Here is a 288358-nt window from a genome sequence, read left to right as displayed (position 1 = left end):
GTAGCGGGTAAATATTATGTTTAAAATATGCCGCTTTTGTTGTGATATAGTATATTTTTTGGGCATTCCAAAAACACGCACAACTGAATATTGACGATTTTTTTATTTATGACGTTGTTGAAAGGAGTGAGCGATATATCAGGCAGCTGGTTAGTATAGTAACAAAACTTCCACATTCTTCTCCATATATGTTGAAATGTCACAAAAGATAAATAAATACTTTTTGAAAGGAAGAAGTTATCGGTTATTTTACACGTATGATTGTGAGTACTTTTCTACTAAGTGGGCTTGTTGCTCATGACGCATGTATCGTATAACGCCCAAGAGAAAAATACTCCACCATACATAATGAATGTGACCGCATTGCGACTTCGAGCCTGGGGCCTATTCCAGTGTACGAATTCCTTCAAATTACTGTTTGGTCCTTCCTTTGCAGTTTGCTCGTTATATATTTACGTATGCTTCTGCTATTGCCACATATCGACAGATGTATATATAAGAGAAAATTTAGGGATAAAATCAGTCTTCTTCTTCTTCAAACCCTTATCAGCACCTCGATGGTGCATAGGGCAGTGCATAATATAAATGCAGTGTTATCTTGATCGTTAACACATGAAGGAAAGGTATTATTTATTGATTCGGCATTAACTTTGTGGAATGACATGATTATTTTATTAAAATTAAACACTTGAATAATCTACTTTATCGAGTTTTATTTTTATTTACGACTTGTTTCGAAAACGACAGTTGTTTTCATCTTCTGGTACAAATTAAAAACTGTTTTTTATTTGTAACAGAAGATGAAAACAATTGTCGTTTTCGAAACTAGTCGTAAATAAAAATAAAATTCGATAAAGTGGATCATTCGAGTGTTTAATTTTAATAAAATGAAGGAGAGGCGATCAGCCCTCCGCTTCAGGTACCAGTCCAGGGTAATATTGAAAAATACTCAGTAAAATAATCTATATATTATATAAATAATAAATAAACAAAAATTTGTGTCTTTTTGTATTTATTTATTTATTTGTTTTGAGATAGAATCAGAAATGCCAGGATAAGGGAAACATGCGAGATCGAAGATGTCGTTAGGTGGGGAAGACAACGAAGGAGGAGAATCTAGATAGAGAGTCTAGATAGGGGCGAGTCTTATATGTTTTTTTTTTTTTTTATTTTAGTTTTAAAGATTTGATAATTTTCAATAGATTTTAAGTTTATTTAAAAAAATTACCTACGTACGTATAATGGTTCAACGCTGCTCGGCTGTCCAAACTCAAAACACAGTAATGGACATTTTTTTGTAGTACGTTTTATTTTTGCATTTTTGGACTAAGTAGATTCTACTTAGTCCAAAAATACAAAAAAAACGTACTCCAAAAAAATGTCACTTACTGTGTTTTAAGTTTGGACAGCCGTGCTGTATTATTTATTTATTTATTCATTGGAAAGCAAAGAGAATATGTACAAAATGTAACCCAATTTAAAAATCAGAAAACCAGTTTGTATTTGCGGAAAAAAAGTACACAAGATGCAATGGATCTTTGTCAGACGGGAGGAATATCTAATTTAACATACTCAACCTATGAAGGAGTGTATTAGACTCGTTTCGTTTTTATATTAGCCGATATAATTAATATTTTTAGTCATAATTTTCTTTTGGAATATTCGCCTTCGAAAAAACGTTATTTTCGTAAGTTGGCAATGAAAGACGTCACAGAAGCAATGGAGTTATTTTAATGTTGGTGTCATTGCTAAATTATTGGCGGTTCTATTTGTTAATATATATGCAAGTTTAAGGAAAAAAATTAGAAAATATAACTAATCACTTACACAAATATCTTTCCATGAAGTATTTTTTCAGTTCATTCGTTCTGGATCCCTGACTGGGTTCTATTTTAAATATGTCAGGCAGCTTTTTAATTTGGGTAAAGGCAATATATAACAAGGATTTTACTCCAATTAAAGTTGTGTTCATCGGCTCCACATGTATTTTATAATGTCCTCGTGTATTAAAATGATTAATTGCTCTGTTAAAAATCGGTTTGGTGTTGCTGTGAGTCATTTTGAACATTGTTTGAAGTATTGTATTTGTAATCACATATCGCTCACTCCTTTGAACGTCATAAATAAAAAAACTTGATTTTTCAGGAGAACGTTTTTAAAGTTTAAAAATATAAAACAATGTATTAAAAATAAATATCAAGCCACTTATTGAACTTTACTGTGCAACAGATCTTTTTAGGTAAAACCTGAAGATTTTTTCTCCATTTGAAAAATATTTAGTTCATGTAAAAAAATAATTAAACAACACATTTTCTTCAAAATGCAAAAACAACACTTTCTGCCCTGTAGCGGGTAAATATTAAGTTAAAAATATGCCGCTTTTGCTGGAATATAGTACATTTTCTGGGCATTCCGAAAACATGCACAACTGAAAATTGACGATTTTTGATTTATGACGTTCTTGAAAAGAGTGAGCGATATGTTTGGGAACATGTCAAAATGTTAGTGCTTAAATTTATTATTATAATTTTTTTTTTTAAATCTTTTTTTTTACAAAATACATATTTAAATAATACAAAATAGTTGGTAAATAATACAATACATTTCAAATATAACGTTTCTACCTCTCTAATAAAGTAGGTATATGTGTTTAGAGAGGGGGTTTGTTTTACATTTTTTTTAAACAAAGTAAACTAAAATAAATGTCTTTTACGTTAAATAATATCAATCCCGATCTAAAATTGTATTCGCAAAGCAGTAAAATTTTGTGCGTTGAAACTTTTGATTATATTCCTTTTCCTCTTATTTCATTATTTACACACATTCATTTTTGCCTCAGTGCGGCCTCCCTGGAGGTCTAGAATAGCAAAATACGGCAGTTCGATAAATAAAAAATACAATATGGAACCACTTGGCCCCGAAACAGCTAGAGCTTAGGAAAAATTTAAACCAAATGATGTAATCTCAAATTTTGAAATATCTACCATACAAACATTATCCCTCCTGTTCTCAATACTGATTGAATTAAAACATATTTTTTGTAATTAAAATGTAACCTATATGAAATCATTAAATCTCACCAAAACGTGGCAATTTTACTAACTCGAATTCCTGATTACTTAAAATCATTTATAATGGAAATGTAACGTTTTGGCGAGGACTTCCACATATCCATCTATACGCATACGATGTACGATGCATTTGTCGTCACGATATAACTTTATATTTTTTCACATGCGTCATAAAGTAGATCGTTACATATTTATTATTATTGCGCCAATCCTGGCTGATCCGACGCCAGTACAAATTTGAATCTACGTCTAAATCTCGCAAACGGAATAAAGTGCACGTTTTTCCGGACGGCAAAGGCGGAAAACGTAATACGGAATAATCCGAATGGATTGGCAGGGCGTGCGAACAACTTTTACATATTTTTGCGTTTTTATTGCATTGGTTGTTTTATATAATAAAATAAAATATATCGTAGTCATACTGGAGAAAGTGACCAAGTGCATTTTTTATAAAAACTTGTTTATTGACTATTTGATATCTTACTAGTCTTATATTGCCCTGAAAAAATCCCAAACCGATCTTTAACTTGGAAGTATAATATATTGACTTGTTTAAAAATGACTAACTGCATTGATGTTTATTTTCTTGCCAAGCAAAAGTGACTTAAATGGCCCTCCTAAACATTTTACGTTTTGTTAGTTGGTCACTTTCTTCTTTACGACTACGATATGTTGATTTTTCGCAATTATTTTATTTCACTAGTGACCGAGTTTCGTTGCTACCGACATCATCAGACCAGTCTGATGATTACTGATGAAAAAAAAAAAAAAAAAAAAAAATATATATATTTATATATATATATATATATATATATATATATATATATATATATATATATATATATATATTTATTTATATATATATATATATATATATATATATATATGTATATATATATATATATATATATATATATATATATATATATATATATATATATATATATATATATATATATATATATATATATATATATATTTATATATATATATATATATATATATATATATATATATATATGTATATATATATATATATATATTTATATATATATATATATATATATATATATATATATATATATATATATATATATATATATATATATATATATATATATATATATATATATATATATATATATATATATATATATATATATATATATATATATATATATATATATATATATATATATATATATATATATATATATATATATATATATATATATATATATATATATTATATATATATATATATATATATATATATATATATATATATATATATATATATATATATATATATATATTTATATATATATATATATATATATATATATATATATATATATATATTATATATATATATATATATATATATACATATATATATTTATATACATATATATATATATATATATATATATATTTATATATATATATATATATATATACATATATATATATATATATATATATATATATATATATATATATATATATATATATATATATATATATATATATATATACATATATATATATATATATATATATATATATATATATATATATATATATATATATATACATAAATATATATATATATATATATATATATATATATATATATATATATATATATATATACATAAATATATATATATATATATATATATATATATATATATATATATATATATATATATATATATATATATATATATATATATATATATATAAACAAGAAAATACCTTTTTTTAATGAAACTAAAATTTTGATACAAAATACAGCCTCTAATAAAGAAGATACTTCTGTTTAGAGAGGAAGTTTGTTTTACAATTATTGTTATTTTTATTTTTTAAATGAGTAAGTTTCTCAAAGTTTCATCATCAAGTTTTAAAACAATGTAAATTAAATGAATAAAAAAAATATTCCACGTTTTGAAGTAGGTTAATGTTTATTTATATACATATTTTTCTGGTAAATATTACTCGAAACACACCTTCCACAGTTACCCAGTTTTCTGTGCCCGTTCGCGATATTTCATTTTTGCGTTTTGATGTTTTTCAAGTAACTCGGTGAATGCAACTTCAGCGCAACAGCGTTGAATGCCAGGACGTGTGAAGAGTGCCTCACCTACGCCGTGTGGGTTGTACGTTATAAAAATGAGTATGTAGCGAGTATATCGCTCACTCCTTTCAACAACGTCATAAATCAAAAATCGTAAATTTTCAGTTGTGCATGTTTTCGGAATGCCCAGAAAATGTACTATATCCCAGCAAAAGAGGCATATTTTAAACTTAATATTTACCCGCTACAGGGCAGAAAGAATTGTTTTTGCATTTTGAAGAATTGGTATTATCTAATTATTTTTTTAAATAAACTACATATTTTTCAAATGAAGAAAAAAAACCTTCAGGTTTTACCTAAAAAGATCTGTTGCATAATAAAAAGTTCAGTAAGTGGCTTGATATTTATTTTTAATACATTGTATTCTATTTTCAAACTTTAAAAACGTTCTCCTGAAAAATCAAGTTTTTATTTTATTTATGACGTTCTTGAAAGGAGTGAGCGATATGTGCAATATTATTTCGCTTGGTGGAGCGAAAATGCAATAGCGAGCTCTGTGATGCGCGCTAATTCCGGACGAAGCTTGCATACGGATCGGCGATGGGTACCTTCCTGGTTTTGAGTTATGTTATTGTGATATTTTCACTGACGAGATAATATTGAAAAAAAATATCATTTTATAAAGTCGTTACCTTTAAATAACTCCTTTCTTTTCTAAATCATATATTTACTTCAAAGGAAAAAAATTAAATGCCTTTTAAATATGTTAATCGAAAAAGACACACAAAATAAATATTACAAAGGAAAAAAAAACTATTATATCAATCATAAGTGTAAACAATAAACATTGAGTGCAAGTTCCTCTCGGTTTGTGGTCCCGTGGTTAGTGTCGTGGACTGTTGCGTCAGAGTTTCTAGGTTCGAACCCACTCTTCCACAATTTGATACCTATTTTTAATAATGAGCCGCTTATGCATAGTGTGAAATTGAAGTTTTTTTGTGAACAATAAAAAAAACAAACAAATCTCTAAGATTTTTTAAAATTAAATTAAACCTTTGTTTATGTTAGTACTTAACTCACCCTCCGTTCTACTTATTTAGATCCGTGCCATTTGAGCTGCCGATATTATTGTCGATAATATTGCCGACGGCATTATTAATCCCACATCCGGCCCGCCGGGGCGGTCCAGGGGCGGACGGCGGGCGGCAGTATTTAACACCTCGCTTTACGACCGCTTCCGGGTGAGCTTTTATGCTCGCATAATAAATTGAAGATGTGACTGAAAAGTTATTTCATTTTTCCGATCGCCGTAACTCGAGCGCACTTATTCGGAACGTTGTCATTAAAATATCCCCCTTAATCTAAGTTATGGCGTAGGCATTTTATAAACTTGTATATTTTTTATTTTATATATTCAGAACGATATCATTAAAATATCCCTTTTAATCTAAATTATCCTCGGTGAAGACCAAATGCCACCTATACAAAGTCTGCGTTGCTCCTTGTTTTGTTTTATGGTACTGGAACACTGATGATTAGGAAGACGGAAACGCACAAATGGAAACAATCGTTTATTTTCTGGAAATTACAAAATTATAAGGGTGAGAAGAAAAAAACCGACACAAATATATCGAAAATTATAAAACACTTATAAGGGCGAGAAGAACAAAGCAACGCCAATAGAAAAAGAGCGAGCGCGACGTATACACGTTTGAATTTTATTTTTATCTGAGCCCACAAATATTGGTCCTCCACCCCTTATATACGATTTTAAAGGAGTTGCATGTGGTGGGGACAGTATTGTAAACGTTAAAAACTTAATGAACTGCGTCTCATTGTTCTTCTCGAATACATTTATGCCTTGTATAATCTTCATTTCAATACATTAATATTATATTATCAAAATATATCATCAAAAATACACATTTTTTTATGGCACATGCAAAATTACATAATGTTTTGAATATTTTTAAAGATAAGCCAGTGTCTATTCGTTGCCTAAACCAAGTTGTGCTATAATTATATTTAAATTGAGTGGGATATAAAATAAACCGTTGAATAAACCCACTTGGAAGAAACACTCCTGTTCTCTTATACGGCTGTGAAACTGGCACCTCACAAGGGCCCAGAGCAGCCACGTACTGAGCTTTGAGAATAGATGTCTGCGAAGAATTTTAAACGTACGGTGGTTTGACTTTGTGAGGAATGAAGAGATAAGACGTAGGACGCAATAAATCTTGGTCACAACTGTCGTCAAGAAAACGCGATTCAGTTGTCTTGGCCATGTACTCCGCATGCCTCCCGAGAGCCTCAATCAAGCTTGCCACTTTTACAGGGCATCAATCAGGTTTACGCCGCCCAGGACGACCACTGCTGACAATTCGTCGGCAGTTCTAGTCAGAACTTCGGGACGTGGTCTGACTTGGGAGGATGCGAAGGAGCTGGCAACGGACAAAAAAGCCTGGAGACAGTTTGTGGACTCCATATGCTCCACTTAGGGAGCGGATATGGTTTAATATAAAAAAAACATATTATCTATATTAGGGCAAATTGAAAGTCTTGTTTTTATAATTAAACGATTTTATTTTTTCTGAATATATGTTTGAAAGAGATCGTCAAGTTTGTCCCACGTAAATTACAATACAGTCGTTGCATTATAGTCTGTTGATTCCATTATTTTTCTTGAAATCACGCCACTTCCCCGCAGGGGTAGGGAGAGAGAACAAAACCCCATACCACAAAGTCTTTGCAAAAACCTCGCCTCTTCCGCGTTCATGCATCTCCTTTAACATACCCGCCGGTCATTTCGTCTCCTAACTCAGCCTCTTACAAGTGTTTTACTCGTGAAACTCATAAAAACCCATCAAAATATTAGTCTATTTTTATTCTACCCCTTTTTGAAGCTTTAAATATTTTTTCATAAAAATATCAGGGCTTCTAATATTTCAGCCGGAACGGTCTAATTTCAGTATATTTTTATTCTACTTTTTTTAAGTTTAATTTTTTCCATTTAAATATCAAGGGGTCTAATATTTCAGCCGGAACGGTATTTTTAACCCTAATTTTTTTTTCGATATTGCTCATAACTCTTTAAAACCAATCAAAATTCAGTCTATTTTTATCCTACTTCTTTTTTTTGAAGTTTGATTTTTTTCCATTTCAATATCAAGGGTTCTAATATTTCAGCCGGAACGGTATTTTTAACCCTAAATTTCTTGTTCGATATTACTCATAACTCTTTAAAACCAATCAAAATTCAGTCTTTTTTGTTCCTACTTCTTTTTTTTGAATTTTTTTTTCCGTTTAAATATCAAGGGTTCTAATATTTCAGCCGGAACAGTATTTTTAACCCTAAATTTTTTGTTCGATATTACTCATAACTCTTTAAAACCAATCAAAATTCAGTCTATTTTTATCCTACTTCTTTTTTTGAAGTTTGATTTTTTTCCATTTAAATATCAAGGGTTCTAATATTTTACCCGGAACGGTATTTTAAGCCCTAAATTTGTTTTTCGATATTACTTATCCAATCAAATTACAGTCTTTTTATATCCTATACCTTTTTTTGAAGTTTTAAATATTTTTTTCATGTAGACGTCCACCGGAGGTCGTTATATTTCAGCCGGAACGGTATTTTTAACCCGAAATTTCTTGTTCGATATTACTTAAATCATAACTCTTTAAAACCAATCTAATTACGGTCTATTTTTATCCTACTTTTTTTTTAAGTTTTAAATATTTTTTTCATATAGGCGTCCACCGGAGGTCGTTATATTTCAGCCGGTACGGTATTTTTAACCCCAAATTTCTCGCTCGATATAATTCATTAACAGAGATCGCCCGATGATGCGAAATTAACTTTGCCCGGTCGAAGCGAGCTCTCGGGAGTTCAGGATTTAGCGTGGGCCATTCCGTATTTAAATTTGTCTCACCTGTCATTAGCAGTGACCGTTTCGTTTTTACTAGGGGTGGACAGAGGGTTGACTCTCGAAATCGAGCAGTTTTAATATCGTTTTTTTTACAAAATCAAAGCAATAATTATATGTAGTAATTATTTTTCAGAGTTCGCGAATCACATAATGGAAACTAACCTCAAGTACACTCAAATCGTTACACTCAGTCACATACAAAGGGCAAGTCGTGAACAATCAGACAATTTAGATATACAAGCAGTTAAAATTCTTATTAAACTTTAATTAATAATACGCTTTTCTAAAATTAATCACCATTATTATTTATATTTCCATTAAACATAGTCCCACCCCTTAACCCCCCTTAATATATCGTAGTCATACAAGAAAAAATGACCTAGTGCATTTTTTACAAAAAACATGATCATTGACTATTTGATTTCTTACTAGCTTAATATTGCCCTGAAAAAATCCCAAAGGATTTTAAACTTGGAAGTATAATATATTGACGTGTTAAAAATGACTAACTGCATTCATGTTTATTTTCTTGCCAAGCAAAAGTGACTTAAATGGCCCTCCTGAACATTTTAAGTTTTGGTAGTTGGTCGCTTTCTCCTGTACGACTACGATATATTTATACATAAATATATAAGTTTCAAGAATTAATGCAATATGGATGTTCAATAAGGGGTGGAATGGTGAACGTTATACAAGTGTATAAAGTGATCGCTTGAGCCAGGCAAATGCCAGGTCGTCTTGGGAAGTTTAGACTTCCATCTTCTTACATAAAAAAGGGAAGAATGAAACATGTTTCATATCAAGTTGAGACACCCTTAGAAAAAAATACTCATTACTTTACTCAGTAATTGCAGTTGATAATTCGTTTTGAATTATAAAACTTCATTTGGTATTTAAGCCAATATTTATAATGCAAAAATTTGTTTTAGTGGTGAAATTCGCCGCCAAATTCAATAAACCTTTTGTCAGAAATAAATTGCGCCTTCGCCCACAATATTGTTTGGCCATGGACAATTTTGCATAAATTATCAACTGACCATAGACAAAATACATTATTGTTTTCGGCTATTTAGTATTTATTGTACCGTCAATTAATAACCAGTACCATAAAAGTGATTTAACCCTGCGTTGCAGGATTTTCAGTAAAATGCACGCCGAAAAGGCGTGTACTGTCAGTACTTTATTTCAGATGACTCACCTATCTAGTTAGTAATAACACACAATTGTTAATATATTGTATATATTTATATATATATATATATATATATATATATATATATATATATATATATATATATATATATATATATATATATATACATATATATATATATATATATATATATATATATATATATATATATATATATATATATATATATATATATATATATATATATATATATTTAAATATATATATATATATATATATATATATATATATATATATATATATATATATATATATATATATATATATATATATATATATTATCGGCATTCCGAAAACATGTACAACTGAAAATTGACGATTTTTGATTTATGACGTTTTTGAATGGAGTGAGCGATATGGGATACAGACCAGAGCAAACACAGCGAGAACCGAATCTCTTTTAATACCTTTAAAAATGAGGACACTGAGGAATATGAAACATGGTAATTCGGAAAATGTGTAGTACGTAGAATACTGTCAGATGAGAAGACAGCGAAGACGATTCTGGAATACCCATGTTAATAGAATGCAAGAAAATGGCCCAAATCCCTCTTCAAAAGAACCCAGATGGAAGAAGACCACCTCAAAGACTTCCAAAGCGATGGCGCGACAGCTGGCAGTCCACGTCACAAGAGACGGATGTACAGATCCAAAGAAGGAAGAAGAAGAAAGAAGAAAAGATAGTATTTTAGAATTAATCAATCTCGAAAAAAAGCGCTCAGCTTCGAAACCGGTAGACATTATAATTATAATTTTTATTTGAAGCACTAACTTTGTGATTTTCCATTTTATAATTAAAATGTAACATTGTTTCAAAATCACTTTAAATATTTTATTATAACTTAATTAAAACGTCTACCGGTTTCGAAGTATTAATCAGTCTTGATAAAGAAGCTGTTAGCTTCGAAACCGGTAGACATTATAATTAAGTGATAATAAAATATTTATAGTGATTTTAAAACAAAGTTACATTTTGATTACATTATAATAAAATATTTTTAGTGATTTTAAATTAAAGTTATATTTTAATTACTGATTTTTTTTTTTTAAATTTTCTCTAAAATTTCAAATTAATTTCCGCTATTCATCGTGAAATGTAACAACTATACAAGTGGATTTAATGGAAGTGGGTGGTGCACAGCGAAGGGTGTTAACACAATTTTTCATTATCAGAATTCTATTGCAGTGGCGCTTGCTTTGTGGAACTCCACAGTACACAATGAAAAGCGGAAATTAACAAACGGATTAATATTCTGAACAAATGTACGGCCGTCCGAATAAAATGACGTCCGAGGAGTCCAGCATTCAGAATTATGCAATCTAAATTCATTTATTAGTTTATAAAATTAAACAAGCTTGTTTTAACCACTTTTTTATTATTAGTACACTTTAACCAACCGGTTTCGACAAGAACCTTGTCATCATCAGGGTTTATTAAATTCTAAAGCATGATTATAATATTATAGAATATATATTATATTCTCATGAATTATGATATAATCTACAACATTTGGAGTGTGCCCAAATACTTGTTTACAAAATCTGGACTATAATCCAGATTTTGTGAACAAGTATTTGGACATACTCTAAATGTTGTAAATAAATTTTCTGGTCAAATTATAGTATTTTTTTTTGGTGTTTTTCATGTGTGTGATTGTAATCCAGGATTTGGACCTCACATACTAATATAAGAGTTTCTGCTTAGTAAAAAAGCTTATTTACATCTCACCAATAGATGTCTATTGAAGTTCTAGTGATTCAGGAATAATGTTTCAAAAATTGGTTTAAATACATATATATATATATATATATATATATATATATATATATATATATATATATATATATATATATATATATATATATATATATATATATATATATATAATTATATATTAATATATTTGTATATATATATATATATATATATATATATATATATATATATATATATATATATATATATATATATATATATATATATGTATGTATATATATATATATATATATATATATATATATATATATATATGTATATATATATATATGTATATATATATATATATATATATATATATATATATATATATATATATATATATATATATATATATATATATATATATATATATATATATATATATATATATATATATATATATATATATATATATATATATATATATATATATATATATATATATATATATATATATATATATATATATATATATATATATATATATATATTGAACTTTATATACATATATATAGAATATTGTTCGCAAATCTGGATTATCTTCAATTACCCATAACTCCTAAGTTATTTTTCTCATTATTTTTTGACATCTCATCAAAGATGAAGAAGAATTCGGTCAAATTATAAGCTAACAAGATAAAAATGATAATAATATTTCTGGCGTTTCTCATGTATGTGATTTTAATCCAGAATTCGGACCTCACATAACTTATATGAGAGTTTCTGCTTAGTAAAAAAGCTTCTTTCATCTCACCAATAGATGTCTCAAGTGAAGTTCTAGAGACATCTATTAGTGTTTCTAAACTGGTTCATATAAATAGAACTTCCAAGAATTTGAGTAGTGTGGTTATCAATAATGGGTAGAATTGGTGAATGTTAAACATGCGTAAAGTGATCACTTAAACCAGCCTATGACGGTCGTCAGCCCCGTAAATGTCCAGAATTCCATATACTTCCTCATCTTTGATGAGATGTCAAAAAATAATATGATGTAATCTACCCAGATCACCTACATTCTTACGTAATATGATATCTACCCAGATTACCTACATTCTTACGTAATATGATATCTACCCAGATCACCTACATTCTTACGTAATATGATATCTACCCAGATTACCTACATTCTTACGTAATATGATATCTACCCAGATCACCTATATTCTTACGTAAAATGATATCATCTACCCAGATCACCTACATTCTTACGTAATATGATATAATCTACCCAGATCACCTACATTCTTATGTTTTATTATATAATCTACCCAGATCACCTACATTCTTATGTTTTATTATATAATCTACCCAGATCACCTACATTCTTATGTTTTATGATATAATCTACCCAGATCACCTACATTCTTATGTTTTATGATATAATCTACCCAGATCACCTACATTCTTATGTTTTATTATATAATCTACCCAGATCACCTACATTCTTATGTTTTATTATATAATCTACCCAGATCACCTACATTCTTATGTTTTATTATATAATCTACCCAGATCACCTACATTCTTATGTTTTATGATATAATCTACCCAGATCACCTACATTCTTATGTTTTATGATATAATCTACCCAGATCACCTACATTCTTATGTTTTATTATATAATCTACCCAGATCACCTACATTCTTATGTTTTATTATATAATCTACCCAGATCACCTACATTCTTATGTTTTATTATATAATCTACCCAGATCACCTACATTCTTATGTTTTATGATATAATCTACCCAAATCACCTACGTTCTTATGCTTTATAATATAATCTACCCAGATCACCTTCATTCTTACGTAATATTATATAATCTACTTAGATCACCTACATTCTTATGTTTTATGATATAATCTACCCAGATTATCCGTATTTTTACCGTTTTTTCTGCCTTTTACAGCCAAGCTGGACGGTGTGAAGACGTACATGCGCATGAGGCGGGTCCCCTCGCATCTGCAGGTGAAGGTCATCAAATGGTTCGACTACCTGTGGCTGACGCAGAAGTGCTCCGACGAGGAGAGGGCCGTCAGCTGTTTGCCGGACAAGCTCAAGGCGGAGATCGCCATCAATGTGCATTTGGACACGCTCAAAAGGTAATTCGTTCGTTAAACTTAATATGTGTAGAATAAAACAACAACTAAGTATATAGTTTTTCCACATAAATTTTATTTGATCAGTGACTGGGTTTCGTCGTAACCGTCATCATCATTTAGTCAGTCTGATGATGTCAATTATGACGAAACCCAGTCGCTGGTAAAATAAAATTTATGTGGAATAACTGAATACCTGTTTTTTTATGTTCCACTACGAAATGTCAGTACAAAACATAAATTTTTATACGTGTATATGTGTATATATATATATATATATATATATATATATATTTATTTTTTATTTTTTAGAACTTCCAAGAATTTGAGTAGTGTGGTTGTCAATAATGGGTAGAATTGGTGAATGTTACACGTGTGTAAAGTGATCACTTAAACCAGCCTATGACAATATATATATATATATATATATGTATATATATATATATATATATATATATATATTTTATTTTTTATTTTTTAGAACTTCCAAGAATTTGAGTAGTGTGGTTGTCAATAATGGGTAGAATTGGTGAATGTTACACGTGTGTAAAGTGATCACTTAAACCAGCCTATGACGGTCGTAAGCCCCGTAAATGCCCAGACTTCCATATTCTTCTTCATCTTTGATGAGATGTTAAAAAATAATATGAAGGTAACTCCTGTAATCGGAGATAATACAGATTTTGTGAACAAGTATTTGGACACACTCAAAGTGTTGTATATATATATATATATAAATATATATAATTTAATACTTAATCTACTTACATCCTTCCAATCAATCTTCCAAAGCATTTAATAAGTGTCACACTCTACACACATTATTGAAAATGCTTATCTCAGCCTTGCATTTCCTTTTCCTTTCCATCACTTTTCGAACATCTTTTTGCCAAATATTTATCTAAATATTAATCTACTTTCATTCTTTTTTTGCCCCATATATATGTGTACACAAAAATATAAAATAAAAACACAATTTCTTCTGTTATATGATTTTTTTATATAATATCTTAGTAAATCTTTCAGCAGTTTCACAGTCGAGAATATTTCTCCACCTTTCGTTTCAATCTCTTTCAGAATTGAATTCATAAAGATTTGTTTACGTTCGGTCTCTCTGTTACTTTGTGCAGCTTCGTACTTCGAGAGCATTCCCACCCTCGAACCCTGGAAATGCCACCCTGAAATGGCGCACTTTGCACGATTCCCTGCACAAATCGACCAGAGCGATATCTCATCTATGATTTAAATAGTTGCTGCTTTTACCCACCCCAATTTACGATTTGCCACAGACGATTTGAGAAAACGTTAGCGCCAAAGGTGGCTGAGAACCTTGTGCTGATAAGACTCTCGATCAAGTCGGTATAAGTATGAGTTTACAATTCTTCGTTTGTAATGTAGTGAGTCTAAAGATCTTATGATTTTAAAATGATGAAAAATGTAACCTAATCTTACTAACATTTATGTTAATTAATATATCGTAGTCGTACAGGAGAAAGTGACCAACTAACAAAACGTAAATGTTCACTTTTGCTTGTAATAAAATACACATCAATGCAGTTAATCATTTTTGACAAGTCAATATATTATATTTCCAAGTTTAACATTCTTTGGGAATTTTTTCAGAACAATATTAAGCTAGTAAGATTTAAAATAGTCAATGATCACATTTTTGTAAAAAATGTACTTGGTCACTTTCTCCTGTATGACTACGATATATTAATTAATACGAATTATTATATTTATATATATATATATATATATATTTATATATGTATATATATATATTTATATTTATTTATATATATATATATATATATAAATATATATATATATATATATATATATATATATATATATATATATATATATATATATATATATATATATATATATATTTATATATATATATATATATATATATATATATATATATATATATATATATATATATATATATATATATATATATATATATATATATATATATATATATATATATATATATATATATATATATATATATATATATATATATATATATATATATATATATATATATATATATATATATATATATATATATATCAAAATCAAAATCAAACCCTTACCCGCACCCCAATGGTGCATAGAGCACTGCATCATATAAACGCAGTGTTATCTAGATCGTTAACACATAAAGGAAAGGTAATCAGCCCTCCACTTCACGTACCAGTCCAGGGTAATATTGAATAAATATTTGAGTGAAAATATCACCCACATTTATTTGATCCCCCCCTGGGAATCGAACCCGAGACCTCCAGAACAAAATATACACTTATAAAAATCTATATATATATTTTTTTATACATACATGAAAATCTTTTTTAACCGTTTTTTTTTTTGTTTCAGGGTGGAAATTTTCCAGAATACCGAAGCGGGCTTCCTCTGTGAACTGGTTCTCAAACTGCGTCCCGTATTATTTTCACCGGGAGATTATATTTGTAGAAAAGGTTGGGAAATACTTTTTATTATATTTACACATCCATTCATTACATTTTAATGACACTCATTTTTAAAGAAACAAGAACACATACGTAGAAAGACATGTCGATAGAATAGCAATCATGTATCTTAAATGTTTTTTATTATGAGTTTTTTTATTTGAAATCTAAATTTCACTTGTTAAATACTACTTTTTATTAAAAAATATATTGCCACACTTGTTTCAATGCATTAAAATCATTTTCCAACACCGTATATTCGATGTGGAATGTGTCGTAACTCGTGTCGCAATACATTTTAAGTAATAGTGTTATTTACCAAGTGATATTTTAATTGTATATAGACTGCATTATTAATATTATCAATATTCAATGCGTTTACTTTGTGGTTAGTCAATTTTACTTTTTTAACAATTCTTTTTTTAAAAAAAACTTGTTAATGTTAGTATATCGCTCACTCCTTTCAAGAACGTCATAAATCAAAAAAGTTGATTTTTCAGGAGAATGTTTTTAAAGTTTAAAAATATAATACAATATATTAAAAATAAATACCACTAGCCACTTACTGAACTTTTTACTGTGCAACAGATCTTTCAAGGTAAACCCTGAAGGTTTTTTCTCCATTTGAAAAATATTTAGTATATTTAAAAAAATAATTAAACAATACCTTTTCTTCAAAATGCAAAAACAACACTTTCTGCCCTGTAGCGGGTATATATTAAGTTTAAAATATGCCTCTTTTGCTGGGATATAGTACATTTTCTGGGCATTCCGAAAACACGGATGACTGAAAATTGACGATTTTTTATTTATGACGTTCTTGAAAGGAGTGAGCGATATGACCGCTCACCGAGATTATTGTATACCGGTTTCGAGACATAGGGCGTTTGTCCATTACACGGAATTACACGGAATTTTACAGTCTGGCACGTCAGTCAGCGTTTTAAAACGATGATTGGCTTGTATTGGCTTGTGCTTTTGTCCACCTTTCTTCGGATCGGTGCTCTTGATAAACGCTCAACTGTCGTAGTCGCTTTCATGTTTAAAGTTACTATAATTTCATGTAATTAATGAGTGAAAATTCTAGGCAAAAACAGTCGCTAAAAATATATTCAAAGTAGTAGTACTCACGATTCAAAGAAGTATTAAAAAACCTTGTCTGATCTTGTCTGAAAAAAAGTATACCTTAAAAATGCATAATATAAATATTTGAAAACATGTTTTTAAATGTTGCGTTCAATTACTTTTTTTATTTCATACAAATCTTTGTAAAATTTATCTTCTTGATATCGGAATCCCAAAAAATCGACAATATTATTTGCTTAATTATTGATTTGGCGTTTAATTTGTAGAACTCCATTTTAATTTATGTATGAATTTTAAATCAAACACAGATATTTTGAGTCTATTAAGTTGCAACTTAGTAGACTCAAAAAACAGTACTAAGTTACAATTTAGTAGACTCAAAAAATCTGTGTTTGATTTAAAATTAAAACATAAATATTATTTGCAGTCTTCAAAAATTAATATATCCATGTCTATTACGTTTTCTCGTATCCAAGTAATATCCTAAGGGCGTTTGTGCACTACACGGAATTACTCGGAATTTTACCATCCGGCACGTCAGTTAGCGTTTTAAAAAGACGATTTTCCTGGATTAGCTTATGCTTTTGTCCATATTTCTTCGGATCAGCGCTCTTGATCGGTGCGTGAACACGTTGCGCGTAAATTCGATCACGCTAATCTGTCGTAGTCGCTTTTATTTTTCAAAAACGGACTGCCGGACGGTGAAATCCCGTGTAGTGGACAAACGCCCATACCCGTCTCTTTCTTAGGATAATCACTGCACCGGCATGCAATCAATACTACACGTCACTACCAATTTTATGAAATAGTGATATTTTCCGAGTGAAACATAAATTTCAAATGGCAAGACATTTCGTCTTGCACTTTTTGAGGGCTCACTCATTTATCTGGAGTGTCCTTCCAACACACCTATGTCTTGCTCATTTTCTCTCAGCTACCTACACCTTCTAGAGACATTCATTACTCTTGGTGACATCGCGTCCAAAGGACACTCCGATCCATTTTGTCGAACTCCACCAAGTCTTGTATAAAGACGTTTGTACCGGTAATATAGCTGCCCGAAGTAACGGCTTCATTCCACTCGATTTTCATTATTATTAATAAACACATCATTTATCATTATGATCGCTTCAGACGGGAGAGAGATTGTTGAAAGTTATTATAATTTTCACGCAAATTTCGGCCGAACGGAATCACCGAAAACATGTCTGTTTATTTATGTATTACGGAGTTAAATTTAACATAATGGTGACCGTATTCACAATTTCATTTGAAATTTGACATTGTTAACAAAAGTTCATTTATATACTCGTATATAAAACCAAAATTTATGTACCGCCTGCGTAGTGTAATGGTCAGCACGCTCGGCTACCATTCTGGAGGTCTCGGGTTCGATTCCCGGGGGGGGGGGGTCAAATAAATATAAGAGATTTTTTTACTTTAATATTTATTCATTATTTACCCTGGACTGGTACCTGAAGCGGAGGGCTGATCACCTTTCCTTCGTGTGTTAACGATCAAGATAACACTGTGTGTATATGATGCAGCGCCCTATGCACCATCGGGTGCGGATGAGGGTTTGAATATAAAACCAATGACTTTGTTTTAAATTATGGTTGGGGTGCCTTATGCACCATTTGTGGGCGGATAGGGTTCAAAGAAGAATAAGAAATCAGATTTTCCGGTACTTGACAATCTTCCAAAGCATTTGATGACTTAAAAGCTGTTGTTTTTTGGAAACATGGACTTAAACTAATTTATGTTTATGCTTATTCATTAAATCTGGATTATCTCCAATTAATAATAAAACATAATAACCATATCCGCTCCCTAGGTGGAGCATATGGAGTCCACAAACTGTCTCCAGGCATTTCTGTCGGCTGCCAGCTCTCTTGCATCCTCCCAAGTCAGATCCGCGTTCCGAAGTTCTGACGAGAACTGCCGACGAATTGTCAGCAGTGGTCGTCCTGGGCGGCGCGAACCTGATGCCTTGTAAAAGAGGCAAGCTTGATTAAGGCTCTCAGGAGGCATGCGGAGTACATGGCCAAACCAACTGAATTCATTGTTCAACTGTTTATTCATATTATTTTTCACATCTCATCAAGTATGAAGAAGAATATGGAAGTCTGGGCATTTACGGGGCTGAGGACCGTCAAAGGCTGGTTTAAGTGATCACTTTACACACGTGTGACATTCACCAATTCTACCCATTATTGACAACCACACTACTCAAATTCTTGGAAGTTCTATATGTATATATGAACCAATTTTGAAACATTGTTCTTGAATCACTAGAACTTCACTAAAGACATCTATTGGTGAGATGAAAAGAAGCTTTTTATTGAGCAGAAACTCTTTTATTAGTATGTGAGGTCCGAATCCTGGATTATAATTACATACATGAGAAACGCCAGATTTTATCATTTTCATGTTTTATGTTAGCTTATAATTTGACCAGTTAATATATTTACAACATTTTGAGTGTGTCTAAATCTGGAGTATCTCCAATTATAGGAGTTATTTTTCATATTATTTTTTGACATCTCATCATTAGTATGTGAGGTCTGAATCCTGGATAATAATCCATGAAGACATGCAAGAGGAGATGCACGAACGTGGAGGAGGTGAACAATGTTTGCAAATACAGAGTGGTGTGGCGTTCTATTCTCTCTGCCTCCCCCTGCGGGGAAGCGGCGTGACGGTTAGTTTGTTAGTTAGTTAAACGTTATTAGAAACCTTCGTGACACGTATGACGTAGACGCATCTAAAGATCTAATTTCCCCCATTACCAAAAACCACCTCTCAAGAGCAATGCCTGAAAACATTTTAATAAATTTCGGTGGCAAAGTTCACGACCGTGTAAAATTAATTAAAACGTGTTACATTTACTTTTAATGTAGCCCTAATGCAGGAACACAGTGTGGCGCAAAAATAATCACCCTATCGGAAGATGTTATAATTTTTTAAAATGGCGTCTATGACGGTCTAATGTCTAATGGGTAGAATAGGTGAATGTTACACGCGTGTAAAGTAATCATTTAAACCAGATTATGACGGTCGTCAGCCCCGTATATGCCCAGACTTCCATATTCTTCTTCATCTTTGATGAGATGTCAATAAATAATATGAAAAACTCCTGTAATTGGAGATAATCCAGATTTGTGAACAAGTATTTGTGCACACTCAAAATGTTGTAAATTCCTGCCTTATTGTGTATATAACATAGAATTTTGTCTAGCCCCACACCAGTCTGATGATGTCGGTAATGGCGACCCGGTTGCTGGTCAAATAAAATTTATGTGAAAAAAATTACAAAATTGTTATTTTATTCTATAAAATGCAGTTCCACCAAGAAATGTCAGTACAAAACATGAATGTTTCCAAGTACTGTCCGTTCATATTTATTTTACCTCTGATTTATTTATATTCATATTTATTTTATTTACGTTTATATTTATTTTAATTTATACATTTTTATACAATACATATTTATTTTATTTATGTACATATTTATTTTACCTCTGATTTATATTTATAAATAAAAAAACAACAACTAGAGGTAAAATAACCGTAGATTCGTTGTACTTTTACACAAATCTAGGTTTCCTCCATTTAGGAGTTATTGACTTTTTTATGACATGAGTAATATGAAAGTCTGACAATTTACAGATTTTACGACCGGTCACAGGTGGTTTAAGTGATCACTTTACACATGCGTATCATTCACCATTCCACCCATGATTGACAAAAAAAATTGCAACTAGATAAAAATAACTCAAATTTAGTAGCATAAAAATTGAAAATTATGTTTTCAGACGTTTTTTAGCAGATAAAAATAATCCGTAGCTTATTTGTTAGTGTGTTATTTTATTCTATCTTCCAATAGGGTGATTAATTTTGCGCCACCCTGTATATTACGAACGGAACGAGCTCGTGTCTCAGTGTTTTCTTTAAACTAAGCAATTAAGGGTCTGCAAAAATCTTTAATTTCTCCCATTCATTCTTTCTGCTAGAAGTTGTGCGAAATTATTCCTTAGCACAGACCGAAGAACGTGACAAAGGAGAGATGCGGAAATGAAAAGTTTTTAAATTGTATTATTAAAGCTTTAGTTATCGTCCAATTGTGTTTTTTTTTCATCTGTGCTTTTTAAAAAAAGAGATTTATTCTTCGAGAACTTTATTTTTAACTCTCTTTCTCTTTCTTATAAGTAATGAAGCTATGCACCCCGTTTATAAAACAAAAAATGTCCAGTATTAGAAACCAGATTATCTGAGCGAACTCGAATGTGAATTTCTCGTAAAACCATTGCTTTTATTACATTTTTTACATTATTGTATACTTATTGTATACTTATATTTCTCCGCCTCCGTAGTGTAATGGTCAGCATGCTCGCCTACCGTTCTGGAGGTCCCGGGTTCGATTCCTAGGGGGGTTTAATAAATATAAGTGATTTTTTCACTCTAATATTTATTCAATATCACCCTGGACTGGTACCTGAAGCGGAGGGCTGATCACCTTTCCTTCATGTGTAAACGATCAAGATAACACTGCGTTTATATAACGCAGTGCCCTATGCACCATTGGGGTGTGGATAAGTGTTTTATTATTATTATTAATTTTGTATAGTCGGTAAGAAATTATTTGTAATTTTTCCTTGTTCTGCTTCTAAATACGACTGTTATAGGTTTATATAAGTTGAAAGGAATGGGTGGGGTCTTAAGTGAGTTGTGACAAATCTCGTTTAATCTTTGAGAAATATATTTCCAACAGTGTCCAATGTCAATAAAAAATATTAAAAATATTAATAAATCCAGCCAAAGAATGAATAATTTACTAGAAATCCCTTTTTGCAAATCCAGACTCGCGCAAAGACACTCATTTTTCATGGCTCCAAAATTGTTTAATTCATTCCACAAAGACTATCTATTAGACATGAATTACCTAAGTTTGTTTCGATTTAAAATTATGCTTAAATTATTTATTAAAAAAAAACAGATCTAAGTTCCTGCTTCTTTAAAACGTATAACTCACAAAGACTATCTATTAGACATGAATTACCTAAGTTTGTTTCGATTTAAAATTATGCTTAAATTATTTATTTAAAAAAAAAAACAGATCTAAGTACCTGCTTCTTTAAAACGTATAACTCACAAAGACTATCTATTAGACATGAATTACCTGAGTTTGTTTCGATTTAAAATTATGCTTAAATTATTTATTAAAAAAAACAGATCTAATTACCTTCTTCTTTAAAACGTATAACTCATATAGTACATACTCGTATTTGCTAACTTTTTTTTCATTTTCATCTTTTTGTTTTTTTGTTTTCTGTTAAAATCAAATATTTGTAGTTTATACTGGCACTTTAAATCTATTTTTATTTCTGATAATATCTATTGTATTCTTTAAAATGTAATGTATACCCGCACACAGGCCATGCCTTTTGGGATCTTTTTGTGTATAAATATGTTTTTTTGTACTTGTAATTGTAATAAGAATTTAAATTAAAGTAAAGAAAAAAATGTTGTCGAATCAAATAGCTATTTTTTCACTCTAATATTTATTCAATATCACCCTGGACTGGTACCTGAAGGATCAAGATAACACTGCGTTATATGACGCAGTGCCCTATGCACCATTGGGGTGTGGATAAGGGTTTTATTATTATTATTAATTTTGTATAGTCGGTAACAAATTGTTTGTAATTTTTCCTTGTTCTGCTTCTAAATATCGACTGTTATAGGTTTATATATTTGATTCGACAACATTTTTTTTTCTTTTTTATGAGGAAAATTATAAAATATAAATAATTATTTGTTATGTTTTAGGCGAAGTCGGCAAGGAGATGTACATAGTGAACAGAGGTCGTCTTCAAGTGGTGGCAGACAACGGAAAAACGGTACTAGCTACCCTTAAGGCCGGTTCATATTTCGGAGAGATTTCAATATTAAACATGGGCACAGCAGGTAAACAGCTTGGTAAATATCGGCCACAAGACGCCACGCCAATACTATGAGTAAAGATAACATCAATTAACTTTTTCGATTTCTTTTTTAATTTATTCTCCTCTATCTCTCTTTGAACTTAATGCTAGACTCCCCCCTTGGAAGTTACATTCGATATATTTTATTTCACCTCTTTTTTTAAGGGAATGCCACCGATTTTGTAAATGATACTCGAGTCGAAAATGTCTGCAGGTTTATCGGGAAAAAATCAACTGAATAATTTGTATATTGCGTATACTGCATAGCTGTCATAAAACACCTTCAGTTTTTCAGAGAGTGTCAGAATGTTAGTTTTTTGTTGTTGTTATTAATACAAATATTTATATATATATTATAAAACCCTTATCCGCACCCCAATGGTGCATAGGGCACTGTGTCATATAAACGCAGTGTTATCTTGATCGTTTACACATGAAGGAAAGGTGATCAGCCCTCCGCTTCAGGTACCAGTCCAGGGTAATATTGAATAAATATTACAGTGAAAAAATCACTTATATTTATTTTACCCCCCTTGGGAATTGAACCCGGGACCTCCAGAACGGTAGCCGAACGTGCTGACCATTACACTACGGAGGCGGACACAAATATTACTAAAAATCTCACAAATATTTAGCTAAACAATTTTTATTAATAATATATATTTGAAGCACTAACTTTGTGATTTTATAATTAGAATTGACTTCGTTTTAAAATCCTCCGTAGTGTAATGGTCAGCACGGTCGGCTACCATTCTGGAGGTCCCGGGTTCGATTCCCAGGGGGGGTCAAATAAATAAAAGTGATTTTTTCACGCTAATATTTATTCAATATTACCCTGGACTGGTACCTGAAGCGGAGGGCTGATCACCTTTCCTTCGTGTGTTAACGATCAAGATAAAACTGTGTTTATATAATGCAGTGCCCTATGCACCATTGGGGTGCGGATAAGGGTTTAAATAAAAATTGTTTTAAAATCACTTTAAATATTTTATTTATAACTTAATTATAATGTCTACTAGTTTCGAAGCTAACCGGTTGATATTAAAATTATGTTTTAATAAAATATTTGTAGTGAGTTAAAAACAAAGTTTCATTTTAAATTTAAAAATAATATACTAGTGATTCTATGATACAAAGAATCCTGTAGAGATTATACAAACGATATTTTTTCTCGAACATTTTTGAGGTTGATTTGAAAGATATTCAAGAAATAATGTTTTTTTGTAAAAATTCTTTAAAAATAACGCAAAAAATCTATTGGCTATAGTATGTTTGTAAATATATGTGCGTGTGTGTTTCATGACATAAAAATCTTATTTGATAAACTTTAAAAAACTATGGGATCTTATATTTATTTCAAATTAATCATAGCAGGCTTTTAATGCAAATGTATGTATTAAAAGAACTATGTTTATTACTTTTCTGTCGCACATATCCTATGGCAGATAAAGACCATATACTAAACGTAAGGGAGAAGAACATATCGACGTGCTCTACGGAAAGTGCTCTAACTGCATTTTTGTCAATTTTGAGACATTTGGTGTGTGTTATGACCGTCATCTACAAATATAAACAAACGAAAAAATATATAAAATAAATTACGCCTAGTTTTCAGGCGTATAAGGCGCTATCTGCATCGAATTATCGAAATTAACTGAACTCCTAAAATGCTAACTACTTCATTTTGACAAATCATAAAGTTTTAAAACGATTTAATACATTATTTTATTGTGCTTTTGAATGTTTAATACAAGTTTAGAATTTCAGATAAAACCGTTAATTAATAATAAAAAAAATACGTTGAAAAAAATCTTCTAAACTCTCTCCTGTAAAGTAACAAATTTGCAGATATAGTACTTTACGTAGTGGCCGTCGATATAGGGCTCTAGAAGCAAGTGTGTAGAGATGATATTTACATTAACGTTGGATTATTACATTTTACCATTATGTTAATAATGGAAAAACCTAAAATTCATGTTTATGTTATCGCTACATACTTGTAACTAGAGCCGTATGCGTTTCTCCCCTAAATACCTAGTATTATACAGTATATTATATGATAATAGGATCAATATGTAGAGGGAAGTCTTCTACCCTCGAACAGCTCTCAGCACCGGACATTACAAATGTCTTAAAAATCTATACTTTTTTAATTGAACAATAATTAACAATGTTAGTCAATATCCTAATATATTTTTTTCATAATGAAAAATAAAATGCAGATATTTTCGACGAAAGTCAATTTGATCCCTTCACTCGTATATTTTGCTTCACAATTCTCCTTTTCTTCGAACCAATATTTAGAAAATTATTATCGATTGTCTCATTTTTCCTACGATATTCTTTTATTTTATTAAAGTAATATACACGGCTCTTTTTCAGTTTTTAATTAATGCGTATTTCGATGAAAGTTTTTAAATTCAACAACAACAATAACAAAAAGGGTTTCAACAATTTTACTTAAATCTTTACTTTAAAAATTTCACTCAATTTGGCAATTGTTTGTGAGCAATTTGTGTAAAATCGATTTCGAAAATAATTTAGTCGTTATTTTAAAGATTGGAAAAAATATTGGAATAAATACCACCTCAGGTTTAAATCCTCCCATTATCTAGAACTCATTCCCAACATTCAGTACCGTAGAACGGGGCTACTTGAACTTTGATGTGTTACTTGAGCCCAGTACAAAAAAAAATAAATCTGTATTTGGTCTACAATAATGAACGTATCGTGACAATAAGTGTCACCTGTCAGGGAAACAATGAATCATGTCGTTACGTTTATTATTGTAGACCAAATACAGATCTAAATCTTTTTTGTACTGGGCTCAAGTAACACATCAACGTTCAAGTAGCCCCGTTCTACGGTATATTGATAGTACAGTAGAACTTCTGTATCCGTCAAATATCTCCTTCGAATTCATTCATTCATTTATGACACTACGTGTTAACAGTGTAGTCAGTTCTCGGCGCTAGTACTGGCGTCAGTAACTAACTCTGTAAATCTGCCTTAGTAGTTTTATTACTCAAATTCAGACCATCCCTTAAATCTTGAAGCTCAGACCAGAATTCAGACCATCCTTTACAGGTAAAACCTCAGACCAGAATTCAGACCATACCTTACATGTAAAACCTCAGACCAGAATTCAGACCATCCTTTACATGTAAAACCTCAGACCAGAATTTAGACCATCCTTTCCATGTAAAACCTCAGACCAGAATTTAGACCATCCTTTACATGTAAAACTTCAGACAAGAATTCAGACCAACCCTGAATATAAAAACTTACCGACCCTTACATATAAAAACTACTTTTTTATTAGTTTAATTGGCAGTCACCCAGTGAAAAGATGTTTCTTCCACTGTCACTGATAACAAATTAAAAATCAGACAAAAAACATTCATCGAAATATAAATACAATGAAAACTGTAAAAAATATCTTCGCTTAAAAAAACAGAATCCCTTTTGCCCGATGTAGATATTTTGAAATAGACTCAGCTTCAAGATCTCCCTATTGTAATTTCGAAACCGCAATTCTCACTGGCATATCCTGAAACTGTCTTGAAGTAGGCCTTAAAATACGCGCAAGTGCGTTATTCGTTCATTTTATTTATTATTATCAAACTTTATTTTAAATTCTTTAGCTTTTTCCCCTTCCATCGAAGTGATATGAAAAGCTTTTGCATCAAACCTTGGCGTGTCATCTCTGTGCATGATATTTTACTTAAATTATTATATTTATTAGATTTAAGTTTTGTACTGACATTTTTTGGTGGACCTGCATTTTTTTATAATAAAATAACAACTTTTATGTATGGTTTTTTCCACGTATATTTTATTTCAACAGTGAGTGGGTTTTATTGTTACCGTCATTATCAGACTGGTGGCTAGATAAATTTATTTGTTATATACACAACAAGGCAGGGGTTGAAAACCATTTCTTCTTCTTCTTTTTCTAGATCGTAAGGATCTGTTTGTGCCTCCGCTTGTAGCTCTTGGGATGTTGACTCCCAGCAGTCTTTCCACCTTTTTGGAGGTCTGCCTGGGGGTCTGCGTCCTTCAGGGATTCCTTGAAGGGCGATACGTGGAAGTCTGTCATCTGACATTCTGTTTACATGATCATTCCGGTATCGCCTTCGTTTTCGTCCCCACCTCACGATATCCTCCGTCTTACACATGCTTCGGATGTCGGTATTTCTTACCCGGTCTCGCAATGTGTTTTCGGTTATGGATCGGAGAGTCTTCATCTCGGGTTGAAAACCATGATTTTATGATGAGAAATATATTTAAATTTAAAATTTTAGTAGTGTAAACACTACCTTAATTCACTCAATTCAAATTCATTTTGTATTTTTTTTTAAATATAAAATCATGGATTTCAATCCTTGGCTTGTTGTTTATATAACATAGAATTTTTTCTAGCCTCCAACCAGTCTGATAACATTGAATTCCGGTCACTGTTCAAGTGAAATAAAAATGTAAAAAGTATGGTTGTTATTTTATTATACTTTATTTATTATCTGCTATTTTAAGATTGATCCTAAAACACCTTTAATTGTGTTATTCTTAAAACATATTTGATAATAATTCTGAATGAAAGCATTATTTTAGTGTTACTTTCTTTAAAAAAAAAACAATTAATCCATTATAAATTATCAATATTCTGAATACGTTCATATCTTTGTTGACAAATACTGGGTTGAACCCTACTTGAACTATTTTTAATTGAGATTTTATTGATATCGCAACGTAGGTGAAGACGTCTAATAAGATGAAAATAAGGAAAACACACTCACATACATCAATGAAGGTTTTTTGAAAACACATTAATTTTTTACCCAAGATATTTTGCCTTTGATTTTTGAGCTTTCAACACACGCGTATATACAGCTTTTAAAATTTCGAATTATGTATATGGTTGCCAGTCAAGGCGAAATGGAAATGTCACAGGATGTATAAAGTGAAATACCCAGACACCCATATTCTCATCTCAATCTTCTTCACCTACGAGTATGTGGAAATATCAATAAAATCTTCATGGAGTGATGTTTTTCTGAACCGATTTTTTTAAAGCTAAATGCAAAAAAAATGCATTCAAAATACATATGTTCTTTTCCAAAAAAAAACATACATCATGTAGCTACAAATTTTAATTATTATTCGTAAACACTTTTTCAGCAATCCTATCTGAATGGGTTAACGAAAAATTTATTTTCATTAATTGATTCGGCAGTCATTTTGTGACAATATCTATCCATCTTCAATTAAAGTTTTACTTGGTAAATGTACTATTTCTGAAATAGAAATAGTGGCAATTACATATTAAAACTTTGTATCACAAAACTATTACAATTAAAAGCATTGATCTATCATTACAGACAGAAAAATATGGTTGAAATATAAAAATCAAATAATCGTATAATATCTTTCTCGAGTTTATTGATGTATTGTATATACGACTAGTTTCGAGAACTACGAATGTTTTCATCAACATGTGAAAACACGATCTAATTTTTCAAATAAATATACGAGTTTATGAATGTAAACATGTCTAATTTCGAGAACTACACATCGCTCACTCCTTTCAAGAACGTCATAAATTAAAAAACTTGATTTTTCAGGAGAACGTTTTTAAAGTTTAAAAATATAATACAATGTATTAAAAATAAATATCAAGCCACTTATTGAACTTTTTAACGCGCAACAGATGCTTTTAGGTAAAACTTGAAGGTTTTTTCTCCATTTGAAAAATATTTAGTAAATTTAAAAAAATAATTAAACAAAAACTTTTCTTCAAAATGCAAAAACAATACTTTCTGGCCAGTAGCGGGTAAATATTATGTTAAAAATATGCCGCTTTTGCTGGGATATAGTACATTTATAGGGCATTCCGAAAACAAGCACAACTGAAAATTGACGATTTTTGATTTATGACGTTCTTGAAAGGAGTGAGCGACATGTTCTCATCGACAGGTAAAAATACGAACTCAGCTTGTATTTTTACAAGTCGATGAAAATATTCGTAGTTCTCGACACTAGTCTTGTATACATTAAAAAAAAAAACAAAACTTAAATGTTACAAATATTATATTTTTCTATTAAAATCATCATGATATTCCACAAAGTTAATGGCAAATCAATTAATAAACAAAATATATAAGGTTATTTTCTAAGTAATTTAATTTTTAAGTTTACAAGTATGTAAGTTAATTATAAGCATATTTTTATCGTAATTTTAGTACTTTCCTGCACATGTATTTCGAATTTTTTATTATGTATTTGAGGTATACAGAATCAATTTGATAAAAACCCAATCGATTATTAAAAATACTTTGAGGACAAAAAAAATATGGCTGCCAAGATTCCAGCGGAATTCTGAAAACATGGTTACCCTTACTTTAAATTGGGTACATTATAACGATTTAATTCAATTACTTACTCCTTTTTCCCACCTTTTTAAATAGCTATGAATATTTCATTGTTTTAAGTTTGGCACATATCCATACCTGAAGATGACAAAGTGCTTGTTAAAATCGATTGGAAAAATCATTAAAATAAGTTGTTAAAATCGAAGCTTGAGTTTAATTTTTATAAAGTTAGTAAATATATTTATAATAAATAATTACTTGAAAAAATTTACATAACAATAATTCACAATCAAATAAATAAGGCAATGATTTTCATTGGAACAAAAAATATAAATATAACAAAAAAATAAGGTTTTAGTACAGGTAACAGTACATTTTTTAATTGTTCTTTTTTTATAATTCAATATTTTCTCATTTCAGTCATAAATAAATTAATGAAAATTATGTCAGTCCGTCATTAATAAATAAACTCATGTCAGTCATTAGTCTCATTTCAGTCATAAATAAATTAATAAATATGATGTCAGTCAGTCATAAATAAATAAACTCATGTCAGTCATAAGTCGCATTTCAGTCATAAATAAATATGTCAAATATGTGTAAATATTTTAAGGAGGCTAATTCGATATAAAGCACTCAATTTGACACTTCTACAAAATCAATTCTGTTCTGAAAAAAAATGGTTTAAAAAATTCACATTACCTGAAACGTACCACTAGGATATCGATCGTTTTTCACTCGCACCACATCTAACAAACAGTAGTTTGAAATTTGGATTTACTATCTTGAATTAGTAAAAAGTAGCAAGGTCAATACAGAGAGCATGATAACAGTCAAACCTCATGGATATATTTCTGAAGTATTTCTTTAATATGGTTTTATTATCTCTATGATTCTTTATGCCTCAAAATTTATTGTGAGAATGAGACACTTTTCACAAAACAAATGAAAATGTAATTAAGCATTTTGAGTGTGTCCAAATACTTGTTCACAAATCTGTATCATCCCCAGTTATTTTTCATATTATTTTTTGACATCTCAACATAGAACTTCCAGGAATTGATCAGAGTAGAACTTCCAAGAATTTAAGTAATGTGGCTGTCAATCATGGGTAGAATTGGTGAATGTTACACGTGTGTAAAGTGCTCACTTAGACCAGCCTATGACGGTCGTAAGCCCCGTAAATGCCCAGGCTTTCATATTCTTATTCATCTATGTTGAGATGCCAAAAAATAAAATGAAAACGTAATCGTATTTGATTTTGTATTCGGTTGGCTACATTGAGGTACAGTATCGAACAGATTAAATGAAACAATATTTTTTTTTTCGTAAAAAGTTTTTTAAAATCTTTTGTTTGTTAGTTATATCACAAATTAATATTTAATATGATCTCATTTGGGCATAATCAATGATTTTACTCTTCTTGACATAGATTCTATAAGTTTTTGGCACGTGGATGCCATTTTTTCGTCTCGAAACCATACCTGAATTATGGACAAAATGAGTTTTTCCACCGTAGTGCAATTAATTTTGGAGAGCCGATTCTTACAGATTACCGATAGATTTTCAATTAGGTAAAATTCTTGACCAGTCCAACACAGTTCATTGTTTTTGTGTGAAAAATTTCATCATTTTTTTGGATTTGTGGCAGGGGGTCCTGCTGAAATATTTCATTATCATTTGACCTTCGGTTTTGTATCTCTTGTAGTATCTTTTCCAGTAGAATTGGGTGATACTTCTCGCTATTCATCATCTCAGTCACTGAAAGAAGCAGCCCTGGTCCATAATACGAGGAACACCCCCAAAACATTTTTTTTAGAAGATTTTGAAAATACGAAAAAAAGTTTTGTTTCAATTAATCTGTTCGATACTGTAAACCTCAATATAGCATCATTGTTATACTATTTTTTCAGATTTTTTTTTCAAAATTCAAACCCTTATCCGCACCCTATGGTGCATAGGGCACTGCATCATATAAACGCAGTGTTATCTTGATCATTAACACATGAAGCAAAGGTGATCAGCCCTCCGCTTCAGGTACCAGTCCAGGGTTATATTGAATAAATATTGCAGTGAAAAAATCACTAATATTTATTCGACCCCCCCTGGGAATCGAACCCGGAACCTCCAGTATGGTAGTCGAGCGTGCTGACCATTACACTACGGAGGCGGACAATTTTCAGATTTACTGTCAATTATCATTCTTCTACAGCCCAAAACATTGCTATTGTTGTTGAAAGTGTCTCCTTGTTGCAACAAGACGAAAAATTATGCCCCATCCATTTTGAAGATTGATAAAATTTATTTGTAGTTAGCCAACCAATAATTTTCGTAAGGATTGAATTAAACACGTAGGATTGCTTCAATTCTATATAATACGGGGTGGCGCAAAATCAATCACCCTATCGGAAGATGTCATAATTTTTGCAAATGGCTTTGCAAGTCGATCATAATTGAAATTTGTGAACTAGACAGCTGCAGTATACAAACAAGTTGATAAAACGTGCACAAATGTGTATCAACACTGGCGGCAGCCACTTTACTTTTATCACCTTTTTCACTTAACAGAAAAAATTGTAAAGGTCAATATGAAGACTTTCGTTGCTCAAAACCTTTTTTTCTATTTAGTAAATATAAACCACCCTGAATTTGTTTGTATACTGTAAGTGAAAAAGATGATATCCGTCAAGTGGCTGCCGCCAGTGTTGATACACATTTGTGCCGGTTTTATCGATTTGTTTGTATACTGCAGCTGTATAGTCCACAAAGGTTAAATATGATTGACGTACGACGCTATCTGCAAAAATTATAACATATTCCGATAAGGTGACAAATTTTGCGCCACCCTGTACATACAACAAAACCAGGATAACAGTTTTGAATATGAAGAACATAAGTTAGGATCTTGCATACATGTAAATAAAAGGGTCTATGCTTAATAAAAGCTTTTTTAAACCAACTATAGATGGCAGCGAGTGTATTTGCCTAGAATTTTCACTCATGAATTACATGAAATTATAGTAACTTTAAACATAAAGAGTAAATCCACTCACGAGTAGGCATAGGCTATGAAACTTGTAAAGTTGAAGCCTGAGTAGGGTAATTAAAAGCGGTGTTGCATAAGCCGTAGCTAGATTTCAGAGTCACTTGGACGTTAGGTAATTTTAAAAAAATCTATAGATGACTCGTATTAAAAATAAGTAAATATTATAATAATAATTACATATTAACATAGGTTATGGTAAGGGTTTTTAAGTATGATTTTATATCATTTTATTAGAGAAATGGATGTGGAATATGTGATATATGGGTGAGTCTGGAAGAGCTGGTTGACAACTTCTACTGCACATTAGTATGGGGAAGTCCTGTAATATATTTAAATTTTTCCGTGGCTCATTTTATCATTCATATCAATATGAAATATGACATTTAGTACTTTTTGTCTGTGGACTAATGGGTATAGTAAAGGCGAATGGATGTGTGTGACTTGGTCATTTAATATTCCTATATTAGGGCAATTTTTAATATATTTATTTCGAGGATTTCAAATCTATCTAATTTACTAGATGGGTGTAAGAATTTAACGTTAGTATCTTTGTCAAAATCATGGTTTGTGTCATTTGAGCGGTTGGCAGAAGGCAAAGTCAAGGCAAGTCCTGTATTAATTGGTTTGTCTCATCGCATGATTCAGGTAATCGAAGAACGGCTTCGGTGAGGTCTGTCGGCTATTCAGATCTCTTCGTGCTTAGTAAAAAGGACATGTGGGACGTCCTGAAGGAGTATCCAGCCGCCAGGGTACGGCTGGAGGCCATCGCTGTCAAGAGACTTGAGAAATACAAAAAGGCACCGCTGGAGAAAGGTAAGCAGTGACTAAATTACTCTTTTATTTCTTCTTTAAAAGCAGCAGAAGTGAGAAAAATTTACGCTTTCGAAATGTGGTGTTGGGGGTGCTTGCATAAACTGACCATTTATTTTTGTACTCAAAATGGGACATCTACCAATTTTTACGAAATAGTATGTATATTCAAGAAAACACGTATTTTTTCATAGTTTTTATGTATAAATAAAAAGAAAAGGAATGTTGATAAAGAAAATAAGAGGAATAAGTAATATAAATGAAAATATTATGTTCAGGCTATCTAAAAATTGTCACATTATGAATGCACCGAATTCCATGGACAGCTAGACTAACCAACGAGTCCATTCGCCAGGAACTACGCTTGAATGTCTTGACTATTGTCAATGTTTGTACCCAATGGATTCTCCAGTTCTTTGGACACATTATGCATGGCAACGAGGATGGCCTGGAATGACTGGTTGTGATCGGTAGCCTGGAGGAGAGGAAAGGGAGAGGAAGATCTCCACACGATGGATCCATCAAGTTAAGGCAGCAGCAGACACCTCGGTGGTTGGAGCGCTATGTGCAGTGCAGTCAAGGGATAACTGGAGAAGAGTCATTACTTCCACAAGAGTCACAACCCTCAGTAATGAGAACTAAGACGGTGAAAAAGAAGTAGATAACAGGATCTGATACGGAAGCTCTAGGCTTCCTGACAGAACACTCTTGCAAAGCAATTTTTTATGAACTAAGTAGAGAAAATTATAAGAAAATGTGGAACAAATTTGTATTTATTTATAGATTTGGCATTTAGTTTATTGAACTCCATTTTAATTTAAATATATAAAATGTTAAAATCAAACACTGATTTTTAGAGTCTAGTATATTTAATCAAGGAGGACCACTACTGGACTCAGAGATGGTGAAGCTCCTACTACCAAGACAGGTTGTGAGCTACATGACTCATGTGTAGGTCTTGAGAGTAAGCTATGACACAGAGGGAGCTCAAAATAGACCTAGTATGGTCGCAGTCACATAAAGGATGCAAAATCCCTTGACCTTATAAAAAAAATTAAAAAATCTTTTCTTTTCATTTTCATTCCATTTAATCTTCACATTAGTTTGAAAATGCCATAACAAATCGCATCAAACGTCACATAAAAAACAATTAACAATAAAATACAATTCAGTATAGTCTAAATATTAGTGTTTGATTTTAACATTTAATATATAAATTAGAACAAAATTGTATTCTGATTTTACCGTAAATTTACGATTAATATATATATATATATTTATTCATTTAATATATTTACATTTTTATTTATAACATAATAACATTTGAATCATTTATACATATGGAGAACTTTTATATTTTGATTTGCTGTGCCTCTCCATAAAAGAGTCTGTGCTCTTGTGCTTGGAAAGGGACTTACACTCGTGGTTTAATGTTATATAGTAAAAGATATAATAGATTTTTTTATATATTTTTTTTAAGATTTAAATGTATAGAGCTTTAATTTTTTTCTTAAGGATTTTTATATCATCTATTTTTTTTATTTCTTTAGGGAGTTTATTGAAATGTTTGTATCTTTTAATGTCACTGAATTATTTCTGTAGGAAGCGAACACGGAGTCATTTCTGTAATACTTCATCCCTCTTATCTGAATCTGCAGTGTTGAAATGATATTATTTTTATTATTAGTTATACTATGAGCGATATAGAATATATCTAAACTGCCCATTTATTTTTGTCCTCAAAACGTGACATCTACCAATTTTTACGTAATAGTATGTTTATTCAAGAAAACACATATTTTTCATAGTTTTTATGTTTGTATTAATAAAAAGAAAAGGAATGTTGATAAAGAAAATAAGAGGAATAAATTATATAAATATAAAAAAAATTATGTTGTTTCATATTTTCCTGAATTATATTATATTTTCCTATTTAAGTATAAGTGGGTTTGCTTTTAAATAATAATGGAATTCTTGGCAGGATTTTTTTAAATTTATCTCAACTAACAACATCGCTTTAAGTACTCTGATTTATAATTGTGTTTTTTCTGTCGTCCACAACTTATTCATCTGTGAAAAAGCTCTTTCTACGGGTGTATTTGTTGGGCGTACTACAAACTAACATTTGTTAACGTTTTTTTTAAAATTGTTACCGTGTGTTGCTCTATTTTTGAAAACGGGACATTTCGACGTCCCAAACTTTACTTGGGGACAACGGGACAGGCTAAAAACGGGAAGGTTCCGTTCTAAACGGGATGTATGGACACTTTAAATATACCAACCCCTTTCTGGCAAATATTCATTGACGTGGGTCTTCATATCTACTGAAGATGAATCTCCTTTCTCCAACTGAAGAGGTCTCAGTACCGTTTTTAGGCTTATAAGATGATTTTCCGATTAAATTTTAGTTGCAATGGGTCGGTGCCAATCAACCCCCGGGCTTGTCGAGTCTCTTGGTAGAGTTCCTTTAGAAGAAATGCTCGTGGCTCCTGGACCTCCTTACCGGGAGCGTTCCCTCTTCAGGTAACTATTCCCACTTTTACATTGCTGTAGATGTATTGGCTGGAAGCAATATTGCAGATTTTGTAACATTTTGATATGGAGCAATATAAAAAACACCTAAGTGGACCCAAATTTGTGAAGTATTTTTAATTATTTTATCACCCTCAGACACTGGGATTATCTCGATAAAATCTTCATCTCTGTTGAAATATTGATAGTAAATCTGGGAAAATTTGTGTAGTAAAAGGATACAATCTAATTCATCGATATCTGGTTGAAGCAGCGATGGCAGTTCCATTGGTGAAGCGAGTATCATAGTTGTGTACTAGAGGATTTTAATACTTTATTATACTCAAATATGATATCCATCTCTCAATGACGATTTTAATACTTTATTATACTCAACTTTTTATCCATCTCTCGATGCTCACATATGATTGACAGACGCTGTGGCGTAGTCGGGTGGACGCTCGACTGCGAAACTAGCGTTCTGGGTTCGATTCCCATCATTTGCAAAATGAATTCAAGAAATATTCATTTTCAATTGCTCTGGGTGTTTGTAATGTATTTTTCACATATACCTTCCCTTTCCTAACTATCCTACCTGCAGACAAGCTTCTAAAATAGAGGCTTTGTGGGTTATTCCCTTTAAAAAAAATATTGAAAAACATCTTCAATATTCCACGTAGTGCAAGTGACTTGATGTGGTTATATACTAATTTTAAGTATACTACTATGTCAATATAAATAATCCTAAGTAGGGAAACCCAGATTTGTGAACATGCGTTCGGACCGACCAAAATGTGGATTTTCAAATCTGTATCACATGCATCGTTGGTGTGTCTCAGCGACGTGGGCAGCCCCGCCTGCAGACCCGTCCTGCCGTCGCTGATGTGCCCGCCGGCGCCCGCGGCTCCGGCCGGCGGCGGCGCGCGCTCGCCGGGCTCGCCGCTGTCGGCCGCCTCCAGCGCGCGCTCTTCGGGCGGCCGCTCACGCGCGCCCTCGCACCACAGCGCGGGCCACCCGCCCAGACCTGGTGAGGGCATGTACAAGAAATGTAGGTCGCCATCTTGATTACTCGTTTCGATGTTGTGAAGGCAAACCCTAGGTAGCCTGCTCGATGTGAAGGTACCTTTCGTTATTTATACCCTTCCTCATTCATCGCCCCCTTGACTCTCCATTTATCGATGCTTTGATCAATATATTTTGCCATGATATATTCCCACTTGTCATACTTTTTCATCTTGGTCTTTTCCCATATCCAAACTTTATTTTTTCGGTCCCTTAGGGATATTTTTAGCATCCTTCTTTCCATTTCTCCTTTTATTACCCGGAACAGAGACTTCTTCTTCATCTTCTTGCTCAATGCTGAGCGTCGTGGTCTTCTGGAATGTCAGGCACTTGGTGCACAAGTCCTCTCCATTCTTCCCGGTCCTGGGCCAACTTGATGGCAGCGTTTAGCGAGGATCCGGTTAATTCCTTTAACTGAGACAGAAGATGGAAATCTGAGCAGTCCACGGCTTCTTCTTTCTTTATCTTCTTTAGCCTTCTGTTCTCTTCTGCTAGACTTTAGGACTCTTTAGTATCCTTCTGATCTGAACTGATCCAATTCTGATCATCTCAGCCTTTCATTCTTTCCTTATTTTACTATTCGAACATCTTATATTTATATTTTAATTATATTTAGTCTACTTTCATCCTTCTTTTGCCAACTCCATGCTTCACTTTCATACATTGGGGTTGGTACCAGAACTCCGTTGTGTAGTACCATTTAAGCTTTGGCTGTTAGGCTTAATATTTTTATATAATGCTGTATGACTGCACCACTAGACTATTTTCCACCTTCTCTGCTAAAATAGATGCACTAATTTTTTCTTCTTTTCTCTTTTTGTCCTCATCAAACTAAATTTTACACACACTTTTCCCCGAAAACGAATACTGTATAAGTACCTACATTCCCCATTACCTATTGAACACTTAACCTTAGAGCGGTTGTGCACTACACGGAATTTTATCGTCCGGCACTTAGCGTGATAAAACGGTGATTGGCTTGGATTGGCTTTTGTCCATCTTTCTTCGGATCGGTGCTCTTGATCATTCCGCATAAATTCGATCATGCTAAACTGTCATAGTCGCTTTTATTTTTCAAAACCGGACTGCCGGACGTTAAAATTCCGTGTGGTGCACGAGCGGCTTTACTCTCAAATATTATTTTTTCTCATAATTATTACTAAGATAATAAGAATTGTATAGCTTCATACCCTCAGTCCATTTAAACCTCATCAGTAGTTTGAAAATGCAACAAGGCGACACAATTATCACAAATTTTATTTTTATGTATTTTAATAATAAAACACAATTTAGTAGACTCTAAAAAATCAGTGTTTGATTATAATATTTAATATATAAATTAAAATGGAGTTCTAAAAATTAAACGCCAAATCTTTAAATAATATTTTAATTACTTTTATCTTTAAATAATATTGTCTTTTATTATTATTTTTTGTTGTTTTTATTTTTTTCATACATTTACATTTTTTAATACAATTTGATACAATTTCTTTACATTTATACACATCGCTCACTCCTTTCAACAACGTCAAATATCAAAAAACTTGATTTTACAGGAGATCGTTTTTAAAGTTTAAGAATATAATTAAATGTATTAAAAATAAATACCAAGCCACTTATTGAACTTTTTACTGTGCAACAGATCTTTTTAGGTGAAACCTGAATGTTTTTTCTCCATTTGAAAAATATTTAGTATATTTAAAAAAATAATTAAATAATACCTTTTCTTTAAAATGCAAAAGCAATACTTTCTGCCCTGTAGCGGGTAAATATTAAGTTAAAAATATGCTGCTTTTGCTGGGATATAGTACATTTTCTGGACATTCCGACGAAAATTGACAATTTTTGAGATATGACATTGTTGAAAGGATTGAGCAATATGGCAAACTTATTATTTAAATTTCGCTGTGCCTCTCCAAAAGAGACTGAGCTCTTGTGCTTGGAGAGGGATTTACACTCAAGGTTTATTGTTTTATTTGATTAATGTTATAATAGTCTTTTTCTTTTCTTTTATATATATTTTTAAGATTCAATATGTTATGAGGATTAATTTTTTTCTCAAGAATTTTGATGTGTCTTATTTTTTATTACAACTTTTATTATATAACTTTATAATTTTTATTATTTAACTCACTGATAGTGTGTGAAAGAGACGTGTATTTACTATTTGTATTTTTTTTTTGACATCTAATCAAAGATGAAGAAGAATATGGAAGTCTGGGCATTTACGGGGCTGACGACCGTCATAGGCTGGTTTAAGTGATCACTTTACACACGTATAACATTCACCAATTCTACCCATTAACGGTAACAACACCACTCAAATTCTTGGAAGTTCTATATCGAGCAATCACTAGAACTTCACTAGAGACATCTATTGGTGAGATGTAAAGAAGCTTTTTATCAAGCAGAAACTCTTATATTAGTATGTGAGGTCCGAATCCTGGATTATAATCACACACATGAGAAACGTCAGAAAATACCATTTTCATATTTATTATTTAAGCTTATAATTTGACCAGATAATTTATTTACAACATTTTGAGTGTGTCTAAATACTTGTTCACAAAATGATTATCTCCAATTACAGGAGTTATTTTCACATCATTATTTATTTTTTGACATCTCATCAAACTTAAACTAGCCTATGATGGTCGTCAGCCCCGTAAATGCCCAGACTTTCATATTCTTCTTCATCTTTGATGAGATGTCAAAAAATAATATAAAAATAACTCCTGTAATTGGAGATAATCCAGATTTTGTGAACAAGTATTTGGACAAACTCAAAATGTTGTCTTACTATTTGTTATTATATTATTATTTTATGTTATAAGACTTTTTGTTTCTCTATTAGTGTATTTTTATATTAGATACTGTATTTATGTATTATGTTAAAGGCTTTAGCCGTTCAATAAATAAATAAATATATAATCCATCCATGATTGTATTATCAATACTTTTTATTACAAAGCTACATAATTTGTTGCGAATGATTCCAGGGAACTTCTCGGTTCAAGGAGATTCTCTCTACCACCTTGCGGGATCAGGAGAGACTCCTCTTCTTGGTTCCCACGAGGCTTTGGAGTCTGAAATCAAACGTCTGAGAGAAAGACTTCGAACGGTGGAGACTGAAAACACTGCCATGTCTGTTAAACTCAATCAACAACAGTGGGAGGTTGAACACAGGTAAGTTTTTTTTTTCACTGTAATATTTATTCAATATTACTCTGGTCTGGTACCTGAGGCGGAGGGCTGATCACCTTTCCTTCATGTGTAAACGTTCAAGATAACACTGCGTTTTTGTATTAATATTTTCATTTAAATATAAACATTTTTCATTATAAGTGATAAATGCGATATAAGTAACTGTATTAAAAACACCTAATTTTAAGCATGTTCGCCTCCGTAGTGTAATGGTCAGCACACTCAGTTACCATTCTGGAAGTCCCGGGTTCGATTCCCAGGGGGGGTCAAATAAATAAGTTATTTTTTCACTATAATATTTATTCAATATTACCCTGGTCTGGTACCTGAGGCGGAGGGCTGATCACCTTTCCTTCGTGTGTTAACAATCAAGATAACACTGCGTTTATATGACGCAGTGTCCTATGCACCATTGGGGTGCGGATAAGGGTTTTATCTTTATTATAAGTTTTTTTTTAAATATGTGACGTCTTTACTTTACGCTAATGTTGTACTCTCGAATATTCTCGAATTGCTCGAGAAGCCACACGTGTTGTCCATATATTTTTTTAAAGAATGTATAGGAATTTAAAAAATTAATATTTTAATAATTCCTTACTTTTCAACAGCACTTTTTTTTCAAAATCATACATTTCTTTCAAAGAAAAACTTATTTTTTCAATACGAAAACGATGTTTCAGTAAAAAAAATGCAATCGCGTTAAAAATTACCCCGATATTAAGAAAATCATGTTTGGCTATGGATTATCCAGCCTTAAATATATCAATAATTTATACCAGGGGTGGGGAGCATTTTAATTTTAAAGGCCACATTCATTTACCGTATTTTACGGACTTAAAGAATGTAAATAAATATATGTATATTACATATTACCATTTTTATTTTTACAAAGTTATACTAAAAAATGTCTTAGTTAAAAAAACAGAACTGACTTTTAACATGACTGGACTATCATAAAATGTACGACGATAAGAAAAACTTATATTTTATCCAGGGTAGGCACTGCTTATATAGAATACACGCCTCTGTGTATATCGCTCACTCCTTTCAACAACGTCATATATCAAAAATCGTCAATTTTCAGTTGTGCATGTTTTCGAAATGCCCAGAAAATGTACTCAGCAAAAGTGGCATATTTTGAACTTAATACATATTTACCCGCTACAGGGCAGAAAGTGTTGTTTTTGCATTTTGAAGAAAAGGTATTGTTTTAATTTTTTTAATATACTACATATTTTTTAAATGGAGAAAAAACCTTCAGGTTTTACCTAAAAAGATCTGTTGCACGGTAAAAAGTTCAATAAGTGGCTTGTATTTATTTTTGATACATTGTATTATATTTTTAAACTGTAAAAACGATCTCCTGAAAAATCAAGTTTTTTGATATTTGACGTTCTTGAAAGGAGTGAGCGATATATGATATTCCCGATGAGTAATTTCCATTTCTCATTTTGGGACATGGGATTAAGGTTAATAAGATTGAAACACAAATAGAAAAGTTAATTTTTTAAATATAAGTTTTTTGTTATTTGACGTTGTTGAAAGGAGTGAGCGATATATGATATTCTCGATGAGTAATTTCCATTTCTCATTTTGGGACATGGGATTAAGGTTAACCTTTTAAACGCGTTAACTTTGTTCCTAAGAGACGCTCGTGCGCGGCTGTATTTCGCCGTTTTTTAAATTATTACTTTTATCATGTATTTAGTTATGAAACTATTTATTTTCCTAAACAAAAACGTTCAATGGGATTCATTGTGCCTTTTTGGTACTCTATAATACACGTGTGTCACATTATTCTTGAAATATATCGTAATATAAACAAATTAGATCGTAACATAAATAAATCAAAGCACGCATCGTGTGTCACTCTTACCCACTGGCGATGCGTAGCGTCGAGAGTGAGACAGATATAGGGCATGATTATGGCGCGGACTAATTACCGACCGCAAGAAAAATCAGGGATCTGTTGTTTTATTTATCCTTGTGATATTATAAATTATTAGTCAGATATTTCAACAGATGTCATAAGGCCGAGGATTGACGTATTATTTTATCCAAAGTTCCACACCATGAAAAAATCCCTCCAAGTTGAACTGAGGTTCGAAACTTGGAGCAAAGTGAAAACACAAACGCTTATGTCAGCCGCGTATGGGGCATGTCTTGTAAAAACACAAACGGTTATGCGAGCCGCGTGGATCCGGTTAATAAGATTGAAACATGTAGAAAAGTTTTTTTTTAAATATAAGTTTTTTGTTATTTGACGTTGTTGAAAGGATTGAGCGAAATGTAAGTTAATAAGGTGCCCCATACGTTGATATTGTAGATCGTTATCTACTCTCCATTTTACAGAGCACCAATGAGTCCATTTATTTAAAAATTTGTCCAAACTTTTTTTTGTATGAAAAATAATGTTTAATGCGTTTCAAAACCCTTCCAGATTGGCCGAGATTGAGATGCAGATCTGCGGGGCCAGCTCGACGAGCTCCCTGGAGGAGAACGAACGCAATCGGGAGAGCATCATTTAACAGCGGAGTTCCTTGCCCCAGGCCCCAGTGTACCTCCCCTACTGTGTTGTGTAGGGAGGGAAGCCTCGGGCGCTCGGCCCCTGCTAGCCAATGGACTACAAGAACACTAACCTAACCTAACTATGATATAAACTAACCTAACATAACCTAACACCACCGTTATTCATTATCTTAACATTGTTTTAATTCGTGGATCCTGTGAAGACTACAAAAATACCTAGTTAACCAAACCTAACATATTTTAAATAGTTCGGGTTAAAATAACCTTGCTTTATTCATTGTGTGAATTTGGAGATTGTGTATGGTGACTGAAGACATTCGGCTCCTGCTAGCCAAAGGACTACAAGAACACTAACCCAACCTAAGCATGATATAAACTAACCTAACACTACAGTTATTCGTTATTTTAACATTATTTGAATTCGTGAATCTTTTGGGGACTAGATAGCCTAGCCTAACCTATCTTAGATAGTTCGGGTTAAGCCTAGCTTAATTCATTATGTGAATTTGGGCATTTTGTGTGGTGACTATATATAAATGTTTTATAACCCTGCAAAAAAGCCTACCCAACCTAACCTATCCTCTCCTGGATAAGGTAAAGTTAGGTTATCATAAGTATGCTTTAATCCAATTTAATATAACTTTACATCAGCATTATTATTTATTTTATTTTAGTTTTTATTGAAGCATTTGGAAAAATGTAATGGAAAATAATTGTATATATGTTTCTAACCTAACCTTACCTTACCTAATCTAATCTAACCATATATTTCTCCATTTCTCATTTCTTTATTAATGTGTTATGTATACTGACTTAAGAAAACATTTTTTTCCCCGAATAGTTCGGACAACGCCATACTTTTTTATTAAAGCATTTCATCCATCAAAAGGCAATTTTGTAGTTGCAATAGTCTAAAACTGGATGACTTGATGATATCCAGATGAAATCGTTTCAGTTTTAACATTTTTTTTTTTAATAGTTATATATTTTTCATTGTAAATTAATAATGTAAGCAATCAAAATTAATATACAATTCGAAAACGGGTCAAAATTAATTACTATTTCCAATGTAAAATATAAATATATATATATCTGTAGATTAAAGTATAAATGTATAGGGTAAAATCAGTAAAAATTACTACTTTAAACCGTATTTAAAATAATAATATTCACAATACATATGCAATGCGATGTGTATACTTGTTACACATAGGTGGAAATGTATTTTTATACAACGTATTACAAGAAACGTGTCGGTAATTATTGAAATAAACTTGATTGATGACAGTTTAGTTGTTGCCTCAGAAATAAATCTTTTTTTGAATAATAACATTTTGTATCGAAACTATTATCGATTTTCAAGAATTAAAAAAGATTTATTTAATTTTTAATTCTTGAACGAAGAAGAACGTTTATTTATTGAAGAACGTTTATTCAATTTCTGTTCCAAAATACATAAAATAAATTAAATTAAATTCGAACATCACTTTGGGCGGAACAATCAAACAGGGCTACCAATTATATAAATTTAAACGCGGCGTAATTTCGATCAAAACTTCAAAATCGATCAATGCCTTTAACCCTAGATAACTAAACTATATTTGTATAGAAGTAAGTGCACTTGACTTTTTCGGAGAAGAGTGTCGTCGCGTGGATGAATGTTTAGTTATCAAGGGTTAAACAAGGAACCGTCACTTTTTTATGTATTTAAATAAAGTGTCTAATAGTCTGAACATATCCTTTTGAAAAAAGAATTTAACTGTGCCAAGAATTTTTTTATTTTTTTTTTAACAATAGTGAAAAAGTTAAAAAAGAAACATTGATTTTTAGTCTCCTTCATCAATATATCCTTTATTTAAATATGTATTCAGGTACATATATATAACGTTTTTACATAAAGAATATGTGGGTACCGCAAAATATTGAATCGCGAGATAATTTAGCTAATATTTATACTCTAAAAATACGATTTTTATTATGATTTATCCACAATTTTCAACATAAAAATAAATTATTTGATTACTGATAATTAACATCACTAAAATGTTTTTCTAGTCACTCTAAGTGTTAAAATTTAACATTTTTAGTTACTCTCACTCTGGTCTCAATCCTGCGGATTGGTCTGCAGCAACAGATAACATCTCCTTCGCCATTCTAGTCTATTTTCCGAAACCCTCTTCAGCTCTTCATACGTCGAGCGGCCCATGTCCTCGTATAAGTCGCTTAGATATCGCGGCGTGGACGTCCCCTGGCGTTTATTCCCTCTATTATTATGTGGAGGAAAGCCTCTTGTCTTAAAACATGACCGATCCATTCGGCGCGTCTCTTGGAGTTAGTCGCGAGTAGTTATAGTTACTATAAAAACTAATCTAAACTGCATGCAGATACATATTTGAAAGAAAATTAGTTTTATATGCCAAGTACCAAAATTGTGATTGACTTATTTATTTTAATTTTAAATCATTATTAATAATTGACTTATTATATAATTGTTGTCAAAAGATAATTCCTTTGTGTGTAGTACAGAATTTTGTGAAGGTTTTTCCCAAACGCCAATGCAATGTTTTCTTTGACTCTGGTATTGTGTCTACGTCCGTGTTGATTTTATTATAATCATTTAAAAACTAAACATTTTGTATACCAAAGAATATTTGGTTCTTAGAATAACCAAACCAAACTACTTATATGTACTTATTGGTAAGGAATAGTGTTGTGCGAGGTGCTATTTCCAAAATGGGCGGGTTATAAATATAAATGTACGACAATACAATGACAGATCGAGACATAATACTGAGTTTATAAAAATAAAATGTCTACGCTAACAAAGTGACATTTCAATAAATAAAATAATAATAATCACTGTCATTTTCATACAATTTGGCCGTAGATGATAAGGATGTCAATACGGCAAATGCGAAAAGTGTTCATTTAAAAATAAGTGAAAAAAACTCGCTATAATTACTAGATTTACTAAACGAGCGATAGAATAAAAAGGTACCTACTTTTTGTTTCATAATGACATTACCATAGATTTTTTCTGCGCCTAGAAATTTCACATTATTGAAAATATCTCTGGTCGGGCAAACGGCTAAGCTTATGTGCCAAAAAGTTTACAGGAATCACACAAATATTCCACTATACATCACATTACTCACTCATGATAAAAGAATCATAAATAATATTATAAACATATCAAATGGTCTAATCATTCCTTTTTGTTGTTAATATTGTTGTTAAGAGTAAATAGGCAATCCTAGATCCTTTTTTTGTTAACATATGATATACAAAATGTTTATATACATGCAACATAATATTATATCGATATTAGATACAAGTTTACATGGTACATGTAACTTCACATGATGTTTAATATGTATAAATTTAATGTTTTATTGTAACAACATGTGATGTGACATGATTATAATAGCATTATCACAATTATGATATCGCTCACTCCTTTCAAGAACGTCATAAATCAAAAAACTTGATTTTTCAGTAGAACGTTTTTAAAGTTTAACAATATAATACAATGTATTAAAAATAAATATCAAGCCACTTATTGAACTTTTTACTGTGCAACAGATCTTTTTAGGTAAAACTTGAATGTTTTTTCTCCATTTGAAAAATATTTAGTATATTTTAAAAAATACTTAAACAATACCTATTCTTCAAAATGCAAAAACAGCACTTTCTGCCCTGTAGCGGGTAAATATTAAGTTAAAAATATGCCGCTTTTGCTGGGATATAGTACATTTTCTGGGCATTCTGAAAACATGCACAACTGAGAATTGTCGATTTTTGATTTATGACGTTCTTGAAAGGAGTGCGCGATATATAACCACTGTATGAATAATAAAACAAGAATGTTTGGTTGGATTCCTAAGATCAAAAGGGACATAAATTACTTAAATTTTCTCATCACTTTGTTTGAAGATTGTAAAATGTTGATGTAACAAAAATGTATTGAATAATTGTGTTTTATTTTATTCAGTTTTTATATAATAATGCTATAATAATAATATAATGCTATAAACAGCATCATTTGGTAACACTTTATTTCTACTTATTACCCATCTAGCTCGAAGGACCAAATGCTTGTTTAAAGAAAATCAGTGTGACAAGCATTACATATTTTACTGGAAACTAAGTCCATAATGGAGTTGGATGTTGGACTGTCGAATACATTGCAAATATATCTAGGTTTGATGCAAATTTAGAAATTGTCTCTTACGGAGGCGTTGTGATGCCAACAATTCTGATAACATGCGCTTCTAAATAAAGTTCACAACAGCAGATCGAAACTGATCACTGCCAGACCATTGCACACTTACCGTATGAACTATCCAAATGTGCAATTGTTTGACATATCGCGCACTCCTTTGAAGAACGTCATAAATCAAAAATCGTCAATTTTTAGTTGTATATGTTTTCGGAATGCTTAGAAAATGTACTATATCCCAGCAAAAGAGGCATATTTTTAACTTAATATTTACCTACTACAGGGCAGAAAGGGTTGTTTTTCATTTTGAAGAAAATGTACTGTTTAATTATTTTTTTAAACATACTAAATATTTTTCAAAAGGAGAAAAAACCTTCAGGTTTTACCTAAACAGATCTGTTGCACAGTAAAAAGTTCAATAAGTGGGTTGATATTTATTTTTAATACATCGTGTTATATTTTTAAACTTTAAAAACGTTCTCCTGAAAAATCAAGTTTTTTGATTTATGACGTTCTTGAAAGGAGTGAGCGATATTATGTATACATTGGGTATATGCTCGACGGTAACACTGTCTTCATGGGTTAGATTCCCGTCAATTGTGAAATGAATTCAAGAAATATTTATTTTCAATTGGTCTCGGTATTTATGAAATATTTTTCATATCTACTTTTATTTTTCTGTTTTTCCCATCTGTGCAGACAATCCCTCAAAATAGACACAGTGTGGGTGATACCTTTTTTTCAATGCGGAACTCTACCTGTTTGTGAATGTTGCAGCTTTGTATTTTGGTTCTGACAGAGATTGAGTTAGATAAATAAAATAATAAGTAATGCTTGTCATAAGGTTTTCAAAGTTTAGCTAGTGATTATAAGAAAGAAAAAAAACTAGCACTATATAGTGAAATGTACCGATTTATTTTACAATGTTAGTACTATATAACATTTGGCTAGAGACCATCCACAGGTAATAAGGTAGCGATAAGTACCAAATTATACCAAAGGTTGCTGTTTTGTATCGAAGACAGTCAAATGTAGAAATTTCCAAGATTTTGTAAAATAGATGTTTATAATACTATCGTCTTACATTAATTAATATTAAAAATGGAACACTAACTAGTAATAAATATAAATATAAAAAGACCATCAGAATTTCATGTAAAACATAATTTTTGTACATACTTACTAGTTAAGGAATCAAGATCTCTTTTTTATTTTCAATAATATTCTAAAATTACATTTAAAACGACTAGTGATGAATATAAATCGAATTGTAAATAGGACAATTAAGTAATTTTCATATACATTAATAGGATTTATTGTACTTAAGATATTGTGCCATTTTTTTATTATATACGAATGAAGGACATTCCATGATACTTAGTTTAAAGTTTGTACTGCGATTAAATCCACCTTTGCCTCGGTATTGCCGTTTCACTAACTTTTGCCATAAAGAATAAGTTCTTAATTACAATTTCATTCATAAATTAGAGACATCTATTGGTCAATGCCAGGAGTTGGCAGAGCATGATTCTTTTCACAGGTTGTATTACTTTAATGTTTGTACTGCAATTTTAATTCCGCCTTTGCCCTGGTATTGCCATTTCTCTAACTTATGCCATAAGGTCTTTAATTACGAAATCAATACTTAATTGATTGCGTTTATTGGTTTGACCAGGAGTCAGCAGATCACAGCTCTTTTCACGGGCATTTGAATCAATTATAATCTTTTAGTTATATTTTTTTGTAAGTCAGAAAAAATGTTTTCCATAGATGTCTTCTATGTTTGCATTTTGCATATTTAAGTATTTGGGATCATGGCATTGATTGAATTTAACTGCCCTCATACTGTTTATCTGCAAAGGTAAGCAGAGAGGATGGAATGCCCCACGCATCTAGCTGTCCTGATGTACTCAGGAGAGTATGTTAGGACAGCTAGTTCTAGCTAACTCTAGGAAGAGTCCTCGACCTCCTTGAATCTACCCTAGGGTTGCCTGATGCATTGAAACATGACAACATTACTGACAATGGGTATATGAACCCATTATTCCTCGAAGTTTTCCTGATCAGTCAATGAATGGCAAAAGTTAGTGAGGTCACGTACCAGACACAACATAACCTAAAAAATGGTTATCAAGCTGAAAATTCTTGTCAATAGGTCAAAAGAGGTGGCATTTCAGTATGGCAACAATTTTAATCAAATAAATACAGCAAAACTAGTCTCAAAATGACGGTAGTCAGAAAAAAATACTAATAAAATTTTGTACTCAAATTTATTATTTAACTAACATAGTGCTTAGGTAATAATACAAAACGCCAAAATATAACTTTATTCTTCCGGTAGCATGCCAAATACACAGAGAAATCTCAGATCATATTAATATTATTATTAGGATTATTATTTCAAGCATTCAGAATTTTATGTGTCAAAATAAAATAAGCATTCAGTATCCACAAAGAAAATTAAGAAAACTTATAAATGATGGGCAAATCAAATACCTCATATTCTTCTTCGTTCAATCGTAAGGTCATTGGGTTGTTAAAACGTTGGGTGATCAGTATGGAATTGTAAAAACAGATTTCCATTTTTTCTAGACTAAAAATCTATGTAAAAAACGTTTTTTGATAGATTAAACACATGTATTTGTCCGCCTCCATAGTGTAGTGGTTACATATTTGGCTACCATGCTGGAGGTCCCGGGTTCGATTCCCAGGGAGGTAATATTAAATATATGTGTTTTTGTCACTGTAATGTTTATTTAATATAACCATGAACTGCTATCTGAAGCGCAGAACTGACCACCCTGATACAATAAACAATCAACTCAATACATTCTCATTCTATCACAGACTGGTTTAAGTGATCACTTCACCATTCTACCCATGATTGACAACCACACTTCTCAAGTTTTTAGATCCAATCATACATGGCTGTTGTGAACTCAATCACGGAATGTCATGAGATGGATCATATATGTTTGGCTTCCAAAATTCGAGTAGTGTGGTTGTCATCTAGGATAGAATGGTGAATGTTACACGTGTGTAAAATGATCACTTAATCAGATGAAAGGTAAGTAAGTCCAGTAAATGCCCAGACTTTCATATTCTTCTTTATCTATTTTGAGATGTAAAAAATGTTAAAGGATTGCATTTATCCAAAATTTACAGAAACATTTATTACCAAAAAGCTTGCTTATGCGGGACAATGTCCGCCAAGTCAGCTATTAAAGTATACTTTTTTCTTTGTGGAAACGGAATTAATTGCATTTTTGATATTTCAGTAGTATTCCTGGATGCCCCTACGTAATAGTGGCGTTATTCCAAAAATACTAAACAATACTTACTTTAGCCTTCTTCTTGTGTCCAGTATTAAACAAAGGCCTCCCTCTTGGACTTCACCAGTTCTCTGTTGAATGCGACTCTCTTCCAGTGCAGGCCCGCCACTTTCTTAATGTCATCGGACCATCTGGGGCCTACCCACGCTTCTACGTGCTGTTCTAGGCCTCCAGTCAAGCACCTTTGTCATCCGTCTGTCCTCAGGCATATGTGCCGCATGACCTGCCCAGTTCCACTTTAGTTCCGCGATTCTTTGAGCCACATCTGTTACCTTGGTCTTTTCCCGTATCCAAACATTCGTTTACGTAAATGTTACAATGTTAATATGTAAATATGTTCAATTATCGGCCTCGCCGTGACCACGTAATATAATATTTCACTATGTGATTGTATTTTAAATTTGTACAAAGTAATTACGAAAAAAAAGTGTGGTGAATGGAAGTGCAGTAAGGGACCAAAATAAAATCTTCAAGCAAAACAACTATCTGACGCAGAGCGAGTGAAGTTTTGAACAATGCCTATCAATTGTATTTGTCTCTTAACCTTTAAATAACCCCCTTCAGCCATAATGTCCTTTTTCTTGAACTGCTTTTACAATTGTTAGCTGTGTAATATATTCCGCTCCAGAATCAAACAATCTGGAAAGTAAGTTCAAATCCAGGCCCCATTCCATGGTTATATTTAAATAAATATCAGGGTGAAAAGTTACTACCTAGGAATAAAACCCTGGTCCTCCAGAGCACAGTAACTAAACATGATAACCATTAGACTACGGAAGCGGTTATATATTACACTTAAATAAGAAACTACTTTTGTATATTCTCAGGTTTATGATCTCTAAAATGGTGCAGTTTAAAAGTATTAAAATCTTAAATGATGGCATTTTAAAACTTGAATATAAAAATAAAAACTTGTGTAAGATCACTTTTTTTAGTTTAGCAATGTAAACACTACTAGTTCTGAGAACTACGGATGTTTTCATCCTGCATGATAATTTAAATATTAAAATAAAACACTCGTATAAGGCAAAGGTGAAAATATATATGCAGTTTGTATCTTCACCACCTGATGAGAACATTTTTAGTTCTCAAAACTAGCCGTGTTTACATAAATAAACTCGAAGAGTGGTATTTTGAAAGTGTTTTATTTTTACATTTAATTGTCATATTATTCCGCAAACTTGATTCAAAATCAATGACTATTATTTTAAAACTTCACTCCTCCTGTAGAATTTCATTCGGCGTTTCACAAAACCATTCCCAATCATCTTCCAGTGTCGGATAAAATAAATGTGTAAATTTTTCAATTGAAAATGTAGTCAATCGATAGCAAAATTATATCCTAAGTGTCATCTCTTAGATAGGTTCCGTAAAATATAAGATAAACCAGACCATTACTGCCAAATCCTCTTCGTTCGGAGATTTCATCAACTTATATTGTGCTACTTTTGTTTTTACAGATCAGATTCAGAACATAGATAATGATAGTGGTTCTGCATGTTGACATTTCGATCTGATACAGTGAAACCTCGATATAATGAATCTCAAGGGATTTTGAAAACATTTGCTATGTCAAGTATCATATTGAGGTTTGAATGGCTAAAACCTGTTGTATTAGGGTGGTGACTGACCGGAGCCATTTCGTCGTAACCTAAAACGTTACGATGCGAGCATTCAGGCAGTCAGTACACCAGCTGAGCGCTCCATCCATAGTTTTGGATGCTCGCCGCGAGCGATGTTACCACGTTATGAAATGCTCCGGTCAGTCACCACCCCTAAGTCCCCAGTCACCCTTTTATTTGTTGAAATCTATTTAATTCTCATTCTACTTCTAACCCTTATCTGCACCCAATGGTGCATCAAAACGATGCTTTGTTATCTTAATTTTTACTTACATGAAGGCAGGTGATCACTCCTGCGCTTCAGGGTAATATAAAATAAATATTGGAGTGTAAAATGACTAATATTTATTTTCACCCCCCTCCCCTGGGAATCGATCCCGGGACCTCCAGCACAGTAGCTAAACAGGCTTACCATCACACCACGGAGGCGGACTAGTTTTTTAAAAAATATGAGTATTCCAATATTTATCAAATTTAATACCTTCGTGCCAAAATAAAACAAAAGATATTTAAAATTATATTGATTACCGTTAATCAAATTTCACTAACATACTACAATTAAGAAGTTTTATCAACAACTTTAAAAAGTGATAAAAGGTTTTTTAAAAACATTAAATTATGTATTTTTTTAGTTTATATTTTTAGTTTTTTTTTTTAAATAAATATGTAACAAACAGCGTTATAACTTAAAATTTAAGGTTAAAGAAATTTGTATCAAAATAGTACATCGCAATTCCTTTTAATAATAACTTTGTAAAGCTTTATCAAAAAACTTGTATCAAAATTAGCAATATCTTAATGAATTTCACAGATCAATACATTGGTGAAGTTTTAATGTGATGTTATTTGAATCTACACTTTACATTAAACCTGACACTATATTATGAATGACTGGTCGTCTAAGTGCATTATTGTGTACTGGACTATAAAAAAATTTAGGACTCAAATCAAGGACTCGAGCATATGAAATTTGTTATTGATAATCAATTTCCCCTGAAGAATTGATACACTGACACTTCATCTCCTTATGTTCTGAATATGATCTTATCTAAAGGTGGGGACTGACCGGAGCATTTTGTCATAACGTAACGTCACTCGCTCGCGGCGAACGCTCCGACTATGGATGGAGCGCTCAGCTCGCTGTACTGACTATACGAATGCTCGCATTGTAACGTGTTTTGTTACGACAAAATGGCTCCGGTCAGTCCCCACTATAATATTTTATCCTTAAAGGATTTATAGAACGTGTTATAATTTATTTGATTCTGTGTAAATGTTTATGTAAGTTTCGAAGATTATAAACATTAATGGACATTCATTGTTTGATGGTAATTTGTATTCAAATAATATACATTTATTATATATATATAATGTTACATATTTCTTCGTCAAAATTGAAAGAGTAACTATGTAGATAGCAAAAAGTATATGAAAATTAATCGTAATGTTTTGCAATTTTGTTTTTATAATACTCCAATACTTGTACTGTATCTTTTTATGTTACTAAACGATTATTCAGATTTTTATTGATATATCAGAGACAAAGAGTTTTTTTATGTTTGTGAAAATTAGTAATATTTTGGGTGGTGTAAATTTTCACTGCCTTCTTTTTTTTTACCAGTTTTAAAATATTGAGAAAAATAACAAATGGTCATTCAAATTGTAGGTGAATGTTACAGTTTGTAAAGTAACCATTTAACCCTAGAGAACGGGACTTGTTTCAATGTACCTTAATACGAGAATATTGTAAAATGTACGACGATAAGAAAACTCACATTTTACCAAAAATGTTTACTAAAAACACTAAAAATAAGCACAGCATGTTTTTTGAGAACTGTATAAAAATTACAAACAAAAAATATTGGTAAAAGCTAATATGTACACATGCTACACTACATTCTTTACACATGTTGCCTCAGTGCTGCCCACAGATTGGATATCCATCATAAATTTTAGATATGTCCTGTAATCAAGGGTTAAATAACAATCACCTATTCTGGCTAGGATTCCCTAGTAGGGTTACTAACTTCTCACTATTTTTATCCTGGTGGTGGATTTTATACTCTATTTTATTAATTTAATTTCTACCTTACATGGCCTGCTGATATTGATAGCTACATTGAAAGCTTTAGCAATAATTTTCATCTTTGCTTGTGAAATACTTTGAATACCGATATTCGATTTGAACTCCTTAAAAAACAGATATTCCATGTGAAGATCCGAAAGGAAACCAAGAGTTTTCTATAGAAAATTCTTTATAAGGAACCCGGGAATGTGGCCGGAACTTTCAGAGACAATGCTAGAAATGTCCAGACATTCATAAAAACTGCTCGGTCTCTTTATAGATATCAATAAAAATCTTGATAACAATCCCCTTTGGCGTTAAATATAGTATTTTTATGTTAAACACTCAAAATGTTGAGTAAACCTGAATGATAATTACCCAAAATGTTGCCAAAACAACTTTAGATTTCTAAAAATGAACTCGACATAATTCAATGTTATAAAGTGTCATTGCATTGCCAAATACTTTTTACAGAGGTAAGTTCACAATAGAAAATGATACATGATTTTAATTATCCACCTGTTTCGTGCCAAAACCCAAAAATAATATTTTCCGACAGCTTTCAGTAGTTATTTTAATCATAATCTCAACATTCGATATTTTTAATATATTTATCCGCTTTGTTAATAAAGGCTGGCTATCGAAATAAAATATTGTATGTAATGTTTCAATGATTTCAGAAATATTGGTTACCGTTCCAACAGTTGTGCTTTTCGATATTTTATCAAAAATAAAATATTTGGTTAAGTTTAAAACAAAATAAACACGGTAATTGATGTTACGATTGCGTGAGAACAAATTGTTTCAATAAAGCTTGACTTCAAGATGTATCAAAAGATTACTTTTCTACAATCGTTTGGATGTACTCGTATTGTGTAATCATGTTTTTAATATAGTTTATGGAAATATTTGAACATACACATAGTTTTTAATACTTTTTCATGGCCTCCGGGAGGGGTTACGTATTGTAATATTCATTTTTATGAAATTAATAGGTAGAAAATATTTTGTTAAGTTCCTCAGGATACAGATCACTAACGAGTGGTTTGGAGGGAGTTGCGAACTCACGAGTCGGTGTTCGATGTCTATTAAGAATCAACACAGTTTGTAAATATTAAAATGAAATTAAATGATCGCTAAATATCAACTATGTCTTTTACTAACTGCTATTAATCAAATTTATTTATTTATATTATAGATGTCTTAACTTGGATTTTTTGGTTGGAACGTGTAGTGAACAAAGAGGTATGTATTAACACATTCTTTTTCTTCTTCTTCATCTTGTTGTGGGCCTTGTGGCCTACTTTCAAGAGGGATTAGCCTCCTGCGATGTCGATTCCCAGCTATCGACCCATCTCTTTGGTGGTCTGCCCGGGAGTCACCTACCACGGGGCCGGCCGTACAGTGCGATGTGGGGGAGTCTGGATGGTTCCATTCTCCTCACATGCGCATACCATTGTCTCCTATGTTGCCTTCCCCGCCTAACGACATCTTCGATCTCGCATATTTCCCTGATCCTGGCGTTTCTTATTCTATCTCGAAGAACTTTCTTATTCTATCTCTGTCTAACACATTGTTTGCGGGAAACGCTTAAAAGTGTCTTTTATATACTGTTGGTAGAGAGCGGGAGACGCTTATAGGCGGCTTATATGCTTACTTTTGGTAGAGCGCAAAGGACGCCAAAAAAAATTGTACAGATGGGAATTGGGTTTGTGGTTACTTGTGATTAGTATACTGAGGGTCGGGTGGCAGACTATCCGAGTATAATTAGGGTCAGGGTCGATGAAAAAAACTGCCCGACAACAGTGTGTTAGTGTTTATGTTATAACTAACTAATCACGCTGCTTCCAGCAGACGTAAGTAAAGATAAAAGAACCCCACACCAATCTGTCTTAGCAATGCCTTTTCCACATTCATACATATCTGCTGATTGACGCCCAAGTATTTGAAATACCTGATTATGACAAGTTTTCCTCGGTCTTCCTCTGCTTCTATTTCCAACAACATGCGCCTCGAAAAAAATTACTACTTCACGAATTTCTCAACTGATGGCGCCATACATAGTCAGCCATACTTCCAATCTGTTTTCTTTCTTCACCCTTTTATGTAACGAAATGTGCCTAATGAACGTCGTACGTCCTTGAAATATCATCCTTCATTCTCGTCCAATTATCGAATCACAATCTAAGAAGTTTCACTTTGAAAAAGACAAAACATTCGGATTCACACTTACAAAACATTGTTTTTTTTATAACTATTCTCTCATCATTCTTTTTTTTTAAATATGGAATGGCCTTGCACATGTAATACAATGCATTTGCCAATGTCAAGTTAATTGAATTCTTAATTATAAAGTATGATAGACTATAAATTTTAAAGATAAACTATAAATTTATTGCATTTAATTTCAGAAAAACAACTAACAGTCTGTACAAAATTGGGTTCCTGCTCACCAGGATGAGATGGATATCTGTAGGGAGGGGAATAAGCGGGGCCAGAGTTTTAAAAAAATTTGGCATTTGGTCATTTATTGGGCAAGCAAAGAATATGTGGTTAAGGTCTTCCTCCTCGAAACGACACTCGCAAATGGGGGAGTCAAAGACACCAATCCTCGCAAGGTGCTCTCTCGTACAGCAATGACCCATCCTCATTCGACAAATGGTGGATGTATCTTTCTTGTTCATTGAAATTTTCCTAAACCAAAGACAGGACGGGACAGTAGGCTGAATGAGAGAATAATGTTTTTCCTTTGAATCTCATCATTCTTAGGTTAGAAAAGAAATCATCGCAGCTACTTTTTTATCTCAACTTTCTTATTTCTACAAAATTAAACAAATGAGCATTTCATTTCGATTTATTTAATAGAAACAGTAACACAAACAAATGGTACCACATACATTTGAGGTAGGAAAGGTATAAAGTTAGAAGGTGTCACATATAGCTTTAAAAAAATAGTCAGAAATAAATATACTTTTAAAAATAAAACTACTTTACTTTTAAACACTTTTTATTGCTATATTTTTCTACAACCGGTTTCGACAAGAGCCTTGTTATCATTTTTATTTTTTTTTTAAGAGAAATATGTGTTTTTATTATTAACACAAATATTTCTATTCCATACTATCTCTGTGAGCCTAAGCGGCTCATTGTTAGAAATAGGTATCAAATTGTGGTAGAGTGGGTTCGAACCGAGAAACTCTGACTGAAGAGTCCGCGAAACTAACCACGGGACCACAACCCGACACATCATCAGTCATACGTGTACATGTTTAACCCTGATGACGACAAGGTTCTTGTCGTAACCGGTTGGAGAAAAGTACCAATAAAAAGTGGTCAAAAACAAAGTAGTTTTATTTTATAATGTTTATAAAATGTGCCACAAAGTATCTGTGAAAAACATTTAAGAAATGAAATAAATATTAAGGAAAAACATCTAGGAAACACTGACATATATTTTTTTACAATTTTCTATTCACAATTATTATCAACATTCATAATAAGGAAATTTTATTGAATCTTTTTATTGAACCAAATTTGAATTCACTAATTTGATTACGATGGACCATTAAGGCAAATTGTCATATTGTTTATATGAAGAAATTAGAAATGAGGACCAAATGTTTTAAGGTGATTAAGCTATATAAAAAAACAATCTCAATTTTTTGTTTTAAAATAACGATAAAATTTATATGAAATGCCATACAAACTAATTTTGCTCAGAAATAATTTAAGTAACAACTAGCCATACCTAGTCATGCGTGCTGTGATTCATTTTACCATATTATTTTATGAGCTCTTATTGTATGGACTGCAGTGGAATCGGTCACCCAATGTTGGTATTATTTCCTATGTTTTCCCTTGATTTAAACTCATCAGTCAAAAGGCATTTGTCCACTACACGGAATGTTACCGCCTGGCACGTCAGTTAGCGTTTTAAAACGACGATTGGCTTGGATTGGCATGTTCTTTTGTCCATATTTTTTTGGATCAGTGCTCTTGATCAATTCGGTAAATTCGATCACGCTAAACTGTCGTAGTTGCTTTCATTTTTCAAAACTGGACTGCCGGACGGTCAAATTCCGGGTAGTGGACCGTCGCCCAAAGGGTTAAACATGCCAAAAAGAAAAACCTAACTAAAGAAATAAACAACTATGACAATTCTCTAATCAAGGATCCAGAATGACAATAAATTCAAAGTTACATCAATGAATTTAAAACATCAATTCTCTAAAAAAAATTTAAATCATCAAAAATCACACCAATTATTAATTTCTAATCTTTTCTCATGACATATATTAAATTACGACTTTAGATTGAGAATTTGAGAATATTAGATTAAGCGAAAATTGTAAAACATTGACAAATTTTTGTTGTTCCACACTGATGATCAACTCATTTTTATTAAACTATGAAAAATTAATAACTCAGCATTCTAAGGATATGTAGATATACGGCTTGTTTATTTTGAAGGAGTTTTTGAAATGTGAGAGTCATAGGACAGGTAGTTTAAATTTGATTTACTTTCAATTTTGATTTTACTATTTCTTAAAATCTATTATGACAGTTGTTTGACATACGGTGTTAATGATGTGGAATGTAGCACGCCTTTTGTAAGTTTTCCTCGCCTTTTTTCTTTAATAGCTTCTTTTAATTGATCTAGTAAAGAAGCGTAGTATTCTCCCGTTATGGAAACACCACGTTCCTTATAATCAATCAAAAGGATACCTCCTGTATCCCAAAAGTTCGTCGCCATGATCTTTCCGACCTATTAAGACACCTTATACTTCTTAGGAAGGGGTGTGCCTTTTTTTTGCCACTGCATCGACTCTTGCTTTGACTCAGGTTCATAATGGTGAACCCAAGTTTCATCGCCAGTTACAATTTGGGCCATAACTTCCTCCCTTTGCTCTCCACAGCGGTCCAAAAACTCGCTACAACTTTCGACGCGCTCGCGTTTTTGATGGGCAGAAAGCATTCTCGGAACCCATCTTGCACAGACTTTAGTCATGCTAAGGTGTTGATGTAGGATGTTTAAAATGGTTATTTCTGATACTCCAACTAATGCTGCAAGCTGTTTTTTCTTTAGCCGGGCATCTTCCAATTATTTCTGGTGTGGTAGCCTCAATCGGCCGTCCAGGTCGGGGGTCGTCTTCAATGGAGTCCCTCCATTGTTTGAAAAGGGCGTGCCATTTATAAATCATGGTTTTCCCAGGAGCGGAGTCCCCATAAACAGCTAACATCTCTTGAAAAATGGTTTGAGGTGTCTATCCTTGTTTGGTGACAAACTTAATGACGGCGCGATATTAAATTTTCTCCATAGTGGCTAGTTTCTTCCCGATTGACTTGTTTACTCGTTGATAACTCAGAAGCTAATGACCCGATTAGGCTGAAACTTGGTATATATACTAACAATGAGTCACTCAATTAGCGCCTACCTGGATGAGTAAACTCACCCTCGCCAACCCCGCCATTCCGCGAACTTTTTGACCCCCCCTGGTATCACAATATATTTTAATACATTGGTTACGGTGAAGTTTGTTAAAGAAATGTAATGGCAGTGATAGATCACAGAGAAAGAATGATGACAGAAAATAATCAATAATATTTTTGTATTATAGTGACACCTATGACACAGCAAAGCAAGATAAGAAACTAGACGTTCAAGATGAGTTTTTTTGTATACGAAGTTGAAGGTAACTGATGATCCACAAAAATGTGTTTGATAATGTAAGCGGAACGCATCAGAACACATCACAATAGATTTTAAGATTTTTTTAAATGAAAAATGGATAGATATTATCTTAGTGTAATGGTCAGCATGCTCGGCTACCGTTCTGGAGGTCCCGGGTTCGATTCCCAGGGGGGTATAATAAATATAAGTGATTTTTTCACTCTAATATTTATTCAATATTACACTGGACTGGTACCTGAAGCGGAGGGCTGATCACCTTTCCTTCATGTGTAAACGATCGAGATAACACTGCGTTTATATGAAGCAGTGCCCTATGCACCATTGGGGTGCGGTAAGGGTTTTTTTTTTTTTTAACTGCGGAATCAATTGATACAACAATGTGTTAAGAAAAAATACTGCTTTAGCATTTCATATTCATATATACTAATTTTAAATTTTAGAAAAAAATCACAATTAATTATTAATTTTTCTGTATAAAAATAATTGCCTTGAAATAACGAGTTTTATATTCATCTTCCTAACTGTTAAAAAGAGGCTTGATTGTCCAATCAGCGAGTTTCCATAATAAGAATGATCCCAGAGCAGTGAGTTTTTTTTAAAAATAATTTACATCTTACTTTTTTGAATTACCAAAACTAATAAAAAAAGTCTATTTCCAATTAAGAGTGATAACGGTCTTTTCACACATCAGAGATAGATTATTGCTTTTTTAACTATGAGAAAACACCCTATCAACACACTAAGGACGCATAAGTTATTTCTACCCTTTGCTTAAGGACGGGAAGGGTATTTTTACCTCCTGCGTCGGCCTCATTTCAAAGTCAGAAAAGAAGGAATTAATGAATGTCTTTATGAGAATATTATGTACCAATCTCTTTGTTAAGTTCTTAACTATATGTACTATATGTATGTTTCGTCTGCCTCCGTAGTGTAATGGTCAGCACGCTCGGCTACCGTTCTGGAGGTCCCGGGTTCGATTCCCAAGGGGGGTAAAATAAATATAAGTGATTTTTTCACTGTAATATTTATTCAATATTACCATGGACTGGTTACCTGAAGCGGAGGGCTGATCACCTTTCCTTCATGTGTAAAAAACGATCAAGATAACACTGCGTTTATATGACACAGTGCCCTATGCACCATTCGGGTGCGGAAAAGGGTTTTATTATTATTTACACAGTTATCGAATCCCGCCGCCAGCGCTCCCCAGGCGTAAAAAACACCCATTCTTAGTGTATTAAGGAATAACCATTATCACTCACAGGTGTGCATATTATTATCAAATTCATAATTGTAACTATACAATTGGTACTTTTTTTATAAAAAATTAAAGATATCAATCACTGATAAATTAAATATATCATCAAAGATATCAAACAAGCGTTTATTATAAACAATGTAGCAGACACTGAGTCAAAGTTTCTAGATTTAACCCTCTATCTGTCACAACTTGATTTCTATTCATGAAGGTCAACCTGGAAATAGTACTGAATTTAAACATTTGTGTTTATCGTAAAAATGTAAATTTTTTTTTTCACTTCATTTATATTTTTTTTTAAATTTAGGTGTTTAAAATGATAAAACACGAAAACAACTATATTAAAAAAATCAATAGAAAATGAATGCAATATTTCCGCTAAGCACATGTGATAGGGTGACCTCTTTCTCAAGTAAAAACCTTCCTTGCACTGTGGTATATATATTGGTAAGATATTTAAAAAATGTTAATAGAAAAAAAAATCAAAAGAAAATTAATGCAATATTTCCGTTAAGCACATGTGATAGGGTGACCTCTTTCTCAAGTAAAAACCTTCCTTGCACTGTGGTATATATATTGGTAAGATATTTAAAAAATGTTAATAGAAAAAAAAATCAAAAGAAAATTAATGCAATATTTCCGCTAAGCACATTGTGATAGGGTGACCTCTTTCTCAAGTAAAAACTTTCCTTGCACTGTGGTATATATATTGGTAATATATTTTAAAAATGTTAATATATTTATAAATAATAATTTATTATTATATTTACACACTTCAAGGAAATTATCTATATGTTCGACTAGTCGAAAAATCATTTAAAAATTACATATCAAAATTATAATAAGTAGGTCTTTAGGTAGCAACCAATCAGCAAATTACATTAAATTAAATGTGTACATTACTTGCAATAATTGCTTTTAAATACAATTGTATAAAATGTTCCAGAATATACAAGATGGGTGGGTAGGACTACAGTAAACCCCCCCCCCATAACGTTGAGATAGATACCGCGTTATTAGTGGGAACATTGTAGGGAAGGTCATATTTTTAATTGTATTTTAATTTTAAATGACTCATTTCGCTCTTTTCCGCTGGTCAAAATGTAAAAATGCAATTTAAAAAATTAACCACTTAAAAAATTCCCTCTGATAATGCGGTACCTATCTCAACGTTAAAGGGGGTTTTACTATACTTATTAGTAAAACATAATTTCATAACGGCGATCAATCACCATTTATTACCAATATAGGCAAAACATCAAGTACAGTAAGTCCTCTACTTACACGATTTCGACTTACGTGAATTTGTACTTAAACAATTTTTTTAAATGATTTTCTTTCTCATGTTTTGTTTAGATAAACTTTTGTGTTGTTGGGATAGTGATAGAGAGAAAGAGAGAAACTGCATTGGCACCCCCCCCCCCCCTTCTCCGCCTTTACTGCTATTTTGCAATTGGCGGGAATCGAACCCGCGATGCCGGTTTCACAATTGATCGTCTACCCAAATATAACCGCTAAGATGTCAAACAAGAGTAAATTTGATTCTCAAATTGATAATCAAAGAAGACATGCCGTAACAATGGAGACCAAATTAAAAATTATAAAACAATATGAAAAAGGTGAAAAGATAGCTTACATCACATGCGCTCATAAAATGTCTGATTCTACGATTAGAACAATTATTAAATAATCTAATCGTAGAATCAGATATTTAGGATGTTCGAATTATGGATTATGTAAAAAAAATCAGTACCAATGCAATCTACGATAATGAACAAAAATAGAGGAATATAAATAATAAATTGATAATATAAGTAGTTTATACTTAAATGTAACTCTGTATTCACACATATGTATGTGTGAATACAGAGTTACGTTTAAGTATACTAATTACATAGGAAAACATATGTATGTATCTGAATAAATGATAACTTCTAAAATAATCATATTTTATTCAATATATGCATGTAGATCTATTCAGTTTTCACATATCGCTCACTCCTTTCAACAACGTCATCAAAAATTGTCAATTTTCAGTTGTGCGTGTTTTCGCAATGCCCAGAAAATGTACTATATCCCAGCAAAAGCGGCACATTTTTAACTTAATATTTACCCGCTACAGGGCAGAAAGTGTTGTTTTTGCATTTTAGAAAAGGTATTATTTAATAATTTTTTTAAATAAACTGAATATTTTTCAAATGGCGAAAAAACATTTAGGTTTTACCTAAAAAGATCTGTTGCACAGTAGAAAGTTCAATAAGTGGCTTGATATTTATTTTTGATACATTTCATAATATTCTTAAACTTTAAAAAAAATGATCTCCTGAAAAATCAAGTTTTTTTTATATATGACGTTGAAAGGAGTGAGCGATATGTATTATACTTATATCCTTTGAAACTAGCGCTTATTATTACATATTATATATCAAAACAATCACAAAAAAAAAATCACTTTCACAAAAACCTTTGGAGTGACTTAATCGCGTAAATAGAGGACTTACTGTACTTTTAAGATGAAAAAAATATTTCAGGTTATTATCTGCATTAAAAATTAACACGAAACATAAAGAGATTTAAGGAGGGAAAAGATAATGGATGTAAATTGATGAAAAAAGGAGCTGGTGCATTAGTGTCTAATTTTTTTAGTCAATACTGACGGTGGTCCAATATATTACTTCCTAATTACATAGGAAAACTTATGTTGAGTCGAACCTAGCAAGCGCAGAGCATCAAATTGTTTTTAGCGGAATCAGAATAACAAGAGTTTTTATGCATATACCTGATATCGCTCACTCCTTTCAAGAACGTCATAAATCAAAATTCGTCAATTTTCAGTTGTGCATGTTTTCGGAATGCCCAGAAAATGTACTATATCCCAGCAAAAGAGGCATATTTTTAACTTAATATTTACCCGCTACAGGGCAAAAATTTTGTTTTTGCATTTTTAAGAAAATGTATTGTTTAATTATTTTCTTAAATAAACTAAATATTTTTCAAATGGAGAAAAAACCTTCAGGTTTTACCTAAAAAATCTGTTGCGCAGTAAAACGTTCAATAAGTGGCTTAATATTTATTTTTAATACATTGTGTTATATTTTCATACTTTAAAAACGTTCTCCTGAAGAATCAAGTTTTTTGATTTATGACGTTCTTGAAAGGAGTGAGCGATATGGCAAAACCAATCATATCATGGGTATACTGGCAAAAAATGTGAACTCTAAAATCCCTGTTTGAATAATCCTTGTTATTTGAAGCATTTAGCCTGAATAAAATACCCACTTTGAAACTTAATGTCGAAATTGCATATTTTCGAGTTGACATTTTTTACCCACGATATTTTCATAAGATTCTCAAAAAAAAATTATACTAGAACCGAAGAAGTACAGGGCGGCACAAAATTAATGACCCTCTCGGAAAATGTGATAATTTTTGTTAATGGCATCATGTATACAGCAGTTCTTATAAAATTAGGTATAATTTAATTTATTATAAGGCATAGTTTTAATTTAATGTATTGTAAAAGTTGCAATAAATACTTTGTAGGAAACGAATATACAAATGAATCCTTAAAACTAATTAAAAATATACAAACTAAAGATGGATATTTCGGTGGACCAATCAAGGCATGTTAGATATCACTCTATGGACATAATTATAAAAAAAAATAATGTTTTAATTATAAATTTCATCAAACAAATGTACATAAAATCTTGCATAAAACAGTTATAAATTGGCTTTGAATAACTGCAGTAAAATAATTGTTTTTGTCAGATAAAATTGACATGTTTAAATGTGCAACAGAAAAATTATTAGCATAAACAAATGTGTAAATTTTGTGTACATAAAAATATATACATTTATGCAAAATAATTGCATAAAAGAGATATCCTTCATCTTTCCTATTGCGAGTGTTTTCCAAATGTGACATTTTCTAATATATTTGCTTGGAGTTTTAATGAGATTCCATAGAAGTTTCTATAAAATTAGTATTTTCACAAATTCTTTTCTACATTGCAACGATTTCTATGGATTTCACAACATACTCCTTGTCATTTGGTTTGATTAAACGAAATTTCAAAGTATACACCTCGAAAATGTTACAAGTTTCTTATAAATGTGTACTCTCAATTATAGAATTGACTAATAGCCTGATATATTATTTAAATATTTTATACTAAAAATAAATTAAAATCAATAAAGCATATAACTAACACTGTTCAACATGGAAACTTATACATAATACATATACAAAAAATATACACTACGGTGACATTAAATTTTAATAATAATCTTGATCAGCCGTGCTGTATTCAATAATTTTATTCAATAAATTACTTTTAAAAAACATATAACATCAATAACAATCAATATTACGGTATTTTTTCTTCTAACACATATATTCCGATGGTGAAAGGGCAATTTTTTATTATATTACAAGTCAAATTGTCAATAAATAACAATACCGCATTGTGTGGAGTTATGCAGTTCATTATCAACGATCAAGAGATCTGATAACAAAAACAAATTTATCAATTTATGCAGGATATGATAGCTCAATATTCAATTGTATTATTTAAATGACAGATTTTACAGAAGAATGGCTGGTATTGCAATAAAACCATGATTTAACATTGGTTTCTTGACTTTTTTACCCCTGCATATTTTTCTGTATTGACTCGTATTAAAATCACAAGATAAATCAATTGCAAAGTACTCTTTTCCTACACAAAATGGAGTATTGTTTTTAAGTATTTTTGACAATTCAATGTTACATCAATGCAGTATGTGAAGAGCTAAACAAACTAAAGCAAACTACAATTATACGTGTAGTTTTATCTTTTTAATGTCTATTTTTGCAAAGTAAAAAATACTTTCTGATTCCAATCAATGTGCAAAAACCAATCATTGCATCGTAAATAAATGGCGTTTGAAATAGTGTTTATTTAAAAAAATCTTCATCAAGGATTATAACTTCCAGATAAACAGAATGTAATATAGTAAATCCTGTCTTAATATAACATTTAAGTACATCATGAAAATCTCATATTATATGGTATAGAAATCACATATATGCTTACAATTATACAATTGGTTCATTTGCAAAAAAAGAATTGACGTTTGATTATGTCTCTAATAAATTTATGTCAAACAAAGCATGATTGAATGAGTATAAATATTTCATTTTCTAAAATGGACTCGTTTTTTTTTTTAAATTAAAACGTAGATTAGTTTTAAGAGTATAAAATAAACTCTGATACAAAATTGTAGTCCTAAATATGTAAATTTTAAAGCCTGGAGATCTCATAGTACCTTTAATAGTATGAAATGAAGACATTATTCTACGTACAACACACAGTGACTGGAATAAGAACTCCCGAGACCGAACAGCATCGGGAATTCAATGGAGACTGTTTCCGTCTCGGATAAAGGAGTCGGACGGTACGTCTTCTTCCTCGTGTGACGGTTTCTCGTCATCTCCCACCTCCATCTCTGCCTCTCCCCCATGTCGAACAGTGTTAGTATATCGAAGCGTCATAAGTCGGGAAATCTGAACGGGTCCTCCACATAGTCCGCCGGGATCTGGAACATGGTTTGAGGAATCCCCTCGCGGAACTCAAACTGTTGGAAGGTGATCTTCGCCGTCACCGTCGGCAGGATGGGGATGTCTATCTTGACGGGGAAACCGCTCGGCAGTTTTAGGGCGACAAACTCTCGTAGTTTGGAGAAGTGTTTGAACGGGGCTATGACTTCGAGGACGTTCAGTAGCATCTCGACGCTCAGAGGGAAGTCGTCACTCATCGCGACAGTAGCGCGGAAGTTTTTGGTTGTTTCTTTGTAGACTAGCTCACGACCTAAGCCTGTGTATCGGCCGGAAGGAGAGTTTATGTACTCCGTCCAAGTAGTCCCGCACTCTGGCGGAGGGTTGAGAGAGCTCCTTCTCACTGGTTCGCCGTTGGAATCTAGACCTTGCGCATTTCCTTTGGTAAAGCTCTCCATCAACGCTTTGTTCTTCTGCAGATCGTCTGTAGAGAGATGTTCGCGCCTCTTCCTCGACTCGAGAACTAACCCGTTGATGCAGTACAGATCGCTCTGGTATTGCCCGGCGACGGTTTCCCTTCGATCCTCTCTGAAGAACCATCCGGACTGGGCGCGGGAGAAAGATATGCTCTTAGTGGACATCTGGGCCGCCAGAATGTCGCTAGACATCAGAATATCCACTTCGTCTTCTATCTCAAGCTCTGTCTCTTCGTAGCGAACCCGCTGAAAGACTTGGAACTTGTTGTCCAAGACGGTCAGTGATTTGCTGGGGGTTTCGTCCCCCTTGAAGATGAAGCTGATGTCGCCTCTCTCCCACTTCATGTCCGAGAAGTCTACGAGGGTGGTGTCCAGGCGGATGCTGGACCCGGACTTGTAGATCTTGCAGATGTCCGAAGGGAGGATACGGGAGACCAGAGGAACCCAGGACTGGAAGTCCCACTTGAGTTCCATGTAGAAGTCTCTTATTTGTTGGAGGGCCTGTACGAGGTCGGGTCGCCTCTCCTCCATTTGCTCGCGGGCTTGTTGTTTTAGCTTGCGCACCAGAGAGGAGATGGTCTGGCGGTCGCCGTAGCTGATCGCTTCCGCCAGCGGAGACCAGCCGAGCAGGTTTTTCACTTTTACCGGAGCGCTGTGAGCGAGGAGTATCTGAACGCACTCCTTTCTGCCCAACATAACGGCGAGATGAAGAGCCGTGTTGCCGTGTTTGTCTTTTTTCCCGACATCATTTTTCCTTATCAGAGCAGATAGCTTTCTCAAGTCACCCTTGAATACGCATTCATGAAGAGGATAACTTTCAGCTTGCTCTCCATTGGCTAGTTCCATGACACCTGACATTTTTGTGGCTATGTACTCGACCATAATACAACTGATGACATATCACCAAGAAAACAAAATACTACTAGCATAGTAACGCAATATTTAAGTGTTCATTAGAACTCCGTACACATCCAGTGCGCAAAAACTTATTTCCATTTTCAGAACACCTGCAATGAAGTAAATAATTATCACTCATCCAAAAATAACATAAAATACCAATAATTACAATATATCGCTATTTTTCAACCAATTAAAGGGTATATAAATATTAATTTACGTGTGCTTATGACGTAAAACGTTCAACAAAAATATGCCAATTCGTGAATCCATTGTTAGTCATTCCGAATAGATTGTTTTAAAACCTCGTAAGCAACTACATACTAAACCAAAACAAAAAAACAAAGTATTTTGAAAAACAAATTAAACTTAGTAAAACGGTTATAAAATTATTAAGAAAACAGACAAGACTGGTTGTCATTCATGTTTAGGTTAGGTTTCTTAATATAGGTGACGTTTGCGCAAACACTTTTATTGAAAGAAATTAATGACAACTCACCCAAATTCATTATATAAAATTTAGTAAATACACTCAAAATGGATACACTGATTCCCACTTACTAAGTAAGCAACATATTTTTGTATACAAATAGGGAAAATAACAACCGCACGACAATACAACGCTTTTTTTCTTTAAATTTCTCATGCTGGTCACTCACGACGAGGAAAATAGTAGATTTTGTTACATTTTCTCTGGTTTTGTAACGTTCAAGTACGAATTTTGGAAAGACGAAAGATTTCACTGCCAACCTGGCGATGTGACGCGAAATCGAATACCTACAGCGCCATCATTAGTATATGATATTTGTATATAAGCTTCGTTCGAGTCTGGCCGGGCGACCGTCATGAATTCATTGCACAAACTAATTTATATAATTCATTGTAAACGATAAATGACACGCCGGGTGATCTCGTGTTGAAAATAACTATTATGTATTGGAAATGTGAGTACTTCATTATTGGTAAGGCGTTTCCTCTCATTCCGCCGTTTGCTAAACAGCTGTCAAACAAATTACGCAAGAAATTTGTCTCGACTGCTGCTCAAATAAGCGCTAATTAGAAGAAATATGTATTCTATAACCTCCCGAATGACCCCATCAACAGCATTGCAGGTAATCAACTGTTTTTGTTGTTGTTTTTCATGCCTGAAAAACTGTGCAATCTTCTTTGTGTGAAATGTCATTCTGACAGTCCGTTGACAGCGAGTCTGTTTTTATTATCGTTTTTATGTTATATTTTAGGTAAAGTACGGACAACCGACTCTGAGCTGTCGGCAGAGCCACCTGGGAAATTTCGGAACATTGTCGGGATGGCAGAAGCCGAGTTTAAATATCCTTTAAAGAAAATACCCTGCGTGTCCAGCGCTCAAGAGGTGAACGATTAAATGTTATTTGAAGCCCACCTTTCATAAAGAGTTACACTAATCGCGCCATATCATCCGAGCATGGACTCGTAAGAAAGAAGCCAAACATAATTACAAGTACATTTATTGTCATATAATGTTGTTTATTGCAATATATGCATATAAAATAAGATTCAACAAACACAAAAGATGTCATTCAAAAATAACTACAGCACGTGGCGTATAGATTTTGAAATGGTTTTCCAGTTTTACTTATACAGTTACAAATGTCAATTTACTAGTGGGTGCAATGCTTGGCCATGTTTTGTTCACAAAGAAATAGGTATGGATGATAATTAATAAATAATATTCGATATATGATGTAAGAAGACCAGCCCGCCGAAGCTTGCAATCGCAATACCGGACTGGACTCTTGATGCTGACAAATTTTCAGCCCCCATCTGTGCTCCACGAGCAGTTTTATGATGAGGTTGGAACTCTTCATATCAGCCCCTCCGGGAAGCCTGCCACTGTATACCTTATAAGACCATCTCAGTGTATACCGGTGTCTGATATCCTCATAATCGGAGATCGCTCAGTGGGTCGTAATGCTCGCAATTATTTTTCAAACATATAAACTAATTCTGTAACTTTGTTACCTTTTCAGACTCGTACAACTATTGGCAAATGACTTGTCGCGGCAGAAGGGTTCCATTTCCCCCATTGTGTTGGCGCTTTGGACAGTTTCATTTCCTAGCGCTGGATCAGAATATATAAACTACAGAGGACGATTCGGCATTGTTTTATTTGGATGTGTAGCCAGTAATTACTGTTTTAGTGTTTGCAGATATGTATAGGCAGATAGATGATATAACCATGAAACGTGTGTTATTGCACAATTTTCTTGGGAGTTATTCATCGTGACTAATATATGTATACTCTCCCCCCTGAAAATAAACATATTATGCTCTTAAATATGTTTTTATTTTGTTCATTAATGACCGAGATCCTTGAAAAGTATCATCCTATCCCGCTCTCTGTGATCTTACAACATTGACCTTAATTTTTTACAGAAATGCAATCTAAAGTAACTAACTGACCATCACGCCGCTTCCGCAGGGATAGGCAGAGAGAATAGAACACCACACCACGCTACTCTTGTCTTTGTACACATTCTTCTTTACGCATCCCCTCACACATCCTCCTCCCAACCCTTATCCGCACCCCAAAGGTGCATAGGGCACTGCATTATATAGAAGCAGTGTTATCTTGATCGTTAAATACACGAAGGAAAGGTGATCAGCCTTTCGCTTCAGGTACCAGTCCAGGGTCATATTAAATATATATTTGACTGAAAAATCAATAATATTTATTGCGACCCTCTTGGGAATCAAACCCGGGACCTCCAGCATGGTAGCCTAGAGCGCTAACCGCTACACTATGGAGGCGGACCTCATACATACCCGCCGATTATTCGGATTCCTGAATTGACCACTTTCAATTATTTTAAATACTTGATCATGCCAAGTTTTGCCCGGTCGTCCTCTGCTCATGTTCCCAACAAGATTCGCCTCATAAATTTCTTTTACAGTCCTTTCTTTTCACTCGTTCGTTTAGATCTTTTATAACTAACTAACTAACCATCACGCCGCTTCAGGCAGAGAGTATAGAACGCCACACCACTCTGTCTTTGCAAACATTCTTCGCCTCTTCCACGTTCATGCATCTCCTCATACATACCCGCCGATTACTACGACTCCCAACCTGACCACTTTCAACTATTTGGCATACCTGATCGTGCCATGTTTTTCTTGGTCTTTCTCGGCTCCTTTTCCCCATTACATTCGCCTCATAAATTTGTTTTACCGTTCTTTCCTCACTCATTCGTTCCACATGTCCAAACCATCTCAACGCACCTTTCTTAATTTTATTGATAATGGTTATCTCCGCTTTGCATTCCTTCCTTATTTCACTATTCGAACATCTATCATGCATCGTTTTGTCGCACATTCTTCTGAGAGATTGCATTTCGACTGCACTCAGTCTACTTTCATCCTTCTTTTGCCAACTCCATGTTTTACTTCCATACATTAGAGTTGGAACCAGGACTCCGTTGCGCACTGCCAGTTTAGCTTCCGCTGATAGGTTTTTATTTGCCATAACTGATATTATTAGAGGGTATTTCTTTTTCATCGACAATTTTAATGACTTCCTTTAATCTGACTCTATCGAATGCTTTAGTAAGACCTGCAAAGCAGAGGTAAGCTGTCTTATTGAACTCTCTTGCTTTTTTAACTATTTGTCTAACAACAAATATGTTGATATTATTTATGTCCGAGTTCACTCGGTTTCTCACCGTCACATATTTAGCATATTCTTCTGGTGACGGTGAGCTTCTGTATTTCAGATGGTTTTTCTTCGGCGAGTTCCTTGACTTCATCAGTACACCATTTTATCAATAATGATTATCTCAGCCCTGCATTCTTTCCTTCTTTCACCATTCGAACATCTATCATACATATTTTTGCCTCACATACAAATAATGTAAATAAAAATAAAAATAATAGCACAACCTGGCTGAACGGTGGAATACGCGTGAATAGCCAATAAATAAAAAAAAGACATTCAAAACAACAGCAATGGGGGCGCGAGATAGAGACAGGCATGAATTAGAAAGAGATAGAAAGGCATTCGCCGGAGCTAGCGATTGAGTTTGGCTTAGTCCCCAGAACCAAAGATCAAAGACGAATATCTATTTACTTATATTTCTTCTTTTTTTATGGCTGTTCACGCTTCTAGCCAATGCGAGTTATTTTTTATTTATATATTATTATTTTACACTTTTTACAATTTAAAAAAAGATAATCGTTTGAGTTTTTATTATTTACAAAAAAAAACTTCAATTTCATACTATTTCTGTGAGCCTAAGCGGCTCATTATTAGAAAGTGGTATCAAATTGTGGTAAAGTGGGTTCGAACCGAAAAACTTTGATTAAAAAATCCGAGACACTAACCACGGGACCACAACCCGATACGATTTGAATTGAAATCGTTTGTTTTCCTGTAATTGGGGTTAGTTTCATTATTAAGTTGGTTTGTTTAGTGAGTTATTTAATATATTTCATACACATTTACAAATGATTTTCAATTAATTTTGTTTGTTAGGGGAGGTCGATGAGATTGAGATGTTAGTAGAAAATGGAATTGGATTGAGAAGACAATACTTGACATATAAATTTATCTTAAAATTTTCGACTAAAAAATATAATATTCTGATTTAAAAAAAATGATAGTTAATAATTCCGAGGGGGCGTCAGAGGCCTGCACTTGCAGGGCATTAATTGGAGACCTAGATCTTATTTCATTGGGCACCCGTTTAACTCTTAAACGCTACCATGGGTACTGGAGTACCCCACAGGATTTTAAAAACCCAGTATTTAAAAAAATATCGTATCCACACTTGCGCCATTCAAGCTAATCTCTAATTATTAGTTACTGCGACGAACTGTCCATCGAAGTGTCGCGCAGGTACAGACGTGTGGGCGGGTGTTCCGGGGTACTCTAGAACCCCACGGTAGTAGTTGTCAAAGTTTTTTCAAATTCGAAGGCGGCTGAACTTTGTTATTTATTGGTAAGTTTTATTAAATATTATTCTTGAAATAAATATTTAACTCTTTTATTAGGTATATTATGTTTTTATTATCACTTAAAATCGTGTTTTTATTATTCTTTTTACATATGTTTATAAGTTTGTTATTTTCCATGACAAGTAATCTACGTTTTTGTTAGTCATTTGTCTCATAGATCAAATCGACGTCTTAGAACTGATGGTGAAAAAGCAGTGTTTTTAGAAGATTTGGATAATGAGGAGATGAATACTAGAGGTGCTTCAGATGATGAACTGGATGACCTCATTCAAGATTTTAGCTTTTAGAAGAGCCTGGTGTTAATTCTCAAAATCACTACTCCACTCTTGTTGCTTGCAAATACGCTGATAGTGGCGATGAAGATGACATTCGTGGTATCGTATCAATGAAGAAAATAAAGTACTACTGCCAGAAATTATAGCATTTTATAATAAAATAAAATGTGGGTAGATGTTTTTGACCAGATGAGTAAAAAGTATTCTACGTCTAGAAAAAACGAGAAGATAGCCTTTGTGTATTTTCTATACCCTCCTAAATACAGTAGGAGTAAACTCCTGGATTTTTTATACTATGTCAAGAAGTCCAGACAAGAAACTCATTCCGAAAAGACGTCTATTTTTTAAGGAAATGGCAAAATCTCTTATAACACCGTATATGCAAGAAAAATTACAATGGCCATGTTTGCCCCGGGATATAAGGAAATCTATACATGGTATTTTAAAAAATGAAATGGACATTGCTGAACCAGTCCCTCGAGATACCAAACCTGATCGCTGCTGCTTCTGTCCGCATATAAAAGATAGGAAATCGAGGACCGCGTGCTCCTCTTGTCGTCGTCATATTTGTGCACCCATCAAATAAAAATATGCAATCTTTGCAAACAAAAATTTTAAAAATTATTTCAATTTGTTTTATTTGTAGGCCTAAGTAATAGTACATTTGAGTAAATACAAGAAATTAATTGATAAATTTATAGTTTTATTTCTAACTCATAAATATCTACGGGGTACTCAGGTACCCCACGGTAGTATTCATGCCTATAAAGTTGAGGGTAGTGTTCTAGAGTTAATGACGGCTTCCTTTCAGACCTCTCCAGCATTAGCATTCCATTTTCCACTAACATCTCAACCTTATTAACCTCCCAAACTTGTTTGCAATAATTTTTATTTCTGCTAATAATTTGGATGCAACTGGCTATCCAGAAGCTTTCAGATTCATTGTCGTTGCATAACCTAGTTGTGAAAGTAGAGTGGAGTTCCCTAGATTTTCAATTCTGCGGCGATTGCATCGTTCAGAACTATCTTCAAAAGCTGTTCCGCACGACCGCGCTTTTGTTGTTTTCGAGTCATCTTGCCCCTATGTGCGGCGCGGCGAATTGCATTTGAATTCAAATCGTATCGGGTTGTGGTCCCGTGGTTAGTGTTTCGGATTTTTTAATCAAAGTTTTTCGGTTCGAACCCACTTTACCACAATTTGATACCACTTTCTAATAATGAGCCGCTTAGGCTCACAGAAATAGTATGAAATTGAAGTTTTTTTTTGTAAATAATAAAAACTCAAACGATTATCTTTTTTTAAATTGTAAAAAGTGTAAAATAATAATATATAAATAAAAAATAACTCGCATTGGCTAGAAGCGTGAACAGCCATAAAAAAAGAAGAAATATAAGTAAATAGATATTCGTCTTTGATCTTTGGTTCTGGGGACTAAGCCAAACTCAATCGCTAGCTCCGGCGAATGCCTTTCTATCTCTTTCTAATTCATGCCTGTCTCTATCTCGCGCCCCCATTGCTGTTGTTTTGAATGTCTTTTTTTTATTTATTGGCTATTCACGCGTATTCCACCGTTCAGCCAGGTTGTGCTATTATTTTTATTTTTATTTACATTATTTGTATGTGAGGCAAAAATATGTATGATAGATGTTCGAATGGTGAAAGAAGGAAAGAATGCAGGGCTGAGATAATCATTATTGATAAAATGGTGTACTGATGAAGTCAAGGAACTCGCCGAAGAAAAACCATCTGAAATACAGAAGCTCACCGTCACCAGAAGAATATGCTAAATATGTGACGGTGAGAAACCGAGTGAACTCGGACATAAATAATATCAACATATTTGTTGTTAGACAAATAGTTAAAAAAGCAAGAGAGTTCAATAAGACAGCTTACCTCTGCTTTGCAGGTCTTACTAAAGCATTCGATAGAGTCAGATTAAAGGAAGTCATTAAAATTGTCGATGAAAAAGAAATACCCTCTAATAATATCAGTTATGGCAAATAAAAACCTATCAGCGGAAGCTAAACTGGCAGTGCGCAACGGAGTCCTGGTTCCAACTCTAATGTATGGAAGTAAAACATGGAGTTGGCAAAAGAAGGATGAAAGTAGACTGAGTGCAGTCGAAATGCAATCTCTCAGAAGAATGTGCGACAAAACGATGCATGATAGATGTTCGAATAGTGAAATAAGGAAGGAATGCAAAGCGGAGATAACCATTATCAATAAAATTAAGAAAGGTGCGTTGAGATGGTTTGGACATGTGGAACGAATGAGTGAGGAAAGAACGGTAAAACAAATTTATGAGGCGAATGTAATGGGGAAAAGGAGCCGAGAAAGACCAAGAAAAACATGGCACGATCAGGTATGCCAAATAGTTGAAAGTGGTCAGGTTGGGAGTCGTAGTAATCGGCGGGTATGTATGAGGAGATGCATGAACGTGGAAGAGGCGAAGAATGTTTGCAAAGACAGAGTGGTGTGGCGTTCTATACTCTCTGCCTGAAGCGGCGTGATGGTTAGTTAGTTAGTTATAAAAGATCTAAACGAACGAGTGAAAAGAAAGGACTGTAAAAGAAATTTATGAGGCGAATCTTGTTGGGAACATGAGCAGAGGACGACCGGGCAAAACTTGGCATGATCAAGTATTTAAAATAATTGAAAGTGGTCAATTCAGGAATCCGAATAATCGGCGGGTATGTATGAGGTCCGCCTCCATAGTGTAGCGGTTAGCGCTCTAGGCTACCATGCTGGAGGTCCCGGGTTTGATTCCCAAGAGGGTCGCAATAAATATTATTGATTTTTCAGTCAAATATATATTTAATATGACCCTGGACTGGTACCTGAAGCGAAAGGCTGATCACCTTTCCTTCGTGTATTTAACGATCAAGATAACACTGCTTCTATATAATGCAGTGCCCTATGCACCTTTGGGGTGCGGATAAGGGTTGGGAGGAGGATGTGTGAGGGGATGCGTAAAGAAGAATGTGTACAAAGACAAGAGTAGCGTGGTGTGGTGTTCTATTCTCTCTGCCTATCCCTGCGGAAGCGGCGTGATGGTCAGTTAGTTACTTTAGATTGCATTTCTGTAAAAAATTAAGGTCAATGTTGTAAGATCACAGAGAGCGGGATAGGATGATACTTTTCAAGGATCTCGGTCATTAATGAACAAAATAAAAACATATTTAAGAGCATAATATGTTTATTTTCAGGGGGGAGAGTATACATATATTAGTCACGATGAATAACTCCCAAGAAAATTGTGCAATAACACACGTTTCATGGTTATATCATCTATCTGCCTATACATATCTGCAAACACTAAAACAGTAATTACTGGCTACACATCCAAATAAAACAATGCCGAATCGTCCTCTGTAGTTTATATATTCTGATCCAGCGCTAGGAAATGAAACTGTCCAAAGCGCCAACACAATGGGGGAAATGGAACCCTTCTGCCGCGACAAGTCATTTGCCAATAGTTGTACGAGTCTGAAAAGGTAACAAAGTTACAGAATTAGTTTATATGTTTGAAAAATAATTGCGAGCATTACGACCCACTGAGCGATCTCCGATTATGAGGATATCAGACACCGGTATACACTGAGATGGTCTTATAAGGTATACAGTGGCAGGCTTCCCGGAGGGGCTGATATGAAGAGTTCCAACCTCATCATAAAACTGCTCGTGGAGCACAGATGGGGGCTGAAAATTTGTCAGCATCAAGAGTCCAGTCCGGTATTGCGATTGCAAGCTTCGGCGGGCTGGTCTTCTTACATCATATATCGAATATTATTTATTAATTATCATCCATACCTATTTCTTTGTGAACAAAACATGGCCAAGCATTGCACCCACTAGTAAATTGACATTTGTAACTGTATAAGTAAAACTGGAAAACCATTTCAAAATCTATACGCCACGTGCTGTAGTTATTTTTGAATGACATCTTTTGTGTTTGTTGAATCTTATTTTATATGCATATATTGCAATAAACAACATTATATGACAATAAATGTACTTGTAATTATGTTTGGCTTCTTTCTTACGAGTCCATGCTCGGATGATATGGCGCGATTAGTGTAACTCTTTATGAAAGGTGGGCTTCAAATAACATTTAATCGTTCACCTCTTGAGCGCTGGACACGCAGGGTATTTTCTTTAAAGGATATTTAAACTCGGCTTCTGCCATCCCGACAATGTTCCGAAATTTCCCAGGTGGCTCTGCCGACAGCTCAGAGTCGGTTGTCCGTACTTTACCTAAAATATAACATAAAAACGATAATAAAAACAGACTCGCTGTCAACGGACTGTCAGAATGACATTTCACACAAAGAAGATTGCACAGTTTTTCAGGCATGAAAAACAACAACAAAAACAGTTGATTACCTGCAATGCTGTTGATGGGGTCATTCGGGAGGTTATAGAATACATATTTCTTCTAATTAGCGCTTATTTGAGCAGCAGTCGAGACAAATTTCTTGCGTAATTTGTTTGACAGCTGTTTAGCAAACGGCGGAATGAGAGGAAACGCCTTACCAATAATGAAGTACTCACATTTCCAATACATAATAGTTATTTTCAACACGAGATCACCCGGCGTGTCATTTATCGTTTACAATGAATTATATAAATTAGTTTGTGCAATGAATTCATGACGGTCGCCCGGCCAGACTCGAACGAAGCTTATATACAAATATCATATACTAATGATGGCGCTGTAGGTATTCGATTTCGCGTCACATCGCCAGGTTGGCAGTGAAATCTTTCGTCTTTCCAAAATTCGTACTTGAACGTTACAAAACCAGAGAAAATGTAACAAAATCTACTATTTTCCTCGTCGTGAGTGACCAGCATCAAGTTTTTTCACAGGCATTCAACATAAACGACGAAAAATGTCAATACAAAGATGTGAGTAAATAACTTCTTTTTGCAACCAAAATAATCTATAAAAAAAATATCCATACACACCGTCAAATAGGAGTAAATACTTTTTACTCTGATGGTAATTAAAACTTGTGAAGTAAATATGAAGATTTTTTATTCCAAGTTATTAAATAAATATTTTTATTGAATGATGCTAATTAAATAAAAAAAAGTTTAGATTTCAAAAACTGAAGATAAAACTTATAAAATGTAAGAAAATTCTGCTCTCTCAGCAAAATTATAAATTTATTATATTGTTAATAATTAGAGTATTTTTTCGATCAAAGAAATTTATTTACAAAAAAACATTTTTGTTTGATAATTTTCTTAAATACTTTTTTTTTTTAGTTTCAGACCATTTGATTTCGAGACAAAAAAAGAAAGTGAATGAAAACATCACCATGACGTTTGTAAAGACCCTTTTTTTAAATTTAAAATTAGATTTTAATTACAAATTTTAAAATTGATAATGAAAGGGCGAAGCAAATCACGTAAAAATATTTTCATTTTATATATTCGATTCCTAATGCTTGAGCACTGAAATTCGGATTTAAAAAATATTATTTTTTTCTATTCACTTTGAATTGACATTTGAGTAAAAAAATACAAAATAGGTTCGAATTTGTATCGATGACAATCATTGTACTTGTTATCGAAAAAAGTAGTAAATGATTTAAAAACATTTACGAAATTACCGTTTTATCATTTTCCCAATGGACGGTACCTACGTCCAATAAATTTAGGTGGGTACCTTTTATAAATTTTTGATTAGGTAACATTAATTTAAATTTTCACTACGGTTGATGTTTTCCAAATTTCCCGCCTTCCTCATCTGTCATTTTCACTCGTGTGCTGAGTTTTGTTTTCATTTTGAATTTTAAAAATTGTTTGGCCGACACGATGCAGTCCTATTTAAAAACTGGAAAATTAGGTCCATCGTTTGATAAACCAAGCGGGTCAGATTCAACTAAACCGGTGCGAAAAGGTCCACCGGCTCCATGGGTTGAGAAATAGTATGTGATACGTTTTTTCGCTGAGATATTTAGACAGGTCCCAAATATCCCGCGTTGAGCTGTACCGCTGCTAAGCGGAACGGAAGAGGAATTCTTTTTTAAATGTGTTTTTGCGAATTTGTAGGGATGCGGCGGTGTATTTGTAACATGACCTTTATGCTCCAGCCGGCCGCGCACGGTGGACGACGTGGTGGAGCAGACGGACGTGATCCAGGTCCTGCGCGAGTGCCTGGCGGGCGGCGACATCCCGCACCTGCTGTTCTACGGGCCGCCGGGCACGGGCAAGACCAGCTCGATCCTCGCGGCCGCGCGGCAGTTGTTCGGCGACATCACGCGCGAGCGCGTCCTTGAGCTGAACGCCTCGGATGAGCGCGGGATCCAGGTGGTCAGGGACAAAGTAAAAACTTTCTCGCAGCTGACCGCGTCCAACACGAGGCCAGAGTAAGTGTTTTTTTCTTTTTTTTTAGTGCAAATATAATACACACATTGCATAATTAACCTGTCCAGGAGTGAGTTTAAATTTTTTATTTTTTTTTTGTATAATTTATATAACTATATATATAGTAGAGAGCAAGAGACGTCAAAAATATTCTACAGATCAGAATTGGGTTTGCGGTTACATGTGATTAGTGTACTGAGGGTCTGTCTGTCCGAGTATGATTAAGGTTAGGGCGTTTGTGCACGACACGGAATTACACAGAATTTTACCGTCCAGCACGTCAGTTAGCGTTTTAAAACGATGATTGGCTTGTGCTTTTGTCCATCTTTCTTCGGATCGATGCTCTTGATTGGTTCGTGTAAATTTGACTACGCATAACTGTCGTAGTCGCTTTCATTTTTCAAAACCGGACTGCCTGACGGTAAAATTCCGTGTAGTGCACAAACGCCCTTACGGTAGATGAAAAAACAGATGAGGCAATAGGATATAAAGATTTAGTGGTCAGATTTAGTGGTGTCTTATTTAGAAATGATGACAAGACGACTAAGACAAATAAATGAACTATGATACACATCTTGATTGATACAACATATTGATTAATTTATTACAAACTATACACATTATTTTTAAGAAATATAAATCCTTGTAGGCAAGGAAAATTTTCTAAGGCAACAAATAAATATGAAAATAAAATAAAACATCTGTACAATGTTTTTTGGCATCTCTCGCGCTCTACCAAAAGTGAGCAAATAGAACGTTTATAAGCGTCTCCCGCTCTCTACCAACAGTACGGCTGTCCAAACTTAAAAAACAGTATGGGACATTTTTTTGTAGTAGGTTTTTTTTGAATTTTTGGACTAAGTAGAATCTACTTAGTCCAAAAATGCAAAAAAAAACGTACCGCAAAAAAAATGTACCTTACTGTGTTTTAAGTTTGGACAGCCGAGTATGTAAGAATCGCTTTTAAACGTTTCCCGCAAACAATGTGTGAAAATTGAATCTCATTTTTTCCGCTTATAAGCGTCTCCCGCTCTTTACCAACAGAACGGCTGTCCAAACTTAAAACACAGTACGGGACATTTTTTTGTAGTAGGTTTTTTTGAATTTTTGGACTAAGTAGAATCTACTTAGTCCAAAAATGCAAAAAAAACGTACCGCAAAAAAAATGTCCCTTACTGTGTTTTAAGTTTGGACAGGCGAGTATTTAAAGGTGGAGACTGACCTGAGCATTTTGTCGTAACATAGCTCGCGGCGAGCATCACCGAGCATCCGAAACTATGGATGAAGCGCTCGGCTCGGTGTACTGACTGCCTGAATGCTCGCATCGTAACGTGTTACGTTACGACGAAATGCTCCGGTCAGTCTCCACCATTAGAAGCGCTTATGAGCGTTTCCCGCAAAGAATGTGCCAAAAATGAATGTAATTTTTTCTTTAGTGGTCGGCCGTGCCCCCCGTTCAAGCTGGTGATCCTGGACGAGGCGGATTCGATGACCAAAGACGCGCAGGCCGCGCTCCGCCGCACCATGGAGAAGGAGACCCGCTCTACGCGCTTCTGTCTGGTGTGCAACTACGTGTCGCGCATCATCCCGCCCATCACCAGCCGCTGCTCCAAGTTCCGCTTCAAGCCGCTGGCCAGGGAGAAGGTATTGGCTTTCTTCTTCTTCTCTGTGCCACTTCTAACGAAGATCGGCGATCATCGTGGCTATCTTCAATTTTGATGCTGCAGCTCGGAACAGAGATTTGGTGCTTCTGCCGAACCATTGTCGTAGGTTTTTCAGCCATGATGTCCTTCGGTGTCCTTGAGTTCTTCGCCCCTCAATCTTTCCTTGTATGATTAGGTGGAGAAGACGATATTTTTCATTTCTCTTGGCTTTGTTAGATCACAACCCGTAAAGACGTGGCGTGATGTCATCAATTGCCTGACCTTTATTATTAATCCATTACGTGTGTTTTTAATATTACAGGTGATAGAGAGATTGAAGTTCATCTGCGACAAAGAGAATTTGGAATACGACGAAGAGTCCCTCATGGGTGTAGTGGACAGCAGCGGGGGCGATCTCCGGAGAGCCATAACTTGCCTCCAGAGCTGTGCCCGGTTAGGGGGAACAGTGAACAAGCATTCCATTATCGAGGTAATAATAATAATAATAATAAACCCTTATCCGCACCCCAATGGTGCATAGGGCACTGCGTCATATAAACGCAGTGTTATCTTGATTGTTCACACATGAAGGAAAGGTGATCAGCCCTCCGCTTCAGGTACCAGTCCAGGGTAATATTGAATAAATATTAGAGTGAAAAAAATCACTTATATTTATTTTACCCTTTATATTTATTTTTTTTATATTATCGAGGTAAATCTATTTAAAAAAAAAAAGGAATAACCTGCAAAGCCTCTATTAAAGGCTTGTCTGTAGGTAGGATAGTAAAGATACAGAAGGTAAATGTGAAAAATACATCACAAATACCCCAGACCAATTGAAAATAAATATTTCTTGAATTTATTTTGCACTTGTTGGGAATCGAATCCGCGACGCCAGTTTCGCAGTCGAGCGTCTACCCAACTACGCCACGGCGCCTGTCTGTTGTGTATTTTTTTATTGACCCTTATCCGCGTGGAACCCAATGGTGCATAGGGCACTGCATCAAATTGATGCAATGTTCACTTGAACGTTTTATTATTTGAAACTAAGGTGGTCAATCCTGCGCTTCAGGAACCAGTCCATGGTAATATTGAATAGATATTAGAGTGAAAAAACACTCATATTTATTTCCCCCCCCCCCCCTGGGAATCGAACCCGGAATCTCCGGCATATGGCGCACGACTTATCTACCGCAAATATGAAAATTTTCATTGTAGAAAATTTATTTTGTAGAGCTTTGCTCCGCAAAGTGTGTGCCACGGCACACTTCGCTCACTCCTTTCAAGAACGTCATAAATCAAAATACTTGATTTTTCAAGAGAACGTTTTAATAGTTAAAAAATCTAATACAATGTATTAAAAATAAATATCAAGCCACTTATTGAACTTTTTACTGTGAAACAGATCTTTTCAGTAAAACCTGAAGGTTTTTTCTCCATTTGAAAAATATTTAGTAGATTTAAAAAAATAATTAAACAATACCTTTTCTTCAAAATGCAAAAACAACACTTTCTGCCCTGTAGCGGGTAAATATTAAGTTAAAAATATGCCACTTTTGCTGGGATATAGCACATTTTATGGGCAATCCGAAAACATGCATAACTGAAAATTGACAATTTTTGATTTATGACGTTCTTGAAAGGAGTGAGCGACTTGTGTACCGTGGTGATTAGTTGGTGTGCCGCGGAAAAAAGTCTAGTTTTGTGAAAATAACAAAATTGCTCCAAATTTTTTTTGCCTGCGCTCAGTTAAGTAGCACTCACATTTCGCATTAAACATAATATGTTAAATGTGTTACCATAATATGGTAAATATGCACCTTTGAAATTTCTTAATTCGTTAGGTGTACCTTGAATAGAAAAAGTTTGCAAAACACTGTTGTAGAGCATTATTTTTATGGCATCCCAAATAAAGTAATGAAATATTTATTCATAGGACAACAAGTTTTCTTAATTATATTATAATAATGACATCCCTGATTTTTTTTTCTCTCGAAAGTATTTGTTTCCAATTTATGTACCGTAGAATGGGGCTACTTGAACTTTGATGTATTGCTTGAGCCCAGTACAAAAAAAAGTTTCAATTCTGTATTTGGTCTACAATAATGAACCTATTGACATGATTCATTGTTTCCCTGATAGGTGACACTAATTGTCACGATACTTCAATCGATACCACAATCTAAATATTTTTTTTGTACTGGACTCAAGTAACACATCAAAGTTCAAGTAGCCCTGTTCTACGGTAGTCATTTGGATCGGCCTGGGATCGTATATGTTTTAGACAGCCCTGATTTATATGAAAGGTAGCATAATATATATTTTTTTAATGAATAAATCAATAAAAAATAATAAAATTATGCTTTTAATTTTTACAGGTCACTGGATTAGTGCCTGATGAAATGATGAAGGAGTACATGAATGTTAGTGAATACACGGCCTTGGAAAAATTTATTGATAGGTAAAACAACTGAAATATTATAGTACATTTAAAACCTTGTTAATTTGTTAATATAATAAATAAAACCCTTATCCGCACCCCAATGGTGCATAGGGCACTGTGTCATAAACGCAGTGTTATCTTGATCGTTTACACATGAAGGAAAGGTGATCAGCCCTCCGCTTCAGGTACCAGCCCATGGTAATATTGAATAAATAAATACAGCGAAAAAATCACTTATATTTATTTTACCCCCCTTGGAAATCGAACCCGGGACCTCCAGAACGGTAGCCGAGCGTGCTGACCATTACACTACGGAGGCGGACAAAAATTTGTTAAAGGAATCAATTAATATATTTTGAAAATATAAAAAAAGTAAATAGGTAATAATATGGGAATAAAAAAGTAATAATAGACCCATTTGTTCAAATACCTAAAGACCGTTTATAAGATAAATATAAAAATAAGACTTGCATTGTGATTTGATAATAATGTACATGTAGTTAAGACTCTAACTATGTATTGACATTGGTATGTATTATAATATTCATATAAAAACATTGGATAATTCCTTCTTTTCTACCTTTGAAATGAGGCCAGCGCAGAAGGTAAAAATACCCTTTCTGTCCTTAAGCATCAATTGACCGAACTGGTAGAAATACTTTTCCTGTCCGAAGTGTATTCACAAGTTTTTACTGTGTCTATTTTTATTTCCAGGTTCATTCTTGAAGCGTACTCGGCCTCACAGCTGCTGGATCAGCTGAACGAGGCGGTGATCAACTGTCCGACCCTCAGCAACAAGCAGAAGTGCAGTATCTGCGAGAAGCTGGCCATCTGCGCCTACAGAATACTGGACGGGGGCTCGGACACCATGCAGCTCATGGACCTCGGATGCACCATCATACTGGCCAATAAGATCAGATCAATTTGACTTCGCACATGCCATTAATGTAACTTTCCCTTATCCGTAACTTTTGTAATATACAGTGAAACCTCTATCTATCGTTCCTCGATCGTTTTCCCGGGTGTCTCGTTTATATCTTGTACCCCGAATTCATTTCATATTAAAATAAATCGCATCAATCGTTTCTATCACCATTTTACCGCATTCATTGTTTGAATTATGCTGCATATTTGATATATTTTGTCTGTATATTTTTTTTACATTCTTCTAAATTTTTTTCAATTTTGGTACATTGAACGACAATATTCCAACATGTGGCATAGAAACTATCAAAAGCTTGTGTGACGCAAGGTTGGTGGATACAGCTGAAGAGGCCAATATTAATGAAGAGGAGATGCTGCCTGTATCTTCATTTTCAGAAGCATACACACTCTTTGAAAGGTAGAAAACTTTCTACTACGTATATTCAATAACTGATCCCGAAAAAAATGTTATTTGCAAAGCCAAAAATATACTGTTGACTTACGGAAATAAAAAAGTTAAAAATATTTTTTTGGTTCTGTTCAGCTCTGTATTTTTTTTTCAAATGAATACATTTATTTGCATCTTAACTTATATTCTTCTTAGAATTTTAACCTACCAATGGTTATGCAGATTAGCAGGACGGTATCTTTACTCGATCGTATCTACTTGTGTAATGAACTCTTAACCCCACATTCATAGTTGATTTCATTAGGTCCCTTTTAAAACGATAGATAGAAATTTCACTGTAATTTTAAATTTAATTTAAATTTACTTTAATGCAGTGGTTCGCAACAGATTGGGAACCACTGCTTTAATGGAGTATTCTTTCATGATTTTTCTCTGAAATTCATGATATTTTTTTGTTTGTTTTATTTTACTATTATTTTTGCAGCAGAGTTCTTTTATTGGCATAATATTTATTGTTTGCATTGTAAATATATCATTCATTTTTAAGAAAAAAGTCTGTGACTGTTTTTTTTATTTGTTTTATTTTGTGTATATCCATGGCTCCAAGACCTGGACCCTAAAGGTGAACACAATGAATCAGATTGAAGCGTTTGTAATTTGTGCTTCATCGCAGAATGTCTCGTGTTCCCTGGGTGGATAGGGTCACAAATGAAGAAGTTCTCAGAAGAGCTGGATCACACAGAAAACGCTTGTCCAATATCAAGATTCGAAAGATTTCATATCTGGGTTACGTATATCGTCCAGAGAAATACTACATTCTACAAATCATCATGATGGGAAAGATAGAAGGACTGTGAGGAGCTGGTCTTCTTGGAAGTCCTGAAGAGGAGAAGGTGGACATGGTTGGGATATGTCCTTAGAACGCCACCTGAGAGCATCAACCGCTTAGTCTCTTCTTCCAACCCCGAGGATTCCGGCGCCCCGGAAGGCCGCTGACGACCATTCACCGACTATACTCAGCGAAACTTCAAGACGCCGGACTGACCTGGGAAGAAGCCAAAGAGATGGCGCGTGACAGAGTGACTTAGAGACGTGTCATGTTGGCCATATGCTCCCCCTAGGGAGCGAACATGGAAAGAAGAAGGAGCTGGTAGAAGACAGACATCGTGGCTTTGCAACATTCGCGACTGGAGTGAGATGAGAGGAGTCAAGGAGTTGTTCTGGATGGCACAAGACCGCAAAGCCTTTGGCAATATAATTTATATTTGAAGCACTAACATTGTGATCTTCCATTTTATAATTAAAATGTAACTTTGTTTTAAAATCACTATAAATATTTAATTATAACTTAATTATAATGTCTACCGGTTTCGAAGCTAACCACTTCTTTATCACGACTGATTAATACTAAAACTCTATCTACTAAACAATATTAAAAATATTTTGACGGTTAGGGAAAGAAGCTTAGGTAGATCTCAAGTGGCTTTATTTTATTTTTTTTTTTTTTGTTGATTGACAGTCAGTCAAAAGGGATCAGGGATGATGAGTGATTGAAAACATATTTAATAACAGACTTTTAGCAAAATCATTTACTTGTGTATTTATTATTTGTAAATTATTATTAAACTGCCTTTTTAATTTCTAATATTTCTAAGTAATCTAATTTAATCTAATCTAAGTAATCTAATCGTCCGCCTCCGTAGTGTAAGGTCAGCACGCTCGGCTACCGTTCTGGAGGTCCCGTGTTCGATTCCCAAGGGGGGTAAAATAAATATAAGTGATTTTTTCACTGTAATATTTATTCAATATTACCATGGACTGGTACCTGAAGCGGAGGGCTGATCACCCATCCTTCATGTGTAAACGATCAAGATAACACTGCGTTTATATGACACAGTGCCCTATGCACCATTGGGGTGCGGATAAGGGTTTTATTATTATTATTAATCTAATTTAAGTCCTCTATAGCATATGTGTAATATATTTAGACCTTTATTTTTTATCAAATGAGTGATTATTTTCTATTAAGTGATTGGCAAATTCAGAAAAATTATTATTATTAAGGTATCGTGTATGTTTTTTACATCGGATGTTAAAATTCCTAGATGTTTTTCCTATATATAGGCTGGGACACGATGAGCACTGTAAGGAATAAATTCCTGATTTATTATATTTATATACCTTTGGGGGGACCTGACAAGGCACATAAAGAAGAAGAAATACAGCAGGACCTCTATAATCCGAATGCCGAAAATTTACCCACTGTTCGGACTAGTGGAGCGTTCGGATTACAGTACAGAGAATCTGTAGAGTATTTTTATCAAATAAAACAACGATGTATTGTGAAATTTTAAATGTACTTATTAATTATTTTTTTTAAATGAAATATTATGGGTGTACTAGCAAAAACGTTAACTGGAAAATGTGCAATTTTGACTTAACCTTTCCAGGAGTATGGTCGTATATATACGACCAATACAAAACATGATTTATGACGTGATTTATATCAAAACATGTTAAAAACATGATTTATGTCAAAATTGCCAATGTTGCGAAAATCATGTTTACAGGTGTAAATGTTTTTTTTTCTTTTTTCAAGAAAATATGTTGCTTATATGTAGCATTGACTGATATAAATTATAAAAAGTAAAAAAATATTTTTTTAAATAACTCCTTTCTGGACAGGTTAATGATGCAGTATTATAAAGTTTTCAACGTTCTTTAAACTGGCAAAATACACTAAGTAGTTTGAAATATCATATTTATGTGGTTTTAAAAGTAAATGCAACTCAAAGTTTAATAGCGGGTATTTTATTCAGGCTAAAAGCTTTAAATAACAGGGATTATTCAAACAGGGTTTTAGAGTTAATGTTTTTTGCCCGTATACCCACGATATTTTAGTTGGTCGCGATTTATTTAATGATATGTAAAAAATCTCGACTTGGAACCTCCGAGATGAAGACTCTCCGATCCATAACCGGAAACACATTGCGAGACCGAGTAAGAAATACCGACATCCGGAGCATGTGTAAGACGGAGGATATCGTGAGGTGGGGACGACAACGAAGGCGATACTGGAATGATAATGTAAACAGAATGTCAGATGACAGACTTCCGCGTATCGCACTTCAAGGAATCCCTGAAGGACGCAGACCCCCAGACAGACCTCCAAAAAGGTGGAAAGACAACTGGGAGTCAACATCCCAAGAGCTACAAGCGGAGGCACAAACAGATCCTTAGGATCTAGAAAAAGAACAAGAAGATATGTAAAAAGCTTAGTCTCTCAATTTATGGAAAAGCGCCTTTTCTGGCACAGGAATATACACCTGGTCAGCCCATTCTAGGGATATATTTAAGGGATGAGTGAGCATTCGGATTACAGAGGTGTTCGGATTAGCGGCGGTTCGGATTAAAGAGGTCCTGCTGTATATCCATCTTAATGTATCACATGTTAATTAATATCACATGTCGCTCACTCCTTTCAAGAACGTCATAAATCAAAAATTGTCAATTTTCAGTTGTGCATGTTTTCGGAATGCCCAGAAAATGTACTATATCCCAGCAAAAGAGGCATATTTTTAACTTAATATTTACCCGCTCCAGGGCAGAAAGTGTTGTTTTTGCATTTTGAAGAAAAGGTATTGTTTAATAATTTTTTTAAGTAAACTAAATATTTTTCAAATGGAGAAAAAACCATCAGGTTTTAAAAAGATCTGATGCACAGTAAAAAGTTCAGTAAGTGGCTTGATATTTATTTTTAACACATTGTATTATATTTTTAAACTTTAAAAACGTTCTCCTGAAAAATCAAGGTTTTTGATTTATGACATTCTTGAAAGGAGTGAGCGATGTGTGGAGCATTCAATATCTTACGTAGAGCCCAAAAAGGGCTTTATACGATCATTTTAATGCATTGTGACAATAATTTTTTTTAAAAATTTAAATCTGAAAGATAGAAAGACAGGAAGGATGCAATAATTTAAAAAAATAAACATATTTTTTATTTATTTATTTATTTAATCATTCACATAATGGAAGACAATTATTTTACAATAAATAATGAAGAAGTTTAAATCAGTTTAATTTAAAACAAATTACATAATTGCTTTTTTGCTTAGGTATGTGGTTTATTTCTGCTTATCTTCAGAAAACATCCGACATAGCAAAAAAGTTAACACACTCGTAGAGGCCCGTCCACTAAATATCGATATAAAGAGGTTTCGGAATTTGAAAAATGAGAACGTTCAGACATGGATGGAATAATGAATGTTACAATCAGCCAATACCAAAAAAAACATTCTCCACATTCCATTCCGTTTAAAACATCTTTGCTGTTATGTGTCAATAGTAAAAATTATCATGTCGAGATGATTTGACCATCACACGCTCAATGCGCTTGAATGTGCACAACAGTTACAATCTACTTGTTTGTAAGCTTAGTGGACACACACCTTATGACGCAAATATTCAAAATATATATATATAAATAAATTTAAAAATAATGGGAGTAAAATTTAAAATTTTCTTCTCATTCTCTTTCTGATATGTTTATGTTCTTGATTTTCATTAATCAAATTATCGTTAATAAGGAGTTAAAAAAATTAAAAAGTATATGAATGAATCCTTGACAGATACAAAATTAATGATAAATGTAAGAACACTTTTAAAAAGGTCTTTGTTTGTAATATATTTTTTTAAAGAATTAAATAGGTTTTTAATGTTTTCATACGTAAGGCACAATTTGTTTGATTTCAATGAATATTAAAACACTTACATAAATGTTATACATAGATATAAGTGTTTAAAGGCAGTTTTGATTAATTTAAAATTAAATACATATATCGCTCACTCCTTTCAAGAACGTCATAAATCAAAAATTGTTAATTTTCAGTTGTGCATGTTTTTGGAATGCCCAAAAAATGTACTATATCCCAGCAAAAGCGGTTTATTTTTAACGTAATATTTACCCGCTACAGGGCAGAAAGTGTTGTTTTGTATTTTGAAGAAAAGGTATTGTTTAATTATTTATATTAATGTACTAAATATTTTTCTAATGGAGAAAAAACCTTCAGGTTTTACCTAAAAAGATCTGTTGCACAGAAAAAAGTTCAATAAGTGGCTTGATATTTATTTTTAATACATTATGTTATATTTTTAAACATTAAAGACGTTCTCCTGAAAAATCAAGTTTTTTGATTTATGACGTTCTTGAAAGGAGTGAGCGATATATGTCAATATATATAAAAGGAAAAAAAGTTTTTTTTTTTTTGACTAGTAACTGTAGAAACTCGGTTAAATTAGGATATCTGTGAAAACAAATATTATCAATGTGTTTTACAAATGTAACAACATACCAAAATAAAATGTGTGCGATTTAAACCGATTATTTATCAAATATGTATTTTTTATCGTTAAACGAAAATTTTATCAAATTTAAAAGACACTGGTTTAAAAATTTTCTAGTATGGTTGAAAATTCGAACTACGATTTTATCATTTCATATAATAATTTCTAAACTAATAACAAAAAATACATTTTTTATTTACCTGTTATTGATTGATATAACTGTTTAAATAAATATCTTTTATTGATTTTAAGATAATAATTTAAATCGCTTAATATTTTCAATACATACTTTGTTGATAAGGTGAAAAACTTACCATACAAGTAAATTTGATGATAATCATGTTTAAATATAAATATATATTTATTTTTATATCGTATGAGAAATGAGGGGGCGTGAAAGAAGATTAGTATAAAAATACCTTTTAGTCAAAATAGGATTTTATATTTTGTGATATAAAAAAACTAATTATTTGCATAGAATCGACCTTAGTCCATACATACTAGTTTGTATAAAAAAGTTTACTTAGCCGTAGGATGAGCATCGGACGAATGCATTCGATAATGCCTATATTTTTACACAAACTATATTAAGCATTAAAACAATTGAATGACACTCGTCAATACTCTATGACTTGTATATGACACTCTTTAATTCCACATCAGACATTCGCTAGCGTACAAAAATACATTTATTTACTCGAAAAATACTGTATACAACTAACATAAATATGGATTTTATTATCTATGATTGTTCTTTAACTTGAAACACAGCCACAAAATAGTTTATACCTAGTTTGTTTACACCCCGGCATTTTAAGAATCCTTTGCCAACCTGAGCTTTCTTTCGGCCAGTGACGAAACGTCAAAGTGACCGCTGAAAGGGTTGAATTATTGTCTTGTAATACTTCAAAATGCCGGCGGAGTTGATGTTAGACACAATTTAGATATTCTTATTCACTGTATTTTGATGGTGTTTCTTCTCAGCACAACTTTGTTGAATTGACCACGGTGGTGATGGTTTTCTCCTACGTTATTGTCCTGTGCCCCGTCAACAGAATTGCAACGGCCGACAGAAGAACTGTCATGATGGAAGTCTCTCGGGATGGACTGGAGTTTCTTGGTGATTCGGAATTCCGTTCATCGGCACCCGCTATCGCATCAAAATAAAACAATTAACACATGAACAATCCCAACGACTCCGGTCTCATGCAAAGTGCAGTAATGCATTTTTGCTTGTGAATTAATTACTGTGCACTAAAGTGCTCAAATACAAACAGTGAATTCAAATTACACATTTCAAATTAACATAAATAATATGTATTTTACAACAGTGCCATTGTCATTATCACATGTAAAAAAAATATATATTTACAAATTTTGTTACACCAATGTAGCCCACACTGGCTTATATTGAACCTGGCACATGGGAGTGCATTTATTTTAATTACAGTGTGCGCTTTTTGTGAATGAGTGATGAAATATTATGGATGATATCGTAGTGCAAAAATGTAACATCATCATAGTCTAAAGCCATTTTATTTTACCATTATATTTGTGTAAAAACGTGCACAGACAAACGGGTAACATATATACACAAGACAAAGAAATTATTAACACAAATACTCAACATAAACCTATTGAATGTCCACAAACGTTGAAGCACAATATTCAGTTAAACTGGTACATATGTTTAATGTTAAATAGTACTGAGAGCATTATCTATTTGAAAATGTCAGTAAGTACTGAAAAAAACTTTAGGGAAAACTGTGCTTGTGAGTAGTAGTGATACAAACAAAAAATATTGAGAAAATGGGGATATTTTTATAAAAGTACCATAGAACGGGGCTACTTGAACTTTGATGTGTTACTTGAGCCCAGTACAAAAAAATATTTAAATCTGTATTTGGTCTACAATAATGAACGTATTGTGACAATAAGTGTCACTTGGAAACAATGAATCATGTCGATACGTTCATTATTGTAGACAAAATACAGATCTAAATATTTTTTTTGTACTGGGCTCAAGTAACACATCAAAGTTCAAGTAACCAGTTAAAACCGGACACTAATGCATTCAAATACCCTTCCACTATCCTTCATCTCATTTTGCTTGGAACACTACTACATTTGCAATGTTTTCTCTAAACTAATTGGACTGTACTTGTAAATATCTAATTACAAATATTTAAGAATGAACAATCCATTGCGATGATAATTGCGCTATCCCCCGTCAATATATCGTGTGATTCGCATCTTTTATCGAAAGACTACATCACAACGTCCATCATAACCCAACATCATCCCAAATGGTGGACGCTACAATGCAATCTGCAAAATGTGCAAAAGGCACATGGCAAAATTACCCAGGAAAATGCCCTCATTAGACTTGGAGTTTGATCATATGTATATATTTTTATAATCAATAATATTCAATAATATCATCACTGAAAATATGAACTAATGTAGTGGACAAAATTAAGAAATTGAGTTATATATATATGGAACTATGTAATATTAAATATTGTGTATTTAAAACTTTCATATCTTCAAAAATACACTCCTTATTTCAACCTAATTTAACCAGTTGCAAGGTACATCTGATAACTGAGTAATTTGTTACTAATCTAATCCCTGTTTAAAAATTTTCACTATACTCAATGATAATACTACAAACCATACCGTATAATATTACACATGATTTGAATTGAAATTTTCAAGAAAATAGTGATAATGAAAATAATGTAGAGGACCTATCTATATTAGCGTAAAGATTATCGTAATTCTGTTAAAGTTATACTGGAGAACTTCTAATTTTGTAAATCTTTGTTGATTAGAAGCGTGCGGTAGCTATTTTAAGAGATTCTACTAAAAAAAAAAAAAAAAAAAACATTTAGGCTACTTGAAAGCTATAAATGGCACAAAACAAAGTGCTATTTACTTATAAACCCAGCGACCATAAATAATATTTCAACTTCCATAGTCAATTAGCTATTTTGGACTTTACAAAAAGTGCAATTACAGTTATTTTTTGCACGGATCTTTCGACCTACAAGATATCACTATAACCCTCAAGCACACGCACAGGAAAGGTCGCTTTTGTATAAAATAAAACCTGGATTTGAGTCTAATGGCAGCGTCCACTTGAGTGGCATGATTAGCATGCTAAAGCTAAATCACTAAACAAACTATCAATACGTAGGTCGCATATATCAACGACTGGGCGGATAACGGAAATAGCCATACGTTTTGTGTGTTTTTGAGTAAAAATTTCAAACGAGACTGCACATTTACAACATGTATAGGTTGAACTGGCCTGCCGTACATATATTTCAATCAAATTTGTAATAAGAAAGATATAATGCTTTATCCTAAAAAATTACCTATTTAAAAGTGCCTTTTTGTCCCTTACATTATTAGTTTATATTAACGGTGAAGTAATATTGTTTGCATTCATATATTATATTCAGGCAACTCATCTTAATGTTCACTTTCAAAACAGCCGTCAAGTGTTGCAAAGTGGGCAGAATGGAGGAACCGGTCTTCGTTTGAGTATTTGTGTTAATTGAAATGAAAATATAGGTAAAGAAGGCAAACATACACATTGATTGGTTTTCATAAGGCCGGCCGTCACACACACTAGCAGTCGTATTCTGTTTAAGTGTGCTCAGTTGGAAATATTGCAAGTGAATAGAATTAAGAAATTGTGGTTGGCGACAGTCTGGGTGATGTTCCTATGGCTTAGTTTCCCTTGAGTAATCGTTGAACACTGCAAAACAGAGGTGCGATATGTACTAAACAAGACAGGAAGGGTGAAAGAGAGGGTAGAGAAGTGAAAAACATTGCAAAACTGCTACCTGCTAAAAACCTCAATTTAAACTTCATTCATTTATTCAACAGTCACTTTGTGGTAATGCCTGTCCATTTTAAATCTAACCCTTAGCACTGGAGTGCCGCCATTGAGGCGGTAATCATAGTTTCCTACTACTCTTGATGCTATAACGCCAAGAAAACAAAGTCTTAATACTCAATACTTTTAATATATTAATTGTTTACTTTTCAATATAATAATTAATCAGAATTATATTGAAGTATAAATAAATAATAATAAGTCTCGCAATTTAATTTTTAATTGAGTTATTGCAGTATGTACAAACCAAAAAACTTTCCAGGGCAAAGGGTTCAATTTCACTAAGTAAATACCACTGTTTATTAAAATCCATTGTGACATGTGTTTCGATGCATTCCGCATCATACTTTGTTTAAAAATGATGCGGAATGCATCGAAACTTGTGTCACAATAGATAGTGATATTTACCAAGTGAAATTTTAATTAAAAAAAGAAAAAAACTAAAAGTAAGGCTCAGTTTTTTTTATGAAAATAGAAACATAGCTAGTTTTTATCATAAACATTTGGAATCAAAGTGAAAACTGATACTTTTTTCAGCTATCATTAATTTTTCTTCATTCCAGCTTAAGTTTCTAATGTGAAATTCTCTAATATATGTATTGGGAGCTGAAAATATGCAATACGCAACCAAATTTGTGCTAATGCGCAATTAATTTTAAATTATCAAATCCAAAAACCAAATTCAGTAACGACTCGAATGTATGTTTCATATACGGTGTTTGATAATGATGTTGTATTGAATGCTAGATTTTTTTTAAAGATAGATGTTTGTTTTTACTATGTAAATGGTTGATAAAAACAAAAAAGAAATTTGATTCTGCAAGCTGGAAGGCGCCTCATTTTAAATTACATAAAATCAGCATTGTTCTTAGTTTCAAAATCATCTAAGAAAATTTTACCAAGAGAGAACTGATCATTTAAATAAAGGTTTGACAGACTGACAACTTTGCAATGTTTACGGATGATCACGATAGAGTTTTAGTCTAAAATAACTATTAAGATACAATTTTCATTTCTTGTTTTGACTGATGAAGTAATTTTGATAGATAGAATCCAATATATTAAAATGAGGATTTTATGTGTTATTGTTTAAAAAATACTGCTAATAATGAAAGTAAATTTGATAAATATATTACTTTGGTGAGATAAACATGACTTTATGTGTCGCCTTCTTTCAAAATCCGCCAGATCCAATTTTATAAGATTTTAAAATAAATACCCTAACGGAATGCCAATTGTGGGCTTTGTTGTTTAAAATATTTATATACTTGAAAACTCTGCTAAAAAATACTTAAAAACAGCGTTGTATTTCAAATTCCGCTTTATTCATGGAACTTGCTTTCTGACTCATCCTAATTCAACAATAAAGTTTATTCTTTTGGAAAATTAAAAAAAAAAAGTTTGTACATACTTACATATCACTCACTCCTTTCAAGAACGTCATAAATAAAAAATCATCAATTTTCAGTTGTGCATGTTTTCAGAATGCCCAGAAAATGCACTATATCCCAGCAAAGAGGCATATTTTTAACATAATATTTACCCGCTAAGGTGTTATTTTTGCATTTTGAAGAAAAGGTATTGTTCAATTATTTTTTGAAATGTACTAAATATATTTCAAATGGAGAAAAAACTTCCAGGTTTACCTAAAAAGATCTGTTGCACAGTTAAAAGTTCAATAAGTGGCTTGATAATTATTTTTAAATCATTTTAGTATATTCTTAAACTTTAAAAACGTTCTCCTGAGAAATCAAGTTTTTTGATTTATGACGTTCTTGAAAGGAGTGAACGATATGTTAATAAAAGTAGAATCCAATCCAATAACCGTGTTTAATTTTGGATGTATATATTACTTAACAATTCAATATGGAATTAAACCAACTGTCCGCACTCACAATAAATAAAATAAATAAATATTTATTTATAAATTCAGGAATTCTTAACTCTGATTGAATGACTTCATATTATAGAAGTTTGACTAGTTTGAAGTTTTTCTGATGGTGAACATATGTGACTCCATCGAAGAATTCTAGTTTTGTTTTTAATACCCTCATTTCCTTAAAAATTGTATCTAGAATAGTTATTTTTTTGTAGCAATGATTTTGTCTGGAGTTGAAAGGGGTTAGGATCAAACAATGACAACAATAGATCACAGGGAAGAAGAAGAGAAGAGTAAGTGGTCCATGCAGAATTGCATGTAATATAAACGGATAAACAAATCAACTAATTTAGACAAAAGCAACAGGTTAGGTTACACAAACACAATACTTTCAACCTACACAAATACATAAGTGTTAAAACAAAATAGCTTCAGTCATGTTATTTACTAAGCTTAAAATTACATCAAATTTAACAATACACTGTTAGGGACAACATTTTTAAACACAAAATAGTACAAATATGGCTCATACTTTACACAATCTTTTAGTTAACCCTTGCTGGTCCCCCAAAATTAAAAAAAAAAATCTAGGTAGACAGTTACATTCCAATCGGAAAAAAATCTTTTGTCCTCTGCTCCACATACTGTTGTAATAGATACGAGTGACAAAAATGTAAGCTTGGAATTTAAATAAATAATACTAATGATGAAAAAAATGTCGAATAACATCCGACATGGGACCTAAGAGCAAAAAATCGATGTCGAATGAGATTCGACATTGGACCAGTAAGGGTTAAGGAATACTGAAATTTTGTATGGTTTCTCAAATAAACTCAAGAAGTTTATTTTATTTTATTTATGTATTGAAACCCTTATTTACACTTCATGATGCATAGGGCACTGCATCGTATAAACACAGTGTTATCTTGATTGTTAACACATGAAGGAAAGGCGATCAGTCCTCAACTTCAAGTACCAGTCCAGGGTAATATTGAATAAATAACTCGCTAGTAAATGTGCATAAATATGCCTAAATAAATAATACCTAAATAGGTTCAAATAATTGAGTTTATTATTTTAGGTGACACCTGATAATATACCAGATAATACAGACTGCAATTTGATTTTTAAAAATACAACAACAAAAAAATTGCAAATAATTTAAATCGTTGATAAAATGATTAAGCAAACTTTCTTGAAGAATGCTTATTTCCATTTTAATAAAGTTTCCATTAATTTATTCACACCATATTATTAAATTCAATATTTCAGTCAAAATTTAACAACTTTTATTAAGTTTTCTTTGTTGATTCAACTAAAAAGATTATGCTTATGATGAATAAAAGAAATAAATTAAAACACACATCTAGCTATCTAGTACTACTTCAAAGTACATAGTAATTCAAATTTATTAGTTTTACAATTAGTTAACTCACTAAAAAACTACCAATAAATAAAACAGCTGCAAAAGCAACAAAAAAACACTGTTATAACTAAAACCTATCCAAAATATTTAGGCATTTTACTGTAATTCTAATTAATTGTTTTTTTTTTAATGATTTTATTGACGAATATATGATAATATAGTAAAAATTCATATAAAGCAAATAAAAGCTAACATATCGCTCACTCCTTTCAAGAACGTCATAAATCAAAAATAGTAAATTTTCAGTTGTGCATGTCTTCGAAATGCCCAGAAAATGTACTATATCCCAGCAAAAGAGGCATATTTTAAACTTAATATTTACCCGCTACAGGGCAGAAAATGTTGTTTTTGCATTTTGAAGAAAAGGTACTGTTTAAGTATTTTTTAAAAATTTATTAAATATTTTTCAAATGGAAAAAAACCTTCAGGTTTTACCTAAAAAGATCTGTTGTACAGTAAAAAGTTCAGTAAGTGACTTGATATTTATTTTTAATATAATGTATTATATTCTTAAACTTTAAAAACGTTCTCCTGAAAAATCAAGTTTTTTGATTTATGACGTTCTTGAAAGGAGTGAGCGATATGACATGGCTTGTTACTTGGGGGTCTAAAATAATATTATCTATGATAACATCCATAGAAATCGTCACAATTTAGAAGAGAATTGTGTAATTTTTGTAAAAAAATCTTCTACATTGTGATAATTTATATGTAGATTTATATATTTGAGGCATATAGACAACATATTATTTGAGGTTAAGTAGTTGAGCAAATAAAGTTGCTATAAAATATGACATCAATCGGCAATACATTGTTGGATTGCTATTCATTGGATTTTATAACGATATGGCAATATAAATACAAAGATTTAAAATAAAAACCCCATACCGTGATTATTATGACTAGGTTAGCATGCGACGTGCGAAGCTTCAAGCAACTAATATAAAATAAAATGAATGAAAAATAAAACACATCACATACAATGAGCAAATATAGTATCAGCATAGGTAGTTGCCTAAACCGCAAAGCTTTTCATCGTTTCGATGAAAACCAAAAGTTCGGAGCGGATTTGGCATCTAGAAAGAAACGATAAACCAATGTTATAACTTAAAATAAACGATCGTCGCTTTTCAATCATTGCGCTAATTTCCTATTTCACATCCTCAAGTGTTAAAATTATTTCAAACACACACGATGGTGCATAGGGCACTGCGTCATATAAACACAGTGTTATGTTGATCGTTAACATATGAAAGAAAAGTGATCAACCCTCCGCTTCAGGTACCAGTCCAGGGTAATATTGAATAAATATTAGAGTGAAAAAATCACTTATATTTATTTGAGCCTCCCCTGGGAATCGAACCCGGGGCCTCCGGTACGGTAGGCTGACCATTACGCTACGGAGGCGGGCAATGCTACTTCACAATAAATGTAGTGAATGAATTAAATTAAATTAAAGCAATGAAATATTCAAAGGATTAAATGAATGATTGTAAAAGATTTTGTTTGCAACAATTTTGAAAATAAAATGTATGTATTCAATTCAATGATCAACAAAAAGATGGCCATAAGAACAACCTCTCAGTCAATTACTGTTGTGAAATCGAACATTAGTTTATTTTAGAAATAGGAAATAGACTTTAAATTGAAAACAGAGTTGAAATATTATCTTTGTTTTACATTTCATGAATTACATACATTTTAATACTATGTATAATAAAGCGACAATAATTGGCTTTGTGTAAAAGCACATAAATCTAGAAAACAAAGTGATATAACTGAACAAATGTCTGTTATTTATTTTAAAAAATAACAGACTTTTGCTATTTAAAATTTGAATGTGTGTTATATTAACTACCTACCAAAGCTACGTTCTACTTGAACAATATCATAATTATGTTAAACCCATATGAATCAATTCAATGTTTTAATGACTGTTATACGAGGATTTTCATCTTTTCAGATTCAGGTGTGATTCTTATGCTCAAAGAGATGGATCGATAGCTGGGAATCGACATTGCAGGAGGCTTAAAAACAGACCACGAGGCCTACACCAAGAAGAAGAAGAAGATTCTTATGCATTCGATAATTGATATCTAATGCGATTATTTTTCAGATGTCATCCTCAAAATCGAATTTACCGAGACATTTCGTTGATACATATGGCTTTTTAAAAGGATTTTATGAGAATTTAAAAGATCACTTTGGGGTATATGTAGATGTGAATCTATAGATAAATATACCTATAAACTTCTGCTAGGTTCATCTTTTTTTTATGGCATTTTTTGTACTATTTTATATATGTACCTCAGGACTTTAAAAATAAAAAATTTCACTGTCTTCAGCTTCACGCTCCCAGCGCAAAATACTTAGAACAGGGACAAATTCCGCGGTAAGAGCAGTGATGGGATTCAGCCGATTTGCACCGGTTCGCTTGAACCGGTGCCTAAAATTTTTAGAGTTCGCCGAACCCTTTGGTGTCACACAATATTCCCATTGAGATCATGTATCGGAGCACGCTCAGTTTACTTGATAATGTTTGAACCGCACAAAGAGAAAATATTGGAAAAATTTGGTTAAGTTAAGCACTTAGTAAAAAGAATATTGTGAAAGATATACGCTTCAAAACATGTACAAGTAAACAATGTTTTCCTTTCTATAACTTGCCGGTCTCCCACAGGACCAGAAGGAGATAGAAACATTTGATACATAATTTCTTTATAGGGTAGAGGTAGAGGTAGTACCTAAAGGGCCAACCGGTTCTTGAAAATTTTGAATCCCATCACTGGGTAAGAGTTTATAAAAGTACATGAATCAAAGAACGCATGAGTCTTGCGGTTGACATCATGACTGTCCATTATATTGCCATTGTTTTCGTACAATTAAAATATACAATATATAGTTTTATCCTGCACATTTTCTTTCTTTCTTGTTACTTTTAAAATTTAATATGATGATTAAATACACATGATAATACCCCATTGTCGTGATCTTTCAAATTCTCATAATGACGAGATCAAATGAGGTTGTTAAAGATGCAAGGTTACAGCCGTCACGAATGTTTAATATCAGGACATTTGTTCCTGTAGTCTAGTGATTAGGACGTTAGGCTACCATAAAGAGATTCAAGGTTTGATCTTCATTAAGATATTTAAAGTAATAAAGTTGTATATATATTTTTTTACATCTCAACATAGATAAAGATTCTAGTGGAACGGAAGGTCTGCTGATGACAGTCAACAGTCCGCCTTCTCCTGAGGAGTTTTACGTGGTTTCCTCCCAGCAATGAGCAAATGCTGAGAAGTTCCTATTTGACCCATACAAGATCATCCCTCCTGTTCCCAAAACAGATTCAAATAAAAACATATTTAATTAGCTAGAAGAAACAAAAATCCACTAAATGATCTATAAACCTTGTACATAATAAGCAAGGTAAATAATAAATGCAATTCCCATCTAAAAAAAAAAACATAGATAACGAAGAATATGGGAGTCTGGGCATTTACGGGGCTTACGACCGTCATAGGCTGCTGGTTTAAGTGATCACTTTACACACGTGTAACATTCACCAATTTTACCCATGATTGACAGCCACACTACTCAAATTCTTGGAAGTTCTATATTCATATATTATTCAAATTCAAAACATAGTGCTTGAATCACTAGACACATCTATGGTGAGATGAAACAAGCTTTTTATTGAGCAGGAACTCTTTCATTTAGTTGTAAGGTCCGAATATTTTTATACTTCTTACATATTCTTCTTCATCTATGTTGAGATGTCAAAAAATAATAAAAAATATATCTCCTATAATTGGAGATAATCCAGATTTGTGAACAAGTATTTTGACGCACTTAAAATGTTGTCTGATTTCCTGTTGATCTTATTATATGGTAACCAAATGTGCTAAACACTCCAATACAGGGAAAAAGGAATTGAATTTTAGCTAATTATATTGATGGAGTATGAATCATGATGAGATTTATTGTAGCGTTGGAGTTCATACTTTTCAGTTTCACGGAGTTTCCGAGCCACCCGCCTTCCTATATTTTTTTATGCTGCTTTTAGTTAGAATCAGCACAAAAATCAAACCTTGGTTTAATCATAAGAATATAAAAGACCAAAAATATTCTGCCTTTTTAATGTACAGGGTGGCGCAAAATTAATCAGCCCATCGGAAGATGTTATAATTTTTGCAAATAGTGTCGGACGTCAAATCATATCTGACATTTGTGAACGAGACAGCTCCAGTATACAACAGATCGAGGGTGGCCCAAAATTAATCATCGCGTTTCGTTTTTGAATAAGTTTTTTACTAAATAAAAAAAAATAGATTTTGATTATTGGAAATCTTTATTTGGAACTTTTAATATTTTTTTCGGTTCAGTGGAAAATATGATATCCATTAAGTGGCTGCCGCCAGTTTATATAGACATTTGTGCCCGTTTTATCATTCTGTTTGTATACTGCAGCTGTTTAGCTCACACATCGCTCACTCCTTTCAAGAACGTCATAAATCAAAAATCGTCAATTTTCAGTTGAGCATGTTTTCGGAATGCCCAGAAAATGTACTATATCCCAGCAAAAGAGGCATATTTTTAACTTAATATTTACCCACTACAGGGCAGAAAGTGTTGTTTTTGCATTTTGAAGAAAAGGTATTGTTTAATTATTTTTTTAAATATACTTGATATTTTTCAAATGGAGAAAAAACTTTCAGGTTTTACTTAAAAATATGTGTTGCAAAGTAAAAAGTGCAAAAAGTGGCTTGATATTTATTTTTAATACATTGTATTAAATTCATAAACTTTAAAAACGTTCTACTGAAAAATCAAGTTTTTTGATTTATGACGTTCTTGAAAGGAGTGAGCGACATGTCAAATATGATTGACGTACAATGCCATTTGCAAAAACTATGACATATTCGGATAGGGTGAATAATTTTGTGCCACCCTGTAAAATGGTCAGTGTTATTTATGAAATCATGTTTTTTTTAGTATTCTGATGGCAATGATGTTATGTTGATCATTAGTTATCGTCAGTTTAAATAATTGATTTTTTGACATTTAATAAAGCATGTCATACAATCCCACGGACAATAAACAAAAAACAACAGAAAAAGACATTTTTACAATAATATTTTGTACAATTTTTAGTTATCCTTTCAAGCCAACCGATAAGCCAGTAAATAGCATAAGACGGTAAGACAAAACACAGTTACAAACAGACGATATACAAATCCCACTTGGACTTTATATTGTACAAGAGAACCCAAACAGAACAGTTTGAAATATATTATGTATTTTTAATACAATTTAAAATCAGTTACCGAAATAGACATACTATCAATATATTGTATTTAGTATCATTTGTAAAAAATAATTTTGTTGAATCTGTAACTTAGGTTAGGTTATCAAGAATCGATTTTATCACAAATTTATCCATATAAATTGATAAATAAATTGATTGTTATAAAGATGATTTGCTGTCCAAACTCAAAACACAGTAAGGGACATTTTTTGCAGTTCATTTTTGGACTAAGTAGATTCTACTTAGTCCAAAAATGCGACAAAAACGCACTACAAAGAAAATGTCCCTTACTGTGTTTTAAGTTTGAACAGCCGCGATAGGTTAGTGGTCAGTAAATATATGTAATGGGTTTAAATTTGGCACCATTGTACCAATTTTTTTAAAGGTTAATGTTGTTTAAAAGCTGTTATCCCTCTTGCATCTCAAACTACCTCACCTGCATCAAAGACAATATCTGTCATGTCTCCGTCGTCAGTGTTGCTCTCGTCCGTCAGCTGTTGGCGTGCCCTACCTCCGACAGTTCCACTCGGCGATGATTTGCAGCCGAACCACCAGTATCCCGTGGACCTCGGGAAAGCGGGGTCTGCTGCATCAACCTAAGGCATATTGACATGCAATGAATGGAGTAAATAAAGGCAGATTTACATTGAGTCAGTTACTGACGTTAGTACTGACACCTAGAACTGACTTAAACTGTTTACACATAGTCATCACTCGAGTTTTTGTGTTTTTATTATTTACACAAATATTTAAATTTCATATTATTTCTAGGAATATTGAAGTACTGACGTGAAATCAATTTATACGATAGCAGTACAGAGTCTGCACTGACTTGCCTTGTGCTTGAAGTCATGTAGGGGGCTTGCGCACTACCCGGAATTTCACTGTCCGGCAGTCGGTTTTGAAAAGTAAAAGTAACCACGACAGTTTAGCGTGATCGAATTTATGCGCAACGTGTTCACGCACCGATCTAAAGAAAGATGGACAAAAGCACAAGCCAATCATCGTTTAAAAACGCTAACTGAAGTACCGGACGGTAAAATTCCGCGTAGTGCACAAACGCTCTTACTGTCTGATGTAAATCTGGCCTAAGTGATAATATTTATACAGCTCAATGAAACCAAGATATGTTTCTTTGCAACTAAAATAGTAACAAAAACAAAATCCAAAAAACCTATGTCTGGTGATAGTTTATGATAAAAAATACTTTTATGTGACACAAATGGTATTGTTTTGTTGGTGAACATGGTCTCTAACTGTATTTAATTTATTTTATTTTGACTTAACTAAAAATTTGACTTTGGACAGTACTCTATGAAAGTTACTTCACCGGTAAGAGATCAATACCTCAGTGCTTAGGTTTACGACGAATGTCAGAGGTCAAGAAACAAAAACTTTAACTTTACCTATATTTACTATATTTTTTTTATTTTGGTAACATTAACTTTGTTAGAAATGAGAATTCAGAGTTATTGTTATATTTATCTACACTTTTATGTATAATCAACCTCCCAAGTAGTAAGATATTAATGAAATTTTATAACATCATTTGTTCAGTCATTAAAACGTGTAACAAGCTGATAAATGATTGAATTGTGTTGTTTTATTAATAGATGGTGTTGGTAGTCCAAATAATGTGGAAATATTCGAGAAATAATCACTTCGCCCCAAATATGGGGCCACACACTATGTGACTGAATATTTATGGCCACATGGTTAGGCAGTACACACGGAGAGATTAAATCGTTTCATTGTAATTGCAGTCTCAGTGATGTATTTTATGATAGGATGTTACAAAAGAAGGAATGTTTACTTACACTAAACGTTCTATCATTAAACCTCCAGTAAGCTCCGTCTTTGAAGAAGTACGTGTATCCGTTGGTGTACTGAAGTGCTCCATCAACGTTGTTAGGAATGCCCTCCCAGTTGGAGATTGGTTTAGGGTAGGTGTTCTTCACTGGGGGCCTCTGGGCGGGGTCGAACCTCCAGAACTTGGCCCCCTTGTAGAAGTAGATCTTCCCATTGCCCGACCAGACCAGAGCGGCGTCCAAGTTATCGGGGATTCCAGTGAAACCTTCAAATAGTACAACAATTATAATTTAATACCTTTCTCATATTAATCATATAAAAATTGCACGTGATCCGAAGCGGGGTACCAAAAGACCCCAGTACATATGTGTATGGAAGTCGTATTACGCAACTCGTAACTCACGAGTCACAGATTTCATATCCTTCATAGATAAGCAATAAATCGGCCGGGAATTGGATCAAATGAAAGCTGAGTAATCTAATCGTCTCACACTCTCCTTGTGGTAATACCACATTTGTTAGAGTGAAATAAGTAACATGTTGCTAGCAGACAAAAAATTTACATCCTGATATATAAGTGTGTAAAACTCATGGTACTGTTTGGTTGAGCTTTTTATCAAAAATAATATTTTAATTCATTTAACGATTTGAAATTACACAAATAAAAAAGAGAAAATTTTCATTAATATTATTTTTGAGATTCCAAAAATATGGAGTGCTAATGTGCAAAGGCAAATAGCCGCAAGTTAAAAACAGTAGTTTTGAGAAAAACAAGTTTAAAGTTAACTTAAAGTGATGCTTTTTGCCAACACATGTATCAAATTAATACAATTTTGCGACTATTTGGATAATGAATATCTCGGTAAAGTAAAGAGATAGAGCAAAATCTGTGATTGAGTATGATAGAGGATGGTTATAAGAATGCTTTGTGTTAAGCCAAACAGCCGCAATTTGAGTTACGGCTAGTTGCCTTTACACATTAGAGTAAGTAGCTCTTATAAAACTAAATCTATAACATTAAAATTCATGTATGGAGATTTCGATCCCCCTGTTTGAACCGGCTAGGTTAAAAAGTGATTTTTAGTAAGCAAGATACGCAAGATATTTGTGACTATATTGGTTGCCAGCGTGACTACATATATATATATATATTTGTTAACTTATTTACTAGAACACTGATCTGAAGTACGCTTGGATGGCTTGACTCTGGCCAATATCTGTACCCGACGGATTCTCCAGTTCTTTGGACACATTGCGCGTGGCAACGAGGATAGCCTGGAATGACTAGTTGTGATCGGTAGCCTGGAGGGAAAGAGAGGGAGAAGAAGATCCCTACACGATGGACCGATCAAATTAAGGCAGCAGCAGGCACCTCAGTGGTTAGAGCACTACGTGCAGCGCAGTCAAGGGATAACTGGAGTCATTGCTTCTGCAAGCGTCACAACCCTCAGCAATGAGGAATAAGACGGAGAAGAGAGATCTGAAGTGCAGGACTGAGCGCCTTGCTTTCATGTAACTAACAGTCAAAATAATACTGCTTCAATATGATGCAGTGCCCTCAACACCATTAGATGCACATAAGTTTTGGGAGAAGAAGCATGTTTTTATGCTTACCATCGCTGATGTCCTTGGGATAGTCACCATCCATCTTCTTTCCCTGAAACCTCCAATATTTCGATCCCTTGAAGAAGTAAGTTTTGCCGTTCTTGTACGTGAAGGCTGCGTCAATATTCCCGGGGAGTCCTGGCCATGACTTGGAGATTTGTCTCGGGTAGTTAGCAGCTATTCCATCTTCAGTTAACTTCCAGTAATAATCACCTAAAAAATTTAAATCAAATTAAAAACATTGACAAAGTGGTGTTACATTAGCTTCTTCATGATCAGATTTTTTTTCTTCATAAAAATAGAACTAAAAATGTCATTTTGACATCTTTACAAAGATGAATAAGAATATGGCAGAATGGGTTTGTGACCTATCATGGGCTAAGACAGGTCATAAACCCTGTAAATACCCAGACTTCCATAATCTATTTCACCTATGTAGAGATGTCAAAATGTAAAACTAACTCTCAAGTATTTAGACACGCTCAAAATGTTATAAAAATATCAGGTTATTATTATTTTTTTTTTAAAGAGTTTACTTAATTTAAAGTTGTCTAGTTCAAAAACACAAAACAGAAGCAATAAAAAAATGTAAAAAAACTTAACCCAATATGAAAAAAACAAGTCTAATTATAATAATAAAGAAAAACATCAAAAAAATTCAATTAAAATGATAAAATTTGGTAATTTATCAAAGAATTTCCAATAAATTCCAATGAAAAGCATCAAGTGGCAACTTGCGAGCTCAGTTGAGTTGTTTATCTTAAAGTGGAGACTGACCGGAGCGTTTTGTCGTAACGTAATACATTACGATGCGAGCATTCAGGCACTCACATTCAGTACACCGAACCGAGCACTCCATCCATAGTTTCGGATGCTCGCCGCCAGCGATGTTACGACGTTATGTTAGGACAAAAAGCTCCGGTCAGTCTCTACCTTTATGTAATGCAAACAAGTGGAAACATTTAAGCAGTTGGCGCGATATGACACATTAAGTGTTCACAAACACTGCTTGTTCAAAAGCATTAAGTGATCAATTATATGGTAAACAAAATAATCACATTTAGTTTACTGCAGTAAAACTTCTTCGAGTCTCTTAAAAAGATGTCACAAACCTTTGAAGGCATACGTGGCGCCCTCGGCGCTGTTGAACATTGTGTCAACCTTGGAATCCATACACAGTCTCTCATCGGCGCTTCCGGGAATCACAGGAGTAGATGGTATATATCCGGGATTGCCTGACGGTATGACATTCTGAGTCTTCCTTCCGTACAGGGCCTGGTGATGATATTCAAGATGTAAGAGATGTTTTATTTATTTATTTGGGAATTGTACAGCTTTACATAAAAAAAAATATATAATAAACAAAAGTTACATTAACAATAATAAACATTACATTAAATTAACAAAAAAGCCAATGAAACAATTCCACATTTATATTATAAAACCATTGAAAAACATTCAGAGATTTAAAAAAAGGGTATGGTATAAAATAATAGATTTAGCAGGAAGGAGGAGGAATTTTTATGTTAAACATAAAAATCAAGTATGAAATTGGATTTGGTCACTCAAATGTCTTATTTGTCTGTCTCTGTAGCGTAATGGTTGCCGCGTTTGGCTACCATGCTGGAAGTCATGGGTTCAATTCCCAAGGAGTTTCAAATAAATATCACTGATTTGTCACCCTAATATTGAATTAACCCACTTATTATGACCGAATGAGTATTTCTACCCGTTCGGTCGATTGATGCTTAAGGACGAGAATGGTATTTTTACCTTCCGTGCCAACCTCATTTAAAAGTTAGAAAAGATGGAATTATTTAATGTTTTTATATCAACAATTTGTTGTTCGCCTCCGTAGTGTAATGGTCAGCACGCTCGGCTACCGTTCTGGAGGTCCCGGGTTCGATTCCCAGGGGGGTCAAATAAATATAAGTGATTTTTTCCACTGTAATATTTATTCAATATTACCCTGGACTGGTCCTGAAGCGGGGGGCTGATCACCTTTCCTTCATGTGTAAACGATCAAGATAACACCAAGAGCCCCAATATGATTGAGTGATACATTCAGAAGGAACCCATTCAGTGACGGGCCATTTAACACAAGTACGCAACAGAAGGAACCACCTATTACATCAAGTATAAAGACCAGTTTTTAAAAAGAGTGGGATATATTAACTCATTTAATTTTAGTAAAGTTTCTATGTTTGTGGCTAGGTTATGTTGCGAATACAGCGATGATTCATTAACGTTATAACATTTAGTGGTTTGTAATAAAATACTATGATAACTAACCATATCCCACTATTCCTAAAGGTGTTTAGAAATAACGTTTGTATAACTGGGATAGTAGTGGCAGTAGTTGGGCATATATCGCTCACTCCTTTCAAGAACGTCATAAATCAAAATACTTGATTTTTCAGGAGAACGTTTTTAAAGTTTAAAAATATAATACAATGTATTAGAAAAAAATATCAAGCCACTTATTGAACTTTTTACTGCGCAACAGATCGGTTTTTTCTCCATTTGAAAAATATTTAGTATATTTAAAAAAATAATTAAACAATACCTTTTCTTCAAAATGCAAAAACAACACTTTCTGCCCTGTAGCGGGTAAATATTAAGTTAAAAATATGCCACTTTTGCTGGGATATAGTACATTTTTTGGGCATTCCGAAAACATGCACAACTGAAAATCGACGATTTTTGATTTATGACGTTCTTGAAAGGAGTGAGCGATATATGTTGTATACTTATTTTTTGGCAATGAATCTAATTTTATTTTAACTAATCGAACAATTTAATTATTTGTTTAGTTATTTAGATGTCTTGATTAGCTACAAATCATATGACAAATTTTATTACTAGACTCAGAACCTCAAAAGACGGACCCCAAGAATTATACGATGGAAGCCTTGGTACAACAAAAGAGCTTCATACTGTTTTTGGGTGATTCCATTAGTTGTTATTTAGGGTTGATATGCAATGAATAATAAAAATAACATTTAGGATTTTTACGGAGTGTGTGGAAGTTTTTGGTGAGAGTATTTTAATGTTTTTGAAATAAAATAAACCCTGATGATAACAAGGTTCTTGTCGAAACCGGTAGGTTAAATTGTATCAATAAAAAAGTGGCTAAAACAAAGTAAAAAAATATAATTTTATAAAGTTTATATTGTAGTCGTACAGGAGAAAGTGACCAACTAACAAAACGTAAAATGTTTAGGAGGGCCATTTAAGTCACTTTTGCTTGGCAACAAAATAAACATCAATGCAGTTGGTAATTTTTAACAAGTCATTGTATTCAAATGTTTAAAATCGCTTTGGGATTTTTTCAGGGCAATATTAAGCTAGTAAGATATCAAATAGTCAATGATCTTTGTAAAAAATGCACTTGGTCACTTTCTCCTGTATGACTACGATATGTAAGTGTTCATTGATTACAATTTATAATCTTACCTGGATTCCTACGATATCATCTCCGTCTAGCTGGAAGGTAGGGTCGTATCCCCTGTAGAAGGGAGCCATGAGCGCAGATTTGACATCGCTGTGACTGAGGCCGAGCGAGTGACCGAATTCATGGGCGGCTACTTGGAACAGGTTGGTGCCTCGGTAGGAATTGATACTCCACTGTTCGGCATTGTCGAAATGCGCATCACCTCCATAAACCTACCAAAAAAAATTACAAATCTATAAATTCACATAAAAAATACTGTCTTATTATTAAATTCTATGGTTCGCCTCTGTACTGTTATGGTCAGCACGCTCGGCTACCAACCCGACACACTCGAGCTTTTACTCAGGCTAAAACTTTTAAACAACAGGGATTATTCAAACAGGCTTTTAGAGTTAACGTTTTTTGCCAGTATACCCACGATATATGAATCAAAAATTTTTAAAGGCATTGTATTTGTCCGCCTCTGTGGTGTAATGGTCAGCGTGTTTAGCTACCGTGCTGGAGGTCCCGGGTTCGATTCCCAGGGGGGGTTAAAAAAATATAACTGATTTTTTCACTGTAATATTTATTCAATATCCTGGACTGGTACCTGAAGCGGAGGGCTGATCACCTTTTCGTAGTGTAATGGTCAGCATACTTGCCTACCGTACTGCAGGTCCCAGATTCGATTTCCCGGGGGGGTAAAAAAAATATAAGTGATTTTTTCACTGTAATATTTATTCAATACCCTGGACTGGTACCTGAAGCGGAGGGCTGATGACCTTTCCTTCATGTGTTAACGATCAAGATAACACTGCGTTTATATGACACAGTGCCCTATGCACCATGGGGTGCGGATAAGGGTTTTATTTTTTATTATATTATTAAATTCTAGTGCAGGGGTGGGGTAACCTACAGTCTTGACACCTACTATGCGTCAAACATGGCTTCCTTATCTAATAAATATAACACCCATGCGTTAAACACGGGAGTCGTGTTGAATAAAGATAAAGATTCGTAACCGGTTTTATGTGTTTTGAAAACACAAAGAATTAGACCTATTTATGATATTCAAATAATAAGGACAATTTGATTTTGGACAAAGTTATGGGATTTCAAAAATTTGAATTTAAGTTTATCTGTATGATATTATTTTATACGCAGTAAACGTGTTAACCCTTTGCCCGTACCAAATATAGGCAAAAAAAATAGGCCTTTGAGGATTTTCCAGTATCTGGTATCATATTATTTTACCATATTATTCTGAGTTAGATCATCTTCTCATAGGGTGGCTCTTTATCTATGGGCTGTACTGACCTGGCATTAGCTGACTTAAGTGATCACTTTTTACAGTATATAACAATCACTACTTTACCCATAGCTGAACCTTAGCTTTGGAAGTTGTATATATATATATATATATATATATATATATAATATATATATATATATATATATATATATATATATATATATATATATATATATATATATATATATATATATATATATATATATATATATATATATATATATATATATATATATATATATATATATATATATATATATATATATATATATATATATATATATATATATAAATAAAGCATCTTGAAATCACTTTCATATCTCGATTGGATCCACTATATTTAATTCTGTTTAAACCTGTTAAAACACTTGATTTATACATTTGTTTGTTCAACGTGTCTCCTAAAAGTATGGCAATGAAAAAAATGATGAAAAACAAGATTATGAAAAAGAATATGACATTGAACTGGTCACAAATAATTTTTAACTGAACACAATAATAAATGAATTAGTGAATAAATAACTTATAATTGTTTCCTGTTTTTTTTTCGAGTTGATGATTGACGTAGTAGAGATTCCATTTAAATTATTATACTATGATTATATTCGTATATTGGAGGGGTAAAGTCATGTCGCTCACTCCTTTCAAGAACGTCATAAATAAAAAATCGTCAATTTTCGGTTGTTCATGTTTTCGGAATGCCCAGAAAATGTACAATATCCCAGCAAAAGAGGCATATTTTTAACTTAATATTTACCCGCTACAGGGCAGAAAGTGTTGTTTTTGCATTTTGAAGAAAAGGTATTGTTTAATTATTTTTTTAAATATACTAAATATTTTTCAAATGGAAAAAAAACCTTCAGGTTTACCTAAAAAGATCTGTTGCACAGTATAAAGTTCAATAAGTGGCTTGATATTTATTTTTAATACATTGTATTGCATTTTTAAACTTTAAAAACGTTCTCCTGAGAAATCAAATTTTTTGATTTATGACGTTCTTGAAAGGAGTGAGCGATGTGTGACATTTTTTATTGACTTTTATCTCTAAAATTGATATTATTCACATTTTTAACATCTCAATAACGATGAAGAAATATATGGATGTCTGGTTATTTATAGGGCTTATTAAGACCTGCCTTCAGGCTTAGGGCTTTCTAAATCCAATCATAGATGGCTATTGTGAACTCAATCACGGAACATCATGAAATTAATCATTATATATAACTTCCATAATTTGAGAAGTGCGGTTGTTAATCATGGGTACAATGGTGAATGTAACATGTACGTATAGTGATCACTATCACAGGTCACAAACCCTGTTAATACCCCTACTTTCATATTCTTCTTCATCTATGTTGAGATGTCAAAAATGTAAAATGACTTCTAGGTGGAGAAACCCAGATTTGTGAACAAGTATTCCGACACGCTCAAACTGTTGTGAATGACATAAAATGGACTTAAACATATTTTCTTTATTATCTCAACATATGTTTACAAAGAATATGGATGACACACTCAAAATGTTGTGATATATAAAAATTGGTAATATTCATATTGATAATTAATATATCAGTTCTTTCAACAACATCATATATAAAAAATGGACAATTTTCAGTTGTGCATGTTTTCGGAATGCTCAGAAAATGTACAATATCCCAGCAAAAGCGGCATATTTTTAACTTAATATTTACCCGCTACAGGGCAGAAAGTGTTGTTTTTGCATTTTGAAGAAAATGTATTGTTTAATTATTTTTTTAAATATACTTAATATTTTTCAAATGGAGAAAAAACATTCAGGTTTTACCTAAAAAGATCTGTTGCACAGTAAAAAGTACAATAAGTGGCTTGATATTTATTTTTAATACATTTTATTATATTTTTAAACAAAAACGATCTACTGAAAAATCTTTTTTTTTTAAAATATGACGTTGTCGAAAGGAGTGAGTGATATGTACATTGATATTATTCATTTAGTTTGATTTTAAATTGATATTATTTGAAGAATCGTGAATCAAGAAAGATTTATTTTTAATTGTTCTGGGTGTCTGTGATATCACATTTACCTTCTCTATCCTTGCTATCCTACCTGCAGACAAGCCTCGAAAAGTAGAAGTATTAAGGGTTATTCCTTTAAAATAAGACAAATTAAAAAAATGGTACTTACGGGGAAATAAGCATGGGCTAGGGTGCCTCCTGGTCCATCGAAAGGATCTCCATCACCGTGCTCTCCCTTCTCGAACCTAGGAATTAAGCAATTACATTAATTTTACTTTGTTTAATTTTTCAGACAATCATTTAAAATTGTGTATTTGATTACGCATTTTTATCGATTGTTGCGCGGTATGATCGATAATCCTGAAATTATCCGAAGCATTGGTCTGTATGTTCCCGATAGTTACCTAAAACAGCGTCGGCATAGATTGTTTCACATTCCTATACACAGGACCAACCTGCCGATGGTTATGCCTGTAGGAAGAGCTACCGTTATGTTGAACAATATCTCATTGGATATTGATCTGTTCTATGTGTCTGAAGGAGTTTTCCAAAGCGGGATTCTTCTACACCTTTAGCAATAGTTCTTGCATATTTTCGATTTTAATGTATTTTAATGTATACGCTTTAAATGTTTTAGTTTGTAATGTATATGTTAATTGAAAATAAATAAATTGAAATTGAACACTTCAACAAGACATTTGTTTGAGCAAAAATCTCCTAACGGATTTCAATCGGATGATTTAAATTTATGTTTTCTCTCGGATATGGTATTTTTATGTACATATGAATTTGTAATATTTAATGTAAGCATTCAAATAAATAAATAATCTTATCTCAATATGTTTGCTATTGTTATAAAGTTGTTTTGTTGTAAGTTGAGCTTGTACACGAGTAAAAAACAGTTATTATAAAAAAATTCCATCATTAATATTTACAACATTTTGAGTGTGTCCAAATACTTGTTCACAAAATCTGGATTATCTCCAATTACAGGAATTATTTTCAAATTATTTTTTGACATCTCATCAAAGATGAAGAAGAATATGGAAGTCAGGGCATTTACGGGGCTGACGACCCCGTAAAATGTTGTAAATAAATTATCTGGTCAAATTATAAGCTTAATAATAAAAATGAAAATGGTATTTTCTGGCGTTTCTCATGTGTGTGATTATAATCCAGGATTCGGATCTCACATACTAATATAAGAGTTTCTGCTCAATAAAAAGCTTCTTTACATCTCACCAATAGATGTCTCTAGTGAAGTTCTAGTGATTCAAGAACAAGGTTTCTAAATTGGTTCATATATATAGAACTTCCAAGAATTTGAGTAGTGTGGTTGTCAATAATGGGTAGAATTGGTGAATGTTACACGTGTGTAAAGTGATCACTTAAACCAGCCTATGACGGTCGTCAGCCCCGTAAATGCCCAGACTTCCATGTTCTTCTTCATCTTGATGAGATGTCAAAAAAAAAAAAAAATATCATTAATATTATTTAGTGAAAATGAAAGCTCTCATTTTTTTTCACTCATATCGTATGGGGAGCAGAGGGCTTCTTACCACAGGAGCTTAATGAGAAAAACATTGACACTTGAAGTAAAAGATTAGGAATATTTCTTTGTTGTGTAGAGAAACTGTTTGTTGTTGTAAAAACTTTAGCATTTGTTACATAATAATATGTATGTCTTAATTTTTAACGTTTGGTGTTGTTTTTATAAAATATTTCAGTTGCAATCACACCCTTATATCGTAATATAAAATAAACATCAATATTATGTGATATGAAAACAACTGTTTTTTACTTATCCAAAAACTAACTTACCCATGTTAAGATTACTTATTTTACAAGGAATTAAAATTTAAGGAATCGGTGGGTATGTATGAGGAGATGCATGAACGTGGAAGCGGCGTGATGGTTAGTTAGTTAGTTTTTACAAGGAATAATATAATAAATAAATATAATAAATCTTTAAATTCGTTTTTAGTAACTAGCATAAAATTAAACGAATGTTCTTTTTATCTTTAAACAAATATATAAATTTTAAAACGATGAAGAAGCTATTTTCTTAAAATTACACCCTTCTCTGCAAAACTGGTTCAAAATAATTTTACTCTTTTTTTAAATATACACCAAATTCGTGCTAAAGCAAAAAATATGTAATATTTGCATTTTTTTTAAGGATCAGGAAGAGTTGAGCATTCATTTTATTATTATTCCACTATTAAGATGTGATTTAAGTATGACAAAACGCATGTCATGCTAAAATTTACAGATGGCATTTTGTTTTGTACTAACTTGACTTCAATGTGAACGGATCCGGTCCATTTCTGGGTGAACGTTAGGTCGGTGTATCCACTCCAGACTCCGAAGGCTTTGGCAACTTCAGCATCGACATCTTCCTTACGAAGGAGAGCCGCAGAAGGGTACTTCGATATCTTGTAAGTCAGGTCCTTGACACGCCACCTAGAGCCTGAAAATGTCAACAGTCACAAATTAATAACGTCATATATAAAAACACTTACTTACTTATAACCCTTATCCGCACCTGATGGTGCATAGGGCACTTCATCGAATCGACGCAGTGTTATATTGATCATTACTTACATGAAGACAAGGTTATCACTCTTGCGCTCCAGGAACCAGTCCAGGGTAATATTAAATAAATATTACCGTGTAAAATCACTAATATTTATTTTCACCTCCCCTGGGAATCGAACCCGGGACCTCCAGCACGGTAGCTGAACCGCTGACCATTACACCACGGAGGCGGACCAATACAATGCCTTTAAAACCTTTTGATTCACATATCGTGGGTATACTGGCAAAAAACGTTAACTCTAAAACCCTGTTTGAACAATCCCTGTTGTTTAAAGCTTTAAGCCTGAGTAAAAGCCCGAGTGTGTCGGGTTGTGGTCCCGTGGTTAGTGCCGCGGACTCTTGAGTCAGAGTTTCTCAGTTCGAATCCACTCCACCACAATTTGATACCTATTTGTAATAATGAGCCGCTTAGGCTCACAGAAATAGTATGAAATTGAAATATTTGTGTGAATAATAAAAACACAAATATTTCTCTTCTTTAAAAAAAAAAAACGCTTTTAAGCTTGAAGTTGGCATTACTTGTAAAACCACACAAGTATGACATTTCAAAATACTTAGTGTGTTTTTCCTGTTTATAGAACGTTGAAAATTTTATAATACTGCATCAAAAAGTCGAAATTGCATGTTTTGGAGTTAACGATTTTTGCCAGTACACCTACGATATAAAAAAATTTATTATGTGTCTACTTTTTGTCTGTCAATGTAGTGTGTAATGGTCAGCACGCTAGGCTACCATACTGGAGGTCCCGGGTTCAATTCCCAGGGGGTTAAATAAATTCAAGTATTTAATTCACTTATTATATATCATTAAATAAACATCTTTATCAAGTATTTAGAGATGACAGAATCTGTGTTCTGCAGTTTGCCTACAATTAGGCGCATTCATTGAAATTAATCTTACATACTATGTTTATTACATCGTGTAATAAATATTCAAATTCAATAAAAGCATTTAATAAAAAAGTACATTGGAAAAAATATTTTTATAAAAAAAAGACACTTAAAAGTACGGAGTTTTAAATGTTTTGAGAGTTTTAACTCTGAAGGTAGTTTTAATAGAATATGAAATATTAATATGTTAATATGTTAATATGTATTTTTTTTTAAATGTTCAAGTACTATCTTTCATCCGCCTCCGTAGTGTAATGGTCAGCATGCTCGGCTACCGTTCTGGAGGTCCCGGGTTCGATTCCCAGGGGGGTCAAATAAATACAAGTGATTTTTTCACTCTAATATTTATTCCATATTGTACCTGAAATGGAGGGCTGATCACCTTTCCTTCATGTGTTCACGATCAAGATAACACTGCGTTTGTATGATGCAGTGCCCTATGCACCATTGGGGTGCGGATAAGGGTTTGAATGAATGAACTATCTACCCTCTGATTGCAAACGGCTATATATGGTATCAAACGTTTTGATCAATATCACTAGTCTGTTTTTGGTTGGTTGGAAGATATTGCTTTTTAGCAATAAGCCCGCCATTGTACTTATTTATTTTCTGTACATGAAGTTTAAACAAATAAAATATAATATTTTAAGAGTGTAGCAATACTCTAGATTTAGATAAATTCACATGTTATTTTTTTTTTGAAAGGGAGACAAAAATAACATTTTAATTTTAGATACTTCTATTTTGGCCAGTTGATTATTGACATTAACAAACAAAAAAAAACATTAATTGATTCGGCAGTCATTTTGTGGTAGTATCAATCTATTTTTAATTCAAGTTTTACTTAATATATACCACTATTTCTGAAAAAAATATAAAAAAATAAAAATAAGAAATAGCTTCTACCCCCACTTTATCCGTCAACGTCCCAAGGCGACGATTCTGAAATATATTTTTTTTAACATCTCAACAAAGATGAAGAAGAATATATTAATAAAGATGAAGAAGAATATATGTCTGGACATTTAAAAACATAATATGAAAAATAACTCCTACAATTGGAGATAATCCAGATTTGTGAACAAGTACTTGGACACACTCAAAATGTTGTAACTCTTAAAAAGATTTTTTTATTGAAATGTTTTTTTTTTTCAAAATACATATTTAAATAATACAAAATATTTGGTAAATATACAAAACATTTCAAATATAACGTTTCCACCTATCTAATATAGTAGATACTTGTGTTTAGAGAGGGAGTTCGTTTTACAATTATTTTTATTTTTATAAACAAAGTCAATTAAAACAAAGTAAATTATATCTTAGAAAATAGACTAAGCTTCACATACGGTGTTTGAAAATGATGCGGAATGCATCGAAACACGTGTCACAATAGATTTTGAGAAAAAGTGGTATTTACCAAATAAAACTTAAATTAAAAATTCATATTTTTTTTTAAATTCAGATTTTATTTCAAGAATGATACTTACATAAGTATAAGTATAAATCCGTGACAAAAATGGTGTCTTTTTTTTAAAACCTTGTTTTAATCTAATGTATGTTTGATAAACTTATTAAGTTATATGTTTTTTTTCTTTATCAATATGTATTTGTTTAATAAATCCAATGTCACCGAAAAAGATGACTAAATTATGGTTATCGAGGAAACCACAAAGGTTAAAATAATATCAACTGCTAATGCGTAGAATAATAAAGGTGGCAAATACTGTAATATCGTATATGTGCAATTAGTTCTTTGTTGTAGAAGGCGTAAATTATCGATTAGATTAGATGCTCGTAATTCTTAGACAAATAAAGAAAATGAATGTCAGATTAAAAATAAAATACTATGTATATCGTCCGCCTCCGCAGTGTAATGGTCAGCACGCTCGTCTACCGTTCTGGAGGTCCCGGGTTCGATTCCCAGGGGGGGATCACATAAATATAAGTGATTTTTTCACTGTAATATTTATTCAATATTACCCTAGACTGGTACCTAAAACGGAGGGCTGATCACCTTTCCTTCGTGTGTAAACGATCGAGATAACACTGCGTTTATATGAAGCAGTACCCTATGCACCATTGGGGTGTGGATAAGGGTTTTATTATTATTATTTACTATGTATATCGTAGTTGTTTAGGAGAAAGTGACCAACTAACAAAATATAAAAAAAGTTCAGTAGGGTCATTTAAGTCACTTTTGTTTGACAAGAAAATAAACATCAATGCACTTTGTCATTTTTAACAAGTCAATATATTGTACTCTCAAGTTTAAAATCACTTTGGGATTTTTTTAGGGCAATATTAAGCTAGTAAGATATCAAATAGTCAACGATCACGTTTTTGTAAACAAATGCACTTGGTCACTTTCTCCTGTACGACTACGATATATTAATTACATTATGACTTTATTGATCTTTTCATATTACAGTGTTCTTTTGCGTCAATAAGAATTTCATTATCGCAACATAATTTTCTCTAAATCCAGGTAACACTTTACGTAATTAATTTTTTCTTCAAAGACCGTTTTTACATTGAAAAAATAAGTTTTATTGAAATAATTATACCATAATAATTGATATTTATATAACAAACAAAAACAGTTTAAATATGTAAGTGTGTAATTTCTTTATATTTTAGTATGCAGGGTATGAAAATGAGATGGACTGACAGCTGGGAATCGACATCGCAGGAGGCTAATGGCTAATTCTTCTCAAAAACAGGCCCGAAGGCCTACACCAAGAAGAAGAAGAAGAGGTAATAAAATACATACACCCTTCTTACAAAATTACCCATTCAAAATAGATGCATAACATCACAATTTAATATATGGAAGTTTGTTTTAAAAACGCGCGGAAATGAAGGTTTAATCTATATTTGTTTGGCGACAAAGGGACACTATTGACTGTTGATATGGAAATACGTAATAATAATTAATCATACCACTCACCAGGTACTTCCTTTAAAAATATACTTGATAATGAAACAACGATAAAAATATTTTTAAAAAAAACATGAGACCGCGTTTAAAAATCCAAATAAAAGAATAATAATTATCAACAATTATTAATTAATTATTCCATATTCTTCTTCATCTTTGATGAGATGTCACAAAATAATATGAAAATAACTCCTGTAATTGGAGATAATCCAGATTTTGTGAACAAGTATTTGGACACACTCAAAATGTTGTAAATAAATTATCTGGTCAAATTATAAGCTTAAAAAAAATAATAAAAATGAAAATGGTATTTTCTGGCGTTTCTCATGTGTGTGATTATAATCCAGGATTCGGACCTCACATACTAATATAAGAGTTTCTGCTTAGTAAAAAAGCTTCTTTACATCTCACCAATAGATGTCTCTAGTGAAGTTCTAGTGATTCAAGAACAAGGTTTCTAAATTGGTTCATATATATAGAACTTCCAAGAGTTTGAGTAGTGTGGTTGTCAATAATGGGTAGAATTGGTGAATGTTACACATGTGTAAAGTGGCCACTTAAACCAGCCGATGACGGTCGTCAGCCCCGTAAATGCCCAGACTTCCATATTCTTCTTCATCTTTGATGAGATGTCAAAAAATAATAATTATCAATATGAATCAAAATCTCTGCGAGGGAATTGTTAAATCCTGGAAAGCGCAACAGCTGCCATTTTTTATTTAAAATTGATGATAATAGATTTTGATATCAGGGAAACGTTGATACATTAAAAAAAATAAGTTAAAGAATAATTGGTATTCGTTTAATATCTAACACAATACGGGTATATCCATTTTAATTTATTTTATTTATTGTTTCGGCATTAACTTTGTGGTAAGACATGTTACGATGATCAAAGAAAACACTTGTTTTTTACCACTTGAGTTTTATTATAGACTACATGTTTCAGAAGTTAAACTTCCATCATTCAGGTCTGTATAATAACATAGTTACTATACAGACCTGAATCATGGAAGTTTAACTTCTGAAACATGTAGTCTATAATAAAACTCAAGTGGTAAAAAACAAGTGTTTTCTTTAATCATCATTTAAATTTAATTGAAATTCTATTACAATGATTCTATTACGATCGAGTAAAAATACCGTCCTCCCAATCTGCATAACCATTGGTAGGTTGAAATTTTAAGAATACAAGTTTTAGATGTTAATAAATGTATTTATTAAACAACAAAAATATACGAAGTTGAACAGAACCAAAGATCTTCAGACCTCTTCTGCTGTCTCCATCACACAAGCTTTCGATAGTCTGTATCCCACACATAGGAATATTGTCGTCGAATGTAACGAAATTGAGAAAATTTAAAAGAATGTAAAAAAAAACAGACAAATTATATCAAATTTGTAGCATAATTCAAACGATGAATGCGGTAAAATGGTGGATAGAAACGATCGATGCGATTTATTTTTGTATGAAATTCATTTGGGGTAGAAGAAATAAATGACACATCCGGGAAAACGATTATTCGAGGAACGATAGATAGAGGTTTCACTGTACCACTATTTTTTCATTTCAATCTATCATTTACATCCCTTTTGATACACTGTACATCATCATCATCAAACATTACAGCGTTTGATAATAATAAAGTAAACAATGAAATAATGAAAATATCGAAACTTGTAGCATACTAGATGTTAACGAATCAATGATAGTGGTAAATACCAAGCAAAAGTTTAATTATAAATTGGTTGGTATTACCAAAACGTGCCTACTAAATCAATGAAATATTCATGAAGCAATTATTACCTTGGAGTGCATATCGTTTGGATCTCGAGTTGGATCCGAAGCCAACCTTGTCCTTGACTCCGCATCTTGGCAAAGACATCAGATGTGTCGTTTCGGGATCAAGTTCCCCTGAAAAAAATCAAGTATAGTAAAAAAATTGTAAACATATCGCTTACTCCTTTCAAGAACGTCATAAATCAAAAATGGTCAATTTTCAGTTGTGCATGTTTACGGAATGCCCAGAAAATGTACTACATCCCAGCAAAAGAGGCATATTTTTAAATTAATATTTACCCACTACAGGGCAGAAAGTGTTGTTCTTGCATTTTTAAGAAAATGTATTGTTTTATTATTTTTTTAAATATACTAAATATTTTTCAAATGGAGAAAAAACATTCAGGTTTTACCTAAAAAGATCTGTTGCACAGTAAAAGGTTCAATAAGTGGCTTGATATTTAATTTTAATACATTGTTTTATATTTTAAAACTTTAAAAACGATCTCCTGAAAAATATATTTTTTTGATATATGACGTTGTTGAAAGGAGTGAGCGATATATTTTATAATAAAGCTTAGCGGATTTTTTTAATTACATAAATTGTGTACATTTATTTAAAGAACAATTATAAACTTATAGACCCATCAAGCCACCTTGTGTGTCTTGTCGGTGGAGTTCTTTTTACATACATTTTTAATGGTTTTTATCCATTTTAACCTAATATACACACAAAAAGAGAGAAAAAAATTAAAATATAATCTTTTTTACAATTTTCATAGAATTAACTCTTGAACATTTACCCATTCCTTTATTTTCCCTTTGTTCCATAAATTATTTTGACCTCTAACCTCCATCGGTAACAAATTAAAAATGTTCCGAACGATATATTGCAGTGTTCGACTCCCATATTTATTGTTAATTCTTGGGACTATCAAACCTTCGTTGTGGGTAAATCGTGTATCATGGTTGTGCACTAGTATTTTGCATATGTTTATCTTTTATACATTACAAAGGCAATATTTGAAAGGGTGTTTGTTTTATATTTCGTTTTATACTTTCATATCCTCAAGTAATGATATGCAAAGATGGATGCCTTCCAAAACGTGACCACTTACTATATTGTACACCTTTGAATTTTAAGACAAAAAGAAAATAAATGCTACGATCCAAACAAAGCGACCCAAATTCGAAGAATCCATTATTTTTTACATGTTACATATGGAAAAAAATAAAAGAAATATGATTCTAATAGCACAAGGAAAATATTGGTGTAAATAATAATCTTCGAACACAATTTTATCAAGTTCATTGTACCCAGAAAGCTTATTTGTTTAGTATTTATTTGGCAAAGACCAATCCAAAAAAACTTAATAAATTGTCGAACCCTTATCCGCAACCCAATGGTGCCTAGGGCACTGCATTATATAAACACAGTATTATCTTGATCGTTAAAACATGAAGGAAAGGTGATCAGCCCTCCACTTCAGGTACCAGTCCAGGGTAATTGAATAAATATTAGAGTGAAAAAAATTATAAATAAATTATCGGGCCACAGAAAAAAATTCTGTAACCTTTTAAAGGAAAAATAAAAAGACAAGGTTGTCATGGCTATCAAATAATAAGTATTAATAAAACAAAATATTTTTATGTAAAAAAAATTCAATTTAAAAAAAAACTTGACATTCACTTGAAAATGAATTCATTTTTTGCGAATTAGGCAAAATAATTGTCACAAAATTGATTGTTAACTGTTTTTTTTAAATATATACTACTTAGTACACTCAAAAAATGAGTGTTTGATTTAACATTTCATACATAAATTAAAATAGAGTTCTACAAATTAAACGCCAAATCTATAAAAAAAAACTCATTGTAAAAAGTTATATTTTGAAATACCTGTTGCGTTGAGTCCTGCAAAGCTTTGAAATTCATAAATGGCATTGGTCCACGTGGCTTCATCGATAATGGTTCCACTGGAAGGGTTTCGCACTGAAGGATTAAGGTAGCCGAACTGTGAGAGGTAAATCTGAAAAAAAATTAAAAAATACGTCAGAATTGTTATAACATCCGAATGTCCTAATCGAAAGCATGTAAAATTATTTGAATTTTCATTAAAAAACAAAATAAATTTTTACGGACTATGCAGCATCATTTTGAAAATACATCTACCATTTTAAAATAAGATATAACTCAATTTTAGAAAGTTATGAGACGTCATCACAAGACGTATTTAAATTATATTATTATTTTTTGACATCTCATCAAAGATGAAGAAGAATATGGAAGTCTGGGCATTTACGGGGCTTACGACCGTCATAGGCTGGTTTAAGTGATCACTTTACACACGTGTAACATTCACCAATTCTACCCATTATTGAATATATTATTATATATATAGAACTTCCAAGAATTTGAGTAGTGTGGTTGTCAATAATGGGTAGAATTGGTGAATGTTACACGTGTGTAAAGTGATCACTTAAACCAGCCTATGACGGTCGTAAGCCCCGTAAATGCCCAGACTTCCATATTCTTCTTCATCTTTGATGAGATGTCAAAAAATAATATGAAAATAACTAATGTAATTGGAGATAATCCAGATTTTATGAACAAGTATTTGGACACACTCAAAATGTTGTAAATTATATTACATTATTAAAAACACATAAGAGTAAAATTAGAGACAATTGTTTCGCCTTTGTGTTTTTAATAATAAAATACAATTAAGAAGACTGTAAAACTCAGTGTTTAAGTATTTTTTTTTAAATAAAAATATTGTGCATTTTGTTATTTACGAAAATACGTTAATTTCTTGATATTTCTGTGAACCTAAGCGGCTCATTGTTAGAAATAGAAACCGTAGAACGGGGGTAAAAAAAATAGACCTTTATTTGGTCTACAATAATCGACATGATTCATTGTTTCCCTGACAGGTGACACTTGTCACGATACGTTGATTATCGTAGACCAAATACAGATTTAAATCATTGTTTTGTACTGGGCTCAAGTAACACATCAAAGTTCAAGTAGCCCTGTTCTACGGTATCAAATTGTGGCAGAGTGGGTTCGAACCGAAAAACTCTGACTCGAGAGTCCGCGACACTAACCACGGGACCACAACCCGAGACTATTTATATTTACTATATTAATCAAATATGTGTTCCTATTACCAATGTCTTTATATTAATAATAAGCAGGTGTCAATGTAACATCACACATGTGAGTTATGTCACATTTCCAAGAAAATGTCAGCAAGTCAATGCACCAACAATTTTCATTAATATTTACAATTTCCGGTAGTTATAATGGATTGTAGAATTCCCACCTCACACCTATGTACACTCATTAATTAGTTCTATGAAACCTCTTATCATGCGTAAAAGTACATATTTACACATAAACAAAAGATAATTTAATAATCTCTTGTGTAATACAAAATAAAGTTAATGTAAATTTTGTGACTGTTTTTTTGCTGTCGGAAAACTAAAAATCAGTTACAAAATAGTAGGTTGATATAGGCGATCATTTAAGAACCTAAACGACTTCTTAGTTTTACTAAATTTAGATTTCTCAAAAATAATCTGTGCACAAATTTGATAGCGAATCGCTTATTTTTAGCATCTAATGTATTTCTTGAATGTTTTAGGCAGATACTTTGTGGCACATTTTATAAACTTTATAAAATTAAACAACTTTGTTTTAACCACTTTTTATTGGTACACTTTTTTCCCACCGGTTTCAACAAGAACCTTGTCATCGTCAGGGTTTATGTGCTAATTCTAAAACATTGAAATACTCATAGTTAGGTTATAGATAATTCTAGTGTATTAGATAATTTGATATTTAAAAAAATCGCTGTAAAGTAAAATAAATTGAGAAAAAGTAAAGAATCCTTTTTAGGTAACCGAAAAAGTAACAGTTCTACATTATATACGATTTATTATTTAAAGGGTATTTTTATAAAAGGAGAGATAAGGTCCCTAATAAATTCCTAATTAATTAATTATTCATTTCCAATTATGGGGGTTGCACCTTTATGACGTTCATTAATTATTTTTTGTTGATATTTATTTTAGTATTGGATATTAAGATAACTTGCGTTCTTAATTGCTCTTAATAAAATTGAAGGTATGAGAAAGAGATTATTTAAAATTCAATTAAATGTATGCTGCGTATACATTTTGCAAAAAAATGTATCGGCGATTCGATTATCGATAATTAGACGAGAATTGAGAGTAAAATTTGAAGAACGCGACACGTTTATTAGGCACATTTTGTTACATGAGAGAGAAGAAATTTAGGACGTAGAGAGAAGAAAGGGAAACATTCCGACGTCACAGGAGTGGACCAAAGGAGCGAGGTATATACATATAACAGTACAAAGTATAGAATAATACTTTTTTTTAGAATATAATCGTATATTGGAAAAATATTTTTTTAATTTTTTAAAGAATTTAGCTTTCAATAACTCTTTTCTTTTCAGAATAACATTTTTTTGGGAATTGCATTTATTATTTACCTTGCTTATTTTGTACAAGGTTTATAGATCATTTAGTGGATTTTTGTTTCTTTTAGCTATTTCAATATGTTTTTATTTGAATCTGTGTTGGCAACAGGAGGGATAATCTAGTGTGGGCCAATCAGGAACTTCTCAGTATTTGCTCATTGCTGTGAGGAAACCACGTTGCAGGAGAAGGTGGACTGTTGACTGTCATCAGCAGACCTTCCGTTCCCAGAATCACATATTTATTTCGAGGAAAAACTTATTATTATAAAACAAAAAATGGTGTTTTTCAAAAAATTCAATTACGTCAAATATTACCTGGGTCAAATGAAAATTACGATAAGTTGCGATTTACGTATATTGGGCCTTAAGGGCGTTAATGCCATAACTAGGCGAAACAATCGTCACATGTTTTTTTTTTTAAATAAAATACAAATTAGTGGACTCGATAAATCTGTGTTTGATTTAAAAATTAATACAAAAACTTGATCTTTATTTTTTAAGAAGTTTATTTTCTATCACTTAAACACGCCTTTTTTCATCTTTATTTGTGATGAATTCTGCATTATTGTGACATTCGCGAACTTGGTATTCAAATTGGCCTTTAAATTTACTTAGGTGGCGCTCTTGTCGGCTACAGTCATGATTCGTATAAAGTGACTCAGAACGGTCATTACGGAAATTCTTTAAACACATGCATCTCGCTTCCCTTCCCACTGTATCATTCATAATCACAATGAGTTAATTTTGACTCATTGCACAATATAAACCATCTGTTACTTACTTACAGTAAAACCTGGATATAACGAATCTCTATTTAACGGGATATAACGGACAAAAAATCCGGTAAAAAAACGTATTGTTATATTCATTAATTCATTTAAATCCCTATCCACACCCCAATGGCGCATAGGGCACTGCATCATATAAACGCTGTGTTATCTTGATCGTTAACACACGAAGGAAAGGTGTTCAGCCCTCCGCTTCAGGTCCAGTCCAGGGTAATATTGAATAAATATTAGAGTGAAAATATCACTTTAATTTATTTAACCCCCCCCTGGGAATCGAACCCGAAACCTCCAGAACGGTAGCCGAGCCTGCTGACCATAACACTACGGAGGCGGACAATATTAATTCCATACAACCCTGGACTGGTACCTGAAGCGGAGGGCTAATCACCTTTCCTCATGTGTTTATCATCAAGATAACACTGTGTTTATATGATGCAGTGCCCTATGCACCATTGGAGTGCGGATAAGGGTTTGAATGAATGTTAAAAGTAGAAATATCTAGCAAAAAATTTTATTTTATTTTTACTAACTATATTAAATAAATAAAAACCAATGACAAAAGCATTGTACTTAATTGTGATCGACGCAGCGTTTTGTCATATTATTATGTTTGACTAATCCGCAGGAATTTCGCCATATTGCGACCGCACAATAGTTTAGTTCATTACCATTATTTGTTCAATTTGCACAATGAGTAATTACAATTCATCTCACACATCCAATTCGCATGATTAAATGCACTGCCCAAGGTTCGATGCTCGGGAGACAACACTTGTATCACTATACACGTGTTTGTAAACACCCTGTATGTGTAAATATAACTAACTGACAATTGTAAATAATATAACTAACTAACCGTCCTTTGCTCATACTATCGAAAGACACTCCTTGTTCTTCCTGTCAACATATCCAAGGTATGAAATAATTATATTATTTCGAGAAATAAAAATACTTTGTGTTCTGATCCACTCACATTTTTATTAACCAACTAGTTTCGGCAACAACCTGTTGCCCTCTTCAGGGTTTCATTTATTACTATTTCAATATGATCACAAAGTTAATGCTTTCAATATTTAAAACATATGAAATAATTATTTTCTGCAAATTGTGCAAGTCTACTATATTTTTTTTAACCTAGCTTTTTTTAAACCTTTAAGTAAAACAAACTAAATAACTAGATAGTTAGAGAGAATAGAACGCCACACAATACGCCTTTGCAAACAATCTTCGCCTCTTTAATATTCATGCATCCCCGAGTACAGACCCGCCGATTATTCTTCTGACCTGACCACTTTCAAGTGTCTGAAATACTTGATCGTACCAAGTCTTCTTCAGCTTCTTTTTCGAACTACATTCGCCTCATAAATTTGTTTAACTGTTCTTTCTTTACTCATTCGATTCATGTGTCCAAACCAACCCCTTTCTTAATTTTATTGATAATGCATATCTCAGCCTTGCACCATTTCCTTATATCACTATTCGCACATCTATCATATCGCTCACTCCATTCAAGAACGTCATAAATCAAAAATCGTCAATTTCCAGTTGTGCGTGTTTTCTGAATGCCCAGAAAATGTACTATATCCTAGCAAAAGCGGCATATTTTCAACTTAATATTTACCCGCTACAGTGCAGAAAGTGTTGTTTTTGCATTTTGAAGAAAAGGTATTGTTTAAATATTTTTTGAAATATACTTAATATTTTTCAAATGGAGAAAAAACATTCAGGTTTTACCTAAAAAGATCTGTTGCACAGAAAAAAGTTCTATAAGTGGCTTGATATTCATTTTTAATACATTGTATTATATTGCTAAACTTTAAAAACGTTCTACTGAATAATCAAGTTTTTTGATTTATGACGTTTTTGAAAGGAGTGAGCGATATAATACATCATTTTTTGTACAAATTATTAGTAACTCATATAATTTTGGTTGGAGATATATTCAAAAGTATAAAAAATAAATATTCAAAACATTGAGGAATAATACTTTTCCTTGCCCCCACAGCGGCGGCACTCGAATAATACGGCAAACTACGCATGCCGCCTCTATGGCGGCACTCGAGAGCATAGATTTGAAATCTATGGTGACAAAACGATGCACAACGCATCGAACATTATAGATTTGAAGAAACACTAGTATTTACGAAGTAAAACTTGAATTAATTTATATTTTATCTAATACTATGAACTGTGAACTGCTTATCTTTTGTATGACAAATTCAAATAACAATTCGTTCGCATTTCTAGATAATCCTTTAGGAATTTGATGTAAACCTATTTTAAGTTTCTTGAGATCATGGGTGTGAGTCAGTGGTACGCGAAATTGTTTCTGCGAATCTCTTGACTGGGCCTTAACCGTTACTATCAGTGGAAGATTACTTAATTGAGACATAAAACGATTCTGACTCACAATGAAGTTATCCTGTTGACTACTGTTCTGGGTAGAGCATGGATTCATTTATAGATATAATCTAATCGCTCGTTCTCCAATTAATATATTAAAAAGATACTAGCATATATAATATAACAATAACTACATTTGTGGAGGTCACACCAAAAAAATCCAAAATTGTAAAAAAAATCATTAAAATGCAAATCTGTTCTGTTAACTGTATTCTATCGAAATCTTAATTAAAGTTGCGACAAAACGTGACCAATCCTGTTTTAAAGAAATATGAAATCATTAAATCGCACCATGTATGAGGAGATGCATGAACGTGGAAGAGGCGAATCTAAGCATTATCGATAAAATTAAGAAAGGTGTGTTGAGATGGTTTGGACATGTAGAACGAATGAGTGAGGAAAGAACGGTAAAACAAATTTATGAGGCGAATGTTAGCGGGAAAAGAAGCAGAGGAAGACCGAGAAAAACATGGCACGATCAGGTATGCCAAATACTTGAAAGTGGTCAGGTTAGGAGTCGTAACAATCGGCGGGTATGTATGAGGAGATGCATGAACGTGGAAGAGGCGAAGAATGTTTGCAAGGACAGAGTGGTGTGGCGCTCTATTCTCTCTGCCTACCGCTGTGGAATAGCGGCGTGATGGTTAGTTAGTTAGTTAGTTTTTAAATCGCACCAAAACGTAACAATTTTACAAGCTAGAATTCCTGATAACTTAAAATCATTTATAATGGAACGTTATGGTGAGGACCTCCGCATATACAACATACAGTTCACAACATTTTGAGAGTGTCCAAATAATTGTTCGCAAATCGCTCACTCCTTTCAAAAACGTCATACGAAAATTGTCAATATTCAGTTGAGCATGTTTTCGGAATGCCCAGAAAATGTACTTTATCCCAGCAAAAGCGGCATATTTTTAACTTAAAATTTACTCGCTACAGGGCATAAAGTGTTGTTTTTGCATTTTGAAGAAAAGGTATTGTTTCATTTTTTTTAAACTACACTAAATATTTTTCAAATGGTAAAAAACCTTCAGGTTTTACCTAAAAAGATCTGTTGCACATTAAAAAGTTCAATAAGTAGCTTGATATTTATTTTTAATACTTTTGATATATGACGTTGTTGAAAGGAGAGAGCGAAATCAGGGTTTCCTCTACGTAGAAGCTATTTAAAAAAAATCTTTGACATCACTTTCATAAAAGTGGCATTACACAAAGTAAACAATGGATGATAAGGAGAGCGTTTTATTACCATACCACAAAGTTATCAATGGCTTTAATATACAAAAAAATAATCTTTGTCCATTTTATTATATATTGATATGATGCATGAAACGCATTGTCTTTCAGCCAAGTGTCTCGTAGCTGAACATACTATATAAATTCGAAGGTTAATCGTGGAAGCCACGTTTTAATTGGCCGCTTCCGCGAGCGATTACCGCTTCGATTATCAATCTCCGAACGGTAACGGAAGCTTCCTGACGACCAGGAGGAACGTCACGGCGAGCGGAAGTGGTGGCGATGACAGCGAAAGCGTCGCGAGGCCAGGGGTGTCATTAGCGCGCGGTGACATTCAACGCGCGCTGCGGCCCATCAGCATGCGCGGTGCGTATACAAGTACCTACATACTAGCACCCCGCGCCGGACCTGCCTTGCATGGACATGGACGCTTGTCGTATGCGTGACGCGGGCCCGGATCAGGCATTGCGTTTACATTTTAATTTATTTTTAATTGTATTTAACTTTATTGGCTATGATATTTTGAAAATCGGAGAAAAGTGTATTTAGAATTTAATTGCTTTTAGTACATTTAAAGAACTATTTTGTGGTAAGTAATAATAAAAGAGTCTTAGAAAAAATCAAAGAAAACATCACAATAAAAATAGAAACGATCACAAATACAGTGCCCTATGCACCATTGGGTGTGGATAAGGGTTACAAGAAGGATATTTATATATATATATATATATATATATATATATATATATATATATATATATATATATATATATATATATATATATATATATATATATATATCGAAATGCCCAGAAAATGTACTATATCCCAGCAAATGAGGCATATTTTTGACTAAATATTTACCCGCTACAGGGCAGAAAGTATTGTTTTTGCATTTCGAAGAAAAGGTATAATATTTTTTTTTTAGGTTTTAGCTAAAAAGATCTGTTGCACAGTAAAAAGTTTAGAAAGTGGCTTGATATTTATTTTTAAAACATTGTTTAATATTTTTTAAACTTTAAAAATGTTCTTCTGAAAAATCAAGTTTTTTGATTTATGACGTTCTTGAAAGGAATGAGCGATATGGGTATTGTTATTAAAATTTAACACAAGGAATAATGGCTCACAAAATCGTATCGGCGTTGTGCGGCGAGGGTTCTTTTTTATTCCATTAGTCATATAAAAAAATATTTACTCAAAAGATTGAAGGAATAACTCACTTTAATGGGCGAGTACATTAAAAAGTTAACGATCTGAAAATCAAACATGGTCGAACTCAATGACCCGCACACATCAAATTAAAATGCACAAGAAACCTTTTAAGATGGCCGCTCTGTTTTATTTTTTAATCACTTAATATCTCGTAGTTCATTGATTAATTTTCGTTCTTGCGAATCGGAGACAAGGAACCATTCATAAATGAAAAGTGTTATTCATAAAGATCTTCTTATAAACATTTTGTATGCAATTAATGTAAAAATGCAACAATTAATCATTCGGCGTCAAAACTTACCATTTATTTAAAAAAAAAGTGAAACAGTGTTTTTTACAATTTTTAATTATTGGTTATATATTTAGTTATCTTGAATTAAAGACCATTACCCTGTTTCGCTATCCGCTAGTCTTAGGCTAATGGTAAAAATTTGTGCGAAATTAATGTATCTACCATTTTTGTCATCAATATACACACACACACGCATATATGTATATATATATATATATATATATATATATATATATATATATATATATATATATATATATATATATATATATATATATATAAATATTAAGTAGAGTTTCAATAAAGCCAGATACTCGTTCGGTTCTGGACTCCTAGTTAAAAAACGCATTTTAAATGATGCCGGAATATTCGGATCGATCAAGATTGCGGTTTTATTTCGAGGTTTGATTTTTCTACGAATAGTCTTATAAATGTGGGACGAAACAATCCATTGTCGTGACTGTAATGTGTAAATGAGGCATAGAATAACAAGGAAAACAATAAATATGTCAATTTAAACGTAAAAACCGATCGAACAGAATCAAACGGGAAATTAAATTCTGGAAATAAATTAAATTTGCAACTTTACACTGAAATCGGACAAAGCAATATATTTTTTTTTTAAAACTATCATAATATTTTACCGTTCTGGAGGTCCCGGGTGCGATTCCCAGGGGGGGTCAAATAAATGTGAGTGATTTTTTCACTCTAATATTTATTCAATACTACCCTGGACTGGTGCCTGAAGCGGAGTGCTGATCACCTTTGCTTTGCTTGTTAACGATCAAGATAACACTGCGTTAATTTAATGCAGTGTCCTATGTACCATAGGGGTGCGGATAAGGGTTTGAATGAATAATAAGATTTTAATAGGTTTGCATACTAACAAAGATGTACTATACATATTATCAAGCATAATAAAATTCTTTCATTAACTGATTCGTCAGTCACTTTGTGGTAAAATCAATCCATTTTCAATTATAGTTTTACTTGGTAAATACCAATATTTATTTAAATCTACTGCAACACGTGTTTCGATGCATACGGTGCTGGAAAATGATGCGGAATGCATCGAAACACGTGTCGCAGTAGATTTTAAGAAATAGTCATATTACATACTAAGTTAAACTTTAATTAAAAATAATAAAATTCATTCGTTTAAATTATACTGCTACAAATGCGCATCATACCACAAACACATATCGTTCAAGATTTAAAATTCATGAATTTAAAATTATCGTGATAATTACACATAGCGACTTATATGACTAGCTTTTAATTGACAATTATACATATATACAATATAAATATATATATATGTATATATATATATATATATATATATATATATATATATATATATATATATATATATATGTATATATATATATATATATATATATTATTTATATTACATTATAAATTATTAAAATAATATGCCAAAAAAATATCGTATTTGATATGATAATAATACCTTCATCCATCCGTTAACATTGAAAGAATGTAAACAAAGAAATGTCAATAACAAATATCTAAATTAAAACACATTAACAATGTTTTTTGTTCAATTGTACAATGAATTCGTTACATACAAAGAAAGACGAGCGCGATAAGACGATTATTGTTTTAATTTTAATGACATTTGCCTCACACATTTTATAGTGATCTGCGAAATGGAGATGCCTGTTTTCAAGAAGAAAAAAAAGACCGAGGAAAACTTGGCATGATCAGGTATGTCAAATGCTTAAAAGCGGTCAGGTCAGGAGTCGAAATAATCGGCGGGTATGTAAGAGATACACGAATGTAGACGACGCGAAGATTGTATGCAAAGACAGAGTGCCGTGGCGTTCTATTCTCTCTCCATATCCCTGTGGGGAAATGGCGTGACGGTTAGTTTACCTTATCATTAAATATCAAAAAATCGTACTAGCGTCGCTAGCCTCTCTCTTTTTATATTATTTTTGACATCTCATCAAAGATGAAGAAGAATATGGATGTCTGGGCATTTACGGGGCGACCGTCATAGGCTGGTTTAATTGATCACTTTACACACGTGTAATATTCACCAATTCTACCCATTATTGACAACCATACTGTTAAAATTGGAAGGTCTATATATATATATATATGAACCAATTTTGAAACATTGTTCTTGAATCACTAGAACTTCACTAAAGACATCTATAGGTGAGATGAAAAGAAGCTTTTTATTGAGCATGATCTGTCTTTTTAACTTAGCACAAATTAGCGTAGTCTGTATAATATGGTTTAAGGTTACGTTAGTAAAAAACTAACTAATTAACTAACCATCACGCCGCTTCCCCGCAGGGGTAGGCAGAGAGAATAGAGCGCCACACCACTCTGTCCCTGCAAACATTCTTCGCCTCTTCCACGTTCATGCATCTCCTCATACATACCTGCCGATTGTTACGTTAGTAAGTTAGATTTTAAATTTTAAACAAACAAAAAATAAATTTTTTATTCAAATGTAATCATCATTTTATCCTCTTTTTTAATCGCCACACTTATCAAATGACACATTTCCTATTGATGACAGGACAAACACATATCGCTCACTCCTTTCAAGAACGTCATAAATCAAAAAACTTGATTTTTCAGTAGAACGTTTTTTAAGTTTTGAAATATAATACGATGTAATAAAAATAAATATCAAGCCACTTACTGAACTTTTTACTGTGCAACAGTTTTTTTTAGGTAAAACCTGAAGTTTTTTTTCCATTTGAGAAATATTAAGTATATTTAAAAAAAAAATTAAAAAATACCTTTTCTTCAAAATGCAAAAACAACACTTTCTGCCCTGTAGCGGGTAAATATTATGTTAAAAATATGCCGCTTTTGCTGGGATATAGTACATTTTCTGGGCGTCCGAAAACATGCACTACTGAAAATTCACGATTTTTGATTTATGACCTTCTTGAAAGGAGTGAGCGATATGTTTAATACATCGGATCTTTATTCTATTATATTTATACAATATAGTAAATGCTCAATTGACAGGTTGTTATTTATCGTATCATTGTGTTTAATAATTATCGATCCTTATAAATAAATCACAGTGAAAAAAATGTACAATTGCGTGTATTAATATTCATTGGGCATTTTATTATTTATTACCTACGCATTTTATTTTTGTTATTTTCTATTTTTTATCCGCCTCCGTAGTGTAATGGTCAGCACGCTCGGCTACCGTTCTGGAGGTCCCGGGTTCGATTCCCGAGGGGGGTAAAATAAAATATAAGAGATTTTTTCACTGTAATATTTATTCAATATTACCATGGACTGGTACCTGAAGCGGAGGGCTGATCATCTTTCCTTCATGTGTAAACGATCAAGATAACACTGCGTTTATATGACACAGTGCCCTATGCACCATTGGGGTGCAGATAAGGGTTTTATTATTATTTATTATTATATTTTCTATTACTGAAGAAACCTAGCAACGGGTTTGAATTTTCTGAGAAAACAAACATAGCGGGCTCCATTTTCAGGGGGTTAAAATAATAAAAAAATTAAAAACACACTGTTACATTTAATTTATTGATTGATTTGGCAGTCACTGTGTGGTTATATCTATTCATTTTATTTTTTAAATTTTTAATTTAAGAAAAAGTGGTATTTTTTAAGTAAAATTTTAATTAATAACTGCTATTTATTGACAATTACCCTAGACTGGCACCTGAAGCGCATGGCTGGTCACCTTTTCCTAAGTGTATTTCACGATCAAGACAGCTAATATACGATGCAGTGTCCTATGCACCACTGGTATGGGTCGGGATAGGAAGGATAATGGTAATAAGATTATTTATTTGCATTAATTGATTCGGCAGTCAATTTGTGGTAAAATCTATACATTTTTAATTAATGTTTTACTTAATAAATAACGCTATTTCTTAAAATCTACTGTGACACGTCGGCTGTCCAAACTTAAAACACAGTAAGGGACATTTTTTTGTGGTAGTTTTTTTTGTTGCATTAATGGACTAAGTAGAATCTACTTAAAACGAACTATATATATATATATATATATATATATATATATATATATATATATATATATATATATATATATATATATATATATATATATATATATATATATATATATATATATATATATATATATATATATATATACTTATATATATATATATATTTATATATAAATATATAAACATATATATATATATATATATATATATATATATATATATATATATATATGTATGTATAAATCATAGTATATATATATATATATATGTATATATATATAAATATATATATATATATATATATATATATATATACTTATATATATATATATATTTATATATAAATATATAAACATATATATATATATATATATATATATATATATATATATATATATATATGTATGTATAAATCATAGTATATATTCCTTTTGGGACTCGCTTTGCAGTTCGAGTTCAAATGAAAGATTGATATAACATATATGTTACTATCTTACTATATATATATATATATACTTAAAAGACAGTAAGCGTCATTTTTTGTGGTATTTTTTTTTTTGCATTTATGGACTAAGTAGAATCTACTTAAAACGTAATACATATATATATGTATATATATATATATATATATATATATACATATATATATATATATATATATATATATATATATATATATATATATATATATATATATATATATATATATATATATATATATATATATATATATATATATATATATATATATATATATATATATATATATATATATATATATGTGTGTGTGTGTGTGTGTATAAATCCGAGTATATATTCCTTTTGGGACTCGCTTTGCAGATTAAATTATTATTACATGCAAAATAAATAAACAATTTTTTATTACAAATACTAATCCATAAAATTATCATCAGCTTACTTATTTACGATATTAATTAATGATGAATTGTAGTCGAATCACTTCCACGACACGCACGCATCGCCTAGAGCCGATCAGTAGTAGCCTAGTCAATAAATCGTCTAGGCCGGTAGTACTACTACTACGCAGTTGTAGTTGGTTGTAATTGCCACGTTTACAATTATGATAATAAGCTCCATTGTTGCAAGGAGACACCGACACGTGCTCTGCGCGATCGATTCTGCATTCTCGTTTTATAAATTATTCATGTTTTTTTTCCTCGTTGCGTGAAACACATTTAATTTGAATCATCGCTCATTTTCTAAAACATCGTAATGAGAGATGGCTATTTAATTTATATCGTGAATTTTTACGTGAAAATTTATCCTGACAATCCTATAAACTATTTATCGGCCTCTTGGACACGCGTCGTCGATCTTAAAAATTTATCACTTGAATATACCACTTTAGTGAGTTTTATTTATATATACGACTAGTTTCGAAAACTTACAAATGTTTTCATATTCTGGTAATAATAATAATGGTAGTTTTAATTTTTACCAGAAGAAGAAAACATCTGTAAGTTTTCGAAACTAGTCGTATAAATAAATAAAACTAGTGTTTAGTTTTAAAAAATAATCAACATTAAACAAGCCATTATAGTTAACTACAGAAACATAAAGATTAGTACAAAATATTTAGAGAGATCTAGCAAATAAACACGTATCAAATAAACATGTATGAGAGAAAATGTGCATGTGTGAAGTGTGTAAGAGGGTGTGTGTGTGTGTGTATGTCCGTGTGTGTATGTGATGTTGATTCTAGTAGGGACACACATACAATGCAGCGAAGGATAGTTTTTAAAGATCCTGAGATCCTGAAGGATCAAACAAACCTTTTAAACGAACCTTCCATAGGAAAGTTCGTTTAAAATATAAATGCAGAGTATTGATAATATCGCTCACTCCTTTCAAGAACGTCATAAATCAAGAAACTTGATTTTTAGGGGAACGTTTTTTAAGTTTAAGAATATAATACAATGTATTAAAAATAAATATCAAGCAACTTACTGAACTTTTTACTGTGCAACAGATCTTTTTAAATAAAACCTGAAAGTTTTTTCTCCATTTGAAAAATATTTAGTTTATTTAAAAAAAACAATTAAACAATACCTTTTCTTCAAAATGCAAAAACAACACTTTCTGCCCTGTAGCGGGTAGTAAATATTAAGTTACAATAATTAAAGAAAACACCTCGTTTTTTACCACTTGAGTACTTAGTTTTTTACTCAAGTGGTAAAAAACGAAGTGTTTTCTTTAATTATTGTAACATGTCTTACCACAAAGTTAATGCCGAAACAATAAATAAAATATTAAGTTAGAATTATGCCGCTTTTGCTGGGATATAGTACATTTTCTGGGCATTCCGAAAATATGCACAACTGAAAATTGTCGATTTTTGATTTATGACGTTCTTGAAAGGAGGGAGCGATATGTCATTGTCCTCCTGTAATGTTATGACTCGTTTAAGTCGAAAGTGTTTACCAAATTACGAATTCAGGTGCACATATTACATTGAAAAATGTCGTAATATCGTTCATTTTTATCTGCGCCCATTGTGTTGGCACTCCTTCGGTCCGTGACATGGGAAAGGATCATCTCTCAAAACATTCGTAGGCGGGTCGACGATTTGAGGATCAAAATTTCCTTTAAATATGCAAAGGGCCGTGCATTTTATGTAAATTTAGAAATGCGACGGACCTTTTGCGTTTCCCGATATCCAGCGGCGAGCCTTCCATTGTCACGCGTGGGCAAGTGCCCATTTAAATCTTTTTAACGTCTCGTTTTCATTATTCGAATGATGAATTGATCATTGTTAGAGGCCAGGCAAACCGAGAAATCATTTTTCTCAGGAATATTCGGGAACCCGACACCGCAAAGAGGAAAAAGCGATATTTTATTCAACGTCACAACATTATGGGAATTTGGTCTCGGAGCTTCAGCCAAAATGAGCTATGGTATTTTCTTTTGAATTTATACCCTTCTTAAATAATTTATTTCTCATGCAAAATGTCCCACACATTTAATACGTTATGATACATAAGATAATATAAGGTTTTCTTAAATAAACAACGCCCGGTTTTGTCCGCCTCCGTAGTGTAATGGTCAGCATGATCGCCTACCGTTCTTGACGTCCCGGATTCGATTCCCAGGGGGGTTTAATAAATATAAGTGATTTTTTCACTCTAATATTTATTCAATATTACACTGGACTGAAATATTCAATATTACCTGAAGTAGAGGGCTGATCACCTTTCCTTCATGTGTAATCGATCGAGATAACACTGCGTTTATATGAAGCAGTGCCCTATGCACCATTGGGGTGCGGTAAGGGATTATTATTATTAAATAAACAACGACCTTTGTGAACTGTGAAATATCTAATCAAATTATTTCACTTCTTAATGACTTTTTAGTAATAAATCACCGTTTATAAGTGAGATACTTGTAAATGCACGTAAATATTACCCAATTCAATTGAAACTGATTTTTATTAAATAGGGAAAGATGAGTTTTTTGTGAAATTTCGAAGAAAATTATTTGACTCCTTAACGACATTTTAGTAATGAATCTCCATTCCAAAGTGAGATATTTGCAAATACACGTAAAAAAAATACTCAACTAAATTAATATCGACAGTAAAATCGACTTACGACAAATTTGTTTGTATGATTAATAGGATTTTAATAAACTTTAATATGTGCAAGAGTACATAAACATTGCCCTTACAGTGCCCTATGCATCGTATATGGTAAGTGGTAGTTCTAATGGTGTTTATATTATATAAAATGCAAGTTGTAAAAATACTGAAAATTGTCAAAATTTACGCAGATTAATAGCAAAGTTTAAATAATATAATAACTAAAAAACTGAAAAAAACTTAAAAACCACTGAAATTCTCGAACTTCTAGATATATTGATCAAACTCAAAACATAGTGTGCGATAGTTCACTAGAGACATCTATGTTTGGATGAGGAAAGCTTTTATTAAGCATTTTTAGTATTTTGGCATACTCAAAATGTTGAAGTAAAGTTACAATTATCTGCACTATGACTTTCCTTTGGAATCGATGTCCTTATGTATAACATCGTCACATCGCCAAACTCCATAGGGAATCGGTACATCACGTATTGCAAGCCCACTCATCCTTTTGGCGCCGGTTTTTTTATTTATTTTGTTTGAATACCTCGCATTTTGCACCGTCTCGCTTTCATTGGTCATTGAACCGCGTGCATTTGTTTATTTTTATTTTTTTAATACGTTATTTTGATGTTTATCGTCCTTCACTTTTATTATTCCTGACACTTATCGACTACGTTGGCTATATTCAATGCACCACACGTGGAATAAAATGGCTTATGAATAAAATCGGGCTTTTTTATATTTTTATTTACATAATACCATCACGTAATCGTAAGCAACTTTTTGTTATTTGAATATAAAAATAAAATACTTGTATAAGACCATTTTCCGCCTCCGAAGTGTAATGGTCAGCACGCCCGGCTACCGTTCTGGAGGTCCTGGGTTCGATTCCCAGGGGGGTCAAATAAATATAAGTGATTTTTTCACTGTGATATTTATTCAATATTACCCTGGACTGGTACCTGAAGCGGAGGGCTGATCACCTTTCCTTCATGTGTAAACGATCAAGATAACACTGCGTTTATATAACGCAGTGCCCTATGCACCATTGGGGTGTGGATAAGGGTTTTATTATTATTATTATAAGACCATTTTTGAGTTTGTTCATGTAAATACGACTAGTTGCGAGATTAAACCACAGATGAAAATACATTTTTATTTTTACCTGTTATGAAGAACATCTGTAGTTCTATAAAATTACTCGTGTTAACATTAATAATCTCAAAATTGGTTTTATACAAGTGTTTAATTTTTCTATTTTAAACATTATGTTGTACCACAAAGTTAATACCGAATTAATGAATAATAAAACTTCCTATTACTCGGTCTCTCATTTTTGTCACCAATATCGTACCTATATTATTTATTCCTTAATTTCGATCAAGGTACAGATTTATTTTACATGCTTTTGACTGTCAATTTACAGGTTTGAATAAATAAATATAAATAATATTGAAAGCTGTCCCACCGCATGCCCAGATCTGATACAGAAGCATCTAGGCTTCCTGACAGATCTGCTCTTGCAAAGCAATTTTTTTAAATTAAGTTGCAAAATTTATTGGAAATGTAAAACAATATAAAATTTTATCCCGATTTTTCTGTAAATTTACATTTGAAAGCTTTTAATATACCTGTCACTGCCAATCTAAATAAATACAAGTATTTAAATACAATATAAACAAATATGTTTTTATTTCTAAAATACAACAATTTTAGAGTACCTAATTACTTGGGATTCGTGTTCTATGGAATTGAAATAAAATTCCCGCCAAATACATTGACAGGCATTCGAAAAGTGAAAACCACAGATAAAGCTGATTGGCGAGTAGCGCGGAAGTCGCCGCTACAATGGAACAGTGCTGCCAGCATTGGGAGACAAACGCCAGAAAGGCTGCGGTCAAGTGGAAGGTTCATTACTCAGTCACATTGCGTTGGCCCGACTCGCCTTGGATATTCTCGCGTTTGTATTGTGCAAATAATACATTGAACAAGTAAACACGTACTCAAAGGGTACCTACGTACTCGTTTAATATCTGCGCGACGCGATGCCAAACAAAAGAGCGGGAACATAACAAGAAGAGGAAATTCGACAAAAGAAAATTGTTTGTTCATCATTGTCCTTCCATATAAAGCACATCTATAAAAGTACATCTATATAAGTATGTAAATAAAAATATAATTATAAGATGCATTCGCGGTAACTCAGTGGAAAGATATCAAGTGATAATTTCAAACATCAAAATAAATTATTTATTCCAAGCAAAATTCTTCTTCTTCAAACCCTTATCCGCACCCGATGGTGCATAGGGCACTGCATCATAAACACAATGTTATCTTGATTATTAATACACGAAGGAAAGGTGATCAGCCCTCCGCTTCGGGTGACCGGTCCAGGGTAGCATTGCATAAATATTAGAGTGAAAAATCACTTATATTTATTTGACAACGCCTGGGAATCGAACCCGAATAGTAGGGAACGGTAGCCGAATGTGCTGACAATGGAGGCGGACTAAGCAAAATTTGTATCATATAATATAATATCATTAAACTAACTAACCACCAAGCCGCTCCCCGCAAGGGTGGGCAGATATAATAGAACGCCACACCAATCTGTCTTTGCAAACAATCTTCGCCTCTTCTCCGTTCATGCATCTCATACATACCCGCCGATTATTTTAACTCCTGATCTGACCACATTAAAGTATTTGAAATAGTTGATCATGCCAAGTATTCATCGGTCTTCTTGTGCTTATTATAAAGCATATTTTTATATTAATAAAAAAGGTAAAATTTAAATGCTATTTTTTGTGATTTTCATGTAATGTATACTAGAATGAGATTTTTTTAATTCGAAATATTTTAACCCGCAAGTAATACATACGAGTATATAGAACTGATACCTTATCTAACTTCATGGAATTTATGACTAAGATAAAGTACCTTCTATTAGCAAAAACATATTTAATATCAATATTTTTCCAAATATTTTATGAAATGCACATTTACAACAGTAAACAGTAAATAATTTATTAATTTGGCGTTTAATTTGTAGAACTCCATTTTAATTTATGTATTAATTTTAAAACAAACACAGATTTTTTGAGTCTACTAAGTTGTATTTTATTAACAAAAAACACATGAAAAATTATATTGTGACAATTATTGCTGCACGTGTTAAAACTGTCACTTAGAATTGTATAGCTACATAAGGACCGTAGTCCGTTTGATCTTCACATTCGTTTGATAATGCCCTAACAAGGCGAAACAATTGTCACAATATAATTTTTTACGTGTTTTTTGTTAATAAAATACAACTTAGTAGACTCAAAAAATCTGTGTTTTATTTAAAATTAATACATAAAGTAAACAGTAACGTTGTACCTACCTAATATGCCAAAATAATAAGATTATTTGAAATACTGAAATACAGGTAATTTCAAAATACATTTGAATTTTTTTGCTTTTTTTTTACCTAAACTAGATAATGCTTTTAATACAGCATAATGAAGTGATATCCTGATCGTAAATGATTAAGACATTACTATGTATCATTAGAATCCTATCTGTCCATCAAAGCTCATTCTTTTGTTTTCCCTCTACCTCCATCCCTCAACTCCCTTCTTCCTTTGCCTTCCCTATAATCATAAATTTGTTATTTTCATAAAATCTAAAAATAAAGTAGTTACTTCATTAATACTGCAGTAAATTGTAATTGATGATTTTTTCCTTCTCAATTATACTTTATGTTCAAGCATTAACTACCCTCTGATTGTAAACAGCTATATGAGGTATCAAACGTTTTGACCAATATCACTAGTCTGTTTTTTTTTGATTAGAAGTTTTTTTCAGTTTTGAAAATTTTACAGTAAAAAAAAAAGAGAATATATCTGCAAAAAATATCAATTATATAGTATTAACAAAATAACATATACTTAGGAATAAAAAATTTCAACAGCCTCCCTTTAGAAATTAAAAATATAATAGACACAAACGCTCTTAAAAAAACTGAATAAACAATATAAATAAACATATGACTATACAATAGAAAACTAAACAAGATAACTGCCTTGTACAAAAAATGTATGTTTCCCAATATAATTTTAAAATGTTTAAAATGATACTATCAATAATAATAATAATAAAACCCTTACCCGCACCCCAGTGGTGCATAGGGCACTGCGTCATATAAAGTGTTATCTTGATCGATTACACATGAAGGAAAGGTGATCAGCCCTCCGCTTCAGGTGCCAGTCCATGGTAACATTGAATAAATATTACAGTGAAAAAATCACTTATATTTATTTTACCCCCCTTGGGAATCGGACCCGGGACCTCCAGAACGTTAGCCGAGCGTGCTGACCATTACACTACGGAGGCGGACAGAGATACTACCAACAGACGGAGATACTATCAACAACAACAAAAAACAAAAAAAAGTCCCTCTCCAAGCACAAGAACTCAGTCTCTTTTTTGGAGAGGCTAAGAACAAGTAAAATTATAGGTTTTAGTTAGTAAATACGACTTTACTAAGTAAATTGTGGTATTTACTAAACTTTAATCAAAAATGGATAGATTTTACCACAATTAATGAAATTAAAATTATAAGATTGTGTTATAGAAATTGTATAAAAATGTAACTTTATTAAATAAAAAATAAATTGTTCCTTGCGTATTTTTTATAATAGCTTTACACTGACTGCAATTAATATTTAAAATATAATATAAGTATTTACAACATTTTGAGTGTGTCCAAACACTTGTTCACAAAATCTGGATTACCTCCAATTACAGGAGTTATTTTCATATTATTTTTTGACATCTCATCAAAGATGAAGAAGAATATGGAATATGGAAGTCCGGGCATTTACGAGGCTGACGACCGTCATAGGCTGGTTTAAGTGATCACTTTACACACGTGTAACATTCACCAATTCTACCCATTATTGACAACCACACTACTCAAATTCTTGGAAGTTCTATATATATGAACCAATTTAGAAACATTGTTCTTGAATCACTAGAACTTCACTAGAGACATCTATTGGTGAGATGTAAAGAAGCTTTTTTACTAAGCAGAAACTCTTATATTAGTATGTGAGATCCGAATCCTGGATTATAATCACACACATGAGAAACGCCAGAAAATACCATTTTCATTTTTATTATTAAGCTTATAATTTGACCAGATAATTTATTTACAACATTTTGAGTGTGTCCAAATTAGTGATCACTTAAACCAGCCTATGACGGTCGTCAGCCCCGTAAATGCCCGGACTTCCATATTCTTCTTCATCTTTGATGAGATGTCAAAAAATAATATAATATAAGTATATAAAAATACTGAAATGCGTCATAAAGGGTCCGCCAAATAACTTTTTTTTTTCAAAAACAGGGCGCAAAACATCGAGTGTAGCTTCGGCTGTGTGGCACGTAGCGCCGTTCTGTTGAAACCAAATGTTGCCAATATCCTCCTCTTTAATTTTTGTGAACAAAAATCCGTTCAACATGGCCCGATAACGATCGCCATTGACTGTAACGGCCACTCCTTGCTCATTTTCAAAGAAAAATGGCCCAATTATGCCTCTGGACCAAAATCCGCACCAAACAGTGACTCGTTTTGGGTGTACCGGCTTTTCAATGTATGCGTGCGGGTTTTCTGTGCCCCAAATACGACAATTTTGCTTGTTTACATACCCGCCAAGATCAAAATGAGCTTCATCCGAAAAGATGATTTTTTTGGCAAAATCGGCATCTTCTGTAAGTCGATCGCAGGCCCACTCAGCGAAGCGAAAACGCATTGGATGGTCAGTTGGCTTCAACTCCTGAACCAATTGGACTTTGTATGGCGTCATACCAAGGTCTTAATGCAAAATTCGTCTCAATGATGTCTCCGAAATGTTCAATTGTTGAGAACGACGGTGAATTGATGTTGATGGCGCTTCACGCACACTTTCTGCCACAACATCGATATTCTCGGGTGTACGCACTGTTTTTGGCTTTTCACGCTTTGGTTTATCGATGAGGATGCCAGTTTCTTTCACTTTTTTCACAAGATAACGAACATACGGAGCTGACGGTGCTTCTCTTCTTCCAAAAACCGTACGCAATTTTCGCACACATTCTGCAACATTACCATGATTTTCAAAGTAATGTCGCAATATTTCCCAGCGTTGTTCAAGCGTATACACAACCATATTCGCTCAGCGGAAGGATAAAACTAATTATCTGTCAAATCAGACATGAGCTAAGTGTTACCATTCACGAAATAAGCACTAGTTGAAAAAAAAACTTTAGATGGCGGACCCTATATTTTTGGCACGAATACCTAATTCATTCATCCCATACTTAGTTATTATTTACTTGATTATTATTTACCGTGTACATATTTTGAATACTAAATTGGTATTTTAAACATTTTTTACTCAATTTTCATTACATCATCGTCATCAATTACAAATGACAATTTAATAATATTTAAACTTTATATCATTGCACAGCTACGGTGACACATTTTAGATAAAATATATTTTAACGTACGATATCGTAATTTTATCACCAATGTTAAAGTAATTATTTTGATTATTATTTGATTCAATATAAATCATGCGTATTCCATTATAATTAAGTTAAATGTTGTGACATATTATTTTATATACAGTAAACCCCCCTACAACGTTGACATAGGTACCTACCCGTTTATCTTAGTGAAATTTATAAGGGGTTAATGTTTTAATGTTGTTAATGTTTGTCCGCCTCCGTGGTGTAATGGTTAGCGTGTTAAGCTACCATGCTGGAGGTCCCGGGTTTGATCCCCATTATTGATGTAATTTTTTTTTAAACGTGATGTAATGTTTATTATTGTTAATATAACTATTTTTCAATGTAATTCCCGAACAAATAAAAAAAAAACAAAATTAAATAACAATGAAAATTAAGCAAATACTCATTAAATTTGTTATTATTTGTATGCAAGGTCCGAAAACATAATTTTCAAATTTATTTACCTCAAAATTTTACCAAAAATGTTTAGTGATCAAATAACCAAACCTATGATGGTCGTAAACCCTGTAAATAGACAGACTTCCATATTCGTCTTCATCTATGTTGAGATGTCATAAATTTAATCTGATATTGTTGATATAATCTTTAAAAACCAAATTAAAATCTACTTCAGTTAAAAAAATAATGAGAACAAATAAATTAAATTAGGTACTTTAATTTATTTGTTCGAAATTGTCTATAGTTTTGATGTTAAAATTGAACAACCTATAAAGAATCTAAGTTTCACAACGCTCTCCTAATTTAAACATGGAACTCTTTTTAAACTGTTTAAATAATGTGCAAACTTTTTCTATGGTTTCGCAGTAAACAAACGAAGTTCGGAAACTTTGAATTCCAACAAAGAGCACTTCAAAGATTATTAGCTCTTCTTGTTAACAGCTGTGAACTGAGTTTCCCGAAGCCGTTTAACATAAATGAATATAATATTCAATTCAGCAGAAGCGTACACATTTATGAGTATCTGTTTAGTTATTGTTTGTCAATGTTCTGAATAAATTCATTCGGATTATCAGGAAGCGGCCTCGGAGATAGACGATGGAATGATTGCAAAACGTCGGAAGATATAATTAAAATGGCGATAGCGTGCCTTTAATCTTTAACGAGAGGAACATTTACATAAGGTGTTGAAATCGCGGTAATTGAAAGAGAATTGATCTTCCGCAGTAGTCATGATACGATGAACTTATTTATATTAAAATAATTTTAACACATTTATCTTATTTATTGTAACTGCGGACAGTTGGTTTAATTCCATATTGAATTGTTGGGTAATATATTTATATATATGTATATATATATATATATATATATATATATATATATATATATATATATATATATATATATATATATATATATATATATATATATATATATATTTATATATATATATATATAAATTCACTGTGATTTATTTATATGGATTGTTAATTATTGAACACAATGATACGATAAATAACAAGCTGTCAATTGAGCATTTGCTATATTGTATAAATATAATAGAATAAAGATCCGATGTATTAAACATATCGCTCACTCCTTTCAAGAACGTCATAAATCAAAAATCGTAAATTTTTAGTTGTGCATGTTTTCGGAACGCCCAGTAAATGTACTATATCCCAGCAAAAGCGGCATATTTTTAACATAATATTTACCCGCTACAGGGCAGAAAGTGTTGTTTTTGCATTTTGAAGAAAGGGAATTTTTTAATTTTTTTATAAAATATACTAAATATTTCTCAAATGGAAAAAAAAACTTCAGGTTTTACCTTAAAAGATCTGTTGCACAGTAAAAAGTTCATATATATATATATATATATATATATATATATATATATATATATATATATATATATATATATATATATATATATATATATATATATATATATATATATATCCAAAATTAAACACAGTTATTGGATTGAATTCTACTTTTATTTACTCACTCCTTTCAAGAACGTCATAAATCAAAAAACTTGATTTTTCAGGAGAACTTTTTTAAAGTTTAAAAATATAACACAATGTATTAAAAATACATATCAAGCCAATTTTTGAACTTTTTACTGTGCAACAGATCTTTTTCGGTAAAACCTGAAGAGTTTTTCTCTGTCACATATCATATATGTAAATAAAAGTAGAATTAAATCCAATATGCGTGTTTAATTTTGGATATATTATCCAACAAAACATTTATTTTAATTAGTATTTTCCAACGTATTATTTTTTTATAAAAAAAAAATTAAGTTAAATTTGTGAAAGTTCGGAGAAGTATTCGTTATATCTCGTGAAAATTTAACTTTAAAAAAAGTATATTGATGCTAATTTTAATGGTTATCAAATAATGTATTTTTATTTTAAGTTTTACTTGATAAATACCACTGTTAAAATCTATTGTGACACGTGTTTCGATGTATTCCGCATCGTTTTCAAACACCAGTATTTCATTTGAAGAGATAGTGGTATTTACCTAGTAAGTAAAACTTAAATTGAAAACGGATACATAACCACAGAGTGGCTACCGAATCAATTTATGAAATTTATTTGTTATAAAATAAAAGTAGTTTAAATTTTTAATTTACTTTTATAACTTTAAGTACTTTTATTTTTGGAACTTTTCTCCAACCGGTTTCGACAAGAACCTTGTCATCTTTAGGGATGGACTTAAGTACATGTCGAAAGTAAAGTTAAAGTTTTATTTAATAAATGCCCTAAATAGTTACTGCAACAATACGTTCAAAATTATATTTTTATCTAAAATATGCAATGAACATACATACGTAGCTTTTTTTAAAATATTTTTTTGTGTTTTTTTTACTTCATCACCTTCGGCCACAGCTATTGAATCAAATGAAAAAGTAAGGAAACATTTGTGACCGGATTTTTTTTTCACGAATTTGTCACAAGCAACAGAAATTCGTTTCATTACATAAACATATTGCCTACAAAATACTCCTATTGTATTGTAAATTACGTACTGAGTTGAAATTATTTTAACTAAAAAAATACACTATTGCATACATACCAATCCATTTACGAATTAAGGAAAACAATATATCGTTGTTTATCTGGCACATGTACTCACCTGAAAATAAAAGAAAACAATCAAATTAGTTATATGTTTAAGAAATTCGTTTAAAAAAATACATTTGAATTGTCGCATATTCATATATGGACATACACTTTTTAATATATCAAGATTTTTTTTTGTTTTTTTTTTTCTGATGTAACTTTTAATATACATATGTTACAATAATTTTTGTTTATTTTGTGTGAAATATTTTATTTATTGTTTTGGCATTAACTTTGTGGTAAGACATGTCACAATGATTAAAGAAAACACTTCGTTTTTTACTACTTGAGTTTTATTATAGACTACATATTTCAGAAGTTAAACTTCCATCATTCAGGTCTGTATAGTAACTAAAATATAAATAATTCAAATATAAAATATAATTTTATATTTAAGTTATTAGACAGACCTGAATGATGGAAGTTTAACTTCTGAAACATGTAGTCTATAATAAAACTCAAGTGGTAAAAAACGAAGTGTTTTCTTTAATCATTGTGTGAAATAATTGTTTTATTCAGACAACAAGATTTCATATACATATATCAAGTAGCTTGTTGATTTGTATATTGTCATCTTTAATATTGAAATTTGTGTATGTATAAAAATTTAATATAAAAATAAATAAATGTGGTTCATGGAAAATATATATAATTCATTTAAGGGTAATAGATATTTTTAAAGTTTATTGTCAACAATACATATTACCACATCTTTTTCATTTGTTGAATAAATCATAATATGAAAAATGTCTGTCATATTATTTATCAATTAACTATGGAGAAATACATGATTAAAATAAAAAATAAAACGCTTGTATTTGAGTTTTTTTAAAATGTAAACACGACCAATATGAAGAATAAAATATAAAAATCAGATTACAGTTTACTAGGGTTTGTATTTTCATATTTGTATGAGAACATCTGTTATTATCGAAACGAGTCGTGTTGACATTAATAATCTCGAAAATGTATTAAAAAGTGTATTATTTTTACATTTAAATATGTGTCACAGTACAAATTGATATTTCATTTTTTTTACTGTAAATTTCACCTACATTTTTTATTCATAGAAACATCGGCCCACATTACAGCATTGTCCAACTTTAAATTATTGTACATACAGTGACTAAACCACGAACGAAACCACTTCAATAGTCATTCATCTCAATATTCACTATCTCGTTCATAGTAAATTATTTTCAGCGTAGGGTAACATGAAGTGTTTACGGAAATAATAACTTTATTCGCAAATAGCTGTAAGCCTAGTCACTATTTTTTTTCAAATCCATTAAATAATAACGCCAGACATTCATCTTTCATCTTCCATTGAAGAAATAACATATTATGTGTTTTGAATCATACCAGTATCCGGTATTTTATTTAAGATGATCATATCTACACCGTGATGACTAACTTACTCACTAAACAAACTCTCCATTTTTGACAGGGTTCAAGTCATGAACTATTGTGGTTTTATTGGCTAGCTACTAATCAAATTCAAATTGAATTCATTAAATATAAACTACCCTTTACAATCGTTCATAACCTCATTCCAGATTTTGTCACTCCAGGTCTTTTAAATTAGCCTCCATTTTCAATATTATCAATGTTTAACTTTACCGAAAATGAAACAAAAAATTAAGAAATGAAATTATTTTATACTATACAAATGTTTTTTTTTATTTAAAAAAAACACGTTTTAACCTAAAAAATATTAATGTAAAAATAAACAACACAAAACATATTAAAGTAACTAATGAAATTGTAATAAATATCAATCTTGGCGAAAATAAAATGTTGTGTGATAAATTTTGAATTGTTATTTTATCATTATTAGCGTAAAGTTGAATTAACACATTTGTATTTTTCGTTTTGTGCTGACATTCCTTGATGGAATTGCATTTTATATAAAAAAATAACTTCATATACACATATATTTTATTTGACCAGTGACCGGGTAACGTCGTTACATAGATAAAATAATTATGTAAGAAAATTACATTTTATTTCATAAAAAAGGGAAGAACGATACATGTTTTATATCAAGTCACTACTACTACTACTACTACCACCATCACGCCGTTTCCCAGCAGGGGTAGGCAGAGAGGATAAAACGCCACACTCTTCTGTACTGACATACACTCCTCGCCTCTTTCACATCCATACATCTAGTCATACATGCCCTCCGATTACGCAGACTTTTGACACCGTCAGATTTTAGGTTCTGATTGATCTGATCGTGCCAAGTCTTTTCCGGTCGTCCTCGTTCTGTTTTCCCTCTCACATTCACCACATATATTTTCCAAAAAATAAAATTTATATTATTAAAAATAACAGTAAATAACACTAATATAAAAATCCCCAAAAAAATACAAATGAATGAATAAAGGGGGAAAATAGACCGTTGTAAGAAGTTATAATTTCAGAATAAGTTAAAACAAAAATAACTCCTGTAATTGGAGATAATCCAGATTTTGTGAACAAGTATTTGGACACACTCAAAATGTTGTAAATAAATTATCTGGTCAAATTATAAGTTTAATAATAAAAATGAAAATGGTATTTTCTGGCGTTTCTCATGTGTGTGATTATAATCCGGGATTCGGATCTCACATACTAATATAAGAGTTTCTGCTTAATAAAAAGCTTCTTTACATCTCACCAATAGATGTCTCTAGTGAAGTTTTAGTGATTCATGAACAAGGTTTCTAAATTGGTTCATATATATAGAACTTCCAAGAATTTGAGTAGTGTGGTTGTCAATAATGGGTAGAATTGGTGAATGTTACACGTGTGTAAAGTGATCACTTAAACCAGCCTATGACGGTCGTAAGCCCCGTAAATACCCAGACTTCCATATTCTTCTTCATCTTTGATGAGATGTCAAAAAATAATATAAAAATAGGTTATTTTAAGTTTTACCACTATTAATAGAGCTTTGTTTCCTCGTTGTAACACGCGCTGTTGTGTATTGATTTTCCGTCAGCATTATTCAAACAGAAGGTTTACATTTTAACGTAGTTTAGACTCACTATTATTGATCAGGACTTTGGAGGTAACTCATTTTGTTTGTAGTACTCTCACTCAAATACACTTTCAAATTTCAAATAAACTTTCAACACGGAAACTCTTGAGAAAAATGACATATTACATTACTTTTTTAAAATAATGAAATATAACATTATTTTGTTTAAATTTAATACAAATCTGCCCTTTGCTCTTTTATAGTACCTACTACCTATCTTCCTCCATTTCTTTTTCCTTATTGGAGTAATGCAAATTTAAAATAAACTTTCAACACGAAAACTCTTAAGAAAAATTAAATATTGCATTTGTTTTCTCAAACTTGGTTGAAAATTAGTACAAATCAGCCCATTTTTTCTTATTTTCCACTATCTTTCCTTCTCCATTTCTTTTGACTTATTGGAGTGATGTCACTCACCCTGAACATTTTATATACGTCATGTGTACGGCTGTCCAAATTCAAAACACAGTAAGGGACATTTTTTTTGTAGTATATTTTTTTTTTGCATTTATGGATTAAGCAGACTCTACTTAGTCCAAAAATGCAAAAAAAACGTACTACAAAAAAAATTCCCTTACTGTGTTTTAAATTTGGACAGCCGTGTATCCCATGATACACATTTATCTCCTGTATTCACAGCATAAAGAGTTAAAGCGTTTTAATAAGAGCTCGTAGTCAAATATGACGCAATTAAAATATATATATATTTTAATTTTGACATCTCAATATAGATGAATAAAATTACGAAAATTATAGTATTAACAGGGCTTACGACCCGACATAGGTTGGTTTAAGTGATTACTTTATAGACGTGTAACATCTACCTATGATTCACAAGCGCTCTACTAAAAAAATAAAACTCGTATATCGTAGTCGTACGGGAGAAAGTGACCAACTACCAAAACGTAAAATGTTCAGGAGGGCCATTTAAGTCACTTTTGCTTGGCATGAAAATAAACATCAATGCAGTTAGTCACTTTTAACAAGTCAATATGTTATACTTCCAAGTTTAAAATCGTTTGGGATTTTTTCAGGGCAATATTAAGCTAGTAAGATATCAAATAGTCAATGATCACGTTTTTGTAAAAAATACACTAGGTCACTTTCTTCTGTATGACTACGATATACTTATATCATATAATTCACACGTGCTTTCATGTGTGAGTTCTCGGCAGCATCTATGGTTGAGTAAGATTTTTTATTTAGTAGAGATCCTTATTTTTCGATATATGGAACATCCTCTCCGAATTATTTTACATAGTTTTACATTACTGGGTGACGCTTGAAAACATTTATTTATTTTTTATGAAGCTTATAATTTGATAATTGGACACTCCCAAAGTGAAACGAATAAAATTTAAAATCTTCATACTTATCAATTTAATAAATATTTTTATTTTATTTAAATATAATCTTATCATATTCCTATTTTTAGTTTAATTATTATGTCCACCATTACTTGATTCCTGAAAAAAAATCTTAAATTCCCTTTCGATATTGAAATTGCTTGCTTCTTTTCCAAGGCATCAGGTTCGCACCGCCCAGGACGACCACTGCTGACAATTCTTCGGCAGTTCTCGTCTGAACTTCGGAACGCGGACCTGGCTTGTGAAGATACAAGGGAGCTGACAGAAAAGCCTGGAGACAGTTTGTGAACTCCACATGCTCCACATATGGAGCGGATGTGGTAAAAGAAGAAGAAGAAGAAGAAGAATTTAAACTGCGCTCATTAGATTAATTGCTGGCTTCACAGTCAGGAAAAAGGTGCCCTCATCTCATTATGATTGTGATTAGCGTGTTATTATAATATAATCCGTAGAGATAGAATCATCGCTATTGATCACGAAACGATTTTTTTGTTTGGATGAACGCGAATGTCACGATAATGATTCGTAAAAAAAATCACGTACAGTCTGTTTTCAATGCCATTGTTGTATCTAAATGATAGAGTTTTTAAAATAAATAATAACGGTTGATCTATTGTGCCATGATTCGAAACATCAGTGTCAAGGTGTGTGTTTAGTTCAGTGGTCGGAAAACTTAGAAAAATTAGCCGAAGAGCTAAATATGCACATTGTTTATTTATTTTTCAAAACATTTTACATACCGTAGAACGGGGCTACTTGAACTTTGAAATGTTACTTGAGACTTGAAGCCTTGAATTTCACTAGAGACATCTATTGGTGAGATGAAAAAAAGCTTTTTATTAAGCAAAAACTCTTATATTAGTATGTGAGGTCAGAATCCTAAATTGTAATCACACACAGAAGAAACGCCAGAAAATATCATTAATTTAATTTAATTCATTTAGCTTTTTTTTGAGGCCAGGGGATCTTGCATCCCGCCTTATGTCACTACGACCATGTTAGGTCTATTGTAACCTCTCTCTGTATTACAGCTCACTGCCAAGACCTACGTGAGTCATGTAACTGACGACTTCCTTGGTGGTAGGAGCTTCTTCGTCTTTGATGAGATGTCAAAAATAATAAAAAGCAATCATAAAAAAATCAGAACTATCTTTAAAAAATTAACAAAACGCCTAAATTCCGTATTAAATAACAAAAAATAAGCATTTTTGGGATAAAATCTATATCAAGCACTTTTTTCATCTAAATTTACAGCCGCAGTGAATCAGACCAATGACTCACAATCGACAGTCTTTGTTTTTACACATATTATATTTGTTCCTATGTCTCACCAACATTACTTGGTGACCCTCGACTCACTACAGTTCCGAGAATCACCACTGACCCGCAAATGAAAACCAGTTCCATACGTAAATATCGGTTTATAAATTTTATTCAAATCGTTTTTTTTTCAACCGCAAAATTTGCTAACCGCAGACTTATAAAATTTCACCAGAGCATTGATCGCTACATTTAAATAAAAGGAAAAAAAGTGCTTTAATTATAATTGTTACATATTGATGATGGATTGTTGACAAAAATATTCATGAACATATTACTAGAAATAAAGATAAAATAAGACTGCCATTGTTGAAGAAAACCGAGTCACAAAATTGTTTATTGTATAAGGGTTTGAAAATGTACGATGAGATGCCTGAATGTATAAAGAATGAAAAAATATTTTTTTTTATTTACTGTAAAAAGACGTAAATATTTATATATATATATATATACACACACACACATATATATATATATATATATATATATATATATATATATATATATATATATATATATATATATATATATATTATATATATATATATATATATATATATATATATATATATATATATATATATATATATATATATATATATATATATATATATATATATATATATATATATATATATATATATATATATATATATATATATATATATATATATATATATATATATATATATATTTATATATATATATATATATATATATATATATATATATATATATATATATATATATATATATATATATATATATATATATATATATATATATATAAATATTTATATATATATATATATATATATATATATATATATATATATATATATATATATATATATATATATATATACATATATATAATAATAATAGTTTAAATTGGTCTAATATAATTTAAATAAAGAAATTTAAAAATATATATATTTGATTACAAATATTTTGTCAAATAAATGTAGAGACTGAGAAATTAACATATTGGTTACGGTTAAGGCTAAGATCTCAAACGTTCAGATTCAGAAAGCGACTGGCAGCGTTAGGGGGCAGACGTATCTCCACGGAATTAGATTTTTTTTCAGAATATATATCATAGAATGGGGCTACTTAAACTTTGATGTGTTACTTGAGTCCGGTACAAAAAAGATATTTAAATCTGAATTTGGTCTACAATAATGAACAGATCTTTTTAGGTAAAAACTGAATGTTTTTTCTCCATTTAAAAAATATTTAGTATATTTAAAAAACTTCTTTAACAATATATTTTCTTCAAAATGCAAAAACAACACTTTCTACCCTGTAGCGGGTAAATATTAAGTTAAAAATGTGCCGCTTTTGCTGGGATATAGTACATTTTCTGGGCATTTCGAAAACATGCACAAACGAAAATTGACGATTTTTGATATATGACGTTGTTGACACGAGTGAGCGATGTGTGATCGCATACTGAATTGTATATTTGCGAGAAACTCCTTAAGCGAGGCCAATCTTACGTTTATCAAATCAATTAGGTTAGCAAAAATGACAGGATTATATGCATACACAAAGAGAAAAGAGAGAATATTGTTCAGTCATAATTTAATACTAGCACAATACTTTGTCTAAAATTTTCATATTAACACACATAATATAAGACCTGCGTACGAAATCGATATACATTTTTGGGGTCAAGGTTTGGCTAGTAAATGTTTTCTTTCAATCTACCGGAAGAAAGACCGTTCTTGCGGTATACAAACCGCAAAATTGGACGTAGATACGTGAAGGATTTTTTCGTGTTTCTAAATCTTTTGTCGGCCGCAGCGAGAAATTGTAACTGTTGGCGTAATTGGACATCAATTGGTTCGCCATTTTCTCGAAATTTCACGACACTTTTATGTTACATTTTACCAAAATCAAACGATAATGTAACAATCTCATAATTTACCAATTTTTTATGTGTTCATCGGTTTCGAGACGTTATTCTTTAGTACAAAAAAGATCTAGACACAGTATGATTTAAAAAAAAGTTAAATAATATACCCACCGATCACACATCGCTCACTCCTTTCAACGTCATATTTTTAAAAAAAATGCCTTTTCAGGAGATCGTTTTTAATGTTTAAGAATATAATAAAATGTATTGAATATAAATGTCAAGTCACTTATTGAACTTTTTACTGTGCAACAGATCTTTTTAGGTAAAACTTTTTTAAAAGTAGAGGTTTTTTCTCCATTTGAAAAATATTTAGTATAGTTAAAATATAATCTAATAATACTTTTTCTTCAAAATGCAAAAAAAACACTTCTGCCCTGTAGCGGGTAAATATTAAGTTAAACATATGCCGTTTTTGCTGGGGTATAGTACATTTGCTGAGCATTCTGAAAACATGCACAACTGAAAATTGTCTATTTTTGATATATGACGTTGTTGAAAGGAGTGAGCGACATATTCTATGTTAATGTTTAGAGCTCCCGTCTCAACTGAAGATCTTTTTTATACGAAAAAAGGTGATTTTGCAAGGATCTCAGGGTATACAACCTGGCATTTGGCGTTTGGCTGGTCTAAATGACTACTTTACACACTTATGTAACGTTCACCATTCTGCCCATTATTGAACGTCCACATATATGTATATATTTTTAAATTGTAGTAAGTATTTTTGATTTTATAAAAAAATATGCATATGTACACGTTCCTAAATTCATCAACAGATGGAGAATTGTAACACGGCGTTCAGAATACGCTCTTTTGTACCTTGCATTCACAGTTGTAATGTGAATTCTAACACACGCGCGATACACAAGGGTCGGTAGTTAGGGGTCGCGTGACTCACGCAAACTTCCAGAGGGTAGTGATGGATACCGAGAGATCGGAAAAGGATAACGCCCTGCATTCACAAAGGTGCAAGTGTCCCGAATAAATTCATATTTTTGTATAAAGTGTGTTACATCATGTGGACAAGATATAGGGGATGCAAACCATACGCTCTTTCAGTGTCCTGCTCACAAAAGAAAAGGAATACTTTCTAAATAGCTTAACACGGGCAGGAATCCAACTCCCCACCCAAGTATCCACCCTTCTTTCTGAACCTTATTCTAGAACTGGGGTCATAATTTCTAAATTGATAAAGCTAAACACATTTAAACTTTGAAATTTTGTATTAATCTTTATTATTATTTTGTTTGTAAAAAAAGAATGTAGAAGTAAAAAAGGTTTCTTTACACACGTACCACATTCACCATTCTACCCATGATTTATTTGATTTGATTGACGTGATGTTTGAGTTCACGCGACTTTTCTATGATTGGTTTGAGAAAGCTTTTTTATTCACCAGAACAAGAATTCCGACACACCAAAAAGTATTGTGAATATTTTTGTAGTTACTGTACAAATCTATTTTAAAATAATTTGATATTTTACTAATTCCAAATTGACCTATCTATTATCAACGTATTAGTTAGTAAAAACAACTCATTTTGTTGATGTTATCTTATGTAAAACATATACTCTATAGTTAACGTAAATCTTAAAGCATTGTTAACTTCACATAATTACCATTTGACTACGTATTTTTATCGATTGTTGCGCGGTATGATCGATAATCCTGAAATTATCCGGAGCATTGGTCTGTATGTTCCCGATAGTTACCTAAGACAGCGTCGTCATAGATTGTGTCACATTCCTATATACAGGACTGACCTACCGATGGTTATGCCTGTAGGAAGAGCTACCGCTATGTTGAACAATATCTCATTGGGTATTGATCTTTTCTATCTGTCTGAAGGAGTTTTCCGAAGCGGGATTCTTTTAAACCATTAGCAATAGTATTCTTACATATTTTCGATTTTTATGTATACGCTTTAAATTTCAAGTTTGTAATGTGTATGTTAATTGTATATAAATAAATTGAATTGAATTGAACAAATAATAAGGTAAATAATAAAGCGAAATAGAACGTTACATTTTTAAGAAAATGTATTTAGTATTCTATAGTCACGATTATCATAATGAGTCAAGGAGAGTTTCTACCACTTCATGAAAGGGTTGTAAACGTTTATTACTATGATTTTATCAAGAAGGGAATGCTGTGATAACTTTTTACTCGTTGACCCAGTTTATTTTGTTATGATTCAGTATGTTACTAGGACTTGCTTCATTGTATCCGTCTTGTGGAATGAAAATGATTTTTTCAGTGAGATCATTTAAAAAAGTGCATTTTTCCGACATGAAACATTAGATTTAGTTTAAATTTGTCACTTTTGTTGTGGAAAGTTTATAAATTTTTGCCTAACTGTCCAAAAATATTAAAACCCTGGTTTGCGATTACAGTAAAACCCCAGAAATCCAAGCTCCGGAAAAAATCACTTAAAAACACTCATAATTTAAGAACACATTAATATGTTAAATTATATATATATATATATATATATATATATATATATATATATATATATATATATATATATATATATATATATATATATATATATATATATATATACATACATACATTCTACACCTAATTTTGTTTCATAATTCATGAAAATTATGCGGAATGCATCGAAACACGTGTCGTAATACATTTTAAGAAAATGTGGATTTTTAATAATTAAAACTTTAATCAAAACGGTTAGATTTTACCACAAAGTGACTGCCGAATCAATTAATGAAATTATTAAAAAGTTAATAAAGTATACAGTTCTGTACATGGATTGCTACTCAAGTAATGTACCGTAATATTATATTGAAATGAAAAAAAAATCGTGTAAAGTACTCGGCTGTCCAAACTTAAAACACAGTAAGGGACATTTTTTTGTAGTACGTTTTTTTTGCATGTGCAAAAATGCAAAAAAAACGTACTACAAAAAAATGTCCCTTACTGTGTTTTGAGTTTGGACAGCCGTACAATGTTTATGCTGTATTACAAATTTCTCGTCCAATCTGAACTTTTCCTAATCAGAATAGGCCACAGCCCCAATTAGTTCGGATTTCAGAAGTTCAACAGAATTGTAAACGTCAGCTTCTGATTTTATTTAATTTTTTTATGTAAATTTAACAAATTTTATAATCTTCTTCTTCCTCTTGCCCCTCTTCCAGCTTTTAATGTATATTTGACGACACGCTAACTCCTTTCAACAGCGTCATATATCAAAAATCGTCAATTTTAATTTTTTTTGCAGAGACCTACCAAGCCACCTTGTGTGTCTTGTCGGTGGAGTTCTTTTATAATACATTTTTTATTGTTTTTAACGATTTTAACCTAATATACACACATTACTGTAAGAATTTCCGCAAAGTGTGTTACCTTGATTTTATACATTTTTTTACTCACGATAATGTCGATACAAGTCATGGCCATTAAAAAAAGTGGTTGACAACATTTAAGGTAACTAACGCAGACAAAGTTGGAAATGTTGGATGATATTTCTCTGAAAAGTGTCGGGTTATAGTCCCGTGGTTAGTATCGCAGGCTCTTGGGTCAGAGTTTCTCGGTTCGAACCCATTCTACCACAATTTGATACCTATTTCTAAAAATGATCCGCGTAGGCTCACAAAAATAGTATGAAATTTAAGTATTTTGTAAAAAATAAACAACACAAATACTTCTTACAATATATATATATATATATATATATATATATATATATATATATATATATATATATATATATATATATTGTATATATATACTTCCAAGAATTTCAGTAGTGTGGTTGTCAATAATGGGTAGAATTGGTGAATGTTACACGTGTGTAAAGTGATCACTTAAACCAGCCTATGACGGTCGTCAGTCCCGTAAATTCCCAGACTTTTAATTCTTCTTCACCTTTGTTGAGATGTAAATAATAATAACAATAATAATAATATATGAATATATATAAATTGTGGCGTTCTATTCCCTATGCCTACCCCTACAGTGGAAGTGGCGTGATGGTTAGTTAGTTTGTTAGTTAAATAAGTGGGTAATTTTCGGTTTTCAATCCACATATCTGATTTAGGTCAGATGACTTAGTTTTGTGAATCACACTTGCTGAGAAATATTATAAAAATTACATGAAATATTTCACAATAATTTCAGCATTAGGTCACCCTTATAACGGTAGGGGTTGATAGGTAAGCCAACGTGACTAATCATTGTTTGGTTCGGTTTTGTTTCCAAGAAAAATATGGTTCTCGTTGCCATCACAATATGGATTTTTAAACGAAATTCCTGAATATCAAAACAAAACATATTCCAATATCATATCTAATCAGAATACAAGTTTAAGGCCTTACTAGCAATAATATAATTCATCTTTTATTTGACATCTCAACAAAGATAAAGAAGAATATGGAAGTCTGGGCAATTACGGGGCTTGCGACCATCAAAGGCTGTTTTAAAATAAAAAAATAACTCCTATTATTGAAAATAATCCAGATTTGTAAAAAAGTTTTTAGACAAACTTGTAAAAAATGTTGTAAATAATAGAATTAAGTAAAAGTCGTCAATCTATGTCCCTTTGTTTAAGAATAACCATTTTTTTAAAACATATTGAAAAAATATTTGTACAGTATATATATTTTTAACTACTTGCATTTAAATAACTCTTTTCTTTTCGAAATCATATACTAGTATTTATTTCGAAGAAAAACTCAATAACTCAATTTTTCAATACAGAAACGGCGCCCAGCATTCGTGACTTAATTTTCTCTTATTCCAGGTAACATTTTACGTTATTAATTTTATTCTTAAAATACCGTTTTTGCATTGAAAATATTTTTTTTCTCAGAAATAATTACATGGTTTTGAAAAAAAAGAGTTGAAAATCTATCAAAATATTTTTTACACATAAGTATATTCTAAAAAACAAAAAATATCCAAAATTCATTCTTTTAAAAAATCGGACGTAAAGAGCCATGTGACATCTCCGGTGGTTTTCCGTGAGAATGAATGCGAATTGTCGAATTCTGGGCTTGTAGGAAAAATTTGATTACGCTTAATGTTAACTGGACTACACATACATTCTTAAAAACAAACATGATCTAATATACATTCTTAAAAAAAAAATGACGTAAAGACACGGGACATCTCCGGTTTCGAAGCTAACTGGTAGACATTATAATTAAGTTATAATAAAATATTTATGCATTTTATATTTTTAGTTACATTTTAATTATCGAAACATAGTGCTTGAATTTACTGAAATTTCACTAGAGACATCTATGTTGAGATGGAAAAAAATCATTTTCATTCATATATTCTTTTATATATAACATAACAATTTGTATAGCCTCCCACCAATCTCATGATGTCGGTAATGACGAAACCCGGTCACTGGTCAAATAAAAATAAAGTGGAAAAGCTAAAAATATTGGTTTTAATCTAATAATATATTAAAAATGCAATTCCATCACGAAGTGTCAGTGGATAATATAAATCTATCATTAATATAGATTTACAATTTACACAATGAATAATTTCTGGTGGCATACCACCTACATACTCGATAATTTTAAGTCTAAATATTTTTCCTAGTACGTTTGAGGTTTTTTCAAACTAATATGTGAGTCACATCCTCAGTAAAATATTACGATAAAATAATACTGCGCTACAAGGTGTTGTATAGTGCTCGTACAAAACGACAAGTGTAAATATTGGTTTTCACTACAGCCGGAAATTATGTCACTGCACTATCAGATATATAAATAAATAAAAAACGTAGGAGGCTCTCGTGATAATAATATTCTAATGGAACGAAAAGACCAAGAATGCTCACAGTATCTTGAGAGACTCAAAATATCTGTACAGAAATCTGTATTTATTCACTTAGAAGTCGTTTATACTGACATCTTTACATGGGTGAAGAGGAATATGGAAGACAGGGTATTGACAGCGCTTACGACAGGTCGTAATAGCCTGATTTAAGTGATCACACACGTGTCACTTTCACTATTCTATGTATGATTGACAACCACGTTATTCAAAATACAAGTTATATATAATACATACATATATATTCCTTAATTGACACATTCTTTCATTTGTAAGTCCTCGGAACCATTTATGGTTTAGTTAAGTAAGTTTTTTTTTATTAGTAACGACTTCTTCTTTACGTGTCGTGTCGTATCGACTGACGTTGACCATCACTTGTGAAAAAGTGTCCTTATTTTGGGTCCGAAACAGCTTCTCGATGTTCCGTACTCCTGTTCAACCGTGTATTTTATGGAGCCAGGAGATCTACTTTCTTCCGACACATCTTCTACCCTCGATTTTACTCTTTATGATCAGCTGCAGTTGCTTGTACTTTTCTCCTCTGAGCACATCTCTCTGATAGTGCACTTTCCGGGTTTTAATATTCGATATTAGTTCCCCATTCACTCTGTCTCTTTGGAGGACTCTTGCATTGCTGATCATGTCCGTCCAGGGTATCCTAAGCGTTCTTCGGTATATATATAAATATATATATATATATATATATATATATATATATATATATATATATATATATATATATATATATATATATATATATATATATATACAAAAGTCAAAAGTCTAGATGACTAGATGTATGGATGTGAAGGAGACGAGGAGCGCATATCAGGACAGAAGAGTGTGCGTACCCCTGCGGGGAAACGGCGTGATGGTAGTAGTAGTATAAATACAAATATATACAAAAATATTATAGGTGTCACAACTTGAGATCAAACATCTATCATTAATGTGAAAGAAGATAGAAATATGAACATTCAAAATTTACGATCTGGCCTTTGGCTGGCTTTAGTGATTATTTTAAACACTTGTGAAACGTTCTTCATTTTGTAGATACATATATACATATATTCATTAATGTATAATGTATATTTGAAGAACTTTTAGGCATTAATTCTACGGTTTCTTAATGCATTGAAAAACAAATAAAATCCTTAAGTTCTCATGCAGACATTTTTCAAAGACCTCAATTATATATCTCTCATTTTTTTTCGCTTCATGTTGCATTTGAGATTAATAAACTCCCTTACCAGGGTAGCAGAAATGCATGTAGCTTTTTTTCTGCAACAATCTCAACAGTTTGTTGACCCGGTTACCTTGCCATATGCATAAATAAGTACCCCTTAAAAGATACCGCATTATCTACTAAATAATACACAATTATTTTTTACGATCGCTGTCAAGTGGTCGATTTGTATTATTTAAGAATGCAGTCATATTGTTTTGCAAGCTATTGACCCTAGAGCTGGCCAAAGGGTCTCGGCTCAGGAACGTGTAATTAGGTATCATAAATAAATTAAAGGTTTAAAATTTGATCCATAACTCTTTTATGTTATTTATTTCACCCTTTCTTCTTACTCTTTATCCTCGTCAACATTAAATTAACCATGAAATATGTTTCACGAGAAAATGCATTTAATGGTTACTTTCGATACGTTTGTTTTGTACAATAATTATGTTGGTTTGTGTTTTTTATTGGGGAATAAAATTGTTATTCTAACCTGAGAATACTTTTTTTTTGCAAATGAAAGAGTTTAATTGATGTATTGTTTATATGCTTAAACTTCTCAGTTATTCAATCGCTTTTTACAAAGACCTTTTTAAAATTCCTATATATCATTATTTTCATTAATCATTTATATTATTAAAACCGCGGAGCTTGTTTTCTTGAATATAATTTAAAATACATGTATTATTTTAATGAAGCATATAAACCACAAGATTCTAAAACAAAGAAATGACACAATTTTAATTCTCTACGATTAATTGTCGTATTTTTTTTGTAACAAGTTTAAGTAAATTTGTGTTAACAACATTTTGTATTGTTTAAAATCGTTGTTTGCCAAAAAGTTTTGTAAAATTCCTGTAAATCAATATTTTCATCAATCATTTATATTCTTAAAACTGTGGAGCCAGTTTTCTTGAATATAATTTAAAATACATGTATTATTTTAATGAAGCTTACAAACCATAGGATTCGAAAACAAAGAAATGAAACAATTTTAATTCTCAACGATTAATTGTCGTTTTTTAAAGTAAATTTGTCAAATTCTTTTTCACAAATTTAGGTTTTTCCACGTGGGAGTATTTTTAAATTTTAACATCTCAGGGGTCAATATGTTTGTTGAGATGTCAATATAAATAACTCCTTATTGGGATAGTGTATTTCTATGAATTTGTTAACAAGGTTTTGAACACACTCAAAATGTTGGAAATAAAATAACTATGGTGAATGTTACACGTGTGTAAAGTGATGACGAAACGAGCCCTTTATGGGTTGTAAGTACCTACTTTAAATACTAAGACTTCCATATTCTTCTTCATCTATGTTAAAATCTCAATATAAATGACTCCCCAGTGGAGAAACCCGGATTTGTGAACAAGGTTTTGAACACACTCAAAATGTTGTGAATAAAAAACTATGGTGAATGTTACACTTGTGTTAAGTGATCACTAAATAAGGCTATCACAGATCGAAGGCCCTGTAAATACCCAGACTTCATACTCTTCTTCATCTATGTTCAGATCTCAATATAAATGACTCCCAATTGAAAAAACCCGGATTTATGAACACGGATTCGGACACACTAAAAATGTTGCGAGTATTAATTTTAATTTGCGATCTTGTTATGCATTTCACTAATACAAACAGCTTGTAATAGTATTCAAAATGTTTTCCATACATCTTTCAACAAATTGAGTGTATTGAACTGATTGGAGTAGCGAACAAAGAACTAAGAGAAGGGTTTTATGGAAGCATCGCACGCACGGCACATCGACCCAAAAATGCCTCCAAGGGAGAAAAGTTAATGAGCGCTTCAGAAAGGCTTATCAATAATTCAAGTATTAATTAGAGGATGAATATGTTGTACACCATCAATTCGATTTACCATCAGTCATGCCTATGGTGAGGATGATTGGTCTGCTGAACGACCTACCAAGAGACGTGGGTCCGTTTCATCTCAGCACTACTAGATTTAGGCAATTCCTCTCGGATTATATAATAAAACATGATTCATGAATCCTCTGGGATGAGACTTTTCAATTTTGTACATTAAAAGCATTGTCAACTTAATGGTATGGTGATACAACACTCTCCTTATCATTCATCGTTCACTTTGTGTAACACCACGTTATTTTTCATTAAACTCCAAATGCGTATCACTCGCACTTTTCTGCGCCGCCTTAATTTTGTTTTTAAACCAAAATTAACGCTGCACTGCTTTTCTGCCTATATAGAATGCTTCTGCATACCACAAAGTGAACAATCCTTCTATATGCAAAATATGATCTCAGTAAATTTAATCTTTACTTATAACCTTTAAGAAACGTATGAGACATTACTATCTATCATAAGATTCCTGTCCTTAACTGTCCTTCAAACTTTCTCCCTTAGTTTTTCCCTCTACCTCCTTTCCTAAACTCCCTTTTTCTTTGCCTTCCTTATTATCATTAATTTTTAATTTATGTTTTATTAAAATGTTTAAGTACTATCTACCCTCTGATTTCAAACAACTATACGAGTATATGGTATCAAACGTTTTGAACAATATCACTAGTCTGTGTTTGGTTTGTTGGAAGATATAGTTTTTTAGCAATAAGCCCGCCAATGTAGTTATTTCTTTTCGGTACAAGTTTAAATGAATAAATAATAATAAAACCCTTATCCGCACCCCAATGGTGCATAGGGCACTGCGTCATATAAACGCAGTGTTATCTTGATCGTTTACACATGAAGGAAAGGTGATCAGCCCTCCGCTTCAGGTACCAGTCCACGGTAATATTGAATAAATATGACAGTGAAAAAATCACTTATATTTATTTTACCCCCCTTGGGAATCTAACCCGGGACCTCCAGAACGGTACCCGAGCGTGCTGACCATTACACTACGGAGGCGGACATAGATAAATAAATAAATAAATAATTTTATCTGCTTGATGATTTTTTTTATAAATATATATCTAAACTAAACCTTTGAAATGACCTTCGATCGTGTTGTTTTCTTCTAACGTGATAACTCTGTTTTAATGACAGTCACCAACCACTAAGGATCGACTGAGGAATATAAATTTGGCGATCAATGACTCTTCCTTACTGTGCCGAGAATCGCAATTAGACTCTTGGCTTCATACGCGCTCGTACATTATAACATATCTGCACACCAATCACGTATGAACAACTAATATTTATATTATACTTGTATATTATTATATCTTAAATATTGTTATTGTCGAACGTATTATTACGGTAAATGTGGCGGGTTCAATGAGCCAACGTCTCAATGTCTTTATCAACTATCAAATTTGAATATACGTGTATATCAACTATCAAATTTGAATATACGTTTATATCAACTATTAAATTAGAATATGTTGTTATTAATTTAAATTTTACTTGGTAAATGCTACTGTTGCTTGAAATCTATTGTGACTCAAGATTCGATGCATGTCCTCGCACGTTACAATGTTTCTGTTCACCAATCAAGTATGAACAACTAATATTTATATCATACTTAATTGTTATTATGTTATATATTAAATATTGTTATTATTATGATAAATGTGGCGAGTTCAATGAGCCATCGTCTCGATTGGATTCAATCTCTCTATCAACTATCAAATTAGAATATTTCATTTTTAATTTAAATTTTACTTAGTAAATCCCACTGTTACTTGATATCCATTGTGACAAGTGTTTCGATGCATACTGCATCAATATATAACACCGTAAGGTGTTTGACAAATTGTTTAAAATAAATTATTGTGTCGGGTTGTGATCCCGTAGTTAGTGTCGTGGACTCTTAAGTCAGGGTTTCTCGGTTCGAGCCCACTCTACCACAATTTGATACCTATTTCTAATAATGAGCCGCTTAGGCTCACAGAAATAGTATGAAATTGAAATATTTGTGTGAATAATTAAAACACAAATATTTACCTTTTTTTAAAATATATATTATATTAGAAAATAATTTAATCTTCTATTATTACACTGCAGTGAATCGTGAATGGAATATTAGAAATAAAATACAAAATAAAAAAAGTACCAATTTGTCTTGTAGGGTATACAATTATATAGAATTCCTCACTTTCAAAGACCAATGCCTATTTATTCTATGAAATACAATTATCTGAGTAACTTAGTATTGAAATACTATAAAATCATCAATGTCAAGTGTATTATTCTGCTGTCGGCTAGATCTGTGTAATTTCCTTAAGATGTTCAAGGGCTTCTGTATAAGGTATAATTTATATGCCTCATCACGATTATGCAAGACCACAGATCATGTAGCATAAAAAAGAATGACTGTTTTACGTTCTCGGAATGCCTGTGTGTGCGTGAATTCATTATTGATTTATTAACTTGTATTAGTTTGTATATCGATGGTATATTGGAATCTGAGCCCACCATCCACCCGCAGCAGTTATAGAGTCCTGAGGGACTCTCTGTCAGCTGCACATAGAGGAAAATCTTCAAAATATTTCTGAAGAAATAAATATTGCTCTATTCAATTAATGAGGGGGGAGGAGGATGTACGGACAGATATCGATGGTATAGTTTATATACCATCGATTCGAATAATAAGACTATAAGCGAGTTTATACAAGAATTTATATAACTAACTAACTAACTAACCATCACGCTGCTTCACCGCAGGGGTAGGCAGAGAGAATAGAACGCCACACCACTCTGTCTTTGCAAACATTCTTCGGCTCTTCCACGTTCATGCATCTCCTCATACATACCCGCCGACCTACGTGGACATACATGGTCAGGTGAGGAGTCGTAACAAAAGGCGGGTATGTATAAGAATTTATATAATTTTATTAATTAATTAGGCAGGCACTTTGTGGTATATCTATCCATTTTTTATTCAAAATTTACCTGGTAAATATAATATGACAATAACTTAACTCATGTGCAAAGGCAAATAGCTAATAAGTTAAAAACAGTAGTTTTGAGATAAACTAGTTTATAGTTTTATTAAAATTAAACACTTGAATATACCACTTTAATGAGTTTTATTTTATTTACGACTCGTTTCGAAAACGACAGATGTTTTCATTTTCTGGTACAAATTAAAACTCATGTCATTCCACAAAGTTAATACCGAATCAATAAATAATATGAGTTTATAGTACTTTCTGCCTTTCTTACTTTCTTTCTTCTTTTATATAGACCTCTCTTATGTATAGTTGTGAAGAACTATAATTGGTACTCATGATTTTATTTTTTGTATTCTGATGTATCATATATTGTAACTGTTGTTCTTCCTTCCAACAAAATAAAAAAATAAAAAAAATAAAAAATAAAAATAAAAATAAAAAATTAAATAAAATAAAATAAAATAAAAACTTAAAGTGATGCTTTTTGCCAAAACATGTATCAAATTAATACAATTTTGCGGCTATTCGAATGATGAATATCTCGGTATAGGAAAGAGATAGATCAAATTCTGTGATTGTTTACGATAAAAACTAATTAATAAAAAAATTGTTTCTAAATTAATTCATTTGTTTGTTTTTTTTTCTGCACATAAACAGAAAATTGAAATATTTATACAACGTGGCGGACCAAGTGAACAACAAAGGGTTAAGAACCGGTTCGGAGAACTCAAAAAAAATTGGCATCAGTTCTAACGAACCGGTGCGAACCTGCTGAATCTTACCACTGACTTTAATCTGATAAAAGAACAAAGATCGCTGTAATCTTAAAGGTGTTCTAATCACATGTGATCGTGGACTCAAAGATCAATTCGTGTCATATCAATCTGACCTATATCATCGTTATCATATGTGTTAGCAAACTGCATCGTTATCACTCGGCAAACAATTCACTGGGTCAAGATGTAAGGTTACGCAATGCCATCTCGAAAGTTCCAAATGCATTAGATTACAGGTGATTAGTGAGTGTCTTAACTACAGATGGAACGTCTATCGTTTTTATATAAAAGAAAATGGAAGTCTGAGCATCGCAGGGCTAACGATCTGCCATTTAGATGGCTAAAGTGATCACATTACACACATGTGTAACGTTCTCCATTCTGCACGTCGTAACGAAGAGACCCAGTCATGGTCCAACAAAATAAATGTAGAAAAACTATAAAGTAGTCGTTCTATTCAGTGAAATGCAGTTCCACCAAAAAATACCACTACAAAACTTAAATCTTATAAAATAATCTATGTAGGTACTTAGTTCTTTTATTTACGTATTAATCGTTAGATATAGGAGATATTTATGTATAAATGTTACGTAAATATATTGATACTACGTTTCAATATATGAATAGCTACGTATCTGTTGCGTATGTTTTCTGTTTTATGTGTTTTTACTGTTTTTATTTTTTGCTGTTGCCTTATAGCACTTATTTTTACTTTATTGCTCTTCTCAACTTCTACATCTTCTAACTGTTTATTTATTTTTTAATTATTATTTTTACTTTAGCTCTAAATTAAGCCTGTCTTTTAATCTTCTTTACTTTTGGCATATTTTATTCTTGCTGTTTACTTTTCACTCATTTAACATATCGCTCACTCCTTTCAAAAAAGTCAAAAATAAAAAGAACTCGATTTTTCAGTAGAACGTTTTTAAAGTGTAAAAATATAATACATTGTATTAAAAATAAATATCAAGCTTTTATTGGACTTTTTACTGTGCAACAGATCTTTTTAGGTAAAACCTGAAGGTTTTTTCTCCATTTGAAAAATATTTAGTTTATTTAAAAAAAGAGTTCAACAATACCTTTTCTTCAAAGTGCAAAAACAACACTTTCTGCCCTGTAGTGGATAAACATTAAGTTAAAAATATTCTTCCTTTACTGGGATATAGTACATTTTCTGGGTATTCCGAAAACATGCACAACTAAAAATTGGCTATTTTTGATTTATGACGTTCTTGAAAGGAGTGAGCGATATTTGAAATTTTGTAATTGGAATATTACAAATACCTATATTATTTATTGATTCGGCATTAACTTTGTGGAGTGACATGATTATTTTAATAAAAATTGAACACTTGAATAATCCACTTAATTGAGTTTTATTTTTATTTACGACTAGTTTCGAAAACGACAATTGTTTTCATCTTCTGGAACAAATTAGAACATTAAATAAAGTAAACTGTTTTATTTTTTATTTACTATTGGTAATTTATTTATGTTAATTTTCTATGAAATTTCTAAATAAATAAAATTATATAAAATATATTTATAATTATTTTTTAAACATGTAAAAATTATCGAAACTGATTCAAAAGATTGCTATGTAATTTGTAACGTTTTCTGTCTTAAATTCCATAAAAAAATTACACATTTTATCTTTTGACTTTAGAGTGACCAAGTGAGGAAATCTAGCTACGGCTTTTGCAACACCGTTTATATTATATATGGCCCTACTTGGGTTTAATCTTTATATGTTTTATTGCCTTAATACTACTCGTGAGTGGATTTACTCTTAATGTTTAAAGTTACTATAATTTCATGTAATTCATGAGTGAAAATTCTAGGCAAAAACACTCCAAATTTTCTTTATCATTGAATGCCGCTCCTTTTATGTAAACAGTTATTAGTAATAATTAAATATTAAATATTTAAATTCCGTTTATCTTTAGTCATGGGTAAGATCGTATGTGGATATAATATTTGTGCGTTATCATATCCAAAATACCTGTTTTATTTATGATTCAATTATAGCATCAGTCATGATAACGTGTAAGTCAATTTTGAAGTAAATAAATTCATGAAAGCAAACCGAATGCTGTCGAAATGCGATCCCTCAGACGAATGTGCGGCAAGACAATATAATATAGTTGCTCGAATGGTGAAATAAGGATCTAACCATCACACCGCTTTTCCGAGTCCTGGCTCCAAACCAAGCATGGATGTGAAGCATGGAGTTGGCAAAAGAAGGATGAAAGTAGACTGAATGCAATCGAAATCTAATCTCTCGGATGAATGTGTAGCAAAATAATGTATGGTAGATGTTCGAATGGTGAAATAAGATAGGAATGCAAGGCTGAGATAAGCATTAGCAATAAAATTAATAAAGGTGTGTTGAGATGGTTTGTACACGTGGAACGAATGAGTGAGGAAAGAACAGTAAAACAAATTTACGAGGCGAATGTAGTTGGAAAAAGCAGCAGAGGAAGATTGAATAAAACCTGGCATGAAGTATTTAAAATATGTACGTACATACAACATTTTGAGTATGTCCAAATACTTGTTCACAAATCTGGATTATCTCCAATTATAGGAGTTATTTTTCATATTATTTTTTGACATCTCATCAAAGATGAAGAAGAATATGGAAGTCTGGGCATTTACGGGGCTGACGACCGTCATAGGCTGGTTTAAGTGATCGGTTTACACATGTATAATCCAGGATTCGGACCTCACATACTAATATAAGAGTTTCTGCTCATTAAAAAGCTTCTTTCATCTCACCAATAGATGTTTCTAGTGAAGTTTTAGTTATTCAAGAACAACGTTTCAAAATTGATTCATATATATAAAGAACTTTCAAGAATTCTAGTAGTGTGGTTGTCATTAATGAGTAGAATTGGTAAATGTTACACGTGTGTAAAGTGATCACTTAAACCAGCCTATGACTAATATTTATTTTCACCCCACTGCTTGGGTATCGAGCCTGAGACCTCCAGCGCGGTAGCTTAACACGCTGACCATTACACCACGGAGGCGGACACAACACACGTCATATTATTCGTCATACCATCGTTCGGGAAGTCGTCCTGCTCAACACCTTGGTCATTCTCCAGCCCATGGGATCAAGAGATAGGCGTTTTAATTTGTCGGCTCATCTTTTCCCCGCTCCAGACTCGACGGCCCGAGATCGATTGACGACGTTTTAATCCATTTTTTTTTATATCATTATCATCATCATCTTATTATTATTATTATTATCCATGTCTTTATAAGCGCCCTTGAGGTAGTATTTTACGAAAATGGCGCTATACAAATTATCCAAATTATTATTATTATAATTATTTTATTTAATTTATTATCAGGAGGTGCCAGAAATGCGAGCGAAGATTATGAACACATACCGACCACCGAATACAGGTGCCATTGTTACGCGTATAGTTTGTACGCCACGCACCGGTGGATATCAACAATAAGAATATCCGTCAATTATCCGCAACGAGGGCCAATTATTTTGTCAGATTTTGTCAGCCAACAGAGTAAAATCAATGTTTGGTATAATCATCTGGATGGCCATTGTTGGACAACGCTGGACCAGCTCGTTACTGTGACCGCGGTTAATTTTAAACCAAATACGCACTTTTGTCACGCTGGACTCTATTTAAATGAGATCCTAATATACTTGTATACGTGTATATGTAACGTAAATTACGAATTGATGATAATAAGGAAGAAAAAGGAAAAAGGGAGTTTAAGGGGAGGAGGTAGAGGGAAAAACTAAGGGAGGAAGTTTGATGGACAGTTAGGATTCTAATGATAGATAGTAATGTCTCAGACGTTTCTCAAAAATTATAAGAGAGGGTGCATTTTTTACAAGGAGAGGTAAATTATTTCATAGTCTGGCCGCTTGGACAGAGAATGAATTACTGAAGGTTGATGTGTTATGGGCAAGGAATAGAGCATGGGTGGCCAACATTTTTAGAAGCTGGGCCAGATTTGAGAAATCAGATTTCTTTCCGGGCCATACAAACAAATTTATTTTATTATTAAAAGCAAACATGAACTATATTATTTAGTAGAGGAGGTTTGATGGACAGTTAGGATTCTAATGATAGATAGTAATGTCTTAAACATTTACGATCAGGATATCACTCATTTATGTTACATCCAAAGCAACATCTAGTTTGGATAAAGAAAGTAATGAAAAAAATAGCTTTCAAGATTACCTTTATTTCAGTCATTAAAATAATATGTCTCAGGCGTTTCTTAAAAGTTATTATATAATATGGAAGTCTGGGCATTTAAGAGGCTGACGACCGTCATAGGCTGGTTTAAGTGATGACTTTACGCACGTGTAACATTCACCAATTCTACCCATTATTGACAGCCACACTAATCAAATTCTTGGAAGTTCTATATATATATATATATATATATATATATATGAACAAATTTAGAAACCTTGTTCCTGAATGATTAGAACTTCACTAGAGACATCTATTGGTGAGATGCAATATGAAAAATTCTCCTATAACTCCTATAATTGGAGATAATCCAGATTTGTGAACAAGTATTTGGACACACTCAAAATGTTGTAAATTACAAATTGATGAAAATAAGAAAGGCAAAGGAAAAAGGGAGTTTAGGGAAAGAGGTAGAGGGAAAAACTAAGGGAGGAGGTTTGATGGACAGTTAGGATTTTAATGATAAATAGTAATATCTCAGACATTTTCTTAAAGTTATTTTATATATATTTATATTATAAAATAACTTTTATTTTATATTAATTTTAAGATTTTAAGCATTATAGGAATCCTGGGTGTAACAGCCATCAATTGAGAGGGGTAGAGGAAAGGCAATTGAAGCCCCTAATAAACTTGTAATCAATTAATTATCAATGCCGAAATATGTGGTTGCACCCTTTACGACGTTCGGCAATATCCTTTTTTGATAATTATTGTTTTAGCATTGGACATTGAGATTAATGCGTGCTTACCATTTTTACATTAAGTATCTTAATAAGATATACATATAATAATAATAAAAGCGACCATTCCTCTATAAACTGGTATCAGTTTCAGGACAATCTACATAAATAAAAATGAACGTTTGCTCAAATACATAAAAATATTTTTTCTATAATAACTCTTAATTATTTTTATTTAATGTAATTTATTTTTTTCAATCGGGCGTGAATAAACGTTTGACCTCTCCGGTGGTCGGCCGGTGATTGAATTCTGTGTTTGCTTTGTATCACCTTAAATTGAGTGATAAACTTCTTTACAACATTTTGAGTGTGTCCAAATATCACCATGGATGTCTCTAGTGAAATTCTAGTGAATTCAAGCACTTTGTTTCGAATTTCAACAACATATTTAAAAGTTCCAAGAATTTGAGTAGTGTGGTTGTCAACCATGTGTAGAATTGGTGAATGTTACACGTGTGTAAAGTGATCACTTAAACATCAGCCTATGACGGTCGTAACCCCCGTAAATGCCCAGACTTCCATATTCTTCTTCATCTTTGCTGAGAAGACAAAAAAATAATATAAACTTCTTTTTTCAATCGTTCAATTCACTTATTATACTATCGGTGTATTAAACGGTATATTTTGTCCGCCTCCGTAGTGTAATGGTCAGCACGCTCGGCTACCGTTCTGGAGGTACCGGGTTCGATTCCCAAGGGGGGTAAAATAAATATTAGTGATTTTTTCACTGTCATATTTATTCAAAAACTACCCTGGACTGGTACCTGAAGCGGAGGGCTGATCACCTTTCCTTCATGTGTAAACGATCAAGATAACACTGCATTTATATGACGCAGTGCCCTATGCACCATTAGGGTGCGGATAAGGGTTTTATATTATATATAAATATATATTTATATATATATATATATATATATATATATATATATATATATATATATATATATATATATATATATATATATATATAATACTTAGCTGTAATTGTTCTCAGTTGCATTTGTTTGTGGTCGCGATTAAATATTCCGATCACATTGTATTTTTACGACGAGAAGTGCATGGGTGCAATTTACATGCAGAGTTGCATCGGACGATATCTCAAATGATTTACTGTCTCCGTTCTAAGGGGCTGCCTTAGGTTGAAAAAAAGCCATTGAAAGCGTTCGCGGAATGACCATCGGGGCAGTGAACGGTCCCCAATAATGCGATGCAGGAATCCAAACAGGTGCCGACAGAAAATTGGCCATTCGTCACGATTTGGGAGGCGAATCTTTTCTTTATAAGTGCATGGAAGACATTAAACGAAAATATAATACAACACATTGTTCGCTGTATGAATCACAAGAAGGATATCGGGTACCAGGAGCGCAGAACGAAGAAAAGGTGAAACGAAAAGGAGGCGAGAAATATCGACGCTTTTCCGACTGTTGGCGGTTGTGGAGTTCAAATTGTCAAACATGCGTTAGTATTTCAAAATATAAAAAGACCACATCAATCATTAATTAGTATAATAAGTGTTTTACTTAAAGCTTCATGAATATTAAATGTACAAAAATGCAAGTTACATCTAAAATATCGCATAGGTTTCTTTGATAAAAAAAATATAACCACAACGCCTAGATTAGTTTCATTGACTTCTCATATATTCAATGCATCACTTATGAGAACCCAAAAAAATATTACGTACTTCGATGATCTCAATTTTCATACATCATACGTAAAAGTATTTTAATATTCATGTATCCATTGTTATCTGAAACTGTGTTATCTTGATAATGTTTAATATACGATGGAAAGGCGATCAGCCACATGTATATATATATATATATATATATAAATATATATATATATATATATATATATATATATATATATATATATATATATATATATATATATATATATATATATATATATATATATATATATATATATATATATATATATATATATATATATATATATATATATCGTAGTCATACAGGACAAAGTGACCAAGTGCTTTTTTTACAAAAACGTGATCATTGACTATTTGATACGTTACTAGCTTAATATTGCCATGAAAAAATCCCACGGGATTTTAAACTTGGATGTATAATATATTGACTTGTTTAAAATGATTTACTGCATTGATGTTTATTTTCTTGCCAAGCAAAAGTGATTTAAATGGCCCTCCTGAACGTTTTACGTTTCGTTAGTTGGTCACTTTCACCTGTACGACTACGATATATTTATATATATATATATGTGTATATATATATATATATATATATATATATATATATATATATATATATATATATATATATATATATACATACATATATATTTATTTATATATATATATATATATATATATATATATATATATATATATATATATATATATATATATTTATTTGTTTACTATCGATTTTTATTGATTTATTAGTCATTAAAAACACTTGTGACTCATTCGGCAGAATAAACAACGCAATCCTGATCGTCTCGGAATCACATGGAACCGGTTCCGAGAGATGGAAGTGGTTTAGCGGAATCCAGCGCGCTCTTGAACCGGTAAAGATAGGCATTTCGTCACCGCAGTTCGCCTATGTGTGCTCTACGATAACATATGCACGCCGTATCGGCTGTCATAACGCCCGGGGACGATGACGTGTGCGCAGACGATGGTTTCTGCATGACGTCATGAAGGCCGCGCCATGGTTGGTTTCGGAGGAAGTCGCGTTACGAGAAAATTTATAGTAAAAATATTCGTGTTTTTATATTTTTTTCTTTGCATTTGATTCATTGACCAGACCGTAAAATTTCTTCTTCTTCAAACCATTATCCGCACCCGATCGTGCATGGGGCACTGCATTATATAAACGCAGTGTTATCTTGACTGAAACATCAAGGAAAGGTAATCAGCCCTTTGATTCAGGTACCAGTCCAGGGTAGTATTGAATAAATACTTAAGTGAAATCGAACCTGGAACCTCCAGTACGGTAGCCAAGTATGCTGACCATTACACTGCGGAGCCGGACAAAATTTACTCACGCCAAATTAACCTTTATGTTTTCTTAAATACTTTTTGCCGATCATATGTGTCACATTTTATGAAACTTTATAAAATAAAACTTGAACTTTGTTTTTAGCCACTTTTTTATTAGTACTTTTCTCCAACCGGTTTCGACAAGAGCATTGTCATCATCAGGGATAATGGCAATACATGTTTGACAGGATGTACATATAATACAAGTTTATACCTGATGATGACAAGGTCGTAGTCGAAACCGGTTAAAGAAAAGTACCAATAAAAAAGTGGTTAAAAAACAAAGTTCTACTTTTATTTGTAAAAATAAAAGTAGTAGACATAAAATCATAAAAAAATACAAAGCAATATTTATTGTTTATTTCACGCTTATGAACAGTTCACGAAACAAGGAAAAACGATCATTTTCAATTCTCTAACAGATTCGACGACCTCACAAATCCGTGATTTGATTTTAGGATTATTTTATTGGTGGCAATATACCGTAGTGGATGTACAATGCCATACATACACAAGGTCGATAGTCGCTTGTGTCGAGTATTCAATTGTGATCCCTAATGACTAACAACACAATAATTAATCATGGCAGAAAAATACGATGTTTAATTGCAAATATATATAAATTTATATTATTTTTCTGTTTTTCTTGGATGTTTTTCACAGATACTTCGTGGCACATTTTATAAACATTATAAGATAAAACCACTTTTATTGGTACAATTTTTTCAACCGGTTTCGACAAGAACCTTGTCATCATCAGGTATTATTCATCTTGTATTCGCTGTGCAATGCTCAATAAAAGCAATATTTAAGAGTTTTTTTTCCGTTTTTTATTTACAAGTACATATTTATAATTTTTTAACTAAGATAAGAGGATATTGCTCTAAAGACATCTAGAGGAAGACCAAAAATTCATGGATGCTGCAGAAAGATAACATGATTCGAAGGCATGGCCTAGGTGACGTTTTATATGACAGAAGGACCCACAACCTGAGGATGAGGAGAGCTGACCCCAACAGTCTACAGAGACGATAAATTGGAATGGAGCCAGAAAGAAGAAGAAAAACACCAAGATTGGAGGATATTATTTTAAAATGTGGATGTTATTTTAAATTCAAAAATGTGGAACTGTTCAATTGGCTTTATTTTTATTGATGTAACTATTTTTGTCAATGTAATGTAACGTTTATCATATGTCCGCCTCCGTACTGTAATGGTCAGCACGCTCGGCTACCGTTCTGGAGGTCCCGGGTTCGATTCCCAGGGGGGGTCAAATAAATATAAGTGATTTTTTCACTGTAATATTTATTCAATATTACCGTGGACTGGTACCTGAAGCTGAGGGCTGATCACCTTTTCTTCGTATATTAACGATCAAGATAACATTGCGCTTATATAATGCAGTGCCCTATGCACCATAGGGGTGCGGATAAGGGTTTAAAAAAACAGTTTATTATTGTTAATGTAACTATTGTTTATTATATACTTTTTAAAATGTAAAGCTGCTCAATTTCCGAATAAATAAAAATAACAAATAAATAAAATAAAAAGTGCCATTTTTTTATGATCGAGTGAAACTTTTTAACGCTGAGCACCGTCAGATAGGTATGTTTTTAAATGATAAAGATTACTTACGAATACCATTTATAGCAATCAATTTGTAATGTGTTGCCTTTTGCTATGATTATTTGCGTTTTATCTCTTATCGTAGGTAGATAAATTTTTATCTTATAAATTATTAATCTTTGTTATATCGTTATTTCCAAGCACACGAAGATAAAAAATATATATATAAACCCTGCATTCTGGGAAGATATTTAGGAAAATTATGAAATTAAAATATTATTATTATACATGTGGCACAGAATTAATCACCCAGTCGGAAGGTGTTATAATTTTTGCAAATGGCGTCGTACGTCAATCATATTACGCTCACTCCTTTCAAGAACGTCATAAATCAAAAATCGTCAATTTTCAGTTGCACATGTTTTCGAAATGCCCAGAAAATGTACTATATCCCAGCAAAAGAGGCATATTTTTAACTTAATATTTACGAGCTACAGAGCAGAAAGTGTTGTTTTTTTTATTTTGAAGAAAAGGTAGTGTTTAATTTTTTTTTAATAAACTTTATATTTTTCAAATGGAGAAAAATCCTTCAGGTTTTACTCAAATAGATCTGTTGCACAGTAAAAAGTTCAATAAGTGGCTTGATATTTAGTTTTAATATATTGTATTATATTTTTAAACTTTAAAAACGTTTTACTGAAAAATCAAGTTTTTTAATTTATGACGTTCTTGAAAGGAGTGAGCGATTAGACATATGTAAAAATGGATAGATATATCCATTAACTAACTGCCGAATCAATTCTTGAAACTATATTTTTTTAATAAATTTGAAAACATAAATACATTTTAGCATTAAGTCCCATGATATGCACGATAAATTGCATACATATATGAGTAAAAAAATATAAAAGTTTTTTTTTTTTATAGGTTCGCCTCCATAGTGTAATGGTTTGCGCGCTAGGCTACCATGCTGAAAGTCCCGGGTTCGATTCCCAAGATGGTCAAAATAAATATTAGTGATTTTTCAGTCTATTACTACCAGTCCAGACCTGAAGCGGAAGGCTGATCGCCTTTCCATCGTATATTTAACGTTATCAAGATAACGCAGTTTCTATACGATGCAGTGCCCTATGCACCATTGGGTGCGGATAAGGGTTAGATGGATTTTTATAGGTACTATAAGTGATCCTTTAAAAAATGGATACATGAATATTAAAATACTTTTACGTATGATGTATGAAAATTGAGATCATCGAAGTACGTAATCAATTTTTTGGGTTCTCATAAGTGATGCATTGAATACATTAGATGTCATTGAAACTTATCTAGGCGTTGTGGTTATATTTTTTTTTATCAAAGAAAACTATGCGATATTTTAGATTGCATTTACGATTTGTCGATACCCCACAGTTTACTAAATAAATTATTATATTAAAAGCCTTGTTAACTTTGTGGTATGGTAATATAACACTGTTCTTATTATTCATCGTTCACTTTGTGTAAAACCACTTGAAATTTAAGGATTTTTTTAAAATTTTAAGTGGTATTACACAAAGTAAACGACGAATGATAAGGAGATTGTTTTGTATCATATTCCTGTTCATTAGTCTCAAGATATCAATATTTATATATGTTTAAAGGGTGAATATTTTGATAATCAAAAGATGACCACATAAAATTTCAAGAATTTCTTAAAATTTAAGTGGTGTTACACAAATTGAACGATGAATGATATAAAATTTTTTTGTTTTTATATTCCTCTTCATTTGTCTTGCGATATCAATATTTATATACGTAACGTGAAAAGCGTTTAACACTTAAAATTTCAAGAATTTCTTAAAATTTAAGCGGTGTTACACAAATCGAACGATGAATGATAAAATAAGTGTTTTTTTATTTATATTCCCTTTCATTTGTCTTGCGATATCAATATTTATATACGTACACGCGAAAAGCGTTTAACACTTAAAATTTCAAGAACTTCTTAAAATTTTAAGTAGTATTACACAAACTGAACGATGGATGATGCGGAAAGTGTTTTGTTTTCTTTCAAATTCTTCTTTATTTGTAAAGAAATATCAATATTTATACATACAGGTTTAAAGGAGTGAATATTTTGATAAATAAAATAATAAAGAAAGACTTACCATTGCTTGTGTGTCGCTTGTAATTGGTGCTGAATTCGATCTTGATATAATTGCAAACAGTACTAAACTAAGAAGTAAATAAATGCTGGGTCTCCCTACGGAGGACGTCATCTTTCGCCGTACAGGAACGATTGTGTGGCGCATCCTAGTTCCCGACAAATTGCTAGCCTCTATACAAATCATTACTCTTAAAGATAAGCAAGCATAGATATGTCTTTGCGTTTTTATCTCCAAGCCTCTTGGTCAAATATTTGCGTAATTCTGTCAAGTTTCGAAATCCCTAGCGGGTGTCGTACTCTCGACAGTTGCGATATTGTCACGATCTATTAATTTCGCTATATTTTCGGCACCGGATCGATTTGACTCGTTTGCAAATCGATTGCTGTACTCGCGTTATTCAATATGTTCCAAAAAAAACTCGCGTTATTTAATATGTTCCAAAAAAAACGCGGTGAAAATCCGGCGGAGTATTCGTCTTCGGCGCGAACGCACGGCGCGCGGGAAAACCGAAAAGCGCGAATTTCACTGACAACTTTTTTTTCGTATCGCGTTAGCGTCGTGATTCGAGGGGAGTTTGTATTAAATTCCCGTTTAGTTATCTGGATATTCAAAATGACAAACTAAGAAGCCGCAAACTAAGTATCTAAACAGGACTTGCAAACGACCGCTTAATTCGAGTTTGACGGAGCAGCGTAGCTAGTACGTCCTCTCCCGATCAAAGCACTCACTGAACTGAGGCAGAGCGCGCCGGCTCGCTTATAATATACCGGCACAGTCATACCGAGAAATAATTCTTTTTTTGAATTTATTTCTTAACGACAAATTATTACAGGGAACATTCAAACAAACGTTTACTATAGTTATACGAACGTATTAATTTGTTCGATTCTTCAACATAAGAACATTCAGAGAAATAAACGTTTATTATACTTATACGAACGTTTTAATTTGTTCGATTCGTAAGAACATTCAAACAAATAAACGTTTTTAAGAACTTTTTAATTTGTTCGATTCTTCAACGTAAGAACATTTTAAGAAATAAACGTTTATTATACTTATACGAACGTTTTAATTTGTTCGATTCGTAAGAACATTCAAACAAATAAACGTTTATAAGAACTTTTTTATTTGTTCGATTCTTCAACATAAGAACATTAAAAGAAAAAACGTTTATTTAGTATTACAAACGTTTTAATTTGTGCGATTATTTAATTAAAGAACATTCAAACAAATTAACGTCTTTAAGAACTTTTGAATTTGTTTCGTTCTTTAATGTACTTAAATATAGGAACATTTAAATAAATAAACGTTTATTATAGTTTTACGAACGTTGTTTGATTATTCAATTTACGAACAAATAACCGTTTTAAAATTTTTTTATTTTTTTGATTCTTCAATATTCTCACATATAGGAACATTTAAACAAATAAACGTTTATTGTATGTAATTATTGGAACGTATTAATTTGTTCGATTCTTCAATATTTTTACTTATAGGAACATTCAAATAAATAAATGTTTATTTTGTATTTATTTACTTACTTAAACATATTGTATACATATGTCATATGTCGCTCACTCCTTTCAAGAACGTCATAAATCAAAATACTTGATTTTTCAGGAGAACGTTTTTAAAGTTTGAAAATATAATACAATGCATTAAAAATAAATATCAAGTCACTTAATGAACTTTTTACTATGCAACAGATTTTTTAGGTAAAACCTGAACGTTTTTTCTCCATTTGAAAAAAAATTGGAAATTTTAAAAGAATAATTAAACAATACCTTTTCTTCAAAATGTAAAAACAACATTTTCTACCCTGAGGTGGGTAAATATTATGATAAAAATTTACCTATTTTGCTGGGATAAAGTATATTTTCTAGGCATTACGAAAACATGCACAGCTGAAAATCGACGTTTTTTTTATTTATGACGTTCTTGAAAGGAGTGAGCGATGTATGTATAATAATCTCGATGAGTGAATTCCATTTCTCATTTTGGGACACGGGATAAAGGTTAACGAGACTGAAAAACGAGTAAGAAAAAACGGGGCAAAATGAAAAATATAAAGCAGTAGATGGTATAATAAAAAGAAATTATACTCATACGAACGTTTTAATTTGTTAAATTCTTCAAATACTGAAATCTAGATACATTCAAACAAATAAATGATTATTATTATAGTTATAAGAAACAATATTTATGTATATGTGTTTTTCAGAGTAGGAATGATAACTTTGCCTTCGAATACTTAACAGTCGGTGCCGTACACGCCATTGAGTGTAGAGATTTTCCTTCCAATGAAAATACGCACGTTTTCATAGAACACGTAACATTGTTTATTTTTAGTAAATTTGTTTAATAATCTGACCGATGTTTATATTATGGAAATCCCCGTGTACTATTTATATTTACAAAAAAATACATATAACTTTATTGTTGATAGTTTATTATAACAATAATTACGTATGGACTATTTCACTATTAATATTTCTATTTATTTATTCTACCAGACACTGGATTTTTCACCCTATGGTTAATTGAAGGAAGCTTTATGCAACATTGACCATTTTACCCATGATTGACAATCACACTACTCAAATAAAAATAACTGGTTAAATTATTAATATAATAAAATAAATTAAACCCTTATCCGCACCCCAATGGTGCATAGGGCACTGTGTCGTATAAACGCAGCGTTATCTTGATCGTTAACACGTGAACGAAAGGTGATCAGCCCTCCACTTCAGCTACCAGTCCAGGGTAATATTGAATAAATATTACAGTGAAAAATCACTGATACTTTTTAAATTATAAGCTACCTCCATAAAAATTAAAAATCATATTTTATTTCATATATTATCTCATGTGTATGATTATAATCCAGGATTCGGACCTCACATACTAATATAAGAGTTTCTGCTTAATAAAAAGCTTCTTTACATCTCACCAATAGATGTCTCTAGTGAAGTTTGTGTGGTTTGTGTGGTGTGAAGTGAAATCTCTAGTGTGGTTGTCAATAATGGGTAGAATTGGTGAATGTTACATGTGTGTAAAGTGATAACTTAAACCAGCCGATGACGGTCGTCAGCCCCGTAAATGCCCAGACTTCCATATTCTTCTTCATCTTTGATGAGATGTTAAAAAATAATATAAAATCATATTTTCAGGCGTTTCAGGCTAATAAAGTGATCACTAAACCACCCTATGACAGGTCACAAGCCCTGTATATACCCAGAATTCCATATTCTTCTTCAACTATGTTCAGATGTCAAAATTTAATCGTGCGTGCATTTTTTTGTTTGACTTCTACAATAATATTTTATACCAGATTAAAACAGGTCTGCCATAATAATGATAACGAGACAAAATTGAGATTAACATTTATCACCAAAAAGCCCGCCTGTACAGTACAATGTCCGCCAGGTAGCTTAAAAAATATAAATTATGAAAAATTTAATTAAAATGTTGAATTATTGAATTCATTTTTATTTTTCATTACCTCCCTTGAAGATTCTTAACACACGTGGTTTGTTTACGAGCACTTTAAGACCCTAATATATCGAAACTAGTTTTATCCAGCCAATGGTAGCGAAAAGTTTGACGACTGTCGGTGGTTAAAAAGTTTTTTTTTGTAAATTCTCTGTCCATCATAATCTTATGAAAATAAATATATATATATATATATATATATATATATATATATATATATATATATATATATATATATATATATATATATATATATATATATATATATATATATATTGGTTGTTTACCCTTATCCGCACCTCAATGATGCATAGGGCACTGCGTCATATAAACGAAGTGTTATTTTGATCGTTTACACATGAAGGAAAGGCGATCAGCCCTCCGCTTCAGGTACCAGTCCAGGTAAATATATATATATATATATATATATATATATATATATATATATATATATATATATATATATATATATATATGTATATATATATATATATATATATATGTATATATATATATATGTATATATATATATATAAATATATATGTATATATATATATATATATATATATATATATATATATATATATATATATATATATATATATATATATATATATATATATATATATATATATATATATATATATATATATATATATATATATATATATATATATATATATATATATATATATATATATATATATATATATATATATATATATATATATATATATATATATATATATATATATATATATATATATATATATATATATATATATATATATATATATATATATATATATATATATATATATATATATATATATATATATATATATATATATATATATATATATATATATATCCTGACCTAACCACTTTCAAGTATTTGAATTATTTAATCATGACAATTTTTTTTCGGTTTTCCTCTGCGTCTTACATATTACATATTACATATTCATTTTCGGCCTATAAATTCCAGTCTAGAGTTCCAAAAATTGAGTTTGGTCTTCAATCATGGGTAGAATGGTGAATGTTATACGTGTATAAAGTTATCACTCAAACCATCTTTATTGAGATGTCAAATTCTGACTAATTATTTTTTTTAGGTGATAATTATTACTTCACTTACATTAATTTATTTAAACATACATACATAAGTCACAAATGAATCGTAGTCGTACAGGAGAAAGTGACCAACTAACAAAACGTAAAATGTTCAGGAGGGCCATTTAAGTCACTTTTTCTTGTCAAGAAAATAAACATCAATGCAGTTAGTCATTTTAACAAGTCAATATATTATACTTCCAAGTTTAAAATCCCTTGGGGTTTTATCAGGGCAATATTAAGCTAGTAAGATATCAAATAGTCAATGATCACGTTTTTGTAAAAAAAATGCACTTGGTCACTTTTTCCTGTATGACTACGATATATTATCTTTTCATATAAGTTTCTACAATACACCCGATTGCAATACACCCGATTGCCTTTTAGGGAATTTTGTGTAATATCCGTTTTATATACATACTGGAACAAAATTAATCACCATACTGGAACAGGTTATATATTTTTTCAAATAGCGTCGTACGTCAGTCCTATTTGACATTTCGCTCACTCCTTTCAAGAACGTCATAAATAAAAAAACTTCATTTTTCAGGAGAACGTTTTTAACGTTGAAAAATATAGTACAATGTATTAAAAATAAATATGAAGCCACTTACTGAACTTTTTACTATGCAACAGATCTTTTTAGGTAAAACCTGAAGGTATTTTCCCTAGTTGAAAAATATTTAGTATATTTAAAAAAATAATTAAACAATAACTTTTCATCAAAATAATTAAACAATACCTTTTCATCAAAATGCAAAAACAACATTTTCTGCCCTGTAGCGGGTAAATATTAATTTTAAAATATGCCGCTTTTGCTGGGATATAATACATTTTCTGAGCATTCCGAAAACATGCCCAACTCAAAATTCACGATTTTTTATTTATGACGTTCTTGAAAGGAGTGAACGAAATGTGAATCAACACTGGCGGTAGTCATATGACGAATATTATCTTTTCCACTTAATAGAAAAAAATTGAAGATACAAATAATGATTACCATTACTCAAAAAAAAAATTATGAAAAAAAAATATTCAAAAACGGTATCGAAAGATTAATTTTGCACCACCTAATATTTGTTTGTATATTGCAGCTGTTTAGTTCAAAAATGTCAAACATGATTGTCGTACGACACCATTTGCAAAAAATGTAACATCTTCCGATAGGGCAATTAATTTAGCGCCAACCTGTATATAGAAAAGTGACCTACACAGCAAAATATATAATTAGACAAGTATAAGACACGTATATAATTAAATGATCATCTCTAATTAGCCACTGCGCTGGCGAGAAAAACAAGGTAATAAATAAACCTTTTATTCCCATAAGTAAATCTTTAATAATCGCTTCTCTTCGTTCATAACTAAATTTATTTAGAATTTTATTATTATTTGTTCTATCGACGACATAGCAATATATAATATATGTAGGTGACTCAATTTGACATAAAACGTTGTTTTATATGAAAGAATATGGAATTCTGAGCATCCCAGGGCTTACAACCTGAGATTTGGCTGGCTTAAGTGATTACTTTATATTCTTGTATAACGTTTTACATTCTGCCCATTATGAAACAAACAAGATATGTGACCAAAAGTGGTATATTTTAGGTTTTGTTTGATGTGTTTCTATATTTTGGGTCTTATTATTTAGTACTATAGTTCTATGTACGTTTCCATAAAGTATGTTAATGTAATGTGTGCTTTGCTGGGAGGTGCTTTCATGTTTTATGTGACACAAATTATTGTATGCATATCGCTCACTCCTTTCAACAATGTCATATATAAAAAACTTGATTTTTCAAGAGATTATTTTTAAAGTTTAAAAATATAATAAAATGTATTAAAAATAAATATCAAGCTACTTATTGAACTTTTTACTGTGCAACAGATCTGTTTAGGTAAAACCTAAAGGATTTTTCTCAATTTGAAAAATATTTATGTTATTTTAAAAAATTATTAAACAATACCTTTTCTTCAAAATGCAAAACCAACACTTTCTGCCCTGTAGCGGGTAAATATTAAGTTAAAAATATGCCGCTTTTGCTACAATATAGTACGTTTTCTGGACATTCCGAAAACATGCACAACTGAAAAAATTTCGATTTTTGATATAGGACGTTGTTGAAAGGAGTGAGTGATATGTAAAGATTGCTTTAGCATAAAGTTGTTGACTGTCATAAGTCAATAAACTCAAAAATGTGGTCTTATACAACTGTTTTATTTTCATATTTAAATTACCATGTTTTTACACAAAATCGGATGATAAATCTGTAAATAATGCAACTGGAGACTTTATTTATATATATATATATATATATATATATATATATATATATATATATATATATATATATATATATATATATATATATATATATATATATATATATATATATATAATTGACTGAGAGCCCCTATCTTCTTGCGCAGATACCTTTTCACTGTCCAATTAGAATCAATAGGCATAGTCATACCTTTTATAATCCAGCACCAACAAAGAACTATTCGAAAAATTCCTTTATTTATCGAAGTTGTGGGAAATTTAATGAATGTTGTACACACCTTGATATGTTCTACTCCAATCATTCAAAATTTAAAGCTAAATTGTTCGAAATCTTATAAACCTAAAAAAGTAATTCTATTCCCTGTCCTTTCCTTTTCTTCTATTCCTATCACTGCCATCTCCTTTTCTCTTTATCCCATCCTTGTCTCATGTCTCTTCCTTTATATAGACCTCTCTTATGTATAGTTGTGAAGAACTATAATTGGTACTCATGATTTTATTTTTTGTATTCTGTATGTATCATATATTGTAACTGTTGTTCTTCCTTCCAATAAAATAAAATAAAATAAAATAATATATATATATATATATATATATATATATATATATATATATATATATATATATATATATATATATATATATATATATATATATATATATATATATATATATATATATATATTTAACAAATAAATGGAATCACCGAAAAACAAATCGAAATAAAAAAAATCTTTGATTTCTAAAATTTCTAGTAACGATGTACATGACTCATCATTTCTATGAGGTATTTTAATATTATATATATGATTAAAAATTGATAGCGAGCTTTGAGTTTGTCATCAGAATTAAAAATCTGGGTCTGATATCTAAAAATCATGATATTATCTGGGTCACTGGATTTCCCAGGTTGATTTTTGAACTTCAAAGAAAGCGCTTATTATGGCGATTCTATTAACTCCAGTACGTGTACTTACTTAAGAATTACATTCTCACAAATTTGTCGGTGTTCCCCAAGCGCGTGACGTTTTATCGGCTTCTTTCACGATCGAGGACATCATGCGATCCTTGATGAATGCAATTTATTTGGATGACGTATTTTTTTTTAGGAATATACATTTTGGGAAATTATTGTGACAAATATTCCGAATCTAACAAGATGGGCAATTTCATGTTTTGTACTGACTTTTCATGGTGGAACTGCTTTTTTTTTTAAATAGCAACCATACATTTTTCCATTTTGGGAAATTATTGTGACAAATATTCCGAATCTAACAAGATGGGCAATTTCATGTTTTGTACTGACTTTTCATGGTGGAACTGCTTTTTTTTTAAAATAGCAACCATACATTTTTCCATTTTGGGAAATTATTGTGACAAATATTCCGAATCTAACAAGATGGGCAATTTCAAGTTTTGTACTGACTTTTCATGGTGGAACTGCTTTTTTTTAAAAATAGCAACCATACATTTTTCCATATTTACTTTGTATCTCCAGGGACAGGGTTTCGTCGTTACCGATATCTTCAGACCGGTGGGAGGCTAAATGGGATAATTTTTATTCATGACATTTTCAGGTGTGTCCAAAATCTAGCTTTCTGCACCTAGGAATTATTTTTTTTTTTTTTGATATTCCAACATAGATGACGAAGAATATAGAAGTCGGGGTATTTATTGGGCTTCCGATTTATTTGTTCTAATTTTTTTTTAATTCTTCTTCTTCTTCTTACTATTATTATAGGCCTTGCGGCCTGTTTTTAAGAGGGATTAGCCTCTTGCGACGTCAATTCCCAGCTATCGGCCCATCTCTTTGGTGGTCTGCCCGGGAGTCGTCTACCATGGGGTTGGCCGTATAGTGCGATGTGGGGGAGTCTGGATGGTTCCATTCTCCTCAAATGCGCATACCATTGTCTTCTTCGTTGCCTTCCCCACCTAACGACATTTTCGATCTCGCATATTTCCCTGATCTTGGCATTTCTCAATCTATCTCGAAGACTCTTGCCTGTTATGCTTCTCAGAGTCTTCATTTCTGACACTCTAAGCGCATTTTTGTGGCAGCGGTGTCTGCTCTACTTTCGATTCCATACGTCATGATGGGTCGGACACAAGTTTTGTATATCTTGATCTTGCTGCCGATCTTCATCTCAGGGTTTTTCCATATAGCATTTTTCAAATTATTTTTCTAAATTTAACTGAAATAGATTTTAATTCGGTTTTTGAAGATTATATCAACAATATGAGATTACATTTTTGTCATTGAAGACGAATATGGTATTTACAGCGCTTATGACCTGTGGTAAAGTGATCACTTTACACAAGTGTAACATTCTCCATTCTACCCATGGTTGATAACCACACTACTCGATATATTGAAGTTTAAATCTCTATATGTGATCTACCTCACGACGTTCCGTGATTGAGTTCACAATAGCCGTCTATGATTGGATATTTTATTTATTGTTTCGGCATTTACTTTGTGGTAAGACATGTTACAATGATTAGAAACACTCGTTTTTATACCACTTGAGTTTATTAATGACTACTAGTTTCGGAAGCTAAACTTCCATCGTCAGGTCTGAATAATAACATTCATTAATAATAATTATTATTATTCAGACGATGGAAGTTTAGCTTCCAAAACTAGTAGTCATTAATAAACTCAAGTGGTATAAAAACAAGTGTTTTCTCAATCATTGTCTATGACTGGATTTAGAAAGCTTCTATTCAGCATAGATTATGAGATGTATCATATTACATGTCACGTTTTGCTCGGTCTTCTCCTGCTTCTATTTATAACTTGATTCGCCTAGTAAATTTGCTCTGCTGTTTAATTATTTGAAACTTTATTTACAGAGTAAATAAATAAATATTATTTCTCAAACGGCATTCTTCATCTCTTTTCGTCCAATTAGTTTAGGGTCAAAAAGGAACCCCTACGGTCGGGTCAAATATGATTCGCCATTCGTTCGTTTGAAGGTTAAAAAAGTGCTGATGCATATGAACGAGTTCTTTCATATAAAACTAAGCACTAACATAATACCTTTTGACACTCTCCCAACACATGAGATTACAAAGACAATGCTTTATATAATGTTTAAAACGACTCACAGCAACACTTAAACGATTTTTAAAAAATAAATTCATCATTATAATATACGAAGACATGATAAAATACATGTGAAGCCGAATACAACTTGGTTTGGAGTAAGGTCCTTCCGATATATTGCCTATACCCAAATTTACCAGCTGCCTGACATGTCGCTCACTACTTTCAACAGCTCATATATTTAAAAAAAAATTTTCAGGAGATCGTTTTTAAGAATAAAATTAAATGTATTAAAAATAAATATCAAGCCACTTATTGAACTTTTAACTGTGTAACAGATCTTTTTAAGTAAAACTTGAATATATTATTTTTTGACATCTCATCAAAGATGAAGAAGAATATGATAGTCTGGGAATTCACGGGGCCGACGACCGTCATAGGTTGGTTTAAGTGATCCCTTTACACACGTGCAACATTCACCAATTCTACCCATTATTGTCAACCACACTACTCAAATTCTTTGATTTTGTGAACAAGTATTTAGACACACTCAAAATGTTGTAAATGTCAATTCCCCGCTATCGACCCATCTCTTTGTTGGTCTGCCCGGGAGTGGTTGGCCGTACAGTGCGATGTGGGGGAATCTGGATGGTTCAATTCTTCTCACATGTGCATACCATTGTCTCCTTCGTTGCCTTCCCCACCTAACGACATTGCATATTTCCCTGATCCTTGGAATATATATATATATATATATATATATATATATATATATATATATATATATATATATATATATATATATATATATATATATATATATATATATATATATATATATATATATATATATATATATATATATATATATATATATATATATATATATATATGTATATGTATATATATTTATATATTTATATATTTATATATATATATATATATATATATATATATATATATATATATATATATATATATATATATATATATATATATATATATATATATATATATATAATATATTAATTGATTTAGAAACAGGAACTCATATACGAAATTATCATGTTTAAATATGATCATATTCATTTAAATGTCCTCACATTGTTTCATTGTTGGCAAGAAATTTGCCCTTCTCAAAGTATTATTTGCGTTAAAAGTCCTTTGGACATTTGCCATCAATAAATATTATAATGTATTCCTTCTCGTATAATAAGCATATATAATTACAATATAATAGCACATGCTAGCATAATTATAAAGTCCACAATTCGCAAACAAGGAAAAATGTATAGTTTCTTAACAATAGAAATAAGAAATTAAAAAGCTAAAGGTGCCCTGTTTCGATTTTATTTCAACGGCTAGCTTGGTTTGCTAACCTATAAATTATGATGATTTCAAGAGTCAAACCCCAATGTAAATAAATAAATAAATAAATAATAATGTATTGTGGTATTTTTTGTATCCATAGGTGCTTATTATCGCTTGTACCAAAACTCTTGGCACAAAAAAGGGTAAAAATGTGATCGTTTTGGTAACGGATGCGAGAAGAATATATGCCATTTTATATAAATATATTTATTTAAATTTAACAGGCTAATAAATATGATTTAAAAAATTAATGTATTGTCAACACTATCAGATTCTATACCCAAGAGTGTATTTAATTATTCATTTATAAAACACCTTTCACATAATAAATGTACATTGGCGGGTTTAAGTAGAAGCAATATCTCCTCTCCAACAAACCAAAACCTGACTGGTGTTGCTTCTCAAGGTTTCTACTTTCCTTATTTTTTTATTTCTTCAGTAAGCTTCTTGTTTTTTTTTATACTTTTAGGTTGGTTTATTTAATTATTTTAGTTAGACTTAACGTTTTCTTCTTCGGTTCTTAAATATTTTATGCCGTCTTTATCTTTATTTTTATTCATTAAAAAAAACATTTAGTGGATAATATATATATATATATATATATATATATATATATATATATATATATATATATATATATATATATATATATATATATATATATATATATATATATATATCTATATATATATATATATTTATAAATATATATATATATATATATATATATATATATATATATATATATATATATATATATATATATATATATACAAATATATATATATTTAAATATATATGTATATATATATATATATATATATATATATATATATATATATATATATATATATATATATATATATATGTGTGTGTGTGTGTGTGTGTGTTTATATATATATAAATATATTTGAACACATAAAATTTTCCTTGCCTATTATGTACAAGGATTTATGGCATATTTAGTTTATGTCTTCAAAATTATAGTGGATGTGTTAAGTTCATAATAAATAATAATTAAATTAATAAGGTAAATCCCTTAAAATAACATTAAAGATACAACAATACAATAGACACAATGGATTCAATATCTTACAAATCAAGATTGGTCCCATATCTCATTTATTATCTTATTCGTCGAGTCATATTTTCATAATAAGACACCACTAAATCTGATAGATTCTTATGTCCTATTGCCTCATCAATTTATGTCTAGTAAATATCTTCTTTTGCACATTCTGTATATCAAATATGTCAGGTATATCAAATATTTGAAAGCGGTCGAGAGTGGAGTCCAAGGAACGGCGGGTATATATGGAGAAATGCATGAATGAATATGGAAAAGGCGAAGAATATTTGCAAAGACAGTAATTGGGGGTTTTATTCATTCTGCCCACCCTATCGAAGAAATGGCGTGATAATTAGTTAGTTTGATCATTTTGATTAAACGCAAAATTATGGTATCAATCTTGGGTGGTACTGTCAACAAATATTTAACGAAAAAAATCAGGACTATACTTATTATATTTATTTCCACCCTTTCCTATCGTGGAGGAACAATTGAAAATGCTTGTTTAATAACTTAATGATTATCGTATGCAAGATATCGGCATATTTCCGGCTACCTGCGTATTTTTTCAACTTCCTACGGTAGCAGTTATCACAGTTATGTTTCCCTAGAATTGGCACGCGATACAAGTCTATTTGCATTTCCCCTACAACCTTCGCGGAAAATCAAGTTCCGACATTATAAACAATTGACAGACAAAGGCTAATTTGTTCTAGTGAAAACGGTATTAATCTGATGCGACTGTGATTGATGAATTTGATAATTTAGATAAAAGGATGAGTTTGCTGCTATAGGAAGTGTAAGATTGGATTTTATTAATTACTTTATTATTTTATTTTATTGCAAACTAATCGTCGAGTGGTAAAAAAGATATAATCAAGCTGTACAATTACACGTTATTCTTTTTAAAAAATATTTTATTATAACTCTTAACTTCCCAGGCCATGGAAACCCCTCCAATTTCCACGGGGTCCATATGGGCCCGAATGTAAAGTATTATATTATTTTTTTTGCTCGACTACCGTTTACTTTTTTTGGGCTGGCAACACTTCTTTTGTAACCCTGGCAATACTGCTTCATACCAGTTTTCATTTATTCCGTTATTTCTAATTTCCAATAAAAAAATTTCGTTAGCGAAAAAAAGAATTGTAAATTAGAAAAAAAATCCTTGGCAGTTAAGCAGTCAAAAATTTCTGGCCCATATGGACCCAAGGTCAGTCGTGGGTTAATTTAAGTCAACTATAAAAAATTCTGAGTGCGTCCAAATACTTATTCACAAATCTGGATTATCTTTTCTTTGAGTTATTTTTTACATTATTTATATGCTCATACATTGTTTACATATGTAAAGCGATCACTCAAACCAGCCTATGATAGTCGTAAGCCCTGTGAAAACCCGGACTTCCATATTCTTCTTCATCTATGTTGAGATGACGAAAATAAAAATCAAACCCTTACCCGCACCCCAATGGTGCATAGGGCACTGCATCATATAAACGCAGTGTTATCTTGATCGTTAGCACATGAAGGAAAGGTGATCAGCCCTCCACTTCAGGTACCCAGTCCAGGGTAATATTGAATGAATATTTGAGTGAAAAAAATTACCCATATTTATTTGATCCCCCCCCTGGGAATCGAACCCGGGACCTCCAGAACGGTAGCCGAGCGTGCTGACCATTACACTACGGAGGCGGTGATGTCAAAAATAGGTAAATCATATTTATGTGTGTGAGCAATGTACTGTAGAGAATTTTTATTAAATTAAACACTTGAATAATCCACTGAATTAAGTTTTATTTTTATTTACGACTAGTTTCGAAAACGACAATTGTTTTCATCTTCTGGTACAAATTAAAATTTGGTGTTTTAATTTGTACCAGAAGATGAAAACAATTGTCGTTTTCGAAACTAGTCGTAAATAAAAATAAAACTCAATTCAGTGGATCATTCAAGTGTTTAATTTAATTAAAATAATCATGTCATTCCACAAAGTTAATGCCGAATCAATAAATTATATACTGTAAAGAATATGTACTCCACCCGTGCATAAATATATAATGTTTCCCACTAATTTATATATTACTAACCCTGAATAAAATTTATGGTGATTTCATAGATAGCTCGATCGTAAACTTACCCATTTATCAGATTCAATTTCCCTTGAAAACGTTATGGCTTTTACGTGGTATTGTGTATTTCCGTTTCACGTTAAGCCATGACTGTACCACCCTATTCCATGCGGTGGAGGTTCACCCATCATTCCAAAACACACAAGTTATAAATGCGTTAATTTTTATTTATTTGATAAAGATACAAAAATACTACAGTTTAAGGCCAAACTCGCATTCATTAAACTCAGTTGGCTTCCGGCAACGCATGGAGCCGGTCGTTGGGTCACGCCCAAATGAAAAAAAAATACTTATCGGATTTTTTTTGATGTACGAATAAGTATTGAAAAAAATTTTTTTTCACTAACTCCCTTTCAATAAATGTTTTCTTTTCAAAACCATATACTTATATCGAAAAAAAAATTATTTTTTCAATACAAAAAACGATGCTAAAAAAAATAACTCAAAAATACAAATGTCAAATGTAACCTGGGTTAAAAAAAAATTGTGTTGCTATTTAAAAAAATACTATGCCTTAATTCACAACATTTTGAGTGTGTCCAAGAATTTGAGTAGTGTGGTTGTCAATAATGGGTAGAATTGGTGAATGTTACACGTGTGTAAAGTGATCACTTAAACCAGCCTATGACGGTCGTCAGCCCCGTGAATTCCCAGACTTCCATATTCTTCTTCATCTTTGATGAGATGTCAAAAAATAATATGCCTTAATTCAACAAAATCAATATTATTTATTTAATTTTAAAATAGGATGATTTTTTTTGTGTCACTCTAAATTTGTTTGTAAAATGAAGCTGTCTTGTTCAAAAACATCAAATATGATTGACGTACGACACCATTTGCAAAAATTAAAAGATCTTCCGATAGGTTGATTGATTTTGAGCCACCATATATGTATTTGCTTATAAGACAACAATAACTTGGAGAAAGCATAAATTTAAAAAAAGGTCGGTTTAAAATATAAACAAAAAGTTTATTTACAACATTTTGAGTGTGTCCAAATATTTTAAAAATCTAGATTATCTACAATTATGGGAGTTATTTTTCGTATAATTTTTTGACATATCATCAAACATGAATTAGAATACGGAAGTCTTAATAAAGTCCCGTAAATGCCCAGACAACCACACTAGGCTTATTTTCATCTCACCAAAAGATGTCTCTAGTGAAGTTCTATTGATTCAAGAACAATGTTTCAAAAATTGGTTTATACATATATATATATATATATATATATATATATATATATATATATATATATATATATATATATATATATATATATATATATATATATATATATATATATATATATATATATATATATATATATATATATATATATATATATATTATATATTTTGTTTTTTATTATTATTTATATAAGGGTATGGTTAGGTTGGGCAAGGTTTTTTTTTACAAATATATTTTTTAAATATTCGTTAATTGCTTTAAAAAATTTCCTTGCCTATTATGAACAAAGATTTATAGTATTTTTTGACATCTCATCAAAGATGAAGAAGAATATGGAAGTCTGGGCATTTACAGGGCTGACGACCGTCATAGGCTGGTTTAAGTTATCATTTTACACACATTTAAATTGGTTCATATATATTGAACTTCCGAGAATTTGAGTAGCGTGCTTGCCAATAATGGGTAGAATTGGTTAATCTCACACGTGTGTAAAGCGATCATTGAAACCAGCCTATGACGGTCGTCAGCCCCGTAAAAGCCCAAACTTCCATAATCTTCTTCATCTTTTACGAGATGTCAAAAAATAATACAAAAAGTTTATCATTGTAAGCGGGAAGAGTCAAATATAAAATTACTCATTTCTGTGGTTTATTTAGTACGTAGGTACTTTATCGCTCATTTTGTTTTATTGGCAATACTGAGAAATTAAACCACTATTCCGCGTACGGTGACTGTTCAACGAAATACCGACATTTTACACTCGTACATGGGTAAGTATCGTAGAACAATTTGACAGAATATTGTGAAATGTAACAGACTGGGCGGTGCCGATGGGAAAATAATGGGTTTTTCCCATGTGCGTTCAATATTATCTATAGACTTGAATTCGGTAGTACCTACATGTTATAAAATTGAATTACGAGTATTCAATGTAAAAGTTCTTTAATGTTTACATATTGACATCTCAACATAGATGAAGAAGAAAATAATGTCTGTGTATTTACACGGCTTACGTCATAGATCATTTAATACACATCGCTCACTCCTTTCTACAACGTCATTTATCAAAAATCGTCTTCGGAATGCCCAGAAATGTACTATTTCCCAGCAAAATCGGCATATTTTTAGCTTAATATTTACCCGCTACAGGGCAGAAAGTGTTGTTTTGGCATTTTGATGAAAAGGTATTGTTTAATTATTTTTTTCAATATACTAAATATTTTTCAAATGGAGAAAAAACATTCAGGTTTATCTTAATTTTTTTTTGACATCCCTTCAAAGATGAAGAAGAATATGGAAGTCTGGGCATTTGCGGGGCTGACGACCGTCATAGGCTGGTTTAAGTGATCACTTTACACACGTGTAACATTCACCAATTCTACCCATTATTGACAACCACACTACTCAAATTCTTGGAAGTTCTATATATATGAACCAATTTAGAAACCTTGTTCTTGAATCACTAGAATTTCACTAGATACATCTATTGGTGAGATGTAAAGAAGCTTTTTACTAAGCAGAAACTCTTATATTAGTATGTGAGGTCCGAATCCTGGATTATAATCACACACATGAGAAACGCCAGAAAATATTTTCTGGATAATTCAGGTTTTACCTAAAAAGATCTGTTGCACAGTAAAAAATTCAATAAGTGGCTTGATATTTATTTTATTTTATTTTAAATACATTTTATTTATATTTGTAAACTTTAAAAATGATTGAGTAATATTTATTCAATATTACCCATGAAGCGGAGGGCTGATCATTTTTCCTTCATTTGTAAACGATCAAGATAACACTCCGTTTATATGACGCAGTGCCCTATGCATCATTGGGGTGCTGATAAGGGTTTTTTTTTCTCTCTCTCTCTCTCTTACATACGTGCAACATTCACCATTCCACCTATGATTGACAACCACAGTATTCATGTTTTTGAAACTCATACGTTTGTCGTAAATCTCATGTCGCTACAAAATTGTTATTTGTTCCTGTCGAGATGTGATACCATGGTACCTACTCATAAAACAACAATAAGTACTCATACGTCACAAGTATGTAACAATCGTAAAAAAAATCAGAGATAAATTAGTCAACTTTACGATACAGCTATGTTAGTTTTTAACGTGTTAAGTCACTTCATTCATATTATTTTTTGACATCTCATCAAAGATGAAGAAGAATACGGCAGTCTGGGCATTTACGGGGCTGACGACCGTCATAGGCTGGTTTAAGTGATCACTTTACACACGTGGAAAATTCACCAATTGTACCCATTATTGACAACCACACTACTCAAATTCTTGGAAGTTCTATATATATGAACCAATGTTCTTGAATCAAACATTGTTCTTGAATCACTAGAACTTCAATAGAGACATCTATTGGTGAGATGAAAAGAAGCTTTTTATTGAGTAGAAACTTTTTTTTTAGTATGTGAGGTGAATAGAAAATAATATGAAAATAACTTCTGTAATTTGAGATTCAGCACGCTCGGCTAACATTCTGGAGGTCCCGGGTTCCATTCCCAGGGGGGGTCAAATAAATATAAGTGATTTTTTCACTATAATATTTATTCAATATCACCCCGGACTGGTACCTGAAGCGGAGAGCTGATCACCTTTCCTTCATGTGTTAACGATCAAGATAATACTGCGTTTATATGCAGTGCCCTATGCACTACTGGGGTGCGGATAAGAGTTTGAAGAATTGGAGATAATCCAGATTTCGTGAACAATATTTGGAAACACTCAAAATGTTGTAAATATTCGCTTCTTTCAGATACAAGCATCTCATCATACATGCCCGCAGATTGTACCAACTCTTGACCAGACCACTTTATTTAAAATACTTGATTTTCGGTCTTTCTCTCAAGTTGTAAAATATCAAGAAAAACAAACAATTCGCTCACTCCTTTCAAGAACGTCATAAATTAAAAATCGTCAATTTTCAGTTGAGCTTGTTTTCGGGATGCCCAGAAAATGTACTATATCCCAGCAAAAGAGGCATATTTTTAACTTAATATTTAACCGCTACAGGGCGGAAAATGTGGTTTTTGCATTTTGAAGAAAACGAATTGTTTAATTATTTTTTTAAATATACTAAATATTTTTCAAATGGATTAAAATCCTTCAGGTTTTACTTTAAAAGATCTGTTGCACAGTAAAAAGTTCAGAAAGTTGCTTGATATTTATTTTTAATACATTGTATTATATTTTTAAACTTTAAAAACGTTCTCCTAAAAAATCAAGTTTTTGGATTTGGACGTTCTTGAAAGGAGTGAGCGAATTATTAACTATAAATAATGGCTCCTCCAAAAATATATTTGTATATTTGAATGTACCAAATATACAAGGTTTATTTTCAATTGGTTTGTGATTTTTTCACATTTTGTCATTTTATTACATCACACGTTTGTGGTGTACCTTCCCAATCCTTCCTTTCCTACCTTAAGACAAGCTTCTAAAAATAGAGGGTTATTCCTTAAAAGAGAAAAGAATATATAAGATTTTATCTGTAACAAATAAATGAATTTCTCCGGAGCAAAAAAAAATGGTTTTTGATGCGGAATGCGTTGATACACGTGTCGCAATAGATATTAAAAAACAGTGGTATTCATCGAGTAAATTTTAAGGTAAAATTAAAAAATGGTTGAAATTATAAAACTTGAAATGGAAAATTCGTCGGAATTCCCCACCTCAAAGAGAATACAGAAGGCAAGCTTGAGAAAAGTTCAGAATTGCGATCCCTCGACGGTTGCGAAATGTGATATATGCAAATATATTATAACTACGCATTGTTTGTGTCGTAAGGCGAATCTAAGAGACGCAATCTCACGGTAAACACACGCCACTAAATCAGGAGACTCTTTTTCAAAAAATTCCAGCATTTACGCATAACTATTCACGGCGGGTAGGATACATCTCTCACTCCTTTCAACAACGTCATATATAAAAAAACTTGATTTTTCAGGAGATCGTTTTTAAAGTTTAAACATATAATAAAATGCATTAAAAATATATATCAAGCAATTTGTTGAACTTTTTACTGTGCAACAGATCCTTTTAGGTAACACGTGAAGGTTTTTTTCTCCGTTTGAAAAACATTCAGTTTAAAAAAAAATCATAATAATTAAACCCTTTCTTCAAAATTCAAAAACAACACTTTCTGCTCTGCAGCGGGTAAATATTAATTATTATTTTTTGACATCTCATCAAAGATGAAGAAGAATATGGAAGTCTGAGCATTTACGGGGCTGACGACCGTCATAGGCTGGTTTAAGTGATCACTTTACACACGTGTAACAGTAATCCAGATTTTGTGAACAAGTATTTTGACATAGTCAAATGTTTTAGGTAAATATTAAGTTAAAAATATTCTGCTTTTTCTGGGATATAGAACATTTTTTGGGCATTCCGAAAACACGCACAACTGAAAATTTACGATTTTTGATATATGACATTGTTGAAAGGAGTGAGCGACATATGAAGTCATTACAATATTACAATTTCTTCCTCGAACCGATCGATAAATTGACGAAGAAGCGATTCATTTCTCTGTGAAACCATTATATGTTAAGGACGGTCGTGATGGAATCTAGAGACCTCGAATGCTATCAGCTCTGTGATTCAGTTGACTGGAAAATTTCAAACGTTTCCCCCTAACTCATTTTCCTATGGACGGATGGTTAAATGGTATGACCTTTCCACTTAGGTACTTGATAGCGGCATTCAATCGTGGAGCAATTAACTTCAAAGCAGAATTACAAGAAGTAGTTTAAAACGGGCGTTACATTATAACTAACTAACTAACTAACCATCACATCAGAATAGAACCAGAATAGAACGCCATACAACTCAGTCTTTGTAGAATAAAATTACAATTTTGTAATTTTTTCCACATAAATTTTAGAAAACCGAGTTTCGTCGTAACCGACATCATCAGACTGGTGTGAGGCTAGACAAATTTTTATGTTATATGGGTACACAATAAGTTTTGAGTTGAAAACTTTGATTTTAAATAACTTTTCTGACAAAATAAATTTTAATTAAATTTACAACATTTTGAGTGAGTCCAAATACTTGTTCACAAAATCTGGATTGACTCCAATTACAGAAGTTATTTTTATTTTATTTTTTGACATATATAATGTCAACAAAAAAATTAAAATATTATTTGCGTAAGTATTATATTATTATAATAATTTCATGTAAGTTATGGTAAAGGTTTTAGGCATGATTTGATATAATTTTATTTCTGAAATTGATTTTGTATGTGAATTTAAATCATATATCGCTCACTCCTTTCAACAACGTCATATATCAAAAAAACTTGAATTTTAAAAAGATCCATTTTTTTCCAAAGAAGTCGCTATTCATCTCATCATATCTCTTTCAACTTATTTTATTGCGAAACGAGTACTTCCATCGCTCATAAAATGATTTTCACAAAGTACTCGAGATATAAATGAATATTTCGATACTTTGGTCGCGATGACTAATGTTCAGAGAAAAGTAAATTTAGAATTGAATTGTTTTCAGTATAATTAAAGAACTATTTTGTGGTTATTCCATGTATCTATGGTATATCATTCTGGTTTTTTCAGACACTTTCCTCATTATTTGGCATATTTTTTCATAGACAAAAATTTAAAAAAAGATGATTTAAAAATACTTAAGAAAAAAATTAAAGCTCATTACACACAAAGCTTGAAAAAAAGACTATTATACCATTTATTATCTAACACTAAACCACGAGTGTAAGTCCCTCTCCAAGCACAAGAGCCCAGTCTCTTTTTTGGAAAGAAACAGTGAATCGAAATATAAAATTTTTCCATATGTATAAATGTTTCAAATGTATTATGTTATAAGTAAAAATTGTAAATATTTTATATAATATTTTTTTTTAAATCTGATTTATTCTTCTTCTTTTTCTTTCTGCTTATAGATCCTTGGATCTGCCTGTTCTGTTATCCGTCTCTTATGATGTGGACTGGCAGCTGTCACGCCATCGCTTTGGAGGTCTTCCAGGTGGTTTCTTTTCGTCTAGGTTCTCTTGAAGGGCAATGCAAGGCAGTATATTTTCTTGCATTATATTGACATGGGCATTCCAGAATCGTCTTCGCTGTCTTCCCCATATGGCTATATCCTCCCTACTACACATTTTTCGAATTGAACTAACTGACTAACCATCACGCCGCTTCTCCGCAGGGGTAGGCAGAGAGAATAGAACGCCACACCTTTCTTCGAACATTCTTCGCCTCTTCCACGTTCATGGATCTCCTCATACATACCCGCCGATTGTTTCAACTCCTAACCTGACCACTTTCAAGTATTTGACATACCTGATCGTGCCATGTTTTTCTCGGTCTTCCTCTGCTCTTTTTTCCAATTACATTCGCCTCATAAATTTGTTTTACCGTTCTTTCTTCACTCGTTCGTTCTACATGTCCAAACCATCTCAACACACCTTTCTTAATTTTATCGATAATTCTTGTCTCAGCTTTGCATTCCTTCCTTATTTCACTATTCGAACATCTATTATACATCGTTTTGTCGCACATTATTCCGAGAGATCGCATTTCGACTGCATTCAGTCTACTTTTATCCTTCTTTTGCCAACTCCATGTTTCACTTCCATATATTAGGGTCGGAACCAGGACTCCGTTGTGTACTGCCAGTTTAGCTTACTGCATATTTCCGAATTACCGTGTTCCTTATGTGGTTTAACGTGTTTCCGGTAATGTCTCCTCGATGTCCTCATTTCTGAAGTTCTTAATAGAGATTTAGTTCTTGAATAAGTGAATGCTGTTGTAATGCGCTCCCTCAGAAGAATGTGTGGAAAATTGAATTGAACGACAAAATTAAACACAAAGATTTAAGCAAGGAATGTAAGGCTGAGTTTATGAAGAGTTCTTTAAGGTGGTATGGACATAGGGAGCGAATGGATAACGAAAAAACGACCAAAAAAGTATTTGTGGAAAATGTGAGTGGGATAACAGAACAAGGACGGCCGAAAAAGACTTGGCAAAATCAGATCAATCAGAACCTAAACCCGGTAGAGTCAAAAGTCTGCGTATTCGGAGGGCATGTATGACTAGATGTATTGACATGAAGGAAGCGAAGAGTGTATGTCGGGACAGAAAAGTGTGGCGTTCCATTCCCTCTGCCTACCTCTGCGGGGAAACGGCATGATGGCAGTAGTAGTATATATAACACTTTGGCTACATGAAACACATTTAAATAAATAAATCCTATGTTTTTAATACAAAACGATGTTTTTACACGAATTTCGTGTTCAAGGTCTTCAAAATATTTTCCCCTCAAGTACTTCAAAATTAAAGCAAATATTCAACGCTCTTACTGGATGCAATACCGAGTTGCCACAAACGAGAAATTTCACAAATTAATTTGTTTCTAATATGTGATCAATATCGATTGCGCAATATCTTTTTTAAACCTCTGACAACACCTCATTATTTCACTCTTTTATATATTTTATTTCCTGTCTCTACTAAAGTGATCCTCAAATAAATAGATCACAAATACAAAAATGGCGAATCTTACTAGATTCGCCATTTTTGTACAGTTTTTATTCATTTCCACCAAAACAAGAATGGTAATAAACTCAATGAATTATATTAATACATATAAAAATTATTATATGACAATTTTTTTATTGCGGTAATCATTTTATTTATATTACTTACCGCCTCCGTAGTGTAATGGTCAGCACGCTAGGCTACCGTTCTGGAGGGTCAAATAAATATAAGTGATTTTTTCACTGCAATATTTATTCAATATTACCCTGGACTGGTACCTGAAGTGGAGGGCTGATTACCTTTCCTTCATGTGTAAACGATCAAGACAACACTGCGTTTATATGAAGCAGTGCCCTATGCACCATTGGGGTGCGGATAAGGGTTTTATTATTATTTTATATTACTTACTTATCTACTTCAATTATACATAAAAACATTAATTTCTTATCAATTGCGTATTATATTGTTACGACTAGTTTCGGACGCTTACAGATGCTTCCATTTACGGTTTAAATAAAAACAATATTTAATTTATTTATTTAAAAACAAAAATGGTTTATATTCAAACCCGAAGATGGTAGCATCTGTAGTTTCCGATACTAGTTGTAGCAATATAGCAAGAAAAACAACTGAAGTACGAAATTCACGTAACTTTACATTTTCTAATAATTTTATATTACCCAGATGTAAAACAACAGCTGCGTTAAATCACTTTACGTACGTAGGTAAAAAAAAACTTTAATAAACTTCCGGAAAACTTAAAATCTATTGAAAATTATCAAGCCTTTAAAACTAAATAAAAAAAACATAAAATACTCACCCCTACCTAGACTCCATACCAAGGGACGTTTTATTTTATTTTTAATTTACCATTTTGTTTTTTAAATATGCATTTTGTAAAAAAATTTACTTTTTTAAAAAAAATATAATACTCAAGTGGTAAAAAGCAAGTGTTTAATGTTGAAATTGATCATGTCTTACTAAAAAGTGAATGTCGAAATTCTTTAGTGCTTCGTCTATTCTACTTAGCTAGATGCCCCATTCTCATCCATTCCAATAAGGCGAATGTGGCTGAAAATAAGAGCAGAGACGGACCGAGTTACATCAGGCATTTCAAATGCTTGAAAGTGGCCAAGTCAGGGGTCGGAATAATGGGCGGGTATGTATGAGGAGATACAATGGTGCATAGGGCACTGCATGGTATAGAAACAATGTTATCTTGATCGTCAAATACATGCAGGAAAAGTGATCAGCCTTCCGCTGCAGGTACCAGTCCAGGGTCATATTAAATAAACATTAGACTGAAAAATCACTAATATTTATTTTGACCCTCTTGAGAATCGAACTCGGGACTTCCAGCATGGTAGCCTTGCGCGCAAACCGTTACACTGTGGAGGCGAACCTATAAAAATAGAAAACTTTAATATTTTTCTACTCGTATATCGTAGTCATACAGGAGAAAATGACCAAGTGCATTTTTAACAAAAACGTGATGATTGACTATTTGATATCTTACTAGCTTAATATTGCCCTGAAAAAATCCCAAAGCGATTTTTAACTTGAAAGTATTATATATTGACTTGTTAAAAATGACTAACAGCATTGATGTTAATTTTTTTGCCAAGCAAAGGTATTTAAATGGCCCTCCTGAAAAATTTAAGTTTTGTTAGTTGGTCACTTTCTCCTGTATGACTACGATATGTATGCAATATACCGTGCATATCATAGGACTTGGTGCGCGATATCGCTCACTCCTTTCAAGAACGTCATAAATCAAAAAACTTGATTTTTCAGAAGAACGTTTTTAAAGTTTAAAAATATAATACAATGTACGAAAAATAAATATCAAGCCACTTACTGAACTTTTTACTGTGCATCAGATCTTTTTAGGTAAAACCTGAATGTTTTTTCTCCATTTGAAAAATATTTAATTTATTTAAAAAAACAATTAAACAATACCTTTTCTTCAAAATGCAAAAACAACACTTTCTGCCCTGTAGCGGGTAAATATGAAATTAAAAATATGCCGCTTTTGCTGGGATATAGTATATTTCCTGGGCATTCCGAAAACATGCACAACTCAAAATTGTCAATTTTTTATATAAGACGTTGTTGAAAGGAGTGAGCGATATGTCAAAAAATAATAAAAAAAATAAACTCCTAATTGGAGATAATCCAGATTCTAGTCAAGCCGCTCGAAAGTGCATCAATGACGAGGAAAACAGTCTTTGTTTGTCACATTGTCAGGCGGGCTGACACTTTGTTCCGCCGCCAGTGCGACACAATGCAACGCGCCCGGGACGATGAGTCGGCGGGATTTTGTGGTGAGATTTGAATGCCTCTCTCTGAATACTGTCCAGAGATATTCCTAAAAGGAAAAGTGACTCAATCAAAAATCGGTGCGAATGACATCCGAGGAACTCCGTTTAGCATAATATGTCAATGGATAGCCCCACTGTCTTTTGACCAGTTAATTTATTAACGACATTTTTAACTTGTCCAAATACTTGTTTACAAATCTGGATTATCTCCAATTAGGAGTTATTTGCGAACAAGTATTTGGACACACTCAAAATGCTGTAAAAGAACTTTGATTATTACGCAATACAGTTGAATGGGTGTAATTTTACTTGTTGTGTTATATATCCAAAATTAAACAAGGTTATTTATTGAATTCTACTTTTATTTACATATCGTAGTCGTACAGGAGAAAGTGACCAACCAACAAAACGTAAAATGTTCAGGAGGGCCATTTAAGTCACTTTCGCTTGGCAAGAAAATAACATCAATGCAGTTAGTCATTTTCACCAAGTTAATATATAATACTTACAAGTTTAAAATCCTTTGGGATGTTTTTCAGGGCAATATTAAGCTTGTAAGATATCAAATAGTCAATGATCACGTTTTTTTAAATCATGCACTTAGTCACTTTCTTCTGTATGACTACGATATATATGATACTATGTGACGCGTTTCGTCTTATTTAGACATTATCAAACACTGAAATGGTCAGTGTTTGATTATGTCTTAATAGGACGAAACGCGTCACATAGTATCATATATATGTGAATTAAATTAGAATTCAATCCAATAACCGTGTTTAATTTTGGATATGTTATCCAACAATTCAATATGGAATTCTATCAACTGTCTGCAGTTACAATACAATACAATGCAGTTACTGCCTATATCCAAATTAACCAACTGCCTAACATATATAAAATAGAACCCATTCGGGAATCCAAAATAAATTATCTGAAAAAATACTTTATGGAAAGATATACATGGAGTGATTAGTCATATTTTTTTTTCTACCTTTTTTTATATTTTCTCATTCGTTATATTTTCTAATTTTTCACATTTTCTCATTTGTTTATTTTAAATATGCTCCTCACCTTATGTTTTCCTCATTTATTTCATCTAAATATGCTTCTTATGCCTATTTATTATACCTGTTTATTGTTTTTATATTTTGCCATGTATTAGTTTTGGTTATTTAAAAGAAATCTTTTTTGTTACTTTATTATTTATGTTCCAGTCTTGTTAACCTTAATCCCATGTCCCAAAATGATAAATAGAAATTACTCATCGGGAATATTATATGTATGTATATATGACTTATGTATGTAATATGTTTTTGTTTTATTTTTTTATTTCATATTATTTATTTATGGTTCACAAACAATGAAACACAGTGCAATACAAATTGTTTGAATGTCTTTTCATCAATTAGATGAGAACATAACAAGCTTACAGAAACAATAAAGGTGCAGGTTACATACATATATATAAAGAAAAGAAATTTGGTTGTAAAAAAGGGTAATAACAATTAAAAGTAGTGAAATAAAAAAAAAAAAAAATATAGTAAAAATAATGCCGCCTCCGTAGTGTAATGGTCAGCATGCTCGCCTACCGTTCTGGAGGTACCGGGTTCGATTCCCAGAGGGGTTTAATAAATATAAGTGATTTTTTCACTCTAATATTTATTCAATATTACACTGGACTGGTACCTGAAGTGGAGGGCTGATCACCTTTCCTTCATGTGTAATCGATCTAGATAACACTGCGTTTATATGAAGCAGTGCCCTATGCACCATTGGGGTGCGATAAGGGATTTATTATTATTATTATTATAGTAAAAATTAAAAGTGAAATGAAACTTTAAGAAAAAAGTAATTTTACTTAGTGACCCTTTGTTGATTCAGTGAATAATTTGCAGGAAAGTATCATTCATCATGTTCGATTGCTTTATCATGCATATTGATTTAACGATAGAAAAGTACTGATTGACGTAAATGATAGACTATGATGAACTTCCGATACGACTTTAAATAACTGCTTAGTCAACATAAATTTTCATGTTATGACTCTAAAAATGTCTACAATAAAGATAATTATTGCAAGATAAGATACCACATATATCAGCTCTTACCATATATGTGCGTAATTTTTAAATGTGCACTCTACTCTACATATCACTCATTCGGTGCAACAATGGCGTAATTACACATTTAGAAATATTACTGGAGATGCCATTCAGACGTTGTAGCAACAGAAATGGCGCCATTTTACTTAATGTGTTTGTTGTCACGATGTTGGTTTATTGACTAATAGATAAATATGAAAAATCACAAGACTATTGATAACATTCTTATTTAAATCGGTAGAGAAGTAAGGGAGATATTAAGGTTTAAACTTTAGATATTTGAATAAAACGAAAAACGTGCGTTCGCATACGTCATTAAAATCCATCCTTGAACGTTTTATGACGTCTATGGTTTATAGAGCTGTAATAGTGTGGATTGTTTGTTTACCACTACACTACTCAAAAAAAATGTGTTTGTATATTTGAATGTACCAAATATACAAGGATTATTTTCAATTGGTTTGTGGTTTGTATATTTTATATTTTGTCATTTTTACATCACACATCTGTGATTTACCTTCCCAATCCTTCCTTTCCTACTTACAGACAAGCTTCTAAAAATAGAGGGTTATTCCTTAAAAGAGAGAACAAAAAAATAAAATTAAATAAAAAATAAAAAATTATTAATATATATATATATATATATATATATATATATATGTATAAATATATATATATATATATATATATATATATATATATATATATATATATATATATATATATATATATATATATATATATATATATATATATATATATATATATATATATATATATATATATATATATATATATATATATATAAATATATATATATATATATATATATGTATATATATATATATATATATATATATATATATATATATATATATATATATATATATATATATATATATATATATATATATATATATATATATATATATATATATATATATATATATATATATATATATATATATATATATATATATATATATATATATATTTATATATATATATACAATTTATATATATATATATATATATATATATATATATATATATATTTATATGTATTATATATGTCCGCCTCCGTAGTGTAATGGTCAGCACGCTCGGCTACCGTTCTGGAGGTTCGGTTCGATTCCCAAGGGGGGTAAAATAAATATAAGTGATTTTTTCACTGTCATATTTATTCAATATAACCCTGGACTGGTACCTGAAGCGGAGGGCTGATCACCTTTCTTTCATGTGTAAACGATCAAGATAACACTGCGTTTATATGACGCAGTGTCCTGTGCACCATTAGGGTGCGGATAAGGGTTTTATTATTATTTATTATATATGTATATAAATACACACACACACATACACGTATAACTCTATGTCTAACTATTGTTTGTACCAAATGCTACATAGGGCACTGAATCAATACACAGCAGTGTAAACTTAAAAAAAAAACTACAAGACAATTAAATTTGCCCGCACGAACGAAATACCAAATATCCAGGTACAAAGTTTGGTTTTCTATAAATACCGCAAACGCGTAAATGAGGTGCGAAATGCGTTGTTATTTTTGAAAAAACGCGACCTCAATGGATTTATTGATAATTATACTAAATTTGGATTTTCCTAAAGTTAAACGATACCTGCGATATTTATGTTATATTTAAAAAAAAATAGTAGCGTGATAGTTTTTTTTTGTGTGAAAAACCGCAATAAAAACGCACGCAGTTTACACAATGATCGTAAATTTATCATTTTCGATTCAAAGAAAAACCACTTAATTTGAAAGGTTGTAACTGACCAAAGTCTTTCAGTTTATAGCAATTTTTTAAAAGACTAAATTTTCCAAACTTAATAAAAAGATCCACTATGAATTAATTAGGTCATTCGATATTTTATTTTATTTATTTATTTAAACATATTACATACATTAGTCACATATATAATATTCCCGATAAGTAATTTCTGTAACTCACTTTGGGACATGGAATTAAGCTTAACAAGACTAAAACACAAATGAAAAAGTTTAAAAATGATAAAAAAAATTTAAACAAAATTAACACAGAGCAAAATGTAAAATATGAAACAATAAATGGGTATAGCAAATAAATCGTAGTCGTACAGGAGAAAATGTATAACTAACAAAACGTAAAATGTTCAGGAGGACCATTTAAGTCACTTTTGCTTGGCAATAAAATAAACATCAATGCAGTGTGTAATTTTTAACAAGTCAATATGTTATACATCCAAGTTTAAAATCCTTTGAGATTTTGTTCAGGGAAATATTAAGCTAGTAAGATATCAAGTAGTCAATGATCACGTTTTTGTAAAAAATGCATTTGGTCACTTTCTCCTGTATGACTACGATATAGGCATATTAAAAAAAACATAAGATAAGGAGAGAAACGTGCGTATTTTTAGCTTTAAAAAAATTGTGTTTGAAATTTTTGTGTAACCATCACGCCTCTTTCCCTCAGGGGTAGTCAGAGAGACTAGAATGCCACCACCAATCTATATTTGTAAACAGCGAAGCTTGTTTAAGAAAGGAAGTAATTCAAATCCAACGAACCGATTGTTTTTTCATTTGGAAATATATTAGTTTCATATCGTTGTATGATAGATATTTGCATATTTTTATAAAGAAATAGTGCAAGTCTGAGAGAAACATTATCGATAAAATTAAGAAAGGTGTGTTGAGATGGTTCGGGCATGTGAAAATAATAAGTGATAAAATAACCGTAAAATGCATTCATGAGGCGATTTTTATTCAAAATATTAAGAGAGGAAAATCGAGAAAAAAGTGTTCAGGTCGGGAATCGGAATAATCAGCGGGTATGTATGAGAAGACGCATGAATTTGGAAGAGGCGGAGATTGTTTGAAAAGACAGATTGGTGTGGCGTTCCATTCTCACTGCCTACCACTTCAGAAGCGGTGTGATGGTTGGTAAGTTAGCTAGTTTTTTTGTTGGTATTTTTATTTATTTAATATTCTTTATGTGAACATAGAAACATAGAAAACATTGGAAGAAAAAAAAATAAATTTAAAAACCCAAATACTTTTTTATTTGTAAATTCTGTGGTTACTACAAAGACCACCAGCAGCAGTCGAAGGTTGATCCCTAGGGAATATTTTTCCAAGTATTTCTTTGACGTACATTACACCAAAAGAAATATATCATAAACAATTACTCATATTTTAATCGACTAATATAAAATTTTCAATTAAATACTTTTACTTAAATACGAGTATGTTATTAGAAAAATATGACTACAATAAAACTATTCTTCGAAATCTATTTGAGAATTAATAATAATAATAAAACCCTTATCCGCACCCCAATGGTGCATAGGGCACTGTGTCATATTAACCCAGTGTTATCTTGATCGTTTACACATGAAGGAAAGGTGATCAGCCCTCCGCTTCAGGTACCAGTCCATGGTGATATTGAATAAATATTACAGTGAAAAAATCACTTATATTTATTTTACCCCCCTTGGGAATCGAACCCGGGACCTCCAGAACGGTAGGCGAGCGTGCTGACCATTACACTACGGAGGCGGACTGAGTAATTGAGAATTACTCTCATATAATACATGAAAGCAGCACAGCCCACAATTAACAAACTTTATGGTAACAAACAGAGAACTACACGATCCAAAACACAAAAACACATCAAACAAAATCTAACACACACATAGCTCACTCCTTTCAAGAACGTCATAAATTAATAAAAAACTTTCCAGGAGAACGTTTTTAAAGTTTAAAAATATAATTCAACGTATTAAAAATAAATATAAAGCCACTTATTGAACTTTTTACTGTGCAACAGATCTTTTTAGGTAAAACCTGAATGTTTTTTCTCAATTTGAAAAATATTAAGTATATTAAAAAAATAATAATTAAACAATGCATTTTCTTCAAAATGCAAAAACAACACTTTCTGCCCTGTAGTGGGTAAATATTAAGTTAAAAATATGCCTCTTTTGCTGGGATATAGTTTTCTAGTATACATAGTATACATTTTCTGGTATACGGTATCTATAGTATACATTTTCTGGGCATTCCGAAAACATACACAACTGAAAATTGACGCTTTTTTATTTATGACGTTCTTGAAAGGAGTGAGCGACATGTGTACCTCTTTTGGTCAAAAGAACTTTGATTACCATGCAATAAAGTTGTACAACTTGCTCCCATTGACCATAAAGTCATTAAATATTGAAACTAAATATAAAACTGCTTTTCATAGATCGATAATGAATGTAGGTAATAAATTTAGAAAAACCCACAGAAAACAGCCAAAAAATTCGTACATATTCATGCAAACAATATTTTTGAAGCATTGTTATAATATTTAAAATTGTTCCTTTATCTTATTAAAAGCAAACTGAGAAATCGTTTTGACAAGAACGTGGAAACGTGCTAAAAATAACGATATACACACCTGACTTTCAAAGGAGATGCGAGGGCATTATTTGCATTAAGTTGTGTACTTACGGATAAATGAATTAATTTGAAATCAAACACTGATTTTTTGAGTCTACTAAGTTGTATTTTATTAACAAAAACACATAAAAAAATTATATTGTGACAATTGTTTCGCCTAGTTATGGCATTTTCAAACGAATGTGAAGATCAACTATACTTACGGATACCTTACTATAGTAGGTAGTTTTCTTATGGAGAAAGGTATCCATAACTGCAGTGTTCTTATGGATACCTTACTATTAACAGATTTTTTTTTATCTTTAGTAAAATCCTTTTTAAATGTAAAAATAAAAATATTTAAATATTACCATATATGATTTTTCCAAACATCTACGCCTTGGATCAGTTTTTTGAGTGCCACTTTTTCAATTATTCATATTTTATGATTCAAATTTTTGTTTCATAATACTTATTAAGTATTCTATTGATCAGAGTCCAAAAATTTTAGCAATACTGGCTTCCCTTGGCGGAAAAAAATATTAATGCCCGGTCAATGATTTTAAAATAAATTTTTAGGTGACTTTGACTCTTCACCCTGAAAAAAATATATGACGCTAACCTGGAAAGTTATTTTAAAAGTTTGTTCAATTTATGTCATTTTAAAAACAGTTAAACATTTACTATATTTTACATTAGAAAAAAATATAGCTTCTCCAATGCAAAATGAGCTGATTTTATAATTATTTAGTTTATTAGGAATTCCGATGTAAAGAATTGCTTTGCTTTAGTAAAGTGAAAAGTGTTTATGTTAAATTAAATTATTTTTATATGTTGTTGCGAAACAAAAATTAGAATCCTAAAATATGAAAATTTGAAGATGTGGTATTCAAAAAACTGATCTAAGGGGTAGATTTTTGGAAAATTCATAAACAAGAAATATCTGGAAAACTAAGGCACTTTTACTGAGGTCATATTCTAATTTTTTGGTGAGTCGTAAGCCGGCCTAACACCCCTTAAAAGGAATACGTCGGATTATGGGACACCCTGTATATGGCTAATAATTTTGCCAACCACTGTACTAGACTGAGCCACTACAACGCGTGGCCGGGTACAGTTAATATCAAATAAATAAATAAATAATTTGGTGACTCGATTTGTATGAATCAATTCGAATCGAATAAAAGTGCGTCGGTTTCCAAGTAAAACCGCTGTATTTCAGTCAAACTTAAATTAGGTCGTTGTTTATTGTGACTTGTAAGTCGCAGTTTCCTGTACTGTATTATTAAAGTAATCATACCGGGATTTCCTTAAAACAGTGTTTCCCAATCAACGTTAGATTTATCTAGAGTGCGTAGTTGAAGCGTTATCTTACCATTGTGATTAGAGCATTGGAACAGAGAAACTCGAGATGAATCGTGTACCCTAAACCATGATGCTAATAAACCTTGAGAAAGGTTGATAAAGAAGAAATCATTGTGAAAAGTGGATATTTAAATTTGATTAGTATTTTTTTTTAAAGGAATAACCCGCTAAGTGTCTATTTTAGGTGCTCGTCTGCAGGTAGGATAGTAAGGATAGGGAAGGTAAATGTGAAAAATACATCACAAATACCCAGACCAATTGTAAATAAATCCTTCTATTGTAGAATTCATTTTGCAATTGGCAGGAACCGAACCCGCCACGCCAGTTTCGCAGTCGAGCGTCTACCCAACTACGACACGACGCCTGTCGTTTACTTCTGGAGAGAAACGAACGACTAAAAAACATTAATCTCTTCAAAATAACCACTTAATGGAGCAAGTCGTGTATTTGTGAATGATTTGGACGCACTCACAATATTGTGATATATTTTTATCTCTAGAAATTTGAGGAAAGAAAGAGTTATGTTTCTTGATTTTTCTCAGGAGTCATTGCCTCATGAAGTGATTTCAATACAACAAACAATACTTGGCATAGTATAATCATTAGTCATTACATAGTGGATATTTGTTGAAGTACAAAATATTTATTACTGGGAGACGCTTTGAAAACATGATATTCAATTTATAACTTAAAAATAATAATAATAATAATAAAACCCTTATCCGCACCCCAATGGTGCATAGGGCACTGTGTCATATTAACGCAGTGTTATCTTGAACGTTTACACATGAAGGAAAGGTGATCAGCCCTCCGCTTCAGGTACCAGTCCATGGTAATATTGAATAAATATTACAGTGAAAAAATCACTTTTATTTATTTTACCCCCCTTAGGAATCGAACCCGGGATCTCCAGAACGGTAGCCGAGCGTGCTGACAATTACACTACGGAGGCGGAGGCGACATTTATAACTTAAGCTCATATATTATTGACATCGCAACATACATAAGGAAGTATATGAAGTCCAGGTATTTGCAGTTTAGTTAAGTGATCACTTTACACACGTGTAACATTCACCAATTCTACCCACGATCGACAACCACACTCCTCATATTCTTGGAACTTATATATACATGTAATAAAATACCTAGGTACCTACCTATACATTTTATTAAGTACCTACATATAGTACAAATCTACCACCAGATGTCGCATGCGTCGCACTGAATAAAACAAAAGACATCAGATAGAAAAAATATAATATTCTGAACTGTCAGAATCACATAGATAGATAAATATTGTAATGATTAATTAAGAATAAACTTTTATTGTCGTTTCTTTAATTACAAAGCAACACATTATTTATTTTATTATTATACACCCACTTTACATATTATTTACACCCAGTTTACAAAGAAAAATATTACCACGTTTTATGCATATATTGTTCAAATTCGAAACATAGAGCTTGAATCACTAGAATTTCACTTGAGACATCTATCAACGTTAAAGTGACCGCTTAAACTAGCCTATGACGGTCGTAAGCCCCATAAATGCCCATATTTCCATACTCTTCTTCATATTTGTTGAGATGTCAAAAGATAACATAAAGGTCTCCGCTTAGTAAAAAAATACTCAATTTAACCATACCGTGGCGAAAACATACGTGTCAAAAAAGGTATCAATTGAAGGATAATATAATGGAACTCGAAACTGGAGGATGAAAAAATAAATATGTGAAACGCATCAAATTCTTATATCTCTTCTCCAGCTTCTTGCTAATCAAGGTTGGGTTAGTTTTTTTTTTGGAAAATTTACAAAACAGTTACATAAATACATATACATTAACGAGTAAAAAAACGAGTATCTGCAACATTCGAGCTGCAAAATTTCACATATCGCACACTCCTTTCAACAACGTCAAATATCAAAAATCGTCAATTTTCAGTTGTGCGTGTTTTCGGTATGCCCAGAAAGTGTACTATATCCCAGCAAAAGCGGCATATTTTTAACTTAATATTTACCCTCTACAGGGCAGAAAGTGTTGTTTTTGCATTTTGAAGAAAATGTATTGTTTAATAATTTTTTAAATATACCTACTTAACATTTTTCAAATGGAGATAAATATACAGGTTTTACCTAAAAAGATCAGTTGCACAGTAAAAAGTTCAACAAGTGGCTTGATATTTATTTTCAGTATATTTCATTATATTTTTAAACTTTAAAAACGATCTCCTGAATTTTTTTTTATTCATGACGTTGTTGAAAGGAGTAAGCGATATGTAATTTAATATAAATACCTGGAAGAGGAACGGGAGTGAAAAATTAATATCGAGTTACTATGTAAGCGATAGTTATTAAAAACAAAACATAAAAATGAACCAATACAATACTGATTTGCCAATAAATTATAATTTTACAAACCTTCCCATCATCAATCTTCACATCGATGGGATTTTCCGTATCTTATCGTGTAAAACTTTAATCATTCTCATAGCTCGGATAAGTGACTAATAAAAAATACAAATTTCGATACATTTATCCTGCTGTAATTCATAAAAACCTGTGCGACGCATTAAACGTGATCGAGATACCTAATGAGAAATATCCTTTATTTCGTTTGCATATTGAAAACATGGCTCATGCAGCGATTTGAATTCATCGAGGGTCATAACATGAAATAACATTACATGACGACACGTGACAATAAACAAAATATCACAAAATGGCGTCGGAAAAAAGGGTAAACGACACATTCATTGTACGGAAAACAAATGTATTTATTTCTTGAATGTTTTTCGCAGATACTTTGTGGCACATTTTATGAACTTTATAAAATTAAACAACTTTGTTTTAACCACTTTTTTTATTTTTTTCTGATGATGACAAGGTTCTTGTTAAAACCGGTAGGTTAAAGTGTACTAATAATAAAAAAAGTGGTAAAAACGGAGTTGTTTAATTTTACAAAATACATTTATGTTTTGTGCCAAATTTTAAAAAATGCTTAGAGGATAAGCAGAGAATGAGACTATTCTAACCTCCATTCACTCCTAATGGTGCATAGGGCAGTGTATCGGATTTATTTCGTGGTTAGGAAGGGAATATACTACAATTTATTTTTAATTTTAATTTAAATTGTAATTTAAGAGTAAAACAATAAATAGACTTAATTTAAAAAGGTAATATCCGTTCATTTAAAAAAAAGGTAATGTCCGTTTACCATAAGTATTAAATAAGTGGGGGCAGGTCAGGAGTCAGATGTAGTCAGGTCGAATGTGGAAATGGCGAAGAAGGTTTGCTAAGACAGTGTGGTGCAATTTTCTATCCTCTCTGCCTACCCCGCAGGAGAATAGCGTAATGAATTAGTTAGTTAAGCTAATTCAGTGTTTTGGAATTGTTTTAATATACATGCATGTGATAAATAATATATGGTGCTTATTACTTATTACTTATCTTTGAGTTTATATTGTACTGTTTTTTTTTAATTAAAAAAACTCGTATAGTTATATTTTTTATTTTTTATACCGTCTCTCGTCGCTCCGCAGGTTACCTCCGTAATTTATTGAAATAAGAAAAATAAGAAAAATATATTAATTGAGTTTTTGGGGCCATGATTTATTCATTGTTTCTTTCATCTGACCATCGAACAACAAAAGTAGGCAGTTTATAACATTTTTAACTTCGAAAACGATTATTTCGTATAAGGTATTTCGATCTAAAGCTTTGTTTGTCGGTAAACAATAGGACAAATGCGTTACATTCATAAGCATTGTGGTTGGATCATTGTGAAAAGTGTTTAAAACATCCAAACGCCATTTTGTGACACTAAAATAACATCTTCACAAAACTTTCTTTCATTTTCACAAATCTTTTTGGGGTTCTTCGCTAAATAAAACAAATTAGTACATTGACCATTTTGAACAAATTGTCAAACTTGTATTAGGATATTTTATTCCACCGACAGATGGCAGTAGCTTTCCCGCCCACCCATATAGTGCGCGCCTAGCGGAGGAAATAAAAACTAAATCTCCATCGTTTTTCTTCAAGATTCTCAGCTGAATAATGGCTGCATTGACATTTTGTACGAACTGTCAAAAGTGTATTAGGATATTTTATTCTGTCAACAGATGGCAGTAGTTTTCCCGCCCACCCACACAGTGTGCGCCTGGCGGTGAAAATGAAAACTAAATCATTACCTTAGTGAATGGGTATTGAGTATCGTTCAAATAAGCTGTAGAATACAAGGTAGTACATACATATGTATGGCAACACTGGTAACAATTTATTTTTTAAATAAAATGCATAATTAGTAAGACAAAACAAAATGCAATACTCGTATCAATGGGAAATTTTCTACGTCACCCAAATTTGCTATTAGATTTAATAATAAGTGTGATTTTCTGTTCTTAAAAATCGTATAAATAGTAATATTACTCATTTTCATTTCACTAAACATTCGGTGTGTTTAGTTTTGAATATACAATACTTTAAATCAGAATAATAAACTCCATGTATAATTTTTAATGTAAATTATATAACATGATTTTTTGCATGTTTTAAGAAGAAAATACTCAGGTCAGAAGTTGGAATAATTAGCTAGTATTTATGAAGAGATGTATGGCGAAGATTGTCTGCAAAGACAAATTGGTCTGGCCTTCTATCCTCTCTGCTTATCTTTGCAAGTAGTGGCGTGGTGGTTATTATAAAGTTATGTATTTAGTCGCTTTAAGAAGTTTTTTTTTATGTGTATAAAATAATAATAATAATAATAAATAGTATGTTAAGATGTTTGGATAAGACGGAAGGAAAACGACGTTTTTTTAAATCTGTTTCTAGTGTAATTTTCTGTCATATTATTGATAGTTGAACTTATGTGTATAGGAATTGTATTTGAGCATAAGGTTACGTTTGTAATTAATTCATATTAGTAAGGAATTTTATTTTATCAATCATCCAACAAATATAGGAAATGTATTTGAGAATAAGGTTAGGTTCGTAATTGATTGATTCGAAAGGATTTTGATTTTATTGATGATCTAATAAATAGAGGAGATGCATTTGATAATAAGACTAGGTTTGTAATTGAATGATTTCAGTAAGGATTTTGATTTTATTGATAATCTAACACGTATAGGAAATGTGTTTGAGGATAAGATTAGGCTTGTTATTTATTCATTTTAGTAAGGATTTTCATTTTATTAATAATCTAATAAATAGAGAAAATGCATTTGATAAAAAGATTAGGTCCGTAATTGATTTATTTCAGTGAGGGTTTTCAATTTATTGATAATCTAATAAATAGAGGAAATGTATTTGAGAATAAGGTTAGGTTTGTAAATAAATTTATTTTAAATAGGAAATGTATTTGAGAATAATAATAGGTTCGGAATTGATTGATTCGAGTAAGGATTTTCGTAAATATGAATGAATGAGAAGGGTAGGACGCGCGGGTAGGTCGCGTAGGTAGGCCGTCGGTGAGGGAACGAGCCGCGCGTCCGAGAGCGTTGGAGCGAGCGGAGGAGCGGAGGGGCGGGGGAGTAGAGGAGGAGCGGGAAGTTGTCGCAGGGCAACCCCGGCCTCGCCTGGAGCGTGCGCGTGCGCAGGGTCCCGGTGGCGGTCTGGTTACATAACGGCCCTTGGTCGAGCCGGAGCAGTCGCCCCGCCGCGCCCGCCGCCCCGCCGCAGGGGAGTGCCCGCAGCATGAGCGCTGGCCATGCGCCGCCTGCTGCTGACGCTGCTGGCCGCCGCCGTGGCCGCCCCGCAGGAGCTGCGGCGCGCCAACCCGTGGCTGAGCGCGTGCGACGTGCCGCCCGAGCCCGCGGCGCCGCCGCCCGCGCTGTGCGCGCTGCCCGCGCCCGAGCGCGCGCGCGCGCTGGCCGACGCGCGCCTGCCGCACTGCCGCGAGCGCGCGCCGCTCGACGCGCTCGACCCCGCGGCTCGCGCGCGCGCGCTGGCCGGCGGCGCGCGCTGCGAGCGCGCGCTGCGCGACGTGCTCGCCGTGGACGACATGGCCGCGCGCGCCTCCCGCGACCTGGCCTCCATCCTGGCGCGCTACGACTGCGCGCAGCCGTTCTCCGTCATCCACTCGTGCGACGACTGCCAGGTCAGTTATCCCCGTCTATGCTCCTAGCCCTAAGCCTACCCGACCTGCCGACGTTACTGCTGTACCGATCCATACTAGTGTTACTCGATCCACAAGCCTGACAACCAGCAAACTATACTAGTGTCAATCGTCCCGACGCCTGACAACCCGCAAACTGTACTAGTGTCAGTCATCCCGACGTCTGACAACCCGCAAACTATACCAGTGTCAGTAAATCCCGACATTAAAAGTCCGCCAACATTACTAGTGCACCGAACTATATTGTTAGTAAATCCCGACGCCTGACAACCCGCAAACATTGCTAGTGCACCGAACTAGTATCAGTCATCCTGACGCCTGACATCCCGCAAATATCACTAGTGTACAATGTACGTCCAACAGAGAGGTCCCCGACACCTCCATTCTCGATGTTCCTGATTGGCCCACACTAGAATATCCCTCCTGTTCCCAACACAGATTAAAATAAAACACCTTTTTTTTTTAGTTAGACGAAACAGAAATCCACTCAATGATCTATAAATCTTGTACGTAATAAGCAAGGTAAATAATAAATGCAACTCCCATCTAAAAAATGCTCCAACCTCCTTCCCGCTAAAAAGTCAATAACCTATTTCTTTGCCACGATAAAACTTCACAAAATCTATGCATTATGAATATAGAAATTATGTATAAAAGATACTTTGAAATTATGACTAAATTACATACAAGCAACCACAGATGTTATTTCTATACAAGTTACATCATACCAACTGACAGACGGACTTGGACGTTCATTAACGTCGATAATCCTTTGAGGAAAATTCGCATCGACATTCATTTACGTCCATACCTCTAGGAAAAATTTAAAAGCCTGTTATCTTGTCAATCTTTTCGGTTATTTTCTAAAGAAAAAACCCTACTCCCTTCGCGCAGCATCCCACACAGTAAATGTCAGAAATTTAAATTCCTGTTTCCTGGAAATGTTGTATTTCATTTCCCGGAATTCGTCGAGTACTCCATAGTAACGAAACGTGGAATGGAATAATAGAAATCACAATCTCGGGATTAATTTTTCATTCAGAACGTTTCGTTGGGTGAATACTTTCACTTACATAATAATAGTATTCCTACGCGATACAAAGCATTTAGCATTAAAACATTGTGGATTTAAATGTCAGCCATTTCATATATTAATAATAATTACATACGTGATATTATTTACAAATTAATATTTGTTTCTGCGGTATTCAAGATTCAATATTTGTTTGAACGGAGAAATTTAAGGTTATGTTTATCAATGAAATAAATACTAATATAATATACGTACATTTCTGTAAGATATTAAAAACAAACGATTTATTAAAAATATATACATATATGTGTTTGGATATACATATATATATATATATATATATATATATATATATATATATATATATATATATATATATATATATATATATATATATATATATATATATATATATATATATATATATATATATATATATATATATATATATATATATATATATATATATATATATATATATATATATATATATATATATATATATATATATATATATATATATATATATATATATATATATATATATATATATATATATATATATATATATATATATATATATATATATATATATATATATATATATATATATATATATATATATTTATATTTAATGTATATATTCTTACTTTTTTTTCAAACGTAAAACTATATAACAAGGAATAAAAAATAAACAAGGGATAAAATATATTCATGGTTTGTTCTTTATTTAGTGTAATTTTTTAATTTAATTTTTAAATTAAAATATAACTTTGTTTTAAAATCACTTTAAACTTATAGTGATTTTAAAACAAAGTTACATTGTAATTATAAAATGGAAAATCACAAAGTTAATGCTTCAAATATAAATTATATTTAATTTTTAAATTATTTAAATGATTTTACTCATATATGTATATACCATATGTGTGTATTTTGAACAAACGATAGTTCATATTCATATTATCAATATAGTGATATTGATAACAAAGATAAATATATTTCCTTCGTACATATCTTATTTCTGACGCACTATTTTTTCACTTTAGTCTAGTGTTAACCTGAAGAGGGATATCAACTTCACGACTTCCGAAATTGGAAGTCGTGAAGTTGAGTTTTTAATTGGTATTATATGTATGTATATCAGTGAAAGATTAATGATAAGGAGAGTCTCATACATTTTTTTTCACAAATTTAATAGTGCTTTTAAAATACACGTATTTTTTTAAGTACTGCTTTATTTATTAAATCGTTTTTAATTTAAAATTAAGGGAAGAGGTTTGATGGACAGTCCGGAGTCTAATGATAAATAGTAATATCTCAGACGTTTCTTAAAAATGATAACAGAAGGTGCATTTTTTTCAATGAATGATAATTTATTCCATAGTCTGGCCGCTCAAATTGAAGCTGTGTAAAATAGTTGATATCTCAAAAATATCAAAAGGCAGTGTATTCACCATTTTGCATCAACATTAGTTCGTGACAAAGCTCCGTTCGATCAAACACAACGACGCTTGGAACATTTTCAAAGCTCAGTTTAGAGATAGTTTCAGTACAAAAAAAAAACAAAAATATTTTGTAAACGGTATGTGACAATGGAAACAACATCCATCTCTATATTTCAGAGATAAAGTCAACTCAGCTGGGCGGACAACAGCTAGCGAAAGCCGCTCAAATCGATCAAAAACTAAAATATCAGCTGTTTCAATTTTGTCCTCCTATTTGAAGGATACGATTTGTATTTTATTACAAGATTATTTTATATTATTTTTTAGCATCTCATCAAAGATGAAGAAGAATATGGAAGTCTGGGCATTTACGGGGCTGACGACCGTCATAGGCTGGTTTACACGCGTGTAACATTCACCAATTCTACCCATTATTGACAACCACACTACTCAAATTCTTGGAAGTTCTATATATATGAACAAATTTAGAAACCTTGTTCTTGAATCACTAGAACTTCACTAGAGACATCTATTGGTGAGATGTAAAGAAGCTTTTTATTAAGCAGAAACTCTTATATTAGTATGTGAAGTCCGAATCCTGGATTATAATCACACACATGAGAAACGCCAGAAAATACCATTTTCATTTTTATTATTAAGCTTATAATTTGACCAGATAATTTATTTACAACATTTTGAGTGTGTCCAAATACTTGTTCACAAAATCTGGATTATCTCCAATTACATGAGTTATTTTCATATTATTTAAATAATATGAAAATAACTCCTGTAATTGGAGATAATCCAGATTTTGTGAACAAGTATTTGGACACACTCAAAATGTTGTAAGATTATTTTAAGAATTAAAGAAGCATTAAGGCGGGATAAGCGATAGCCAAATGCCGGGTCGTAAGCCCTGGGATGCTCAGACTTCCACCTTCTTTCATATAAAAAGGAACGAGAGATGTTTCACATCAAATTTAGAAACCTATAATATATACATTACTTATCCGTAGGGTAAATAATCCAGTGTCTGATATAATAAATAATAAATACATTCTATTTTTTGATATCTTATCATAGATGAAGAAGAATACGAAAGTCTGGGCATTTACGGAGCTGACGACCGTCATAGGCTGGTAAAGTGATCACTTCACACACGTTTCTACCCATATTGACAACCACACTACTCAAATTCTTGAAAGTTCTATTTTGAAACATTGTTCTTGATTTTTTATTTATTGTTTCGGCATTAACTTTGTGGTAAGACATGTTACAATGATTAAAGAAAACACTTGTTTTTTACCACTTGAGTTTTATTATAGACTTCATGTTTCAGAAGTTAAACTTCCATCATTCAGGTCTGTATAATAACTATAATATTTATATTTTAGTTATTATACAGACCTGAATGATGGAAGTTGAACTTCTGAAACATGTAGTCTATGATAAAACTCAAGTGGTAAAAAACGAAGTGTTTTCTTTAATCATTGTTCTTGATCACTAGAACTTCACTAGAGACATATATTGGTGAGATGAAAGGAAGCTTTTTATTGAGTAGAAACTCTTTTATTAGTATGTCGCTCACTCCTTTTAAGAACAGCATAAATCAAAAATCGTAAATTTTCAGTTGTGCATGTTTTCGGAATGCCCAGAAGATGTACTATTTCCCAAAAAAGAGACATATTTTCAACTTAATATTTACCCGCTACAGGGCAGAAAGTGTTGTTTTTGCATTTGGAAGAAAATGTATTGTTTAATTATTTTTTTAAAATTTACTAAATATTTTTCAAATGGAGAAAAAACCTTCTGGTTTTACCTGAAAAGATCTGTTGCACACTAAAAAGATCAATAAGTAACTTGATATTTATTTTTGACACATTTTATTATATTTTTAAACTTTAAAAACGTCCTCCTGAAAAATCAAGTTTTTTGATTTATGACGTTCTTGAAAGGAGTGGGCGATGTGAGGTCCAAATCCTGGATTGTAATCACATACATGAGAAACGCAAGAAAATATCATTTTCATTTTTATTATTTTAGCTTATAATTTAACCAGTCAATAAACACACTAAAAATGTAGTAAGTAACATGGCATTTATTTTTATCTATAAAAATACAGATTTATTTATTGTTAACGAATTCGACAGGTTATCAAATTCATTTGATATTAATAAAACGCCTCGAGCAATACACATTTGTTGAATGTATGTCTCTATTGGCATTTTGAAATGCACCGTATTACCTTTACGAATTAAATTAAATTAAAATAAGGTACTATTCCGGCAAAGCTGATCTAAGAATTATCGATAAAATTAAGAAAGGTGTGTTGAGATGGTTTGGACATGTAGAACGAATGAGTGAGGAAAGAACGGTAAAACAAATTTATGTTATAAGTTAGCGGGAAAAGAAGCAGAAGAAGACCGAGAAAAACTTGGCACGATCAGGTATGCCAAATACTTGAAAGTGGTCAGGTTAGGAGTCGTAACAATCGGCGGGTATGTATGAGGAGATGCATGAACGTGGAAGAGGGGAAGAATGTTTGCAAGGACAGAGTGGTGTGGCGCTCTATCCTCTCTGCCTACCCCTGCGGGGAAGTGGCGTGATGGTTAGTTAGTAGTTAGTTAGTTAGTTACTATTCCTGACCATCGACGCAAAGTTCTGCTTCGTTCAATTTTAGATTAGGGTAGGTCACGAAAAAGCCATTCAAATATCCAACGATTGCACAAAAACGATACTTGTTTTAATGAAATACAGATTATGTTATTTTTATATACATATATATACTTATTAAACACGGATATTGATTTAAATGTTTTGCCCTGTGTTTTGCCTTGTATTTTTTTAATATATTTTATTATTTTCTTATTTATATTTCAGTCTTGTTAACCTTAATCCCAAAACGAGTAGTGGAAATTACTTTATTGAAATTAAACACATGAATATGCCACTTTAATGAGTTTTATTCATATATATACGACTAGTTTCGAAAACTTACAGATGCTTTCATCTTCTGGGTTTAATTTGTTTTAATTTTTGTTTTAATTTGTACCAGAAGATGAAAACATCTGTAAGTTTTCGAAACTAGTCGTATATATAAATAGAACTCATTAATGTGGTATATTCAAGTGTTTAATTTTAATAAAATAATCATGTCATTCCACGAAGTTAATGACTAATCAATAATTAATATGGAAATTACTCATATTATTTTTTATTTTTTTTTGACATCTCATCAAAGATGAAGAAGAATATATATCTAATAAATATAATTTACATCTCACCAATAGATGTCTCTAGTGAAGTTCTAGTGATTCAAGAACAAGGTTTCTAAATTGGTTCATATATATAGAAGTTCCAAGAATTTGAGTAGTGTGGTTGTCAATAATGGGTAGAATTGGTGAATGTTACACGTGTGTAAAGTGATCGCTTAAACCAGCCTATGACGGTCGTCAGCCCCGTAAATGCCCAGACTTCCATATTCTTCTTCATCTTTGATGAGATATCAAAAAATAATATGAAAATAACTCCAGTAATTGGAGATAATCCAGATTTTGTGAACAAGTATTTGGACACACTCAAAATGTTGAAATTACTCATCATAAATATTATATATGTGACTTATATGTGTTAAATGTTTTGTAAATTAATGAATAAAAATTAATGACATTTTACGTCGTTACGATTACGATTACGTTTTATAATAATGAATAATTAGAAGTGAATTAAAACTAAAACGCCAAAAAACCCAATGGTGCCCACTGAACAGAACACTGAATTAGATTTACGCAAAGCTATTTTTCTAATAAAAGTAATAATATTTAAATATACATAAATGTATATGTATAAGTATTTTTATATAAATATTTATATATATATATATATATATATATATATATATATATATATATATATATATATATATATATATATATATATATATATATATACGTCAGAAGGAGCGAGATCAGGTGATTAGGGTGGGAAGGGTGGGTGGGGTGGGTGGGGAAGAATAGTGATCGAGTGTTTGGCCAAAAACTCGGGATTTCTGAAACCTGAATGGGCTGAAGCTGATGAAACAACAACGCCCATTTCAACGCTCCAGCCCATTCAGGTTTCAGAATTCGCGAGATTTGAGCCAAACACTCGATCACTGTTCTTCTCCACCCACCCATTCACCTGATCTTGCTCCTTCTAACTAATTCTTGATATTATAAAGCAATTGTATTTATTTAATTTTTATTTACAATAAAACAAAAACCATACAATAATTTCCCTTTTTATTTCATTTGACCAGTGACCCGGTTTCGTCGTTACAGGCATATTAAGACTGGTCATTTCCGGTACAAAACTTTTAAACGCATCTTAACGGTGTTTTCACTTTTGGAAGCAGTCCTAGAAAGCTTTTTTTGTAATTATATTATGATCGCCTTAATCTTGGGAACAGTCTCAAATTTTCTTCCTTTTAAAGGTTTTCTGAGTTAGGGGAACAATAATAAGTAAGAAAGAGCGAGATCAGGTGGGTAGGGTGGGTGGAGTGGGTGGGATGGGTGGGGAAGAATAGTGATCGAGTGTTTGGCTAAAACCTTATACGAGTTCGGAAACCGAATGGGCAGAAGCTGGTGAAACAACGCTCACGTCAACGCTCCAGCCCATTCAGGTTTTAAAACTTGCGGTTTTTGACCAAACTAGATCACTGTTCTTCCCCACCCTATCTACTCACCTGATTTCGTTCCTTCTAGATCGAGTTTTGAAATCTGAATAGGTTGAAACTAATAAGATAACAACGCCCACGTCAACGCTCCAGACATACAGGATTCAGAACTCGTTCCAGAAAAAGCTAGATCAGGTGAGTAGGGTGAGTGAGGAAAATCAGCGATCAAGTGTTTGGACAAAAATTTAAAAGTTTTGAAACCCGAATGGGCTGAAGCTGATGACACAACAACGCCCACGTCATCGCTTCAGCGCATTCAGGTTTCAGAATTTGTGACTTTAAACGAAACACAAGATAACCGTTCTTCCCAATACACCGTACTCAGCTGATATTGTTCCGTCTAGAACAAGTTCTGAAATGGGCTGAAGCTGATGACACAACAACGCCCACGTCATCGCTTCAGTTTCAGAACTTGTGAGTTTTGACGAAACACTATTATATAACAGATCTTCCCCGTACACCCCCTAAACCAGATCTTGTTTCTTCTGAAATTGGTCCTTGAACCTGAAAGGGCTGAAGCTAATGGAACAACGCCCATGTCAACGCTTCAGTCCATTCAGGTTTTAGAACTTGTCAGGTTTGACGAAACACTAGATAACTGTTCTTCCCAATACACCGTACTGAGCTGATCTTGTTCCTTTTGGAACAAGTTCTGAAATCTGAATGAGCTAAAGCTGATGACACAACAACGCCCACGTCATTGCTTCAGCGCATTCATGTTTCAGAACTTGTGAATTTTGACAAATCACTATTATATAACAGATCTTACCCATACACCCTACAAATCAGATTTTGTTTCTTCTGGAACTGGTTTTAAACCTGAAAGGGCTGAAGCTGGTGAAACAACGCTCACGTCAACGCTCCAGCCCATTTAGGTTTCAAAACTTATGAGTTTTGACGAAACACTAGATATCTGTTCTTCCCAATACAACGTTCTCAGCTGATCTTCTTCCTTCTGGAACAAGTTCGGAAATCTGAATGGGCTGAAGCTGATGACACAACAACGCATACGTCAACTCTCCAGCCCATTCCAGTTTCAGAACCTGTGAGTTTTTGGCCAAACACTCGATAACTGTTCTTCTCCACCCTCTCTGATCACTTGATCTCAATCCTTCCGACTTATTATTTCCAAAATTCAAAAGACTTTGAAAAAAAAAAGGATTTCAGACGTTTCTCAAAATTAAGGCAAATGCGACGAAAGAGCTGAAGGACATCTCAAAAGAAGCGTTCCAGGACTGTTCCCAAAAGTGGAAACACCGTTGGAATAAATCTGTGTGTCGGGGAGGTGACTACTTTGAAGGAGACCCAGACATGCTACTTCTAAATAAAGTACATTTTGTTTTATGGCGTCAGTTTACGTTTCAGCTTTCAATGCAAACTTTGAACATATGATTTTTTTAAATAAATGAAAAAATATTATTTCTCGGAAGATTAAGGAAAAAGATAGATAGAAATGGCAGAACTCATTTTTAAATCAACAAATATTCCGCATACAGATTACAGCTTCACCGTATTATTTTTAGCCCATGAATTAAATTTAAATAAATTAGAAATACTTCATAATAAAGCCATAAGCATAGTGTATAAGAAATATATATATAAGAATAAATAAAAATACTTATAAAAAGAGACTGATATAAATAAAAATAGGCTTATTTTTATACATAATTATTTTAACGATAGAATGCCTTAATATTTTAAGAGTACGGTAGATTTAAATAGTAAAAAAATCAAAAGTAAGACTGACAAAAAATAAGACTGATATTTTTGTAAAAAAGCATAATCGCAAAATTCTATAATGTATGAGTGTTTTAAAATGTATGATTAGATGCCTGAATGTGTGAGGAATGAAATATATCATTTCAATAATTAAGTGTCATTCACACTATTTTTTATTTATATTTTTTCGTATTTTCCCATCAGATCCTGGATAATTCACCATAAATGTCAATATTAGAGTGTACGTTACACAAGTATATAAAAATATCACTTAAGCCAGCCAAATGCCGTATCGTGAGCCAAGGGATTACAGAATTCTTTCATCTAAAAATAATAGATGCCTCATCTCAAATTGAAACCACAATGATATAATAATGTTTATTTTAAAAAATATATACTCATTTGTGACGTGTTTTAAGATTTGAGTACGATGATTATTCTGATAAATGTGTTTAAAACGTTGACATATGTGAGATTTTAAACACAACGTCAAAATAACTCAATATCCTTCATAAAATTAAACTTCCTTCTTGGCACATTACCTACATCATAAAAATAAACCCATTCAACGTTTTGCGAACACCTAGCCCTATATCTACGTTATACGTACCTCGTAAATACGCCAGGTCGAGATATTTCGTGAATGGGTTCCTAGAATCCGCACCCATTCCCTGAACAAATCTATAATCCCAAAAATGGTTCATACCCAAATCTAAAAAAAAAACACATTTGATAATAAAACTTTATGCCTGTAACCTATTTATCTAAAATGTAATGATATGAACACATTTCATCACATAGTATAACGATGTTTTATTATGTGGGGAAATGTGTACAAATCCAGTTTGCGCTTCTATAGTGATCATTAAAATACGTCATTATTCAGGTATTGTTGTGTGTGTTTTTTAAAAAATAATATGACAAAAACTAAATAGTTTTTTTCCGATTTTATTTTATGTAAGCAGTGACCGGATTTTGTCATTTACGATGTCATTAGACTAGACATTACCAGTCAGATGATGTCGGTAACGATGGAATCGGTACAAAACTTAATTTTACAAATGACCATTTTTATTTTGCTTTTCCCTTTCAAACATATTTTGAGTTTGGAGAACAAGAATAAGCCAGAAGAAGCGAGATCGGGTGAGTAGGGTGGGTGGAGTGGGCGGGATGGGTGGGGAAGAACAGCGATTGAGTATTTGACCAAAAATATACAAGTTCTGAAACCTGCGTGCACTTCAAAGCTCCAGCCCATTTAGGTTTCAGAATTCGTGAGTTTTTGGCCAAACACTCGATCACTGTTCTTCCCCACCCTCCCTGCTCACCTGATCTCGCTCCTTCTGGAACGAGCTCTAAAACTTGAATTGGTTGAAGTTAATAAAACCACAACGCTTACTTCAACGCTCCAGACTATTCAGGTTTCAGAGCTTGTTCCAGAAGAAGCGACATCAGGTGAGTAGGGTGGGTGGGGAAAAACAGTGATGGAGTAATTGGCCAAAAACAGACTAGTTCTGAAATCTGAGTGGTCTGAAGCTATTACAACAACTACGCCCACGTCATAGCTCCAGCCCATTCGCATTTCAAAACTCATAAGTTCTGAAATCTTAAACTCATGAGTTCTAAAATCTGAGTAGGATGAAGCTATTGAAACAACACGTCAAAGCTCCAGCCCATTCAAGTTTCAAGACTCGTGAGTTTTTGGCCAAACACTAGATCACTGTTTTACCCCACCCTTTCCCTACTCAGCCGGTCTAGCTCTTCCTGGCTTATTCTTATTCCTAAAAGGCCAACGACCTGGCATTTAGCTGGCTTGAGTGATCACTTTATACGCTCGTGTAAAGTTCAGCATTCTTCCAATTATTGAGCATGTATATTGACGTCAAATACAAAATGCACTTTACTTATAAGTTACATGTCTGGGTCTCCTTCAAAGTAATCACCTCTCCGATGCGCACACTTTTCCGAACGGTATTTCCACTTTTGAAAACAGTCTCGAAACGCTTTCTTTGTGATGTTCTTCAGCTCCTTCGTCACATATGCCTAAATCTCGAGAGAATCGCTTTGAATCTTCTTCTATTTAAAGGTTTTTTGAGTATGGGGAACAAGAAAAGTTAGAAAGAGCAAAATCAGGTGAGAAGGAAGGGTGGGTTGGTTGGATGGAGAACAGTGATTAAGTATCTGGCCAAAAACTAACGAGTTTTGAAACCTGAATAAGGTGAAGCTGACGATACAATAACGCCCACGTCAACGCTTCAGACCATTCAGGTTTCAGAAATCTAGAGTTTTTGCTTAAACACTTGAACACTGCTCTTCTTCGCCCACCATACTCATCTTATCTTGTTCCTTCTGAAACAAGTTCTGAGACCTGAATGGGTTGAAGTTAATGAAACAAAAATGCATACTTCAACGTTCCAGACCATTAAGGTTTCAGCGCTCGTTCCAGAAGAAGCGAGATAAGGTGAGCAGGGTGGATGGGGAAAATAGTGAACGACTATTTGGCCAAAACTTACGAGTTCTGAAATCTGAGTGGGCTGAAGCTGATGAAACAACAACGCTCACTTCAACGCTCCAGCCCATTCAGGTATCAGTAAGTTTTCGGCTAAACATCGCTTTATTTGGATGAGATAGTGAAGAGTGTCAGATTGTGGTTCCGTGGTTAGTGTCGCGGACTCTGAGTCAGAGTTTCTGGGTTCGAACCAACTCTACTACAATTTGATACCTATTTTTAATAATGAGCCGCTTAGGCTGACAGAAATAGTACGAAGTTGAAATATTTTTGTAAATAGTAAAAACTCAAATATTATTTCTCTTTTTTATATTTGATACCTATCTTTGATAATGTTCCATTTAGGTTCACAGAAATAGTATGAAATTGAAGTATTTTTGTAAATAATAAAAACAAAAACATTAAATACACCTATCTTTGATAATGTTCCGCTTAGGTTCACAGAAATAGTATGGGATTAAAGTATTTTTGTAAATAATAAAAACAAAAACAAAAAATCTTTAAATAAAAATTATACCTATTTTTAATAATGAGCATCTTAGGTTTACAGAAATAGTATGAAATTAAATTATTTTTGCAAATAATAAAAAAAAAATATTTATCTTCAAAAAAAAAATCATGGTGACATCACATAGCCCTGTTTAACACCTCTAGAGATTTTTCATATTAAAATATTTAAATAAAGAAACATTCCGGCTGTAATGCGAATCCGATGCACATGTAGATTCCTCTATTAATTCGTCCACGGCCTTAGTGCGGCGTCCCGCTCGCTCGCCCTCGGCCCGCCTAGCCGCGTCCCTGTCGCACCCGCGGCGCGGAGGCCGCAGGCTGCCTAGTGAGGAATCGATCGCCCCGTCAGACGCGCCGAAATTATTATGAGAGGAATGCCAGGACGGGCTTAACGAGTATCACTTAAAACCGCGCCGTAAAAAATAAAACAACACGACGAGAAAAGGCGTCTTGAAAACGTACAGGACTATGCCAAATCAAAAATCGAATGATTCGAGATAAAAACTAATTTTAACAGTATTAATATTATACTCTCCTTATCGTGTGTCGTTTATTTTGTGTAATACCACTTAAAAACACTACTAACGGTTTAGGAATATTCATTCCATCATCAGATGAATATTCATTAAAATATTCATTAAATTATCATATGAATATTCATTCAGAATATTCATTTCATCATCAGATGAATATTCATTCCATCATCAGATGACTATTCATTCCATCATCAGATGAATATTCATTCCATCATCAGATGAATATTCATTCCATCATCAGATGAATATTCATTCAGGATATTCATTCCATCATCAATTGTAGACTCAGTGTTCAAGAGTATTATATTACCTTTTGAAATGATCGGCGGGTATTTATGAGAAGATGCATGAGTGCGAAAGAAGCGAAGACTGTTTTGCAATGACGTATTGGTGTAGAGCTCTATTTTCTCTGCCTACTCCTAGGAGAGCAACGTAATGATTAGTTTGTAACATTATGTATGTATATACGTGAGGGCTGTTCAATTAAAACATAGACTAATGACTTAAGATATTTTTTTTTTTAATTCATTCTAGGTCCCGTTCAAACTAGTCACCGCCCCGACGCAAACTCTTATCCCAACGGTGTTTCTACTTTTTTAAACTGTCCTAAAACGCTTCTTTTATGATGTCCCTTAGCTCCTTTGTCGTATTTGCCTTAATCTCCGAAATCTTGAATCTTCTTCCTTTTAAAGGCATTTTGAGTTTGAGGAACAGGAATAAGTCAGAAAAAGCGAGATCAGGTGAATAGGGTGGGTGGGGAAGAATGGTGATCGAGTATTTGGCCAAAAACTGAACGATTTTGAAACTTCATTGGGCTGAAGCTTGAAACAATTACGCCCACTTCAAGCTCCAGCCCATTTAGGTTTCAGAAATCGTGAGATTTTGCCGGAACACTTGAACACTGTTCTTTCCCACTCACCCTATTCTTCTGATTTTATTCCTTCTGGACCGAGTTCTGAAACTGGAGTGGGCTGAAGCTTGTGAAACAACAACGCCTACTTCAAAGCTCCAGCCCATTCTGATTTCAGAACTCACAAGTTCCGAAACCAAAAACTCACGGGTTCAAAAACGCTCACATCAACGCTCCAGCCTATGCAGGTTTCAGAACTCGCGAGTTTTTGGTCAATCATTCGATCAATGTTCTTCCCACCCACCTTACTTTCCTAAACTCAAAAGAAACGAAGAAGATAAACCAAATACGATGAAGGAGCTAAAGGACATAACAAATAAGCATTTTATGACTGTTTAAAAAAGTGAAAGCACCTTTGGGATCTGTTTGTCCATCGGGGAAGTGACCATTTTGAAGGGGACCCAGACTAATTACCTCTAAATAAAACACAGTGGCTTTGCACTGTGTTTTATGACATAAGTCTACGTTTTACGATTAACTTAATTACCAATTAACGTAAATATATTTGAAGAAAAAACGTGATTTTCTATTTCATAATTAAAATATAACTTTGTATTAAAATCACTACAAATATTTTACTATAACTTAAATATAATGTCTACCGGTTTCGAAGCTAACCGCTTCTTTTTAAGACTGATAAATAATATTAATACTATTAATCAGTTTTGAAATAGAAACCGGTAGACATTATAATTTAATAATAAAAAATTATCAATAGTGATTTTGAAACAAAGTTATATTTTAATTATATTAAATAACAATTTACTTTTTGTAATTAAAATTATAACTCAACATTTTTCCTTTAAAAAAAGACTTAACAGTTCAATATATTTACTTTTTTTATTATTTATAAATCATATTATATGTAGGTTCTGTTGGAGTTGGGGGTGGGTTTTAGAGGTGGTAGTTAGGGGATGGAGGCTGGGGGTAGAAACGTGACTACTTAAAAACGGAAGTGTCATCAGTTTGTAAATTATAAACTGTACAAAATCTCTGTCTAAGTTAACAAATTCAAGAGTTGGCAGAGATAATAAAACACCTCATCTCTCTGTCTTTGCAAACGTTTTTCGCCTCTTCCGCATTCATGCATCTGCTCATACATACTTGTCGATTATCAAGTATTCGGCATACCTGATCGCGCCAAGTTTTCCTCGGTCTGACTCTGCTCCTTTTTCCAACTGCATTTGCCTCATTGATTTGTTTTACCGTTCTTTCCTCACTCATTCGTTCCACATGTCCAAACCAATGTCAACAGAACCTACATATAATTTATAAATTAAATAATATATGTACAAATATTGAATTGTTAGTAACTTTATACTCTTCTGTTTAGAAATGTGAGATATACTTGACTTATTCAATTAATATGTAGACTGACGACATAAAAAATAAATTTACTATAATAAGGAGTGGAATGTCTGGATTTCCTTCAAAGAAGTCACCTCCCTAACGCTCACAAATATCTTAACGGTGTTTCCTCTTTTAGAAACAATCCTGGAATGCTTCTTTTTTGCTTCAACCTTTAGTCGCATCTGTCTTAATCTCGGGAATAGTCTCAAATCTTATTCCTTTCAAAGGTCTTTTAAATTTGAGAAACGAGAGTAATTCAGATAAAGCGAGATCAGTTGAGTAGGGTGGGTGGCAAAGCACAGAGATCGAGTGTCTGGCCAAAAAGACACGAGTTCTGAAACCTGAATGGGCTGAAGCTGATGAAACAACAACGCCCACTTCAAAGCTCCAGCAAATTTAAATTTCAGAACTCATCAGTTCTGAAACCAAAAACTCACGAATTCTGGAACCTGAATGGGCTGAAGCTGATGAAATAAATACGCCCATTTCTAAGCTCCAGCCCATTCAGGTTTTAGAATTCGTGAGTTTTTAGCCAAACTCTCGATCACTGTCCTTTTTTGTAGGGTGGGTGCCCTACTCACCTGATCTCGCTCTTTCTGACTTATTCCTGTTCCCCAAACTCAACAAACCTTTGTTAGGACGAAGATTTGAGATGATTCACAAGATAAAGGCTAATGCGACGAAGGAGCTGAAGGACATCTCAAAAGTAGCGTTCCAGGACTGTTTCCAAAAGTGGAAACACCCATAGAATAAGTGTGAACGTCGGGCTAGTGCCTACTTTGAAGGGGACCCATACGTGTAACTTCTAAATTAAGTAGATTTCATTTTATGACATCAGTCCACATATTAATTGAATAGGTCAAGTGTATTTCATATTTTAGTGATAACAAACAATTCGTATCTGTATTACATATCGAAGCATCAACCAATGAAATTGTAATATTAAATAACTGAATTTTCCATTTTCTAATTAAAATGTAACTTTGTTTTAAAATCAATATAAATATTTTATTTTAACTTAATTATAATGTCCCGGTTTTGAAGCTAACAGCTTCTTTATCAAGACTGATAAATACTTTTTAAAACAAAGATACATATTTATTATAAAATGGAAAATCACAAAGTTAGTGCTTCGAATATAATTTATATTATTAATTTTCTTTTAATTTTGTATTTATTTTAAGGTTCTCTGTCTCTTTCTCTCTCTCTCTGTATATCGCACAAAATCTCTCTCGTTCATTATGAAATTTAACATTTATAATTTTTTTATATTAAAGAAGTGATCTGCTACCTAGCTCGTCTATCAGTCTAGCGGTCTTGTGCCAAAAATCAAATTACATTTCGGTAGCCAGTGAAAACCCGTTGATAATTTGACGGTCACCCTACACACATTTTATTATACCGTGTCGCAGTCGTGCGCGAACGTCAACTAATTTACACTCCGCGGGTACATACTCCCGTTATCAACTGTATGCATATTTAACACCCACTCGAGGACTCGTCAGCCCTTTAAAGTGCCCTTCATTAAAAAATCGTCCCGCTTAGGGGATATTAGAGCAATTTGTAAAAACGTCCGCTTTTCCGTTTTTCCATACTCAGACGCCACCTGTGATAATTTTATATTCAATTTTTGACATCTCAACTAGGATAAAGAACAAATTAACTAATTATGTTTTAGTTTACATTAAGACCTGAAGATGGAAGCTTAGCTTCCAAAACTAGTCGTCATAAATAAACTCAAGTGGTAAAAAAAACAAGTGTTTTCTTTAATAATTTGATAAAGAAGACTATGGAAGTCTGGGTTTACGACCGTCATATGCTGGTAAAATAACTCCTTATTGGAAATAATCCAGATTTGTGAACAAGTATTTGGACACACTCAAAACGTTGTAAATTTTATATTCACTAAAATTAAAATAACTGCGTAAAACGGGGTTCTAATTTTTCATTTTATATTTTGTTTTGGTTTTAATACCTTTTTTGTGAATCGATGATTTTTATTCATCACAGACTAAAAGACATATTATATTATATTCTAGCTGCATCCGGCTACGCGTTGCCGCGGCTCAGTCTGGTTAAAAAGAAATAAAAAATATATAAACTGTTCATTTAGGAATTGCATTTAGGAATTCGGACTTATTAGGATAAGTCCGACCAAATTCACCTCATAAATTTATTTTACCGTTCCTCGCTCAATCGTTTCACATGCCAAAACCATCTCAATACGCTTTTCTTAATTTGATCTTTAATGATTATCTCGACTTTGCATTACTTCCTTATTTCACCATTCGAACATCTGTCGTACATTCGTTTGAGAGATCGCAATTTCGATTGCATTTAGTCTGCTTTTATACTCCACGTTTCACTTCTATAAAATAGGGTTGATCCCAGGACTTCATCGTGTACTACTAGTTTAACGTTCGCTGATAGGCTTTTCTTCCATATAACTGATTTCAGTGCACCATTTACTTTGTCCCCAGCATTCACTCCCCTTTCTTTAACTTTAATGTCTACAAAACATACTTTCCAAATATATGAATTCATTTACCTGTCAAAATGTCCCCATTTATTATTTTGCAACTAGATCTACATTCATCTTTTTAAATACCATGATTTTAAATTTGTCGATATGCACCAGCAAATCAAATTACATGGTACACTAACCAATAATACACTTAAATTAAAAATGATTTGTTTCTATCTGTGCAGAGTTATGTTAAAATATGAAAAAACTCTACTATAACTCTATTATATAGAGAAAACCCTTATCCGCACCCCAATGGTGCATAGGGCACTACGTCATATAAACGCAGTGTTATCTTGATCGTTTACACATGAAGGAAAGGTGATCAACCATTGATCAAATATTGAATTAATATTACAGTGAAAAAATCACTTTTATTTATTTGACCCCCCCCTGGGAATCGAACGCGGGACCTCCAGAACGGTAGCTGAGCGTGCTGACCATTACACTACGGAGGTGGTATTATACATAAAAATACTATTATATATAAAAAGAAAAACCAGAAGAACATTTTCGTTCCGACCGTACGTACTACATCTAAATTTGTATTACTGAATGAATATAAATAATCATTTGATACAATATTTATTTCTGATTTTTCGACCTAGTTTTATTCATATCTTTGGACATAAATAACGTTTTCTTTTGTACCCTCAAGAGATCTTCTTTACATTTTATTTTCGAAGCTCACAGGGGACATCCGCCAGCATTGGCCACGCTGAGGAATATCAAATCAATCTAACACTTTTGCGTCGGATACAAATTATTTTAAAATTATAGCTTAAGCGCAAGAGCTTAGTCTATTTATTGGAGAACGCTGTTCTCTATATTATAAATAATTATAACTTTCACCTCCATAGTGTAGTAGTTAGTGCGCTAGTCTACCATGCTGGAGGTCCCGGGTACGATTCCCAAGAGGGTAAAAATAAATATTAGTGATTTTTCAGTGTAATATTTATTTAATATGACCCTGAACTGGTACCTGATGCGGAAGGCTGATCACCCTTTCTTCCAGATAACACTGCTTCTATACGATGCAGTGCTCTATGCACCATTGGGTGCGGATAAAAGTTAGAAGAAGAGAGAAGAATTATAACTGAATTATAACTAATATTAAGATTGTTAAAAGGAGAAATTAATCAAATTAAATGAAAACGTAAATTTATTAAATAAAATTTAAAAAATAAAATAATTGTCATGGAGCAGTTTTTCAAATCTGCAAAATATGCATTGTTTTTTGAAAAATGGCCATAAATTTTAAATTAGTATGTATTTTTAGTCAAAAATGTAGAGAGTTTTCTTTAAAACCTGAAGTAAAAGAATGATTTATTTTTTAGAGGTTGTCAATCTGTATTCCGCATATTCAGGGTCACGTGTTATTTTTTTTAGTTAATAATATCCTTCTAGTGGCATCTGTGGACAAAATCTCGAAGTAATATTATATTACTCTGGTCTTTTTTACGTTCAAAGTATACGGTACGCAAAGAATCGTATACGAGTCATCCATGGCGAATCTGGATATTAAGTATCTGGATATCTGATGTAAAACTTGGCCTGTTTAATAAATACGTAGACTGACGTCATAATGCAAAATGCACTCTATTTAGAAGTTTCACGTCTGGGTCTCTTTCAAATTAGTGACCTCCGTGATATACACATTTATTTCAACAGTGTTTTCACTGTGGAAACAGTCCTGGAGCGCTTCTTCTGTGATGATCTTCAGTTCCTTCGTCGCTTTTGACTTAATCTCGTAAATCATCTAAAATATCATTTCCTTTTAAATGTTTTTATTTCTGTTTGGGGAACAAAAATAAGTCAGATAGAGCAAGATCGGGTGCGTAAGGTGGGTGGGGTGGGTTGAGATGAACAGTGATTAAGTGTCTGGCCAAAAACTCACGAGTTCTGGAACCTGAATAGGCTGAAGCTGATGAAACAATAACGCCCTCATCAACGCTCCAGCCCATTCAGGTTTCAAAACTCTTGAGTCTTTGCATAAAACTAGATCACTGTTTTTTTTTCATCCACCTTACTCACTTGATCTCGTTCCTTCTGGAACGAGTTCTGAAACCTGAGTAAGCTGAAGCTGGTGAAACAATAACGCCCACAACAAGGCTCCAGGCCATTCAGGTTTTAGAGTTCGTTCCAGAAGTACCGGGATCAGGTGAGTAGAATAGATGGGGAAGAATAGTGATCTTGTATTTGACCAAAAACATACTAGTTCTAAAACGTGAACGCTCCAGTCCATTCAGGTTTCAGAACTCGTGAGTTTTTGGACAAACACTCGATGACTGTTCTTCCTCACTCATATTTGTAGGGTGGGTACCCTTACTCACCTGATCTTGCTCCTTCTGACTTATTTTTGTTCCCCAAGCTCAAAAAAACCTATGAAAGGGAGAAGATTTGAAACGATTCGAGAGATTAAGGCAAACGCGACGAAGGAACATAAGGAGATTATAAAATAAGCGTTCCAAAACTGTCTCCAAAAGTGGAAATACCGTTGGGATAAGTGTGTGCGTCGCGGAAGTGACTACTTTAAAGGGACTCAGACATGTAACTTCTAAATAAAACATACTTTGTTTTATGTATTAATTGAATACCCCTCGTATTTATGCACTTGTATTATCATTTCATATCAAAACCGTGTTTTTTTAAGCAATGGAAAAGAAATTCATTGATTTATTTACTTCACTATTAATAATAATTTTTTATTAATTTATGTTTTACTTAGTAAATACCACTATTTCTTAAAATCTACTGTGACGCGTGTTTCGATGCATTCCGCATCATTTGCTGCGCTTTTTTAAATTCTTAAATTATATTTATGTTCATAACTTATATTTCTGTGTCCTTATGTCGGTCGCAGGTAGCCATATTCTTCTTAATCTTAGTTGAAATATCAACAACAAAAAATCTTGATATTTTAAAATCTTTCAGTATTGTCATCTTAGCCGGAACTCCCCCAGTGATAATCGAAGCGCGCTTCAGCCGAAAAGAGTAAAACTAACTGTTTACCATCAATAATCGTGAGAGCCTTCGGGGAGGCTTCTTTTCCAGTAGGTATGCAATTACTAGGTAAATTATTCGTGAAAATTTTACATAAAATGCCCATAAAACGGAACAAACACTCACAAACGTAACCATAGCGATGGGGGAGGCGCACTCTGCCGCCCTTCCAACCCATCCCCTAAGGAAATTATGACACACCGCTATGCTGGTAATGTGGAAGCATTTGTTTATGAAAATTCTACTGTGTCACCGGTTCTAATAGCAAAATGTTTATATTGAACTTTATACGAGGCCGATGAAGTTTTTAGTATATTTAGTACATTTACACGTAATAAATACAGTAAAACTTCGATATAACGGACCTCTATTTAACGAATTTCAGATATAGCGGACAACAAATCCGGTCAATTGTAAAAGGATTCAAAACGTCCTGTTAATATTACGCATGCTTAAATTCAAGTGTCGCCGCATGTAAACAATTATAAAATTTGGTATAGGCAATATATGGTGGTGTTTATCGGCTCCACATGTACTTTATTATGTCCTCTTGCATTATAATGATGGATTTCTCTATTAAAAATCGCTAATTTGGGGCGCTGCGCTGTAGGAATGCCATTTCTAGGGCGATTCCACCCCCCAAATGACGGAATACAGAATTAAGGACCGTGTGTGTTTGCCAGAAATCCGCGGGATCCAGTTTATTGCGGTCATAAAGAAAAGAAGGGAACACGGTGTGGGTAGTGCGAGATTCACCTTGCCGCCATTTCGACTCCTCGCAATAAGTCCAAATCCTCCCGGATGACGTCATTTCCGTGATTTTTAAGAGAAATAAAAACATCACGACTGCGACAAGGCTAACGACGCCTAACGTGTGTTAATCTTTAAAAAAAAGAGATTTTTTTCTCAAACATGTGATAAAAACTAAGTAACAAACAAAACGTCACGCTTCTTCCTCGTAAGGGTAGGCACAGGAAATAGAACGCCATGCCAATCTATTTTTGCAAACGATCTTCGCTTCTTCAACGTTCATACATCTCCTCATACATTCACGCCATTTATTCCGACTCTTGACTTGACCACTTTGAAGTATTTGAACTAGCTAACTAACTAACCATCACGCCGCTTCCCCGCAGGGGTAGGCAGAGAGAATATAACGCCGCACCACTCTGTATTAGCAAACATTCTTCGCCTCTTCCACGTTCATGCATCTCCGCATACATACCCGCCGGTTGTAACGTCTCCTAACCTGACCACTTTCAAGTATTTGGCATACCTGATCGTGCCATGCTTTTCTCGGTCTTCCTCTACTCGGTCTTATATTTGAAATACTTGATAATGCCACTCGATACTGTCCGCCTCCGTAGTGTAATGGTCAGCACGCTCGACTACCGTTCTGGAGGTCCCGGGTTCGATTCCCAGGGGGGGTCAAATAAATATAAGTGATTTTTGCACTGTAATATTTATTCAATATTACCCTGGACTGGTACCTAAAGCGGAGGGCTGATAACCTTTCCTTCATGTGTAAACGATCAAGATAACACTGCGTTTATATGAAGCAGTGCACTATGCACCATTGTGGTGCGGATAAGGGTTATATTATTTATTATATATGATAATGCTGAATGAGCTGAAGCTAATGAAAAACAACGCTCCAGCCCATTCAGGTTTTAGAGCTAGTTCCAGAAGGAGCGAGATCAGTTGAATAGGGCGGGTAGGGAAGAACAGTGATCGAGTGTTTGACCAAAAGCTCACGCGTCTTGAAACCTGAATGGGCTGAAGCTGATGAAACAACTACGCCCACTTCAACGCTCCAGCCCATTCAGGTTTCAGAACTTGTGATTTTTGGCCGGACAATAGATCACTGTTCTTTTTTCTAGGGTGGGTATACCCTATGCACCTGATCTCGCTTCTTCTCTTCTTCTTCTTCTTCTTGTTTCTCAAACTCAAAGTCATTTGATAGTAATAAGATTTTAAACTGACTAACTAACTAACTAACCATCACGCCGCTTCCCTGCAGGGGTAGGCAGAGAGAATCGAACGCCAAACCACTCGGTCTTTGCAAACATTCTTTGCCTCTTCTACATTCATGCATCTCCTCATACATACCCGACGATTATTACGACTCCTGACCCGGCCGCTTTCAAGTATTTGACAAACCTGATTGTGCCAAGTTTTCCTCGGTCGTCCTCTGCTTCTTTTTCCAACTACATTCGCCTCATAAATTTGTTTAACCGTTCTTTCTTCACTCATACTCTCCACATGTCCAAACCATCTGATTTTAGAGGATTAAGGCAAATGCCATAAGAGATCTAAAGGACATTACAATAGAAACATTCCAAAAGCCAACACTGTTGGGATGAGTGAGTGCATTGAGGAGGTGACTTCTTAAAAGAGGAAACCCAGATATCGCTCACTCCTTTCAAGAACGTCATAAATCAAAAATCGTGAATTTTGAGTTGGGCATGTTTTCGGAATGCCCAGAAAATGTATTATATCCCAGCAAAAGAGGCATATTTTTAACTTAATATTTACCCGCTACAGGGCAGAAAGTGTTGTTTTTGCATTTTGATGAAAAGGTATTGTTTAATTATTTTTTTTAAATATAATAAATATTTTTCAAATAGAGAAAAAACCTTCAGGTTTTAGCTAAAAAGATCTGTTGCATAGTAAAAAGTTCAGTAAGTGGCTTCATATTTATTTTTAATACATTGTATTATATTTTTCAACTTTAAAAACGTTCTCCTGAAAAATCAAGTTTTTTTATTTATGACGTTCTTGAAAGGAGTGAGCAATATGTAGCTTCTACAATAAAAATAGTACATTTTGTTTTATAACGTCTGATTATGGATTATAATATATTGATTGAATAGGCTTAAATAAATTAAATACTCTAACGGAATGCCAATTGTGGATTTTAATGTTTAAAATTTTTATTTACTTGAACTTGAAAACCCTGCTTAAAAATACTTAAAAACCGTTGTATTTCGAATTCCGCTATATTCATGAAACTTGCCTTCTGACCCATATCGGCCAATCAGAGAGCGGGGATAGGTAAAAAATTAAGATGACGTCATTGTTGGTTTGTGTCTCGTGTTTTTTTTAAATACTGAAAAACTTTACAAAAAATAGGAAAATTCTCTTTTTTATAATATTTTATATAAAGATAAACAAATCTTTGAAACATAAATGTTACCCGGAGAATTTGTCATTTTTTTGTAAAATCGACTTACATGGATCTGGCGGATTTCGAAAGTAGGCGACACATATAATGTGTGAGATATCAACCAATATATGATGTATCGAAACAATAAAAGGATACTGTTTCATGTATGAAAATAATCTTAATATTTATTTCTTTTCTTTATGAACGGGCGTAGCCAATTTGTATATTAATTACATGTATATTAATTCATTAATTACATATTGTAAACAATAATATGTTTTCTCTTTTTAAGTATTATTATCATTTCTTCGAAAAGTATTGTACTCATATAAACAAGGATGAACTTATAAAACAAGGAATTATTATGCATTAGCCTAAAAATATTGCAATTAATATTGCTTGCACACTATTATAAATGTAGTACTTTCAAATGCAGGCATGTGACAATAAGAAAGATGTAAGAAGGTACTCAGAATATATATATATATATATATATATATATATATATATATATATATATATATATATATGTGTATATATATATATATATATATATATATATATATATATATATATATATATATATATATATATATATATATATATATATATATATATATATATATATATATATATACATATACATTCATTCACTGAAACTGTTATCCGCACCCCAACCGTTAATAGGGCACTGCATCATATAAGCGCAGTGTTATTTCGATCGTTAACACATGAAGGAAAGGTGATCAGCCCTCCGGTTCAGGTACCAGTCCATGGTAAGCAATTAAATGAATATTTGAGTGAAAAAAATCACCTTTATTTATGTGCTGACCATTACACTACGGAGGCGGATAGATATATATATATATATATATATATATATATATATATATATATATATATATATATATATATATATATATATATATATATATATATATATATATATACATATACATATATATATATATATATATATATATATATATATATATATATATATATATATATATATATATATATATATATATATATATATATATATATATATATAAAACGTTAAAGATAGAATGAAAACATAAACAAGAAAAGTTGATATAGGAATACCACGGATATGTACATATGGTAGTCGTACAGGAGAAAGTGACTAACTAACAAAAAGTAAAATGTTCAGAAGGGCCATTTAAGTCACTTTTGCTTGGCAATAAAATAAACATCAAGGCAGTTAGTCATCTTTAGCAAGTCAATATATTAAACTTCCAAATTTAAAATCGCTTTGACATTTTTTCAGGGCGATATTAAGCTAGTAGGCTATCGAATACTCAAAAATCACATTTTTGTAAAGAATGCGCTTGGTCACTTTCTCCCGTATGACTACGAAATATACGAGTACATATATATTCAAGTACCTTCTTACGTTTACATATGCTTACATTTGAAAGTACCACCATAAACTACAAATTAATACTGGTTTTAGGGGTGAAGAGACACCTACGATTACAGCGTAGATATATAGTGATATAGGGGTAGAAATTTCACGGCTTACGCCACAGTTCTCGGTATCGCTGACGGTGACACTTTAGCTGATACGCCCAATACCGATGACGTGGAACATAGGACTTGAAATTGTAAATTTATTAAAGTGTCGAAATTACGGAATAGGGAACGATTTTTTTTCTTTTAAATCAGTTTTTAAATATTTAGTTTTAAACTGATAAAATGATCAGAAATTTAATCATATTACCTTTTAATACTATCCCTACAGTTCTTTACTTATCGTTCACTTTTTGTAATACTACTGTTATAAACTAATTACTTTAACTAACTAATTCGTCACTACCGGCTTCGGAAAAATCATTCTATCATCAGTTTTCTATCTTCCCCTGCTTTTGTTACCTACCACATTCACCCCATACGTTTGTTAAAGTATTATTTTTTCACTCATTCGTTTCACATGCCCAAACTATCTCAACACACTTTTGTTTATTAATTGTTTTGCCTTTTAGTACCTTAACTATAAAAATAAAATGATTATGGTCTGACTTTTTTTTGTATAAAAGTCAGACCGTAATGCAGTGCCCTATGTGGATAAGGGTTAGAATTATTACACAAAAGTAAACGATGAATGATAAGGAGAGTGTTATATTAATAATACCCTTATCCGCACCCAATGGTGCATAGGGCACTGCAACATATAAACGCAGTGTTATCTTGATCATTTACACATGAAGGAAAGGTAATCAGCCCTCCGCTTCAGGTACCAATCCAGGGTAATAATGAATAAATATTACAGTGAAAAAAATCACTTGTATTTATTTTACCCCCCTTGGGAATCGAACCCGGGACCTCCAGAACGGTAGCCGAGCGTGCTGACCATTACACTACGGAGGCGGAGGCATTATATTACCATACCACAAAGATAAAATTAGTGAATGTTATACCACTGACTGAATGTCGTCCTCGTTAGCCCGGTAAATGCCAAAACTTCCATATTCTAGTCATCTATGTTTTATATTTTGCTATTTTTTAGTTTTGTCGATTTTAAAATCTTTTTTGTAATTTGTGTTTCAGTCTAACTAACCTTAATCCCATGTCCCAAAATGAGAAAAAGAAATTACTCATCGAGAATATTATACCATGGTATATATTATATATCGCTCACTCCTTTCAAGAACGTCATAAATCAAAAAAGGTCAATTTTCATTTGTGCATGTTTTCAGAATGCCCAAAAAATGTACTATATCCCAGAAAAAGAAGCATGTTTTAAATTTAATATTTACCCGCTACAGGGCAGAAAATGTTGTTTTCGCATTTTGAAGAAAAGGTATTGTTTAATTATTTTTTTAAATGTACTAAATATTTTGCAAATGCAGAAAAACCCTTCAGGTTTTACCTAAAAAGATCTGTTGCACAGTAAAAAGTTCAAAAAGTGGCTTGATATTTATTTTTAATACATTGTGTTATATTTTTAAACTTAAAAAACGTTCTCCTGAAAAATCAAGTTTTTTTTATTTATGACGTCTTGAAAGGAGTGAGCGATATGACTTATGTTTCTAATATGTTTTGAAATAAATCAATAAAAATAATATAAAAATAAAATTGTATAAAAAAAAAAATTTACAGCTAGTTTAGGATTAGCTATTTTCACTTTAATAATCTGTCCATAATGGAGTTTATCAAAAATGACATAAACATGTCAAACGGCGCCCCCGCCTCAGCGCCTACATAATTTATGGCTACAATCGGTGTAACACGCATCGTCCAGGCTAGCAAATTAAACATTTTTAATTTGACCTCATACAGGCGACAATTTACGGTCACCGCATGTCGCGCAAAATGTCAAATAATAACTCTTCCAATACATTAATCAATTAATTAATAATTTGTTATATTAAACGCAAATAAAAGGTATTTTTAAAAAGGCAGGTGAGTTGGTATAGTTTTTAGCATGTGACGAAATAATAGTAAAACGTATTTATGTGGAAAAGGTGAAGATTTTTTGCAAAGACAGATTTGTGTGGCGTTTTATCCTCTCTACCTACTCTTGAGAGTAAGTGGTGTGAAGGTTAGTTAAGTAGTTAGTTATTTAGGTAATTAACCTGTCCGGGAGTATGGCCGTACATGTACGGCCATACCAAACTTTTCTCAAAGGAGTTTGGACGTACATGTACGGCCGATACAAAATATGATTTATGACACGATTTATATCAAAACATGTTAAAAACATGATTTATCGATATTTCGATAATTTTGATATAAATCATGTTTACTGGGGTAAATATCTTTGTTTATTCAAGAAAACATGTTGCTTATAGCATCGACTATAATATAAAAATTTAAAAGTAAAAAAAAAAAAAAACAAAAACAAATTCACTCCTCAGATACAGTTTTGTCCGGAGAAACTCACACCCAGACAGGTTAATAGGCAAAAAAGAAAGAGAGGCGTGTTGAGATGGTTTGGACATGTGAATCGAATGAGTGAAGAAAGAACAGTAAAACAAATTTAAGGGGCAAATGTGGTTGGAAATGTAATCAGAGGAAGACCTAAGAAAACTTGGCATTTTCAAGTATTTCAATGTTCAAAAAAGCGGTCAGGTCAGGAGTCGGAATAATCGGTGTGTATTTGCACTAATGTGGAAGAGGCGAAGATTTAAGTTTAGAATTTCAGATAAAACCGTTAATAAATAAAAAAAATACGTAAAAAAATTTCTTAGCTCTCTACTGTAAAGTAACAGATTTGCAGATAGAGTACTTTACGTAGGGCCCGTCGAAATGCTGTGAATAAAATAAGGTCAAACTATAAGCTGCATAAAAAAAATCAGAAATCATGTTTTCATGTGTTCCCAGTGTGTAAAAGAACTGTTAAAATCTTACATTCATCCAAATAAAAGAGTCTGCTAAAAAAAAGCTTTCTCAATCCGACAAAGATGGCTCTAGTGAACTTACATATTATTCGAACCCTTATCCGCACCTTAATGGTGCATAGGGCACTGCATCATATAAACGCAGTGTTATCTTGATCGTGAAGGGAAGGTGATCAGCCCTCCGCTTCAGGTACCAGTCCAGGATAATATCATTTTTATTTATTAGACCCCCATCTGGGAATGGAACCCGGGACCTCCAGAACGGTAGCCGAGCGCGCTGACCATTACACTACGGAGGCGAATGCATTTGCAGTGTCATAAGATTAATGACATACGTGGGAGTTCCAAAAATTGAATAGTGAATGTTACACGTGTGTAAAGTGATCACTTTACCAGCTTGACAGGCAACAAGCCCTGTGAATACATAGACTTCAATATTATTCTTGACGTTGAAATGTCAAAAACTTAAAAAGAACTCCAAACTCGGATTTGTGAACAAGTATTCGGACACACTCAAAATGTTGTTGATAGCAACCATTTGCACCGGTTATATTTCTGTCTTCCTATGCCGGTCGCAGAGTGATTTTTCTTTTTCCTGGGCGGGCATGACACCTCGAATTATCCCACCCTTGTCACCAGGATAAAAAGGTAGGGGAAGTGGGGGGGGGGTCGCGAGAGGGGAGAATTTTTCTTAAGGGTCGACAGATCGACCACTCAGACGGGTGAATCAGATCATATAACAATTACATTGGATAGAATAAGATTTTATACATTTTTGACATCTTAAGATAGATGAAGAATATGGAGGTCTGGGTATTTACAGGGCTTATGACCTTTCACAGGCTGGTTAAGTTATTTATTTATTGATTTATTTTTCAAAATATGTTACATGCATATGTCATATATATATAATATTCCCGATTAGTAATTTCTTTTTCTGATTTCGGGACATGGAAGCATATAGGCAATATATTTTAAGGACCTCACTCCAAATTAAGTAGTGTTTATCGGCTCCACGTATATTTTGTTATGTCTTTGTTAAAAATCGGTATGGTATTGCTGTTATTATTTTACACACGTGTAACGCTTTCCTGACGTTTCATGTGTGAGTTCACTGAACTGCACATGAAACGTCATGAGATTTACGATATATGTAGCAGTTCCAAATACTTTAGTAGTTGTGTTTGTCAATTGGTAGAATGATGAATGTTACACGTGTGTTGAGTGATCACTTAACCAGGCTATGATATTCGGGTTGTGGTCCCGTGGTTAGTGTCGCGGACTTTCGAGTCAGAGTTTCTCGGTTCGAACCCACTCTACCACAAATTTGATACCTATTTCTAATAATGAGCCACTTAGGCTCACAGGAAAAGTATGAAATTGAAGTATTTTTGTAAATAATAAAAACACAAATATTTCTTTATAAAAAATTACAGATCATAAGCTCTGTAATTATCCAGGCTTCCAATCAATATTTTTTTATGCATCTTACAATTCAACAATCTGGTTGAATTGTAAGATGCATAAAAAAATATTTTCAGGCATTTCCCAGTATGTGAAAAAATCCGAAAAAAAACAGAAAAACCTCAATGGTTATCGTAGACTGTGTCAGATAATGTAGTGTTGAAGTGATCGTCATTAAAACCAAGTCAATTTCAATTGTTTTTGTGTTAATTTTTTTTCTTAAATGTATGCTAAAATTTATAAAGACTTTAAGTGCTAAAATTTATTCATCTCTTTCAAAAACCAAGACTTTAGGTTTGTCAACATTCAACAGAAAATCTCTTTCCTTGCACACATTATACACATTCGATACCAGCTTCTACCTTCTCTACTTTTGGCAAGAAGCACAACATTGCCAGCATACAAAAGGCATATAAAACGTATTACACATTTCACACCCCTCATTAAATGACTAAATAACTCCAAATTTCTTCTTTTTATTGAGTCAATGACTTATTTGTTACCAGACGTCTTAATTATTTACAAGAAAGAATAAAATAAAATATTCGCTTACCCACTGAAAACATACTTGTTTCTTGCTGGAACGCTGATTATTGGCACAAAATTTCACAAAAAAAAATACAGACTGCAATCACTGTTTTTATGGTATTATGACATTATTTTGTATAAATATCTTATATTTGTATGTACACTTTAGTTAATATTTGTACATTTAATAAAAATTGAGGGAATGCCAACACTGATTTCATGGTATTACGAAATGATTTAATATAAATAACTGTATGTACACATAAGTTTATATACGTATACGAAACAAAAATTAACGGAATGCAAACACCGCTTTTATGATATAACGACATAATTTAAATTTGAAACTTACATATATTTGTACCTTTTATTTTATATATCTACACTAAACATTATGATAAAACGATATCGATAAATTTTCGACGCCACAACCGCCCCGAAAATCAGTTACGCAAAAACCATGGAAAAAAACAAAGAGCAACGACCATAGACAAATGATTCAGGATATTTCATAATATGCCAAAACGTTTTCCGGAAAATTTAATAAATATGAAATAAATAATGGAAATCACATATTTAAGAGTTGAATCGTGTAAAAATATATATATTTCACAACTGAGATTTTTTTCGCTTTATTCGTGGCATTTTGCCAAAACACACAGCTTTGACAATATGTTGAAAGATGTATTTAGTACCTATATTGGTGTATTAAAATAGTAACAAGGAAAAAAAGTACCTTCCAAATTATATTTAAAATAAATATAAAAATTAAACTTAGAATAAAAATGATTTTAATAAAAATAATAAAACAGCAGTTGTCGCTTCCATCATATCGTAAAAATGTTTACAAAAAAACATATTTTCACCTGTCAAAGTTTACAAATAAAATCACGCATCTATTTACATTTTGACATCTGCATATAAATGAAGAAGAGAATGGAAGTCTGTATATTTACAGGCTGGTTAAAGTAATCACTTTATACGTGTGTGACATTCACAATTCTACCCATGATTGACAACCACACTTCTCAAATTTCGATTAAGCTTTTTCATTTTAGCCCTTATTAAAATGTATTCAAGATTCTTTCCGAATTGATTCACAAACTGGGAGACGCCTGAAAACATGGTTTTGCATTTTTATGAAGCTTTTAATATAACTGTTTTTTTTGTATTCACAACATTTTGGGTACATCCCATTTAAGGTGTACTTCAATGGAAAGTTGAAATTTCAAACACAATCAACCAGACCAATTGAAAATAAATCTTTCTTAAATTTATTTCTCAATTGGTGGGAATCGAACCCAGACGACAATTTCGCAGTCGAGCGTCTACCCAACTCGCCACGGCGCCTTTCATAATATTATATTTATATCGTGTTTTAGTGTCATTTATATTTTCATATCGCTCATTTGGTGCAAAAATGACGTGATTACATATTATTTTTTGACATCTCATCAAAGATGAAGAAGAATATGGAAGTCTGGGCATTTACGGGGCTGACGACCGTCATAGGCTGGTTTAAGTGATCACTTTACACACGTGTAACATTCACCAATTCTACCCATTATTGACAACCACACTACTCAAATTCTTGGAAGCTCTATATATATGAACCAATTTAGAAATCTTGTTCTTGAATTACTAGAACTTCACTAGAGACATCTATTGGTGAGATGTAAAGAAGCTTTTTTATTAAGCAGAAACTCTTATATTAGTATGTGAGATCCGAATCCTGGATTACATATTTATTTTAAAAATATGTTTAATATATCAACATGTGCGGAAAGACTGTTTACATCGGGAGAACCATCGACAGAATTGATTTTCGAGATGGCGCGAGTGTCATTGTAAAATAAAGTAGAATAGCGCCATTTTTGTTGGCACAACGTCTGAATGGCATCTCCTGTTATATTTCTAAAAATGTAATTACGCAATCATTGCACAAAATGAGCAATATAGTCCTTTAACTAATGTCCATAACTTGAGTGGCAACATATACTTGTATACCCTAATATTTGAGTATTGTTGTACAAATTGTGAAAAACCTCATTTCAGAATTGTCGTATAATGTTTAGGGATCTAACTACATTTTGTCGTTGTATAAATTTTTCATTATCAGTGCTTTTATTGAAGACAGATAAGTTTCCAGTGATTGCTATGTATTTCTTTAATCATCTTAAATTATCAGTTAATAAAATTTTTACATCGAATGTGAAATTGGAGAGGAGTTTATTATATTGTATATTAATATTAAATTTTGAAAAAATGTGACAAAATATAACTGTTTTTAAAAGTGTCAGTAATATCGAACCGTCAATGAATACGTTTTTTTTAGGTTAGATATTTAAATTTGAGTGAAAATATAATTGTGTCACGTTCTCAATTAGTTCGGTAAGTCCAACATTTTCATTTTCCTATTTTATTTTAATTTATTTGGGATATTGAAATATTTTACATATTTCATAACAATTTGAAATATTGACTACTGGTGTTGGTTTTAGTGACGTCATGGAATTTGTCGTTTTTAACTAAAATTGTAGGAATACGTCTCTTGTGTGCTAAAAAGGCTCCAAAAGGCGAAATAGCTGTTATTTCTTTAAAAAATACGCATTATTTTTCACGATTTTTGTTAAAAATAAAATGATGATATAATTCGTTTATACGCGATTTGTTTTTTTTAATAATATTCTTGAAACTAATGTTAAAAACATTATCATAAATTGCCACCTTTATGAATGAATTTTGATGCTTTCCTTTTTAATATAAGGGATGTTCAATTAACACTTGTCATAAAACAAAATACTTTATTTAAAATTGACATGTCAGGGTCCCCTTCAAAGAAGCCACCATATTACATACTTATTCAAACGGTATTTCCACTTTTAGAAATAGTCCTGAAACGATTCTTTTTCATTTCTTATTCAATTACATGGTTTAATGACCCCAGTCTACAGTTTAAGTGTGTGTGTGTGTTTATATACACACATATATATATATATATATATATATATATATATATATATATATATATATATATATATATATATATATATATATATATATATATATATATATATATATATATATATATATAAAATCGTCCATTTTCAGTTTCGGAATGCCCATAAAATGTACTATGTCCCTGCGAAAGAGGCATATTTTTAACTTTACCCGCTACAGGGCAGAAAGTGTTGTTTTTGCATTTTGAAGAGAAGGTATTGTTTAATTACTTTTTTTTTTATTTACTAAATATTTTTCAAATGGAGAAGAAACCTTCAGGTTTTACCTAAAAAGATCAAAAAGTGGCTTGATATTTATTTTGAATACATTGTATAATATTTTTAAACTTTAAAAACGTTCTTCTGAAAAATCAAGTTTTTTTATTTATGACGTTCTTGAAAGGAGTGAGCGACATATGTACATATCTGTGTTATTCCTATATCAACTTTTCTTGTTTCTGTTTTCAGTCTATCTTCAACTTTATCTCATTTCACAGTAAATAAAGCTTAGCAAATATAATATAAACGTAATCCCAAAGTTATTGAGTACATATTTTAAACGTCGCCGTCGTCGTCCGTAGTGGAAAAATTAACGTGCTCGCAAAACCCTTATAGCGCGGGACGTTTTGTCTTCATATATATAAATACATATGTAGGCATCGTAGTACGTACTCGTATGACAATCAGATATTTAGCCTTACCGCATACTTCGGTTTTTCAAAATAGGTTTGTGTATTCGAATTTTAAGGTTTTTTCAGTCGAGACGAATATCGGATTTCACATACTCTAAATATTAGAGGTTTATTTATCATAAAAAATAGATAATTTAATTCGTCACTTTTACTAACAAAACTAAAATCGGAAATAGGATTTCAGTATGTTAACAATAGTGTCAAAAGCCTGCGTAATCAGAGGGCATGTGTGACTAGATTTTGATGTGATGGAAGCGAGGAGTGTATGTCAGGACAGAATAGTGTGGCGTTCCATCCTCTCTGCCTACCCCTGCCGTGAAACGGTGTGATGGTAGTAGTAGTAGTAGTAACAATAGAAAACACCCTACATTTACCAATTTGAACATGTTAGAATCCCGAACCCGGAATATTGTACACTGAAAAATACAAAGAATATGCATTCGGAATACGTTTTTTTTATTCATCTGACATGTGTTATGAACACAAGGCACTATACGATAGCCAGCGCATTTGAGTTTTCCATCGGATAATTCGTCTGACGTTTTTCTCGTTCACAATTCCGAATGCTTAAAACCGTGCGAAAATTTCTAATTCGAAATACTTTCCGTTTGAATAAAATCAACTGTGAACTTGGTAACGTATTTTCATAATTTTTGTATCGGATTAATTCATTCTGAAATCCGAGAAACGCTAGCGGAAACTCGCGTGAGCCGGCTACCTAAGCACGTAGGCGGATGGCAGTAGGTACTGCGCAGTGCCCAGTTCGCCGCGAAAGTCACTTCGGAAAAGCGCGGGCTGTCATTGGCCGTTTCCCGCGCGAACAGCAAGCCTTGCCGTGCTGTCAAGTAACGCACTCGAGTAGAAATGAGCAAACTTACAGTCGCCTGCACAGTTGTCACTCCCACAACGCTCCGTCGCTTTTTGTGAGTTTTCGCTGTTTTTCCAGCTCGCTTTGTCCGGACCAGTCATATGTTCACGTCCGCGGCAGAAGCGCGAACGTACCTAACCTCACATTCGTAAAATCACTAACAGGAGTCTGGCAACTTAGCGAATCGGAATATATGGTCGCTTATATCGATTGCTTCAGATTTTATTTTTATATCTCAAATAACACTAAAGAGGTTTTTATTTGGATTAATAACGTTTCAAATGAAAAAAATCAATCCACTGAAAGGTAGGTAACCATAATACAAAAAGTACCTCATCTCTCTTAACCTTTTCCATGGATTATTGTGTTTTCTTTCAAAATATAATCTAGGCATATATTTAAATATATGTATATGTTCCTGTATTACGTACATCTCTTCTGGGGTGTTATTTATCTAAACTGAATTTCCTATTTCCGTTCCGTTTTTAGTAATTTTTATTTATTTATTCAACATAACTACATTTTTTATACAATTTCTACTTAATACAATCATATAATGTGTGGCCCCCTGGACAAATTACCGAAGTTGGACCAGATCTTTCTCTGAAAACTGTGAAACAATATATTTGTATTATTTTTTGACATCTCATCAAAGATGAAGAAGAATATGGAAGTCTGGGCATTTACGGGGCTTACGACCGTCATAGGCTGGTTTAAGTGATCACTTTACACACGTGCAACATTCACCAATTCTACCCATTATTGACAACCACACTACTCAAATTCTTGGAAGCTCTATATATATGAACCAATTTAGAAACCTTGTTCATGAATCACTAGAACTTCACTAGAGACATCTATTGGTGAGATGTAAAGAAGCTTTTTATTAAGCAGAAACTCTTATATTAGTATCTTTGATGAGATGTCAAAAAATAATATGAAAATAACTCCTGTAATTGGAGATAATCCAGATTTTGTGAACAAGTATTTGGACACACTCAAAATGTTGTAAATATATTTGTCTTGAAGTTTTTTTTTTTTTTTTAATTGGTAAATCTGGTGTATTTTGAAAAGTAACAGTACAAATTTGTGGCCCCAACGATCGGTTTTTATTCTAATTTGGCAGCCAATGTGTTAAAAATAAAATCATAAAGATGACACTTGATATTTTTCTACCTAATCGATAGCGCTTACAAGATTCGTGTACATTTCGTTACTGTAAACACACCAATCAAAAAAATACATTATTCTTGTGTTTTTGTCAGCAGTTTCCATAGAGAATATGTTATTATTTGTAGTTTACCCCGCAGTAAATTATCATCGATCACCTTTCAGATGTCAATATAACAAATGAAGTTTTCCAAAGAACGAATGGAACATTCCATAGAAAATAAATATTGAGAGTTTGTTGAATATTATACTCTCAAGTCTGTATCTATAAGCCATTCGTAGATGGTCAAGATTTTTTTTGCTATCTATAATTGGCGATTGGCTTTTGCATATTCCGAATCTTTGGTAGATTTAAAATTAGAGCTCGTTCAGATGTTATATGTGAGCGAACTCTGAATGCAGTACAACTATTATGGTCATTCGATTCCAACTGTCATTTTTCATGTGTCACGTGGTGGCTAACAACATTCGATGTATCGAAATAATAAAAGGAATCTTTTCATGTAGTTTTAATCATGGGTAAAAAACCTTATTAAATAATTGAAATGACATTAAAAGATGCATTTGTTTATTTTAACTATAATAAAAAACAGCAAAAATAAATATAAATATATATATATATATATATATATATATATATATATATATATATATATATATATATATATATATATATATATATATATATTTATATATGTAAATATATATATGAATGTGTGTGTGTATAAACACAAGGGTCTGCATACTAATGATCAGTAATTATTTTTTGCTTTGCCGTTTAATTTGCAGTACTAATTTGCAGTATATTAAAATCAAACACTGATTTTTCGAGTCTTCTCAATTTGTACTATAAGTAGAAGTTTGATAATGCCATAACATGGCGAAACAATTGTCAAAAATTTTATATTTATGTGTTTTGAATAATTAAATACAACTCAGTAGACTCTCCAAACGGTGTTTGATTTTAACGTTTAAAATATATTAAAAAAATAATTATCATAAGTAATCGGCGATCGAAGATTATGTCCGCGCGTTTTCATCTGTCAAATCGATTTGAATTCGGAACGCGCAGTGTTGTCAGTGCTCGCGGGGTTAGTGCCGCGCTAGGTACCGCGCTACGTAGGGACTGGGAACTGTGGTAGGTTGTGCCCGACTGGCCTCTCCTCGGCGGGCCAGGCCAGCGGCGCCTGCGCGCAGCCTTGTTCAATGGGCGCCCCCTCTCGCGTATATATGCGAGCGGTGTAGTAACTATTTTACTATAGGTATTCGCCAAATTGCTGTAGACTGTAGACGTTTAACCCCCGCACGCATGACGAGCAACTGACGCACGTCTGTCGCGCGACATTCGCTCGTGTCGTGGGAACGCCGGATTAGACTTAAAATTAGATTCTAAAAAAAATAGCACGTCTCCAAAGAATCGCTGTAATTGATGCACTAGTGGTTGTGAACCCGATAATCAATTGTCATATTTAAGAGGTCTAACGTCGATGCCATAATGGCAATAGCAACAAAAAAATACTTCATTAAAAACTGAAACATTATTTGGTGATATGATGATAATGAATAAATTTATTAAAAAATAATACACGTTACATATTATTTAAATACATTTACACTCATTAAAAACATACATGAATACACATAACAGTAATTATTTAAACATATACACGAATACACATTACATTAATTGATTATTGATGCAATAAATATACTGTAGAAACCTCAAAAACAAATTCAATTTTGCAATATTTTTATTTATATTTTTAATAGAAACGGCACCCTTTAAATCAGAACCCAGACATTTTTAAAAATCCGATCTGTCATTGTATACGATTGTGTTTGAATCGTGAGAAACTCAGAACTATGTACATTGTACATTTAATAAATCGCTTTCTTCAACTTAAAATTTTTATGTTTGTAGTGGAAAACTTAAGATTCCTCTCCTTCGTATTTTTTATTACGTGGCTTTTCACCATCCCAGAGAAATCTAGACAAAAACTATTCATAAAATTAGGTTTTTCAACGATTTATAAAATATATATTACCAGCATAAAAGGTGGCAAATATTATTTAATTAAACGTACGGCAAAGTATGGAAAACGTGTCATTGACACAGCGCTCAAATTCGTTTTGGATATCGTCTAGAAATATCAGACTAGTATCAGATTAAATGTATATAATATGCCGTTTGACCTCCCGTGAACTTGGCTGACAATGGTTGTCTCCAGACGATCGAGTAGGTACCTATTTGGCGACGTGACTCCAACCGCGTCCCATCTCTATCATTCTCTTTTTATTTAAATAAATATATTCACGCGGCGATGTGTGAATTCAAATATAGAGAGGCAATTCACTCGCGGCCTCAGGTAGGTACCTGAAATCCAAACAAAAAAGTACCTACGTATATACGTAATCTACAATAGACCTTCACAAATTCACCATTTGTACGTTTTTTGTTTATGTTTTAAATGGATTTTACTTTTTTTAATGTTTTTTTCCTTTAATTTGTTAAATATACAAACATATACATAAATAAATACATTTATTTATAAGTTCATAAACATGCGTACGTCAATTTTACCTGAGTATAAAGAAAATTAAGTTGCGATTTTTCGCATATTGGACCTAAATCTTATCAGTTATTTCTATTTCAGCCTTACATTACTTTGTAATATAATTATTTTTAATTTGGTCATAAATTTATTTTCCACTAAGGTACGCAATTCTTATATTTCTTACATATTTCCTGCATGTTTTATTCTTGTTCATTGTATAAAGCACTGATTTTGATTGATAAAGCATAATCTTAAATTCTTCACAATTTACGAACGATTTTTTTTATCGATAATGCTTATCTCATCTTTGCATTCCTTCCTTTGCATTTCACTATTCGCACATCTACCATACAACGTATTGCCGCACATTCTTCAGAGGGATCGCATTCCGACTGTTTTCAGTCTACTTTCATCCTTCCTTTGCCAATGCTTCATGGTCCACTTCCATGAATTAGGGTTGGCACCAGGACTCCCTTGCGTACTGTCACTATTTTTATAAGCCGCTCAGGCTCATTATTAAAAATAGGTATCAAATTGCCACAAAATGTATTCGAACCCATAAACTCTGACTCAAGAGTCCGCGACTCTAGCCCCGGGACCACAACCCGATACTTTAAATCGGTCGTAAAACAACATTAAGAACCTAAGACGTTCAGAAAACCAAAGGACTTTAAACGATCTGTATTTCCACGTACTCTTGGAATATCTGAGAAATGGTATTCTAGAAATATTCTAGAATATTCCATTGAAATGGAGCCGATCAGATAATTGATTTTTACTTTGTTGAACTTGACCCACCTTTTCTAGTTTTATTATGAGGGGATTTGGCTTAAAATAATCAACTATGGGTTGTCGAATAAACCCGGGTTTTATTTGTCCACCGTCGTAGATTTATTTTAATTCCCAGGTTCGATTCCCAGGAGGGTCAAAATAACATTTAACTATTATTTTTTGACATCTCATCAAAGATGAAGAAGAATATGGAAGTCTGGGCATTTACGGGGCTGACGACCGTCATCGGCTGGTTTAAGTGATCACTTTACACACATGTAACATTCACCAATTCTACCCATTATTGACAACCACACTACTCAAATTCATGGAAGTTCTTTATATATGAACCAATTTAGAAACCTTGTTCTTGAATCACTAGAACTTGACTAGAGACATCTATTGGTGAGATGTAAAGAAGCTTTTCATTAAGCAGAAACTCTTATATTAGTATGTGAGGTCCAAATCCTGGATTATAATCACACACATGAGAAACGCCAGAAAATACAATTTTCATTTTTATTATATAAGCTTATAATTTGACCAGATAATTCATTTACACTGATTGATCACTTAAACCAGCCGATGACGGTCGTCAGCCCCGTAAATGCCCAGACTTCCATATTCTTCTTCATCTTTGATGAGATGTCAAAAAATAATATGAAAATAACTCTTGTAATTGGAGATAATCCAGATTTTGTGAACAAGTATTTGGACACACTCAAAATGTTGTAAAATTTAACTAATTAAATAAGAAACTGTCTAACCATCGCGGCTCTTCCCGCAGGGGTAGACATAGGGAATAGAACGCCACACCACTTTCTGTCTTTGCAAACAATCTTCGCCTCTTCAGAGAAGGAAGTAGGTGTTCTTAGGCTGAGAAAATAAAATGCTACACCAATATGTCTTTGAAAACAATCTTCGCCTGTTCAATATTTAAGCATCTTTTCATACATACACACCGCTTATTCCTACTCCTGATCGCACCACGCTCAAGTATTTGAAATACTTGATCATGCCAAGTTTTCTTCGGTCTTCCTTTGGTTCTTTTCTTTTATAACCCTTATCTGCTCCTAATGGTGCATTGGGCACTGCATCAAATTGACGCAGTGTTATCTTGATCATTACTTACATGAAGGCAAGGTGATCACTCTTGCGCTTTAGGAACCAGTCCAGGGTAATTTTAAATAAATATTACAGTGTTAAATCACTAATATTTATTTTCACCTCCCCCCCTGGGAATCGAAGCCGGGACCTCCAGCACGGTAGCTAAACACGCTGACCATTACACCACGGAGGCAGACATTTTTTTTGGTTCTTTATCAATAACATTCGCCTCATAATTTTATTTGACATAATAATATACCACTTTCAAGTATTTCAAATACTTGATCATGCCAAGTTTTTCTCGGTCTTCCTCTGCTTCTATTACCAACCAAATTCAAGCCATTTATTTGTTTTACTGTTATATCTTCACTCATTAGATTCACATGCCCAAAGCATCTCAACACACCTTTCTTAATTTTGTCGATAAAGCCTTACATTTTTTCTTTACGTTGTAAATCGAACATCTATCATACAACGTTTTGCCGCACATTTATCTGAGGGAAAATTATGACGCAGAAGATTAATTACAAAATTTAAGATTCGTGTCGGGTTGTGGTCCCGTGGTTAGTGTCAATTTATGTTAGTAAAAAAAAGAAGAAGAAGAAGATAATAATTATGTTTACAAAAACATAAAAGGCAACTAAGCCTTGCCAAGGGATCTGTTTACTAAACGATAAATTAGCCGTAATAAAATGGTGTCAAAGTGTTTTTATTACTGTGCCTACATATTACACAGTACGAAGTTCTATTACATTACACGAGTTCTCAAGTTAACCCTTTGTGCCCTAAAATTTCTACGATATTGCTGAACATTAATTTATTTTATTTGTTTTTTTTTTCAAATAGTGTTCATATTATATTTTATTTACTGTTTCGTCATTTACTTTCCGGTAAGACATCTTAGAATGATTAAGGAAACACTTGAGTTTATTAATTACTTCTAGTTTCAGAAGCTAAACTTCCATCGTCAGGTCTGAATAATAACTAAAATATAAAACAAAATAAAACTGTTCTATAAATAAGGAGGGGAGGGGGTTAGTCAAGGGGGCGGAGTTTAAAAATAATGGAAAAATGGAAAGCAAAGGTGAAGAATTTTGAAACAATACATTATTTAATGAATTATTATTTGAATTTAGGTGTTTTTGGATTTCTAAATTTTCTAAATAATTCATTATTTGGCCTTTATATGGTACAAGATGTAATAATTTTTATTTACGAGAGTAGAATGAGTGATTTGTATCAATTATGTGATTTGCAAATTCCGAAAAATAATTACTAAAAAGACCGCTACGATGTTCTTTTATTCTAATCTTTAAATTTCTCACGGTTCGACCCATATATTTTAGTGATCATATTTACATTTTTTTTTAAATATAATTTACATTTGAAGCACTAACTTTGTGATTTACCATTTTGTAATTAAATTTTACTTTGTTTTAAAATCACTGTAATTATTTTATTATAACTTAATTATAATGTCTACCGGTTTCGAAGCAAACCGATTCTTTATCAAGACTGATTAATACTTATTACTGATTATTAGTAGGGATCAGTATTAGTAGTGGTGTAGGGATCATTCTCTCGCCATGTCTCCCTTTCGATAACATATTACGTAATTGTTTTTTTTTCTTAAAACACGTTTTTGTATGAAAAAAAAGTTTGTCTTTGAAATAATTATATGGGTATGAAAACAAAATAGTTATTGAAAGGTAAGGAGTTAATATTTTTTCTAAATATGTTCTAAAAAACAGTAAAATATACAAAAATATTGTTTGAAAAAATCAGGGGTGGAATGACATGTTACCTCTTCGCCGGTTGGCCGGCGAATGAGTTCTGTCTTTGCGAATATCCCCTTAAATTTATATTTATTTATTTTCTTGTTTCATATATTGCAACAATATTTCCTTGAAACGTGATAATGCCCTTTTTTCCGATAGTAATGTGACGTTTAAGATCACGTAAAACCATTAATTTTCAATTTCCCTCATGCATTTTCTATAACCCGTTGATAGTCGTAATAGGTTCAGAGGCCTTTAAAAATTAAAGTCGCTCATATCGACTCGGGGTTGCCACAGGGACAGCTTAAGGAAATCGCCATGAAATATTCATCGGTCGCCATAATAGCGAGTACCTAACCGCCCTTTATAGCGGTCCCGCCAGATCGTGCTAAAAACTTCCTACCCCGATAATTGCTTCATAATTTTTAATCATCCTGGCAACTTTGATACTTACGTCTCGTCGTGTTTTGATGCCAACAGCTGTATTTGCGCATTCTAATCTAATTACGATTCTAGTTCGATAGTCTTGAGAAAGCTGTATTTTAAAGGTGAAATTATATCCGAATCGATAATTCATAGGGAAGTTAAGGGTACCTACTCGCAAACATCCAATACATTAAGCGATCGGTCGCGCCAGACGCGCAAATATAAAAAAAAGAAATTGGTATTTTTTTTATATTTTTAAAATTGTAATTGTAATTCTCGGAAATTGAAAATTGGATTTTTGGTTGTTTTTTTTGAAAATTGGATTTTCAAAATTTGTATATTGGATTTTTTTAATATACGAGTACATCTATTGAAAAATATATTTTTTTAATTTTTGTAATTCCTTACTTTTCAAAAACGCTTTTCTTATCAAAGCCATATATTTATTGAAAAGAAAAACCTCTTTTTTCGGTACAAAAACAATGTTTTTTATAAGAAAAAAATATTTACGTTTAATGATAAAAGAAAATTATGTGGCGATTTACCGTATACTGGGCCTTAACCCTTAATTACCAATTGTACATAACTTAAAAATTATTTCAATTACAAATGGTGATTTAAAACAGTGAATTTAATTTTCTTATTTTTTAATATTTATTTGTATTATACCTACTGTTTCTTATTTCACATCTTTTCCTTAACGTTTTTTTATTGTTATTGTTTAATTATATATTTTTTATCATTTTTTGCCCCTATTTTTTTTCATGGATAAGAAATTTTTCAATATATTTTTAAATACAATCGTGTATAAAATTATTGTATTCTATTGTACACCTAAGCACAAGCTTTACATATGTAGGATTTTTCGTTTGTTTTAACCCTCTTTTAGACCTCTTACCTCTGTCGGCAAAAAAATTTAAATGTTTGCAACGATAAATTGAAGGGTTCTACCTTGCTTTATTTAATATTTATTATTGATTCTTGGGACCGTCAATCCTTCGTTGTGGGTAAATCGTGTATCATAGTTGTATGCTAGAAGATCTTTATATTTTGTTCTAGTTTATTGGTTAACAATGATACTCATCCACAATATTCCACACACCTTGAGTATCAGCTGTGAAGCCCTCCAAAGCGATAGCGTGACAGCTGACATTGAAAGCTGTCCCACCGCATGCCCAGATCTGATACAGAAGCATCTAGGCTTCCTGACAGATCTGCTCTTGCTAAGCATTTTTTTTAACTAATTGCGAAATTTATTAATAATGTGAAACAATGTGAAATTGTATCCCGATTTTACTGTGAATTTATATTTAAAAGCTTTCAATATACCTGTCACTGCCAATTTAAATAAATACAAGATTGTAAATCCATCACCAAATTTTTTAGAAGCACCCCGGTGTAGGTAGTGAAAGGGATTAATATTTAGTTCAATTAGTCAGCTAGATCCGATTCCGACTCGACGTTGGCCGGTACACAGACGCCCACAACCCCGACCAGCTGACAGTCCACATTCACAAGAGACAGATAACGTAACAGACGTATTAGAGAATCTGTAAAAAGGAAGAAGAAGAAACAAAAATATAAAAAGCCAAGGCTCGAGTGATAGCCAGCCCCTTAAATTAATGCACTCGACAGCTGAGGATTCTTTTATTACAACCAAGATTTCGCCTTGCCCCTTTTCGCAGTAAACTCTCGAAACAAAAACGTTTGTAGCGAAAAAACCCGCACTTATCCATTTTTTTTAAAATGTCGATGGAGAGACACTGCTCCTTGGAGTGCCACCCTTCCTCATACTCCGCTACACCCCTGCAGCTGATCCGAGATAGTGCGGGCTCGATTTCTCCGTATTTATCGATAAGCAATCGCGTCTTGTGTATAATCAGCGCCTCCTAGAAACTATGTACAGTTTTGTGATACCACTTAGGTTTGGCGACGAATCTGGGAAACTGAACTTATTGTAGGTAGGTAGGTACTTATAAGACAATGTATCGTATATCTTATTCTTAGAACGACAAGATCACAACCTATGTTATTTATTGATTTGGTATTAACTTTGTGGAATGATACGTCAGTCTACGTAATAATTAAACTGGCCAAGTATGTGAATAAGCGCAGGACTTATCACCATACTTGACGGTCAAGTCAATAGTGCGTCGTTTGGATGTGGTTCCTCATGCACCATTATTGGGAACAGAAAAAGATAAAAATTAAAATAAATAATTACCCATGTGTTCAAATAATTTTCAGCGGTGTTTTGAGTTGAAGTATATGGGATAAAACTATTCGTTTGTACTAACCTTTTGACATTACAACAAGATGGAAGCCTGAGAATTTACAGGGCTTATGATCTGTCAAAGGCTAGTTAAGTGATCACTTCACACATGTGTAACATTCACCATGCTACCTTTGATTGACACAACCACACTACTCAATTTTCTGGAACTCCTACATACTTATATCATAAATCTCGCAACGCTTTACGTGTGAGTTTACTAGAGCTATCTATGGATGGTTTGCGAAAACGTTTATTTTGCATAGGCCCTTGTATTTAGATGTATATAAGATCCTAACCGGATTATTTTATAATCTGGGAAACACCTGAGAAGGATTTGGAAGAGAACTATTTACTCCCATTTAGACCAAATAAACATTAACAATTTATTTTCCATTTCATTCTCACATTTAGGGTAGCTAAATCTCCATTTAAAATATATTTTTTAATATGTTCACAGTTTAAATTTTAAATTCACGGGAAATTTAATAGATATTATTTAAGAAAACCGTTTTCTGAAAACAGTTCATGCAAATTTGACAAATCAAGACTTTTTAAAAGTATTGCATTTAATATAGTAGGCACTGGTCTTATGTCTAATAAGTGTCGCCAGTGGCGCAGTGGAGATTTCATTATTTGATTATTATTTTGTCTTTTTTGCAAAACAGACCGCAATAAAGTTTAAGGGTTTCATTTTTTTTAGCTACACTGTTGTCCGCTTGAGTAATACTCCATGTTTGAAATCTATGTATGCGTTGGTAAAATAAAACTTATTCCTGGCTCCATCTCAACTTATCATTTTGTAGACTGTTAGGGTCAGCTCTCATCGTCCTCAGGTTGTAGGTCCTTCTATCATAGATAACGTCACATACACTAGGTCATGCCTTCGAATCATGTTACCTTTCTGTAGCATCCATGAATTTTCTTGTCTTAGAGTCTTTCTAGATGTTTTTCGAGGAAGGTCCATGGTGATCACCAGGTTTTCGACATGTTCAGGTTCTCTACTTCCTATGTGCCTATACCATCTCGATTACCTTTCCTCTGCACCCAATCTTCCACGGATACGTGAACTTTTTATTTTGTCTCTAAGGGACACCCCAGCTGACCATCTAAGCATTCGCATTTCAGCAGTTTCTAGTTGCCTAGAGTAAGTGTTATACAACGTCCAGCATTCGGAGCTATAAATAAGTACAGGTCTGACAATTGTTTAGTAGACCTTTTCCCTTTAGCTCGGCTGGCAGTTTTGGTTCACAAAGGTCTTACACGGATTGGAACTTTGTCCACCCCACACCAATTCTGAGCAACACACCTATTTTAAAATGAAATTTTTCTCTGTTTTTCTTGAATGTTTTTCGCAGATACGTCGTGGCCCATTTTATAATAAACTCCATTAAATAAAACAACTTTATTTTTAGCCACTTTTTATTTGTACTCCAACCGGTTTCGATAAAAACGTTGTCATTAGGGTTAAACAAGTACATGTTTAACCCTGATGATGACAAGGTTCTTGTCGAAACCGGTTGGAGAAAAAGTACTAATTAAAATTGGTTAAACACAAAGTTGTTTTATTTTATAAAGTTTAAACTTTTCTCTGTTATACGGGAACATGTTTGTAGGACGCGTTCTACTAGTACGCCCTCGACATAACTTATCCTTAACATTTATTTGTAATGTGAAAAAATATCCTAAATGAGTAATACATTTCTATGATCGCCACTGCACTATAATATTGCTTGTGAACGTTGTTATTCTTCTTTTTTCAAAACACGATCAGCGCATCTATGGACTTGTAAAAAAGTGTCTATGGAAAGCGCAAAGAATACAGCTTATTTGAATTCAAATTATCGAATTCCCGCCAGCCCTGCGAAACGTATGGGTTTCTCAGACGATTATTCCGTTTCCCGCCGCGGAATATGCACTGGTGCGAGCGGGACGGCGCTCGCCGGCCGAGGTGCAGTGCGAGAGAGTCGGCGGATAATTCGCTTATTTTTCCCGATCGAATATAATACGAATGGCGTTAGAAATCTCGCGGTACGCAACGTACAAGCGTGTACTTTCATGAATCGGGTTTTAATTCTCGCCTTATTTTATTACCTTGTACCTACATTCATTAACGATTTATTTGCAGTTTAAGAGTCGTAAAATAACGGTTTATTACGACGATTATTGCGTTACCCAACCTTACACACTAAATGTTTTTCGCCTAACCTAACATTGATGCGACCATTTTCAAACCTTACCTAACCTAACATTACACCGATCGTGATTTACCCCAACCAGACCTAACCTTATTTTCTCTTATTGACCTTACTTTACTTGACATAACATGACCAAACCTAACCTAACATAACTTAACATTGATGCGATCATTTTCAAACCTTATCTAACCTAACATTACACCGATCGTGGTTTACACTAACCAGACCTGACCTTATTTACTCTTATTAACCTTACTTTACTTGACATAACATGACCTAACCTAACCTAACCTAACCTAACATTACAGTGATTTTTTTTTAAATCACTGTAATATAAGGGAAGTTAGGTTAGGTTAAATCCCGATGAACATGAATAAAGACCGCTTTTTTCTTTCAGCATAACTCTTTCTAGCTAAGGTTTCGCATGGCTCCCTTAGCCGTAAGACAAATCGCTCACTCCTTTCAAGAACGTCATAAATCCAAAAACCTGATTTTTCAGGAGAACGTTTTTCAAGTTTAAAAATATAACACAATTTATTCAAAATAAATATCAAGCGACCTATTGAACTTTTTACTGTGCAACAGATCTTTTTAGGTAAAACCTGAAGGTTTTTTCACCATTTGAAAAATATTGAATATATTTATATTCAATATACTCATCAAAGATGAAGAAGAATATGCAAGTCTGGGCATTTACGGGGCTGACGACCGTCATAGGCTGCTTTAAGTGATCACTTTACACACGTGTAACATTCACCAATTCTACCCATCATTGACAACCACTCTACTTAAATTCTCGGAAGTTCAATATATATGAACCAATTTAAATGTGTGTAAAGTGATAACTGAAACCAGCCTATGACGGTCGTCAGCCCCGTAAATGCCCAGACTTCCATATTCTTCTTCATCTTTGATGAGATGTCAAAAAATACTAAAAATCTTTATTCATAATAGGCAAGGAATTTTTTTAAAGGCAACTAACGAATATTTAAAAAAAAAATATATATATATATATATATATATATATATATATATATATATATATATATATATATATATATATATATATATATATATATATATATATAAAACCTTGCCTAACCTAACCTTACCCTTATATAAAATAATAATAAAAACCAAATATATAGTTCGCAAAAATAATTACAGACAAGATCTATAGTGATAAAAGTGATTAACGATATATATAAAACACTTTACTTGACCTAACCTAACCTAATGTGACAGAGATTACTACATACCCTAACATTACCGAACACAAAACAATCTAACCTCACCTGTTCTAACGTGACGTAACGTGATCTTTTTTTTTTTTTAAACCCTTATCCGCACCCCAATGGTGCATAGGGCACTGCTTCATATAAACGCAGTGTTATCTCGATCGTTTTACACATGAAAGAAAGGTGATCAGCCCTCCGCTTCAGGTACCAGTCCAGGGTAATATTGAATAAATATAACAGTGAAAAATCACTTATGTTTATTTGACCCCCCCTGGGAATCGAACCCGGGACCTCCAGAACGGTAACCGAGCGTGCTGACCATTACACTACGGAGGCGGACGTGATCATTACCTTCCTTTATATAACCAAACTTTTACTTACCTCACGTGACCTGACCTTACCTAACATGAGAGTGATCAAAAACTATCCTCACCTTATATTTATAACTTATAACCCTTATCCTCACCCAATGGTGCGTAGGGCCCTGCATCGTAATGTCGCAATGTTATCTTGATCGTTAATTATATGAAGGCAAGGTGATCACTCCTGCGCTTCAGGGACCCGTCCAGAGTAATGTTTAATAAATATAAGAGTTTTTTTTTTAATTACCTAACGTCCAAGTGACTCTGAAATCTAGCTACGGCTTATGCAACACCGTTTATCATGTCCCTACTCAGGCTTCAACTTTATAAGTTTCACAGCCTATGCCTACTTGTGAGTGGATTTACTCTTTATGTTTAAAGTTACTATAATTTCATGTAATTCATGAGTGAAAATTCTAGACAAAAACACGTAAATATTACAGTGTAAAATCACTAATATTTATTCTCACCCCCCCCCCCCCCTGGGAATCGAATCTGGGAACTCCGGCTTGGTAGTTAAACACGCTGACCACGGAGGCGGAAATTTTTTTTTGTATCCTCACCTAGCCTAACCTAACTTTTTCCTGATTTTAAATTATATAAAAAAACATAAATTACAATTTAAGAAAAATACTACGATAGTATTAGTGAGTTTATACTAAAAAAAAGTGATTAGCGATACATTTAAACCATCACGAAAATAACACTAAAAAAATGTAATGTCATGCGTTTTCGGTGCATTATACAAGTTCTAGTGATTCAAGAACAAGGTTTCTAAATTGGTTCATATATATAGAGCTTCCAAGAATTTGAGTTGTGTGGTTGTCAATAATGGGTAGAATTGGTGAATGTTACACGTGCGTAAAGTGATCACTTAAACCAGCCTATGACTGTCGTCAGCCCCGTAAATGCCCAGATCTATATTCTACTTCATCTTTGATGAGATGTCAAAAAATAAGAAGTCTATTTCATTAAGCATTACATTTCACATATCGCATGCTCGATTTAAAGATGAATTTTGGTAGGACTAGGTATGCAGATGTGAATGAAAGATAACGACAGTGTTTCAATATACGCTGAATTTTAATACCAAAGTATTTTTTTATGATAAAATTCACTTACCGGTGTTTACTCGTATTTTCAGTATTTCGCTGCATAAGTTTTTAATGCATCCCTTTCTACTATATCGGAGTGGATGACCTCTTTCCGTAATGCAGTTCCGGCTTCCGTATAACTATTTATCCAATGTGGAACCTCTATACAATGAAATAAAGCGCCTTGTCATATTATTTCATTTATTTATTCGGGAATAGTACAGCTTACATCATAACATCATAACGTAACAAAAATTGTATACATTTAAATCACAATTTCAAACATTTTATTTAATTGCAGAAACCCACCAAGCCACCTTTTGTGTCTTGTCGGTGGAGTTCTTTTTAAATACATTTTTCATTAATTTTAACCATTTTAACCGAATATTCGCACAAAAAAATTAATAACATAAACATTTTACAATTTTCATAAAATTAACTCATGATCATTTACCTAGTCGGCAGCAAATTAAAAATGTTCGGAACGATATATTGCAGTGTTCGACTCCCATATTTATTGTTAATTCTTGGGACTATCAAACCTTCGCTGTGTGTAAATCGTGTATCATGGTTGTGTACTAAAAGACCTTGTTCATACGTAAGACATGTTTGTCTCCGTAGTGTTATGGTCAGCACGCTCGGCTACCGATTTCCAGGGGGGGTCTTATAATTAAAAGTGATTTTTTCACTCTAATATTTATTCAATTTTGACCTGAATTGGTACTTGAAGCGGAGGACTGATCACCTTTCCTTCCGCGCAGGCTTGCCAACTTGACGACTAACGTACTTGCTGATCTTAAAAATAAAACATGATGACAGGCATTAACACTGATGGTTTATAAAGTCCTTAATTGTTTTTTTATTATAACTTTTTCATCTAATATTTAATATTACGTACAATTTCTTTTATAAAATGTCAAATTTGATTTGTGAAACGTCATTTTAACAGATCGGTAAAAATAACATTCCGAAAATACTATTTTTTCGTTGTTGACAAAACTAGATTTTTTTCCAATATTTTTAAATTACTACTTTTGTTTCTTGAATGTTTTTTGAAGATACTTTGTGACACATTTCATAAATCTTTATAAAATAAAACTAAAACTTTGTTTCAAACTGCTTTATGTAAGTGGTTTAAAACAAAGTTTCAGTTTCATTTTGTAAAGTACCATTTTTGGTTAAGAATAAAAAAGGCTAACCTTACCTAACGTAAGCCAACTTCTTCAACCTTAGTTTTTAACCTTTATAAATATTTAACTAACTAACTAACCATCACGCCGCTTCCCCGCAGGGGTAGGCAGAGAGAATAGAGCGCCACACCACTCTGTCCTTGCAAACATTCTTCGCCTCTTCCATGTTCATGCATCTCCTCATACATACCCGCCGACTGTTGCGACTCCTTACCTGACTACTTTCAAGTATTTGGCATACCTGATCGTGCCATGTTTTTCTCGGTCTTCCTCTGCTTCTTTTCCCAATAACATTCGCCTCATAAATTTGTTTTATTTTATTTTTATTTATTCGGGAATTGTACAGCTTACATATAAAAAAAATGATATAAAACAATAGTTACATTAACAATAATAAACATTACATTACATTGACAAAAAATAGTTACGTTAAAAAAAAGCCAATTAAACAATTACACAATTTACCGTTCTTTCCTCACTCATTCGTTCTACATGTCCAAACCAGATCAATCAGAACCTAAAATCAGGTAGTGTCCAAAATCCGCATAACAGGGGGGCATGTATGTCTAGATGTATGGATGTGAAGGAAGCCAGGAGTGTATGTCAGGACAGAAGAGTGTGGCGTTAACCATACGTTCTTTCAGTGTCCGCTGACAACAGAGAAGGAGAACTTTCTAAATAGCTTAACACGGGGAGGAATCCAACTCCCCACCCAAGTATCCACCCTTCTTTCTGAACCTAATTCTAGAATTGCGGGCATAACTTCTAAAATGATACAGCTAAACGCATTTAAACTTTGGAATTTTGTATTAATTGTCATTATTATTTTCTACTATTTTTTAATAGTTTTAATATCAATATATAAATCATATTATTAAAATTAAAAAAAAAAAAAAAACCTTATCCGCACCCAATGGTGCATAGGGCACTGCGTCATATAAACGCAGTGTTATCTTGATCGTTTACACATGAAGGAAAGGTGATCAGCCCTCCGCTTCAGGTACCAGTCCAGGGTAATATTGAATAAATATTACAGTGAAAAAATCACTTATATTTATTTTACCCCCCTTGGGAATCGAACCCGGGACCTCCAGAACGGTAGCCGAGCGTGCTGACCATTACACTACGGAGGCGGACAAATTAAAATTACTCGTTCCTGATTATCAAAAATAATTTTCTATTATTTTTTTTGTTTGTTAATAAAAATAATATGTAATTGACACTGGCAAAAACATCCTTTCTCTGGGTGCTGCCAAATAAATAATTTAATATATTTTTTAAAAAGACTGTGACGTTTCATTCTCTCTGCGTATTTCTGCGAGGAAACGTAATTGTACTGTATTAGTAGTAGAAGTAAGTTATTAGGAGCTCTAAGTGAGTGACTGCTTTTAATGAGAGACTATTCTAGAATGACCCTTGCCAGACTTCGTGGGTATTCACACGATTGCGGGATATTGTTGTCACCAACGACACCAACATACCCACATTCCTTGCACGAATAAAAACAAAAAGAATAAAAAATTGTTTCAAAGCAGCTGTCGGGTGTTGCGTTATCAATTTCCATCAAAAATGCAGGCTTTTGGGCCGGAAACCGCGAATCCCATTTAGAGCTTATACCGAGCCCTGATATAAGCATCCTTCACGTATTTACGTAGGAACGTAACCAATGCATAATTTACGTGAACCATCCCTCGTAAAGGCAATAACGTTGTTTCGATTCGAGCAGATAGATTCGTTAATACCGCGCTGAACGTAAAATATCAGGCTTATTTTGATAGAAGGTTTTTTTCCGACGCGCTAGGGGTGTCGTGTTTCGTCTTATTTTTTTCTTATTTTGATATATCAGTACCCAATGGTGCATAGGGCACTGGGTCGTATCAACGCACTATTATATTGATCGTTAATTATATGAATACAAGGATACAAATCTTTCGCTTCAGGTACCAACCAGACCTGGGAACAACGTCATATATCAAAATACTTTATTTTTTAGGAGATCCTTTTTAAAGTTTAAAAATATAATAGAATGTATTAAAAATAACTATCAAGCCACTTATTAAACTTTTTTACTGTGCAACAAATATTTTTAGGTAAAACCTGAAGGTTTTTTCTCCATTTGAAAAATATTTAGTATATTTAAAAAAATAATTCAATAATACCTTTTCTTCGAAATGCAAAAATAACGCTTTCTGCCCTGTAGCGGGTAAATATGAAGTTGAAAATATGCTGCTTTTGCTGGGATATTGTATATTTTCTGGGCATTCCGAAAACATGCACAACCGAAAATTGTCAATTTTTTATATATGACGTTGTTGAAAGGAGTGAGCTATATGACAAGACAGACTGATTTTTTTCGCTTTGATGTGCGACCAAAAACCCACAGTAAAAGGATCGCTGCAAAATGCATGGCAGGCGGCAAATGTTATAGACAATACTAAAACATAGAGAGAAAACAGATCTAGGGGCATAAACAATTGCTAGAACATTCGCCCGTCTGTAGGAGCAATAAGGATACAAATGTTTACTAATACCGTATTATGTATCAAATGAGAAATCGTCCGACGTAAATAAACGTTTATTGAGGGGGAGTCGCGTGTTTGTCGTACATAGGCTGTTTTATTTATATTTTATCAAACCCATTAAAAATAGGGATACAATTTTATTATGTTTCACATTTTCAATTAATATCTCAACTTAGTTTTAAAAAATGCTTTGCAAGAGACGGTCTGTCAGGTAGCCTAGATGTTTCTGTATCAGATCTGGGAATGCGGTGGGATTTTTTTTTGTTGAATTACCTAACGTCCAAGTGACTCTGAAATCTAGCTACGGCTTATGCAACACCGCTTATCATGACCCTACTCAGGCTTCAACTTTTAAAGTTTTATAGCCTATGCCTACTTGTAAGAGGATTTACTCTTTATGTTTAAAGTTACTATAATTTTATGTTCGTTTTGTTTTGTCCGCCTCCGTAGTGTAATGGTCAGCACGCTCGGCTACCGTTTTGGAGGTCCCGGGTTCGATTCCCAAGGGGGGTAAAATAAATATAAGTGATTTTTTCACTGTAATATTTATTCAATATTACCATGGACTGGTACCTGAAGCGGAGGGCTGATCACCTTTCCTTCATGTGTAAACGATCAAGATAACACTGCGTATATATGACACAGTGCCCTATGCACCATTGGGGTGCGGATAAGGGTTTTATTATATTATTATTATAATTTTATGTAATTTATAAGTGAAAATTCTAGGCAAAAATACTCGCAATGCGGTAGGATAGCTTTCAATATCAATATATATACCCGTTAGAAATATAAATTTGCTATATATAGTTTTTAAAAAATAATATTTTATTTATATTATTTATTGATTTGGCTTTTATTGATGATTAACATTGTGGAATGACATGTTGATTATTTTTGAAAAATAAAATCTGTTATTATATTCACCTGGAGATGAAAACGTCTGTAAGTTTTCGAAACTAGTCGTGCATAAAAATAAAACTTATTAAGTGGTGGTTTATTAAAAGTGTAATTTAAAATATATATATATATATATATATATATATATATATATATATATATATATATATATATATATATATATATATATATATATATATATATATATATATATATATATATATATATATATATATATATATATATATATATATATATATATATATATATATATATATATATATATATATATATATATATATATATATATATATATATATATATATATATATATATATATATATATATATTATTTATGAATCGGCATTTCGGATGTCAAAACTTAAAACACAGTACGGGACATTTTTTGTAGTACGTTTTTTTTGCATTTTTGGACTAAGTAGAATCTACTTAGTCCTAAAATGCAACAAAAAAAACGTACTACAAAAAAATATCCCTTACTGTGTTTTGAGTTTGGACAGCCGATTTACTTTGTGAAATGACTCATTGATGATGATGATGATTGATTATTTAAAAAAATAAACACTTGTATAATTGTGTATAATACCACTTGAGTTATATTTGTTTCATTTTAACGACTAGATTCGGAAGCTATGCTTCCATATTCAAATCTTAATATAAACTTATACAGTTCATATTTAGATCTGAAGATGGATGCATAGCTTCCGAAACTAGTCGATAAAATTAAATAAATAAATCTCATTGTTGGGTAATAGATCCAAAATGAAACGCGGTTATTGGATTGAATTCTACATTTATTTACATATATGATATGTAACGCGTTTCGTCTTATTAAGACATTATCGAACACCCCAATAAATTAATCACAAGACGAAACGCGTCCCATATCATATATGTATGTAAATAAAAATAGAATTCAATCTAATAACCGTGTTTAATTTTGGATATATTACCCAACAATTCAGTATGAAATTCTACATGCCTGCAGTTACAAGTAAATAAATATGACTAAAATGGTAAAAACAAGTGTTTTATTTTTAATTTTATACTAATTGAAATAAAATAAAATATATATAAAAAATTGGGGTAGGTCAACAATTATATTACCCAGCTTCGATACGTGCGCCCAGTGATAACTTCCACCATCTTCCTGTATTTATATAAAAGGGGGCGAGTCTAATACAGTGAACGGATCATTGTCAGACGGGAGGAATATCTTATTAAACATACTCAACCTATAAAGGATTGTATTAGACTCGTTTTGTGTTTATAACAGCCGATATAATTAATATTTTCATTCATCATATTCTTTTGGAAAATTCGCTTTCGAAAGAACGGTATTTTCGTAAGTTGGCAATGAATGACGTCACAGAAACGATGGAGTTATTCTAATGTCGGTGTCATTGCTAAATTTGTTGATGTCTATGGTACACCCTCCTAGCCCCCTCCCTTCATATTTGTATAACACAAATGGTAGGTAGTGGTTACAGTACAAACAATCCACACTTCTACTATTACAGCTCTATAAACCATAGAAAATAAACCATATGAAATTTGATGACGTATGCGAACGTCTGTTTTTTCGTTTTATTCAAATATGTAAAGTTTAAACCTTAATGTCTCCCTTAGTTCTCGACAGATTTAAATAATAATGTTATCGATAGTCTTGTGATTTTTCATATCAATTTATTAGCCAATAAACCAACATCGTGACAAAAATTTACTACCCGGCATATTGATATTATTAGGAAAAAACGTTTTTCATCGCAGATTCAAATCAATGCATTTGGGGTAGGTCTACAATCCCGATTATTCCGCCATAAAGGTAATTGCGACGGCCTAGGTGCGATCTGTGAATAGCGGGTAGGTACCCACCGTCGTAATCTTCAACCGGCAACGTTGCCAGTCGGGAAAGCCGCCTAGATCTGGCACCGCCGCATTGTCAGGTAAATCTGGGTTTGTGGGTCAAGCGCCGAACGTCCGCTCCATGCTGGCGTCCCGCTCGCACGCGCATAGAGCGTCGCCGCCGTCGCACTATCCGTCTCCTTCGCGCGGGAGTGGGCGAGACAACAATACTCTAAAAGGAACATAGTAAATCTTGCGTTTTGTTTTAAATCTAGACCTTTTAGTTTGTTCTTTTTTGCGCGGCGGTGCATTTTCCCGGCAGTAGTTCTCGTCTCGGCACTGCAGAGGCTCGGTCCCTAGGCCACATGTCGCATACGGCGCTGTCGCCGTCTCGCGCGCCCGTATTGCCGCGTCCCTCTCGCACAGGTCCCTGACAATCCGCCTGCGTTTTTGTCTAAGATTTTCCTCTTGACAGTTTTCTGAAATCTAAATTTAATAACACGAAAACATCTCCTCTATAAGTGAAAATTCCTCCCTTACGATAATGAGTATCAAAATAGATATATTTTTTTGTTTTTCATTTATAAATATACTATGTATTTTCTAGTATGTAGCAGTCGTTTATGTGACGATTGTTTTGAAAATCTATTGTTATTGGAAGTGATAATTTTTATTAGTGTATTCTTTATTGTTATTGTACATATTTTTGTTCATATTGTTAAAGGCATAAAAAATATATAAATTTATTAAACCATTTATATTCAAAAACTAAACTGACGTACCATCATGACGCTTCGCGCAGGGGTAGGCAGAGAGAATAGAGCGCTACACTAATATGTCTTTCCAAACATTCTTCGCCTCTTCCACATTCATTTATCTCCTAATGCATACATGCCGATTATTCCGACTCCTGACCTGATCGCTTCCAAGCATTTGAAATACTTGATCAAGACAAGTTTTCCTCGGTCTTCCTCTGCTCCTATTACCAACTACATTTGCCTCATAAATTTGTTTGACTATCGTTTATTCACTCATTCGATTCACATGCCCAGACCATCTCAACAAACCTTTCTTTTCTTTGTGTTTATTTTTTTGTTTTAAATTTATAAATATACATATTATCAAAATAATTTTATAAACAAAATTGACCAACCAACATCACGCTGCTTCCCCGCAGGAGTAGGCAGAGAACATAGAACGCCACACAATCTGTTTTTATTATTCTTCAAACCCCTCTTCCGCACCCCATGGTGCATAGGGCACTGCATCGTATAAAAGCAGCATTATCGCGATCATTAAAATACGAAGGAAATGTGATCAGCCCTTCGCTTAGTTGTATAATAAAAACACAAATATTTACGAAAATTGTATGAAATATAAATATTTTATATGGTAAAAATATTTTTATTTCTTTCTTTTTTCATGAGCCTACATGACTCTTTATTAAAATAATCATCAAATAGTGGTAAGGCGGGTTCAAACCCGGAAACTCAGACTCGCTACATAGGACGAAAACCCGACATAAAATTTAAAATTTAATATTGAATTTGGCGACGTACTTGGGTGTAAAAAATAACAAGTCCTAATAACATCCTGTGGATCTTTCAATACACGGAGTGTCACTTGACCTAAAAATGAGGGATGATACTGTACGGAAAATGCCCAGATGATCTATCTACTCCGCTCTGGACTCGAGGACTGCGACACGGTATAAAAAATGTCTGTATATTACGGCGTTTTGCGATATTTAAACAAAAAATAGCGAGTGTTTTTGCCTAGAATTTTCACTCATAAATTACATGAAATTATAGTAACTTTAAACGTAAAGAGTAAATCCACTCACAAGTAGGCATAGGCTATGAAACTTATAAAGTTGAAGCCTGAGTAGGGACATGATAAACGGTGTTGCATAAGCCGTAGCGAGATTTCAGAGTCACTTGGAAGTTAGGTAATTCAAAAAAAAAAAAAGATATTTAAAAAAAACTTTTTCTTTTTCTAAAGGAATAACCCTATTTTTTTTTTTAGAAATATTTCGCTCACTCCTTTCAACGACGTCATATATCAAAATACTTGATTTTTCAGGATATCATTTCAGTCGTTAAAATGAAACAAATATAGCTCAAGTGGTATTAAAAAAAAAACATCAATGTGTCATTCCACAAAGTAAATCGGTTGTAGATTCTACTAAAAATCAGTCTGTCCTTGTCATATCGCTCACTCCTTTCAACACCGTCATATAACAAAAAACTTGATTTTTCAGGAAATCGTTTTTAAAGATTAAAAATATTATAAAATGTATTCTTAATAAATATCAAGCCACTTTTTAAACTTTTTACTGTGCAACAGATCTTTTTAGGTAAAACCTTTCTCCATTCGAAAAATATTTAGTATATTTAAAAAAATAATTGAATAATACCTTTTCTTCAAAATGCAAAAACAACACTTTCTGCCCTGTAGCGGGTAAATATTAAGCTGAAAATATGCTGCTTTTGCTGGGATATAGTACATTTTCAGGTCATTCCGAAAACATGCACAACTGAAAATTAACGATTTTTTATATATGACGTTGAAAGGAGTGAGCGATATGTTGGAAACAGGAAGGATAATCTAGTGTGGGCCAATCAAGAATACCGATAATTTTCAATTTACTTTTGGATTTTCAATGATATTGGTATTTTCAATCCATATTGTATGTATGTTTTGTCAAATACCGTATGTTTGAAAATGATGCTGCATGCATCGAAAGACGTGTCAACTGAAAATTGTCGATTTTTGAAATATGACGTTGTTGAAAGGAGTGAGAGATTTGTGTTTTTTTTTTTACTTTTATTTACACAAAGATTTCAATTTCATACTATTTCTGTGAGCCTAATTGGCTCATTATTAGAAATACGTATCAAATTGTGGTACTTAAATACACCATGAATTATTATTAAATTCATAAGTAAATAAAATAATAACCTCGTTTAGCGAAGGTAAAAGCATTCATTTACCGCTTAGAACAGAAAAATTCAAAAAGGGGCGTCGAAATTCATAAATAACGCGATCATGTTGTATAATATAACCCGCGAATTACTTATACCGTTCTCGAATACAGAGAACAGGTCAAAATATTATTGGACAAAATTTTAATGTCTTCTTTTTCAAATATTCAGACTTTTAAAATTTCTTGTTTTGTTCTTCTTCAATATACATACGCATTCTTGGTTACAAAAACTTGTTTTTTAAAAGATCCTTAGTTCCTTCTAGATTTTTTTTTATAAAATCCATATACTGGATTGAAATATAGCGATCATGGTAGGCGATAAATTTTAAAGGACAAATAAACAAATGTGGGCGGTAGGCATAAAAAAGTTGACGACCCCTGATATATATATACGCTCGGCTACCGTTCTGGAGGTCCCGGGTTCGATTCCTAGAGGAAGTCAAATAAATATAAGTGATTTTTTCACTTTAATATTTATTCAATATTACCCTGGACTGGTACTTGAAGCGGAGGGCTGATCACCTTTCCTTCATGTGACGATCGAGATAACACTGTGTTTATATGGAGCAGTGCCCTATGCACCATTGGGGTGCGGATAAGGGTTTTATTATTATTTTATATTTAAATATGGTTATAATTTATATTTTAAGGAATAACCCGCAAAGCCCCTACTTTTAGAGGCTTGTCTGCAGGTAGGATAGTAAGGATAGGGAAGGTAAATGACCGACTGAAAAAATATATTTCTTGAATTAATTTTGCAATTACCGGAAATCGAACCCGCGACGCCACTTTGCAATCGAGCATCAACCCACTACGCCACGGCGCCTGTCTAGCATGGATGATGTAATGTATCGCATACGTCATTTCTTTCTTGAAAGTGATAATGTATGGGGTTTGAAATAACGTCATCGTTACATAATTGCATGCATTAATTTTGGAGTATCGCAGCAGCGAATTACGTCGTAATTACGAATGAGGGTATTTTTAATAGGTGGTGTATTCCCACTGGCAGCGCTAACAGTGCAGGCGGCCTGAGCTCTCGAATGCTGGCAAACCTCCATGGCAAAGATTGCATATTGCATAATTTAGCCTGATGTAACGGCCCACCGACTATCTGATGAAAACTTCAAATGGTTTAATGAACGACTCTCAATTTTAAATGGTGTAATTGATGTCGCATAATTGGGGGTGATGTAATACAATACTCCCGTCAATTTTGCCTTGAATTTTTTACTCGAGTACCGTAGAACGGGGCTACTGGAACAGTGATATGTTACTTGAGCAAAAAGATTTAAATCTGTATTTGGTCTACAATAATGAACGAATCGACATGATTCATTGTTTTCCTGACAGGTGACACTTATTGTCACGATACTTCGATCGATACCACGATCTAAATAATAATAAATTGTACTGGGCTCAAGTAACACATCAAAGTTCAAGTAGCCCCGTTCTACGGTATTACATGACATTTTAGTAACTTTAGTGGAATTTCACTATTAATTTATAATTTAAGTCTTACTCGGTAAATACCACTATTTCTTAAAATCTATTGTGTGTGATTTCCGATGCATTCTGTATCATTTCCAAAATGCCGTATGTCAAGCTAAATACAAATTTTTGTGTTGTGTCCTTGGGACGCTGAAAAGGGTGTGAGCTGTTTATTATTTTAATTTTTTTATCAGTGGTTAAATAGACAATATGTTTTGTCATTGTCATATCGTTAATTATGGGTTTATTATTATTTATATTTTATGAATTTCTATTGTTTCAAAATGTTACTATTTATGATCTTTCAATTTAAATTTAAATTTCATTAATTGATCCCCCCACTCACTTTTTGGTTATACCTATCCATTTTTAATTTTAATTTCTTAAAATCTGTTTGAAAATGATGCGGAATGCATCAAAACACATGTCACGATAGATTTTAATATATAGTCGTTTTACCAAGTAAATTTTAAATAAAAAAAAATGTATGCTAAAATTGCTGAAGATTTTTTTTGCGAAAATAATATTTTTCAAATTCAATTGACATTTTAGGGACGAAAACAAAATATTACAAAAAATATGTTTTTTTACTTAGTTTTCTTTTTTAATTTAATTTAAGACCAACCTCACAATCATTCATACAAGAATGTTGAAAAAAGGTAAAAAAATAAATCACGAGATCACGCATGCCCCATTAGACAACATTTGGATCACGCAGGGCAGAATCTTCCTCAAAAATAGACCGAATGTAAATCTGGAAACCGGTAAATCTCTAGTCTCGGATTTAAAAGATTACGTCCATGGGCTAGAACACTTTTCTTGGTCATTTCCCGCGATTTCCAGCGCTGGGAGGACCATAAATCTCACCGCGAGAGCGCTCATTGTCGGTGAATGATCTTCAGACCGATACGAATGCGTTCATAACATATTTAGAGAGAGGCGGCCGTACGACGCGTGAAGAGGGGTCGGGAATTGGAGATCGTCTTCCGTAATACGTGTACGTTACATGTCGTAACCTTCAATTCATGCACATCTTGGACCTACGTAGTTAATTACTACGTTAATTATTGAAGTGTCTGATTCATTCATTAAATACACGTTTGTTTTGTGAAAATGGAATTATATGTTATAAATAATTTAAATCGAATATTATATATTTATATATATATATATATATATATATATATATATATATATATATATATATATATATATATATATATATATATATATATATATATATATATATATATATATATATATATATATATATGAATACATATTCATATATATATATATATATATATATATATATATATATATATATATATATATATATATATATATATATATATATATATATATATATATATATATATGTATATATATATATATATATATATATATATATATATATATATATATATATATATATATATATATATATATATATATATATATATATATATATATATATGTATATATATATATATATATATATATATATATATATATATATATATATATATATATATATATATGAATATATATTCATATATATATATATATATGTAAATATATTCATATATATATATGTATATATATATATATTTATATATATATATATATATATATATATATATATATATATATATATATATATATATATATATATATAAAATCCAGTTTACAATATTCCAATTAAATATTATCAAAAAAGAAAGTAAGCCCTTGTGCTTTGAGGTGAACATAAAATTATTATATATTGTTTACGTTCGAGGGTGATATAATTAATTTGTTTTGAATATTTTTTTGGTGTTTTTTTTTCTTTTTCTTCGATTAACATGTATATCGTTCATTTGATTTATTTTTAGCACTATCTCTAAAATCACTATTTCTTTATAAATATATAATTAATGGTATTCACCAAGTAAAAGTCAAGCAAGTTATCGCAATTTTAAATCTGTGTGACATTGGGATTTTGCGAGTGAGAATTGTTTTGTATTGCATTTTGGTATTTTTAAGTCATGTTGGTGTCTCGAATATGAAATTTTCTTCAGATTTGAGTATTTTTCACCCTTAAATAGTTGAAATTTGTTTTTTATTTTCATCGATAGGGCGAAAAATCCATTGACTATCATTTTATTTTTAATGCAATATGTACGTATACTGGTAATACGATATTACTTTCGCAATAATACATTACTTCGAAGGATATGCTTGTTTACTCTTGACAGGGTATGGGACAAGAACAAGACAAGTTTCACTATAGAAAACTATCACAACTTGCTCTTGAGAACGGACTACGTTATTTATGAGAAAAACTATTAGACTGGGTGACCTGAGTATATTTTCCAAGACAAATATTTTCAAGAAATAAAATCAATTTTTATACTATTTTTTGACATCTCATCAAAGACAAAGATTATAACACCAATGTTCCACTTTCTCATCGCTCAGCGGGTGAGAGCGCCAAAATATTTTGTTTTTATTTTATTTCGTTCAAAACTAAAACCTCGGTTACATTGGCAAATTTAACCCTAACGTTTTTTAGTACGTGCAAACCATCAACTTACTATATACTTAACTTACTATATACTTATTATTTTTTGTCATTTCATCAATCATGAAGTAGATATGGAAGTCTGGGCATTTACGGGGCTGACGACCTTTATAGGCTGGTCAGTGATCACTTTACAAACGTGTAACATTTATCAATTCTACCCATTATTGACAACCACAATACTCTAATTCTTGGAAGTTCTATATATATATATAGACCAATTCCGGAACGTTGTTCTTGAATCATTAGAACTTCACCAGAGACATCTATTGGTGAGATGAAAAGAAGCTTTTTTATTGAGCAGAAACTCTTTGATTAGCATGTGAGATCCGAATCCTAGATTATAATCACATACATGAGAAACGTCAGAAAATATCATTTTCATTTTTATTATTTAAGCTTATAATTTGACCAGATAATTTATGACAGTCGTGAGCCCCGTAAATGCCCAGACTTCCGTATTCTTCTTTAACTTTGATGAGATTAAAAAAATAATATGAAAATAACTCCTGTAAATTGAGACAAACCAGATTATGTGAACAAGTATTTGGACACACTCAAAATATTACCAAGAAATAAAATCAATTTTAATAATTCATCCCGCAGTCACTTTGTAGTAATATCCACCCCCTTTCAGCTAATTTTTCGACTTCATTTCTTTTTTTATGTACATACATAGATAAATAGTGGTATTTACCAAGAAATATAAATATTAAAAAATAAATCAACTTTATGGCAAGTAACAGAAATTCGAAATCTGTGTGACATCGGGATACTTCTAGTGAGAATCGTCATTAGATATATATTTAGATAAATGCGATCTCTCAAACGAATGTGCGTCAAAACGATGTGTGATAAATGTTCGAATGGTTCGAATAAGGAAAGAATTGAAGGCTGAGATACGCATTTATTTATGATTAATTTAAGTTTTATTTGGTTCATACCACTATTTCTTAAAATCTATTGTGACACGTGTTTGGATGCATTCCGCATCATTTTCAAATACCATATGTGAAGCTATGTAGGTCTAAATTGAGTTGTGTCCTTGTCACAATATATTTTGAGAAACAGTGGTATTTACCAAGTAAAATTTATACTATGAAATGAATAACCCTGTATGATGCAGTACCCTATGCATCATTGGGTGCGGATAAGGAACAGAGATTTTTATTGGTGTATTCTTTATTATTATTGTACGTATTTTTGTCAATATTGTTCAAATTTAAAATTAAAATAAATTAATATATATATAATGTTCAATAACAATTTGCTGGAATAGAACTTACGACTCAAGTTTTGCAGTCAGCCTCCACACAAATGTACCGCAGACCCGGTTAAAAGCTGTTTTTAAGAGATCACACGAAAATGTTAACATATTCCTTTTGAACTGTTACGTATTCCTAACCGAATGGTGGGATAAAAACATTTCCCGATACAGCACTGAAGGTCATTCAATTCTTAATAACCCCAAGTTGAAGTATTCCCCAATCGTATGCATAAAATACACGCCGAGCAACGCGTCCAGGGTGCGATGAAAATATACATACTACTTCCTTTCAATAAACGTCCCAACGAATAATACAAGGAAATATCAATATGAATGTCATAAATCAAAAAACTTGATTTTTCAGGAGAACGTTTTTAAAGTTTAAAAATATAACACAATGTATTAAAAATAAATATCAAGCCAGTTATTGAACTATTTACTGTACAACAGATCTTTTGAGGTAAAACCTGAAGGTTTTTTCTCAATTTGAAAAATATTTAGTTTATTTAAAAAAATAATTAAACAATAACTTTTCTTCAAAATGCAAAAACAACACTTTCTGCCCTGTAGCGGGTAAATATTAAGTTAAAAATATGCCTCTTTTGCTGGGATATAGTACATTTTCTGGGCATTCCGAAAACATGCACAACTGAAAATTGATGATTTTTGATTTATGACGTTCTTGGAAGGAGTGAACGATATTCACTAAAGTCGTTTAATTATTGATGATTTCAACTCCATATGGTTCCTGGATTCCATAACAAGACATATTTGCATATTTCCCTTTGAGTTCTTTGAGCATCATTTTAAAAACAAAATCACTTCTCACATCTCAACATATATAAAGAAAAATATAGATATCTGGTTATTTAATAAATAATAATAAAACCCTTATCCGCACCCCAATGGTGCATAGGGCACTGCATTATATAAACGCAGTGTTAACATCTTGATTGTTAACACAAGAAGGAAAGGCGATCAGCCCTCCGCTTCAGGTACCAGTCCAGGGTAATATTGAATAAATATTAGAGTGAAAAAATCACTTATATTTATTTGACCCCCCTGGGAATCGAACCCGGGACCTCCAGAACGGTAGCCGAGCATGTTGACCATTACACTACGGAGGCGGACATAATACAAGTAAATATTCACTAAAGTCGTTTAATTATTGATGATTTCAACTCTGGATTCCATAAAAAGATATATTTGCATATGCCCCGTTCTTTGAGCATCATTTTATAAACAAAACTACTCTTTTTTTTACATCTCAACATATGCAAAGAAGAACATAGATACTTATCTAGTTATTTACAAGGCTTTTTTTATGAGGTCAAGGGACTTTGCATCCCTTATGTCACTGCGACCATATGACGTCTATTGTGACCTCCCGCTGTATCATAGCTCACTCTCAAGACCTACACGAGTCGTGTAGCTCACAACCTGTCTTGGTGGTAAGAGCTTCACCTTCTCGGAGTCCAGTAGTGGTCCTCCAAGGATTTGACTTCGTTTTCGAGCGAGTGCGTCACTATTATAGAGAATGTGGATTGGTGTTTCGTTATCCTCCATACAAAATCTGCATACTGGGGAGTCATGTAGTCCAATTTTTGTCGTGTGTTTCCTCAATCTGCAGTGTCCTGTCAAGGTCCTGGTTATGATCCTTGCAAGGCTTATAAACAGTCATAGGCTATTCATAAGCCTTCCTTACCTTACCTTACTTAAGGCTTCTAAGGTTTTCGGTTTTCATTTCTTGTTTTTTTTTTTTTTTTTTTTTTTTAAACGCACTTTGCAAACCTTGAACCTTGTCCTCCTCCGTAGTGTAATAGTCAGCACGCTCGGCTATCGTTCTGAAGGTCCCGGGTTCGATTCCCAGAGGGGGGTCTAACAAATATTAATGATTTTTTCAATCTAATATTTATTCAGTATTACCCTGGACTAGTGCCTGAAGCGAAGGGCTGATCACCTTTCTTTCGTGTGTTAACGATCAAGATAACACTGCGTTTATATGCCGCAGTGCCCTATGCACCATTGGGGTGCGGATAAGGGTTCGAATGACGAAATTAATTACAAACCTTAGTCGATTTGACAATCATAATATTATTAAAAATATGCATTTAATTTTTTTTCGGGAGGAATGTAAAATCATTTTTACTTTTAACTTCTTTTTCTAAGCAAATTTGTTAAATTAAATCTCTTTGGAGATACTCCTACATTCAATGCGCTGTCCTTTTATGCGATTATACAGGGTGTTGCCAAAGATATTTTTGATTTTTTATAATGTTGTTATGGTGTAACTACTCATAATTTCAATATGGATTAATTGGATAGGGAACGGCATATAACATAGAACATAAACTCAATAAAAGTGGTAAAAAAGCAATTTTTAAAGGAATAAACATTAAAAACAAAGATCAACATTCGCAACACAAACCTTTTTTGCAAAATTCCTAGGACATAGAATAGAATATATCGCTCACTCCTTTCAACAACGTCATACACCAAAAACTTGATTTTTCAGGAGATCGTTTTTAATATTTAAAATATAATAAAATGTATTAAAAATTAATATCAAGGCACTTATTTAACTTTTTACTGTGCAATAGATTTTTTTAGGTAAAACCTGAATGTTTTTTTTTCATTTGAAAAATATTTCGTATATTTATAAAATAATTAAACAATACCTTTTCTTAAAAATGCAAAAACAACACTCTCTGCCCTGTAGAGGGTAAATATTAAGTTTAAAATATGCCGCTTTTGCTGGGATATAGTACATTTTGTAGGCATTCCGAAAACATGCACAACTGAAAATTTACGATTTTTGATATACGACGTTGTTGAAAGGAGCTAGCGATATCTCAAAGATATAAAAATAATTTTAAAATACCCAAATGCAACAAAAAAACTCAAAAATAACCGACAAAACGGAACACGGGACAACGGTAAAAAATCCAAGTAAAATAAAATTAAAATAAAAAAAAAATGAATATATTTACAATGTTGTAAATAAATTATCAGGTCAAATTATATGCTTAATAATAAAAATGAAAATGTTATTTTCTGGCGTTTCTCATGTGTGTGATTATAATCCAGGATTCGGACCTCACATACTAATATAAGAGTTTCTGCTTAGAAAAAGCTTATTTACATCTCACCAATAGATGTCTCTAGTGAAGTTCTAGTGATTCAAGAACAAGGTTTCTAAATTGGTTCATATATATATATATATATATATATATATATATATATATATATATATATATATATATATATATATATATATATATATATATATATATATATATATATATATATATATATATATATAATAGAACTTCCAAGAATT

General features: G+C 32.2%; 5 protein-coding genes and 1 long non-coding RNA gene across 11 annotated transcripts in view; 3 read left to right on the top strand and 3 right to left on the bottom strand.

Annotated features, from left to right (window-relative positions):
• The window catches only part of LOC148302631 (cyclic nucleotide-gated channel rod photoreceptor subunit alpha-like), a gene marked incomplete at its 5' end in the record, with an annotated part of 115648 nt that extends 72271 nt beyond the window's left edge, over positions 1-43377 (top strand). Inside the window, 8 exons of the mRNA XM_088271320.1 lie at positions 13963-14155; positions 16541-16641; positions 23548-23685; positions 33762-33929; positions 36335-36449; positions 37277-37464; positions 40499-40685; positions 43144-43377. Coding sequence (XP_088127446.1) covers positions 13963-14155; positions 16541-16641; positions 23548-23685; positions 33762-33929; positions 36335-36449; positions 37277-37464; positions 40499-40685; positions 43144-43231 — 1178 coding nt within the window. The remainder of the gene's footprint in view (positions 1-13962; positions 14156-16540; positions 16642-23547; positions 23686-33761; positions 33930-36334; positions 36450-37276; positions 37465-40498; positions 40686-43143) is intronic.
• A 13932-nt stretch (positions 43378-57309) lies between these two features.
• Positions 57310-68973, bottom strand: LOC148302630 (ankyrin repeat domain-containing protein 13C-like). The gene is made up of 2 exons (XM_088271325.1): positions 68832-68973; positions 57310-68442 (listed from the first exon to the last, which is right to left on the bottom strand). Exon 2 carries the CDS (start codon positions 68315-68317, stop codon positions 66953-66955), a length of 1365 nt encoding a protein of 454 aa, XP_088127451.1. The 5' UTR covers positions 68318-68442; positions 68832-68973; the 3' UTR covers positions 57310-66952.
• A 7802-nt stretch (positions 68974-76775) lies between these two features.
• LOC148302629 (uncharacterized) lies at positions 76776-78285 on the bottom strand. Of its 3 annotated transcripts, none has more exons than XR_015838624.1 (3): positions 77981-78285; positions 77408-77851; positions 76776-77083 (listed from the first exon to the last, which is right to left on the bottom strand). It is a non-coding gene; the product is annotated as an uncharacterized LOC148302629 (long non-coding RNA). The 3 variants fall into 3 exon arrangements; XR_015838623.1 differs by having other exon boundaries at positions 77721-77851; XR_015838622.1 differs by having other exon boundaries at positions 77721-77851; positions 78149-78285.
• Positions 78286-79291: 1006 nt separating this feature from the next.
• Positions 79292-85956, top strand: LOC148302628 (replication factor C subunit 4-like). The gene is made up of 6 exons (XM_088271321.1): positions 79292-79530; positions 79696-79971; positions 81406-81613; positions 81935-82102; positions 83991-84073; positions 84770-85956. Exons 1-6 carry the CDS (start codon positions 79418-79420, stop codon positions 84981-84983), a joined length of 1062 nt encoding a protein of 353 aa, XP_088127447.1. The 5' UTR covers positions 79292-79417; the 3' UTR covers positions 84984-85956.
• A 5198-nt stretch (positions 85957-91154) lies between these two features.
• On the bottom strand, positions 91155-182096 carry LOC148302627 (matrix metalloproteinase-18-like). 4 transcript variants are annotated; one of them, XR_015838619.1, is made up of 13 exons: positions 181363-182096; positions 123521-123650; positions 121649-121756; positions 115707-115881; positions 113581-113656; positions 110128-110337; positions 107784-107946; positions 106681-106884; positions 105075-105331; positions 103694-103853; positions 98928-99022; positions 94333-94500; positions 91155-91884 (listed from the first exon to the last, which is right to left on the bottom strand). XR_015838619.1 is itself a non-coding variant. In XM_088271323.1 (11 exons), the coding sequence occupies exons 1-11, from the start codon at positions 181543-181545 to the stop codon at positions 91760-91762; spliced, it is 1791 nt and encodes a 596-aa protein (XP_088127449.1). In that variant the 5' UTR covers positions 181546-182096; the 3' UTR covers positions 91155-91759. The 4 variants fall into 4 exon arrangements, 1 of the variants encoding a protein (XP_088127449.1); XR_015838620.1 differs by lacking the exon at positions 94333-94500; XR_015838621.1 differs by lacking the exon at positions 98928-99022.
• A 38424-nt stretch (positions 182097-220520) lies between these two features.
• LOC148302626 (uncharacterized) lies at positions 220521-220937 on the top strand. The gene has a single exon (XM_088271322.1). It carries the CDS (start codon positions 220521-220523, stop codon positions 220935-220937), a length of 417 nt encoding a protein of 138 aa, XP_088127448.1.
• Positions 220938-288358: the final 67421 nt, after the last annotated feature.

This window comes from Brachycentrus maculatus, unplaced genomic scaffold, assembly GCF_059751285.1.
Source record: "Brachycentrus maculatus isolate JH-2025_06_01 unplaced genomic scaffold, ASM5975128v1 h1tg000430l, whole genome shotgun sequence".
In the NCBI taxonomy this organism is placed as follows: Eukaryota; Metazoa; Arthropoda; class Insecta; order Trichoptera; family Brachycentridae; genus Brachycentrus; species Brachycentrus maculatus.
The sequence above is the reverse complement of the archived record's forward strand: the minus strand, read 5'-3'. Positions and strand labels throughout refer to the sequence as shown.

Bases quoted from the DNA above. Each gene is read 5' to 3' on its own strand.
- LOC148302630 (XM_088271325.1), bottom strand. From the start codon at position 68,317: ATGGTCGAGTACATAGCCACAAAAATGTCAGGTGTCATGGAACTAGCC.
- LOC148302628 (XM_088271321.1), top strand. From the start codon at position 79,418: ATGCAGTCCTATTTAAAAACTGGAAAATTAGGTCCATCGTTTGATAAA. The intron at 82,103-83,990 runs GTAATAATAATA...TAATTTTTACAG, and splicing joins ACAAGCATTCCATTATCGAG to GTCACTGGATTAGTGCCTGA. The intron at 84,074-84,769 runs GTAAAACAACTG...TTTTATTTCCAG, and splicing joins TTGGAAAAATTTATTGATAG to GTTCATTCTTGAAGCGTACT.
- LOC148302627 (XM_088271323.1), bottom strand. From the start codon at position 181,545: ATGATTTGTATAGAGGCTAGCAATTTGTCGGGAACTAGGATGCGCCAC. The intron at 110,338-113,580 runs GTAAGTACCATT...TTTTTTTGGTAG, and splicing joins TAGCCCATGCTTATTTCCCC to GTTTATGGAGGTGATGCGCA. The intron at 107,947-110,127 runs GTAAGATTATAA...TATCATCACCAG, and splicing joins ATGATATCGTAGGAATCCAG to GCCCTGTACGGAAGGAAGAC.
- LOC148302626 (XM_088271322.1), top strand. From the start codon at position 220,521: ATGCGCCGCCTGCTGCTGACGCTGCTGGCCGCCGCCGTGGCCGCCCCG.